This window comes from Pezoporus flaviventris, unplaced genomic scaffold (assembly GCF_033815535.1).
Source record: "Pezoporus flaviventris isolate CSIRO_AGI_PZ_B2104156 unplaced genomic scaffold, CSIRO_AGI_Pfla_v1 ptg000013l, whole genome shotgun sequence".
In the NCBI taxonomy this organism is placed as follows: domain Eukaryota; kingdom Metazoa; phylum Chordata; class Aves; order Psittaciformes; family Psittacidae; genus Pezoporus; species Pezoporus flaviventris.
In genome coordinates, this window is record NW_026892561.1 from 9,576,459 (window position 1) to 9,864,816 (window position 288,358).

Genomic DNA, 288,358 nt, shown 5'->3' on the forward strand with positions numbered 1-288,358 from the left:
CAAGTGACCAGTAACGCCTGCAGTACAACAGCTTTAAGGAAGAGACTTTGAGAATGCGTCAGCTGAAGAAGGCTGGTGTTTCTAAACCGAGCCTGGAAGCACCACCAGCTGTGTGCTGCAGGGTTGTAGTAGTTTTTCCAAAAAAATAAAGTAAAATTCTCTGCCTCAAAAAGCAGGAAAATACTCTGGAGTTATCATGAAGTTGCAAATTCATCTGTGTAGGTGCTCTGCAGTATCTTTTATTACTTGTAATTACAATATAAGTTAAAAAGTGTGGCGTACCGTACTTGTGTGGGATGGGAACACAGGCAACATCAGCTGCTAGTCCTCTTTTTCTTTTAAATCAAATTACAAAACATACAGTTTCAGTTTTAATTTTTCTTTCTGCTTCTTCTGGTCTTTTCAATGGAAAAAACCAAAACCTCCCATGCTTGACTGAGTGTATGTGCATTAGGTACCTATTTGCGTATGTTATGTATGCAACAGAAATAGCTGTATATGCATGCATATGGAAATACAAATATTTATACACAGTCAATAAAAAGAGGACTTATCCATGATACTTCTTGCTTGGGTGATTCAGACTTGAAATCCTCCTTCTGCTTCCAAACTCATTCGAATTACACCACGGCTTGTTGTTCTTCCCAAGCCATCCTAAATTGATGACTGAACATTTTCACTAATGCACTTCTATTATTCTCATCCAACCATTTTTTTCAGGGTATCAACAGAAAGCAAGCATTACCACAGAATCTTTCCCCGATAAAACACCTTCCCCAGCTTCAGCTTCCTACAAACAGCACGAACGGTGTGGAAAGCACATGCTTTAGTCATTAGAGAGCCTCTCAGGGCAGTAATCTTTTCTGACTGAAAACTAAAATACATCCTGTGAATTTTTGTGTAGTATTTTTTAAGGTTTATTAAATTCATCTAAGTATATTAAGATACGTGAGATATGTTTACATATGATACCTGCTCAGTGTCTTAGCAACTGTACTGTATTACCTTCTGAACAGATTAAATGCTTTGAATCATCTTTTAAAGCAAAAAATAACTACACCTAAAGGTATTGCAAAACTTCATTCTAATCAATTTATATTTAAAGTTTTTAGATGCAGCCAGCCAATTATCCTTCTTATTGCCATCTCTTTAAGTCAAATTAGTTTCTTCTCTAGCTCATTATTCTGAGTACTCAAGTTTCAAAGCAACTGAAAGTTTCTTACAGTTATAAAATCAGCGAGTGTTTCTGAATCACAAGCTATACAGTTCAATAGAAAATATATTAACTAAAATATGTCACAATAATTACAAAGCTTCTCAGACAATGGCATACAGTGTCCCGAGGCTACTGAAATCTGGGGTTTCTGACATCTGATAAAGAACAGTCTGCGCATAAGGTACGAGTAAAACTAGAACTCTAACGCTGCAAGGGCGAGGTGGGTGTTAGTAGGCGCAGAGCACCACCAGCTCCCAGGGAAATGAACAGCAGAGGAGGAGGGCACTGGGCATCTCGCAGCGCTGCACAGTGACTGTTTGGATGATGTATTAAAATGTCCTTTGAATGTTTTCCATCTTGATTAAAAAGTCAGAACTACACAGAAAGGAAGTCACAGCAAGCATTCTATATATAAACAGACTGTATCCACATAGTTTATTTCTCACAGTTCTCCTGACAATTGAACATTATTTAAGAACATACTGTATACACAGATAAGAAGAAACATACAAAATGTTTTAAATGATGCACAACAAAATCCAGCAGTATAAAAGAATGCATGTGAACCCTTGCTCACTGCTCAGGCTAAATTTAATCACTGTTTAAATAGTAATAAAAATACAATCTTTCATGGATCTTGTGCAGACTACAAAAGAGGAAAAATTATTACCATATATATGATTTATATTAGGCAGTTTTCTTTGATGAGTTGCACTCACAACTCCAAATACAGAGGCAGAAGGCTGTGTATTTTATTTTAAAGGAGTTAATGTTGAGTATTAGAGACTTTACACAGTAACTACCACTGGCACTTTTCACCATATTTTGTACACATCACATGATCATCTTATATAACATTACATTTAAAAAATATATCTGAGTGACAATTTTATAACATTCACACACCATGAGCTGGTTAAGGAAGCAATGCCACAGTTGCCCCCTGTAGTGCTTCACTGTTGGTAATATAGAGTTTGTTGTGGTTTAAAAAATAAAATAAAAAACCCAACCAAAATTAATAAAATTGGAAGTCAATGGGATTAAGCAGCTCCAATTTAATAAAGGCCTGTAACCAACCATCGCCGAGACAGTGAGCAGTTTTTAGAGTATATCCTAGAAGCAAACACTGTCATTGGTTAAAACCTTGCCTAAAGAAGTCAGTTACTGTGCTGAAAACTATTTCACAACAAAACTGCAAGCTACTAAACTGTTTTTATATAAATACTTCATCTCCTCTGGATCTCATTATGACCAAGTTCTTCAAAGCCTTTGGAATTTACTCTATCTTTAATGTGTGCTCTCATTTCTGGCTCACCCTTTTGTATGTTTTTCTTTTGTGTTTAGATTCACCACCTAAAAATGACTAACGTGGTGAAAGAAAACTCTCCCAGTGAAACCTTCTGCACACTAGGAATGTTCAGCTGCTGTTCAGTGATCTAGAACCATGACAGCTCAAAGCTGTAGTTTGACAAGTACACCCAGGAAGCTGTCATGCTGTGAGTGACATTTCAGGGAAAGCAGAGTCTTTCCAAAATGTGCACAGAACTAACAATGGTGCCATTGTTATTTTTCAAAGAGGATAGTAAGCCCAAGATGGTAGATCTGCTTCCCATGTCATCTATTTGCTGGAAAGTAGTTTGGGTCAAGATAATTGTAACTGGTGCCCTGGGACATGCAGTAGTCTCTGTCTAAAAATGTCTCTGCTCTGTAAATAGGTTCTAACTGATGATCTTCCTTATGAATCTCTGTTTCATGCAGACTGCAAGGGAAAGAAAAAGATAACAGTTTAAAATTCAATCATTTTCCTTAACTTTCAGAAACAGTGATCATATTAACAGATTCATACTGAATTTGGTACCAACTAATTCCTAAAGTGTAATTTCCCCCACTATTCAACAGTCGCAAACCTGTCCACTGCATTAGGAAAAAAAGATTTATACATCCAGAATATGTTACAAAATGTATCTCCCAGAAATACAAACTAAAGTATCTTCCACTTTACCCAAACACAGGATATGTTTCCTATGCTGGAGCAAAGATTTCCAACATACATAGCAACTAAGCCACATAAAGAGATTCAAGCTAATTACAAACAAGTAGAAGTGTTTGCTGCTCACCAGTCAGAACAAGAATCACAGAAATCCAAGGACATTTCTTGAGGGCAGTCTTGGCAGTGCCACCGAACACCCTGGATAGGTTCAATTCCGCAGTTATCGCACTGTGAAGCAAATGGAAGAGCACTGAAAACACACCAACTGTAACCACTTGCATTACTAACATTGTACACCAATACACCATTAAAGGAAGACCTGTACGTATGTCATTTACTGCTAGCCCAGAGCTGAATTCCCCTCACCAGAGATCATAATGTGTTTTGGATAAAGAAGTCCTTGTACTCTATGAGAGGCCCTCCAGAGCCCTGGGGATTGATGAATTTTTCTCTCGCTTTGTGTCCCAAATGCTCCATGTTGACATTATCCTCCTGCTCAACAGAAGCAGACCTAGTCCTGCCTGCAGTCACTGCTTATCCCCACGTGGCTGTAAGAACTGCTGTGACACAGCACATGAATGTTACGCTTCTATAGCTTATGTCCAACCACAGAAAATGTGTAACTATAGATCCACTTTCCACGGCAGAAGAAAGCAGCAGGACTAGACCAGCAGAGCTTGCTGGGAGGCTGCTGATGGGCTGCTGCAACAGGTCAGACTGATGTCCTTATCAGACTTCGGAAATGTAACACCACATTTTACGTGGGCTGGAATGAAAAGCCAGGTGGCTGGGAAGGAAGCAGGAGAACATGTTCAGGGAAGGGAACAGAAGTCTAAAACTAAAGCTGAGCAAGAAGCGGAGAGCTAATCCCCTGAGAAGAATCAGGGACAACACAACAGGAGCTGAGTGAGAGAAGAGTGTGGCATGAAGATGAGGAAACAAAATGCAAACAAAACATCAAGACTGGATGAAAAATTCATGAGAAGATGGAGAATAGGGACAGAAATGCAAGAATATTTGATAAAGAAAACCTGGGAAATGGGACTTGGAGGTAAGGAGAACTTTCAAAAAATCTGAACTATGAACACTGCTGGAGAGATAGGACTGAAAACATGGGAAACCTCCCTGTGCTCCCATAGCTCATCTTTCTCCAGAACCTGAAGTTCTCTCGCAGCATCCCTGAAACCCATTTGAACAATAGCTCATTCCTGGCCACAATTAATCCACTCAGGATTACAAACACCTTACAAACAGATTTATTTGCAAAGGGATACAGCTGCATCCCTTCCTTCCACAGATGGCTTTCAGAGTTTGAGGGCTGATAATGAGGGACTAAGCACACTCAGGACTGTTCTCTGAAAACATCAACTTCAGAATAATACTAAATACTTGAAATAAAACCAAAACCATCTGGTTCCCGTTATCTCAATTTGAGAACCAAGACAGTGGAAACCCTTGACCTTAATTTCTGTGCTCTGACTTCCCTTTCCCCATGAAGCAGAAATAATACCATGCCTTTCATTTCCGAAGGAAAAAAAAAAAACTATCTGCAAAGTGCTCTGATATTACAGCAATGAAAGCCATAAAAAGCCCACTAGGGATTCAATAATTCATTATTCAAAGTAAAGTTTGAATAATGTGTAGTAAATGAGGCTGAAGGCCACGCAGAACTAAGTGTTCTGAATGTCTGCTGATTAGGTGAGCTACATCCAACCCCGTGGACAGAGCAAGGCACCACTCCTAAGGGAAAATAGCATATAATTATGCCATTTCATAGCTTACTATAATGCATAATAAAATCAGATTCAGATCGCAAAGAAACTTCTAAAACTTTGAATGCTTACACTGCATAATGCCAATTTACGTTTCAGAGTTTTAGCAAAGCAACCAATTTGTTACCCAGGAGTCTGATCTGTCTTAAAACTTCACTCTTTTAATCTTCCCAAATCAAAGAGGAATAGCAAAAATAAAGAGCACCTTGGTGGTTTAACAACATGATTACATCTGTCAGTGTCAGCTAATGAGCCTGTCTTAATTTTCCAGTCCTTATGAATGGAAATTTAAACCGAGTATCTTCACATTCTTATATAAATAGGGATTAGGAAAAAATACTTGCTGCATAACACTAGACCAGCTGAAGAACCTGTTCTGACACAGCAACCAGCTACACAGAAAATCCCTTGCAAACTAGAAAATATAGTTTAGAGATGTCCTTTCTTTCATGCAGCCTGAGACAACACATTATTTTAACTTAACATTTAATTTCTTCGTTTCACATAAACACTTTTTCATGTCGTCGCTTCAACTTCTGCAAGTCAGTACTTGATAGAATTGGGAAGCTGCTATAAAACAAACAAATTATTAATCTATTACTGCTCTCATTTGAAATCTCTGTCCCTTCTCTGGCCTCAGGTAGAGACAAAATGATAGAGAATCACCATCAATGAATCATTGTCAAATCAGAGTGTAGTGTCAAATCAAATCTTTAATGATTTAATACAGATCTCAGGTTGTGTTTTCATAACAAAAATGAGGAAAAGGCAGCACGCTTACTCATTTCCACACAGTATCAGTAGTCAGTGAAACCTGAGCTATGAGAAAAAGTGAGTTACTTGGGTTGATTTTATTAAAAAGTACAAGAAAAAGCAGACAACAGTAAGCAAGAACCAAGGAACCAAATGTGCTCTATTAAACAAAGCCTTTTTAGGAAATCCAAACCATGTTGTCTTTGAAAATATTTACAATCCACTGAGTAACAGAAGAACATCTCTTAAACTCACCTTGAATCCCACATGCTGCACAAATCCACTTTCTGCATGCATCTGCTGGAGTTTCTGTTTCTTCAATTTTTTAAATTCTAACAGTTCTTTGTATTCAGGTAACTCTCGATATGTTATTGGAATACTCTCTTCATCCTGTTCATGGTTAAAGAAAAATGAGGAACATTCTTTACTTTGAGACTGTATATTCCATAAATCCCTATGTATGATTAATAACCTTTGAGAAAACATTGGCAATATATCCTAAGAACTCTACTGGGCAATTATTATTTAAAACCTAGCACAAAACAGCATATACAAAATTTACACTTTATTTTGTATTATTTATACTTTATTATTTGCACTAAAACAAAAAACACAAACAAGCTGATTCTGGTGAAGACTTCAGCTGTAGTATAAAGGAGAGAGCAGCGCCTAACTAATTCCAGGTTTTTTTCTCATTAGCTCATTAGATGAGATCATTACATGCCTAACTGCAATACACACTTAATCAACTTATCCATACACTGGGGGTAAAATTGTAGCTGTAGTAGAAGCCTTAGCTTTATTTTAGTTTAAAATGCTTAGCAACAGATATTATACTTGAGAACTGAAATTTCTGGTCAGTTTTATCAAAGTTAATTGCTCTTTTTACTATTCTGTGGGATGGTATGGAATAATATTAATGATAGCTATGATCAACTGCTCTGATGTGCTTTCTAAGATAATACTAAAAACAAATGACACCCCAAAAACTTTTTACAGCTTTAAGAATTTTTACACAAACTCAGGTTTTTAAAATATCCATAAATCAAGTCAGTACCAAGCATCCATTACATGTATTTTTTTATTATAAGACAACAGTCCATCTCAACAATATTAACTTCTCACCTTTACCTGTAAGAAAAAAAGTGATGAGAAGCTTCATTCCATGACTGGAAGAGTACAAGTTTCAGTTATCCAGCTCCTTCATCCCTTTACTTCATGCTGTCTCTTAACAGCTTAAGAAAACAGATGGCTATTTTTTGCTAAATCATGAAGAATTTTGTCTCCCTACTGGCTGGTGCAAACAACTTTGCCAGGGATTTACAACAAATGATTCTTTCTTTTAAAAGAAACATGCCATTTCTGTTTTTTCTCATGCATTTTTCTTCCACAAAGTTTGAAGACCTCAATGTTAGAAGGCAGCAGCTCTCTTTCTAATTCAGATACCCATTTCAAGATGGCTATTTAATTGTAGCAGCTGTACTGGGTAGATGCCAGCTGTTTTCAAAGATGACAAGTCTTTACTGATGTAGAGCAGTTTGCAGATCCTATACCGACAGGAATGTTCCGTTATGGGAAACAACCACAAGACAGTAATCAAAATTCTTCTAATGTAGCCTATACACATAATTTCAACTTTTTACAAATCTGTGACAATTAAAGAATCTGCATTATTTAGTAACTTTATTGAAGGCTTGTTCTTTAGTGATGAATTTCTAAGGCCTTATCAATTATGAGCCTATATGAAAGACTAAACATTAAAAAAAAATTCAAGGATAAGTGACATGATTAAATTGTGTGGTGATAAAACTACATTCTCTTAATATAAAACAGGGATTCAGTTTCCATGCAACTCTCAAAGGTTTTTCTCAGAAAACCTGCCTGTCTGTAAAATAACTGTATAATGAATAGTTCCTTGTGTGGACACTGCATTCTGCGATAGTAAGTAGTTGTGTTCTAAAACAATTAGACTACTCACAAAATACAGTAATCATAACAGGAAAGTAAATTCATTCTGTTGAGAACAGAGGATCTTTACTTGGGTAACAATTCATTTATACTAAAACAATTTTGCAGGAATGGTTACGCCAGTCAATCTGACTGGCAATATCCAGGCAAAATCTTTTGTCTTTACAAGGGAACAGCACGTGGTACTTCCATTGTAAAGAAGTCAAAGGAAACCTTTCCTATAATTTTCTTGCTATGCTGAATCTCTTCTCCACCATGCTGATGCAAAGTATTTTTCTCTAAGTCAGTGACTGTCACTAAGAGACCTGACTTTTACCATTAGAAGTGAATCCTGTACATTCATTTTGAATATATTTCATTATCACCTTTTTCTTCCAAATTGCTTCTATTTTGCACTGATAATGGGGATCTCTTTGGTAACTGAGCTCACCTTTCCCTTTCTATATTACTGCAAGGCATAAAAATATCCATCTGGAAAAGCTGCACTAGAGGAGAAAGAAAAGCTTAACCCAGTGGGGTGGGGAGAAGGACAGGGTGGGTGGGATGGGATAAGTCCACCATTATCACTGCACAAATGTAAACCAGCAGCTCATAGCCTAATTAAAATAAATCCCAGCTGATTTATGGCACCATATTTAATAGAGTTAGGACACCATGGCAAAACCAAGATGTTTTAGGAAAATATGCAGAACAGTTCTAAAATAGGTATTTAAAAACAATACAGAATGAAGGAATGTTTGCTCAAAACCAATTCTACAGAGATAAATAGTAACCTGCATCGCTTCTAATATGCTTTTTTCTTTTCAGGCCTTTTAAGGTTCTGACAGGAATATGAAACATTACCCAGTCCGACAGAGAATACAGAATGTGAGTGAAGATGAGATTCAGGACTGACTAATAGATGAGCAAATTTAATAAGGAAGACTATGCAGTGCATGTAAAAAAGTCAGTGAAAGAAACAAATGGACTTCCACTGGGTGGCCTCAGTACTTCTGTTATGCAACAAGCTGTTCACACACAAGATGTCACTAAGCTCACATACCCCCCAAAAAACAGTAACAAGTCAGGTTCTTCACTCTAAGCATGGTAACACCAGTGATTCACACCAGCTGTGAAACTTACCGAGCATCCTACCAGTAGGATATAGTCCCTCTATGATTCTGTATGTAAGTGGGAAAGATACGTATTTGAATTCTTGTAGTAGTATTATTGAATGTGATAAATTAGGAAAGTGGAACGCTACACAATGTAATAATACATTGGGTTAGGATGTCTACTAGAATTTGCCTCTAAACACATAAATTTGATTGTTGATTGACAACTCAGTCTGTTAGTTCACGCTTTGAAGCAGATTTCCAAAAAGTCCATAATTAATTCAGCTAGTGAAGGAAGACAAAAAAAGATGCCAACAGCATTCAAATTTCAGCAGAGCTCTGTGTAACACATCTTTAACCAGAATCTTAACTATAGAGTTCATATGATGTTCAAACCTATCTCATGTCAAATCACTTTTTGAAAATATGCAATTAAAACTTTTTAAAGGTCTTTCAGGACCAAAATGTTTACTCATTCCTTTCCATGCTTCTTTTTCTGACTTGGGCTAACTTTTCTGCAATTGGAGGCCATTATATGAATTATGTATTTGAAATTCAAAATGGCTAATGAATCTTACCACAATTTAGTACTGATTTGATGATATTTATTTTATGGCAAAGGTGTTTAATCTTCATATTATTCACTGAACAAGTTAAAATGACAGTAAGCAAGACATTCTCTGACTGATTTTAATCACGTACCGATACTTCCTCTTCTGCTGCAGTATCCATATGGCTGTGAAAACTGCATCTGTCATCATCTTCGTCCATATAAACTGGAGGTTCATGAGATGTCATGAAAGTTGAAGGTTTGAAAAGATGTTTATTTAAAGGATGCTGCCGTCTACTTGATGACTACAGTAAAAAAATGATATATTTTTAAAAACATTCCTTGGCTATTATTTAAGTAATCCTCATTGGTAAAACCTTGCCAGAAATTTGTTCTTTTGCACTAAATAGGCTATCATCTTTTCCATTATTTCTACTTAAAACTCTGTATCAGAGCCTCATACAGCTGGAGTTTTTGTCCACCACAACAACTGAAAGATGAACAGCGCAACACTTCTTTGGTATGAATGCAGACAAAAAGAGCCCTTACCCTAAAAGCTCTACCACTAAATAACTGAGACTGACAACAACAGAGAAACAGAAAATAAAGCTGTTAAAATTTTTGAAGACTGAGAACTGAAGTACACACATATTTAAAAACTTCCAAGAGTCATGAACAGCGTGAATGTGAAACTAAACAAAGAAGCAGCTTTGAACAGGTCCAAGATCCAAGAGACCAGTTCATAATCAATACTAATCATCAATTTATTAATTTGTGCCTCAGAAAAATCTAAATCTAGGCTAATTGTCCACATTTCTTTCCTAGTCCAGGGAGAGAAAAGGCAATTCACTGGTTTCATAAAAGGTTCCCGAGACTAAAGAAAGAATCGCTCTCTGAAGATTCTTTTTCATTGGCACCGACTGGAACCTAAAAAATGTTAGACGAGATAAATTACTCCATTAGTGTATATCTAAAACCTTTCAACTTTAATGCTGTCTGAAGGTATAGCATGCACAGCAGGTTTAAAATAGATTACTTAAAGGCACTCAGCCCTCATTACTTATTCCCCATGGAAAAATATTAAATACGAAAAAAGAATAATTTAGGGTGAATGAAACTGACTCAACTTTTTACTTAGCTACTTTCCAGGCCACCATTTTGACATCTTAAATGTCAAATCTTACATTCCTCAATTTAAAGAAAAAAAGTGAATCAAAAAACAGAAGCATGAAAAGTGGATTTTTTAAACCATGAGAGGCTTGTCTTACACTGTGTCTAGCTTCTGTCACACAGATAAAGCATAAGGAATGTTTGCAGTAAGTTGAGACTTTTTCTTTTTATGCAAGACTTTTTATCCCAAAGGTTCTTGTATCAGTAACAAACCTGTAATACTGCAGTACAACCATTTATCTCTAAAAAGGGATTCGACCTCCGAAGAGGGAACTAGCAGTATATTACAGTTGTGCGTATCTGTAAACGCAAATTGTACATGAATTATCTTCAATGGAATGTGGCTAATGCAGACAGAAATATAACAAGGAATTGAGACTAGCTCCATTCACTCTTCAGGGAAGAGATGAAGTTTGTAGTTACGATTGGAAGATGGTTATCTCAGATCTGCAGAAGAACTACACTGCATGAAATAAAAAGGAAATAAAAATGAACATTTTATTCTAAGACTGATGTACTACTCACTGCGTAGAATTTTTTCACCTGCTTCATGATCACTGACTTCCTGGGTTTTGCTGCTTTTCTGGTTTCCTTTAAGATTTCAACCCCCCTCAAAATAATTCTGTTTATAAGGCTAGACAGTATTTCAGCTTGAGCTAACACAGTGATTTAAATTTTCTGTTAACAAAAAACAGATCTGCATTCAATAGCAAATCTGGAAATCAAGAAAGGAAAACTGTCTCTACTTAAATAGTAGCACTGTTACACATAGAGTTATGACCTAGGAATTTAATTGAGGATTTGAATACTCTTTTTAACATAATTCTACTTCTGGTGAAGAATGAACTAAAATGCTATATAAAAGCAGAGAGTTTAGCATTTTTCCTGTGGGAAATGTGTCTTTTGGATTAACCTTAAAATCAGGTGCATTAATGATATTATATAAGCATTATATTGAAAATGATAAGCCATAATTGAAGAACTGCCTAACAGCCCCAAATCTCTGATTTGGTTTTATTTTCACCAATAGTAGATAAAGGTTATATTATATATAATATATTATAATATATAATATAATATAACATATAATATAATTATATATAATTATATAACTAATGCATCCTGTTTAATTTCCTGTATCACTTATCAGAAGAGGCATTATACCATATGAAGAGATATACACAGTAACTTCAACAGGATGTTCACGAACTGAATAGGCTTCTCACCTCCCCAATAACCATTTAAAAAAACCATCCTGGGCAATCCCCATGGAGAAACACAAGAACCTTTTTGTGAAACATCCCTTTTGATGCAATTACTTACATTAAATATATCTATGGTTTTAATCCTCCAGCAGATACATGCTTGAAGTATAGCATCCAATTTCCATACTTGTATCATTGGCAATTAAGCAAATACTGCAGTAAGCTTATATGCATACTCAATATCAAAATAAGGAAAAGCACAGCATAAGCATGACACAGGCTTCCAATAACCCTTTGCATTTCCTTTCTGCCACATAACGTTATCTGCACTGAAGACTTTGGAAAAACTACAGCCTGTCAATCTGTGCTCTAAGTAGACAGCTATGTTAGCAGACTGAGAGCTCAATTCTGACACACACAATATTTGCTTGATTTTTGTATCTCCTGTTTTTCTTACGTGGGATACAAACATAAAATGGAGATGCTACCTCAATACAAACCAGGGCACAACGACCTTACTCTAAAGACCTGGTAATGAGGACATGATTCACAATGTGAAAATAGATGTAAGATAGATCTGGTCTACATATACACTTAAGAAAAATCCGTAGGACAGTAACATTACCACTGCAGTAGAAGAATGTTAATAATTTTACAAAAAATATGTTTCACTCTTGGTTATACTGTACTTGTATGCTGAGCAACAGGATTAAGTAACTTTATGGATCACTCTTCAAATTAGTGACAAATATGGTTAAAATGTCACATGGGTACCGATGAAGCATTCCCACTGAATGCAGTTCTGAAATACAGTTATCTGCTCCCTGACAGCATTACTCACATTCCATAATAACAGTTTCCCAAATAAAACTTAGAGAAGAAAAGACATGTGACTAAGGTCATTTAAAATGGTAAGGTGACATAAAGAATTTAAAGCATTATAATTTTCAGAAATTAGTTTTTAACCCCTTTTGAAATTAGCCCCACAGTAAACTGCACAAAAATTTAGGGTTCTGACACATGAATCTCACCACAGTATTTAAGGTATCAAAGTTTCCAGCTGTTTTTTTGGTTCTTCTGCCAAAAAGCGCTTTTCCAATAGACAAGGTGGCAGACAGAGTCATGCCTGCACCTTCCCTGCTTCTGTTTATAGAGCAGAATAGTAGGGTAAAATCCCGGTGAAAGTAAAATGGCATTACCATGCTGGATGGCAAACTGGAAAGCCCCTGATACAAGCACTTATTGTTTGCAGTACTCAGAGACAACTGGGGATGTGTAACATTCTATCATTAAAGATGAGATGTGGCAGATTTTTTGTATCGTGCCCCTCTGGCAGTAACTTTTGTTCCCAACCTTTCAAGGGACTAAATGGGCAAATTGCCTTTTTGCAGAGCAGTGTAAGGCTTACTCTATTCTTAAACAGGAAACATCAGGGACACCGGGATGCAAAAAGTAGTGTTACTCGACAAAATGCCATTTTAATAGATTTTAAAGACATTTGTAAACACAATGGTAACAAAAAAACCCAAACAAAACAAACAAAGCCCCCACAGAACCTGAGACTACTCTCTTCAAACATCACAAGTACCCAAAAGTACCACATGACTGAAATCAAAATATATGACTGGTCTGAGCAGAATTCTAGTCTTTTTTTTTTGCAAATGTAAAAGAATACAGGCCTGAGAAATCTTCTTCTCATCCATTTCAAGATCTGGAAAAGCACTGTACTTTAATGGTCATTTCTATGACAATTCTAGCTCAACCACCTTATCTGTTGCAAATCAAAATAAAACATGACATTTCAGTCATTAGCCTATGCTTGTGCTAGTTCACTTATATATAATTTTCTCAGTTTTTTTTTTTATTTAGAAGATGACTGTACAACAAGAATTACAGGGCTTTTTATTTCTTCCCACAGGGTTTTCATCCTCTTCAAGATCATGTACTGTAAACTTAAGAATGAGGAAAAAGTACACAAAGACCAATCATTCAACCCTCTTAGTTCAGCCTGCAATCTGACTGCCATGTTCTCTTTTCTGACACTTCATGTCCCCAAGATAATTAACACGTTGATGTAAAACTAGAGTAGCACTCAACTCACTCTACAGTCCAAATGGCATAAGCAAAAGATTACTTTATTAAGCAAAAATTACATGCAAGTTGGAACTAGCCTGTAAGAAAGCACTAATCAAGACTTAAATCCATTGATGATAGTAATGATTTAGACTCAATCTGCATGCAAATGAAAACAGAAACACAGAATTACTGCTGTGATATTATCTCACCTTTTTGGAATATAAATATAAGTTTGGAGTTCTTCCTGGAACTGGAATACCAGCTTTAGTCAATTTAATAAAGTATTTTTGCACTCTACTGGCAACCTAGAAAAACAACATGCGACAATTAAGTGCCAGATGAAACATAACAGGCCTTCGCTTTTAAGTTTTGCAGCACTGCTACATTGGTTCATAATATAAGAACAAGAAATCCTCATTTTCTACTGTGCAAGAAGTACTCCAACCATTACCTATGTTATAATACTGCTTTTGTAGTATTTCGAGATACCTCAAAGGCAGATTTTGAAGAAAAAAACCTAGCATTGTTTAAAAGTACACAGGAAATCCAGCAAAAATTGTGATAGAACAGAATGAATTTTAGTAGTTTGTAATCTGCTGAAGCTAAACTTACACTTTAACAATGACAAAAAAAAATCACACAGCATCCAGAAAGTACTTCTACATTTTATTTATAAAATAAGCAAGCATACATTTTTTCAGGTATGGAGAAATATACCTGTAAGTACAGATACAATCAGAGATGAGGTAATCTTGAAAAGTGAAATATGTTTTATAATTTTATCTGAAAACACACAACTGAAACAGGAAAAATTAAAATACTGTAAGCACAGAACATCAGCAATTTTAACTTCTGGTCAAAATGGTGAAATTATGTAATTTTAAGGGAAAAAATCCCAACAAGTCAGATGCAGATATACTCAGTGACTCCGTAACTGTGTCCTTTTGCAGGTCTCAGCCCACAGAGAGACTCAGCCCCCATTACAGAACTAATTCTTCTGTCTGTAAGTATTCACATGTGTGCCCATTCTGCAGTATTGAGGTGAAGGAAATTCAGCACTCTGGTGAAACTCAACCTGAAAGCAGCTGGTGTCACTATCTATATAGAATTAAATGCAAGCTGTCTAAATCTAATGAACATCTAGGTCTGGCAGCTTTCCCTTGGGCTTTGGGGCACCTTTAAAATTCTGTGTTTGAGATCAAGAGTCACATTTTAATAGTAAAATGCAGGCCTTCCTGTCACATTTTTAAGAGAAAGTGATTACTAATAAGACACTGGATTTCATTTATTGCTATTAAAAAAGACATCTACAGACAAATCTTCTATGAATCTGTATCAAGTGCTAAGATGCAGTGATTGACATCACTTTTACCACAGCACAAAGCAAACGGTGCCCAAGCAGTCAAATGTTTTTCCTAAAAAAATAATTGTTACTGCTTTATTTTTGAACATTACAAAAAATAAACCCTATTTTTTAATCCCTCAGTTTATGACCTGGGGGAGGAGGGGTGTTGACAGAAAAAAAACCCAAATTAGAAATAAATCACTTTGGTGTTGAAGAGAGAAATGGATATAATCTGTTATTAGCGCTTCCTAAAAAGCTTAAAAAACAAGAAGTCAAGGAAAGGGATTTACTTGTTACCTGCTTTGCTGTTCTATTTCCCAGTTCATCAGCTATCTTCTGCCACCGTCGGGATTCTACTTCCTCCGGTGGATACTTCAACAGCAATTGCTCAAGTTTTTTCTAAATCAACATGGAAAAAACATAAATAGATCTTTTCTAGTAGCGGTATGAGTTGTCAAAAGATGACATGGGACTCTCTATTTTTAAGGCCTTTAAACATTATTAGAAAATTTGCTTTTATTCTCACGTATGTTACTACAGCTACAAAATGGAACAGTTTGCTCCTACCTGTTCCTCTACAGTCCACAGCTGGTTAAAAGTTTCAGGTTTGGTCTCATCACAAAGTCGCCCCCTTATCATCTGCTTAAAGACAGTATAAAAATGGAACACGTATTTAGAAAAAGTACAATCAGGATAACTTGATTTTAACTGTTTCCTTCTGAAGTAAAACCAAAACCTAAACAAAAAAATGCATGAAAATTTGAATTAAAATTTGCCCAAACCCAAAATAAGTTCTCTGATTTGAGTATATGAATGACATAATCACCAATATTAATGTTTAAAGCAGCACTTAGGATTATCCCTACCCCATATTAGAAAAAAAAAAGGGGGGAAAAAAAACCCCTATTTTGTAAAATTTTATCTTTCATTTTGTAACAACTACCTGTGGACGACTGTTTGTAGAACCTTCTGGACCATCGCTTAAAGGCAAGACAGAGTACGAAATAGACTCTCCATCCTTCTTGGGATCCAAAGGACTTTTTGGTCTTGCAGGTATACCTACTGTAAGCAACAAAAAAGGAATTACTAAACCTGCACACTGGTCACTGCTTTCTTATGACATATGCCCACTTTCCTTTTACCTTTGTCAAAAATCAGCTTTACTCTCCTACTGTTACGTTTTCTGTTTTTAAATTCCCTCTCAAAATTTCCAAGGCTAGTGGTGTATTGGTCCCAGGCAATCTCAGGGAGCTGAACAACTCTCTGAGGATATGGAAGACCCATATCAACCTGAAAAAACAAGAATGAGAAATGAAAAGCAATATTTAATGCAACTGCTGCCTATCCAAACATAAAACTATAAATCCTGATAGGTTATGAAAACCTTTTTAGCTAACAGGAGAATTTAAAATTGGATTTTTTCAAGTGCCATGCAGCACACAGTCTTTTTTAAGAAGGTATCTTTCAAAAATAATACACAACAGTGCATATACAATATGCAGCGGCACGGTCAATGATGGCTTATTGAGCATAAATCTTTAAAGCATGTATTTCACAGCTGAAATCAGATGACTTCAGTAAGTCATTCAACTATATTCTGACTTCCAAATCCTGTTGCTATCTTTTGTTTTGTTTAAACATATTGCTTGCCCAGGATCTGTACCTTTTTTAAAACAGGAAACTGTAAGCTTCTGAGTTTTACCATCTGATAAACCTAACATCTGTTTTACACTGATTTTGTTGTCTTCTGACTAGAACACAGCTGTTGCAAAACTCAGCACTTTATTTCAAGGTCAACCTTCTTTTTGTTTAGAGACAAAAATACACCACATACTTTCAACAATCATTAGTATTTCCCTGTATAATGATCATCAAATGGAACAGTACTACATCATGCATGCTATTATATTAGCTCATCTCAAAATCTAATGGAAAGACAACTCCTGAAACCAATGGGCTTTTATCAGACCTCTCTTTAAACCTAGGTGTCAACAAACTTATGAGAACAGCACCATAAAATACCTACTTCGGCTTCACTGAAATACATGTTGCTACTAGACTAGAAGGTCAAGCACGTTTGCCACTGGTAGATGTGGCAGCGAGAAAGTATTCAAACTTCAAGCATTTTTCAGTATCCCTGTTGCTAGTTTTTATTAAAGCTTGAAAATAAAATGTTTCCTTATCAAAATTAATGCTCCCCAATATTCTATGTTATCCAGAACGCAGGTATGTTTTCTAGTGCTCATTTTGGCTGCAAGTTACGAACTACATTTCCTGCTCTTTGAAACATACCCTACCAAATTACACTCACAGCACAACATTTAACTTTCTTTAATGAGAAAGTTATGAATTCTTGATCTGATGCTTTTCTATGAATTACTTCCAGTCACCTCTACATTAAAATGCCTAAACTACAATTAGAAATTTGAAGGTTACATTTCTACATACCAAAAAAAGGAATGAAAGCATATCTAATAAAATCATTGAAGACCTAGGTCTTACAGATTTAATATGAAAACAGAGCAACATTTGCTCAGCAGATAAAGAATTTTAAACTCAATGTTTATGCAAGTATATACAGAAGTCTGATTTCTATAGATGATGCATTACTAGTTATTTACAAAAAAAAAAACCCAACCAACCTCAAAGTAAGACTTAAGTAAAGCCCATCGAAATACCTTCTTCTGAAGTCTTTCCACAAATCCAATAGGATCTTTCAGCGCTTCTCTCTGGTGTCTGCCTAAACTTTCAAGGTCTTGAACTGCTTGAGTACGTTGAGCCTCGAGTACAGCAATCGTCTGTAACAGTCTCTGATAACTACAGAGACAAAGGAAAACGTCTCACTAAATTCATCTTTAAAAGTGACCCCACCCCCCATCTAAATACTAGGCATGATTACCTACTAGCACCTACCACATTTCATAGCTTATCTGAAACTGTTCACAGACATTTTTACGGAATTATATAAAAAATACACCAAATCTATTTTGAGAAGTAGATGAGTTTATATAAACCCAGTAAAAAAACCAACAAACCAAACAAAAAAAAACCCAGTGATTTCTTTTAAATGTAAATTCTACACTAGCTAGAATAGTATGGTATCAGGGACAACCTATTCATATTCTCAATAGCTATGACCAACAAGCTTTGCTTACAAAGTCTCTTTGACTTCAAAATCAGCTTCCTTCTAACCAATACAAATGGCTCTACCATAGAATTTTAACATTTCACTCAACCACTCACAGGGTGGACACGAATGGCTTAGAAACTGCATCTATCATTTCGCAGAAGCCTCATCTTGGAGCAGAATATGAGAATCATTTATAAAATGTAACAATAAACCAAGGAATAAGTGATTTGCAAAATAAATACATACAAAACAGATTCCTCTAAGAATACATAAGTTAAATGAAACTGTGAGCCTTCCCTCAAACCTGCTGTCTCAGATTCACACACAATCTTGATAGTCTATTTAACAGATACACTCAAGAGTCACTGATGTGACTATCATACCTTACCCAATAATGTATGTTTCCCAAACTGTTTTCTATAAAGCTGACTCAGGAAATCATATTATATTGTAACACAGCCTTTAAAAATGGGTAAGTACATTTAATACCTTTAAACTTAGAGTTGCCCACTTCAGTTTCCAAATCATATAGTCACCCATGGCCCCTTTGCTGCAAATTACTGTATATCAACTTTTTTCATGCACATGTTTTCTGACATTTAATATTATAACTGTATATTAGTTCAGCACAAAATGCAACCTAATGTATAATAAAACCAGATAAGATCTATTCACTACTACAGTAAATTTTCTTTCTCTTCCCTTATTGCTTAAACAAAGACAAGCCTAATACAATGAATTCCACATGTATTACAGAAAAGATCCAGAGGTTATTGAGCTAATGGAAGTTTTTCAATTTACTGCATTGATAATTGGCTAAGGATTTAAGTAGAGGGATGTAAACAGCCTGAAGGCAAAAGACAAGCTTCGTACCACCAAATACTGAAGTTCCTACCTAGACATTAAACTTCTGCCTCCCCATGAAAAAGAGTAATTTTCTTTCCACTCAACTATAATATTTGAAAACATAAAAAATATCTATATGTTCTCAAATTTGAAATAAAAATACTGAACTCGTTTAAAAAACAGTAGGATACAATTATGTTATGAACTTATTATTACTTAAATTTGTCTGCACATGATCAATTTTATATGCAACTAAGACCTAAAATGCTTGTTAAATAGGACACTGATATTGGAACAGTAGAGGAATATTTTCAGTACTGGGAGTTGTGCTCCAGTTTCTTCTAAACAAAATAACTTCACATAAAGGAAGATAATTATTGGGACCATTCTTGAACTGGTGAAAAATGAACTCAGAAATAACTTAGGAACATAGTAATGGCACATCAAAACTGACCTGAGACAAAACCACACATTGGTGCTACAGGCTTACAGGAATTCCACCACACATGGAATTAAGATCTTAGTTACTACCAACAGATTGCTGCCCAGCTTTGTGCTTTTCCAAATGAAATTGAAAGAAAATAATAATTTCATTTAAAACATTTACATAGAAGAAAAACGGCAACCAAATGTTGGCGATTAAGATGAAATACTAATTTAATGATGATAATCGTGTGTAAAGTGGAGGAAGAAACCATTCAAATGAAGTGGCCGTAAATAATTTCGTCTGAATGGAAAGAGAAGAAAATGCATTTTGGGAGAAATAAAAACCCAAACAAGAACACTCAACTCCAATTACTTCCCTCATTAAAATAGTCACATGACCTCACTGAAGCAATCACTGACCTGAATACAAAGGGTTCAGAAAAGATACCTCTGGTCTTCATGGACATATATATAATACTAGAAAAATGTAAGGATCATTCAAAAACATGTCATGTGATGCTGATCTGTGCCTATATAGCACTATTATAATGAAATAATTCAAGAGAGAAAAGGGGGGTTTTGAACAAACTGTTCAGGCAAAGATTTCCTGGCGCTCTTTTTAACTCTGCTGAAGAAAAGTATTATCTTGGAGCTATTTACTTTTAACATACATTTCCAGTTCATACGAATTAATATAATCTGAAATCCAGGAATAAGACTGCAATTTTATCAAATGAATATCAGAAGTACTGAAATGCACCAAAATGTGAATTTTGGGGTCTCACATTGCCAGTAAAAAACTGAAAATACTAATCATGAAATGCATAGTTTGCATGGTCCACATTCAGGTGCTTCAGATTTGCTGTATTCTCTCCAAACCACTGCACTGCCTTTTAAATTCCAACACAACTTCTTAACTCACTGTCTTATAATATGGCCACATATGTTCTTTTAAGTTTTGAACCACTACTGTTTTCACATGTTTTTATAGGCTTTTAGTTCTCTGGCCCTACATGACTGTAATAAAGCCAAGTATTTCTCAGAAAAAGCAGTAAGCCAAATAACAACACACATGAGCACTTTCTCGAAGCCTCTGTCTGTTCTGGCTTCTCAGCCTCAAGCAGTAACATGATACTTATGGCGCATTAAGCAACAGACTGTCTGCATAATTTCCAGGACTATATAAAAAAAAAAAAAAGAAAAAACTCATGGCTAACAATTTTACGGTACATCTTCCAAGGTTCTGTGTACATAAGCACAACAATTATGACTCAAACTACCTTCTGCAGTTGGGCTAACATCCTCCAAAATTTAAAAAGCCTAATGAAGATAAGAAGAAAGTTAACTGGGACCCTGTTCAATAAACCCAAAACTGGTTCCATCCTTCAATGGATGCTCAAAGAGAAATCTCTAAATTACCCAGCTACAGTTACGTAACTTTTTCGGAAAGATCTGTAAGGAATTACCAAGGAAAATTCTCTCCTCTGCCAAAACAAACTCATCCAACTAAAACTGCATAATCTGCGTAAACTCACAGTCAGTCATATCCTCTACACTGACAGAAGTTACATTTTTCTCAGTTCTAATTACTAAATTGTTAGCACATTCAAAACCCGAAGCAGTTTTCTTTGAAAGAAAACTTTCATGCTACAGAATACAATTTTGTGTTTCCACAATCCCAGTACTGAAACACTCTTGTAATTTCTTAAACTATGTTAACTGCCAGGAATCTTGCAGATGAACACCTGAGTAGTTCACTATAGTACAGAAACAGTTTCAGAATCTCTATGCTGAAAAACCTTGATTAACATGGGGTTTTGAGGGATCAATATTTAAAAAACAAAAGCCACTTCTTTAAGACTGATACTGACGAGCAGGGATTCCTGCTGATTCAGTAGTTCTGCTGCAGCAATAATTACTCCACACTTTTAGATTGCTCCATAAAATAATTACGACATAGCAGAGCCACATTTCTCGAAGTCCTGCCATAAGCAATTAGTTATTACACTATTCATTTCCATAAACCTTGTTCTAATAGTGATTAGGGACACAGCAGCCTCCTCTCATCTACGATAAAGCTTGAAAATAGTGTAGCTAGTACTTTAATGAGACCCATTTCCACTTTGATACAGTTTTCTGAGATCTGTCTTTTTCCCCCATTTTTTTCCAATCTTGTGATAGAAGTATTTACGTTTTCAGATCTATGTACCCATAGGTACATCACAGATTTTATTTTCTTTGCATCGGGAGCCAACAATGAGATTTAGAACTCACTATGTATATATGGAATCAAAACTTTCAGGAAGCTAATTCAAATCAATGGATGAAATAAAGTAAGTGAAGCTTTCCAGTTAAATTGCAGTACTTAAAATGTGAAGCATCACTTTTGTCTTGTTGAACAATATAAGGAGCAGACATAAAAGTGGATGTTGGTAACATTCACCAAACACCACAAAAACGCCAAGCTTCCGCTAAATATAATAATTAATAAGCCCCCTATAAAGTCTTAATGCTCAAACATTCTTCAGAACACATGAGAAAGTTTCTGCCACTGGTTTAATCCATAAAAAAGAATTTTTATGTTGCGTGTCTTTATCCAAAGTAAACTTATGCATAAATTTGAAATTATCAAGAGGTATCTCAAAACACTCCTGTGCACTATAGTTGGACTTTCCTTATCTAATATTCCAACATAATTTTTTAAAGCTAGAGACTTGGAAACAACAGTATTACTTCTACTCTCCCCTCAAAGAAAATAAATGGAAGGAGGTCCTTGCCAGTCCAAAGTTTAGTCCTTATTTCATCTTTTTCAACCTTACATAATCACCTTTGAAGTACTGATATAATGAATATTCTCATTTACATATACACATATGAGCTCACACAACTTTGACTGCCTCAAATTTTCACATAATATTCAGTCTTACAGACACATAGCTAAATGTTTATTACTTGCTTTTAGCATGTACCACATACGATTTTAAGACACTTCCATTGTTATCACAATAATTTTTCCCTTACTTAAATATTAACTATTGTTAGATCACTAATGCAACTCTATACAGTGTTTTTGTAAAAGGTTAGCAGCATATAACACAGCCTTACAAGCTAGCAGGTGACAAAGGTGACACTTATTAACAATGGAAAACTGTCGCAAGAAATTATTTCTGCTTTGTCATAAAAATCAGCACACAGCGTTCCCTACAATTTACTGTCTGGATGCTCACAAAAGTTACTTGAAATAAAAAAGCTACTTTGTCAACTATACTTGCCTTAAAATTATCATTTAGTATCACGCAAAAAACGCGCACCTTGACGCCTAACAAGAAAGAAGTGATTTATCCTCTCAACTGACAAAATGCTGTGCAGCTGGTGGTCATCATTTTCCCCTCCCAAAATAAATGCACTTCTACAGTTCTAGAGTTCACAATATGATAAAAAGTACTGTAACACCATTTTTGTGTATTAGAAGGTAAAAATGTGTGTACCATAACTAAAATTCTGTATTAGAAATACCAATTATTTCTTGTGCAGGTAGGATTTAAGTGTCTCATACAGAACATGGCTAAAATACATATAGAAACACTATCTAATTTAAAGCGAATTTTTTTTCTGTATTTCCAAGAGCAGTGACATAAAATAGGTACGTATCAGCAATAAGGAGGCTTGAAGCAAGTCTTTGTTTTATTGCCATCTACTGGCACTCTGGCAAAGTACAGATTAAAACATGCTCTCCTATATTTAGTCATTCATCACTTAGGATTTTCTTCTACCAACAGTGATTCGGAAAAGAAATCCCTTATTAGTTTTCTTATAAGAAAATATTATAATAAATACATTGTAAGACTGCAGATTACTGCAGGAAAAGGGAAACATTAATGGCAGTTCAAATTCCCAAGTTAAACCAGCTGTAGTAAGAGACTGGCTTCCTGAAGAAATCTTTACATCAGATCAAACATAAACTTCTGATTTCAAATAAATGCTTTGGTTTGGGTTTTGTTTGTTTGTTTCAGTTCAGAAATACCAGATAATGCTTCCAGCTTTTAAACTTGGCCTGAGACCTTTGCCAGTGCCATGAACACAGTAATTTTGACACTGCCTAGTTGCTCACAAATTATTTTGATGTGCACCAGAGATTTCAAATCTGTTACTGCACTAGGCAGGAGTGCTGGGATTCAATGCTAGATTTGTAGAACACACAGGACAGCAACAACGAAGCAAAAGACACTGATAAAAGAGTGGTCCTTCCCTGATCTCCCTTCAGAAACAGAAAAGAGTTTAAGGGCATAATCAGTAAGAGCACATACCAAGTCCTACCAGGACTTATAAAAGCACCTTTGCCTGAATAAAGCTGCATATGGTAGGGTTTTGCTTACCTAATGCTTAGATACTATGACCAAGGTAATCTACTTATAGTCAATTCAGCCACTCATTATGAAATCATTTTCCACTCTAGCTTAACCTCCTTACACATACTGCAATTTACTGTACTTTCTCTACTCATATTTAACATGCTTCTAAAAGACTTCCAAGACATTAAACTGTACCTCCATTTTATACATGAAACAACTAAAGCATACATTAAGTGGCTTCTCCAAGTATACCCTGCTAGTAACAGAACAAACTATTTCCAAATGCCAGCCTCAGGCAGTAACACACCCCTACTTCAAACAAACAACCAAACCAACCCCCAGAACTAAGCCAAAACCTGTTAAAAGAAACAACAAACCCTCAACCAAACTAGGAAACCCTTCTGCAGTCTTTTACCTGGAGGCAAAAAAGCCATTTTCCACTCTATTTTCACCTTCCTTCTAACTTTCACAGTGCCAAACTTCATGTTTCAAGCACCTTACTGGTACTTTATTGGTTATGAACCAATGTTATGTCCCTTTCCTTTTAAATCCTTAACTCTGTCCCAGAAACAGAACACCCACTCATACACTTCTATAGGCTTCATTCTTGTCAAGAGCTGTCCACCGCACTCAGCAGGATTTAATACTAGCTGTACAAAAGCACTTTCACCAAACACCCACACTTCCAACAAGTTTTCAAAAATTTTAGTAGCAATTAGGTCTCTGTGTCTCTAAACAAATGTGTAACTTGTTTTAGTCTTGTCAACGTGAAAGGTTAAAACATCATCCATCAGCCCTCCTCCAGTTAACACATTTTAATATAGCTTTTTGAGCTTCCTTGAACAGCAATTTGTAAAGTATTTGCCTGTGGGACAGTGACATTTAGTAGGAAAGAAGAGATAGGTCCCTGTCATCCCTCTATTTTCAGGGCTTGGAGTGACATGATGAAGTGGCAGTAAAATTATTTTCTTCACAAAGGGCACAGAAAGACAGACTGACAGCACATCCTCAACTCTTTCTCCTAATCTCTAATTGTAATGGTCCCAATTCCCCTACTGAGAAAAATACCACAGATTCCTCCAGCATCTCCACTTAGACACTTTCCTAAGAAGATGCTGGGGCAAGAAATAATTCAGAAGAGGCTTTCTTCCCAAAGACAAAAAGGGGCAACCCATATTACCATGAGACTGACCAACTGCACAGAAATCCTCTGAACAACTGGAGAAAGTTGACACCACTGATCACTGTACTCCTTCAACACACTCTATTTTAGTTTACAAAGATTTTTACTAAAACCCAAGGAACAACTCCCCCAGTTAATTAAGGTGTATATTCTTGCCTTAGGAATATACATATACAGCATATCCCCTCAAGTATTCTGTTACTGTAATATCTGAAGACTGTAACTGAATTACAAGAGCATGATGCGCAATCATGAGAAACCGAATGCTCCAACAGCAACACAAAAAAAAAATTCACTTAATCTTTTTTTTTTTTGGCTAAAGAAGGAAAATTAGAAAAATGTTTTATTAGCACTCAATATGATAATAATCCATGGACAGGCACATGTTTGGTCTTTGGCCTAGGAAGCAACTTCCAAAAGATTGTTATACAAAATAACAGTATATCTTCACCTTGAACTACACAAAGCAAAGAAAGATGTGCAATGCTGAAAAACTGAAGAATCAGCTGGCTATTCCTATCAAGAGTAAAATTTAAAGGAAACCTGAAAGTAGGATCTGTCCTCCTCTCAAAATAGTTTGAGTACTTTGTATGTACTAAAGAAACATGTATCTTGATTAGAACTTATTGTTGATACTAAAACATTAATATACACTGCTCATAAAATTCCTTTCTAAAAGATACTGCCACTCAGTTTTGCAGTTCATAATGGAGATGCTATCAAAATGTCATGTAAGATTACAACAAATATTATGTCTGGTAATGGAGTTTATTCAAGCTAGTTTAGTTAAAACTGAAGAGTAAAGATAGCTGCATTCTCATAGCATCTGCCAGTCACTATGTTCTTGTTTTCTTGGTGGCAACACTACACTTACTAGTATTTTAGTGAAATGCATGTACCTCCCTACCAAGTAGGCAGCTATAATATAAATTATTCCTTGTCCCACCAGGTACACCTTACATTGGCATAACCATACTTCACCATTTCTGCCTTTGCTAAGCATCCCTTGTGTGCATTGCCAAAAACACAGCGAGAGCGTTACTCTCCCTTGTGCCAGGGGAAAAGATTACGACCCCACCTTTCCTTGGTTTTCTCTCTTTTTAAATTAGGACCATGAATTTCCAAAGAATATTTTTAAAAAAAACTTTTTTCCCCAACTGGTATTTCCTACACATTGAAAACATGTTTAATATTTACTAATACTTAATTTTCCAGTTTTGATGAATTTACTAATAAGGATCTTTAGAAATGGTATGCATTTCCAAATAAAGAGGTAGAAAAATAACTTTCTTCTTTTTTTCTGTATTAACATAGTAAAGTTTGTGGAGTTTGTTGTTTTGGGTTTTTGTTTAGGTTTTGGGGGGTTTTGTTTGTGGTCTTGTTTTTGGAGTTTCTTTTGGTTTTTTTTCTCCTTAAATTTCTGCATTTCCCCCTGCCAGCCATGATTTTTGATTCATGTTGTTCAAAGAACTCTGAAAGAAAAGTTAAGTTCCCATATGTTCTCTAAAAACTGGCAGTTTGGAAACAGTGAGAGACCATAATTACTGTCTCCACAAGAAAAAGGCTATTGGAGAACGATTACTCTTCACATTCTCGGGTCAGCACCCACACATACTGATACCAAGACAGCCAGCACAGAAGTGGCTCTGCACTGGACAGCTCACACTCTGGATCATCACAGGATGCTGCAACAGAGGACTCTTGAAGGTCAGAGCACAGGCAGAAGAACAAAAGCAGGTTATCAGGCACATCAGGAGCGAAAAGACTTCAAGGAGCAAAGGACACAAATCAGTAAGAAATGAGGCTTTGCTTTCCACAGCAGGCATTATTTAAATGAGAATCACACTGTGTTTGATAGTGCTGTTCACTGGGATTGTGCTGTGGTTGACAGCAAGATAACTATGCTCAAGAAAGAAAAATGAATTTGACAAATGTACTTGACATTTAAAGGCTCCTAGAGTTAAGCCTATTACTAGACAGAGAAAAGAAGATGCAGCACATGCCCAAGGCATTCTCTCTTGCAAATTAAGAACTCTAGTTTATGTACATGATTCTATGATTACAAAAATACTCTTAACTAAAACATAATCTTCAGTCCTGCAGTAATTTTGTGTCACTTGTAACTCCTCCACTGATAAGTATACATAGAAATTATCTTATTAAACATATAAAATAATGTTAGCAGTAACAATATTCTCAAAACACTTAATACTTTAAACTCATGGAAAATATAGCAAAGATTTCTCATATTTCTTAAATAAATGTGGTTCTATGCCAACTACACTAACATGTTTTAATAGTATCAGTGTATGTCACACCACTCTTGTGTGGAACAAAGGGTGAATTAAATCTAATATATATGGCACATATGCTTTTTTAAAGTTATTAACTTCTATTATTCTTTGACACTAAAAATGTGTACTTCCTCAATTCTTCTATCTTGATGACATTCTCTGAAGTACTCAGAGGTTACATGTTTGTAAGTTACTTGCTAACTTGTATTTTTGACCCCAGTATGGATTAAAACTGCTACTACAAAAAGTAACTTGATTTATATCAATTCCATTTACTACAATGTGAGAATCAAAGTCTCCTCAGACTAAAGCTGTGTCTCACAAAAAATAAGACAAAGGTGTCCTTAAAAATAATATAGGAAGATAATTTATTCTACAATATTGGCTACTCCTAGTTAGCTAACAAAGAAATACTAGATTATCTGACTTATCTGCACAATAAATCCATACTGTGTGATAAATTTGACCATAATTCTGGGACACAGATCAGAACATATGGGGATAAATTACAAAACTGATGTTTATTCTTGCCCAAAATATATCAGACATGGAGATTTTACCTTAAAAATATATTAATAAAAAATGTTTTAATTTTTAGTACTAGTTGTCATCCAATTAAGGAAAAAACATGGTGCTGGTAAAACCAGAAGTTCACCTTAGTGAAAAAGACTGGTACAGGATTATATTACAATTACACTTTAAGAAGAGTCTGTTTAAGGCACTTCTCAAATAAGCAGCAAGGTGCACCAGAACCTATTCTAACAAGTCACATGCAGTAACTTCCATGGAGAACTGTTTCAGTATGATTCATTAGGCAGAAACATTTGAGACAGAACTAAATACAAAATATCACAGGAAATGACACAGATGTTTCTTTTCTTTCTCACATTCATATAACATTAAAAATGCACCCAAAAACATTAACAGTATTACTATGAATTGTCAATGCTATATTAAATCTGATTGCATAATCCTACACGGTCCTCTGTCCCCAAGGCCTCTGCAGTAAGACAGCCCACACTAGGTAAGAATTCACAAGACTGCGTTTTAAAGACATGTATTAAAATATTTCATTTTAATCTGTCTTCAGTTTAAATGTCAGTACAGCTATTACTATTTTTAATATTATAAAGTAATAAATGAAATGAAAGATGTATGAAAATATTTATCTACTGAATAAATGCAAGGTCCTGACTCCAGCAGCTGAATGCCTGTAAGCAAGTGCTCATGCGTAGTTCTTGCATTTCAGTGAGCTTACCTCCAGGCCTACGTGGCTCCTACAAAGCTAACCACAGTCTACAGGATTCTAGAAACACCCTGTATACTGCATTATATGTATACGAAGACTCAATTCCTCAATCACAATTTCATCTAGACCTCAGAATTAAGTGTTAAATAAAGTGTTTCCCCTCATGCAACTTAACACCTGCCAAACACTGCAAACCTCCAAAGAAAGAAAGAGAGGAAGAACAAAGAAAGAAAAAAGGGCACTAAATGAAACACTGGGCAAAGGGGGAAATGTACTGAGAATAAAATACTGCATAGCATAAAAAATTAAAGTAAGCTACAGCACTATAAGAAAGAATTAAACTATAAAAGGACACAGTACAGAGATATGGGAAACTCCTGAGAAAAGACATACGCAAAACATTAAGCACACCATATAAAATTAAGCAGTGTAAAAAGATTTAAATCAACAAGTTCAGTCTTTATGAAAGTATCTCAAGAGAAAACACAAAGGTTTCTGAGCTAGAACATACAAGCACATTTCTCAAATATGCACTAAACCACATTATCCTGAGAGGAATCATAACACACAAAAATTCAAATTATGTGTGCAATAACAGAAAAATTAACAATACTTTACAATTATACAGTCTCCCAGATCAGCCTGTTATTATCTACATGAGTGTCTATGTCGCAATAAAATTTCTGTTTAGAGATCTCAGATGTGTCTTTGTAGGAGAGATCTATTTTATTACGGAGGCTGTGGATCATCCACCATTTCAGCCTTCTCTCCAAATAATAATATTCCATAATTTGCTTCGTGTGATGACTATTTTTCCTAATATATCATCCAGATTACCCAGAAATACCAATATATGAATGCTGTTTAAACATGACAGCAGTCAAAAAGCAACAAAGTTCATACAAAAATACCACAATATACATTTAGGTTTTTTTCTTATAGAAATCCTTATCAACAGCTGTTGAAAGCTTTGGTATATTCATACTTTACCAATGTTACAATAATAATTTCTTGGAGAGTGAAAATCAGCTGTATGAATGTGTATGTCATCAAGCTATGTAATGTAACAAGAAATAATGTAAGTTTACAGACATAACAAATTGCTTCGACAACAGAGAGGAATATAGCTTTTTGGGTTTTTTTCCTGCTGTGGAACATCTAAAGAATGATACTAATGCCTTCTTTGAGAAACCTGCCTCCTCAACTTAGCCAAGATGCTACTTGTCTCTCTGAATTTGCGTTTAAAAGAGAGTAGAAATACAAACCAGAGAGAATAATCATTCATCAAGACAAGTTTAATCACAGACTGATGAAGCACAGAAAACCAAAGCTCTGCATCATTTGAAGATCTGATCGGCATATTTCGCACAGCCAGAAATACATAACAGGCAAAGCAAACAGCCATTACCTGACACATAGGAACCCTGAAATTCTTTGCATCTGACTAATCGGGGAAAATATTTCTGCTAAAACCTTTTTCATTTTCAGTTTAACATTTTTAGACAATAAGCACCAAATGAGATTAAACAAAGGTATAATTAAGACACTATTCAAGAACTGCAACATGCAAATTACCAGTATCCTCTACTGAACCCTGGTATTTTTAAAATTTAAAAAGGCTGTAGTGCACTGCAACTCTTGAACTACAAAGTATCAGGTAAAGGACAAGGGCACTCAAATACCAAAATACAGACTTAAGCTCTTTAGAAAGATCCTACTGCCAACAGGAACCATCAGAATACTAGATTTATTTTCTTCAAAAAACAAACTACTATAAAGAAAGACTGCCCATAATTTCCCAATTATATATATACACACACTACCTTTGGGAGCATGCTTCCCTTCTGAAGAGTAGAAATTATTCTGTCTTGATCTAGAAGAGAATTTTAGCTCTGACTTTTTTTGGCACCCAAAATCAGTAAGATAGGATAAAAATAATAGTAATTATTTCTTGAATTCTGCATTCATGCAGCAAGTTCCCAGCAAGCCACCAAGTCCTAGCTGCAATTCCAAAAGCTTTCCAACAAACTCTAACAGGCTAGTATCTTCAGAGCAATTGCGTATGTCAAAACCTAACTAAACAAACATTAGTTCCTGAAATTCCTCAAGAACATTTCAGAGCTGTGTTTAAGTGCAAGAACAGATTTAAAAAAAAACAACAAAAAACCAAAACAAACCCACCAAAACCTGTTTTGTTGATCTTTTTACAGCAGTAACACTCAATTGCAGATTTTGATCTTTAAAAACTATGGATTTCAGGCATGCTTAATTTGAAATAAGTAAAAATTCAGGTTACTTCTAAAAATCTGATATGATCTTTATTGTTCTTTCCCTAATAAACACTAAACCTCCCGCCCAAAAACATACATTGCTAATGTAACTTTGTAGTAACATAACTAGCAAAGTCATGCTACACACAGATACAAAATCATCTAAAAACCGTAAGAAGACAACAGTCTATTTTTCCCCCATTTATAATTAAGGAAACAGCAATCTTCTGTCTACCAGAAAAAGTGTGCATACACTTTGGGCTCAAGGCTGAAGCTGCGAATATTTGCTCATTATTTTGAAATCATAGTTTGTTGGAACCATGCTCTAATTTAGGATTTTCTCCAATTAAAATAATTTATTAATATCCAGTACTGAACCAAATTTCATTCTAAAAATAATGCAACTCTAATACCAAAAAAACCCAGCCAAACTTCTACTGAATTAAACGATCATCTGTGCCTTGTGCCCCATATCCATTACAACTGTGCTGGATCATATACAAAAACAAAAAGCAGCAGTTTAACTCTTCATATGCAACAAACTGACGATCATCTGTATTTGACCTTTCACTACTCACAAGAGGTAGAGCATCTACTAAACTGCAAAACACAGAGATCAAAACAGCATTACAAAGCCTCTGCAATAGAAACTGAGAAAATTGCCCTTTTCTTTCAGGAATCTTTTAAAGTTACCACAAACATACGATTGCAACAGTTCTACTTAGAGACATTTAGATGATAAATACAAAACCAAGTTACCAAGTCACTGCTCTTTTCTAATAATAAACATGTAGATATTTACATCTGATGAATATCAACAGCAATGTAGACAAAATTTACTCTGGAGAAAATTCTCAAATTGCTGCATTTGATCAATTTAGCTTCCTTAACACAATAAAGTTAAGTCTTTCCCATTACACTCTGAAAATAGGTATCTAAACTTAAATTCTATGTAAAACAGAATGACAATTTTGTAAACTGTGTGTGCTGTGCCTCTTTGATACGCTGAAAAATAACTGAACTCTAAGTAAGGGTTATAATTCCTTTGGTTTTGCTTCCAGATAGTTTTTTTGAGAAAAGACGTAACAGATGTGTTTTAAAATAAAAAAGTTCTGGCTAAAGAATTCATATTGCTAGAAATGTATAAACCACATTGCTGTACCATACTGCATATTAAATAGTTTAATTTCGTTTGAGGTAGAAACAAGGAAGAAAAGTGAAGACTGTAGAGTATGAAAATTATAAAACACTTAAGTTTTCATGAAAGTACTTTACATACTTATTAATTTATATATTCTTGGTAAGAAACAAAAGCAGAATTCATGGTTACCATAGTTACACATACTCTTTGTTGTGTTTCAATGCCACATGATCTGATTCAAAGTAATACACATCAGGCTCTTCCTCATCATCCTCTGCAGTGTGGATGTTGGCACTCTCTTTGGCAGATGGTACATATCCAGCAACAAGCTTAGCCTCAGAAAGTGGCTTTCTTAGTCCATCATTCCCATGATCTCCCATATTACCATTTCTCTCTTTTTCGTTCTGTTTAATTTCTTCAGACTTTTGGGGAGATCCACTGATATTATTAATACCTACAGGTACATTCTTTTCAGTGGGACTAAGATTATTTTCCTCAACCTGTCCATTTTCTCTACAAGGAGAGTTATTTTTAGTAGGGCTACTTCTGGCAGGGGTAGCCCTTCGTGGTGAAGTTCTCAATGTGTATCTGTGTTCTTGAAGTTCTGACATGGATGTCACTGGAGCTGAAACACAGTCCAGCACTGAAGAATGTGGTTCAGGTTCACCTGAGATCGATGCACTGTCATGATGAGTATTCGGGTTGCTATTGGTGTTTTCAGCACACTGTTCCTTAGAGGCACTACTATCTCCTACGACATCTACCTCCTCCTCCGAATCCCTTAACAAAGATGACTGGATTTCAGAAAAGGACCCTGTAGCTGGCTCATATGCCTGAGTAGCATGCTCCTCAGGCAAGCAGTCATTTATTATTTTGTGGTCCTCTAACTTTACCTGTTCTTGAGAGTTTGTGCAAGGCACATAATGGTCTACAACACTGTCCTCCTTGCTGCTGTTAAGCAACAATGAAGAATGGGCAAATGAGTTTCCATTTTCTGCTACTGTTTTGTCCTTGGGTGTACAGGAACCAGCACTGTTTTGCTTAGTGTTCCCATCAAGCTGACAGTCATCACAGTTAAGAGAATTTGAGTCTCTCTCACCAACTCCATTGACAGTCTGACAGCCTCCAATCTCATCAACTATTGCAGAATTATTAAATCCTTCTGCACAGACATTCACCTTTTTAACTTCCCTTTTGTCACAATCATCCAATATAAGACATCGGCAAGCTCGCTTAGTCCCTGTAGAGACTGCATCATTGTCCGACACTAAGCTTTTATGCTCCAATGATTCCTTCTCTGTTTTAGAAGGCAAGTCTTCTTCTGAATTGTTGGGTGCCTCTGAGCGTAGACAACGCTTAATTCTTTTCAAAACTGGTGAAACAGGTTCTGCTTGTTTTTTCTCACAATTTTCCACAGTTTGTTTATCAACATTATCTTTTTCGGAAGTAGACAGCCCTCTTTTTCTAGGGCTCACCCATGACTCCCGTGCACTCTGTTGTTTCAAATCAGTAGTTCTTCCACCGTTACTGCCCTTCTGAGTTTGCACAGACTCTGGCCTCTTCTTTGGTGACCTTGACCGTATTTGAGGATGAGGTGAAACTTCCTCTGGATGAGCAATACTACGGTTTCTTAATGTTCTACCACAAAAGTTTTCATCCAAACCATTTAAACCCACTGTAGATCTTGTAACACGAGTAGATCGAGAAGCAGCCATACTATGGCAAGTCCCTAAAGTATGTTCATCATGCTCCACTCATTGGGAAACCTTCAAAAAATGTAAACAAAACAATCAGAAAAAAAAATACTTCAACACCTACAGACATAGAAAATCTGAAGAATACATTGTCACAAATGTATCTAACATAAAATTGAACATGCCTATACAATGTATTAATACCACTTCTTTCTGTGGTATTTCTTTAGGGCATTAAAGAAATTTTCCATCTAAGCTAGAGTAGCTGACTTGGTATTTCTGACTGTTCGGGCTTTAGTACTTGTACGTGAATGTTGTTCATAGTTATGCCTTATGTAAGAGTGGAATGTTCCAGCTAGGCTCCAGTTCCTAAAATACTGTATTTATGTATTGTACATATCATGTAATGTATTGGTATTATTATCTGTCTCATCAAATGAGAGGTATTAAATCACATTCTTAATATCCCCACAATTTCCAGTTACATGGTTTAACACATGAAGTAGGAAATCATTAAAATCATATTTGCTTGCTCACTTGTTGCTTCAAACAAAAACAGATCACTCATATAACAAAACAGAACTGCAACTCTAATTTAACAGGGCACTAAAAAATAAATCACAACAGTAAAACCTAGTTACAGTCATTAATAGTAAAAACCAAGTAAAACAAAATGCCTGAATTGGAAACATAAAATCATTCAAGTTGGACAGGACTCTGGGAGGCAATTTAGTCCAACCTCCTGCTCAAATGAGCATCAAGACTAAATTCACATTTAGTTGCATAGGACATTGTCCAGCTGGGTCTTGAAAACCTCCAAGTACAGATATTCCACAGCTTCTCTGGGCAACCTGTCCCAGTGTTTAACAACCTTTACAGTGAACGTTTTTTCTTACACCTAGGCGGGATCTCCCCTATTTCTGCAACATTTACGTCAATGCCTGGCTCTATCTTCTCAGTAGTCTTTTCTGAAGTACTAGAAGGGTGTTTCCCAAGCCTTCTCCATGTCAAAACTTTTCATACAGTTGGTGAGATGAATCATCACCTACATCGGATTTAAGTTCAGTAAGACTGAAAGCTAAGTTTAAAACAGTTCTCTCTCAACACTCCAGTTTGAGTGTCTGTATTTCAGATTTCAGGGTGAAATGTAGGAGTACTCGATTTGTCCAATCTCAAAATAACATCTTTAAGAGAAATCAGTTCAGTCTTACCCTGCTATCCATTTCATCTTTAAAAATTCAACATTTCAAACTGCGTACCACCAACAACCTTTCACAATATCCATGATGGATTCACATTTGTACATAATGATATACTTTTCCATCTATCCAAATTTCAGATTATACAAACCTGTTCAACTGACATGATGTGAAGACTTAAAATTTTTAATACAGAATCAAGCCTTTTACATGTTATTTAGAAAGGCTGAAAATGACAAATGGAGGCAAACTATTTCATTTTGCATCTTCAGCAAAGAGAGGAGGGAGGGAGAGCAGACAGCATAAATTCTCACATATTTACTATTTCGGCATCAGATGGTACTAGAGCAGAACAGACAGAATGGGACAAGACCAGTACATCTTTTAAGCAATTAGCAGTATATCTCTGTTTAGGTATTCATAAGGCAAGTAGGATTTCTTAACGAAAGTAACATATCCTAGAAGCACTGCTTGATGTAATTCTAGATACAACTGTGTAAGACACCACATCATTTTGCTTAATGAGGAAAGGCAGCTAGAAAGCAGAAATTGTAAATGTTGCAAAACTGGGTTGTATTTCTGCTGCTGCAACCTTCCTGCTTGGTAGGTATTTCTGCTGCCTTTCACGGATGCCTGGAAAGCTGCACTGTTTGTATTCCTGGAGATACAGGTAAAGAACTGTAGTACAAACTTCCATTCTGTCCATTTAAAACTAACAATGCAGAACAAAGTGTGACATGTCCAATGAACTCTGTCTTAAGAAAAAATATAAATAATATGGCAAACAGCAAATGAGCAAAACACCAGTAGTTGAGCTGAAGAGAGAAAACCACCCATGTAACTATGTAGTCTGTAACAGTTGTTAATACCTCTTTCCCCCATTAATAAACTTGCTTGTATGTTCCCCCCTTTTACACATGTGCGGGCTTTGGCTAGGGTAATTTTCTAGTTTCTAGGAGCTCGTATGGGGCTTTGGTTTGGATTCGTGCTGGAAACAGCACTGATAATTTAGGCATGTTTTCATTGCTGCTGAGCACCGCTTACACAGAGCGAAAGCCTCTTCTGCCTCTCACACTGCACACAATTAGGTTGCGGATGCACAAAAAGTTGGGAGGAGACACAGCCAGACAGCTGACCCCAACTCACTGAAGGGATATTCCATACCATACGACATCATGCACAGCATACAAAGGTGGGGAAAAAAGGAAGAAGTGTGAAGTCTTCAGAGTTAAGGTGTTTTGTCTTCCCGAATAACCTTTATGTGTGATGGAGCGCTGCTTTCCTGGAGATGGCTGAACACCTGCCTGCCCATGGGAAGTGGTGAATTAATTCTGTGGTTCGCTTTGCTTGCTCACGTGGCTTTTGCTTTACCTATTAAACTGTCTTCAATCTCAACCCACAAGTTTGTTCTCAGTTTTACTGTTCTGATTCTCTCCCCCATCCCACTGAGGGTAAGAAGCAAGCAGCTGTCTGATGCTTAACTGCTGGCTGGGGTTAAACCACAACACCACCCACATTTAATACCTTCTGAAAAGTGATCTCATTTGAGGATGAGCCCAAACATGAAAACCAGGGTCATTTAGATATTCCATTTCACCTAGGTTGTTCTAATTACGGCCAGCACACGTTAAGGATGAGTAACTTACATTTCAAATGGATACCAATAAAGTAAGTTAAGCCCAATGTACACTTTGGTAATTACTGCTGAACTCTACAGACATCAGAAGTAATACATAAGATAGAAATCGTTACTGACTTGCTGGTATGTTACTTTCTAAAGAAATATACCTTACATAACAAGTTTAAAAGTTATTATTTACTTAGCACAAAATGTAAAAAACTTACCATTGCAAAACTAGAAGAAATACAGACTTCTGACATTTCATACAGCAGACTCTTACTGCGCCACTCAGTATCACTGACCATTGGCGATATCCATGATGCAATCCAAATGCCTTGTAACTAGTTTATGCCATCACATTAACAAGACTTTGAAAACTGTTGGGAAAGAGACAAAGGCATCAACATTTAAATTATTAATTACTAAAAAGACTGCAACAGGACATACCAACAGTAACAGATTTTTTAAGAAGCAATTAGCAATTTTACAAGTGTCCTACATAAAGGACAGTAACGCTGCAAAGTAATTAAGAATGTGAAACGCTAATTTAGGTTTCAGATGCAAAATACCCTTCTTCACTATTTAGAAGAGATTCACTGTATCATACTAAAGATGTGCAAACAAATGAATTCATGCCAAGTCATGTGTTAGGGTGTTCAAACCTCAGAAGATACTTGACCAGACACATAAAAAACAGGTAGTGAATGATATTACAACAAATTATGAAATGCATTGTCAAAACATGTTTTATAATTAGATACACAGTGAAAAACAATTAGTTCTGCTATTTAATTTTAATCAGTTGACAACAACTCAGAATTTACACTGGCTGCAAATCCCTGCATAACCTTCATCTACACAACAGTAGTGAAATGATTTCCTGAGTTCACATTAAACCTATTCTTCACCTAAGCAAAACAATGTAGTCTACCTTGTTTACAATGGAAGTGAACCAGTTTTGATGCTAAAAGACAGAAACAGATCTATGGATCCAAAAGCCACACAAAGCTTTCAGCTGTTTGCAGAGTCTATGCACCAGCGCCCATGCCCAACAGCTATTACTTGAAAAAACATACTAGGAACAGCATGTAATGTATGAACATCTAGCACTACCATAAATCCCTATAGAATAGTGATTACTGAATCTTTCTTCATAACCTGTTGACTTCACAAAAGTGAACTTAGTTTCATATTGACGACTCAAAACTTCATGATGTGTAACCAGAGCTGACAGGTTTGTCCACATTTTTCTTTCTACACTGTTATTTAGATTATATATGACAAAGCCTTTGGACACTGCCTTATTTTCAAGTACTTAGGATTTCATACTGGTGAGAGAAGAAAACAAACCCCCATTTAAGTTGACAATTCAAAATATAAACTGAGCCAAATGAGGAGATGGATTTTATCTAGTTACAGTGAAATTCAATAATAAAAGTTGTTTCTATGATGATGTTACATGAAGCACCATAAATTCTATTACATGGATAACTAAATGAAATTAGATTTCAATTATTCAGTGGAATTTCTTAATTCAACAAACTGCAGAGAACTGTCATAATAAAACACATACAAAGAGTGGAAAAATAGGCCAGGAAAACAGGTGAACATGCAAGAGGTAAATGGTGAATGGAGGTGAATGGAAATGAACAAAAAGGTCCAGCTGCTACTTAGACATACCAGTAATGGAACCAGAAACAATAGAAATGAACACCACAAAGAGTCCAATATCATTTCAGCTTGCGTCCCCCTCGCCATCAAGTTCCTTCTGTTTCTAATATTCAGGTACACTATTAGTTACTTAAACCTGTATCGTTGGCTTTCCTACAGTTCCCCTTAGCTGACAGGAAAGACATATGTACATAACAAAAGTAAAGAGATATTCTGACAGAGATTTTTGCAAAAATTAAACATACTTTAACAAAAACCCCCATAGTGCAATAACTTTGGTAAAATAAAAGATACAGAAAAAGCCAAAACCAAAATGTAGCAGTGATGCAATCAGAAAGAGGCTTAATATCAAAAATCTTTATTATTTTACCATTCCTTCAGTAAAGAACATCCACAGAAGACGTTTCAGAAATGGCTGAAACAGTAACATTTTTCCTCAGATTTGTACATTTCATCTCCAAAACAACCTGCTTTTACTCACAGCAGGAAAGACACAACCTCTGTTGTGCCTAGTCACCTTTGGGAAATGCAAGAGCATTTTAGAAACAACAAAAGGAACAATATCACAAGAAGAGAAACCACAGTGGGGGAAATAAAGTTTTACCTCCCAGAAGTTTCACTGGAAAAAATGTCTTTAAAATAAACTACTATTTCTTTACATTTCATAACCATTTAGATGTTTCTTTTTTACACCTAGAACTACCACATCTCCCACAGCAGAAGAATTCAATGGAAAATTAATTTGTTGTTTTGAACACTGCCCATTTTACAAGACATTTATGAGTTAGAACAAGGAGTGCAAGGAAAATTAAATGCACTTTTAGGTCTAAGCAGTTCTTCAGAAAGCCACATCAACAATTAAGAAAGGAATATTCCAATGAAGACTCAAAAGTCTGAAGAGAAAGAATCAGCTAAGAAGCAAAATGGCTGGTTTGCAAAGCCCAATAAATCAAGAACTCAGAGGTGAAAGTAGAATGTAATGCAGACAGAGACAAAGCTTTGAAGTAAGAAAGGGACTCTGATCTGTCTCCTGAGGGGAAGGACCTTCATAAGAAAGTCAGAGAGCGCTGATACTGACACCTTACAGGGAGTGGTCATACGTTAATCACTAAGGAACTTCTTCAGAGTTAGACTGAAGTTTGGCTGCTTCACAAAAATTGTCATACACCTCACATACAAGCCAGAATTTGATGCCAGTGCAGGATGCAGTTTTAGGGTATGCAGTTTAGCACCTGAGAACCCTTAAAGCACTGCATAGCTTTAACTGGACTCTACTGATACACACCATTAGTCATCAGTTACACTAGAATTTTTATTTAACTTAACCATCTAGCAACAAGGAAATAAATTTACACAGAGATGGAAACGAAGAGTAAAGGACAGCAGAAAGAGGCAACTGCTTCCCTAGATACACAGAATAACCAATTTCTTCACTGAGTTAAGCCAGTACTGGCTATCTGGGAACCAAGTAAAAATTGATTGTTTAAAGGAAGCCCAGAATTAAGAAAAATGTACACAGTTAAAAGTACATTCAATGTGTCCCTAAGCTATAAATGTAAAGAAAAGAGGTCAGTATATAAACATACTGGGTATACCAGCATACAGGACCTGAAAGCACCAAAGCAATGGAAGCCTCTAATTATGTGGTGATATATATATATATGGTACTTAGGATGAGTATCTTAACATTACATACAATATCAACAAAGAAAAAGGTGGGGTAAGGTGGGACACAGACTCCTGCAACAGAAAAGTCTCCAACAGTCAATTGATGTCACTACTTTATGAAAACAGACAACAGCTACAGCCTTTCACAAGAAGCCAACCAACAGTTTCTTCATCTCACCTAGAGTATACTGAATCACAATCTTACTGAAGCGAAACAATCTATTCTCTTCCTGTTCTGAGTCTCATCTAACAATCAGTATCAATTCATGCTTAATGATAACAGTGCATGGTGATAAAGATTAAAGCCTTCCAATGTTCAGATACTGCAACTGTGGATGCCTGACAGCAGTAGCACTCTCTAGTTCCATACTGCAGTAAATTCCAAAACAGTTATCATCGGTGTTGACAAAACCTGAGCCTGACCTGACCCTGTATCTGTAATTCAGTCTTAAAGTGGTTTAACAAAGAAAAAGCATAACATTTATCATTAATCTCCTGTTTGTCATTACCTTCTATTATGAGCACACCATAAACTTGTAAACAATCACTGCATCCACACACTAAGCATGCATGCACACAATATCTGATCATTAGCAGGACCTCACAGATGTTCAATGCCATGGCCCACAGGGGCAGCAGGCATAAAATTACATCTTCTGGTTTTGTATTTTCCACAGAGAATTACACCAAAGGTATCCTGGATAAGCTATTATGTTCCAATTGCCTGGAGATACCATGATCATCACACCATTACCTTATCAGCTATACATTCCAGACCACATTATTTCAGTGACACAGGACAAAGAAAACCAATTAGATTTTATACACTGTAAGCATGCATAGTGCTGCTTAAATGTGTTATACCTAGATGACTTAAGCTAATAAATAAAACTGGTGTATCTCTGTGGTATAAAATAGCAATTCTTAAAATTCTCTACAGAGCAGTAGTATGTTATTTAACACTACATTTTTAAAAATGGAAAGTGTCTTGTGTAAAGTGAAGACTGCAGAACCTATTTATGTAAACAGAATCTAATCCCTTACAGAAGCAGTTTCCCAAGACAAAAAAAAAAAAAAAGTAGAACCTCTCAACAGACGAGAACCTGCACAGACATCAGATTATTAGGACTTCGGTTTATCTCCACATATAAAGCATACCACTTCCTAACAAAGTGGTATTACTAAATTAGGGATGAATTCCACTTAACAAATTATATTCACCAGTCTATCACATCTAGAGTATGCCAGCATCTCTTCCCACACATACTGAGCTTAGCATAACCACATTAGCAAGAAATCAGTTTTCTGAAGAAGACACTGTATTTTTCTGATTTTACATTACATAAAAATAAGCAATACTTTCAAGTGACAGAAATAACCTCCATCAAAAGACACTATGAAGATCTTACTTGAGGTAATAGATAACAATAAGTGGCTTGAAGCTACAATAAAAGTTTAAACACAATAAAAGTAAAAATAAATAAGTTATGAAGCTCCATGATCTGTAATTAGTCTGAGATTTCAGCCATCTCCGACAGAGTAATATTATACTACATATGGTCAAAATACAGATTATCAGAATGGGACTACTTATATTTATCTTATATATAAGGATAGCAAAATAAAATAAAAAAGAACAAGGAAAAATTTACAACAGTAAGAAAAAATTATCAACAGGTTTTTAAAAGCAAACTCGCAAGGGACATGCTTTACCACAAACTAAACCTGGCAAAGAACCAGACAGATAGTTCAATTTTCTTCCTTAAAATAGGTGGGTTCAACAGGTCAAACAAACATATTCTTTCATATGAGGGAAAAAGCAAAACAACATAAAAAACAACTTCTGAATGAGATCATCTTATGTAAAAAAAAATGTTTCTAGTTCTTGGGGGGGGGGGGGGAATGTAATGGACAAGTAAGCTGAAACTGGTACTGAAATAATAGGATGCATGAAAACAAAAGCTTAACCTCCTCCTCTCCATCGCTGTCTTACACTAACTCCTCTAAAACCACAAAATAAAGAAAAAGGTCAAACCAGCAAGTGATATGACAATGACAAGCAATGTATATACATTCCTTTGTATCCCTTCCAGGCAGCAGCACGTTATCAAATCATCTGCCTGCACTGATATTTGTCACTCTTCTGGGATACATATGAGGAAATTTATTGGGAGGATGGGCATGATAGAAGCATCACCCCTTTTCCAGCCAAACGTTCCAAGATGAAGTTGCAATATAAAACTAAATATGAACTATAAAAGTGTAACTGTACAGCAGAACTCTAGAAAAGTAACCACTCTTATCAAATTTTTTTGCCATACAGACAAATCCTCTATGTATTTCAGTTTCTGAAACTGCTTTCAGTTTCTTCCATCTTGGTGAAATTAAGAGTTTGCACTGAAATCATACATTGACGCATCTGCCTCAGACTGATACTCCCACCCTGCTGCCTTTTCCCCTCAATTCTCAGTCAAAATAATTAGTCATTTCTGTGCACAAATATGGAATTTTTTTAAAAGTCTCTTAGTGCCTAAGACACATCTGACTTTTTTAAGAAGTTTTTTTTTTTGTTTTGTAGTAAGAAATTGGAATTTGGGATAGAGAAGCATCTAACAACAGAAATCCTGGTGGAACTGTGATGAAGGCAGGCTACAGGAAATGCTAAACATGAACAAATAGGTAAGGAGAGCAGCTACATTAGCAAAATAAGTGGATGCTGACTGCAGAAAGAGTCTGGAAATCCTGATGAACTGCTAGAAGACAGAAAGATCTCAACTGTGAAACAGGAAAACTGGAACTGGGTATAACTGGAAGAAGCAGACAGGCAGAACCCAGGATTTTACCTAATCACAACTAATCTATACGTATCACCAAGGCACCCAATCTGCCACAAATACTTGTGACAAACTCTGTCAACACAAATATTTGTGGAACTGTGCTATGAATTGAATCTACAAAGAGGTCTGAGATGAAGACATCACCTTTTTTTTTTTTTTTCTTTTCAGATGGGTCCAGATGGATCAGTTTTTCATGTGGGTCATATAGGACACCATGCTGTATCACAAGAGTGGGATTATGTGGCCAGAACCAAAGGCGAGGATGTGAACTTTGTAAAGTGGTCCCACAGCCTTAGAAACAATAAACTACAGTCTACGCTTTAACACACCATCTAGTACTGCTTCATCTTACCTTCTTAGAAATATGCAAAAAAAGTTCAGTTTAATACAAAGTCATTTAATACAAAGTGCATTTAGCATGAAAAAAGACAATAGCCTTAACTGAACACCCCTACTTAACTTACTAATCAGTCAAGAAAGTAATTCTATCAGAAAACAGTCAACTTATCAAGAAAACTAAAAAAAGACTATGCAAATAACTTCCATGTCCCATTTAAAAAAATCACACTTAACCTCACACATTGGCCATAATTCTGTATCCTTCTCACCCCACCTACCCACTCCACTACATCATCCTAGGTGAAAGTCCCACTCTAAATAATACACTTTCTTCATGAGAAACCATTCAGCTACTTAAATAGCTTTGCAGGATTACCAAAACATGTGATTAACATCTTTGAGATACATTAGCTCACACAGGTTCTTGAAAAAGCTCATAAAATTAATTACACTAACTTGGTTAGAGTAACCATTCATCAAAATGTTATTCTAGCAGAATAGACTCCAACACATCTAATCTCTTAACAGTAGCTAAACACAGCTGCATACCAATAAGTAGGAAACAAATATTTATTTCCTAACTGTTATTGCAATATTCAGAAATTATCAAACATAAAAAGACATTTCTTTCTTCCTACAGGTAGGCTGCAATTGTAAGGGGTCATCAAGTACTTAATAACTCTGCTAAAAGCTTACATATGAAAAAGAGGTTGCTGAAGGGAAACAGTACTCCTTTACTTTCTTACAACCCCCAAGATAAAAAAAAAAAAAATTGCAGAAGACTCTACCCGATTTACTTTTGGAACAGTGACTGCAAACATGCCGCTCTGAAGTACACTGTAATGTGCAAACTGTATGCAATACTGTATAGAATATATCTTTATCCCAGATAATTTTTCAGTCAAAAACATGCATTTGAAATACACCAATTAATATACCTTTTAATATGCAAAATTACATAAGCCTCAGAAGGCTATCATAATGACAAACAGTGATGTACAAGACGAGCAGTACTACATACACACACCAGGTATGCTGCATAAGCTGCGCCTGTCACATGGGTACTAAGGCAAGTACCAGACAGTTTGGAAAATGGGAGCATGAGGCAAGCAACAGTTTCCATAAAAGGGGAATCCAACTTTCATAAAAGCTACAAACTCTACACTTCTGAGATCTTCACTCCCAGCTAAATTTAGGGAGGCTGCTAAATTGGGCAAGGGGCTCAAATGTTACTCATGATAATGGTAAATAAATAGAGAGACATCTTCTTGCCTAAGCTTGATCTAAGTTATGGTTTTAAATACTTAACATGCATTCTGGACACACTGGGGATGCAGAGGGAATCCAGAGCTATCCTGGCATCTATGAATAAAAGAAACTAAGCTTGTGACAGCTATGCTGTAGTCCTGCTGTGTCTTAGAATCGCACAATCTTCTGACCAGATAGATTTTCATGCTCCCAGAATTACAGGCATCCCTTGCCACATGAGCTGATACTGGATACAGAATTGTAGCACCACTCACCCCACAACCTAACATATGTGTTCTCACATGCTGGGGGCTCTGGAAAGTATTGGACTAGCTTATAAAACAAACTGTGCTTTAACCTCAGTCTGCTACCATAAAATCATACAATCATTTAGGTTGGAAAAGACCATTAAGATCAAGCCCAACCATAAACGACTTACCTTATGTCGCTTTTTGATTGGCAGCTATTTTTACGAGCCCTAGCTCTTTTATGCTCATGTGGCTGTGTTATGACTGACTTTGATATATTAATAAAATTGTATAGCACAACTGACTTCATTTCACCAAGTCAAGTTTCTGGCACACAGCCAGTACAGAAACATCTATTTTTTGCAGAAACAGTCTGAAGTTCTATAGCTGTTGAAATGTTTTATTGATATACCTCAACGTTAGAACCTCAACATCGCTGCAGTTTTAAAAATGGTGATTTGTGGCAAAAAGACCCATTCCTGCTTTTTGCTCCAGCCTTCCACACAGGATATTGTTTATTTTCATTCTCGCATTTCGACATTTGGTCTAATCCACTGCACTACTGCGACAGTTAGCCACAGATGACAGCTTTGCCATTGCACATAGTCTTTCAAGGCCGTTTTGAGCATGTTCTTGCTGGATGTCAGCACCTACACCAAGGATGAACCTGTCTCCCCCACAGTACTTCAAGACAGACAGAAACCTTCTCACGAGTCCTGACAGAACTGCAGGTATCAGCATTTACAAACGTCTTACAGTTTATTCTTAAGATTCTTTCCAAATTCTGCCTTGCAACTGACACTGAGCTTATTAACAGAGAATTTTCATACCCCTCTATAGTTCAATGTTCTCACTCTTAGTTCAGTCTGTATTTAAGTGTTCTGAATAAGAAGGCCACTATGCATATTTCAGTCTACTTGGATTCCTGGAGTTTTAACTGGCAACTATTGAAGGTGTTTTAAGTGCATTAGCAACTCCATTTTTTAAAAACTCTTAAAGTAACCATGCCAGCCACCTTCTGTTTGATTGCTGATCTGTCTCCAGGCACAGAGAACAAAACTTACAATACAAACATTATCACATACCTTTCTTTTTAATTACAGCATCTTTACTGGTAATAGAGGCCTTGATTTTAAAAAGACAAAAGCAAGCTTATTGTAAGAGTGGTCCCAGTTCAACCAGTACACTACTTTTTCTAGCTGCTTCCGTCTCCACCCAAATATCCAGCTGGCCAGAATTTCCTTGATTTAACAGTACAATGCTAGTCTATTTTCCTTTTTCATTCCAATATATATACATATATATATATAATTCAAATAGGACTATGTATATACCATGTACAATTTTGTTTTGCTCGATTGCTACTTTGCGTTCTTCTCTTGCTCTGCTCAGAAGGTCTTTGTAAGCTAGTACACTGATAAACAACATGCTGCATTTCATTTCCTGGGATTTCTGTATTCTGCCTTGCCTATGCTTACAGTACTAACTGGAAATACAAAGAAAGTTCTGTTTAGCCTGCATTTACATTTAAAATCTCAACCTTTTAGTTACTGCTTACTTTCCCAATATGAACATGTTTTTCATTTGAACACTTTGGCATAAAATGCCATTATTACCTGCAAAAACCACAGTAAAAAGAGTTTTGTTTTTTTTTTCTACCGTAACTACAGGTCTTTGCTTTTCTTATGACCACTTATAAATAACTTACCCTTGCTCCACTTGTATTTTTTATCTAGATGTAGGTTTGCTTATAAGTTTTGCAGTTTCTACAGCCTCTGGCATAGTAAAAACTCAGACCAGACTAATTCACACCTTCTTAATCTTTCAAAGTCATAAATTAATTATCTTGAAAGATTCAGCCGGAAGAGAAAAACTTTTCACACACAGTACAACTACGCATCAATTCTTCACCAGGTATCTTAACAACTTGTTGAATATACATATTTTATAGATTTAAAATGCATTCCAAAGTACTTCTGAGATTTTACACTGTTACTCTAAACCCACAATTAACCTGTCAACACACTGCAGAAATACAATTACAGTTTTACCCTCTGCATGCTTTTCTTTTTGTTTTCTTCACTCAAATTTGTGAGACAAGGAATACCCACATATTCTGCTTGATATTACTGTTATTTAGGGTTGTTTTGCAGTACTCAGTTTGATTTCCTGCACCTACAAGAGGCAATTTACTTCCAAAACTATGCTTATTGTTCAAGCATAAAATGAACAACTGCCCACAAAGTGAGAAATTCATTCTGACTCTATTATCCCTTCCCACTTGCTGAATACTTTATCACGCACTTTCTAAATATGTTCCTTGCTCCAGACACTGAGATGTTGCACTACATATAAAAAGGACTTACCTATTACCGCCTAAGCACATGAACATGTCGCCTATGCACATACACACAACTCCCTTCATATGTTGCTTATCCATTTTCAAAATTTCTTCCCCATTAACTTTAAAAGCAAATCATTATTTTAAACTTTATTAACTTCAAACCTCTTTTCTCACATTGAGTCAGACCAAAGGTCTGTCCAGTCAGTGCTTTGTCTCCAACAGCAGTCATAAGCAGATGGCTAGGGAAGAGCTCCTACATGCAATACCTTTCCAGCATGCAACTACTTTTAGCCTAGGGTTCTCTTAAGTCATATGTGATTTCTATCTGTTTACTAAACTTTAATGGATTTCTCTTCCATGATTTTTCCCTGTCATCCCTTGAGCTCCCATAATTTTTTAGCATTTGAGATATCCCACCAATGTGTTTGTGAAAGAGAATTGCCATTTTTCATTTTTACAAACGGGTATAAGGACCCATAACCTGGCAAAAAAAAAAGAAAGGCTGCAAGGTTAGATACCCAAAGCAACTCTCACAGCCACTTCATTTTTTTCCTTTACTGTTTTCAATTGTATTTTTTTTTTTACTTTCAGAATAAAATCTTGTGTTTTCCACAGAGCCCCCCCCCCTTCTTCTTCACTTTTTAGGACTTACCCTTTATTTTTTTTTTCACAGGAATAAATTTTAAAAATCCTCATTTTTATCAAGGATGGAAAGCTACTGCATAAACAAAGTATGCCTTTTCAACTACAATATCACAGATGTTTCAAATGGATACACTCAGTACTTATAACCTAGGTGTATATTTGCAGTTGTGTCTACCCTAATAGAACATATGAAACTTAAGGTTTTTAAATAGCATCTTGCTTTTTCTCATTTTAATATTCTGAAATCAAAGTACTTTCTCACAGTTTTGACGTTTACCCTTTGTCTCTAGACAATAGGACGCATGTGTGAGAGACTGATCTGAAATCAGACTCCACTGTCCAATGTCTAAAAGATTGGTAGAAGCTGAGATGGGACTCCATCATCCACTGCTTGAGGGATGAGTGGGAAAGAGCTAAGACTCTTCCTTCCACTGCCTCAAGGATTGGTGTGAGGAACTGAAATAGGACTCCACTGACCACTGCCTCTGAGACTTGGGGGGGGGAGTTAAGACTTTTCCATCCACTGCCTGGGAGAAGTGAGTGAGAAGCTGAACTGGGACTCCACAATCCACTGCCTGAGGGATGAATGAGAAAGAGCTGATAAGACTCTTCCATCCATTACCTCGAGGATTGGTGTGAGGAATTGCTGTCCATTATCTCAAGAATTGCTGCAGACACCCGTGTGTGCAGCTGGCTGCAAGACCAGAAAAACTGGTCCACCAGGAAGAAGTACTCCCCCCAACTCCTGATAAAAGGGAGAGTAAAACATTGCCAAAACGGGTACCTTCAAGGGGACTCCAGAATGACACCTCCATGAGGACATATACCGATGATGGACCAATGGGGGCCATTCTGCTCTGATACTATGAGACTAGGAACCCTGAAGAACTCTCACCACCAACGATGGTGACAATGGATTATCAGCATGCCACTGGATCCACAGTGGTTAACTATCTCTCTCTCTCCCTCTCTGCATCCCAAATTCTTGCTTCATTTTCTACCTTTTTTCCAATCTCTCCTATCGCTATTCCCGTTATTACAATAATTTCCCTTTTTTACAATAACTGTCTTTTTGTAATTTGTAATAAACAAACTGTCCGATTATGGTACTTGACCTCATTTGTGTCTTAATTTCACTCTTAGGATCACAAACTGAAACAGGGTCTGGCATTGGATCTTTTCCCCAGTCGGACCCTGACAGCGTGACTACAATAATACTTCACTGTTTTTATACTTCAGCAGTTATTAATTCAATAATACAGTGCAAACTATGACCATATATTAATAAAAATAACAAAGCATTTTACCTTTTACATAAAAATACATGTCTGGCTATGGTAAAATTCTTAATGATATGTCTTTCAAAAAAATAAAGAGGAGATGCTCATCCTACCATTCATTGCAATTACCCTGTAACAGGATGTAAAGGGACTGACGGAACATTAAAAGGCTATTCAAGTTCCAGGGGCAGCCACTAGAGAATTTCTCAAAGCAGAAGAACAAAGGAAAAGAGAGCTACCATCTACCTTCAGCATATTTTATCACAGATTCAGGCAACAGGAAGGAGCTGCCAGAAGCTGGGTCAGAGAGTGTGAACTACACAGTTTCCATACCTATTCTAAGCAAACACTAGCAGATTGCCGAGCTCAGTTTCCTAAATGGCTAACCCATCACAGCAGTATAAAATCTGCACTTGCAGTTGAGTTCTTACTCCCCACAAGCAGGGGCTTTGCCTCTGAAATGCACACCAGGTTGGCCACATGCTGTATCAAATGAAAACCCATTTCAAAACTTCTAATCTGAAGTCATTAGATAAAACTTAGACTAAACATCTAAGTTATTTACTATGGCTTTTCATATTGACTTACATAAATATAATGTAAAATGGATTTTTTTCTGATTTTCATCCCACTGAAACATTCAGTTATAGAGATTCAGAGATCTGATTACTCCACATGTTTATTTCTTACAAGACCAAAACCAATTTGTCCAGTAGCTTTGTGAGTTTGCCATATGTACACTTTGGAATCCTTACAGTATGAATTTGAAAATAATCAATGAAAGCAGATAAAAAGTAAAAAATCACATTCATTCACTTCGACAGCCATATGCACATCTGCATTTACAAAGATATCAAGCAGAAGACTACATAGCTTTTTTAAGAATAAATCACAGTTTGCCAGTGATGTCTTAAAAAAGCTTTACTGACCCTTTCTAAGGCAGAGTTTTTTTCAAACTATTCTAAGGAATTTAACAGTGGTATGTCAAACCAAGTGCTATGCTCATTCCTTACTTAGGAAGAGCTGACATCAAGTATCAAGTAAGGATTAACTTAACAAATGTAATTCACTTGCCATCCATAAAACTGCTTAATCTCTTCTAAAATATTACCAAAAAATGGAAGTCCTTTTAGAGAGTATCTAAAATTTCTATATAAAAATATGTAATTAAATTATTCAGCTATGAACAACTGTATTAACCACAGCATAATGCTGTAACCATAAAAGAAGAAAAACTAATACGGTAAGAATATAACCCCTAAGCAGCCTTTGCTGTATCTTCACTACACAAAGCCCTCATCACTTGGTGATATATTATCTCTCCTCGGGCAATAAGCAGTTAAACAAATTCCTTTCTTGTTAACAGGAGGGGAAAAAAAAACAAAACACAAACGTAAGGTTCCCCCCATCCTTTAAAAATTAGTTTCAGAAACAAAGAAAGTACTGAAATACAGTGACTAAGTATGGCATGGCAGACCTGAGGACATACCTTTGCTGCACACTCCCGGGATTACTGGCTATTTTATTTGGCTTATCTTCTCAGTATTCCACATACAGAAACCATCCCAAACGTTTGATTATTCTTGCTGCCTTTTTCTGTACTACGTCTAGAAGACAGATCACTGCAGGATAATCATATTCAAAGCATAGCCTATGTATGTCATGGATTTTTACCACAGAATAGTAATGTTTTGTGTTATGCCCCCTTTCTAATAATACTCAGTGCTTTTTTTATTTTTGACAGCTAGTGAAAACTGAGTTGATGTTGGTACAAAAATGTCTATCAGAACCCTTTCCTGAGCAGTAACAGCTGATTTAAAGGCAGGGTTGGTGTTTTTTGCATGAAGTTATTTTATTCTTATGCATTACTTCACATTTCTGAAAATAAACTTCTGGTTCTGTTTTATCACCCATCCATTCTGTTTGTGAGATCCTTCTACAACTCTAATGGCTCTTGATTTCACCACTGTCTTGAGTTAGATTTGTGTTACCTCTAGACTAGTATCAGAATAGTTTTATTTTTTACTGCAATTACTGAAATAATTTTATTATCACTACTCTATAAGCATCCTACTGAAATTAACACTGACTGAAATTAACAACTGGCCATCTTGTAACATTTTAAATACCTGCCTATTTTGACAAAAAATCCCCCTCTTAAATCACGTGCCAGCTAAGATGGCACTACTTCCTTTCTGGAGTTCTGCATGCATACCGTTTGGATTATCCTTGCAAATCCATGTGTGAGTTAACAGAATAATAATAAGTATGTTGTTGCTAGTATGTTGTACATATGTTGAAGGTTATACATTCGCTGGCAATGAAGGTTGCAAAGATCCAGTGATAAACACCTTTTTTCATGCTTAAACCCGCTTTCAGGAGTCAGCTGAAAAGGTTTCCACTGCTATCCCAAGTGGGTAACTCTCATGAGGATCTCAGCATTTTGCATCCTAATTACTGCAATGCTCTTTCCTCTACCCCTGCTCTACTCGTATACATTTAGGTACTTCTCCAAAGAGCACTTTCTTAGTTCATTGATTTGTCCAAGGCACCACCATCCCTATACTTTTCTAACACATCAAATCATGCCACACCTAGCTATCACCTCACTCCTTATCAACAGGGTTGATTCACATTCTGGTGAGCCTTCAAGCATTCCTCTTTAATTTTCCAACAAGACTTCCGAGGTGAGGTTTCATTTTACTGTTAAGTGATTTAATCTACAAAGAACAATCCCACTCCCTGGTAACTCTCAGGCACATCATCTTGATTTTTCCCATGCGTCTGCTTTAGTATTCAATCCAATCTCACAATAAGCTGATTTAAAAAACACAGATCCCTACAAAAGAGCCATTATTTTTCTGCTGGTTTAGCTCCCTAAACAGGCTTACGGTCATGGTCAAATGAGCACAGGTGTCAATGGAAAGCAGGAGTCACAACTCTGTATTTTGGTGACAGACAGTCACTAGATCAGGTTGGCTGTAATACGAAGCCTTACTCTCAGGCTCTCCCAGAGATGCTCTCAGGCCCTCTTGTTTTCCAAGTGTAAGAAGCACAGCTACTTCTCTTAACCTGGAACTCTAACCTTCCATGAGGAGGATAAAAATATTTTATAACTGATGAACAAGAAATACTTTAAGCATCTTAAATGTTTCCATCTACCTCTATTGTCCAGCTATATAACCTGTATTATACTGGAATTGTGAACTCCTTACGGAAACATTCTTCCATGTCTGCTTCTGCAAAGCAGAGGTCACAGCATCACCTGGTTTACTTCATTTTGTCTGCTTTACTCTTCACTCAAATACAAAACTGTTAAAATTCTACTGACAATCTAAGTGATATGCAGTTGATGCAAGTCTTCACTGACAGAACCTGAGGCACAAAAAAGGCATCAGAGGAGAAAAAAAAATAGACCACCTATCTTCTGATTTGTTACTGATTCAAACCCTTAGGCTCTTTTTGACATTTTCTCACTACGTAAAATATAGTCAGAGAAGGTCAAAAAGAAACAGTTGTCCAGACTGTTTCAGTCCAGAAGTTAACTTCTAAGTACAAGAAAAGCAAACTTCTGTATCAAAGCAAGAACTAATGGACTAGGGAAGCTGTAATAGAGCCTACGCGTAGTAAAGGACACACTTAAGGGAGGGTAAGTGAACAGGACTTAGTTTCTAGCTCACCCTACTTCTGTAAATCAGGTCTACTGAAATAACAGATGGAATGAGAAGAAACATCCACATGATTATTTAGTACAAGAACAAAGCTATAGTCACACATGAATCAAAACTGAAAATGGTACCAAGAATATTATACAGTAAGCCTTCCCATAGTGCTCCTCTTCCTCATGGAGAATCTCCTGATCTTTTGGCACAGTTTCTTTGGGAGAATTTCTTGGGCCAAGTAAATGCAGACATAAAACAAGCTAGCAACATTTCAAAAAGGCAGCTGATCTAGCTGCAACTAAATTCAATCATGAGCTATATCCTAACAGAAGGATACAAAGGTCCGATCACCTGAGTTACCTCTCAAGTGGAAAAAATCAGTGACGTGCATACTGGATAATACGACACTAACTGGCCTGTCTTCAGCCCCATATCCCTGCAAAAGATTCACTCTCTACATCAGGATTTTGGTAAGAGGAAAAAAAAAAACAACAAAACCCTTCATGCAATAGAGCAAGTTTCAATAAAACCACTTTCAGGCTGTAATTAACCGGGGATATTTTCAGATCATGAGTGACCTAACTGAAATCTACAAACAGTAACAAGAAATGGTTTACCTATATTGTTGGTGTGGTTTGTGGTTTATTTGTTGTTTTTTTTTTTTTTGAGGGGTGGTCATAAAACAACACCAAAAGACTGCCTAGATCTTAACATCAATAAAGCTGTTCCTTTACACTTACAGACTTGGATAACCCATTTCAATGGTCCTGACAGCAAACTCTACTCCATAAAGCAATCCATTTATGAGAATAAAATATAGAGGATTCTTGAGGATTTGCAAAATTCTCTTTGGTTCAACAACTAAGATCTTAAAATTACATTTCAAGAACTACCCTGAGATAAGACTTAGTGCCTAAAAAGTCTTGAAATCATCTGTGAAGTCAGAAAAGAAATCTGAAAAAGACTTCACTTTAGGGTGGGAGGGTAAGCTTTGTTTGCACTAGGACATCACACAAAGAGTAAATGTTTCTCATTGTCCTTTTCAGCACTGGCTGTGAGGTGGCAGCTATGTGCAGAACCTTTTCCATGTGAAGTACCTTAGGAATCCTCCTAACAAAGGAGCCACGGATTCCCAACTGATCCAGAGAAATTCTCAGCTGACCTCACTGATGAGAAATGATGTAACTTTGTTCTGCTAGAAACTGCTTCCTTGAAACTATGCAAGCATGTATGACAAGTAATTGCACTTTTCAATTACTGCTGCAGCCTCCACATTGATACCGTGAATTATGGTTTCTTCAGTCTTCCTGCGTTTTTCTGCAGTGCAGTGGATATAGCAGAATTTCCACAAAGTTGACACAAAAAAACACCATGAAGTTGCAGACTTAGGATTGAAAATAACTGAGAACATCTGGTTAGCTTCCTTTTTCCTGAAGCCTAGCTTTTGAGGAAATACCCCAAGAACAGTGCTGGCAGGATAGCAAAGCACCAAAACATTGTCAAATATTTTCAAGTGACAATTTAGCAGAGCAGTTACTAACAAAAGCAGTATAATCAAGTATATCTAACCAGTAAGAAGGTAATGGGTGGAAAACACATATCAACATATTCTAACGTTAGAATCATAATAAAATACTATTTTTAAAGTTGCCAAAGGAATTTCATGCACTTGGAAAAGAAATTTAAAAACACAAACAAACCCCAGCATTTGTTGGAATGTTAACAGATTCCCACTCCAAATCTTTCAGGCAGCTACCGCCTACAGACTCCCCCAGTCCACTCTCCAAGAAACACTTCACCAAACTCCAGGTTAAAATAGCCTTTTTCACACAGTTCTGACAATTTCTCCTCAGTTTCAGCTCTTCAGGTGGAGCTTAGGGAATAGGTGCATCTGTCTCTGCCTAAGACTTAAGCCTTTGTGCCCTTACTGCATGAAATACTGTGACCCCTTTATCACACTCTACAAAAAAGCCTCTGTACTACAGTGATAAATAGAAGGAAAATCCCTGGAAGACTTAAAATATTCGAGGAAAGGAACAAATTTCTGACATAATTCTAACATAGTGAACAGTGTTTGCATTGTTATTTAGAACTGATCTTTAGAAACAGGATTCTCATTAACAGCTTTGAGATCAGAGTTAGTTAATTGAAGTATACAAAACCATTAAGAATTAAATTCCAATGTATGCCTTGCTGCAGGTGCAACTAAACAGACAAACACTGTATCAGGATTTAAAACCAGCGCTATGCAGTTACCAACACTTAGTTTCTCAATGGTTTAGTACAATTTCCAATCAATTACAACAGAATGATGATACCCCTGAAATTTAATCTGTATCATTGGTGAGATGTAAAATGTCCTAAAAACCTGATTAAAATTAAGCAGTAATAGACTGGAAGCATTATTTTATCGAAATCCTCTAAATTCTTTTCAAATGTTGAGAATGTGATTGAATTTGTTTCACTTCAACCCCTTTCCTAATTACAGAGCACATACTATATGACACAGAGCCTATCCTTCATTTCTCATTAAGCCCATGGCAGCTTCGTCAAAGATAAGAAAAGCCTGAACAAGATCACATGGAATGTCGGCAGTTGATTTTGAACAGGAAAAGTAAGTAAGTAAACTGAATGTGGTTCAAAACAGCTTTATCAAACTGTCCAGCACTTTTAAGCTTAAAAAGCTTCAACAACTCATTTGTGTCCAGGTTAGTTCTTCCAATTTAATCAAATATTTTTAAATCACTTAAAAAAATCCCACAGGATAAATTGTGTTTAAAACCAGCACCAGTATATGTAGTAGAAAGACTACATTTCTATTTAGGCTTGTCAGTATTGACTATTACACAGTAATGAGCATGAAAGACTAAAATGTATTTCTAATTCACAGAACCCAAAACAATTTCAAATAACTTCGTATTTATATAACAAACCCTTCAGGAACGTAAAAATGTTTTATATGTGATGATTATCCCTCAAAATACATATCATAGATAATAACTGTTGTCTCTATTCTACAGAAAGGTGAAGTCACATGATTTGTTCTGTTTCAGAAACTGGAACACACCTGATTCCCTGCCATCTTAGACTTAATCTTTTAAACTTTGCTTCTCTTCAACAAAGTCTTCTTGACAGACTCTTGACTCTGGCTCAGTTTATTTCTACTGGATCATAAAAACCCCAAACACATAAAGGTTAGTCAAAGATTAAATCCACAAGGAAGACTCTTATCAAAGTTATATTCAATATTGTTATAGAAGGCTATAAAAATGCTTTATAAAAAAAAGAATTACTTTTTTTAAGAAACCCCTATATCTTATAAACTGACACATTACTGATTTTTTTTTTTGCTGGACCATGAAGCTTTGTTGTTTAAATCATAACAAAATTACAAAAATCATAAAAATGTGGAAAGACCTAAGGCTGACAAGTCATCTTAACTCCCTGCCAAGGACAGACCAGCTATAGATAAACCACCTCTAAAAGGTTATTTAACCTTTTCTACAGCACTTTCAGCAACGGATATCTCTTACCTCTCTCAGATATTTAACCCTATGATTATCTGTCTATAGAGCTGGGAAGGTTTTCCTAACATCAAAATTTCCTTTTGTACTCTTAGGACTATAATTTCTTATCCTACCTGAAGAGAACAGTTATTACATTCTTCTCTGCAGCAACCTTTACCATAATTGAAGCTTATTATTATCTCCCCACCTCTGTAATAGACTAAACAAGTGCAATTCTTTCAGTTCTTCCTTAAAGGTCATTACGGTAACTCTTCTCCACTCTTGAGTTGGTCCAAATCTGTTTGGAGTAACAAAAATGGAGACAGTACATGATCTGCAGCCTTGCGATGGGTACCACAGGCGAATTTCGTATCTTACACACAATCCTGTTCATACATCCCAGCATGACTCTTGTTTTTATATAGAACTGTCATGACTCCTTCGTGTTCATTTTGTGATACAGCTGCTCATTTGGAGAACTGTCACCCACCCAGGTGATTCTCATATTTGTCTTTATTGTTGCTGCCCAAACATATTATTTTGTGTTTCTTTTTACTGAACTGCATCCCATATAGTTCAGACCATTCATCCAATTTGTCAAGACCATTTCATGCTCTAATGCCTGTATTCCCTCCCAGATCTGCACCGTCCAGCAGTTAGTAAATCTGCTCTCCAGGTCACAAATTGAAATACTAAACAGGATTAAATTCAGGAAGTACACCTGCTCAATTCCACTCTATTCATGCCTTTAATTTGAAATATCCTTAAGGCCTTTAATAAGGTAATTAACCAGCATGGCAAATTTTCTCTGACAGTATCTATTTTTATTGTTTCTAGATTCTTTAGCTGTGGAGATAAAATTCCTAACACTACTGTACAGGCAGAGTATCTTTCAAACACAAATATACAGGGGAGGCTCTACCACTCTCCTCCCCCTTTAATGTATTTGTATGTGGCACAGTAACTCAATTGCATAGCTCCTCCAATTTTTAATTTGGGCTATCTCCCTGTTTTTCTTTCCTATACTAGAAATACTACCGAGACACTTCAATTCACAAAAACAAAATTACTAGCTCTGAAAAATTCAGATCTTATGTGCATGCATACACAAATACAATAAAAACAACAACAAAATGCAGGATGTTTTACCATTTATGTACCAACTGGCAAACTCTCAAGAATCACAGAATGGTTTGGGTTGGAAGCGTTCCATCCCCCTTCCACTAGACCAGGTTGCCCAAAACCCCATCCAACCTGGCCTTTAACACTGTCGGGGATGGGGCAGCCACAGTTTCTCCAGGCCACCTGTCCCAGTGTCTCACCACCCTCAGAGTGAAGAATCTTTTTCTTTTGACTTTTAAATTTTTAAATTAAAATAAGTGTTTTAAAAAGGCTCATAACATTGCATTTTAGGGACATAAATCACGAGTTCCTCATGACACAGCCAAAACAGATGGACAAAATCCCACTGCTCTACTACTGACATATTCTTTGAAAGGTAAGCTTTTACCCTTTTTACCTCTAGTTTGTCTGGCACCATGTTCCCTCACTAATCAAAACTGTATTTAAGACTGAATAAAAACATCTTTAAAATCTTCAACAATCAAATTGTCTGTCTTGCCAACATTCATATTCCTATGTCCTACGATGAAGTTCAACAGACCAGAAAAAATGGAGAGCAGCTGACAGCAATCTAACAGATACAGAATTGCTACAAGGAGAATCAACTGATTTCTGAAGCAACAAGACACAAAGCAATCAGCTTAATGCAAAGCAGATATATTTAAATTGAGTATCAGGTAAAACTTTAACTGCCGGGAGATGAGCTGCTGAAACAAGCAACAAAAATGAGGAACTTCGTCATCAGAGGGAATGATCTCTGTACACTTCCAAAGTGCAGAGGATTCGACTAGCTGACCTTTTTGTATTTCTACATTTAACTGAATTCATTATAAGCATCAAAACATTAAAGTAACTTTAAAGAACAGTTATTATAAGTTACTAAGCTTTTTGTCTGAAGAGATAAAAAACTCTTGTATGACAATTGCCTGCATAAGGGAGAGTAGTTAAACACAAACTGTTAACTAATACACAAATTTTGAACACAAACTGTAAAAATTACCAACTACTATGCTACAAAAGCAAATGTTTTGATTACAAAGCTGCACTTAATCAGAGGGGTTTTTTAAAGTCTTTTGTTTGAAAAACTGTTCAGTTAGAAAGAGAGCACTGAACACTGTTTATTGTTCAGCTTTGCATTTCTTGTTTTATGAGTTACTCCAGCAGAGGATTTTCACAAAACTAAAACTCTCATGATGGTTCGTCTACAACCAAGGCTGGTGTTCAACTAGAAACTGTATTTACCATGTTCTTAAAAGGAGAACAATATACTTTTAAATGTTTTAAGCGTATAAAGTTTACCAGAAGCAAGTTCTTATAATCAGCAGCTTGATTTCCAGCAAAGAACACTTAATTTGGAAACTAAAAAAACCCACCTTTCTCACTACAGAAGTGAGAAAGTTTCTCGCTTTCTGCAACTTCACTCCCGCCTACAGAGGTAGCAAAATTTTTCTTGTTCAAGGTGTTTAAGGGCAAGTTCTACAAATATCTGTCTGGAATAATGATTAAACCAACCCTAAAGAAATAGAACAACAGGTCTTACAGTACTGCATTTCTAGAACTGCAAGTGCAATGTAATTCTCTGGCTATAAGTGCTGAATACTTGAAAAATAAGTTCCCTCCTGTGAGTCTCATTCTTTCTGAACAGGGAGACCTTTATCATTAGTTCCCACAAAGACTTTAATTTCCAGAAATACCAAAACTAATCAAACCCCAGTAGATTAGCCCTAAAGACTTTAAAGAGAGGTTTTCAAACATGACGGACTAATTAAAAAAAAAAAGAAAAAAAATAAAAAGAAACATAATTGGAAGAAGGGCAGACTGCAAGGCCTTCTGGTTCAACTTTCCAAGTCTCTCCACCTTGTATCCACGAGATAACCCTTACTCTCTTACTGACCAGAAGTCAACCTAATCCAAGTACCTAGAATGAGCTGAAAGAACCAGAAGTAAAAAATAAAAATGTTTAAGTCCCTCAGAAATATTTTGAGAATAAGGCCTTCTTCTGTATGAAACTATGAAGAGCAGACTGGAATCTCACTGTGTAAGTATGTTAAAAACTGATAAATATCAGAGCAACCACACACTGTTCAGCTGTGAAACAGAAGCCCATACTAGGATACATTTCCAAATTTTGTGAAATAGAGAGCTAGATATTTTTTACATTAAATCTGTAATAACACTGAGCTCAAAAATCCAATTTGCCATTTCTCTTTTTCCAGAAATGTTAAAAATTATGAGATAAAATATATGACAGAACTTCATGAGTAAATAGCTTAGTAACTAAGCTATTTAATACAGCTTATCTAATAGTAATTATACACATGGAGTATGCAATGCAAAGGGAAAATCCTCTCAGTTAACAGTGGTACAACTGAGAATTGCAACAACTACCTATACTGGACTAAATACTTAGACACATAAATTATCAACAGTATTTCAATTTTAGGTCATAATTGCTGCTCATCACTGACACAGAGATGTACCTGTAACACTCCTTCACAAAAAAAAAAAACTTACTGTAAATTCAAGACATAGCATGTTCTTATGTAATAAGCATGGCAATGCTGGAGAAAGCCTGCAACCGAAGTTATTCAGGTTCTGAACGACTTGCTAGAAGTCACAGGATGAAGTAAATGACTAACTGCTAACCCCTTTCTAAAGCAATGGGAGTTTCATGAGTGAGTTCAATTGGGTGAAAATTTCACCTGATACTTTACCACATATTCTTTACTTCAAAAGAACTACATTTTCCACCCCTACTGTTTAACACACACCATAATTTTTACATTAAATGAACTCTGATTAACCAAATACTAATATTATTAATCTGCAAGTACAGTAAGATTAAAAGATACTTGAAAGCAAGCAGCAACAGTAATTTGTCAACTTATTTCCTATAAATTTATTCTTGCTTATGAAAACAGTAAGATTTTCCTAACCCCAAACCTACCGTTCCAACTGTATCACCATCCCTTGTAGCAGCTAGGAGGGGCAGAAGCATAATATCTAACCATAGGTTAGATACACCCAAAAAACATATGCTCAAGAGGTTGCCCAAGTCAGTATTTAATATGAAATACAGAGTACACTCAGAGCTTCACCTTAGAAGTCTCAGTAAATGATCACTGTGTTATTAGTACAGGAAAAATTAAAATATTAACGGCAATCATGCAAATATATGTACAACCACTGAAGAGCTACTACAATTGTTTAATAATAACTGCAAACATGCTTCCAAAATAAAGCTTGGGACTTCAAAGCCTAAAGAACATACTCTTTTATAGAAATTCTGTACTAGTTATGTGGCTGCCTAAAATCAGATTAGTAAAGCGCAGAGTTACACTCCAAGACCACAAAACCTGCCAGCGCTCCTGGATAATCAGGGATGGTAAACAAGACATCATAAGAAAGAAGCAGAACCACATGCTCTCCCTTAAGAGAGATCAGGACTAGGAGACAAAGGGGATAGTGCTGAGCTGGGACACTGGGATACTACTAGAATTATTTTTCCAAGTACAGAAGAGAAGTGCATTTTAAAAGTCTGGGATATAATGGGACATATAGCCTCAAGAGAGATCAGACTTGGGATGTTAAATCTCTCTCTTTTTGGAACCCTGTATCCTTAAATATCAGCATTCTGCGGGGCAGGAGTAGCTTGGTTCAACGGCAGGAACCTGAATGGGTAGAGAAGCAACAGCACAGGACAGGTGTGAAAAGCAAGCCGAGACAGCCGAAACACCATAAAGTGCTTCTGGGGGGCAAGGGTATGGCCCAGGGCTGCACACGTCGGTCGAGGAAGGGCCCAGGCACCTCTGGATGTTAACACAGAGTGGAAGCTGCGAGAGCACTGAGCAGCCAGAGTCAAGTCTGCAAGAGCACAGCCAAGTCAGCGCGGGGAAGCTGGGCCCCCTGTCCTGAACCGACAGATAAGGCAGGACAGCAGGGGACAATCAAGGGGCACACGAGGGGGCTCTGGCTGGCACCACCCGGGGGTGGCGGGCCCCGGACGCGAGAGCTGAGGCGGCGGGGGAGCACGGAGCGAGCAACAGGACACGACCCAGTCCGCGCCGCCTGCGCTCCTGTGGAGAGCGTAAGCCAGGGGGGTCGGGAGGGGCTGCGGCGCGGGCACTGCGAGGGGCAGGCGCGAGGTGAACTGAGGTGAGGCGGGGCAGGGCCGGGGCGGGTGGGAGGAGGGAGCAGAGCGGAGCCAGTCGCGCTTCCCCGGGGCGCCCAACCCCGCCCCGCTCCCCGTGTGGCCCGGGGCACGCCGGCGGGGAGGAGGCTGGTCCCAGGGTCCCCGCCCCCCGGGCCCCCGTTACCATTACCCAGCACGCCCAGCGCTGCGCCGCCATCCCGCAGCCGGCCCGCTCCCGCAGGGGCCGCGTGACCTCGCGAGATTTCCCTTCCCCCTCGCACTCCTCCCCCACAATCCTCCCCTCCCAGCCCCCCGCCCCGCCACCCGGCCCGGCCCCGCTCGCGCGCGCGCCGACGGCACTCAGCTCGGACCCAATATGGCGGCAGCGGCGCCGCGCACGTGTCCCCAGGCCGGGCGCGCGCACGGACGCACACGTAACGCCGGGGAAGGGGCGGGGCCGTCGCGCACGCGCGCGAGGCGCCGCTGCTGGCCAGCTGATTCGAACGGGGCGCGCGAGCCGTCACCTCCTCCCCGCACGCGCTGGTCACGTGGGGGCTTTCCCCCCTCTCGTTCCCTCCTCCTCCTGCCCCCTCCCCTCGCGGGTTCCGAACTCGGCACCATCCGGGTCCCCCTTTTCCCCCGGGGCCGGGCCCGAGCCCTCACCTGGCGCCCGCTCCTCGGCGCGGCCGCCCCGCGGGGCCCCGTGCGCGGCTCGTTCCCTCCGTGCCGCCCGCACCAGGCAGCAGCGGCGGCGGCGGCGGCGGCGGCTCCGCACAGCGCCTGCTCCCCTCAGCGCGGCGGCGGCTCCTTCCGCTTCCTTCCCCTCCCCCTCCAGCCGCTGCGGCGGAGACCCGCTCCCTGCAGCTCCGCCTGCTGGCAGAGGGCGGAGGCGCTCGGCGCGGCCTGCCCGCGACCGCGGCCAACGGCCCTGGGGGCGGCCCGCTGCCGTCGGGTGGGGGCCGGGCGTACCCCGAGGGGAGGGCCTGCTGCGGGGCGGGACGGGCGCCCGTGCTCCTGGGCAGGTGTCTGGCGGGGCGCCCTTAGGATGGGGTCCCTCGCGGGCGGCTGAGGCGGGAGGAGGAGAGCGGCGCAGCCCTGGCGGCGGTGCGTGCTCCCGCCGTGCTGGGCACCGCCACGGCCGTCCCCCTGCCGCCCCCTCCGGCGCGCTGCGCTGGCGCCAAGGCGCCCGGCCGGCAATGGGTGACTTGCAGGTTTGCTGCGGTGGAGGGGCATGGGGAGCACGGCGCGGGGGCAGCGTCCTGCTGACTGGAAGCGCTGCTTCCCAGTTCCTGCGGGGCTGCTTCTGCTTCCACAGCCCCCGCGCCTGTCGCCACGGACGGGTTTGAGCCACCAAAGCGGTGTTGGGCTCCTGGACAGTTTCCGGCGCTCTTTCCAGACTCGCTCCGAGCAGCGCCTCAGGCACAGGGGCCGTGGTTACTCCGACCCTCCAGGCCTTGACTAAAAATTAACTAGTCGGGCTTTCAAATGTATTATTTTGGTGCCGCCTGGTTCTCTGCTAATAGGAATGTGATTAACATGAGTTAACACACCCAGCCGGCTCTAGCAGATAGTCACCTCTGCACTGCAGAGAGGAACGGCTGTATATCTCTTATCCTGGTAACCTCTCGTTTTTTCCTCATACACTGATACACCAGTTATAATGTATTTTGAAGAGCTTCGTGTAGCCAAGAAACACAAAAGACTGAAGTTTTTTGTTAAATGCTTGTGAAATTAAAGATTTCCACTCAGAACAATTAACAACTTGCCAAATTGCTAGAAAATTTTGTAACACGATGAAGACCAAGTACTCAGGAACATTCTCAACTGCGTCTAAAAGTAGTTACTGACTGTATGGTAATTCAACCGATTGATACCTTTATAAAGAAAGCAGATTTAATAAAGTCCTAATTGCCCAAATTGCAAGTCTAGTCATACAGACACTCTGCAATGCCGGAGTCTGCGGGAAAACCTCAGTAGTTTTTCCACTTTCCCAAGCAGTTCTGTTCCCTGCATCTTGCTGACTTGGACGTTTTCTCCTGCTATCAGAGTCAAAACAACTGAAATCCCACAAGAGGGGGAAGGAAATTTTTGTTCTTGAATCTGTGCCGCTGTTCTCATGCAGTCAGTCCTCCGTGTGCCCGGATCTGAATGAGGAATGATGCTTTTTCAGGAGCACCTGTAAGCATTAAAATGTTGGGAATCGCAATCCATTTAGAAATACATTCATTTAGCTGAACAGCTGCAGTGACTGAAGATACCACTGCATTTCAGACAAGTGGATAGTGCTTTCACAGTAAAACCAAGGGTTCTTCTTGGCTGCTTCACTGCAAAAGCAATTGGTTTCTTACATTTTTAGGTTTATTTCCAAATTTCCAAGGCTGTTTAAAGGTGCAGTTGAGCAACAGAGCTGACCTAACCCGATGGCCTCCTTACAGGAACCAGCACTCTTTCCCCAAATCTTTCCTACCCCACAGTCCTTGTGCCTGCTCACCTACACACAGAGTAAAAACCAGTCAGAAACCACCAATAAACTGTTCGTGTTCCTGGTGTGTTACTTCTCGGCTAGAAAATAAGCTGCATTGGCTCATTGTGGAGACCGACAAGAGAGCCAGCATGTGAGATGGAGGTGAGGGAGCTTTGCCAGGAGAGGGGAGGAACAGGACAATCCTCTTTTGGCAGCAGTAACCTTTTGGCAACAGTATTAAACCCGTGGAACTATATTGTCTAACCACACCCTGCACCAGGATTTGCCTTGAATTTACTGAGGAGAACTTAGATACTATGTACTGCCGTCTTGCCTCAGAAGCAATAATGTGTAGTTATGGGATGATAACAAAGAACAACTGTTGTTAATGGTGTGGTGTTTCAGGCAATGGCTCCAGCTAATGAAAGGGATACTCCCGGGGCCCTTGCCCCACCTCTAGGTGCCCCCTGCTTTTCCCTGGATTGAATCCAGCCATTGTGTATCTACAGGGCAGTTTGGCTCAGCTAACCTTGCAGGGGAGCATTAACACTATGCAAAGAAGGAAGTAAAAAAAGTAGTCCATGTGTAGTAAGGTCTGAGATCAAGCAGGTTTACTACAACCTCCACCCAAGAGAATTTTCATTTAAACCTGGAGAAAACAGCTTTGTTTTAAGCTGGCTGGGGCTCTACATCCATTCTTTTGTCCCCACAGTTCAAAATCTCTTCTTCATCCACTCATGCTATGCTGCAGCCCCTTCTCCATAGTATCTGATAGCAGCTTTTAGATAATTCCTAAGTATAAAGGAATATGCTTCTTCCTACCAGCACCACATTGCTTTCTCCAGTATATTTTCACCCGAGTCAGTCTTCCTTACTCCTTACACTCTACCCAAATCACATTCCTAAATCTCATAGCTGCAGTTCCCTCTATGCTATAGCACCTATATTGTACCAGTAACAGATAGTTGTATTTATTGTGGGCAGCCTTGAGTATTCCTCATAGGGCACTAACAGTTTCTCTGGCCTCATCAATGCTGGTAGCAAAACAAACCCCAAACCACCCACTATTCTGATCAAGGAAAATTGGTCTCAATTACAGCTTTTCAGCATGTTACAATGGGACAAGCTAAAAAACACTACATCAGTTCCCCTCCCCCAAGTCAGTATTTTCTACAAAATCAGGAGCTGAGATGCTTTACATCCCTCCACATCACTGAAACCTCAGCTCATGTTTGTGCACAGAGAACTGAAAATCCAGCTTGATGAAGCTGTTGGATGGCTTATGCTTTCACTGGCAGCATCATGTTTCTACCTATCTCAATCCATAATCGCCCAGTTGCTTCTCCTATTATTAAATGTGTTTTGTTGTTTTCTTTTTCTGACCAAAGATTAACACAGTTCACTCTTTACAACTCAGCATAATTGAGATGTTAATCCTAAAGACAGTCTAGGTTAGTTCTGTGACAGCTACTCTGGTATCTTTAAACCATGCCCCAAGAGCAGCATTAGCAAGCTATTACTGCTTGCTACCCAACACTGCAGTTAAAACAGGGCTTATGTTCTTGGCTACAGCTCTAGATCCACACTGGCTCAAGAAAAGGGCATGCAGGACAAGGAAGATTATATCTGAATTCATCTCCAGAGTTCAGCTCAGGCTCATGTGTTCCAACTCACGGGAAGCGGTATTGGACAAGCTGGTTGTGTTGAATTACTCAAGTGGCTGCACAATACGGCCTGACAAGAGCAAAGAGAATTTTCCTCAAGCCAGATTAGGTTCAATAGGGTCAAACTTCCAAACCTAATAAACCATTCTGGACTGGATGCAAGTTGGCTCAGCACAACACTCAGAACCCTCTGCACTAATTACCATCTCAATAATTGTTTGTAGGTATTTTGTTAGTGGTGCTTTGGATCTTGTATTTACATATTTCTGAAAGAAAAAAAGCATTTGCATTCTTGAGAAGAAAATTCCAACAACAGCTAGCTACAGAAAATAAGATTATAAAAGGCAAGATTTTATTGAGCTAAAAGTTAAGACCATTTTTTGCTTAAACGCGCATCCTTAACACAGAATCACGTAGTATTTCGTTACAGATTCTCTGTTTTGCTGCTCAGTTCTGGCTCTCCACTGCCTGGAAAGCCCTAAATTTTTTTTTTGTTTGCCTTCTTTTTATTTTCTTTCATGCTGCCGTATGTAAATAGCAACTATGAGAAAGGCTCGATTTCCCTTAAGATCATCATCAGTAACAAAGCATTTTCAGTGGCTTTACCTGAAGCAAAATAGTTTAGATAAACTATTTTGTTTTGTGTTTAAATGTGAAAGAAAAAAAAAAACCAAAAAATTCTGCATGAAGACATCCCATACTGACTCACCAAGGTGTGGCTTCAGTAGCCAGTTTACATCAATTTACAGGCTATTTGCCACAGCTTTTATTAAAATCTACAATATTATCAATTCAGTTATATAGTAAGAAAACACGTTTATTAATAATATTTCCACTACTTCAAATACTACTTGGACAAAGACTTCACAGTACAATCATAAGTGTGCAATTTAATATCTAATATCTGATCAAAATAAATCCACAGCAGCCAGAAGCTTGGAATGTCTGGTTGTACGAAACTTTGGTTTTGGTGGGACAAAGTTGGAGGGAAATCAAACTTTTAGCTCCATTAAACAGAATGATAAAGGAGACATACATTAGACAATTTAGGAGTCTTGCAGCCCACCAGACTACTGCAGTGGACCATAGTTCTGAAAGATATTATAGTTCTTGTTGAAAAAGCAAGTTGCCAATTACAACAGTTAAACTAATAACTTCCTAAGTGTGTTTATTTCCATTTTACACCTGTGTGTTTAAAGTAGGGGCAATCTAATCCAGACTGCTCTAAAAAGCTGAAGTTAAGTACATCTGAAACTTACATTTAATAATTACTTGGATTATATTCAATACAGTGCATAACCACTCCTAGCATGTGGCATATTCCCATTTAAGTGGCTTTTTCTAGTTTCAGCAGAGGCTTCAAAGTCAGGTAGGTATGAAATGATAGCTAGACTGTAGTGCATTATTAAAATATTCCAGATTGGAACTCATTAAACATAAAAGTATAGCAGTAGGGAAGCTCCTTGTTTTTCAGAATGTATTCTACTTCATTTTTAATGCTTAAGTGAGGTGTTATAGTTCAAAACTGAAATATTGGTGTCTAAAGTATTTTAATTAACTATTTATGTATTTCGGCTACTTTGAGCATGCTATTACTCTGTTGTATAAACTTTGACTCAGACTTCAAGAAAACAGTCCAGGGACTTCCAGATTCTGGAATATTTCACGTATGTGAGACAGGGAAATTTTGACTGAATGGGATTTGAATGGGATTAGAATGGGAGCTGGATCTGTATGGGTACAGGTGGCTTTGCCTAGGGCTACTGGAAAACTAAAGTCCATATTACTAGCTAGCATCAGCACTAATTTTAAGAGTTAGTTAGCTTCCTCTAGGAGTTTTACCCCTTAGAGATATTATGAACACTTATCCAATCACTTTTATCTTTCCTATCACCTTTAGAAACTTCCCTTTGTTACTTTTTGACCACCTTGCACATTCCTTCAGGTCCTAGACAACAATAAAGAGCTCTGTTGTTAATCAAACTGAACAGCATGGAGTATATGCAATGTAAACCAGAAAAACACAATTAGAAGTTGAAAAAAAGAACCTGGCTCATTTCTGCCTGGCCTTTAGGCACATTTATTTTTCTGAATAGGAAAGTTGTTTAAAAGGCAAGCCTAGGTTGTGATTAGGGGTGTCTCACACAGGATGTGAAAAATGTAATTTTTATTTAAGCCTAACTGCCACCACACAGGAGCAGGCACCCCCACCACTGACCATTTAAGAAGGAAAGATCCATGTTCAGGGCTCAAAGTGCAGAGGGTTGGCACACTTCAGATTTAAGACTGCCATCAGGAGGTATAACATCTTCAGGAAGAAGCATGCAGAACAGAAACCCAGACAGTACCTGTATCTTTTTCTAGCTACAGAAGGAGACCAGGAAGACTAGCCTCTGCACTGGAATGGGCAAAGTAAAGGTCACACATGAAGCTGAGATTGCTACTGATTTAGGTTAAGACATAGGCTATCTCTACTACCCTGCTTGGTTGGAAAACAATTTTACTACAAACAAATAAGGTTAAGAAAGAAAACATTTCCCTTACTAAAAATTATTCAGAGAATGGGACACCAAAGAACAGTTCATAGCTAAACAAAAAGCAAGAAATGAGACATTTATTTAACAGTTAAATTGTGAAGTCAGTCTAAATATAAACCCCTTAGTACTAGACTAGAAATTTAAATGAAAATATCGTTCAACTGAATTAATAGATGCCAATCAATTAGCATTTTGGCATGTATGAATGCATTTCTTGTGTAAAAGCAGAAAAATCTTAATGTAATTTTACTTCTGGTACTAAAGAGAAGGTGTATGCATTGGTGGAAACAAATGTGCATTCACAGCATGAGCAAGTGCTGCATCTCTGTTCATTTGGGTTTGGCATTTTAACAGACACGGGGGGAAGGGGGGTGGGGGGGGGGCAATGTATCACCATGGTTACCAGGACATCTTGTTTTAGCATGTACATTAAAAAACACACTGGACAGAACAAAATCAGTCACCTAGAAAAATATTCATTTCTGGGCAAAACTACTCGTGAACAACAAAATTAAAAGGTCTTGACATTGTCCTGTGAGATAAGAGACAAAAATTACTATTTTTGACAGCTGACAATTTATTTTGAACTAAGTTTATTTTTCTTTTCTTACTCTTCTTTGTCCTCTATTTTTCTCAACAAAGTACTTCAATATTTACATTCTCATGTGGAAGTTCTTAACGTATAAATAAGTCCTTTGTGAGTTCCAAGTAGGAAAGGAGAAACGTATCTGGAAGTGAAATGTGCTCAACTTCATTTATCTTATGAAAACACTTTGTGGATGGTGACTGCTTTATTTTTACACCTCCCACGCTGCTGAAGAAATGACTAGTAAAAAAAGTGATTTGAGATTCACTAGCATTGTATAAAACCAGCATAAATAACCAGTGTATTCCTGTTACTCCAACTTTCCTTTTTTATTGACAGTTCATTTCATAATGGTATATAACCAGTAAGCCAAGTACCAACTATTTTCTCATGTCCATTCATTTCAATGACGAGAACTTGTATTTTATACCCTTTCAGCTAATCAACTCAATCTTGAACAAGTCAGAAAATTGTATTTCTTATTCATGTTATAAACATCCTATTTGAGTGATCAAGTTTCTATTACATTTTCTGAAGTCTGTGCATATACCCATCTACGACCTTTATAAAGAAAGTTGTCATCAAGTTACTTGGCATGTTCTATGACTAACAATCCATAAAACCTATCAGAAACATCAAGCAATACGTTTCTCACAAATAGACCTTTTTCTAGCTGGATGTCTCAGCTGACAAACATTTACAAAAGTTTTGTGGCACAGTAAATAATACCAGGTCTCTATGGAAAACAGGACTCTGCTATTGTAAGCAAACATCTGTAATACTAAATGGATTATAAAGAGATGACTTTATCTTACTGCGTGCCAGTATTCACACCTTTTTTATATGGAGAAACAGCCATGTCACCTTGTTGAATGGCTGAAAGCTAGGCTGAAGCTATTCTTAAGATAAGCGACATGTTTTAAACAGGTATATATATATTACAGAATATATTGAAGAAAACAAGTTACACTTTTCACCGTTAGTGACACTTTTTACTGAACAAGGCTATTTTCTTCTCTGCTAATATTTTGAAGGGTAATACAAGCCAAGTTTGTTTTCAACCAGATAATTTCTGTGAAATAACACTGAAAGCGATGTCTTTCTTTGTGGCACTTCAGAAATCTAGAACTCTTATTTTGCTTCCTGCTACTAACTGTCAGCTCTGGATGGCTTAAGTATAGAGGGAAGCCAGAAAAGCCATCTGTTTGGAAGAATGAAAAAGCCTAGTTGTTTTACTCATTTCCTGGGCAAAATGAAGAGCTGAAAGGTTTTCAGTGAGAAAACTGCTTAGACTGCACTAAGCCAGATGTATATACAGAATTCAAAAGGAATAAATGGAACAGAATTTTCTTAGTTCAGTATAAAATAGCTGTATGGCAAATACGAAGAGACCTTTAAGCAGATAATCTGTAAATTTCCCTGCAAATTTTCCACATCTCAGGTTTCCTTTTCCAAATGAACTTAAATGATAGCAGGGTAATCTCTCAATAAAAAAAAAAAACCCCAAAGTTAGCAGTATCATTATAAATAAATGCCTACAATAATAACTTGAAAAAAACCTCATTGGCTTTAGCCCTTTTAAGAAAACCTAGGGTATCTTGTGTTAGACCAGAAACAATCACTATATAAGTTTTGAATCTGACAAGCAGGATTCTTATATAATGCATTAGCATAGCACATCAGATTACACCACATTTATAAGATGGCATGCTTAACTTTTGCTCCACAAATGAAAATTGCTTCATCCACATTATATATTTTATAGCCAAACAGACTTCTAGCATTTTCTGCTGGTATCCCACTGTCAGTGGTACATACTGCTAACTCAACACATACTTATATGAAATTACCATGCTCTGGGGCTCTCTTTACCAAAATATGAGACTATACAAATTTACAAAAGGCTCTAAATATAAATTCTTCCAGATGTCACCAAGTGTTGCACTCTGTTGGAAGGACAGATTTCTAAGAGTACGTTATCATCTAGCCTCCAGAGTAATGAGTTATGTAGTAAGGAACTACTTGTATAGCTTGGTCAGAAGTTAACTCTTATCAATATAGCTGTCTTAAAAGAACAGTAAGTATTCCCACATGACTATGATTCCCAAGCAAAGCTAAAACAGACTAGAACTTTCACATCAAATATGATATCATCAGTGAGAAGAAACAGGTTAATTAAATAAAAAACCCTAAATAAATTAGCTTCCAGGTAGTAGGTTTGTAAGTCATGGTACCGTATCTGAACAGAGCAGTAAAATTCAAATGAAAGAGCTCTTTCCCACTGCCAGCGATGTGTAGCAACAACGGGTGTGGCTGTCCTCCCTTGAATTCAGATTTGGCAGATCTGTGGTGCCTCACCACAGACAGCTTACCCTACAGCAGTTTTTGTCAAACAGATATTAGAGGATACCTTAAAACATGGTTTTAAGGATTCCGGAACCTCAAGAGCTGAAGATGACAATGTCATTCAAACAACATAAGCAGAGTTATGAAAATGGTTCTGAGTTTGTCTGATTATTAATAAAATTAGTTTTTTCATCTTCTCTTGATATAGCTTTTTAACAGTGTATGACGTTTCTAACTTTCACACTATTACCAGTGGGAAGGCTGACACCCGTTACAGCACTCAGCTGAGTATCCTTTACCTATCCGAAAACAAACCCCAAACTTTATCAGATATATCTACTTAAGATCACTATTCCAACACAGAGCCAAAAATAATTACTGTAGTGCCTCCAGCCACAGTTCAATTAAGAGATTAGAGATATGGATTATGTGCATTTCTATGTATATATACATATCTATCCCTAGTCACAGAACTAATTGAAATTATACTTGCAGAAACAGCTTTCTGGACTACCCAAGTTAAACAAATTTGCAACACAGAATTGTCTTCACAACTTCCTTCATTTCCTAGTGTTCCAGTCACACGAAAGGAAGAGTCAGACTTAAAGGAAAGGCCTTTAAGTCAGTAGAACTTTAACATAGGATAATTTTACAGGTAACAAGCAGATAATTTTACTTGCTTTATAAAGTAGATGGACTACTTGGCTCTCACCCCTAAACACCTTATTTTACTAACGAGGAATTCAATAGCTCTTCCACTGATATTTTCCCCTCCAATTACACTGTTCAGCTACATCACAGTGTCTGAAGCCCTATCCTTGATTTTGGGGGTTCAGATAAATAATTAGCTATACTACTTGTAAGAACACTTCAAAAAGTTAGAGAAAATAAGGCTTTGAGCTCATAAGTTCCCCATAGCACACACCCCCCCCCCCCAGTTTTCTCTAGAAGTGAGAATTAAAAGTTACCAGACTGAACAGCAGGCTTCTAACAGCTCAAATCAAGATTCCCAGGCCTAAAACAAGGACTCTACTAGATTTTTTCCTTCTGAAATGACAGCTTCCCTGGCACCCTAACACATTGCTGCGTTTCCTCAACTGGAAACAAATGAACAAAGAATCGAAATAGTCTGGTGAAAGGCTTATGGAAAAAATTAATTTCCACAGCCTCTTCCTGAGACACGTTCTTTCTCTGCTGCGAGTCAGACAGCTCTTCAAAGGCCTCTCCTTTACCTATTCTCTGAATTGTTACCTTCCCTCCAGCATACACAAGCCATCCATCTGGAGTTCTCCCACACTGTCTTAATTTAAAAGGCTAGTTCCATTTCTGTGGTGTAAAAACCCTTGTAGAGCTCTCAAAGGACTAAAAGCAAGACAGTCGTCCCTTTGGAATAGCCTGTCTTAAAAACAAACACATCTATTTAGCTTGGGCACACTCAGGAGTTTTTTGTTGTTTTGTTGGGCTTTTTTAAAGCAAGACAACCAACTGTAGTATGAAAGTGCCTTTTACCACTGCGACAGAGGCATTTCACAAACTGATCTATGTGCTTCACAGTTTGAGATTGTGCCTGACTATGGATTCCCAGACACCCAGTAGAAAAGACGGACAAAACTGCTAGATTTCTAGATCTCTAACAGGCTGTGTAAACCCAGCACAGGTCACCAGTGCTAAAGCTGAGGCAAATATCCCTACTCCTCTAGGAAAAATTGTTCACTATTATCCAGCAATTATGTCCACACTGGTGGTCTCGCACCTTCACTATTCTTTTAAGTGAGAAAACAACTTTTGTTTTCAACACTGACTCTTGTTACTCTCTCTCACTGAAATAACCTTAACTTGTATTTATCATCATATAACATCCAAAATTGGGAACTGTACAGATGAGATCTCACAACAAACCCAGCACCAAGTAGAGCAGAATAATTACCTCCTGTGCCTCGCATCCGATGCTTTTGTTACTATCACCCAGAACAGGTTTTGTTTTGGTTATCACTGGATTTTAACTCGATCTGATCTGCTATAATATCCAGAATACTTAACTTAGCACAGAACCACTTCATTCCCTTGACAAGCTGATGTCCCTAACATTCAATCCATTTTTCTCTGGCAAGTGTTACAGGGGCAGTCCGTTCCACCATCCAGATTATTAATAAAAACATTCAATAAATCAGTAAACCTGATCACCATACAGTGCTTTAACCAATAAAGTATTTCCCAAGTTTCCAATTAAGAACAGCATGTAAGAAAAATTCTTCCTAAAGCATGCAGACCTATTCACTGTTACTTAGATTTAATGTGTTACAGAACCTTAAGAATAGCTTAAATGAGATGAAACCTCAGAAAAAAAAAAATCAAAACAAAACCACCCCAAACAAACAAAAAAATAAATACCCCCCAAACTAAAACAAACAAAAAACCCAAAACAAACAAAACAAACAAAAAAAGAAAAAAAAAAACAAAAAAAAACACAACAAAAAAAAAACAAACACCAAAGCAAAAATCCCCAAACAACAGAGAGTTAAAATCAGACTGTACAAACCCAGGTTTAGTTTAGTCACCCTAATACCAAAAAAAGAACCAAAAAATTTATTACAGTTAGAACAGCCTTCCAACTGGCCAACGTTGGCAAGTTACTATTGACTGATGAGAAGGCAAGCTATCTTCACCTTAGTCAGTAAGACAAGTCTGCAGTAGTAACTGATGAGTTTACCTTACATGCCGGGGTAATTTGGTATTAAAAATTCTACTAATATAAAATTGTCCAAATGCATTGTCAGACATTTACACCTATGTACATGAAAGGCTTCTCAGCTGCAATGCCCCATGATCTCCCATGGAATGTAAAGACCACTTACATAAAAATTCAGAAACTTAACTGGCTGGCCAAGAGTTACCTACAATAGTTTAAAATTGAAAAATACTTTCCCTGTGTTCCAGCCATATAATCATTGGCTTCATATTGCTGTCCACTTACCCCTCTTATTTGCACTGCTGTATTCTTAGCTCTTGCTCTTCTCGGGTAGACTGAGGAAAATACTGGGATATACATTCAGACAGAACCGATTCCTCAGTACACTGCACATTAGAGGACACTTTCTCTAGGACTTTTGTAGGTGGCTTTTTAACCAGAATGGTTTTAAGTGCAATTTGGTTTCCTACTCGATAGAAAATTATACAGAAGAATGTTATGTCAGCATTTTCTTACTTTGGAGCTAGAACTGACATCACACATAAAGGGGCCAAGAAATAGTTATATGGGTGTGGGTGCAGTACCACAGCATTACTTCAACGGTTTCTGTATTGACGTAATAAATGAAAAATGTTTGAGAAAGCTTCCCCTCCTCCTCTTCCACAGTTTCATTTATTTTGTTTTTTTCTTGTTTTATTGATCCAGCCTTGAATAATGCTGCTTATTTGGTAACAATATCAGGCAAAAACAAGAACAAGTGCCATTCCGCATTCCATTATGAATCATTCCGTTAAGTTTTGCAATATATACATTTTATCCAGCTTCTGACATTGTAGGTCATCATGCCAAGGAAAAATTTTAACAATACAATAAAAGCCTTCAAATGGAACTGTTTATGAATGTAATTCAAGAGACCAGACAATTTAATTTCTGAAATTTATATCACTCATGTCCATAATCTTTTTACATTTCACACTTCATGCTCTCAAACATTACCCTAGAGAACACTAAATCTTTTTGTCACATATACTACTAAAGATGCTAGCCAGGTTCATAGAGTTACAGAAGACTATAATAAGATGTAAAATTTAGTAGGTAATAAGTTATGACATTAGCTGACTAAAACAATATTCAATCTACACTAATGTTTGATTCATTCAAATACAATACGTATTTGGATATTATACACTACTTATTTCATATACTTAACAGTGCAAAATAAGATTTTTTTCCTGAGCATTTAGGAGATTAACATCCTTTTTCTTTATCATTGGTTGCAATCAATTTAAAATACACTTCCCATAAACTTACGTTTGTCAAGACTGTACAATTACGACAGGGAAAAGTTTGTAGGTATCAGAAGCCAATCAGAAATGAAAAGGGTTATTGAACATCTCTAGGATTTGTCCCCGTTTTTTGAGTCTAGGGATATTATAGGACTTTGACTTATACCAAAAAGTTCTGAAATCACAATTTTTTTTTCCATTGACCAAGTACTCCAAAACGTACAAACCACATGCCTTCCAAAACAGAGAAACAGCCTCTTATTTAAACAAATTGTAATACATATTTCAACTTACTATTCTGTAGTTAATGTAATGCCCAGTGAGCTGTGCCTCCAACAGATATAAGAGAATAAAACTTTTGGGAATGTATTTTGGGCATTTTGTAAGGAAAATGGATTCCTTACAAGCTGATCTTTTTCCTCAGTAGCTAAAGACCACGAGTTTCTAATTCAATCTTCTCCTCTGTTTGCAAGATATCAGGTTCTACCGGAGGAACAAGTGGTCTGAGTATAATCTCTGGACCTCCACCATAGATTGACTGAAGGAAATTCCATGTTTCTTCAGATATTTGTCCAGAATCTGCACCTGAAAATATTTTAAAAAATTTGATTACTATTTAGAATAATTATTTCATTGAAGTCCATAATAGATGCAGGAAAAAAAAAAACAACAAACCCCCAAAACCAAAAAAAAAAAAACCCACAAAAAAAACAAACCCACCACATTCAAATTGAAAACCCTAAGCTGAATTTGTGCTTTATTTTGCACCAACTGCAAAAACCAATAACATATTTTGTGTTAATTTTGTACTTTGAGTCTTACAACTACCGGGTCTAAATTATCCGGTATTTAACATAACTCAAGCATAAAGCACATGAAGGTTCTATGCAGTCAAGCTGCCAAGTGGTATTGGTACACCGGAAACAGCAATTCATATTGATATAAGAACATGCACTCCAACCAATTACACAGTAAAGTACAATGATTCAAGCTTCTTGTTTTATCAAAAATTAATATTGATGGTAAAGAATAAATGTGCAAGAACCACAGTGAAATTACCAGAACCCCTGACAGAAACCACTACTAGGACATTACCAGCCCTACTAATGGTCCTTGTATATAGCATTGATGGGTCAGCCTGATGTCTTTTCATTCACTGTTTGAAGTCATTGAACCACAGAATCATAGAATAGTTTGGTTTGGAAAGGTCCTTGAAGATCACCTAGTTCCAGCCCCTTGCCATGGGCAGGGACACCTTCCGATAGACCAAGTAGCCCAAAGCCACATCTAATCTGTCCTTGAACACTCTCATGGATAGGCCATCCACAGCTTCTCTGGACAACCTGTGCCAGTGCCTCACCACCCTCACAGGGAAGAATTTCTTCCAAATATCTAATCTAAATCCACCTTCTTTCAGTTCAAAACCAAGTCTTTATAACAGCCTTTGCTCACGATTCCATTCCTCTGTCTGGCGGTCCCTCTCCTGTCACAGGTCAGCATCCAACCATCATTTCTAATTTCCTGGAACATTTTATAGGGGCAAAAGGCAAGGGAGCATCAGCATGTCGCCCCTTTCGGTTTTCACACACGAATTAGGTCTGAGACAGTTATACAGCTGAAGTGATTTCTTTACACTAACCTAGGCAGAGAGGCCAAATTTCTATTCTAGCAGAATAAACCCCCTCTTCTTTAAGCAACAAATTAAAAACCTGTGCTGGAGCAAGTTTCCCCCCAATATCTTTAATCAGATACGATTAATCTGTCTTGTTAAGGGTACAAAGAGCTGCACATTTGATTACCTACATGAACTCAGCTATGCAACACTTCATCTGAAAGCCATGACGCAAATCCTATACCAGTACTCATGACATTATGCCTCCGTTTTACTCATTTATATTCAGGTTCTCAAAAAACAATTCCCATCTCTGCAGACACAGGAGTAGATTATCCACATTCCAGGTCTTCTAACCATCAGGTTTAACTGAAATAATGCACTGGGACAGGACCACTGGATCACAGAAATAATACTGTAATCTATCCAGTGGCACACCCACCTCATTTCTCATGACTTAAGAGAGAAATTTTCCTCAGCCTATATGCCTTAATTTCTACCCAAGTTCTAATTTGAACCAATGTAGCTGAAGGTAAGTCAACAACTGGCTAATGTGCTATCTATTATTAATTCTAAAATTATTTTTTTACTATGTTAGGCATATGTTTTATACCTTGCATTTGAATTCTACATTAGCACTTAAATCATTAAAATGTACTGCAAAACTCATCAGTGCAAGAACCCTTTTAAATAAACTCTTGACATTTTAGAATGGTGATGTTTATGCAGGGCCTAGTGGCCTCCAGTGAACTGCCAATGGTAGGTCCATTGTATGCAGAGGCATTAAATTGGGGGAAAAAATCCAGTTAAATAAATGTTAATCTTATTAAAGCAATTTTTTTTTTTAAGATGAGCTACAATAAATTTAAATATTCACAGAAAGTCTACATATTCATAAAGCAGGCCATATTAGAATTTCTCTGTACCTATGAATTTTAAGTAAATGGTATTAAGCATCTGACTGCAAAAAAATAACGAATCTCTATCTTTGCATGCTAGAGAAGTTTTTGCAATATATAGTGGAAAACAACTTGCAGGAAAATGAGCAACAGCATCTTACTGAGGTTTATTTCCCACTGTGTGAGAAGTAGCTCTTAATTCAAATTATGTTAAGATTCAAATAACTACATACAGATATATGACAGTCTAAAAGCCAAGAATCTCACAATTTACATTAAGAGAACCCAAATCAAACCAAGCTATACAAAGCCAAAGCATGCTTTTGCCATTCTGTAGTTACTCTGCACCTTCTTTTACATTCTCATCTGCATTTGGATTAGTTTATTATAGATATTAATTATCTATTTAAAGAATAAGCTGATCCCCCCAAAATGAGTACAACATTAGGAATTGCCATTTTGCAATAACAGTTAAAAAAAGAATTTATCATAAATTTTCCAAACTTCAGCAAATACATCACAAAGAGCCCAGAGCTGCAGCAATATTGGACACCTACCTTGTTTTAGGACAGCATTTCCACATTTTGTTACTGCAATCTTAGCATTATCAATAGGACCAGGAGGATCTAGTGTGACACAAAGATGATTAAAATTGGGAGAGCTGAAAACAAACAGCAGGTTGGAGGCTCTATTTTCAAATGGAAAGAGAAAAAGCTTGTTTGTTTACTACTTGTTCTTATACTGCTTAACAGTATGTTACAAGTTGTTAAAGCAAATCAGAATTTTAATTAAGAGCAAGGTTTTCAGAGCATTCATTTTACTAAAGTCTTAAGCAATGTAAAACACAAATTAATCCTAATTCTTACCCCAGCAAAGTTTTCCTAGAACAGTCAGACAAGACTGTAGAACATCTTATCAGTGTTTCTATTTCAGAAGTTTAGAGGCACTTAAATTAGGCTAAAAACGTTTTATTATAGTAGTTATTCAGTTATCTATGAGTTTAGGTTGTGAGCGAGGTTACATCCAGAATCTACAGTATTACCTATCAATTTGCACACCAAAATCCACCCCTCCTCGTACTTGCGTCCAATTTTCCTGCTGTGCTAACAGCCAAACCCTTCTAAACAAGCAATATTCCTTCCACAGCTATCTTGTTATCCATTCTTATGTATTATTTGACTATATTCTGTAATTTGGTTCATGAATATATTTGTAACCTACACAACTATTGTCTTAGATGTTTAAGAGCTTTCACTGCCTTCTCTATCTGTTCTTCCTACAGCCTCCTAGGAAAGCAAAAACCAATTTATTTCAACAGTACCACTACATAACAATAAAAAAATAAAGGATTATCCATATGTTGAAATGGAGCACAACTTACCACTGTCTTTACCCTTTACAAATCCTTCCCATTCTCTGAACCAGTGCATACTGATGCAGTAAAATGTTGATGGAGATTCTTCTTCTTGGAATGCTCTATTAAGCTGAAATGAGAAAGAATCTATGTTTTTCTGCCTTTCCCTCCTCTCCCCCTTTAAACTACTGAATTATTTCAACCAGTTGAATTATTAACAGCATAATGTTACACTGCTACAGAACATTTTTAAGAACTACTGACTATCAGAACAGTAAATATCTAGTGAATTCCCAAGGTGAGATTTTGATGTAGTGGTAGCCTTTGTGTTAGAAGATTATTTATTCTTTAATTAAGAGTTTATTTATTTTTCCCTGAAAACGGCTGTTCTTAAGTAAAGCACAAGTGCTTATCCCCATTAACCACTACTGGATAATTACAGTGGTGGCTGAACTTTGAAGTAACTGAAGAAAGCAGCCAACTTATTTCTTTTAAAACAGTGTTTTGAGATATGTGCTCCATAATTTTATGGAAGGTTCTTTGTGTGATGACTTATATCTTCATCTGTGCTTATTTTTTCCTTAATACATTGACCAGATGCCGGTATGATTTCAGGCAAGGCACAGTGAACTCACGCACATGAACCTAAAGCATCAATACAACTTCTTAAGGTTTCACATAGAGCTAAGTTTTGCAATCACTCCCTAACGCAACCTTAATAGAGGATAATAGAAATTTCTGTCTGTGACAATACTTACACAACAGTGCACATATAATCACTGTTTATACTGAAAAGATGTTGATCACTAAAACACATGAGGTTGACTCCATGTTGTTAATAATTACTATCCAGGGTAACCCAGTCTAGGGAAAAATCAATTACTAAGAAGTTCAAATAGCAGTTAAAACATGGAAAAGCTGACACAATCTCTGAAGTACAATTAAAGCACAGAGAGAACTAAAAGAACAGCTGCAATTTTGTTTTTCCTCCCTCTTGATAATTAAGGTAGCATAAATGGGACTCCAATCTCTCTGCATTCATTTTCATTGAAAAACAAAACTGTGTTTTCAAGTTAAGAATTACAAAACCCTTCCTACTAGTTATTTTACCAGACTCATGCATATAAACTCTTAACTCATGGAAAATATACTAGCTGCTTGATATTAATTTTACAGTCGTATTAGAACATGAAGGTATTTACTTCACACTGAATTATTTATGTTTGTTTACATATCTAATGATATTTTTGAAATTAGAACTAAAGATTATAATTAATGTTTTGCTGGCACAGCATTACTGCATTTAAACCTTACCAGATTGCACAGAACAGATCACTGGCAGTGTATAAAGAACAACTGATCATGTGGCTGCACTGTTTCTATACTATGAAAAAACAATTTAAGAAACAAAACATTTTCTCTAAGCACATTTTCATATAAAGTTATCTGGGATATGACAAGAACATTACTGTTGTAAACAGGAAAGAAGGGATTCTAAATAGGTACAGAGATATTTAATGAATTCCATTCATTTCAGGAATCACCTATGCACTTCTCATAACCCCTTGGGTCAATTCATGAGTATCAGGTGATGTCAAACAGCAGAATGAATAAGTGTTTACTTTTTTACCCGAATAAACATTTCCAATTCATTTTTCCTTCTTTTTTCAATTCTTTCAGACTCTATTTGGCAGGTGTGACAAACATACAGATGGTTAACAGCTGGTCCTCCTCCATACCTGCAGTAAACATAAAAAGACATTAACCTTGTGCAAAATACCATGTAAAAAGATCATGCATACGTAGACAGAGCAAGTGTTTTCATATAATATCTAACATAAGTCTGATCAATGCCAGTCACACTACCATTTGATTCACAAATACTATAATTTATTTTCCTAGTAATATTTTGTACTCCATGCTAAGACATAACCATCTTCCAAGTCCCAACTGCCTAAAGCCAGTAGAAACCATCTCAAACTACTGTATCACATACTTCAAAAGGTGTTACTATGGGAAGAACATGACAGTGAGCAAGTATTCTGTTACATATACACCCTGTGTGATTTTATTAAAGACCTCCAAGAAACAACTTATGGAAATGTTCCAGCCAGTTTTATTTTAAGCATGTTCCTCCATTCCACTGCAGGCTCATCAGTTTGCTCCCTCCTTGACACCAGCCCCTAAAGTTGCTTATTGTTTTGCTCTTGAAAAGTTATTCTCCACGACCTTCCCATCCATATTTTCCTTGTGTGAAACAAGCAGAATGCATGGAAGTCTGTAGATACACTGTTTCTGAGAAGCACAAGAGATAATATGTATATCTGTACATGTGTGAGTGTGTATATAGATGTATCATTATGAATATGGGCATCATTTACTAGCCTGGAAACTACAAGCCTGATAAAGAAAATATTCTTAAATGACTAGCAGCCTTAAGAGATGCATTTACCACAAAAGAAAGGTCACACATTGAGATAAGGATATTCCAGGTTCTGCTTCCTAGATGAATCATTATTTCTGACAGACCTGGGGGCTTTTCCGGTTTTGTCCATTTCCAAAACTTCCTATTTTGTTTCAAAAATCTTACTTTAAATGAGATAAAAGAGAGTGCTCTTAAGCGTCTAAATTTAAGCATCTCAACATTTATCATGTGGCTTTCTCAAGTGCAACATGAATTAAAGTTCAAAATATGAAAAAAAGTCTATGTCTTAAACAAGAGTGAAAAACAACTGTGGTTACTTTGTGAATAAATTGAAGAAAAATCTGCCATGGAAGGCATTACTCCCCCCCACCCCCTTTAGACTTGTATGTTTGTCAGTCCATAAAAATAATTTGGGATGCTATTTTCCCACCCCCATCGCCTAACAAGTACAGAAGTGTTATATTTTAACTGAAAATCAAAACATTACTTCAGTACAACAGCACTTGTACATACAAGTTTTTTGGTATATATTCAATCATCCCAACTTAAAGACATGTTTTATAAAATAGTCACCCAACACTTAAATTGCATCTCTGAATATGACACTTTGTCTTTGAACTGCAGTGATCATTTCATAACTTTTTAGTTGAAATAGATCAAGTATGCATTATACCATATTATCCCAAAGCAACTTTGAACCCAAAGTATTTGGAATTCGATAGGAGCAGTGCCACATGAGCAGCAAAAAAACCAAGTTTGGGACATCAATTGCAATTGGCATTTTAGAGTAATATCTCATTTTTCTTAACATTATCTCAACAAAAGGCAGCTTCCATGATATTTGGCTTCCTCACCCTAAATTCTCACCCACTGCAACCATGATATTCGCCTGATATTCCCAGATAACAGCAAGACAAAAAGCAAAACATGGGTGCTTCACAGCTATTCTGTGTTAAAGGGTGCACGTGCCAGTCAGGAAGCCAGACATAGCACATTTAGCAACAATTCATACCTCTTTTCTACCTAATAGGAACCTATCACCTCTGGGACTTCACCTTTCTATCAAATGATTGAAGTTGGACATCTTGTCAAAAAAGTTCAGAAAGAAAGAAAAACAATTAGAAGTTTAAAACCATTTTTCTTCAGATTTAACAAACCTTTCTGCATACAAAAAAGAAATACTGCCTTTGTCAGTTGGAATTCAGTACATCTACAAAAGTAGAAATAGGCTGGAAATAGCACTGTACTATTTTTCACTTGTGTCTATTGAAACTTTAAAAAGAGCCCAACCCAACCCTACAGCTATATTGCTTAGGTGGCAGGAAATTAACAACTAAAAATATTTAATGCAAGTGCAATAGAGTCCTTAAGGTCATCAGCAAAGCTCTTCTACAGCTTTTTGTTACTTTAAAAGGAGACACTTCTTTTAAGAATCCCTCCTTCACAAGCAAACACTTAAGCCTGACCTAGATTAAAAAGCATTGAGTAGTTATAAGGAACGCTTAGATATAAGTTATTTTGAAGCAGTACTGGCAGCTGAGGCTATGGATTCAAAGCCAACATAAAAGCTGTCTCTAGCCAACAAGAGAACAGGAAGCTGATACAGAGAAGTCTTTCAAAATACCTCTTCAAAGTGTACTTTTGCTGACCTACTTTATGTCATTCAGTACATACCATACTTTTTATTGGTTTAATGCTCAAGTATTATCACAGTAACACACTACTTCGTGTAGACTTTTAGCATAACTTTGCAAAAGCAAATTACATAAATTGGCTGCTTGCAATCCCTTCACTTAGTTCTGTGCCTAGAATACTTTATTTTTTTTTCCCCTTTTCCTGATCCACTAATTCTGAAGTCTGATCTTGCTGCTTGACACATACTTTCATGCAGATCATACCACTGGATTTTTTCCAGTTACAGTATAAACCTTACCTGCTGTACAGATTATCCCATATATTTTGAGGTAGCATTACAACTAAGTCCTCTATGAAGTTAGCTTTGTGTGGAGGAACACCTGCAGAAGCAACAACAAACAAAACAAACAAACAAATAAAAACAAACACAAAAAGAAGAAAAAAGAAAAAGAAAAAATAATAATAAAAAAAAGATTTGCAGATTTTATTCAGGACATGGAGGGAGAAGACTATGTTAGAGGTTAGAGGAATTAAAAATACAACCTTTCAATGAATTCAGAGCAATCATGTGAAGCAAGTTTTACCACAGTATAATCTATTACTGTATTTAAAGACAGCACTCTAATTTTAGTCTTTCATGAGGCTGAGAAGTTTATAAAAAATAGAAGCAAACTACATGAAAGATTAAAGGGCTAGAGGCCTTTTTAGATACCAATTGCAAAATGCTTCTTAAGGCATACAATTAAAATGTTAACGAGGGATTAAATATTTTGTTTATGCCTGCAAACACATTAGCAAATGGTCTATTCAAAATTCACTTATTTGCTGTAGACCTTTTTGACTTACTTCAAACAACATGAATGATTGTAAGTAGGGAAATTTTGAGGAAGGCAGATGTGCTTGCATGATCAGATACATTGAGCTGAAGCACACAGTAAGCAGGAATGCTTTGAAAAAGGGAAAAATCTAGTCTTTTGGGCACTTGTACAACAAAAGTCATCTGCTGTAACCCTGTAAAAGGAAAGCCACAGCCACAAGGGCTCACATGTACGCTCCTCTGCACATTGTTACTGGGCACAATATTCTTACGTAAAAAGTTTGTTTCAGCAATAGCGGCAGCACCTCTAACTGCTGATCTAACACAGCTGTATTTTTTATTAGAAAATAGGTGTAAGAACACCACAGTTATGATTTCTCAGAACATTAGCACTCAAATATGGATAGTTCCCCAATGTTTTGCTTAATGCAATTCTCTCACTTTTATTAATATTTTGCGCAAAGTAAAATTTTTATGCTCCCACACTGAATATACAGAAATACTACTCTATTTTCACACTGCTATGCACTGGCTACTCTGCATCATACCCATTTCCTTTTCCATAGCTTTCAAACTTTCTTGTTGCTTCTAGTGTGTAGCTGCAAATAAGATTTAGATTGGCAGAACAAAGTATTAAGGATGATGATAAAGTGACATGATTTTTGAAAATTGAATATACATGTTTAGGAAGCAAGTAGATAAATCAAACTGTTCCTCTTTAAGAATCAAGAACACTTATAAACAAAATCAAATGTGCAGGTAAAAGAGGAAAAACACCCCAGGAGATCTTCACATGGTATAATTTTCAACTAGTCAGCTACTAAAATGACAGAAATCACTGACTTAGAAGTTACAGTTTTAATTTACCTAAGAAGTTACAGAAGTTATAAATTTACTACACTCAAATTCCTTTAATTAAAACAAGTGCACATCCCTGCACAGCTACAAGTCACATGACACGCAGTTACAGTCTCACCTCCATGCATACAGAGAAAGTCATTATTTGAAATTGGTCCTGGCTCTGCAAAAGTCTTGAATTTATTTAACCACTGTCTGGAAACATAGAACTGCAGAAGACTTGGTTCCATCATGTTCAGTAAGCTTGATATTCTCCGTCTCTCTCTCTGTGCTTCTTCACTGCTCTTTCTATTACCAAAATAGAAATCATTTAACAAATATATATCCTTGTGTACAATACAGATAATTTATTTTGTGAAAACTGTACTTTCAAGTAAATTACCTGGGCCATGGCTACACATCAAAGTTTGGTAGCATGGAGCAGTTGACTTAGCCTGTGAAGTAACTTGCACTTTTTATGTACAGCCTGAGCCACCACCTAAATGTATGGCAGGAACGTGGACTGTCGCATTAGCGAGCAGTGTGTCGCAAGAGTCGGAACAGTTAGTACAGAGTGGGAAGGGCAGCAAAGACTACTTGCTCTGTTAAACCTGTGCTTTCCTTGGCACATGTTATGCTTGCAAAGAAACTTTTGCTTGCTTAGATCAACAACAAAGACCTCTGGCAGTTCCCATGTAACCTAGCAGCCTGAGAAAGCAAATAGTTTGACTGTAACAGACAGTAGGCTATGCTGCAGAGGTGATTACTACCACAGGAAGATGAGATAAGGCTCTGCCCACCTCCAGTTTCCTCTGTATCTTTTGAGATAAACGCTTTGCAAGCTGGTCCTTGGGCAGATGTTCCTTACCTACCTTCAGAAGTCAGGCTGAACAGTAACTAGATTGGGTAATTCCCCTACTTTTCCTGTATGCCCCTATTTTTCTCATTGAGGCTGTTGCTGTTGTCCAGCTGGAAGTATCTCTGCTCTCTTGGTTTTAGATTGAATAATCTCTCTTCTCCAAAAGCAGGTTTGAGCAATTTGTTCCCTGTCCATGGTAGGCGGGTTGGAACTAGATCATCTTAAGGTCCTTTCCAACCCTAACTATTCTATGATTCTATGATTCCATCCTCCAAAACCCCGACCCAAAACTTGATTCAGCATCACACAAAAGCTGGACAACGTCAGTTAACTTACGGCGTCAACATTACCTCAAATAGCTGACAGAAAAGCTTCAGGTAGACCTAATGGCCATAGCAACAGAGCTATTTATAGTATAGCAAAACAAGACTAAAAAAGTAGGGAAAAAAAATTGCCATAAACCCAATTAAAATACATTACCCATTTAAATTCAGAATAAAATTCTATAACAAAAGCCTTTCCAGCTGTTAATTTAAAAATTTATACATAGCTCCAATAAGCATTCTAAAAACATGCTGAAAGAACATCTATTTTGTGCGTGTGGCAGTATTTTGTGGGTATATTCGTTTTTTTTTAAATAAATTTTATGAATGCTGTTCTTTTATTATTCAAGTGTTTGCCCATAATCTGGTACAGTGTTCTTTCTTGGCAATACAGCATGACTTCCACATCCTTTCAATGACCCAGACTCACAGGCTTAGCTCAGACAGTGGCAGGTACAAGCGTTCCTAATGAAAGTTAAACCAGAACACATCTCATTTCTTGTGCAACTCTGACACAATCTGTTTTGCAGTAAACTCGTAGTGGAAATTTGATCTTTGTACAAGATTCTTAGAATCTGCACATTGAGTTAAGTTGGTTTTATTATTTGAAGTACAAAAATTCCTTAGACTGAAGATGCTAATAACATGACTTCTCGCCTTTCATTTCAACTTTCAGGAGAGTCCAGCCTCTAAATTCCCTGAAATTAAATTACAACACAGTAAAACATCTGTTGTTCTACATCCCATCTGCTAAAGACTTTCCACTCTTCCCTTTAGAGTTCTAACAGTTAAGAGTCTGTGTGCAAAATCTCCCATTGTGCAGCATTCCTTTCCTCTGATTAAAAAGGAGGTAATTAGTGGCTAATTCTAACAGTTGTTCAAAGTTCTCTTTCTAGTCATCTTCCTACACTTTATTTATGCAAATTTAGTTTTCATTTCAAGTTCCATACATGCTTTAGCAGTGACAGAGCAAGTGTTAAGAACATAACTGAAGGATTCTGTCTTTCTCCAGCATAGGTTGTTCTGACTGGTCAGACTCTTCCACTATAATTCTTTTTTTATGGCAGCCAATTTCTGAAAGCTGCCCAACTGCTTTAAAGTTATTTACATACCTGACTTACATAAGCATGATTATACTTTCAATTACATACCTGTAGAAGAGAACATAAGCTTCTGCATTTTGCACTGTGGATTCTGATACTTCTGTGACACTCTGGTCATCAAATTCATACCACAAATTATTTAAATTGTTGCGACAATAAGCTATATAATGTCCACCTGGAGTGCAAGAAGCAAGATTTATTAAAGTGTCCAGTGCTGCCCATTTTACTGTGCAACACATGAAAAGGAAGTAAGTCCAAAAAAACCCAAGTCTTAAATGGGAGAAACATCAAATCATTAGCAGACATTATCTGGATATTAACTTCTCCCGAACTCTGGATCATTTCCTACTTCCCCTCCTGAATTTCCATCAGCTAGTGGCAAACTGAACACTGTTTTTCAGCGTATTCTTAAACTTTTCCAGCAGCTTCATGTTTAATGCACTCTTAAAACATGAAACTCAAATCAGAGTAAGAATGACTGAACAATTTACCCTAATCAGTTTCCACAATGAACTCTTTTCAAATCTTTTTAATGGAAATCAGCATAGGTGTGTAATGGCTACATAATATCAAGACCATACTTAACTGTGTTCTGAAGACTATCCATAATATAAATTATTACTATTTCTAAAATACATATTCAACTGCCAACAAATAAATAATCAGATGTCTACTAAAGTGATTATGAAAGGCATCATCCAGCAAGTACTGAACAGAAAATGAAAAAAGCATCCAGAAAAGTGGAAACACCTTCATCTGAACAATGGACACCTCAAGTTTGGACAGTATGAGGGGGTGGTTAACCTCCATAAAATTTTAAGATGTTTCTGACTTCAAACTTATCTTTGTCCTATTTTCCAAATCTTATAAACAATGAAAGCATCTAGGCAGAAACAAGCTTGACATAAAGCAGTAAGATGTTTATTCAGCTACTCATCACTAGCCATGAATAGCAGATACTGCCTGGTTTGGGGTTAATCGGCAGTCATCAACCAAAAGAACAACTTTGAAAACAATTACTAGCATCTTTGTGGTGAACTCTTTCCAAAAAACTAAGTCATACAAAGCGTTAAAACTCTAGATAAACCTATGCAGAACAGCTGACCAATTGGTCATCTGCTGGCATGTAACATTATTTGTCCTTTTAGACTGTTCACTTACAACGGTATATATAGTTTACTTAACTTAATATTCCAGGATCTGTTAATTTTTTTCCACCTACAATTTTATTTCAGTATGCCATACAATTTCAAAGATGTGTCAACTATTTAAGAGGAAGCCATCTTATGGTTCAAGGTAAAAATCACAGCATTTATCCTTCACAGTATAACTACCAGTGCTTATCTATTTACTCTTCAGTTTATGAATAATCTTAAACAGAAGGGCTGATGTGAATATCAGCAACAGAGACAGAACAATCAACCTCATACTTACTGCTGGCAGTTCCATGATGGCAGATGACAGACAGAAGATCGTAAGTCACAATCTGAGCTGGACTGTCCTTTGCAAGGAAAGGCTGAAGATCAAGGCCTTCCAAGGGAAAGGACACGTGGGTCCCAATTTTAGTGGAAAACATAAGTTCATGTCTAAATCTTTTCAGATGAATGCACAGTATCTGTAAGAAGGATCGACAGATTCACTCAAGAACTTTACATGGTATACTATTTGACATATAATAACTGCACTGTGCATACCAGGTTTTCCTTTTATCATCCGAAAAGGATCACTTTTCTCTGTGGCCTGAGGCAACTATCACAAGCTCTGTGTTCCATAGATTTTATTTTTTTTTAAATCAACCACGGCTCAAGGAGTTAGAAATGCATTTGTAATTATCTATGACTTATCTTACCAACAGTAAAAAAAAACAAACCCAGTTGTGAACTTACTAACGCTGATTCAGCAATGAGCAACATACCTTTTATCTTCTTCAGTGCACCTATTGCACAATCTTGTCATGAGGGACATTAATTCTTCCTGATTGTTGCACCCATCAATTCATGTTTTGATGCGTAAGACTGGATTACTTTTAAAACGTGAAGTTACAAGCGTTGCTTATGGAAAATATTTCCATTCTGGCTGTGGTATTTAAGTTCTACAGTATAAATAAGCTCTGCAGGCTGACAGTTATAACATAGTAAAGTTAGAATAATGGGGTTTTTCTTTTCATGTACAAGGTTCACTTTCTTACAGGGTGAATCATCAAATGTTACTCATCTTTTTAAAACAAATGCCGATAAGAAGATACACTTTCATCATGTAACATTATAAACATGACCTCATGCAATTCATTAGTCTTACCACATTCCTAATCATGCAGAAAAAGTGTTTTAAAGTGCATGTAGTAACAGTACCTCAGGAAATTTTTGCACTTTGCAGAATTTCACTCCATTTCTCAACCTAAGCAAAGGAGAAAAACAAACAAACAACAAAACAACCAATACTTAGTTCTGAAAAGGTGGGTGTGGTTTTTTTTATTGTGCTAATCAGCAAGTCTAAACTGAACATTACACATTCGTAAACCCAAAATATTTCTGGAATGTAGACTAGACATGGAGTAGCCAAAAAGATGCAAACAAGGATGCTTTAGAAGACAAGACAATCTGTACTGCTGAAAAATTCAAATCAGCAAGTATAGACAGTCAAGCTCCATCTAGCTAACAATTTCTCTTAGCATAAAGGAAAGAACTTAAAGCTTTGTTAAGCTGATTATTCAGCAAAATAGAAAAAAAAGCAGCCAAGTTTATTTTTAAGAAGCAATCTACAACAGATCACCAGTTATACACTGGTTATACACAGCAATAACACTCCTTTTCCATAAAGGGCATTGAGCTATCTACAGACCACTTCTGTTTCTTTGTTCTTTAGTATTTACGGCCACAATGTACTTATTTATAACACACTGAAGCACCTACTGTGTATCAGTGAAAATCTGCTAGTTATATAGTGGGCTAAAAGCATTTTTTTTCAAACAAAAACAATTTAGAAAGGTCTAAAATTATAAGGAACATGAAAAAGAACAAAACACGATTTGACTGCAATATGGTATGCTGAGTCAGTGCTTCCAAACTCCTGCACCTTTGTAATAGCAAATTTCTGACAGTCAGAACACAAGGTAGTGTTAAAAGATTAATAGCACTATGACATACCCAGCAGAAATAAATGCCTCTTGACTAACAAAAGCATTAGAGCACTCAAATTAAGACAAGTTAAAAAAAAGGTAAAAGACAGCTTACTTTTTACATCTTCCACAGCTGTACATGTTATCACCTGCAAACATCATGGAGAAGACAAACAGCCATTATTCTCTAAATCCAAATAGCTATCCTTCAACCACATACACTTGATATATAAAAGTCTCAAGGGAATTTATTTTAAGTTGCATTGAATATTTAAGCCATAAGAGTGTTGACATAGCAACTAAAAAGAAAGGTTCTTAGGTTTTATGCTTATAACTATGAAGCAGTACAGCATAACGTGAAGAGATGAGGATATATAATTTAAAAGGGAAGAAATTCACTAGGTCAAATTAAGTATTAATATAATAGGGTTTGAAATTTTTATGACCCTTCAATTGATACCATTTCATTAAACCGAATTCAGATTTACTTGATGTTTCTAAAGCAGCTCTCCTGGCATTTGTTGCCTCAAATATTCAGTTGAATGCGAAGCTTACCTTTTTAAAATGAATGATCCCGTAAGAGCAAGGAATGACTGTGTTACAGTCTAACAGGTGGCCTTTGCTTAATTGCGTGAAGCGAAGAAGATATTAATCATCTTAGTATGATTAGAGGAAAAAATATCAGAAGAAACACGTTCATGTAATTGACCTCTTACCCTTGAGCTCATCTCTGGCGAAAAAGGCAGCAAGACAATCTTGTAAGGTTACAACTGGACCCCAAAACCAGCTAGGAACACATGAGACAACAAACCTGAAACATCATTGATAGAAAAGAGAGAAAAAACAACAAATGTTCTGCCAGAAGAGCAGAAACTGGAATTTCAAAATAGATTAAAAAATAAAACAAGATAAATATTACTTACCTTTTGAAATATTCCATAAAGAAAGCTATCCATCCCTGGGGGGCATATGCTTCTCCACATGACCCAGCCTTGACTAGAGATGTCTGATGACTTGCAGAATGGAGTTTAGCAAGATCTTCCTTACCTGGAATAGGCAAGGACAGATCCTGAAAGGTCTCCAAGGTTACAGACAGCTAAAGAAGAAAACAAATGAAACAAGAGAGTTAAGATTGAAGAGAAACTGAATTAAACTGACTACCGTGAAGTTCACCAGTAACTACTAAGTCACTGTGTAGTTGAAAATTCCACTAGGTTGCAAATCAATTATAAATAAGGAGACATAAGAATTCATTTCTAAAAGAGGAAGAAAAATTAACATTTTAGAGTGAACTTGCACACTGTTATCACTAAAACTCTTCAAGTCATTATTAATTATTTGTCTTCCTAGTAGTCACAAAAAGCATTATGATTTTTGCCTCAAGCTTTTGTTATACAAGCTAGTTTCAGAAAGGTCCATCCCCTTGTTTTGACAGTATCTTACTTTGACATTATCTTGACCTAATGTAACTGGACCTGCTGCAAAAGAGACTCAGCTATGCATTTTCTTGTTCCCATCCTGGATTTTAGTGATCACATTTGCTTTTTTGAAGCTCCTATTACTGTTTGAATAAACAAGTATGAAACAACTGAAACTTCTGAAGAAATCTGTCACAAAAGAATAAAGTTACCAGAGCCTCACTGTATTCATAAAGCTGTAAGTATTTGTATTGAGGAAAAAAAACACATTAAAAGCTAGAACTCCCCCTTCTTACTCACCCGATCACAAGTCAGGCACTGTACTGAACTTATTATAGTCCCATCAAATATATCAGAGATAACACTCCTGTACTTCTTGCGCTTCTTCCTTTTTGGCGATGATACTGTTGCAACTATAAAATGACAAATATTAAATGCTGAAAGTAAATCAAGTGGGTTGTGATTTCCTTCAACTTTGCATAATATAATTAGAGATCACACATATTTAGGACTTGATTTTGAACCAAGCCCTATTTTTTGTTTACTAAATATTTCTTAGAAATTACACAAGCAGATTACTGCTAGTACCAGGCAATTCATGTAGGTTCCTCAAGCAGTTTATGGTGGAAAATTTTACCTCAGTTTAAGTAAAACTCAAACTGCCAGTCTTGAAATCTACAGCCTCCTGCTATAAGATTGATCTTGGCAGGAATCCCCCAAGGTATAAACGTTAAATGTCACATTCTGACATTTAATTTGATCACATCTTCCCACAAGTTTTAACCATGTTGGGATGAAAACCACATGCACAAGCTTGTTGTATCACAACACTGGTGACAGTGACAGGGTTGAAGTAGACTAAACTTACTACTAGAGTCCAGCCTAACAGCAGCTTATTAAAAGATAAGAAAAAAATTAAACTCCAAGCATAACATGTGCACCCCTTCCCCACCCAAATCCACTACTAATTAGGTAAACACACCAAAGCAGTCTCTTGGGCTCTATAAATTACCAGCATGGTATGCTAGAATGAATACCACAAAACCTCTTTTGGAGACTGAATACTACCCAGGAGATAACTGATTAAGTCTTGTAGGAGTCCAAGTCTGTCAAAATGCTAACAGCCAGTAACAAGCAGTGAGCCATGGAAATAGTGACAGGAAATTGAAGTATCTTTCTAACTAACTTCTCATACATTTCCCCTCTTTCCAAACTAGAGCAGTTGAGAAAGTTTTCTCAAAATACTATTCCATCTTCACAGAGTAGAGGCAGATACTGTTCAAGCATGCTTTGAAAGAATCAGAATGCTACAGAAGTAAAGGGAGTCTTATTGTATGCCCAGTTTACATAATAGTCCCTCTCCCCAGTAGGGATAGGGGATTAAAAAATGCTGAAGAAAAAACACTGCACTGGTATGCAAGACACAAGAAACAACAAAATGAAAACTGTAATGCAGAGCAATTCAGTACCAGAAAATAAAGAGCCTATACCTTTTTTGTGGACTTGTGCCACTGAAGAGCATGATGAGAATGATTTTGGTGGACTGTTTGATAAGCGGGTGTTCATCCCTTCATTTGATGATGGGGTTTGGGCTGCAGATATATCATTCATGTGGACATCACTGATGTATTCTGCAATTAATATTTGCATTACTTCATAAATTCTACCAAAAATTTAATGCAGAATGAACAGACAATGGTCATGCAATTAATTTAACCACGCTGTCAGGTCACAGGTCATTGAGGAATGCATCACCATCTCAAGTCATATATGTTTTAAATTAAGAACAAAATCCAAAACCCCCACTATCTTCTGGGTTACCTGAAACCTTACCCAGCACAAATATTTAGTTTTTCAAGGAAATTCAAGTTGAATTCAGAACACCTGAACTGAAAAGTAAATAAGGAAGGTGCATTGCCTAAAGTCATCAACCTACCCTATTTGACCTGTACCTCTCTACACTATTTGTTCTACAATTCTTTTCCACTCACACAGACATTTTTGCTAAGAATCTGACTATTTCAATTGCACATTAGTAATGTATTACCTGAGAATCTGCTGTGTATCTGTACTTTGACAGTTCCTTGATTATTTAAAAATTCAGTGGTCTCTGAAGCAGTATTTGCGTCTTTTTCAAAGTCTTCTATAGAATTTGCTCGTTTAAGCTTGTTGCTTGATATTTTTTCTTTCTGCCAGTCTTTGGATGTGACTGAGTTGTTATCATCATCCTGAATTAACATGGTTGTCTCTGCAGGATCCTCTAAGACAGGTTTGAAAATAGTGTCATTTTCTGTTTTATCACAGGTACCACAGGATTCACAGGGCTGAAAGCCTACATCTGACTGGCTCTTGTCTTCTTCCATACTGTCTTCAACACTTGTAGGCTGGACATCTTCCAGTTCTACAACTGGTTCTTTAAGTTCCTCATGAAGCAAATCCATTAGACACCGCAAAAATTCTTGTGCATCCTAGGATTTTAAACAAGTTTTATGTTATTCCATTATGTTTGGAAGAAATTAAAGTCATATTAGGAAAAGATACAGGTAACTAAACCAAAAGCTGCAGCTGGCTGTTACAGAAGAGTAAGTTAAATGTCTCTGTCTCAGGTCTGAAGTTCAAAAGAAATTTCATTTCTAGATCATGTTTGTTTCCTCTGTCCATTTCCTCCATTTAATCTTACGAGTTTCCTCCAAAACACTTCTATTCCCAAAAAGCTTATTTCAACAACAAGTCTAACTCAAGCAACTACCAACACTGGCCAGACCCCAGCTCTGCTGGTAATGGAGTGTTTTCAGGACAGTTTTTTTAAAACCTCATGCAGCATCTTCAGCAAAGCAATCTGAGCCTTGTTTTCACTGGGCATGGCAGGACTTTATTAAGAAGTGTTATGTTGTACTTATCCTGTCTTTCCAATTGCATCACCCTGGCAACAAGACTTTAATTCTTCTTCTCAAGCCTGGACAAGACTCCTCAATTATCAGTATTTCCACAAAGAGTTGTGAAGATTTACTACAAGTCTGATCTGTGTTTTGAAGTATCTTAAGAGGCACCAAATTTCAACAATCCATGCTTGGTTCCTGGCAATAGAGAATATCTAATAAAACAAGCATGGGAGAAAACAACAGCCTCTCCTTGGCAACTACGAATGCTTCTATTTTCTTTCATTTTCCTTTCTGTATTTTGGTTGTTCATAAAAATAATTTCTGCTGCTCAATATCACCATCCAACACACCAATTACTTACTAAGCTCACAACTGCAGACTAGAAAACATTCTCTTTCTCAAAAACCAGAACTATCAGATTCCGTTTTGGGGTTTGAGTAATGAAAAAACAAAAAAAAAAAACCTAATATGCCTATTTGCTACTAATACTTTTACACAAAAAAAGAGACTCAAACCTTAAGACACAGCTTAACTGATAAACATTTTTCACTGAGCAAAAGAATTCTTTTTTCTGCCTGAAGACTGGATTTGGCTGCCCAACTGGCTGCCCAATTTGTGAGGCTGGGCAACAGGAGAATGTTGGTCATGAAAGACTTGCTTTGTTTTAATTGTTGCCATGAAACATACTAAACATACAAGTGAAGTGTGATCCAGGCAGAACCTAAAAGGTTTCTAAGTGTTGCTCTGCATGGAAAAACACATTCTCAGTGTTCAAAGCTGCGAGAACCAAGTTTCCATACAGCTTGTTCTCAGTTAGCATTGATTTTCTGCTTTTCCAGAAATTAACATGGCTCTTCAGAAGCCCATGAGTAAACTAAATCCCGCTGAGATTACTACTTAAACATTTACTTTACAGCTACATGCAGTATTTGAACATTAAAACGTATTCTAATTCTCCACCTCACAAATATGAAACATGCTAGCAGAAATCCTTTGAATAACAGCAGATTCCTGGAAGATCTCAGTAAGCTTTTCTAATTACAGGGTTTAAATTCTTCCTCTAGCCAAAAAGCTTTTAACAAAGTACTGCAAAATGTACGAATGCAGCAAGATACTGAAGGATAATTGAAGAATGTCTTTACTATATAATAATCCATACCTATTTTGCAAGTTGTGGAGCAGAGTTCCTACAATACTGCTTACGAAACACAGAGCAGTGCATTTGTTTTTTTAAAAGATAATAAATGAAAACTGGATACTTTATTTAAAAGATTTAAAAATAAAAAGATTTAAAAGAAACCATAACTGGTAACAAATACTTAAAATCTGTTATACTTTTTTTTATTTTTAAACACCTTTATTTTGTTTTCTGGGACATGAGTTATTCTCAGAAGCTGAAGGCCTTTAAAGAATTTGATACCAATGAACATAAAACCTGACTTAACTGCTGCTGGTTCCATTTTCCATTTCAGTTGATCTACATTTGAAGCATATAGTTTATGTTGCTATTGCTTTCAACAAATATAGGAAGCATGGTATCTCAAGCATTAGATTTCAAAATAAGAATTTTACAGCTTAGGCAGATTTTAGATCAGAAGGTTTTACCTGTTGAGAGTAGCCTCGAAATGTAGGATTAACAGTTTTAATTCCTTGAAATAAACCAGTAGGAACAACAGAACCAGGTCTAAAGAAAGAAAAAGTTTTAAATATGTAAATATATATAAAAAACCAAGCATTTAAATGGAATTTTCTATCTTTACTGGGATCATAAGTTTGCCTGCAACTCAACTGTAACATGTATAACACCAGTAGTATTAATCTTAACCAATATAATACTGGTATTGAATTATTAACTATACTTGGTTTTTTTTTGGTGGCGTTTTTTTTTTTAAATCAGTCATCTAACAGAAACAGAGACTGTATCAAGCCTTTTAGGCCACATTTCTTACTAGAGAATTAGATGACAGATCAGGCATACACTTGGCACTATGCACAGTTACTGTTTCTCTATCTTTGTATTTATATTTTGAAGTATTTTCTTAGGCAGAGATAACAGAAATTCCATATAAAGAAATATGAGAAACTGATAAAACATTGAGACAGAATGAAGAACACAGAGATAAAGTAGTTGAACATTTTAGATATATTTCTGGTACATATAAACAATTTTTGAAAGCTTAATACTACTTTGCATAGTGTTTATCATCTACTTCTTGTTAGAACTTCCTTACTAGAAGAATGTACATCAATTATTTGTACCATCTTTGGTAGCTATGGAAACAAACAGGTTATAAGGAGTGTTTTAATCCTGCAACTTAGTCTCTCCTTCCTTAATTTATAAGAGTAATTTGGTGATACAGAATAAAAATTAGAACCCTGGGAAGGAGGCATTAATCTGTCCTGACTCTGGAGTTTATTTATAACCATTTAAACCCTAAAAGGATACAATACCTGCTTTTGTGCCAAAGTTCTGTCATCAGCTTGAGGTAACTTTTACAAATTGCTGGTTTCTTATCTGTCCGGGCTAAGCCTCCACAGTCAAGAAAAAAGTGTGTCAAAGGTGGACTGATTAAAAAGAAGAAAATAGGGTGGTTTTTTTTCAGGTTGTTAAAATACAAGATGAAATCTGCATTTCACATAAGATTATTGGAAAAAAAAAGTGTAATACTATTGTAATTGAACAACTCTGTTTCCTACATCCTTAAATGTTACAACCAAACATTTCTTAGTAGGATAACTTCAGCAATACAGCAACACTGCTCCTCAAACACATACTGACATTTGTGAAAGCACCAGAGCTGTGGGATTCAAATGCAAGGTGATTTTCCCTGTCTACTCTGCCCCCATGAGAACCCCACCTGAAGTACTGTGTTCAGCTCTCATAACCTCAAGATAACCAGGATGTGGACTTGTCAGAATGAATCCAGAGGACAGCCACAAATATAATGAGCGGGCTGGAGCACCTCTCCCAGGAATACAGGCAGAGAGAGCTGGGGTTGTTTAGCCTGGAGAACAGAAAGCTCCAGGGAGACTTCAAAGCAGCCCTTCCTTTATCTAAAGGGGATCTACAAGAAAGCTGGAGAGGGACGTTTACAAGGGCATACAGAGGTAAGACAAGCAGGAATGGTTTCAAATTGAAAGAAGGTAGATTTAGATATCTGGAAGAAGTTCTTCCCTGTAAGAGTGATGAGACACTGGCACAGACTGCCCAGAGAAGCTGTGGCTGCTCCATCCCTGGCAGTGTTGAAGGCTAGGTTGGATGGGGCTTTGAGCAACCTGGTCTAGCGGAAGGTGACCCTGCCCATGGCAGGAGCGTGGAACTAGATGAGCTTTAAGGACCCTTCCAACCCAAACTGTTCCTTGCTTCTATGATGATTCTATGTTTGTAGGTCAGTAATTTATACCTAAATGATTTATCTGTTTACTTCATACAGTTTTGCCAACTCGCATACCCTCTCCATTCCCTTCAATCCCCTTTTGAAGTCACAGTCCGTCAAATAGATTGGATCTATTTTCATCCAAGAAAAGAAATTTCCCAGAGTAACTGCAAAATTTGGAATTTTTCAACTAAGTAACTTCCTCATTATTAGATGCCTTGTCTACTTTTTTACCTTCTAAGGAGATTTTCTTTAGTTCTCCTCTCCCTCAACTAAGGATGTCAGTGAGGTCTACTTAGCCCTGGGTCCCGTCATGGATTTCAGCCAAAATCAGATGCGCAAAGTAAGTATTCATGATATATACTCAAGTACTGTCCCTGCCTAACCATTTCTAGTGTTTTTATATCTTCAGCTTTTGTAGATTTCTCCTTTATGAACTTGTCTGGTACCCTCATGGGATGACACGATTTTGCATTCTAGCAGTTCCTGAGATGATTTAGCACAGAGTGTCCCAGATGTATTGTTTGTAAGGACTGAATTTGGAGCTTTTGATCTTAATATGTCTCTCTTTTTTTAATTAGGATTTATGTTTATGCATTTGCTTTGATTTCTTCTCTAACAGAAAAGAAAACCCAAGCTTTTACCAGATTTTCTTCTTATTTGTAGAACTGCATATATTTTTTATTTAGGACAGTGAAGAACTATAATGAAACAGGGAAAAAGCTGAGCAACCCATACGCCATAATGCTTTTTTTTTTTAACCCTATCAGTCAGTAACACAACTGTTTGTAGGATATGACTGAGATTTAACAAATATATGCATTCTTCCATAGTAGTGCAGCCCTTAAAATTCATTAAGTCCATCCTTACCAAATGCATGAGTAAGCAAATATAAAATACATTTACAATAATTTTCCTTACCAGTTGGAAAGAGCTTGTAAAGCTGCATTCATGTAACAAGTGTTTCCAATATTTTTTAATCCTGTTAGACCTGAGAAAAAGAATGAACATTCAGCAAGTCTGTTAATCCAATACATGTTAAGGAAAACACTTCCTAGAAAATATGTACTAATTAAAATACTTATGTAACACTTCTGATGCCAATTATAATGCAGAGTTGTAACTAAAAGAAACATAGGACTCCTAAAGGAATACTAATGTAAATAGAATTAGTAATTAAGTGTTTTGATTTTGGCTGACTAAAGCACTTCAGACAAGTAAATTGTATTTCATCTTACTAACTTTTGATGCTTTATGACAGCAGCAGATTTCAATATAAAATGTTTATCAATATTTATGTTTTACTTGAACTTAATGATTTACCTGTTCAATAAAATTGTTGCTATGCTTCATTCGTAGCCATACTACCAAAAGCTTCTCAAGAAAGATTTAGTTCTTCTGTCTCTAGTTCATGCAAGCAGTCAGATTACACTAAACATGCAAAACCTACTCAGCATGTGATTATTCCAGAATCAGAATTACCTAGAATCAGTCTTTTTCCATGCCAATTATATACGCGTACTCTGAAACACAGACTGCTCAGTTTAGCCTTTCTCACAGAATTTACTTTCGAGCCCAGATTGTTTACTTTCTTTACTGATACACTCATGTAGTTTTTCCACACACATAAAAGATACAATTCATGTATATTCTTGCAGTGATTATGGAGTCATGGAAAACATTCTCTAAATATCTGAGGAGAGGCTATTTAAACAAGTCATAAGTATTATATGACCTCAATTAAAAAAATGGACTATTTGTAGCTACTGAGGTGTTTAAATAATCTGTTTGTTTTAAAATAAAATTGCTTTTGTATTAAAAAATGTTACATTTATAAGCAAAGAATCAACAAGACTGGAAATGGAAAACAATATATTCAGCAGTCAACACCATTGGCTCTATGAAATCCTTAAAGTATAGGACCTACCCAATCATTTGAGTCCATGGCAGAAAAATAAGACATTGTAAGACAAACCTTTTACATCTATAAAACATGTTTGATTACTTCAGCTGAATTTTCTAATACACAAAACTTAAAAATGAAGTTTTGAAAGATTCTTCTATCTGTCTGAATGGAATTCCTACATTTGAACTTGCATTATGCCCCTTCTGATTTCTGCTACATAAAGAATGGTCATTCTTACTGAAACTGGAAAGTAAGAACAGTTACAGGATTTTTTTTATTTTACTTAACAGCAGAAGATATATCAGAAGCACACTCTCACTGCAGTTCTCCAGCCTGCTGTGTTGCAAGTAAAGTTTTTGAAGAGACTTCTTTTCTTGCAAAAGTATATTCTAATGTTTGCTTCATAAAATTATTTCAAAACAATTTCTAAGAACAAAGTTAAAATGGAGCTAAAGAATTTTTTTCCTTTAATTTGAAGAATGTATTAACACAGTCACACCAATATTACTGGAACTTCGATGCAATTCTACTTGTAAGTTACATTTATACAAGTTACATTCCCAAAAATATTAATAGGACAAGAAGATATACAAATACGCACATTGGTAGGAGAAATTAACTGGGACTAAACACATGGTTTAATGATCTAAGAGCAGATGGCAAATAAGTGGGGTGGCGACATATTGAGAAAGACTGTGCCAGATAACAGAAGGGGCAAAGTAGTTTTTTTTCTGGCCAATGCCAGCAGGCTTAGGAGACCTAAAGCTGGTAGTAGAGCTTTAGGCAGTAAAGGAGAAATGAGATCCATTGCTGTGGTTTAACCACAGCCAGCTATTAAGCACCACACAGCTGGTTGCTCATTCCCTCATAGTAGGACAGGGGAGAAAATCATAACAGTAAAAATGAGAACACTTGTGGGCTGAGATAAAAACAGTTCAATAGATTAAACAAATGCACATAACTTTAAAAAAAAATCTATAAAAATCTGAGACTTATATGGAATAATAATTATTATGTTCTCTTATGAATTAAGAAATTAAGGCCTCACTGCTCAGGGTTTCATCCACTCTCGTTTTCATCTTTACAACAGTTTAATATTAGGGTGGGGTAACATTTTATACCAGGAAGTTTGGCCGCACTTAAAATCCATTACTGAAAGGGAAAGGGGAAAAAAAAAACAAACCAAAAAAACAAAACCCAAAACCCATAAACCCAAAACAAAACACCAAAAAAAAACCCCAAAACAACCAAATAAAAAACTCAAGAAACCCATACTGGGATACTACAGTCTCAGAAAAGGGTTAGCAAAACGCAGGACAGCATTGAAATCAAGAACCTTTTAGGACACGAGAAAACATTTTCTGTGTTTTATAAAATAAAAATACTTCATAAAAAACTACTTTCACCAGTGTGGCTAGAACACCAGCTACACTGAAAATTACTCCAACGTGCATTTTTTTTTTGTTGCTGCTTGTCCAGGTGCACTGCACTTATCACCACAGCCCCTGTTCTGAAGGTAAGTGAAGACTGCTTCCACTTAGAAGAGAGTTAATATATAACTGGAGAAAAGACTTGGAGACATATAAACACAAGAAAGGTCAATAAAGCACTGGAGTTTGCTTTTATTACCTCTAGTCTTTAACTCATCTTCTTCCACTTCTATATCCAAGTCATCAAATACAGCTGCTAGTGGAATCTTCAGTGTGGGATTACTAGGTATTTTAAAATCCTTATGAGAAAAGAAGAAAAAAAAAGTATATTTACTTGCATTTATCGATTTTCCTCTTAATTAAGCTCACATATAATTTCATCAACAAATCTAGGAACTAAAAGTTATGTGAACCCATTTCGAAATCTCACTGCACATAAATAATAGGATTTCATAGCTATCCTGAGAAAGTTTACTAAAGAAAACCACACATTTTTGTTTTCAGATTAGCACTGACAACACTGCATGATTTTATGCCAACAGCTGAAGAGTCAAAACAAAGCAAATTACAGTATTTCTTTCCTTTCAATTACATACAATAAGCCAGCACTGAAAAGCTAATACAGCAAGCATCACATAAAAGTTAGTGTATATGATTTTGATGTGCCACCAGATGGCTCACTACATTTAAGGAAGACAAATGAAACCACTTGAAGCAAAATGAAGAACAAAGTATTAGGCAGGCAGATATCTACTGCATGATAAGCTCTTTGTGAGCGCATCAATAAAAATTCTTAACAAAACATTTGACAGACTTTATAAGTTCTACTGATTTCTTCTGTATATTATACCCATTTCCTTGGAAGATTAGAACATGTTAAGTATAACAGAAGTTCAGGCTTCTGAAGGCAGCTTTATATCAAGTCACCAGAAATTCTGGACAACAGATATTAAAAAAATAATATTCTAATGGAACTATTCCAAATGAGTTTGTGGCATTTTATGAGAAAATTATCAGATAACATTCATATTAAATACTAACCTTAAACATGCAAATATTAAAGGATGCCCCTTCTACACACTGAAAATCTGCCCATCTTTCTGTCCAGCCCTAGTCTGTGCACCATGGTACCTCTTCCCTAGCTCAAGCAAAACAATTTTAGAAATACTGTACTCACACCTGTGTCAGTTTTAACTGTTACCTGTAATTTTTATATAAGTCCATTAAATATGAGATAAAGAAATAACACCTTTTTTTCCAGATTATTTGCGTTATGACATTTACACTTAAGAAATTACAGCACAACTATCTCCGTGACAGCACTTTCCTACAAAATATATTACCAGAGTGAACAGTATCAATGTTAGTAAAGCCTAGTGGAACTAGAATGTAACAAAATAACAAGACAAACTTAAAAATTGTTGAAATCCGAGAACAAGACAAGCAAACAGCATATTTCAAAGCGCTCTGCGTAAATCTGCTTTGCTATTTTTTTTTCCTTTAACTTTTCTCCAATACTACCTAATCCTTTATTCATTATTTTACTCATCAGTTACTATGTTAAAGGTTAATAAATGTGTAGTTAGGAACAGCTAAGCACTTTATAAAGTCTTTGACACCATGATCATGTAAAACAGTACTATCTTAAACCTGTGTTTTACTCAATTAACTTGAACACCCCTGATACTGGACGTATTTTCCTTCTTGGCACTGTTCTAGTGCCACAGAACACTAATAGCATTCTCTTAACCTCTAGTTTGATACCAATTTTTCCACATGTATCTAACACAATGTATTTGTCATTCTACATCGAAATTACACGCACATATAGAATATACACAGATTACTATTGCCTTCTTAGTAAATTCTTGCATAGTAGTTAAATTCCTAACTATTCAGGAGTGTTTGTGTGTATACCACTGCACCAGAAAAACTCTCCCACACACATACACAAAAATCAACACCTTTTCAGTAATTTCTCAGAACTATAGACATGCTCTAAGCCACAGGAATCCCTTTAAGTGTCTTATATGACTAGCTGAATCAGATTAACAATTAGCATATATTTCACTAAAAATACTCTGGTTGTATGAATGAATTTGTATCTTAGGCAAGTATCCATAAATACATATGAAAGCATTTTTGCTCCTTGGAAGTTAGCCAGCAATTACTCTAGTGACTTCTGGAAAAAACATTTTCAAGAGGTGGAAATGAGGAAGCACAGGTGAACTGTTCCAATCTTGTGACCTTAATTTTAACTCTATGCTTTTTCTGTACCTTACAGTTTAATGCAGATTACAAACTATTACACAATAAGATGAAAAAAGCATTTTTAGGAAGCATGCAGTACACAGAGACAGAACATAGAAGCTGGGCACTGTCTTTTTAAAGAAATTTTATGAAAATAGAAATTAATGAAGTTTATCCACAAGAAAGGAGGAAAGGTCAGTGTCTCATCTGGGGGAAGACACAATGCTTAATGCAAAGCTACAGGTGCTTTTGTTTCACTGGATTAAAAAATACCTGCACACTATTTTCTTGCGCTTGGTGAGACAGTCTTGCATTTGGTAGAGGAGAATGAGATCCTAATTTTCTATCCAGGAATACTTCCTTACTACAGGCATAACACCAAACACGGAGTGTAGTAAGGTTGACAGTCAGACAGTGTTTTGTCTCCTAAAACAGAACAAAAATCAAAACTGTGATTCAGAAATTCAGAATAATTAAATACTGATACATGCAAGCTAGAAGTATTAAAATTCTACATCTTTCAACAATGAAACAAATATGTTAGAATATTAAAAACCAGCAATTACTGAAATTGGAGCACAAACTCTCCAACACTCATTTTTAGTACAAGTCACTAATTAGCAACAAGCCACAGTCAGAACCTAGAGCCACTGTCATATCCAACATGCCTCTGTGCAATTAGAAAAGTAAGAAGAAAGCCTATTGTCAGAAGCATTAACATTCACAACAAACCAGTTTTCCAGGAATGTCTCCTATTCGTCATAACAGCAGCTGCCTCCTCTATAATAAGGGCAGTATTTGTTTCTACAGGTTTGTTGTAGAAAATCCAAGCTATTTAACAATCAATCAGAACAGTAAGATAAGAATCTTAGTTGAGTTACAGTACCAGGTGCTCATAACAAAACATATATTCTAGACTCAGTTATTTGTTGACAGCTTCAGACGGTGAAGCAATGTAAAAATTTGACAGATGGGAGAATATTTTTATTGTTCTAATTTTCACCTTTCTTTTTTTAACCTTTTTGCTTACTGTAAGACAGTGTACTGAGTTGCTATCATTCTCCAAATATTTACACCAATCCTTCCTGTATTTCTTCTTTATATATCAGCATCAGCCAGATTTAAAGACAATGATGGATTTGCTAGAAGTCAGGAAAATATTGCGACTGTGGCAGGATGCCCAAAGTTCCTCCTCCCCTCATTTTATACAGCCTTGCACAAGAACAGTATTTTTAATATAAACTCTGGGCTACAATTTCATTAAGTAGCCCTCCCCCTACTAAAAACCATCAGATTACATCAATATCTCAGACAATTTTGATAATGAGAATAAGCTTGATTCTGCAGCTTCAGCTGCATAAATAATTACAAGTCTTCAGAGCAACAGCTTATTAATTTTCTTGAAGTGCGCACAATGAACTGATTCATGTCAACCTTGTTTCTCTCAGTGAGTTTATTGAGCCGTTTACTGGAGGGTGAGGCAACCCAGAAGAGGGCTCATATCCCAGAAGAGGATAATGAAGAAAATGATGTCATCAACAGCAAGAAGACTACTCAAGCCCTTTCTTACCTGGCAAGTAAGTAACATTCTAAAACAGCATGTAAAACAGGAATAAAATACTGCAGAAAGCCAAGAGGTATAAAATTGTATGCAAGAAAATCAGGGACCATCTGTTCTACAACTGAACTACAAGCAGCTTATATATGTATCTATTGCAAAAGCCTTAGAACTGTAATTCAGCTTAAACAGTTGGCTAAACAAAAAGATATTATTTAGATAGATTTATATTAATGTGTTATCAATTTGTACAAAAACATAATCAAGGCCCTGCCTGGGGAAAAAATCAGGACTGGTGGTACAATGCAGACATAAAATATTTCTGGTAAACTCCTGATATATACCATTTGTTCATTTTCATATTCAAGGGGGGGACTGTTAGCATTTTTAGGGACCAAAAATTGCTCAGTGTAGAACCTTAGATGTATTTTCCGACCAAACAACTGTAAAGTAGAAGTAAGAATATAATTTAATTGCAAAGTCGGCAATTGTGAAATGACATGTTAATAAAACTGCCATCCTTCTGTCCTCAGCTATTTGTTAAGAGAGAATGATACATCTCCTTTGCTTCATTTTGGCAAATGATTTGCTTGTACATGTGTGTGCACAGAACAGACAGTGATTTTAAGACCCAAACAGATGCACTCAAGCTGTCCAACCTTGCTAGAATTTGACAGGCTGGGGAGCTTAGAGCACACACTCCACTGCTTCTACCAAGCTGGATCAAAAAAATCGGGGAATAGCAGGAAAGGACATGCCTGGCTCAGTCTACAGTTTCTTCATCTGTAGCCACTGGAACAGGAAACATAACACAGAAACAAAGCACCTGTTTCTGGTAATTTATACTTCATTACACCTGTTCAGCTCTTATCTTCATTAATCCAACTGCCTTCTATAAGGCAGCCACAACTGTAAAAAGTTAGACTGAAAAGTGAAATACTTCATATAAGTGGAAGTACTCAAGAAATCTTTTGCCTATGCATCTTGAAAATCATCACTAATTGTTGTTGCTTTTCTAATTTTCACCATGTTTTTACAGAGTACAATGTCAGAATTACATAATTATGCAGCTGCAAAAAAGACTGTAAACACACATGCTCCTACATTAGCAAGACCTGCTTTTATAGACGAACAACTTTGATAACAAATCAAGCTTCCAGTTACATTTACACATGTTATTGACTTCACCAAAATGAGTAAAAAAGTTCTCTAACTCTTACTTCACTGCTTCAAGTAACTGTTACTAACTAATGTACATACCTGGGAATGAGTAGTACTGTGATCAACATAGGATTCACCACAGCCAACGTATGTACATCTGTTCTGTTGAGTAAGGTATGAGGAAATACACAGAATTAAAAAGTGTTGTCAAACAGGCTTACAGAATAGGAATATACTGCCAAACCCTTTAAAAAATTCATTCATATTTCAAACTTGCAGAGTCCTATGCAAACCAAGAGACATGCACGCAAAGTGTTAAATATCACCTAAAGCAACTAAGAATGCTGCAAGATTTAACTCAACTCCTCTCACCGATGGGTGGTGTTAGATGTTTAATGTGTTTGGAATATAATTTTTGGCCCATTTGATATATTTATTCGCATTAAAGTCAACACATATTTGTTATAATTCATGATTTGATAGCGATGGTTACAGAAAATATAAAGTTAGCCCAGTTTCTAAAATACTGAATTGCAACAGCCTCAAACATGACACATTCATACAAACATGCCTGTAAGCCCCTATCTGCAGGGCCTGTATTTCAAAGTATTACTTCACATTTATTAGTTTTTTCACCTATAGATACATTTGCAGCACTATATGGTTAAATACTTACTACATTCTAATTATAACATGCAAAATAATTGTTGATTTTAATTGTGCTAATTGCAAAACATATTTGGCTGAGTTGAGTGTGGAATCTTGCAGCTGCCAATCTTCAGGCAATTTTCATTAATTCCTCATTTGCATGAGTCAAGACAATCAGGAGGGTACAGCATGTTATCTGTATAATTAAGCATGTTAATTTATACAATCAAATAGCAGCTGAACACAGTCAATTTTCTATATTAAATAACCACAGATATTTGTTAAATTACAGATAATTAACATGCTGGGATCTCACCATATTTTTCTAATGAAAAAGGTGAAGACAAGATGCCAATTCATCCAAGAGGAGATATATCACAGCATGACACTAAGTGTCCTACTGCAATTACAAAACTCTCCTATGGAAATGTTGGTATGAAACTGAGTTTTTCAGTAACAGTTTAAGAGCTCTAAGCGAGAAATACAAAATATGTTTTAAGCTTCACACTGTTTCCCCACCTGTCAGGTTGATGCATTCCTGAACACCTCTTCCTACTCCCAAGAGATTTATTGTATGTAATTAAAAACTTCAAGACATCTAAGAAATACACATTAAACACTGGTTCCTTCCTCTTTCATTTCTATGTCTTATTCATAAAAGGAGCAATATAATCTGATCTCCTAACTGTTACCAAATTCCATTAAAAGGAAACTAATGAAGTAGATTTTTAAAAATCCTCATGCATACACATAAAGGTTGGCATCTCAGCCTAGAAATCTTCATGGCACAACTTAGACAGTAGTTGCCAATGTATTAAGTCAAGCCTATGAGAGCAGAATTTCAGTCTCTGGAAACAGCTGTATGTCTGAAGAACTTGCGAGACATTCACAAAATAAATTAGCTACATATTTTCCTGTTGATATCAATCAGAAGCAACATTTTCAGAGCTTTTTTTTTAATACACTGAAAACTACATGTTTTGTAGACAGCAAGAAGCATAAGACAAAAGCTTATTTCAATAAGAACTAAAGAACTATATCCATTGTAAAGACTGTAAAAAAAAACAAACATACAGAGTTTGAAGAATGTTTATATAAACTTCTACAAGTTTTAAAATAAGGTGGGTTTTTCTTTGTTTTGATTAAGAATACAGAAGTCAGAATGTATGTTTATGCTAAAAAAAAAATCAACATTTATTGCTAGATATTATTACTACAAATGCTAAGAGACTTACAGAAAAATACACTAAAATTTGTTTCAGAATAATATATTATTCTTAAGATCTACATACATGGAGAAAAGAGTAAATATATTTTTCTGGTTTTTAAAGAGCTAAAAAATATTGTAACTCAGGAAGAAACCTTAAACATTACTCACTATTGTTAAACTACAAGGAATAGGTACCTGACAGAGGGTACATAATTTCAAAAATAAAGAACTGCAGAACAGGTTTTGCTTTTAAATAATAACTTGAAGAAACTAAAGAACTTCATTATAGTTGTTTTCTTAAAAAAAAAAAAATACTACCAACTTTATCCACAGATTACTAGAAAAGGATCCTACTATAGAAAAGAACAACTTACCTCTAAGCACGCCCAAAGGTTGGGTCCTCTGACTTTACAGTCCTGACAAGTGCCCTAGTAAAGTTACACACACAAGCAAAGTATTATTTAATTTACCTTCACCAGTAAGCCATGACTTCTAGACAAAAGAAGAAAAAACACTGGAAGCTCAGTACCAGCTGAATAATTTAAAGACAAAACAAATGATGTATTGATAGCCAGCACAATTTTTGGGTTGCTTCATAATCTTAAGATGAGCATATTTTTCTACTAACAATTTAGATCTGAGTTTTCATTTTAAACCCAAAATTGTTCTTCTAAATAAAGCATAAGCATATATCATACCACATTATGATAAAAAATTAAAACAAAAAATCAAAACTGGTCTTTCCCATAAATTTATTATAAAAAGAAATGACAGTGATAGAACTTGTAACAACTGTGTATTTCCGTTTGGAGAAAGTCAACACTACCTGCAAAGCTTTACAAAAAAAGATGCAACATTAGAGAAATGCTATACCCCTCGGCAGCAAATTCACTGTTACACTTTTCAGATCAAGAAATTTAACACCATGGACACCTCCCAGCTACTAAAACGGGTTACAAGATCTTTAATTGTTCCATTTATTAATACTAGCTGGAAACCAAGAGTTCAGGGAGGGGCAGTTTCTCAAACTGTGGCTCCTCCATCAAAAAGTGAAATGTTGTCCAACAAAAATTTAAGCATCAATTTCTTTGTTAGGGTTTCTACTTGGAGCGAAATCAGTTATACTACATTACATTAACATTCCAAATAACTGATACATCAGTATCTGAAAATAAAGTTCATCTTGCTGTTATGCTAACTCTTAACTAGTAGTTTCATTAAAACATTACTTGCTCTGGAAAACACTGCTGGGACAGATAAGTACTGAAAAATATTTTTTCAGTTTTATTAAGACCATAATTCTTCCTGCACTTCATTTAAACCTCACTATTCTAGTACAGAATATTTTATCAGTGGTTAACACTTCAATGCATCTTATAACTAATAATACATGACAAGATATGTAGCTAAAATAAGTGACCAGAGTTAACTGTGTTAGGAAGAAAGTAAGCTGCTGTAACTCACATGAGATTTCTGTATCAACTCCTCTTTTGTTATTTCACCAACTGATTCCAAGTGTGGGCAATTGCTGCTGGGTGATGACATTTTAGAAGCTGTATTTTCTATGATCCTATAGACAAGATTTGCAAGAGCAGAGAAACACTTGTCAACAGAAGAAAGAACGGGTAAAGCCCAATCCTTACAGTAGGCAGCAATATTTGATATCTAACATGCAACATACACAAAACTTTTAAAAGAATGCGCCTTTTTAAAGTAAGTTAGTATAAATACCTTCATTAGCAGTAAAATAATCCAATAGTTCAAATTAAACACAGCTGACTTCTAAATCCCCTGAGTGGAGCAAAGCTGGTCTGGATTAATTATTTAACTTCCTGAGATCTTATGCAACACTTCTGAAGGGTGCTGAAGCTGTGAGGGCTAAAATGCATTACTTGTTTGTCAAAGGAGAAGGAAACTTTATCTTGCTTTTTTATTTATTTACAAAGACAGTCTATACTCAGGTATATGATATATCAAAAGCAAACTGAAACTTGCAACTCACATGTAGCACTGAACACTGGGTGAGCTCTTCTTTTGTTTGAGTCCTCCCTCTCCATACAAGGCCTCTGAGGCAGACACAGAAACTTATCAGAAAAAGAATGCTAAATACAGTCACTTTGTCATTACCATTTTGATAGTTGCACAGAAAGCCATGATGCTTTACAGAAAGAGAACACAGAACTCGGTAACACTGTCTTTGTATAAATACTCCAGTTGTCACATGCAGATAAGAACCTTCCAAGAACTTTGTTCGTTTTATCACTTAATTACTGATACCTCAATCTCTCTAAATCCCAAGGAATCTTAAGCTTTCTTTGATCAATTATTATCTGTTCAATCTATCATTCTTTTATCAGAACTTGCACCTAAACTTCCATCTTAACTTAGTGAAGCACACTCCATGATCTATTCGCAGCCTTTAGTGCCATTATCAGCACCCTTTTCCACTTCACCTGCTTGCTTTGGCAGGTTTAGGTTTGCTCTTTCCACTGTATGACCAGTAACGCCTTTGATTATTAAGTAACATGGGGCTTTGACAGCATGTGGGAAACCAAATTTTGCCTACTAGATATCTCAGACACGCTTCCCAGTAAACATTCAGTTTATCTTTGACTTGGTCTTTTGCTTTCATTGCCTTGCAATAAGATAGCTTTAAATCAAGAGTCATTTCAGTTCCCTTTGGCCATCAAATGGGGATTTTTATATATGTGCCTGTATATGTATAAATAGTCTATATTATTCCTATAAACATCCCTTTACAAATAATATAGAAGTATTGTGTATTATTTGTACAGGAGTAATATACAATACTTTCCATCATTTATTATAGATATGCATGTATGTAACTGCATCTATATACTTAAATATATTTATTAAAATATATATATAATCTTGTGCATTATACAGAAATATATATATACTCAAGTATGTGTGTGTGTATCTTTCAGTGTTTTTGAGTATCATGTTGACAGCTGTTCAATAAAATATTAAAGAACTTATCTCACAAGACTGGAAATACTACAGTAAATTAATAATTCAGTATTTTTTTCAAGATGAGGTCTAAATTCTCTTCCTGGACCAGCGGTATGACATTTAGAAAGCATTACTCAAATACACGCTGCAGATGGAGAAGTATTTCCTCCGTTCAGTGTCCATGCGTAATCTATGTGAAAGACATTTCAAATACAAAAACTACATTTTTTTTCAGGCCAAACTTCCTCAACTTCAGTCACATTAGCATGCTGCTCTGAACTGTAAAGCTCCTTTTCTGAACAGAAATGGAAACATGAATGCATGTTTCTTTTTTTGCATTTTGCAAGGTCTGTTAAAACATTAAATATGTACAAGGGAGTTTCAAATAAAGCCCTGACAACCTTGAAAAAAATTCAGTGTGAATTAATGCTGATTTAACACAAGGGCTTTAAGAAGACTTGTACAATGGATTAGGAAAGCTTTAGGCTTACTTCTTTTTTCCATATAAGAAGCTTTCCGACTGCATTATTGCAAGTACTACAAAGCAATGAATGAAGACTTTACCTCATGCTACCAGATTTGTATTTAATAGCTACTTTTCACACCTGGAACTACACAAATCCAGACCTGCAGTGCTGAACAAACCCAACCACAGGACTTCTGCTCATACCAGATTCTGTTTATTGGTGCAGTCTGCATCTCGCTTCTCATAATAATGATGAGAAAGACCAAAACATGATGAAACTCGTGCCCCACAGATGTGGTCCCTATCCCTGTCCATATGGCAGAACATCCCTTGCAGAAATCTACTTAATGTTACTGATTCTTTATATGTTACTACATTGGCAAAGCTGAATGGCCTTTCACTTTCTATTAACAGAATTTTTACACACTTCTTTCCACCCTGTAAGTAACCGTGATAGCTCAGTGTACTGCCATGACCGGGCAGCTTAATATACTTCGCTGTGATAACACATTTTGTAAAACTTCATGTTAAAGTCTTAAACCGTATAATTAATTTCAAAACCACGATTCATCCTTCATCTCTGTAAATTCTAGCAAGCCCAGAGTTAAGCCCCTCCCTTGCTCCTTGCCCTTCCTTCATTTCACCAATTCCTACTCTATTTGAAAAGATTGCTTATCTTCCTCTACCCATGTATCTCATTATCACATTCTCTTTTTCACAGGCTTCTGCACTGCACTGACCTCATCCAAAAGTTGCTTCTTCACATATTCAGTAATTAAAAATAATCTACTTCTGTAGTTTCTCTTACATTCCATTTTATACTCCTCTTCTGAAGCTGGAGCATAACCCCATTTCATGCCCCCAGTGATACGTGATAGTTTGTACTGGTAAAGTACCTAGATACCTCGTATTAACAGCTCTACTGTGTCAGATGAAAGGTACATTTAGCCCAATATCCTATTTCTACCACTGACCAAAAGAAGACATCTACAGAAGAATAAAAATTTTACAAGAATATATAACTTCTCTGAGTACTTCAAAGCTCTGAGGCTTCCTGAACCAAAAGTTTTTTTATTACAATGACAGAGAAAGGCTTTGGAAAGGATCTGTATCAGTAATTTCAGCCTTTCTCACACTGCAGAACTCTTAAGAATTCCTGTCTCAATAACAATTTTCTAGACAGCAATTGCATGTCCAGTGGTCACTTCAGAAGCACTCTGTGGTCTCACAGCAACCTTAGAAAAAAAATCACAAGCTGAAAACCACGGATCTGCATTATACAGGATACAAGAAATATTCTTGTTTCACTGTGAGGCTAACAATGAAGTAAAACTTGACTGGGATTAGAACTCAAGTTTTCACACTAACTGTTCATTATCGCATTCATGCAATAAGCTTCTCATCAAATGCTTCCCATATATCTGGGAGAGAACGTTGCATCAATCTATTGCCAGCCTCTTGTCTCCACTGAAAGGTTTGTTTCAGCCCACGTATCTCAATGCATCATACTACATCATTCAACTATAATACATATTCATACTACATATATATATACATAATAAATGCTACATATTCATAATATGTAGTATTACTCTATATACTATATACAGTATATACACTATATTACTATAATACATACTACATTACATAATATGTAGTATCACTACATACATACATATACATAATACATACTACGTAGTCAACTTCAAAATAAGGACTTCTAACACATTTTTGCTTAGTGCATGCACAAACAGTAATACTTCAAAGGAAAAAAAAAAGCCAAAAAAAACCCTGCAACTCTTATCTTGAACTTTAGTTTGCGGGGGGGGGGGGGGGGGGGGGGGGAAGGGGGGAGGGATTGTTCCTGTTTATTCTTTCATTCACTAAGAAGAAAAAAAAATTCTCCCCAGAGAAATGTGAACCGTAATTTAAAGCATCATAGAATAATAGAACAGTTAGGGTTGGAAGGCTGGAAAGGACCTTAGGATCATCAAGTTCCAACCCCCTTGCCATGGGCAGGGACAGCTCACATTAAACCATGTCAGCCAAGGCTTTGTCCAACCTGGCCTTGAACACTGCCAGGGATGGAGCATTCACAGCTTCCTTGGGCAATCCATTCCAGGGCTTCACCACCCTCACAGTAACAGAACTTCCTCCTTATAACCAATCTAAACTCCCCCTGTTTAAGTTTTAACCCATTACCCCTTGTCCTGTCACTACAGTCCCTAATGAAGAGTCCCTCCCCAGCATCCTTACAGGCCCCCTTCAGATACTGGAAGGTTGCCATAAGGTCTCCACGCAGCCTTCTCTTCTCCAGGCTGAACAGCCCCAACTTCCTCAGCCTGTCTTCATACGAGAGGTGCTTCAGTCCCCTGATCATCCCTGGGGCCCTCCTCTGGACTTGTTCCAACAGTTCCATGTCCTTTTTATGTTGAGGACACCAGAACTGCACACAATACTCCAGGTGAGGTCTCACGAGAGCAGAGCAGAGGGGCAGGGTCACCTCACTCGACCTGCTGGTCACGCTCCTTTTGGTGCAGCCCAGGATACGGTTGGCTTTCTGGGCTGCGAGTGCACACTGAAGCCAGCTCATGTTCATTTTCTCATTGACCAAGACCCCCAAGTCCTTCTCCCCAGGGCTGCTCTGAATCCCTTCTCTGCCCAACCTGTAGCTGTGCCTGGGATTGCTCCGACCCAGGTGTAGGACCTTGCACTTGGCATGGTTAAACTTCATGAGGTTGGCATCAGCCCACCTCACAAGCGTGTCAAGGTCCCTCTGGATGGCATTCTTTCCCTCCAGCGTATCAACTGACCCACACAGCTTGGTGTCATCGGCAAACTTGCTGAGGGTGCAGTCAATCCCACTGTCCGTGTCACTAACAAAGATGTTAAACAAGACTGGTCCCAACACCGATCCCTTAGGGACACTACTCATCACTGGTCTCCAGCTTGACATTGAGCCATCGACCACAACTCTCTGTGTGCGGCCATCCAGCCAGTTCTTTATCCACAGAGTGGTCCATCCATCAAATTGATGTCTCTCCAATTTAGAGACAAGGATGTCGTGTGGGACAGTGTTGAACGCTTTATGCAAGTCCAGGTAGATGACATCAACTGCTCTACCCCTTTCCATCATAGAAGGCCACCAAGTTGGTCAGGCAGGATTTCCCCTTAGTGAAGCCATGTTGGCTGTCACCAAGCACCTTGTTGTTTTTCATGTGCCTTAGCATGCTTTCCAGGAGAATCTGCTCCAAGATTTTGCCAGGCACAAAGGTGAGACTGACTGGTCTGTAATTTCCCAGGTCATCCATTTTCCCCTTCTTGAAAATGGGGGTTATATTTCCCTTTTTCCAGTCGTTGGAAACTTCACCCAACTGCCATGACTTTTCAAATATGATGGCCAGCGGCTTAGCAACTTCATTTGTCAGCTCCTTCAGGACCCGTGGATGGATTTCATCAGGTCCCATGGACTTGTGCATGTTTAGGCTCTTAAGATGGTCTCAGACCAGATCCTCTACTACGGTGGGTCTAGGGTCTTCACTCTCACAGTTCCTGCATCTGCCTTCGAAGACTTGGGTAGCATGGTCAGAGCCTTTGCCAGTGAAGACTGAGGCAAAGTCATTCAGAACCTCAGCCTTCTCCAAATCCTGTGCAGCTAGCTCTCTCGAGAGCTTCCTGAGGGGGCCTACGTTCTCCCTAGTCTGTTTTTTATTTGCTATGTACCTGTAGAATCCCTTCCTGTTATCCTTAATATACCTAGCCAAGTTCAATTCTAACTGGGCCTTAGCTTTCCTAGCCTGGTCCCTAGCTTCCCAGACGGTTGAAGTCCCCCATGAGGACAAGGGCCTGCAAGCATAAGGTTGCTCCTACCTGTCTATAGAGAGCTTCATCACAGAGTCCTCTTGATCAGGCGGTCTGTAACAGATCACCACAGTAATGACCCCCATCACTGTTCTCCCTTTAACCCTGACCCACAAACTCTCTGTTGACTGCTCGCCTGTCCCTAGACAGAGTTCCATACTCTCCAGCCTATCCCTAACATAAATAGCAACTTCCCCTCCCTGTCTGGCCTGTCACCTTTCATTCCAACACTCCAGTCATAGGAGTCACCCCACCATGTTTTTGTGATACCAATGATATCATAACCCCATAGACGAGCACACATCTCTAATTCCTCTTGTTTGTTCCCCATACTACAGGCATTTGTATAGAGGCATCTGAGCTGAGCTCCAACTGAAGCCGGCTCATTGGCTGGAGCGGCTGGGATAGCTCTACATTGCTCCCAGCATTTATTATAGGTGCTGGCAACTGACTGGGAGTGTTAGGATGGAATGATGTACCCCTCCCCCAACACATCTAGTTTAAAGCTTTCTTGACCAGCCTGGCAAGCCTCCTACCAAAACCAGCTCCACCAGCCCCCAGTAGACCTGGCCTCCCAAATTGAGTCCCATGTTCTAGATACCCAAACCCCTGACTATGGCACCACCATTCTAACCATTTATTAGCCTGTCAAACCCACCTAGGCTTTTTAAGGTCCTCCCCTTTATCCTGGAGAATTGATGAAAAAACTATCTGAGCGCCAGAGCCTCTAACCACCTCTCCCAGGGCTCTGTAGTCCTTCTTAATGTTCTCCGCGCTACTGCTATCTATATCACTAGCACCCACGTGGACAACAAGGAGTAATAGTCAGTGGGGCTTATTAGACCACGCAGCCCCTCTGCAACATCCCTGATCCAAGCCCCTGGTAGGCAACACAACTCCCTTAAGACTGGGTCAGGCCAACAAATGGGTGCCTCTGTGCCTTTCAAAGTAGAGTCCCCTACTACTACAACCCGATGCTTTTTCCTGGCAGCACCAGTAGTGATCTTCTTTACTTGTGCATCAGCCGCTTGTTCATGATGCAAGTGTGTTTCCTCATTAGCTCCCTGCAGAACTGCAAAGCTGCTCTGGGGGGGGACATCAGAATTAGGAGGAAGCCCCTTGCTTTTAATTGTCCTCTTCCTCCTTTTTTTTTTTTGTTTTTGTTACTAGTTCCCAGCTTCCCGGGTTAACGGCCTCCTTCTTTCCTGCATGAGCTACGACGGACGCTTGAAGCCCCTGCACAGTCTGGCCCTGTTGCAAACAGTCCTGCTTCCCCTCAGCTTCCCTGACATCTTTTAGTCTATTGACAGCATCCCGCAGCTCAGCCGCTGCTGCAGGAGGGCCTCCGCCAGAGCTCACCGAGTGCAGCCCTGCCCGTTGCGCACCCTCCCCTCACCAGACCAGTGCAGGCACTCTCTACACTCCGAGCTCCGCACTGCAGCCTCCCCTCTCATCGGCTCTGTCTGGGTGTCGACGCTGGCCACCGCCGGGGTAGCCAGAGCAGAGCTCCCGGACCGGGCCCTGGTCAGGAGCGAGCGCTCCCCATCGCAGCTCGCTGCGCCACGTCCTGTTCGCCGCGCTCCCTGGGGCGGGTTTTTAACCACTCAGGGCTGGTGCACCTCCTCCTGGCTCCGCCCCCTGTGAGTCAGCTGCTCCCGTCAGAAGCAGTCGAGGACTTGAGGCTCCCGCTGCTCTGAGTTGAGGCTCCTGGACGCTGAGCTTCCCCCTGCTCAGGTGTTGAACGCGTCCTCTCTTGAGCTACTCACCTCGGCAATTGAGGTGACCAGCAACCTATTTATTACTCAGCAGAATTCCACAGCATCAAAGACTTATATGATGCACACCATAGAAGATCTACCATCCATGCAGAAAAATCCCGTTAAACACTAAAAGAATTCAACTGATCTCGCAAATGGTCTTAGGCTCATGCAGGAAGCATAATATTTCCTAAAAAAGCATAACACATTTTAAGTTATCTGCCTAGTTACAGTAATTAAAATTTCAACAATTGTTGAAATAAACAAGTATATATCCTTACTCCACTGATACCCCTAATATGAAGCCATTTTAACAGACCATTTTTTTTTTTGTTCAGTAAGCAAATGCTGGCAGATTATTTTAAGAATAAAAGGATTATTGTGAAGGATTATTGTGAAAGCAGCAATTACCTGAAGCAGTAATTGTATCTTCATTACAGGCTTTTATTATTTTGTCTGTACAAGTCTGAATTAACAGCGTATCAAACCAATAAACTCTAAACTCAGGATTATTTGCACTCAAAGTTATTTTACAAGGTATGCACTGGAACAATTTAACAACCATATTCATTTTATGGCAACAAAGTAGCAGTGACATAGAGGTGCAATGTTGTTACTTGGCATACTAAAGAGCTCTGGAACTTCAGTAAGTACTTACCATATAGACATTCTTCACAATTCAGAGAAAAAAAAAAACCAGCATTTACTCCATACTATACATGCCCATTGAAGATACACCCTCAAACCTACATATTCAGGTTTTTAAGCTGTATATTTTCCTACCAATTTTCTGAAGAACTGTGTTGCTCTTTAAAATCTTTACTGGATTGACAATTTATTACAGAAATTAATTCTGCATAACAATGCACATGAGTAATACTTTAGCCAAACTTGAGAACAGTCTTCTTAGGTTAAGAAATAGAATCATAGAATAGTTACAGTTGGAAAGGACCTTAAGATCATCTAGTTCCAATACCCCCCCCAAAATAATAGATAATATTAAGATTAATTTCACACACCGAATTCTGTTGCATTCTGTTAATCAGTAGGTGGTTTTGATCTTCATCTCCCATCCCTCCCTATTCCTATCTTTTTTAAGTCTATCAACTCTAAACAAGAGCATCATATTCAAAAGACAGCACCAATCTGGTAGGAAGCTTATTTTGCCTATTTAGAATAAAACCTGGTATTTCCCAGTAAACGACAAAAGCATGCTCAGCAAGCTGGTGAAAGACACCTGGTCCTTCTCTTCAGGCACCACCAGCTATCCACTGAAGCAAGACACAATTTTTTTCTAAGTGACTTTCATTAGAGGGTTTTAGTTTGTTTTTTTTTTTTCCTGTCACAAAATATTGTTTTCAGAAGAAAAGGATATACAAAAAATACTGAACTTAAAGATATATTCTCTTACAGGGTTAGCCATTTTTCAATTTATACTGCCTTTCACAGCATATAGACTGTCCATTCATGTCTTTCTTCCACCACTTTAAACGCCAGCTCTGAAACCCATTAGCTGACCTTTATGGACGCAAGAGGATTTTCCTAACCCAGGCTTTGCCCGCAAGCAGAAGTCCACAGTGATTTTCCACTGGGTGCTATACCAGACTCCAGACTTTTCTCCAATCTGTTTCATCCCTCGTACATGGTGATCTAAGCGTGTAGATACCTCATGGAACGGCATAAATTGCAAGTAAATAACTGTTTTTCGGAAATGTACCCTTGAAGCCGCACGGCTTCGGCTTTAGCAGGTATTTGCAGAGGTCAGCTCCGGGCTCTCCAGCCTCTGCAGGCTAGCGGGAGGGCACGGAGCAACCTCCCTGCCGACCCGCTGACCCGGAGCGGGCATCCCGAGCACCACCGATCCACCGCCCCGCGGCCCAGCAGGGCAGGCAACCCAGCCTGCCGCACACGGCCCCGGCCCCGGCCCCCGCCCAGCCCTCCGGGAGCGCGGCGCCCCGGCCGCTGAGAAGGCTCCCGCCGCCGGCGGCCATCACCGTGCCAACAAGCCCAGAGGGCCAAGCCGACCTGGACTTTGAGACACAGCGGAGCCCGCTGCGCTCCTGTACCCCCTCACGGACACCGGACGCGACCCGCCTTCCCCACCGCCTGCAAGACTTTCGCCCTCTTACCGGAGCAGCCGGGAGAATGCACCGTGAGCGGAGCCCACAGCTAAGACGGGCCGCAGATAGCCCCGCGGCTCGCACCGACGGCGAGCCGCCTCCGGGAGCGGCGCTCAGCCGCCAGCGACGCGGCAGTGCAGAAAGCCGCCGTGCTGGAGGAGCTGCGCGCCCAGGCTATGGCTCTGCCAGTACCTCCTCACAGGGAGGACCAGACAGACACCAGCCGCAGCAACGCCAGGACGCGCCCCGCACAAAGATGGCTGCACGCAGCGTCTCCGCCGCTCATATGAGCATTGCCCCGCACAAAGATGGAGGAGCTAGCCTCTCACCCCGCCTTACCCGGTGGTCCGCAGGCGGAGATTGCCCTGTGTAAAGATGGCCGACGCGGACTCCTAGCGGAGTGGGTCACCCTCACGTGGCAGCGGTAAGGGCTGTCTCTCGGTCGACCTTAGCCGCTTCTCGGTGGCCCGGAAGCAGATCTCCGGCCGGTCTCTGAGCAGCTGCTGGTGCGGGGAGGGAGGGAGCGGCCCGTGGGGGGCTGTGGCCGCTGCTTGCGGCCCCGGCTCTCGGCAGGTAACAGGGGGCGGCAGCTGTAGGGCGGGACTCGGCTCACGGAAAGGTGCGTCCGCCTTTGCCGCGGTGAGAATGGAGGTTGAGGGGCGCGCGGGGCTGCCATCTAGGCAGTGTCCGTCGCCAGCCCGAGGCGCCGCAAGGCTTGGGCGTCCCTACCGCGGTGCCGGCGCTGCCGGACCTGGGGAGGGGCCGGGCGGAGGTGGCTCCTGCCCACAATGGGACCAGCTGCAGGAGCGGGGTCCGTTGTGCGTCCGCGCCCGGCCGGGCCGTGGTTCTTGTCCCGCGGCGGGGGGAGGCTCCTGTGCCCCAGGAAGCTGCTCCGGGCAGCGCAGCCTGGCAGGGTCAGAGGAAGGGACATGGCCAGTGGGCAGGGCTGCCAGCGCCCTCGGCGTGCGGGCCCGCCTTCTGCTTTCAGCTCGCTCCGTGCCACGGTTGCGGTCTTGGGTGTTACGGACAGAAGCTTAGCATCAGGGAGTAAGGGGGAATGGTCCCTGTTAATGGGGGAGATTATGTCAGGGTATAGTGTTTGTTCCTCATTGTGTCTGCAGTAAAAATGAGGCTTTTGAATGAGATAAACTTCAGGCTGCTCTCAGATCTTAACTCTCTTAGCTGGCAAACAGGTTCTTCCAACAGTAGTGAAATGGGATTGTTGTCATGAATGGATTTAGAGAATATAAGTGAACTGCCAGGTGATAAAAGCAGGCTGAGTCCTCTGTAGATCCTGGTTACACGTGCACAGGTGTCTGCACAGAGCAGTGTGAAGGAATGGGGCCTAAATTGAATCAGCAAATTCACTGTCTCCTCATGAAGCACAAATCTCCAGTCAGAAACATCAATCAAACAAGTCATATACATGTTATTTAAGAGATTCAAACTTGTAGAAGAAAGCTATCTGGGCTTTTATTGCATAATTTAGTATATATCCTTTATTTGACAGGGTATTCCGGAGACCACCTGTGGCTGTTTTCAAGATAGTGTCACTTAATGAGGTTATGGGAGAGAAGGAGCCATGTCAGAAGAAGCTGTTACTGAGGCACGATTTTCTCTGAAGATAGTAGCCTTACGGGTATTTCATCTTCCCCTTTCCTGGTATCATTCTCTCAACCAGGTAATATATATTATTGAAGCATTGTCACTTTTGGTGTACATTTAGAAGTTTAATTCTTTTAATTGTAATGTTGTACTTGCTCTTCTGAGCCTCATGTGAATTAGATTTGTACAGAATACATTGATTTTTAGTTTATTTAAAGCATTGACAGAAGCAGGGGTTTTTTTTGTCTTTTTCTGCTAATAAACACTTAGTGCATCATCAAACGTCAGACTGAAGAGATTGCTTTATCTTCAATGTCAATGTGTCTTCATTTTGCAACAGCACAATAGCTCTCATCAAATCAAATACCAAATTCCTCAATTTGTTTGTGGTTTTTTTTTGTAGAAGCTTTTAGATGTGTAAAAACTAAACATAACTATAATTAAATATTGAATAATAGTATTGAGTGTGGTCTGAAATACTTTCTAGGTTGCCATTGGCACTCGTCAAATTAATCTGAATGATAAGTGGCATGTTACTATGTTTATTTGACTTATAGAAAGAGCTTCTTCAAATAAAATGCTAAGGCTCTACTAATCATAGTATTTCCTTTTACATACGGCCCTGAAATGACTTATTTTCTTTCATTGATATTACAGGCTAGTTTTCACTAGCAACATGGAATGCAGTAACTCAAGTGTAGGTGATGAGGAATACCTTATGAGCTTAATTTAAGGCTGAGAAAAGGTGGAAATATTGTGAAGCTGATCCTTCTTGTCTGCAGGGAATTATAAAATTTGTCCCTAGAGCACCTTCATGTCAAAGGCAGGGAGGAGGAGCTGTAAGTTGTGTAGTAGAGGTTCAAAGAGAGGTGTTAGTAGGCAGGTAGGCAGCTATGTGTATGCCTAACCACATACATGATAAATGATAGACTGAAATGTCAGAATTACTTGATGAAGTATTAAGTCTTCAGTCATATCCCTCATTTCTTGAAGAGTGAACCATATTCTGATGCCTTAATACATGGGATGAAAAAAAGTTTCTAGCTGGTTGTACAGAATATGATTCAGTAGATTTTTTTCTGTTCTTTGTATGATGAATCACTGACAAAAGTAACTAAAAGAAAAAATTGTTTATAATTAGGAATGCCACTAATAATTTTTAAAATAGCTATTAGCAGTTCCTAATAAACTTTTACCTTTAAAACCCATGTCTTTAATCTGACTATTTAATTTTTATTGAAGTAGATGCTTGTAAACACCAGCTATGTCATTTTTCAGATTTGCATGTAAATGCTTTTCAGAATTTTACTGCATATAAAACCACAATGAGAGTCTCGGCTGCATCTGATAATTTTCTCATTTTTCTGTTTGTTTTTTTTACTTTGAAATTCTCACTGCAAGATCACAGATTTCTTTTTTTACATTGCATCATATTCATGCCCTTTTAAAATGCCATGTGCAACTCTGTTATGAGCATCTATTAGCTTTCCTCCTTAGAGGTTTTCATTTCACTGTTAATTTATTCATGAGCATGTGTTTAGGCACAAATTTAAAAAAAAATCCATTTACAGTTCTATGAAACTTTAGTTCTAGCATTTAATTTTTTGAACTTTGAAGTTTTAATCTCAGTTATTTGGTTATTAACTCTTTTCTGTGTTTGTGCTGCATGTCAGGGGTTTCCTTCTTGCAGAGTACAGTGCTAGGTTTTTCAGCCTCAGTAAAGATACAATACCACTAAGGACAGGGCTCTCAAGTGGTTTTGACTTGTCGATTGTGAGCTCCATGCGGAGCAAAACTTTCAGTGCTTCTTTAAATTACACAACTCTGATAGTATTAATCAATTGCACAGCAACCAGTGACTGCCAGAGTGCAGTGGTACTCTGTGTGGCCAGCTCTCCTCTTGTATGAGGAAACGTGTTTCAGAAACACCATATTAGCCCCAAGGACTGTTTTCTCCCAGCAGTCTGTTTCTCAAGCAGCATGGATTTCCTAAAGATTTTGTAAATGTGGACTCTAGTTTCCAGTTAAATGACTCTTTTCTTGGTTTTATATCTTGTAACTTTGAATTTTATAAACTTTGTTAATGGCTTTTCATTCCAGTTGCTTGTATATGTGATTCTTATTTACTAATTTAAACATCTGTAAACCCATGACTGATCTGTATCCAAAATAAAATGCAAGAAATAATAAAAGACAAAAAAGCTTTAGAGAAATGTGTTTAAGTACATGATCTTCCCAAATTGAAACACCATGCAAATACTAGCTTTTGTATCTTTACTCTTTCACAGTGCAAGTGATAGTCTAGTTGTGAAGGGTGAGTTTCTTCTCAGTACTTTTTTTGCTGTTAGAGAATTAATTGAAGCCCTGTATTGTCCTGACATTGAAAATAATAAATAAATTAAAAAAAAAAAAATCTGAAAGTCACTTACTTAGATCCCTGTAGTTCATGGATTTGCAATATACCTTATAGTTCTCGGTGCTGCAGTATGACTGTCAGTGCAGCCACTTGCTTTGTCACACCCCTTTGTAAACCTTGTCACCTACTGGCCATCACAAATTTTGAGAAGCTGTTAGTTGTGTCCTGTCCTGGGTTCAGCAGTAGCAGTCATTTTTCCTTACTCGGTTGCTTCACAGTCTGTGTGTGAGCAGCATCTCTTATCTCCCTGAGACGAGCTATAGCCTATGTTAAACACGGCCAAGGGAGAGCAGGAGGAAGGGTGGGAGTTAAGGAGCATATACTTCTAATGAAGTCACACTCTTTTTTTCAGCTAAAGCTCTCACCTGGGTTAAAGAAGCTTTTAACGGTAACAGCAGTGAGTGCGATATCTGTTATTTTTCTGGCCCATCACTTTAAAAGAAGACGTGGAAAGAAAAACAAGAAAGTGCCAGCATGGGAACCAAGTCATCTGGTACTAGAGTGTACTAAAGCAGCTGCATCAGAAAAAGGTACATGAAGAAACCCCCAAGTATTCTTTTTTTTCTTGGAGGGGAGGAAAAGGGGTGTGAGGGGAGCTGTGTGCATAACTGTATAGTAGTAAAACAAACTTTTCATTTAACGATGAGTAGGTTTGAATTGTTAAAGTAGAAAATGTGCAGATGAGGAGCAAAATTACAGTGTCTTAAAGTAAGCTGGTCTTGTTCTCAAAGGTGAAGTTTTAGTCATGAATTTGAATTAAAACTTTTTTTATTGGTAGTGTATTAACAGTCCAGTTTGCCATCTTGTGGATATACCTCAATACTGAGAAAAGCAAATTTAATTTTTTATAAGATGGGAAAATAATTGTGCTCAAATGCATGGTTATTGTTACAGATATTGACTGTTGTAATTTATAGTTTCTCATGTAGAACTGTAAATAAAAGAATAATTGTTGCTTGCTTCTAAACTGTATTTTATTGAAAAGAGTAAATGCAATTCTTGATCGATCTTGCTAATGAAAAATATGTTATTTTGAGTTTGCAGCAGCTTTAACATCAGTGTATCTCTTAGGTTCTAGTTGTTCCAGTAGTCGGCAAAACTTGACCCTTTCTCTGAGCTCTGTGAAGGAAAAAGGATCTCAGTCTTGTATCTATGCAAATGGAGGACTTTTCAGTAAATGCTCTGGTTCAGTTCAAAGCCTGGCCTCGGTGAGCAAAAGTGTTTTAAGGCTCTTCAATGTCTACTAACCTGCACTGAGTATGTACCTAATGGTTTCACTGGGCCGAAACAACTTTCTTGAGCAAGCTGTGCAGGTGACTAGAGGTAGTGAGAAGGCCGTTGTACTTACTAGTTAATAAAAACAGCTTCTAGCCAGGTAGCTTGGCTATACTGTGCTCTGGCAGGAATGTAATTTTAAGGACATTCTGTGCAACATCATTTCAAATTTTGTTCATTTTCTTCTGAAGGTTCAGAGTGCCACTTCTTGTCACAGTTGTGCTTGTGGCAATTCAAATTCCTGGGATAAAGCAGATGAAGATGATATTAAGCTTGTCAATATTCCAGTGACCACACCTGAGAATTTGTACTTGATGGGTAAGTCATAATAAGAACATTCATTATCTACTAACAATGAATGTAAATGATTTCTTGGGTTTACGGTAAAGTGACACACAATATTAGTGTGGTATCCTTTCACAGTATCCTGTTGGCATGTGTTTAAGAACACTTCTGTAAAATAATTTTATCTTACTTGATCTAGAGAATAGATATTGTTTTATTCCTGTATTTGTAGTAGTAATCCATCAAATTATTTAAAAAAATAAATAGGAAAAATACATTGAATGTTGTTGCTTTACTGGTAAACTCCTTTGTCTTCTTAAAAAGGCAAATATATTTTTTTAATTTATTTTTTAGACTGGAAATCAATGTTGTTTTGAAAGCTTACATCTCTGCTATAATCATGCTTATTAGCTACAAAGTTTCCTAACGCTCTAAAATGCACATACATATGGAAGCTGTGTGTTTGATGGAATCTAGGTATTCCTAATCTTCCCTAGGTATGGAGCTTTTTGAAGAAGCACTGCGTCGGTGGGAGCAGGCACTAACTTTCCGTAACAGGCAAGTTGAAGATGAAGCAAGTTGTGGTTCCATTAAGCTGGGAGCAGGAGATGCAATTGCAGAAGAAAGTGTAGAAGTGAGTATACTGAATCTATAATCTACTGCTGCTGCCCTAACAATTCATTGCACTTTGTTTCCTGAACCTTTTCAACTTCTGATTCAATTACCAATACCGAGAATGGATTAAAATTAGTGGTATTGCGTTTAAAGGAAATCTAGTTTTGTTCCTTTTGATTCTTTGGTTGCTTATTTGGAGGAGGGTTGGGGGAGAGAATTAGCATTATTTATTTTTTGGCAATCGCTGTTGCATCAGTGTTTGCTTCTGGATGGTATTAACAAGCTACCAAGCATACTAGTTTCTCCACAAAACCCCTTGGGTCATCCCTTTGTTTTATGACTATGTGAGAAGATACCTGCTTAGCAAAGATAAAGGTCTTGGGAAAGATGATCAATTTATGAGTAGCCACAATGTGCATGAACTTTATTTATATTCCTTTGTTCTTATGAACAAAATGCTAAAAATGCTTTGAAATACACCTGTGTGGCTTTCATTATTTCTAGTGCATTAAACATCACAGGTAAAGTATTTTAAAATTTAGACTTTATTTCTATTGAACTAGATAATACAAATGTATGTTTCAAAAAGTGTGTATATTTTGGATGTTGAAGTATTCATCTGTGCCAGTGGCACCGTCTGATCTTTAGAAGCTTAATAGTCTTCGATTTTACAAAGGAATCTTACAGGCTATAAACAAATAGGAAATATTCTAATGTCTGTGCACTTGCAGGATATCATTAGTGCTGAATTCATTCATAAGCTCGAATCCCTTCTTCAAAGAGCTTACCGTCTTCAGGAGGAGTTTGAAGCCACCCTTGGGGTCTCTGATCCTGCTTCTCTAGCTAATGATATTGGTGAGTACTCCTATTTCACATTTTTATTGGTTTTAATAATAACTCTTGGAGGGGGGAGAATCAATGAAATATTGAGTCATGAGAATTTATCAGTAAATGAAGAGAAAAAAAATCAGGGTCTTTACATTATTAGGTAATGTTTGATGTAGTGCTTGTATTTTAGATAAGAATGAACTGAGAGAAAATATTTTTCTCTGTGGCTTGTCAGTACACTTGAGAATTTTCATAATGCTTCTTAACTTTCTGAAGGTTATGACTTGGGTATTTAAATATTTATGCAGTAAGAATATATAACCTTTGAACTGTCAGACTGTATGCATGTACTTTTTTTGTTTGTCATAATTTTTTACAAAAGAAAAAACCCAAAATCAAACCAGAAAGAGTTTGTCTGAAATACATATCTACTACTAAAGCTCTTATCCCTAGTGATTGAAATGTGTCACAGTTAGTAGTGACTAAAACCAGGATTTTAAATGGCAAGTGTGATGTGTGATTGCTACAAGACATGCTGATTAAGTACAGATAGTTTGATTATTTTTATTTAAAGAATTGGTTTAAGGTGTTCTTAAAGCCTGATACTATTATGCTCTTTCATAATTCAAGATCAAGCACCTGATCTCAAGTAACTGTCAGACTTTAAAGGCAGAACATGTTCTGGGGTCATTTTTTAGTCAGTAGTCTTGTTTGTTAGGCTTCAACTTGACTGGCACGAGGTGGCAGCACTCTCATCTCGTAACCCTCATGTTATCCTGAAATCCCTAAATACAGTAAGGTGGGAATTAAATTCAGGTCAGAGCTGGCTTTCTGCTTCCAAGCACTGTGGAACTTGGAGGATTTAATACAGAGGGTGTTTTTGTTTGATGCTAGATATAAAAACATTATATCACTCAACATTTCTCAGATAATTTACTTTCCTGAAGGATATGTCACTGAGTGTAGGGTATGAATGTTTGAAGTAGGATGTTTTTGAGATTGACAGGTTTTTGGTAGCTGTCCTGAGACAGAGAGAAAAGTACAATTAGGAGAATCTTAGTGGCTGTCTAATGGGTCTGTTCCCTTCCACCTTGGTTTTTCTTTTCTTGTATTTGGCAACCTAGTTAAAGAAAATGAAAGCTGCTGTCAAGATACTTTCCTTTGCTAACCCAAAATGTACATGTTCACATGTAATACTTACTTTGTTTCACCTTCTTTTATTTAAAGCTTTGTATTACTCTTTTAGGAAGTATCCTAGTAGTAACTTCGGTCACCTTTTTTCCTTTTTGTGTGTGTTCACACATGTGCATGTATTAACAACAGTAATGGAAGGATTCAAGAGTCACAAGAATAACAAAGTCCAAGAAAATTATGAAATCCCAGTGGGCAAATGAAATAGATAGTACAACATTCTTTACCAAGAAATTTTGTAAAATACAAATGACAGTTCTGAGCAGAAACAGAAATGAAGGTGCCTCTGCTCTGCAGGAATGAATATAATTTGTTGCAAAAGAGGCAGCAGCAGCATCTGCTAAATCAGAATCAGTAGTCCTGGATGATTTGTACCCAATCTAGACAAAGAAAGTAAGAAAGCACCCTAATCCATCGTTTACTGCTTATTGCTCTTGGAAAGTAGAAAGTGTTCCAAATGATTGAGAAATTGCTAATTTAGTTACAAATCCTAAAAAACAAAAACCCCCAAACAAACAAAAAAAAGCCAAAACCAAAAACCACAAAAAATAAAACAAAACAAAAAAAACCCTCAGCCGAACAAACAAAACCCAACAACCCCAGAGCTCCAACAGCCAAGTTAAGCATCGTGCCTGTGAAATAAGAGAGTTGCTAATTTACTATGAGTACTGCCAGTTGTTACAGTTCTGTGGTAGATAGTTTTCCTTGGACTGTAGGTTTTTGAGAGATCTGCAGTTTGGGGGATTATTATAATAATTGGTTCACTGACCTGAACATTTGTTTATACTTCTGTTTGCTGTTAAGTGAAAGGTTTGCTTCCCTAGAGGGAAGATGTTTCGTCAAAGGCTGTAATTTTATCAGCTATGTGGTTGATGATAAAGTAAAGCTGGAAATCGATACAAAAATTTTATTTAGAGCATGAGAAGCATTGAATTTATGAAAAGGCAAGGTAAATAATGCTGCTCTGAATTATCTGTTTAAATTGTTACCGTCAATTCATATTTGAATCCAAACTAGTACAGATTGTACATAGAGTTGAGAGATCTTGAAAGAAAAATAATAAACACTCTTGGGATGCATTAGGAAAATTACGTATTGCAATCAGTCTGTGTTCTCAGCACACTGCTGTAGAAAAAAGACAGTTGATAATCCTTGGCTTTGTGTAAAGGACAACATCACCATAGAGGTAGAGATACAGTTGTGGGTTTATGTGGCTTTAAAATGCTGTGTCCAGTTCTATTTGTATTCCAGAAGATACAGAAATATTAGACAGCTCAAAACAAGCCATAAAAATGATCCATGTTTTGGAAAAACTTAAACATGGTTTGATTGCCTGTGACTAATTTTTTACTGAAGAAAGTACTGAGAGGTGACTTACTTGTTTTGAATAGTTACTTACACATGGAAAAGGTATGTGGTGCTGGGGGATTTGTAGACCCTGTTAGAGTTATAAGTAGATCCAGTTTCTGGTTGTTCTGGTGGCACAAGTTGAGTGCTGAAGTAAGTTGCCTCTGAACTGTGTTGAGGGTATTTCAGTGTTTCAGACAGGTTTTTTGTTGGGTTTTTTCAATGTTGTTTTTGTTCCTCTTTGAGAAGAAGAGATGGACTTGAGTGTAAATTGTCATTGGGGTCTTTCTTGCATATCAGTGTTTCCCCTTAGTACTGCTATTTTTTCTTCTTCTGTGGGCCTTGGCAAGAACAAGCAGAAGCCTTTGTCCTTAATAGGTTCATAAGTCTTGCAGCTTGTCATTAGAGTGCTTATAATGTTTTGCAGTGTTTTTTCTGTCAGACATGACAGAACTAGTTTGTGGATTTTTCTTCCATTTTCTCCATCTGAAGCACTTGTGGTTAGCCACAGCTGGAGGCACAGCTCTGACAGTTGGGCAAATGCTAAAGTGTTATCAAAAGATTTGCTACGTAAATGTCTGACTGGCACTTCTTATTCAGAAATCAGTCAGGAAAGAAACTTACAAAGGTAAAAATTTTCATCAGTTTCTGGTTTTCAGCTTTCTATGTAAAATCTGTCAGAATTCTGAGGCTCTTGAAAACACTCTCTCCTCTGCTTGTCTACTAGTCAGAGGTGTTGCTCCTTCCCAACACTATTAAGTGTTATTCTTCCCTGGTCACCATTTCTCTCTACCTAATCAGATTAAGATCTTAGTGCTGCCATTGATCAATCATACCACAAACTAGCTTTCACTTTATGATCCCACTTACTAGTTTTAGTTCATTGGCAAGATAAACAATTTGCCAAACAGCTTTGAGAAACAGCCTTCAGGAGGAGACTATGGTAACACGCTACATGGGAGAGTCAGGAATGAGTTACTTTATGTGTTGTGGTCTAATTAGCTTTTGTTTTATCCTTCTGTAAATTAGGACCTCCAAATGCTTTTTTATTTCCTAGTTATATGTAAATTAAATATTTTCTTTTCTAGATATTTCTAAATATTCAACTTTTAGCAGTGCAGAAGATACTGGTATTAATAAATACCTTTTTTTTCCCTGTGGGTATAATTCTGTTAATAGTAATAATAATGATTATTGTTTTTATTATTTCAACTCTGTAACCTATTGTGGCGTTATAAACAATTAATACAGCCCTGAAAAAGACCATTAAATAGATGAAATAATGGAACACAGTTGTGTTCATCGTTGTTGCATTCTCCACTGGACTTTCAGAATTATATAAACCAGCAAGTTAAAATAGGATTTCTATAGCAGAAATACTTCTGGACATGAAATTAAAATAAATATGTAGGGCTGCTGGGTTTTTTATGCTGATTTAGGGCTGTGAAACAGCATGGGAAACCCAGAAACAGGCTTTCCTGAGGCAGGCATAAGCTGTTCGCATCAGGAAGGAGGCAATTGGTAGAAAACTGTGAAACAAAAAATATTCATCTTATTATTTCTGAGGGGGTAGAGGGTTAAAAGCTTCCAATACTTTCTGTAGTCTGTCCTTGAAAAAAGTTCTCTTTTTTTTCTTTTTCTTTTTTTTTAATTCTTTTTAGATCTTTTCTAGCAGACCAAAATGTTAGTCGAGCTAACTTGTGAGGAATGCAGAGTTAGGACAGAAACAATAGCTTTACTTACAAGCAGAATTGCAGGTCAGAGGGGAAAATTCTCAAATTGTAGGGCTCCTTTTCAGTACTGAATTCCTAATACATCGTGTTATTATATTATTTTCTACTGCAAAAAGGAATACTGGCACTCAAACTAATGGTGATTTGTGTACACTGGCCCTTACACTTTTTGATAATAATAGTAAAACTTATGCATTGAGAACATTTTTGTTTAGAAATATTTACTTTTTATTTTATCCTAATTATACAATTTAAAACAAATGAATTGTTTGAGCTACTGCAGTAAAAGATCTCTCACAAAGGTCTGCGTTGTTGGAAGGTTTGTCTGTTTCTTTTTTTAATTTTCTTCTCACACTCAGAGATATGCCTGGCATTTTGGAGAGAATATGCATAGCCTTTAACCTAGTGGCAGAACTCTTTGGAGAACATATTTGCGTATTAGAAACCTTTTTTCCAGCTGCTTCTAAAAGGAAGAAAAATCTTTGCATAATCAATGAAACTATTGAAAGCTCATTCTTATATACTTTATTGCACACACTTTTAGAATGTTTTACTGTCCATGAATGAATATCTGGGGCCTTTCCTTCCTGCCTCTGAAATGTTATATACTCAAACTAAAATTTTTTCATTAACATTTTATTTGGTTAGGCACAAGAAATGTTTCTGCTTCTAATTGCCAGGCTCCAATGAGGAGGTGAGCAATTTGTAATAATTCACATAGGTGTGCTTTAGTAGTACATACTATAAAATAATTTCAAAGTCACGTAACTTTTTATGATAGCTTGAAAAATTTTGCTTGCTTTGTCATCTTTGATGATAAATGTGCATTAAATGATTTCTTCATTTCTTAGAGAAGGACAAAACATTTTTCTAGTGGCTGAAACAGAATTGAAATCAAAAGGAAGCAATAACTTTTTCTCTAAGTGTGGAAATATATTCATCCCAAGAAATGCTCTCATAAAGGAAAGAAAACAATATTATTAAGCCTGAGGAAAAGTCCAGAAAAGTTACTCCAATTCTATTTTAAAAAAATCAATATGTATTTTGAACATGATTTAGCTATTACAGTTTGTGGAAGTTCAGTAACTGCAGAAGCTTACTGCATTTTACTGTGAGGTGTCTTGCAACTTATTGCTGCAATCCCTTATTTCTGGTTTACAATAGATATTCAAAGGGTAGATGTTTGAATTGGATAGTATGTCTTCTATAAATAATATTTAAGACTTTCCTATAAAGGCATATTTGTCCAATATTAGTAACACTTCCTTTCTAAATTGTCTTCAGCAAAATTCTTTACTGAAACGCATCTATGCAATGTTGGGTAGTAGAGTAAGACTGGTGGGTAAAAGGTCAATTTAAAACTGTAAATAAAAATATATCTGCAAATGTTGTGTCTATGAAAAGATTATAAGGATTGGCTTTCTCAGTGATAATTTTTAATTTTGGCAATACAATACTAAACCCACAAAATAGCTTTGCGTGGACCTGCAGTTAGGTCACTTGCACTGAAAAAGATTAGTATTTGATAATCTGTATTTTTATGTTGGTATTTGATAAACTGGAGTGTATATTTTTGCCTGTCTTAAATGCTGGCGCTTAGGTGCCATTTCATTGTGAAGCAGATTAGTTGAAATCTTTTCAGCAGGGCTCAAGGTAATCTCTTTTACTGTGCACAGAACCAGCACTGGAGAACTCAAGGTTGCTTATTGTGTGTTAGCTATTGATAAAAATTTACAAAAGCACTTCTGATAAGATCAGAAAGAGAGTATGTTTCTGATTTTTGAGCACCCTTGTTTGTATTTGCCCAACAGCTTTGCTCTTAGACCCCACTGTGCAGGCTATTTATACACCTTTTTGCTTCTCCTTAAATGGCATCCCTGAAACCTATCTTCTTTCTGTCCACACCAAAACTCCTGTTTAAGCCCTTGTCTCTCTCACTCCTTATCAATTTAAAACTTGCTTCTCTCACATGGACTTAACTGTTATGTATAAAAATCACCTTTGCTTATTTTAATGACCAGATTATTCCTTTTCCTTAAGCTGTCTCTCTCGCTCAGGAGCTTCTCTTCATATGAAATACTAGATCCTTTTAGCTCTGAAGTAGCTTGCATGCTGTAATTCATAATTCATTGTGGCTCAATTCGGAATTGAGCCACAATCCACCTACTTGATTTAATTTCCCATACTGTGCAGTAAGCTGTTCCTGTACTTCTCTGCTTAATCTTCCTAACACAAAGTCCCTCTACTATTTCTCAACTGTTTCTGCTCATTCCTTACAACATGTGAGCAGTCATCTCTCCCCATGTCTCTTGGTGTGAGCTTCCTTGTTCCGTGTACTTACTTGGGCAAACTCTTCATTATTTCATCTCTCTTTTTACTTTCTTCTCTGCCCATCAATTTTAAATCCCTGATAAAAAGGGGGAAATATAATGAAGTTGATCCAGTTCCTTACATGAGTGAGGAGCATTTGTGCAGCAGTTTATGCAGTTAGTGCCCCACAGTACTACTCAAGTAGGACTAGGTAATGCATGCTGTTTTATCTGTGTGCTTATCACTTAGCCCACAACAGTAAACACACAGGATTAACGCTATTTTAAAACATACAGTTTGAGCATTCCTTTTGCATTTCTTTTGTTGGCCATTCTGATGGTTAGTTTTAGTCAGTAGCTTCTCCTTTTTTAAAAAATCTGCTAGAAAAAGTCCACATATTTACCTTCTTTTAGTGTAAAGGAAAGGGATCATTTTCCACACATCTCAGGGCTTGATCTAATAACCTCTTGCCTTCATTTTGACCACTTTTGAAAAGTGATGTATGGAGTAAGTGGAAACATCCTCCCTTTTGCATGTTCTTATCATGGAATCATAGAATGGTTAGAGTTAGAAAGGACCTTAAGATGATTTAGTTCCAACCTGATATATTCTTAACAAGTTAAAGTTTACAATTTTTTTTTCTTACGAAAAAGGATGTATATATACTTAATTTCTATGTGATTATGTATATTGCATTATACACTCACCTTCAATGTGTTTATATAAATTGTAAGTATAAATGTTCCAGAGGCAGGAAAAGTTCATACCAGGCAGATAGCAAGTAGAGAGGGCATGGTAAGTATTTATTTTCCTGGCTGAGTATCATAGTGTGAGGTTATATAAACTGATGATCAAGAACATGTTTTGGCCCGTGGAACTAATTCCTGTTTTAGAGCTTCTACTAAAACAATTTATTCTTGCATTAAGGTCTGGTTTTGAGAGGCTTGTCTGAAACATTCTTGGGCAAGATGAAGGCAGGAGAGCCAAAATAGGGTGGGGGGGATATAGACAGTAATAGTTTTGAGTTTGAGACTTCAAAGGTAATCAGCTCTCTTAGCTTGGTAGTTTAACCTTGAAAGTGGAGAAATTGAGCTTTTCTAATTGCTTTTGAGCACAGTATCTCAATAGAATATTGACAGAATTGTATAAAATCAGCAAATGTAGGGTTATATACACAGCAGTTCCCTTATCAATTCAGTTAGGACTAAAATAGATAAACTTCTTTCTGCAATTTATTTTCACAGGCTTAAAATGAAAACATTGTGTCTGTGTGCGTGCATGCAAAAGCTAACTCTTCCTAACTGATGTGTCTGCTATGTTTAAATCTTGCTGCTATTTAAGTCAAAAGCTCTGGCTCATCAGCCTGGCATAAATGGTCATAGTGTATCCACATAGCACTGTCCAGCAATTACTGTTTACTGGGCTTGTTATTTAGCACTAGCCATACCCCATCCCTACAGCAATACACATTTATTCACCAGGCATATAGTTAATGGTTTAATTATTTACCTATAGCTGGCAGGCTTGAGTAGTTTGTGTAAGCATTTTATTCTTAAAGGCCTTTTTGTATCGTAATTTTTTTAAAACCTAGTTTCAGCTTGAAATGTTTCAAAGCTGAGCCCGTATGTGGAAGTAGATAAATTTTTGTGCAAAGTTACAGCAAAGGGTTCTGTGAAAAATAACAACAGAGAAAGTAAACTTCATTATTTTGGTGTCATTTTTCTCTCATGCGTATGTTTATACAGTTAGTTAATAAACCTGTTACAAAAAAAATACCTGGGTTTAAGATGTGCTTTATTTCCCTTTTGATGGCTCAAGCTAAACTTTTTAATAAATTACTGCCAAGTCTCTTAATTCTTTGTGGGATATCTGGTCTGTGCACTGTGACCCACCTTACCTAATAATCCTGCTTATAGCAAAGTGCTGTAGTGTAGCTGATTCAAGAGCACATGTCGATCACACCAGGCTTTATTCTGTCTACTGCTATTTAAAGCTGCCCTTGTTCTACATGCAGACATGCTGCAAGTATTTAAAGGTAAACATATACATATTTCCAGAGAGCCTAAATTATGTGCATTCTGTATTATACAAGCTTTGCTTTCTTTTACTTTGATTTATCACAGGTAACTAATATATTGACTAGAAAGCAGCTTTAACTCCGTCAGTTTGAGTAGCTGCTTAGCGGTGTCAATGCTTAGCGGTGTCAAGCTATCTTTCAGGATCAGGTTGTACTAATCATTGCTTCCATTATAATTTTAGTGTTAACACATGTAATTCAAGTATTAATAAACACTAATGTATTTAGCAACCTTATAGTGTTATTACTTTGTTTTTTTTTTTCTAATGTAAGTTTGGTAACTGGTATTATTTAGTAGGCTAAAGATCCAGAGGAAGAACTCTTTGTTCAGTACAACTTTGTAAGGATTCTTATCTCACTCTTTCCTGCTCTGGGGGGCAAGTGGAATGCAAGCAGGCCCCAATCAGTAGGGCACTTAAGACATTCTTTAAGTCTTATTATTTAAAGTTAAGCATGTGTCTTGCTAATTTAGGTTCTTAAGCTGTATGCTGTGTGCAGCTGGGTTTGCAGAAGCTAGTCACATTCCTAAGAGTTTCACTGGAGTCTGCAGAATTCCATAGAACAGTTCTGCCCTGAAATTCAAGTGAAGATTATTATTATACTGTCCCTGCAGAGTTTGCCTGTGTCAAATATGCCAGAGGCTCCATTCTGAATACAGAATGCAAATGTTAGTCTAAATCAAATATATGTACCAGTTATATAGTTGTTCTGTCTATCTGTTAATTCCAGGGCTTAAAGGTATTGATCTTTTCTGATACTGTCTTCATACATATAAGTGTAATTGCCAACTGGTAAGCAGTGTATGTTGTTTTTTTTTAAGGAAGAAAAATGAATATGTGCGTTCCTTTTGTCAGTCTGTCTCACATGCTTTGAAATGTCAACATCCCTGAAGGATAATAACACTGACTAAAGAAAAACATTTCTAGCAATTTCGCATTTAAAATCTTACTTTGAAGAGAACATGTTGGATGGTCCCATACCCTTGTGCTATATCCAGCAAAATGGTCTATATGCTGGCATACTGAACTGTTTACTCTTTCCTTCTTTTTTTTAATATTAAAATATAGGAAACTTTATAAAGCAACAAGTTTCAGGAGCAGAGCAAGAGTTGCTGGCTCATCTTGTCCTTTTTCATTACTGTATGTGTCTGCTCTTCTGGGAATGCGTGCATGGTGGGAAAACTAAGAAGGTGGCAGTGAACTGCCTTGGAAAGAAGCAAGGGATGCTGATGGTAATGCACTTGCATATATGTCTTGCTTTAAGTACCCACTGATTTCAGTCGATGTACACAGGTATAGTAGAACTGAGGCCAAAGAGATAAATTCACTTAGTTTTGGGACTCTCTCAAGTCTGGTGAGAAGACTTCTGTAACCTGCTTGTGGAGGCCTCTGGCTTAGGAAGGGTATTAAAGGAGCTAATTCTAGATTTATAAGCTGCAAAGTTAGCCTTGTGCTTCCTTCTCCTGTAAATATGACATTGCATTTTGAATCTGCTCTGCATCACAATGAGTTAACATACTGTCACACTGAATGTGGTTGAACAGACTATTCCATTGTCACTAGAAAGTGTCTGAGCAAAAATAGCGGTAGGTTGCACTTGTTTTTAGGATATGAAGAACTAAGAAAAGGCAGTGATGTTCAAATCTGATGACTAAGGTATCTGGCAACCTTCATAGTGCCATGATATAAATCCCCAGTGGACAGTCTAAGTTTTAAAATAAGCAGCACTGGAATTCAAACTAGACTTTGCTGTGAGCGAAATAGATATGATGCTTTCTGAACTGAAGGAGAATGGAGTACCCCTGTGAAGAGGAAATGGTGACAGCTTTGTGTTGCACATTCAGGGACAGCTTTCACAGGTCACATTCTCTATAACAAACTGATATTTCTAGCCTTTTGCCAATTTCTTTGCTTAAAAAAAATGAAGCTGTCAGAAAATATTCCAATTCAGGTATCAGATTTATAGAAGAGTTGTTTAACAGATTTAGATCTTGAAAGGATCATTTGGTTTATCACCATTCTAGAATATCAAAGCTATATAATATTTCCTAGTAATCTTGAGTTATTTAATGTACCTGTGCCTATGGATTATAGGAAATGTGCTTAAATTCTTTTATTTGATTTTTACTTGGGCAGACTAAAATGATTACTGAGACACAAAAAATTTGTGCTGTCTTTACCTTTGCTGGATGAGGGCATTCAATTTTCTTGATTTTATTATTTTAGAATAAAAGAGCAATAGCCATGTTGTTGTGTTTTATACAGCCTGAAACATGGTGCTCAGCAGATAATATAGCTTTACGGACAGAGTCACTGTCTTGGAGGTCTGAAAATAGCTAAATTATTATAAACATTCCAGAAATCACTGTTATTTCTTTCCAAAGTATGTGGAAATTCTCTTGAAGATTTTAAGGCTATTTTAGGCAAGTTGGATGTTTTTCCAGATGACAAATTTTGCAAATCAGTACATCTCAGTTTTCAGGTGGATTTTATTGTTTATGTATGTAAACTTAACAGATTGTACTATTAAATTTTTATATGTGTTCTCTACTTATACTTAATCATGAAAAATGTATTGCTGTTATCTCTACACATGCTTTTGACTTGGCTTTTAATCAGCTGGACTCCTTTTGAATTAAGAATAACATCAAAGTAATAAATACAGAACACAGTGTGAATGAAGAACATCTTGCGTTTTGCATAACAATAATTAGGTGAGCATCCAGTGTCTTGGAAAATGGGCCTTTTTATTACCTGTGTTAGAGTATTGTAGTGGAAGTCTTTTAGTGGATTTAGAGTGGATTATTAGTGGATTTTTTTTAGTGGATTATAGCTATGCTTGGAAGCAGTTATAAAAGCGTGGTTGAGTCAGCTTTTACTGAGGAGGTGAGATTTGGCCTTCTATTTGCACAAAAACAGAAGATTATTCTCTGCATGAAAACTACTGCAGTATTTCCTAAGGATGTAATTTGAAGGCTCAGCGATTAGCTCAGCCAAAGCTTACTGTGAAGAAGGTCTGTGAGTACTAGGAGGAAGGTAAAATTGCAAATGATAAGTATTTGTTGCTGTCCTATACTCCGTTTCCCCCAGTTCTTTTCCATTAGACCACAGCTTTCGTTGCTGTGTTCCTAGTCAAGTACTGCTGAGCAGAAACTGTGTGCTCACAAGAGGGACCTGCTGGAGGAGTGAGCACATATTGGCAGCCAGGCTGGATGATTGTACAGCACTGGAGTATCTGCTTGTGGGTTTGGTGGGGGAGTGTTGTTTTGTTTTTTTTTTTTAAGGAATCTATCACTTCAGTTTTCATCAGAATGGTCCCAACAAAGAGCCATGCAACATGTTTAACTCGTGATACAAGCTGATGTACTGGTAGAGTGCAAGATTTATAGATATTTCTAGATATATTTAAAAGATCCTAACTTGAAATAAATTTTTATGCTGAAGGCAATAATAGCTTTGTTTATACAAAGTGGGGTGAGATGCCTCCACCTATAGGTACTTTCTTGAACCCAGGTATCTCTGTTACTGGAGAATGTAAACACATAATTTAACAATAGCTGTTAAACGCAGAATGGTCTCTGGACCCCCCACTCCATTCTTGGCTTGCCTTTTTTAACCTCTAGCTGTACAACCCAGTCATCAGAAAGTGCTGTCTGAACGTTGGGATTGTTTTATTTTTATAAACACAACGTACAGTAAATTCACTAGTTTCTAGGTGCATCCTGTAAGACTTCATGTAGTACATTAATAGCCATTTGGTAAGCCTGATAATTATTTTTTTTAATGAATATTCAGTCAACACTCTGAGTTATGACTGGTTATAAACATAAATAAAGCTGCTTTTGTATGCTTCAGCAACAGTGATGACAAACCACTGTGCTGCTTGTGACTAGCTAGAAGACTGTGACACATTCTCTGGAAACTGAATTATGTAGTAATTCATACTTGTGTGCTCTCTAAACTTGCTTATTGTAATTCCTTTGTCTAGGCATGAAGCCACACATCTAAGGGACCTGATTAGCACATAACACAGTTGCTGGCTGCATGGTAGGCTGGCAGAATACTGGGTCCCTGCTACTCTTGGGGTACCTTGAATTTTCATAAGTGCATTCCTTTGCAAGATTTTCTCTGCTTTGGAGTCTTTCTCATCTTTCTTTCCTGATTGTGATACATTACTGCCATGATGTTCCACTGAAGTGGGGGGGCTGGAAAGAATAGGAAACCATGGCTTTAACGGTGGCACTCAGAACTAAATTCCTTAACTCCCAGGGAGTTCTTTGCCAGTGGGTAAGTGCTTTCCTTTTTTAACTGCTGCACATAAGTGCCAAATTCACTTGTGAACTCGTGCCATGTTTCATTCAGGCATGGAGGGAAGATGATCTATAAACAATTTTCAGAATTTTAAAACATAATGTGAAAGTAAATGCTTCCCAATTGAATGCTAAAAAGTTAATTGTGTGCAGTTCTGTCTCTAAGGTCAGATTTTGTTCTGAGAGTTTAGAAGGTTAGTTTTGTGGTCTGTTTTACCACACAAACCTACCAGGGCAAAGACAAATAAATATTCTAGATTAGTACTCTGTGAATAAATGTGGAAGTAGCTTCATTTTGGTTTGGTCTGATTTTGCTTAGTTTGAAATAGATAGTTGCTTGCAAAATCTTATAAAGCTAGTATTAATTTCACAAGCTTTAGCAATACACTATATTCTTCCATTTTTTCAAGACCCTTCTTCGAACTTTAGAACCACATATGAATTTTAAGGCACCACCACCAAGAGTCCTAATGTCAATTACTGTTGTAATTGTCACATTTGAAACTCTACTTCATCCTCTTTACAAATATAAACGAACCCAGAATACCTCCCTGGCTTCTCAAATAAGTAAAGTTTATTTGAAGCTCACACACTCACTAGTATTCTGTTCCTGAAGGTATTAGACAACATTAGAGAGCTAGGGATGACTGCAGGAGCAGTTGTAGCCTCTGGCGGCTGGCTTCTTCTCACAGCTGTTCATTCCAGGAGTCTCATTGTGCTGCTCTCTCCTTTTTTTTTCTCTGATGTTCTTGTGGGTAAGAATCTTCTCGGGGTACTCACATGGTATGTGCTCCAGCCGTAACTTCATTTTCAACCCTAACATTTCCATAATAGTGTGCTCTCTGCATAGTGTGGGTATCAATAAGGACCTGCTTGGCTAAGGGTATTTTAGGGTGATAGGATGGTGGTGGCCAGGAAGTCAAAAATAGGTGACAAGACTGTTGTACTTTCTTTTTTGGAGAGGCTGTGCATTGTATGCACATATCACTTGCCAAAGGTATTATTTCACTCAGCATTACCAGTCTTTTCTTAATCAAGCATTTTGTCATAACATGCAAATTTTGAGCCTTTTTTTTTTGTTGTAGTAGTAATAAGAATTTTTATTGAGTAAAACTACATGTATTTCATATTCAACTAACATGTTAACATACAATCTAGGTGACAGTTTTAGGCCCATATTAGGAAACTTGGAATAATGACTTCTTCAGCAAATATAGATGTATTCAAAATCTTATTATCTTGAGAGCTTCATGTAATCCATAGCAGGCTGAATGCAAACTCTACAAAAGAACCCCTGATTCTCTAGTGTTCTGGGCTGGAAACTCTGGTTCCTTCACTTGCACCAATTATTGGCTTACATATATGAAAAATAAATTTTAGTTTAGTAGCATTATACCCACATCTGTGTAATGAATTGCATAGCCCATGCTAAATAGTTCAGTGTCGGTTGGGGGATATGTTGTTGTCATTGAGCTGTAGAGTCACATATAACAGCAGCACAGTCATTATCAGACAATACCCAAAGGCTTTGAGTCTTCAGTCCATGGAATTGTTGGGACTCCCCTGTAAGAGTGGTGGAGGTGTTCTTGGATTGTGAGGAAGTTGATCTGTGTGATTACTTGACAGCTGCACTTTGTGTACAAAAGTGCAGCTTTTGTGTACAAAAGGATTGGGTCCTTACCTTAACAGTTTCATTGAAGACGTTAGTAAGATCTTTAGAAGTAACATAGGATCATAGAATGATTTGGGTTGGAAAGGACCTTAAATATCGTCTTGTTCCAACCCCCCTGCCAAGGGCAGGGACACCTTCCACTAGGCCAGGCTGGTCAAAGCTCCATCCAACCTGGCCTTGAACATTTCCAGGGATAGGGCGTCCAGAACGTCCAGTACCAGTACCACTCTCACAGTAAAGAACTTCTTCCGAATAGACTGGACTGGGCTGGACTGGAATGGAATGGTTAGGGTTGGAAAGGACCTTAAGATTTTCTGGTTACAAACCCCCTGCCATGGGCAGGGACACCTCCCACTAAATAGGCAGTCTATGTCCCTCCTGTGCTGAGCGCTCCACAGCTGAATGCAGTACACCAGGTGGGAACTCATGGGAGCAGAATAGAGGGGGAGCATCACCTCCCTTGAACTGCTGGCCATGCTTCTTTGGATGTGGGCCATAAAGAAAAAAAAAAAAAGTAGTATGGTCCATGCTTTACTGCCGTAGGAGTTTGTAATTTGCATTGCTACTTGTGACTGTAGCTGTTTACTTCTCCTTAAGTGTTACATGTGCCTACAGACTGGGAGGATCAGGAAAATAATTTCTTTGGATTACATTTGAACCAGGTGCTAGAGGGCTTTTGTTTTAATTGCGAATTTGTTATGGAAAACAATTTAGCCAAAAGGAGAGGTTCAGTGGAAAAATCTGCAACAGGCTATACATCCCTGTACTACCCTGCGTTTAGCAGTATTATTGCAGTTTCAGCAACTGCTTCTGTGAAAAACTGATGTTAGAAAAGCATTTAATGTAAAATTAGAAGTGGATTAATGCAAATTATGAGCCAGGAATAAGAAGGAAACATCATGTTACTCATGTGCTCTTACCAAACCTCAAGCAAATGCTTTAAAAACCACAGTTCAGTTTTCTGTTCCAACTTTTCAGATTCCAGTATGTGATTGTTTCTCAACCAACTTGGATGCTGCTGTATTTTTCCTCTTGGTTTCAAGAGGTCAAAGAAAGAACAAACTAAGAATGATCTGAAAAAATTAGAGACTTTTATGTGAATACTGGTGAAGTTGTGATTACAAGTAGAAATCTGCTTAACTCAATCTAGTAAGGGTTTTTTGTAAACTTTTAGTAATTTTTTCCCTCAGTGAATTGTCTCGAAGACATATTTATTGTTATGTGCAATTTTTGAGCTGTCATTCCAAGTCCGCAAGTAATAAAACCATAACAACCACCGAAATAATAGTTAAGTTATGTGGATTTGTAGCATTTCAATTGATGAGTAAACCATTCCGGTATATTGGCATTTGGCCACTTTGCTATGTAATAGTGTTTCTTATGAAGTATTGCCATAGCAACAGATCTGGATGACATTGAGTAGCTGGTTGCTGCTGACTGTTGGAAATAAAGCAGACTTTTAGCAACACATGTGTAATGTCTGAAGGTAAAGTAACCCAAAATAAATGCCTGTGCTCTACCGAGAATGTAGTATGGGGCACATCAAGCCAAAGTCTGACTTACTGAGTTATGAATTGAATCCTTCTGTGAAAGTGTTTCTGTACAGTAAAAACAAACTCATGTATGTTAGTAATGTGTGCAGCAGTTGAAATCGGTGAATAAAATAAAGGAAAACTGAGAGAAACTGTATTGCAGATGATTTTGAGCAAAAAAATATCAGTTACTTTAAAGGCTTTAAGACTTCTAGTACTATAGGAAATGCTTTTGGATGGGTAATTTCAACGGAAAAGCTTTTTGGGCAAAGAGGGTTCAGTGAAGATTAAAAACTTCAGTTGCTCTCCTGAAGAACCAGCAAGTGAAAAAAGGCATAAGAAGCAGAAAATGCAATTAATTCAAATGAAGCTGAAACCTTTTTTTAATTAACAGACTTTTATTTAGAACTGTATTTCTTGGTTACTAAGTATTTGTTATGTAACACAGCCAGTTTAAAATTTAACAGAGGGTTTAGATCAATATAGCAAAGTAATATCTTTAGATACAGGGATCGTCACAAGTCCAGCAAAGGCAAAAACCCTGGGGAAATATTTTTTTCTCTCTCTGTTCATTACAGATGATGTTCATAAGTCCACTTCAAAGAGAGAAAAATACAGTCACTCTATGTATCTTAGCAGGTCATAGCAGAATTTACTCTCACAGTAGCATTATATTGTGCCTTCCAAATGAAGTCCTACATTAAAGTATAGAACACTTTCAAGATTGAAATTTAATTTTCTGATAGTCTAATAGTCAGTTTGTCTTTTTTCTTTTCCTTATTTTTTTTCGTTCTAAAGATAAAAATACAGACATTACTGTAAAGGATAATATGGATGATTTCGGCCTTCGAGATACATTAAGCATTGCATCAACAGACTCCTTTGTTTCCACAGCTGAGGTAAGACTCTTAAAGATTGTTTCTTTAAAGTTTCATTGATCTGTTTGAATAGTGAATAGAAGAATCTTTTTTTTTTCTTTTTTTTTTTTCCTAATTATTATAAGCAGAATATATTTCTCTTATGGGAAAACTAGAAATTTTCCTTGCTTAGCTGTAACCAGCTTCCTAGCAGTTTGAGTTATGAAGTTGGGATCGATTTGCCTTTATTCTTTCCCCTTTTTCTTTTTTTGCTCTATGCACTGGCAGGATGCTTCCCCAGCTCTTTCTGAAAAGAAGTTGCTTTTGAAAAATAGATTTTCATGAGTGAAGAAGCACAATCAGTTGAGGCTATAGCAGTTCCTTTCACCATGAATTGCATTTTTCTACTCTCATTTTTTTCCTGCTGCTTTACCCTAATATAAGGATGTGTGAAGAAGGCTTTGTCTTTTTTGGAGTTAGTTTTTTTTTCCCAAGAGGAAATAATTAGACATTGGCAGCTACCTATTTTAGTAAGTGCCATGCACAATATAATATACTAAACCAAACTTTCCCTAATCTTCTTGGATAAGACCACAAAGGGTGCATAAAGAAATAATCTTGGATCACAGGGCATTGTCTATTAGCTGATATCTGCTGCAGCTCCCTTGAAGTATTTGAAAGAATTTTATATACAGCAACAAACTTATTTGAATGAGGAATATCTCCTTTTATAGTCTCTCAGAAGCTGGAGTGATCTTGAATAGCACTCTTCTCCAAATTGCAGGAAAGGCAATTGGTCTCAATAGATATGCTTTGTGTTAGATATTGCTTTCATACATGCACTACAACTAAGCTACTAAACTTAGTTGTAAGAAGAGATGTGCATACGTGTTCTTTGCAATTACCATTTTGGCTGTCTATTATATGGTTTGTTTTTTCCAAAGCACAATTACCTTGATTTAGTAATTCACATTAACTTGTGATTATCTTGATTTAGTAATTCACATTAAGTTGTGATAGTATGCCTAGCATTCATTTCTAACAAAGACTGTGTCTATAGAGACTGGTTAGTCTTGCCTTCATTTGGACAAGACCACAGTTCAAGCTTGCTTCAACTCTTACCAGCTCTTGGGAGGAGCTGTAAACAATTACTGTTTGTACACTTGGTATCTTTTGTGTTTTCTTTTCCCCATGAACTTTCCTAGTGTTTTTGCAAGTACATGAAGATAAGAACAATCCATTATGCTCATTTGTGGGTTTTGGCTTAAAAAAAGACAAAATAAAAAACAAAGCCCAGAGTGTATCACCTCAGTATAATCACCATCCTGTCCCAAATCTGAATTGTCTCAGTGTTTGATAAAGAAATGTTTGTGTCAAAATTGGCAACAGAATCGTATTTACATATCCTGAAAAATATTCTGAACATTTTGATACCTCAAAGCCACTTCTGTCAACTCTTTCTTCCAGAACAAAATTATGAGGATTTTCTCTTCCTTTCCAGCTCTTGTAGCCTTTGCCAATAGAACAAGCCCTCTGATCTCCTTTCTCAGATTTTATTGAAGAATCTATTAAAATTCTCAGTTGATAGGAGCCCTGAGCATTAAGAAAGCTAAAACCAACTTGAAGTTTAGTGTTCAAACCAGAACACCAGCAAAATTTTGGATGAAATATGAATCACTAGGCTTAAACCACAGGGCCAGTTAGTTCTCGGGTAGTAGCTACTGAGGCATCATTGTGTGGCACAGGTAGAATAAAGCTGTGAATTGGTCTTCCCTTATGAATATAGTGTTACATTGATGTAAAGTTTTTTCCATCCCCTGGGGGAAAAAATGCTTTGAGTTAGTACTGCAAATAACTATGGCAATCAGAGAGTAATAACCACTTCCCAGTGTATTTCAGCTGTAAGTAAAGAACAGTAATTGCTTTAATGTAACTGGATTAGAATTGACATACCAGATGTTTCTGTTCTAGACTTGATGATGACAGGTAGCTTCTTGCTTATCTACTTCTTTCATTTTTATTCTTTCATTTGCAAAAAAGTGGAATGTTTCAGGCTAAGAGGTCTGAGGCTTTTTCAGGTGTGGATTTGTCTCAGCTCATGGACCAATAGGCAGTTGTTCTTCTGTCCTGTTCTCCCTGACTGCAGTTACAGTTTAAGTGATCTCCTGAACTCTTGTGTGCTGATGGAAATGTTTAGCGACGTTTTTAAATCTGAAATTCATACATGTGTGTATGCTGCCCTGTGATTTTGCCCTACTGAAATCATTAGTGATTTCACCTTCTGGGAAATTACAAAGTAGCAGCATTTTCTGTGGTCACATTTTCTTCCTTCTACATTGCATCCTGTCCCCAGCAGCAGGGCTAAGACTCCGGTTTTTGAGACTGGAAGCCATATTCACGTTTCAGTGCTGACGCACAGTCAAGTCAAATTTAGTTCACTGCCCTCAGGAAGGATAACAGCAAAGATACAGGGAAACCTAAAACAAAACAAGGATGTTTTGATGGAAATTAGTAGGAATACTGCTTAGGAGGCAACAGGAATGTTGTCCTGTGTTATGTTAGGACAAAACATAGGAAGATGGCATTCAAGAAGAGAACTGTGCAAAACTGGGACAGTTGGCAGAGCTTAACTCGCATGCCCTTTTGATGAGCTCTACAGGATAGCAGCAGGGTATTCCAAAACTTCATCTTGACAATGGATGATAATCAAGAGGATTCTGAGGATCATTCACTTGATGATTTCTTAAACAGAATTGTACCAGTCTGGACACCTACAATACCCAGGTGTCTGCTGAATCCCTATAAAGATGAGCCAGACATACAGTTACCATCCCCAAACCAGACAGATTTCTGTTCCTAAATACATGGAGGCTCTTGGAAGCACCACGAAAGGGATGGTAAGCACAACCATTTGCCCTAATTAAGTTACTGATACCATATACTGTGATAAATAATGGTATTTTCTTCCCCATTTTAGGCCATCTGCCATCAACTTATGTTTGAGGGTTAGTATTCTTTTCATATTCTTGCTGTCTCATCCACTGTGTGATCAAAATACCACCACCTTTGGCAAGAATACAGCAGTGAGTGTGCCAGATAAAGGTCTCCACCCTCTCTTTCCTGGCTTCTTTTCCATCTTTCCAATAGAAGCTCTTTCCTGCTCTCCCTGACAGTGAGCTTCATTGCTGCCTCTCTGTTGTCAGTGCCCATGCATTTATCATGTCTTATTTTCATATCTTGACCAGAACTGAATCAGTAGTTCTATTATCAAATAAACTTTGCTTTCTTTATCAAAAGCAGAGCAAAGGAGATTTGTTGATTTGTGAATAAAGCCTTAGCTTCTCCGTTCTTTACAAGTAATTCCTTTACTAAAGTTGTCTTTTTCTCAGTTCAAATCTATTAAAACAAAACAGTGCAGGAACAAGCAGGCTTTGATAACAGGAAAAGAACACCAGTTTCCATATGCCTGTAATTATTTGGATATGGCACCAAAACCTTCAAAGTGTGTTATGCTGAATTTTAGATTCAGAAAGTACTCAAAAATAACCCTATTAATGAAAAGTAGGGTTACCCTTTTCCTGGTTTCTCAGTAGATGTTTTATTCCATTCCTGAATACGAGAGGGAGTAATGCAGTCAAGTATTAGTATCATGTGTTCCTACAGCATTTTTAAATGAGATTTTTGGTGGTTTGGGTTTTGGTTTTTTTTGTATTTCACCACAAAAATCAGAGATAAGCCTTGCTGTGTTCTGACTGCCCTCAGAATTGTGACCATAATCACTGATCGGATCTTCTCAGGACTTGCTGTTCTCATCCTGGTCACTTCCTCCATGTTTATGTCACCTGCCCAATTTGACAGGAATTATTGTCTTACCTAAGAAACAAATGAAGTACAGCAGTTCTGTAGTCTTAGCATGCCCTGGGATTGTAAGCAGCTCCTTATTCTAACAACTTTAATGAGGTATTGAGATGCCTCATATTTATAGTCTTAAAACCTGTGAAGAGAGGGAAGAATTAATCCCAAATCCTTTCATTCTGCTAACAGTAATACTATTTCTTTGAAAAAGCTGTACCTGAAGTGCTCCTAACCACTGCCTACTACTTTGGCCAAACTCAAAAGATTTTAGGGTGTCTGCTGAAGCTTGATACCCAGTAATAAAGCTTGCCCATATCATCATCAGAGACTTTCCGCTTCCCAATAATATCAGTGGTGCTATAGGCAACAGAAAAGTTCTGTTCCACTTTGAGAAATGTCTCCCATTCCTATGTCCTGTCTGACAAATTCCTGAAACTTCATGCTTCATTTCTGTTGGATTTTAGGGTGTTTTTTCTATTATTTGTGTTGTGCATGCTTATAGATGTTGCTGCCGTTGAAAAGATTCCATTATGGAGAAAAGTTTTCCAGGTGGCAATGAAGAGTGTCAATGGGAACCAGGTTCTTTTAATTCCACCAAGGACAGCTGTGATTGCTTTCTGTATGGCTATGAATAGAACAACTTAGATCAACAAATCATTAAGTGATGCTCTAAAAGCTTTAAAATTAATAATAAAATTTACAATTCTGGGGTTGGTCCTGAAATCCTAGCGTTGTATGGTATTTACATAATATACTAAATGTTTTCATTTCTAGGACATGTAGGAGTTTCCTCTAATAACCACTGTGTTCCTATATGCTGACTGTTTATACTATACAGGTTTTATTTCTTAGAATATATATGCAACATTTGTAACAAATCCCATGTATTAGCACTGAACTAATTGTTGTACCATAATACATCTTTGTAGGCAATGTGTAGGCAAGTGCCAGACACAGCACGTAGCCCAGTATTGTTCCACATGGCAAAGAGTAGTACCACCACTGATGCACACAACATAGTGAATTTACTTTCTTCGTTATGCTTAAAATTAATAAAGTTGCAGTAATAATTCAGATAAAATAATGTTCTGGATGTGTGTTTTCCTCAAAAAAAAGGATATCAGGTGTCTTATATACAAGTAATTATAGAGTTCATGAAAATACATTAATTTCCTTCCTGTTTTATTCCAGATAATAAGAATGCACCACTTTATTGTTGCAGTTTATTGAAGTACTGTCTCAAATGTTTTAGTTGGCAATCACCATCACATGTTTAACTCCTAGAACATGTTTCACACTCATTCTGCAGCTAATCATGTTTAAAATATATATATATTAAAGGATATAAATGCCCAGAGAAGAGTGATCATCAGGCTTTTTAATATAGGCTAAGCATAGTTTCTCAGAATGCGAGGAATGCTGACTGTGCCAGTAAATTGACCTGTTTATTAGTGGGAGCAAGCAAGAATTCCAAAAGGTCTAGCAATGTTTATTTTTGTTACATTCAAGTGGGTGGTTATTTTGGTAGCCAACAAGATCTTGATGCACAGCTGAGAATTTTTTCTATTTATTAAGAAGCAACTTGTGGGTGACAAATAAGAGTGCTGAGTCTGGTCATTAGACCAAAGCAGCCAGGGAATCCCAAGCTTAAAAACTATAGCAAGTTCTAGAGGTTTGATGCTTTACAACAGTGGTTGCAGCATCTCTTAACTAGCAGATGCAGCTGTAAAGCTGAGCTGCCCAGAGAAAACTGATTAGCATCTGAACAAAACCAGCCCATGTTGTAATCCTTGAAGGCTGTTTTCCGTCACTGTGTAGAGGCACAAGTTATCACTACAAGCTTTGGAGTTTTGAAGATGTACGTAGTATTTCAACATAATGAAGTTAGGTATCCACTGGAGGTCATCATAAATGTCCCATGCAGTGGTCACCAACACTATCTTTCCTGAGCCTAGAACGGATAGAAGTAAACCATTACAAGACCAGATTGCCAGTATGGATAATTCATTTTTTTCAGCTCTTCTTTGAATACATTTTCATATTCTTCTTCATGTATGACACTGAGGAAATAGCAGACATTTAGAAGCTGGCACGTCAGGTCCATTATCACAAGCCTTTGTTACTTGCAGCTACCAGCACTTTTGGTAGCTGTGCATGAAGCCCTTTTTCATCCTTAGTGGTGTGTTAAGAATTTCAAAATGGTAGTGGCTGTGCAAAATGTTCGCTACAGAGTGGCAAGAAAGGACTCAAGGAGCTCTCAAGAGTCCAACTTACCTGTGGTGACAGGATGTGGGATGCTGGGGCTTTCTGCTAACTTCTGATAAATTCTGAACTGCTGTTGAAGAAAGTTATGTGGTGCATAGGGAAACACAGTGCAGCAAAAAGCATGTACTTGAATATATATATATATATGAAGGTATGCCAATTGATATAAGGCCATTACAGGGAACCAGCTCTTTCAAAATGTACCTTTCTCTCCACATTTTTTCTCAAAGGTAACAAGTTGTTGGAGACTTTTACAACAAAGAGTTAATTTTCCTTTTGATGTCAGCTTGAGAGGCTCTTATCTAGAAAATGTTGTATGCTCTGCATGTTGTTAAACACTGTATATAATTTGTCCATTCTTCTGATAGCTGAACTCTGCTATGTTAGTAACGTGGATGTGTGTTCTGAGCGTTTTCAACTAATTTTATTTTGAACCAGGATGCTTTTGTAGCAAGCTTTTGCCTTATTTCATCTCGAAGAGAATAGCCATTACTGAATGTTTACAAAACCATTTTAAAATATAACACTGTATGTTACATATATATATACTGTTTGTATCTACATATAAAATATTGACATATAATATATTTTTTAAATACCAGAAAGCATCAAAAGAAAATCCATGATGACTCCAGGAGCATTATGATGCAGCTTCAGAGCTTGTCTGGAAATCACCTTTTGTAGCTAAACTTAGAGGTCATTTTAGTTTCTGGTTTTTGGTTTGGTTTGTTGGGTTTTCTTCCTTTCCTTTTTTTGCATGCCAAAGTCAGTGATAGAGGAATTTGCACCCCCTTTCCAAATGATGTTGGTTGGAACTAACTTCGCTCTGTAATCAAAACCATCTCCTCAGTGGAAGAAGTTATACCCTTCTCTGTTTAGTAGCCTGTTGATTTAACTGCTTTCTTCATTTGAGCACAGTAATATGCATTTCAGCAGTTACACAGCTACTTATTTCATTTGCCAGCATGAGAGGAAGTTAAAAAAAAAAAAGGCTAGATATAATCAAGGGCCTCATTCAACTCTTGGGTATCAGATTCGATGTTAATCTGTAACCACAAAGGCTACAATCAGGCATCTTCATGTGCTAAACTGTTACCATCTTCAGCTTGCTGGCCGCAGATGAACATTACCTGCATCTGACTCTGGAAATTAAGAGTCCTAATTTAGTCACAGTCAGTTTGCCTAAATGCCTGAAGAAGGTGATTTGCCAAGAGTTCTCTACAGAAAACAAATATAATCCCTTTTACCACAGAAATTATAACCTTCAAGAGAGGGACAGCTGTTTACAAAGTGCCTATGTGTGCACAACTTATTTCTTCTCATGCTTTACAAGTGAAATAAACAGAATGTTTTATGGCTTCTCTAATAGCTGGATCAGGTAAGAAATTAATATCCTTATTTGTATTCTGGTTTGGTCTTTATTTTGGAAAATTTTTATGTATTATTTCACTGTTTCCACTTTTTTAACCATAATGTAGAAAACTAAATTCTGGAGTAAAGATTTTTCACTTTGTTTTGTTTATACCTGTTTTAACTATTACACTGTATATACATGTGTATATATATGTATGCGTGTTATATGTATGTGTCTGTTTGTATAATGATTTCTTATATCTGAAAGAAATGAATACATTCCTGTTTCTTCCACTTGATTGAATTATTAATTCCTATACGGTTCAGTTAAAAGCTGGGTGGCTTCTTTTGTTTAAATTTGTTTAAAAAAGTAAAGAACATCAGTTTTCAGGTTGGCTTTTTTGAATTAGTAAATCCAAAACACAGTTCAGTGCTATGATTAATATTGTTAAATTGGGATAAAAACTTTGGTCTTCATAGTTGGAAATCTTTTTTAGGAACTCAGCTTATTCTACTCTGTTCTTCCAAGCAAAACAACTGATAAACAAATACATACTTTCAAAATGGATATACTTTCAAGCTAGATGAAATCTAAAAGTGTACCTTACTCATTTAAGTATGATATTTTGCTGACCTTAAAGCTTTTATTCCTACACTCCCTAGCTGTTATCACTAGAGTCTCAGTTTGAGAACTCTGGAGAAATCTGTATAGGAATAGAGATGTTACTTTTTTTTTACCCAAGCAAATCAATTTAAAATGGGTCCTGACAATTTTATGAAAGGAACTGTATGTATTTGCTTGTGTAAAAAGATACTGGTACAAGTGATTCAAAACATCTGTGCTGAAATCTCTGTAATACGTTCATGTGCTTAAATGTTTACATGGATATAAACAGGTACTGGCACTTGTTTATATTCTTCCCTTTAGCAGGCAAGCCTGCTTGGCCAAACTGGTGTTGCTGTAGTAGCCTCAGTTGAAGTCTGTAGAGAAGACACACTGGAGGCACACTCAATATCTTTATGAAGTCTCATGCCAGAACTTGCCTGTATGTCCTCAGTGACAGGAAAAACTTTTCAGCATGTATTTATTTTAAAATTTTAATGGAAATTTAGCATCAACTTATATTTTTAATCTGATTTTTTTAATCTTTCTGGTTTTATATGGGCCAATTACTGTGAGAATTTTATCTCATAAGATCTTTCTAGGCTCTGTTATGATAGCCTAGAAGCACAGGTTGTTTCCCCCATGCAGGATATTCAAAACTAAAAAAGAGGGGGGTGTTAAAAAAAGTTAGAATTCATTTTCTGATCATTAACGAAACTGAAAGATGACTTTTTTTTTTGGACCCTTAATAATATGATGTCATGTTCGTAGTGGAAATTGTAGCTAGCCATTATTTAGTAGATTAAATATGATATCCTGTAAACAGGCGTTCTCTATATTATTTACATGCTTTGATTTCATAACCTGATTTTGTTTTTTTCTCCCTCTAAAAATGTCTATGAGTTCACATTATTCTATCTCATAACCGCAGAATTAAAACTGCTGAAAATTAACACATTTTTGAGAGCCTGTAGCAGGATGCTGAATGCTCATGCTTCATACAATATGCTTTGGTAACTAGCAGACATATCTACTAGGGAGACAAAAACAGAAGTGGAAGGATGTTACTATTTCCAGCTTCCTAGAGCTTTGCATGGTTGTTCTGTACTTTGTGTCCCAACTTTTGGGGGGTTTTTAGCAGCTTTGAGACCCATTAGATTTAACTAGGCAAATTAGAAGTGCAACTAGGCAAATTAAAATCAGAACTAAGCTGCCTCCATTTAATTAATTAAACTTTTGAAACTTAAAATCTGAAACTATAGCTTTCAGATTTTAAGTTATGTAATAATTGTGGTGTTTCTCTTCTCTTTACTGGTTGAGTGTTCCCTTTTTGTTTTAAGCAGATGCAGAAAAGGTTATATCTTTCAGTAGAATATCAGGAAAACTTCTTTGATTTACCTTTACAAAAACTGTGTAAGCAAGCTCTTTAATGATTTCAAAAATATTTTGTTTCAGCTTACAGAGCACAGAGAGATTCGTAATACATACGGTCTTGATTCCCTTTGCCATTGCCCGTTGTATGAAGAAGCTATGCACTTAGCAGAAGAAGGCAAAATTTATTCACGAGTGTTAAGGTACTGATTTACCTCTACTTAATTATTTCTGTGAAAAGCAAGAATTAAATTTAAATGTACTATACCAAACTCAGTTTTTAGAAGTTACTTGTACGAGATATGTTTTCTGGAATTAGACTTAGTTGAGTTTTCTTGTGCTTCCCATTTTTCACGGTATTTGAAAACTTTTCTGTTTTATATAGGACTGAAATGTTTGAATGTCTAGGAGACAGTGACTTCCTTGCTAAGCTTCACTGTATTCGACAAGCTTTTCAGGTAAAGGAGAGTGATTTGTTTGTCTGTCTTAAGCCTGAAGTATGTGGAGGTTATCAATGCAATTTTTATAACATATGCTGTAATTAATTATTTTATTGTTGCTATTACATTTCTGTCATTCTAAAATTTGCAGAGGAGTCCCAGTTTTATGATTAGCTTTGTAACCTTTGCACCAAAAGCTGATTAGGAATTGGCCTACTATGCTAGAGGTTATCATTATATTAAATTTGATTGAAGTGTTTAAGGTCACTTAGTATAACCTGTGAATTAATATGTCTGTTTTTTCTGAACCTTTTCTAGGTAATTCTTTCAGAGACAGCAAACAGAATATTTCTTGCTGAAAGTGGAAGAAAAATTTTGTCTGCTTTAATTGTGAAAGCACGAAAGGTAAAAGCCTTTTTTAAGTAACGTTTCATTGTTTATGCAACTTCTACCAGAACTCACTTTCCAGTGAATATAAACCATGTCTTTTGTGAAGTTTGCTTGATATTCATTGCTTTTACTTTACAGAATCCAAAGAAATTTGAAGATGTGTTTGATGAAATGATATATTTTCTGGAACAAACAGATCACTGGGATAATACTGAAATGGAACTTGCTGCTACAGGAGTGAGTCTGAATTTCTGAAAAGTGCATCTAAAAATGACTAACATCTAAAAAAAATGAAAAACATCTAAAAATGAATTTTTACAGTTCCGAATGGTGGGAAAGGCAGTTTTTTTATGTTTACATTGCTGATTTAGAGAAATGGCATCCACCACTGTAGTTTAGTACCAGATAACATGTAATATTTTATCTTCTCCTTTACTGACAAAGTAACTTTAATATTCATTAAAAGCAATTATAAATCTGCATGTTAATACAGAGTTAGAATGTGGTGAATGCTGAATTCCACTGCTGAAAGAGAAACTAGGTCATGTTCTGATTTAATATAGGTGAAAAACCTGAATTTTTATGATGTTGTTCTGGACTTCATACTGATGGATTCATTTGAAGATTTAGAAAATCCACCAATATCTATACAGAATGTAGTAAATAACCGCTGGCTAAATTCCTCTTTTAAAGAAACAGTAAGTATTTATGTGTCATTTTCGTAGTCATTATTCTATAGACATTAGAACAAGTAGATGGTATGATAAATGTAACGTTAGTGTGAGCATTCTGATATAAAATTTCTGTATATACCACAGCTGTTCTTATGGCAATCTCTGCTTTATATTCGTAAAGCACAATGTAAAAATGAGCATAAATCCAGCAACTACAGGAATCAGACTGTGTATGTTGTCTTGATAATTAAATTAATAATAAAAGCATTAATTTTGAAGCAAAGAAGCTACATCGACCTTCACTGTGAAGTCTAATGCAGCTTCCAATACAGCTGAATAGGTACCTGAAATATTTCTCAGAAAAAATAAGCAGGTTGTATTATCAGGTTATTCATAATAGCAGTTTAAAAGCTACAAGTCTGAGCCCAAAATCTATAAAATGATTGAATGTATTGGAGAAACACTTAAACTCATTTTTGCAGGACAAGCTATCTCTGAGGAAGTGGAATTTTAGAAGGGAAGTTTCTGTTAGCCGTGTTTGAGGTATTGGAGGTTTTGAGTCATATACCAGAGATTTAGCAATAAGGCACAAAGTTGCAAGCACACAAAAGTAAATTAATGAAATACAGGCATTCAAATGTTGATAACATTTCACGCTTTCAGATGCGCCTATTTGCCAGAAAGATCTCACTCCTCTGTTACAGGCATACAGGTTACTACCATGGTCAGCTGGTAGCGTAACCACTCTCATTTCACACACTTATATTTGTAAACTGCCATTTTTTCCTGTATTTATCTTTCAATTGAAATATTCCCTCTAAAGGAAAAAGAGGAAACATGCATGTATTTATTTTTGTAATTATGTGATAACAGTGTTTTGTGAGTAGTAAATTATCTTGCAGTACTGAAGGAGGATCAGATGAGAGGAAAAAGCCTAGTACTGGTATCAGTATATTGTCTTTCACAGGTCCATATTTGGACAAAACTCCTTAGCTGAATCTGAAGCTATTGCAAGAATGTTTTTGCTAAAATGAAAAAGGACATTGCAATGTGTTTGCATGCTACTTAATATCTAAAATAGTTACTTATGTCTGAGTGCACATTTTGGTATATGAGAGACTGGTCCTCAGTTGAACCCCGTGAATGTTCCTAATTTTTGCAGCTAAAATCAGTCAAGGATGCCAAATAATATTTGAATTAAACGAAAGAAAATGTTGCAAAATAAGATCTGGAAATAACAAATACGAACTACAGATAATATTATTTGTTTCAGCTGATATTTTACAGTTTTAAACTTTGTTATCACAAGATTGAAACTGAGGAAATTAAAAATCCCCAAAGTATAGAAATACAGTATTCTGCAGCTCACTTCTTTTTGAGATGAAAAATAATTTCTCTTATAGTGAAGTTACGCACAGTTTGGAGCGTGTTTGTTTGGGTTCTTTTATTTATTTATTTATTTACATTTAGGCTGTGGCTTCAAGCTGTTGGTCAGTCCTGAAGCAGAAGAGACAGCAAGTGAAGGTAAGTTGCCTTGCAAATTATGCTGACCAAAGTTACTGATCAGCTCCTAAGTATCTGAAGTTCTGTAGCTTTGGCAAAATAAATTACGTATCAATCCTTAATCCTGTAGTCATGTTCGTTTAAACAAGAGGCTGTCAGTTCTAATTTAGTTTGTGGAGCCCTAATACCAGTTTTTTAGCAAGAAGTCTTAGCTGAAAGATTTTCAGGCTAGTTTAGGTCCAGTGAGCAATGGTGGCAGTCACTTCTCTGACATAGCCCCATACATGCACCTCAGATTTTTGCAGATCAGGGTCATTAATCTAGTATCTTGCCTGCTTATACTGGGATACCCCATCTCCCTGCATCATCTCCACAGCTAAATAAAATTCAGTCCTGTCCCTTTACCTACCTGAAGTACCATTTACCTTGCCAGTAGCAAGAACACTATTGCAGCCTCCCTCAGCCCCTTTCTGCATGCTGACCTCTCAGTGAAGGAACTCTGAATGTTTTGAAGTAGAAATCCTCTTTGCCAGCAGCTCCTCACTTCCATCTTTAGAGGATTTCATTAGACCTAGGAGGCCTATCTCTGTATTAGCCAGTCCAAAAACAGAGTTGAGGCTTGCTGCAGGACATCCATAACCACTAGAAGTGGTATTGCATACGGCAGGTGAGGAATCTCTGCTCAAGTGATGGGCACTGACACCTTTCTCTGTTTCTAAGAATAGCTATTTGCATGACTTCTAACTGCTAAAGACATATTTCATCATAAAAAAAAGGTACTTCCAAGGGCAGTTGGTATTTTCTGAAAGGTCCTCAGCTACTGCTGTATCTTGGGAATTTTATACATAGATCTTTCCTACATTAATTTTATATAAAGGGATTATATCTCAAAAATAGATGTTATAGTAACCTGTTACTTTCATCTCTATTTCAATGCACAGCTACCTTAGCCTGTAGTTCCTTTGTGTATTGAAGTCTCAATATTTATAAGTTTGTAAATGTGTGAGTAACTTTACTCCTTGGGACAAGTTTCATCAGTGCTGCTGGAGATATTCAGAAGTGGATAAAGTAAAGCACCATGGAAGTCTTTGTAAGGGAGAGATTAATTGTCACAAGGAGTTTGATGAACTTAGACTCACTTACAGACAGTTCTTCATGTGGTATTTTATGCTTTAATTTATGATAATTTTATTTTTATGATTTTATAAATTAACTGATGTTGTAAAATTGTCTTTATAAGTGCATAAAATAAACTGTACGTCCATACATGAGACATGAATTTATAGTATATTTTACAAGTACCTGTAGGTTGGACATTCACAGGATGGACATTCACGTATATTTTGTGGTCTTCTGTAGACTTTAAAATGGATTCTTCTAAGGGGTAATTTTTTTCATTCAAAACTGTGCAGTTTTCAAGTTTCAGCTATGCATAGTGTATAGGGGCTCAAACAGGAATAAGAATATAATTATCTGTCATATGGGAGCGAGAGTAGATTGTTTATGCTGGTTTTGGGCTTATGCCTATTAATCTTCAAATATTTGAAGTACAAAGTACCACTGAAATAAAAATCTTTTCTACCAAAAATCATGCCTCTTGTTTGGTACAATTGCCCTGTAACTTAAAGGTTACCACAGCCCTGAAGTAGTAGGCGTTTTAGGCTTTTCTGAAGACTTAATTCATAGAGACTTATGCTATATTTACTGTGTAACTTTGATCTATAATTTTTACATCACCAGGTGCCTGATGGATTTTTTGCACATTTCTATGCTATATGTGAACATATCAGCCCTGTTTTGGCATGGGGCTTTTTGGGTCCTAGAAACTCCCTTTATGACCTATGCTGCTTCTTCAAGGTTTGCAACTTTTTTTTTATTACCATTTATCTTAATAAATAAATAAATCTTCCAGATTAAAAGAAATGAGGATCTTATTTGTAGGTGTTTTGTGTTTTCCAAAGATTAAGACTAACTGTAAGAAACCATGAAAATAAATGTTATAATATTAAATTTTTTTAAGCCTAGAACTGCTTTGCAAAGTCTATTTTAATGCACTTCTATTTTAGCACCAGAAGAATACATAAATGAATGGTTTTAGGAAATGTGTAAAGGAAATAGCATTGCATACTTTTTTCCTTCTTGTAAGTGAATACAAGTTTCTCCATTTTTTTTTTTTTTTTTTTTTCTCCCTCACTAGGATCAAGTGCTTTTCTTCCTCAAAGACATTTTTGATTTTGAAAAGGTGAGATACTCAACTATGGAGAGTTTGGCTGAAGATCTTATGCAATTATTAATCCGACACACTGAACTTTTAATGGCCTATCTTGGAGCAGATTCACTGAGACATGTCAATGCTTGTGTAAGTGGTCCTGGGCATGTCGTGACCAGTGGGCTCTTAGAAGCAAAAGTACAGTAAGCTTAAAATCATTGACAAATTAAATGGAGTGTTCCTGATATACTCCTTCCCACCTTTCTCTCTAACACCGAAGTTATCATTGCTGTTACTGAGCAAGCGTCTGAAAATGTATCATGTTGCTAAGTATGGAAAAGGACTCAGGGAGGTTAAATGTACGTCTGTGAAAAGAACTGGTGAGCATATTGTTGTATATACCTAAATTAAATTTGCAGCTCCGCTGTCACTGTATTTATACTTAATGTATCCCAAAGCTTTTTTCTGTAATATTTGGGTAAAGTTTATTTATGAAATACTGTACTTTTGCACAGATAATTTGTAAGTGAAGCTGATGGAGTTGTTTCTTTAAGGGCTTATAGTGCAGAATGCTCATTACAGAGTCCCCAAAACATTGTGTGTCTAAATCTAGGAGGTGTTTTGACTGGGGTATACGCAGTCTCTAATTCATGTGACACATGCAATAAACTAATCACACTCACAAAACTGAATGTGTTGCCACTGGCGTGAAATTACATTTGTTGTGGGTGTTAAGCAGTCATTTTGTACCACAGTGTAATGGAGTGATGCAGGTGCTGTTAGGGCAGGAATGACTTCCAGTATGCATTTTTCACTTTATTTTGTTTTAAAACAGCCAAACATCATGAAGGTGTTTGAAAGCACTTATTTATATTCAAAAAGCTGTGGTAGCTTCACCAGTTAATTTAAAACTTTTCCTTTTTCTACAACTGTTACCACTTTATATTTTGGTGTTAAACTAACGCCATTCTCAGTTCATATGTAGCATTTCAAAATATATTTTTAATAAGGATGTCTGATGAGATTTGTTAATCATGAATCAGAATTGAAGTCAGTGTTTTATAATTAAAAGCATTTCCATCTTCCTCCCTTCCTTGTAGGAAGTCAGGTGTCTTATTTAAGAGGAAGTGTAAGCAACTGTAGCTATGTATGTACAGTGTGAAACTGTGGCTCGGAATATGGAACCCTGAACTTTAGGTAGGAGTACAGCACAGTAAGAAGGCATGTGGGAATTTGCAGTAACACTTTTTCCTGTGCTAGAGGTAGGTAATAAATAATGATGATCTATAATCTTTGAATGCCTGTAAACTGAAACAATATATTGTAGTTAGTTTAGGCTCTTTAACTACATTTACATGTGCTTTGCCACAAAAAGCCAGCCCACAAGAGTCTATCCTGTGTCAAGTAATGAAGAGTAAGTAATAATAAAATATTCAGATGCTTAAGAAGCATGTTGTTAAAATGGAGCATATTGAAACACACTTTGATTGGAAACATTTAGACTTTTGTTTGAACACAACCTGAAAAGGTGATATTTGGAAAGGAGGGTCTGTGTAAGTCCATAGATTTCACTGCAGCCGACACATTTTCATCATTCTTGTATGTATCAAATGAATACAACAAAAGAGCAAAATGTCGGCTGTGGTTTGTTTCTCCACAAAGTGCGTCTTCAGTACAGAATGTGAAGTTTTCTGCACCCATCTCACTTAGCTTAAGCACACTTACCTGCTCAAAAGTAGCTATATTTTAGCAGTGTTTTGCAAGTCTATGAAGGAATTTATATGGAACAGTAAAGTGTCTCATTGGGTTTAGAATCAATAGGAATAGATGGAAATAGTAGTGGTGGAGTAAATGGCATATTCCACAGCAAATGTACTACCTGGAGGTTGCAAGATGTCAAAGAAAACTGTACGCTGTGGTTTGTCTGTTCTAATAAAATTCTATGAAGAAAATTACACCTTAATATTCATCACAGAAAACCAGAAATGCACTTTTCCACAGAACTAAATACATAGTTAAGTGAGAAAATTTCATATTATTTATATAAAGCTCATGAAGAAAGTGCAAGTGTTGCACATGAGATTATAAATGTTTCCAGATGATTTAAAAATCCATCTTGTGTTGAAACTGAAAGGATTTTCTTAAACAGAAGAATGAAAAAGGTCCAATGGAACACCAGAATGTCTGGAAAGTGGATAAGGACCTGAAAATATACAGCTTAAATAGATGTATGCTTTTAAAAAAGGAGCACTTCCATGCACTCATAGAGCTCCAAAGTCCATAGAATCAGGTTGGAAATGGAACTAACGTATTTCCCGTCCAAAATAAGAATTAAGGTATCTGGTTGTTGCAAGGTGCCACCAACAAATACTTGGTTGGGAACAGTTAAAGAAAGAGAAAAGAAATAGGGGGAGGGAGGAATGGAGACAGGGAGAGGGAAATGCACAGGTACACATGGACAGGCTTTTATCTCCTCTGAGTCTTTTTGGACCTTTTCCCGAAAAGCGTTTATATGTTCTTCCCTTCCTAATGCCAGAGACAGCTATAAATTCAAATGGGGGAAGGCTGCCTCTTTGTAACACAGAGCTGGAATCAGTTCTCCTATAAACCCAGGTTTGTACACCGCTGAGGGAAGGGGTGTGAAGAATGTCTGTTGATAACCAGCCATATGGCTTAAGCAAAGTCCTCTACCTTTGAAAATGCAAGTGCCAGAGCTGCACCAATGCAGTGGCACCAGGATGCAATTGTACTGCAGAGAATTCACAATCAAAATCAGAAATTAGTTTACAGTCTCTAAATTTTTAAATAGTTTTGAATGCCCTTTTCCCTGCTAATGAGTCATCCTCTTCTGCTATAGCTGTGCTCCTATGATCAGAAATGAATGTTGAATGTGTTGATTATACAAGAATCAAGTATTTATATAATTTGTAATTTAGTTGTAAAAATAATCTCACTTTAAATGTGTTCTTAATGATTATTATACTTCATTTTTGTAGTCTTCAGTTTCATCAGACAAAACATGTCAATTCGAGTGTCAGTTAAGTGTGTTTGTGAACTTTCTATTGCCAAAATGAACTGCTGCTGTGTGTATTGAATAAAAGGCTTCAGTGAAACAACTGTTGCTTCTACAACTGCTTCTACAACTTGGAACTGTTTAAACTGGATCAGAAATAAACCTGTGTGGTTTTTCTTCTGTGAAATGGTCCACAGCATTGAAAAGTTTTCAACGCATAGGCCAGTGATCCACCAAAAAGCCAAGTTTTGGTGTTTCTAGTTTTGCAAGTCAGAAAGTGAGAGTAAACAAGAGACCTTAATCTCCTGGGCAAACAAACCCCAGACTCAGGTTGGCTGTCACAGGCTGACAGTGGTTGTCGGTTGGCACAATCCCTGCCTGTGGTACTAACCAGGTTGGTTTTGTTGCATCTGTCTTTCTGTGCCAACAGGTTGTTTCTTGGGTTTGGGGGATGAGCTTTTTCAGGATTATTTCCAAACCCAAGGGCTACAGTGAGCTCCAGTCATGGAGTAAGATTTCCATTGTGGGGTAATATAAATGGAGAACACAGTGTCTAATGCTTACTGCTATAGAATTGTAGAATCATAGAATGGTTTGGGTTGGAAAGGACCTTAAGATCATCAAGTTCCAACCCCCCTGCCATGGGCAGGGATGCTTCACTCTATACCATGTTGTCCAAGGTTCTTTACTACCTGACCTTGAACACTACTGAGGATGGAGCATTTGCCACTTCTTCGGGCAACCCATTCCAGTGCCTGACCACCCTCACAGTGAGAGAACTTCCTTATTTCCTTATATCCAACCTGAACTTCCCCTGTTTAAGTTTTAACCCATTACCCCTTGTCCTATCACTACTGTCCCTAATGAAGAGTCCCTCCTGAGCATCCATGTAGGCCCCCTTCAGATACTGGAAGGCTGCTATGAGGTCTCCACGCAGCCTTCTCCTCCAGGCTGAACAGCCACAGCTCTCTCAGCCTGTCTTCATATGGGAGGTGCTCCAGTCCCCTGATCATCCTCGTGGCCTCCTCTGGGCTTGATCCAACAGTTCCATGTCCTTTTTATGTTGAGGGCACCAGAATGATGTGGGGCCCTCAGAAGGGCGATGTGTATCTGCTTTGAACTGCCCAACTTTATGTGTAACCTGTGTTCATCTGCTGAAAACTTACTTTACTGAGAGTGGGAAGCCCAACCCTCAACTGAAACCTTGCACCTTTGCCTCAGAAATACGGGTATGGCTCTTTTGAGGGTGGCACTGGGGGACAGTTCCTGCACTGTCCTTCAAAAGACAAACACATTTTGTGTTTTAATTTGGTGGCTGTTGCTCAGAGTTTGTAAAGCTTAAGGCCATGTGGTTATCATCCTAATAATCCAGTTGGAAGTTAGGCTCCAGCATGATAGACACAGTACAAGCGGGACAGGAAGAGGAAAGTTCTGCACTGGAGACTTTGTAGTTGTACGTGTAGGAAACAAGTCATCTTTAAGCAGGAAAAGGAATGTATTCTGGTGTAATAAATTCATGTTTCAGCCTCTGTAAAGTTTCCAGAGAAAGGCTGTTTCAAAGCAGACACTCTCCCTCTCGCCCGTCTGGCACTAGCTAGATTCCTCTCCGCTCCATCAGCTAACTGTCACATTACTATTATTAGTTGATTGCTCTCCATGTGCCATAGACGACCCAGGACCCGGCCACCGGGGGTATAAAGCTTCCCCGCTGGCAGGGCAGGACACCGCGGCAGGGGAGCGCTCTCGGCGCGGATCGCGCTTCTCTCCAGCTCCGGTTCGGGGCCGGGCGCGGAAAGCGGCGGCGGCGGCGGCCGAGCCTGCGGTGGCTGCAGGTACGTGTTGACAACCGGCCGCGGGGGGACGGGGCTGCCGCCGCCCGAGGCGGTGATCCCTGGGGACGCGGCCCTGGAGCAGCCGCGGCGGGTCAGCTCTATTCTAATAGCGGGCTGCGGGGCTGCGGGTGCTGGCTCGGCCGCTGCCCTGCGGCACGGACCGCGCGGCCAGGGGAGAGCTAGTGGGGAGCGGCCTCCGTGCCCCGGCTATTTATAGCTCCGCGGTGCTTCCAGCCCAAAATAAGCCTGTTGGCCCGGCGGCTGTCCGCGGCGGGGGGTGCGGGGTGGCGCGGCCGGGCTGTGCGGTGCCCCCCACCGCGGTGGGGGGCCGGCCATGGCGAGCCGCGCCGCAGGGCCGGGCCGCGGCCGAGCGGGGCCGGGAGCTGGGGCAGGACGGGACGGGACGGGACGGGACAGCTGCCGCGGCGCGGGGCTCGCCTGGAATGCGGGCGCCGGCCGCGCGTCGCGACTTTTATGGAAACTTGCCTCGCCGGAGCGGCTGCCGCAGCCAAGGGGCGCTCCGCAGCCGCCAGCCCGCCCGCAGGGAGCACGCCGAGCCGCAGCGGCGGGGCAGCGCTCACAGGTAAGAGCGGCTCCGCCGGCAGCGCAGAGGAACAGGGCTCCCTGAACAGCCCGGCCCGGCTCGCCCCGCTCTCTGCTGTGCGGCGGGGCCCGGGCTGCTGCCCGGCCCGCTGCCCGGCCCGCTGGAGCCCGGCGCCCATCGTCAGGACCCGCCGCTGGTGGCCGGGCCGAGCGGCAGCCCCGAGGTGCCTCGGGAGAAGCGGCCGCCGCGGACGGGGGCCGCAGGCAAGGCCCCCTCGGTCGGGGCGGCAGCCGGCGGGGCAGCGCCGGGCTGAGGGGCAGCCGTAGCCTCCAGCAGGCGGTAACGGGATGTGCCGAGCGGAGCTTGCGGCGCCGCCAGCCCCGGGGCGGGGGGACTCTCACGGTCGGGCGGGGGGGAGGGGGCCGGGGCTCGGCGCTGCGGCCCCGACGAGAGCTTCTCGGAGCTGAGGTGAAGGGAAACGACCGCAGGTGGGGCTTGTGCCGGGCAGCGCTGCGGAGCCGAGCGGCGGCAGTGGGGAGAGCCCGGGCAGCGGTAACGCGGCGTGTGAGGGGACGCGGGAGCGGGGCTGCCTCCCGTGACGTGCGCTTAATAAAAGTTGGTATAAAATCCCCTTTGCTGATGAACCACGTCTGCACCGAAAGAGGGCTCGGCTTTGGTGGTGGGGTCTTCAGCAGCAAAGGCGTCCGCATGCGTCTGTAGGTTCTGCTTCGTCCTGAGGTGATGACTGCAAGACAGCGTGGCTGGGGAGAAAATACTGGTTACCTGTGACAGCTTACAAACTATGTGTTTACTTGTGTTAGGCAAATAAGGGCTTGTGCTGACACAAGAAACAGCTGCGAAAACATGTTTAATGAAACGAGTTCGTATTTTGGAAATCAGACAAGGCGCTACTCCAAATCTTAGCACTCAGGTCTTAAAGAGACCTTAAATCTCTCTGTCCATTGAAATGAAATTGTAAAATAGTAATTAGTCTTTTAAGAGGGCCACGTGTATTAAGGAACATACAGAAGCATGAGAGTATGTCCAGTATATGTAGAAGCACAGCCTGGTGAAATGCAAGATCTGGTCAGATGGTTTAAGACGTGCCTAAGAAATATCCTCTCTAAGGGCATTTGGAATGTTTCAAATGAGTAGTTTCCTCAGCAGAAGAAGTCAGACAACCTGTCATTTGCCATACTTGCATATTCACCTTTGAAACTCCTTTGACAAGGAACAGTGCCATGGTGAGCCCTCTGGAAGCTGTGGGGGAACAAAAAGGAAGGCTAAGGGCAGTGGAAGAGAAGTTTGGGAAGCAACAGTAGGAGTGACCCTCTGCTGTGCACCAAAGGCAGCCATACCCGCTCGCATGAAGGTATTACACACGATCCGGTTCTTGCAGGCATCAGCATTACCAGGAGAGTAGAGTTGGTCAGGTGGAAACAGCTCCAGGAAGCCAGGAGACTGCTTCTTTGTGGCAGAAGCATAGCACAGGCACAGTGACCACCACAGTGTGCAGTCTGAGTTGACCATGAGGATTTAGGAGAAGAGGCAGATAGGCTGTGTCCTGCCATTGGAGAAGGGAGAAAGCAGACTGCAGTAGCTCTTCGTGTCCAGAATTTTATCCCACATTTCAGTACCCTGATTCCTGCAGCCCTGTCAGTGAGCAAGAGATGAGCTCAAGTCACACCACTTCTCTTCAGCTGCTGTGACACAGCGGGGGATGGAGGAACTGTGGCATGGGGCAGCATGCTGCTTCTCTTGGGGACCTCAGTTCACAATTTACTGTCACCCATGATTAGGATCAATGGATATCTTGGAATGCGGTATCTTGGGCCAGAAGATCTCAGCAGGGCTTCCCTATAACCGAGCAGTCTTTCAGCCCCACTATGTTTGCTCTGGAGCTTATGTACCCCATAATAGTCCCTGAAGAGACTAAGAAATTAACAAACAGACCTTTTCTACAGAGAAAGATGATATGATTTTTTAACACAGCAGTTGGACTGCACAGTACTGTACATTAAGAGTATTTATAGTCATATAAACATAGACAAAATCCGTAATAATGAATATATTTTAATAATAACATCATACCTGGAAGAACTATTCTGAGACTCTCAATAAATATTGAAGTGAAATAAAATTAATGATTGAAGAAAATATTGTGTATAGAATTGGAAATTGGATTATGTGGGCCAGTGGTTGGTAAGTGTTCTAGTCTGTAACTAGAAAGACTTAATGAAGGTAATACAATCGATTGGAGGTAGCTTTGTATCTTGTGTTTTACAAAACGTGAAGCTTAGGCAGCTGGTGTTAACTGTCCTAACTCCTTGGCTTCAGTGGAGCTGATGGTTTATGCTGGTTCAGAATCTTCCCTCATGCGTGATAATTTTAGTGTCTACTTTAGTATCTGTAATTTAGTACAACAACTGTCGGTGTCATTCCAGACCAGTTACGGTAAGGACATAAATGATGGACACGGCTCTCTTTCCCTCCTCCTCCCAGTTCTGCTTAATATTTTCTTAAATACTTTAACACAGCGGGCTGTGTTTTCCTCTCCTGAGTGTTTTGGCTGCAAGTAGTGAGTTTCCAGCCCTCACAATATGGTTTTCTTATATAATGGAGTCTTCCCTGCAAGTAGATTGCAAAGAGGAGACAGATGGTAAACGTAACTTAGACTGTGCTGTGAAGGGCTTATTTATAACTCACAGTAGCCGTAGGACAGCAGGGGGGCCTCCTGAAAGGAGAAACCACAGAGGAACTGGACTTTATTTAAAGTCCTGGCTTCGCACTCCTATTGTAAAGAGTAGTATTCAGTTCAGGAAAATGCTGGTATTTTTCCATGTCTTGTGTGAGGATGTTAATCATCCTACTGAAAATCAGGAACTTCTGTGATTTCTAACAAAGGGGAATTTTATTATTTATGGGAGGGTTTTTTGTCTAATTAAAGCTGTACAATGGTTTTTGATCAGTTGAGGACTCTGACCTCCTTTCAGAATGGAAATTATTAAATTTAAGGATATGGATTTGGGGACCTGTGCGCCATCAAACATTCTGTCCCCTTCATGGTTTTCTTTGTTTACTTTGATTATTTTGCCTGAAGTAAGGTTTGAGGAAGTCTGCATGAAAAGTTGAAGAAGTGCTATGACCATAACAAATCAAGACCTGTTGAAGGTGACAGCTCACTCATTTACAGCAAACAAATAAGATGCTTGAAACCAGTCAGTTTTCTTTTACAGAGTATTTCTAATCTGTTGCCCAGTTTCCTACTTGTTGCTGGTTTTGTGTTAAATTTTCACTTGAAACTTCTTAGAGCTCACTCTCTGCATTACAACCAGCCAAGTCATTCGAGTAATGTCATTTTCTCTTCCACTTAGTTCCTGAGGTAGGACCATTGGTCAAAGGATTGGAGTTTAAACTTCTCTTCTAGGAAAAATCTCACTGTAGACCTCTCTTGAAAGTCAAACTGCAGTCTTTTACTTTCAGTATAAACATTATAACCTCAGACTAATTCTTTCTGAGATATTTTGTTTCATTATAGCAAAGGTGAAATATGGAGAGGATAAAAAATAAAGACTAGTGTCAGGTGAATGTTAGAGTGATGAGACAGGCAGAGAAGAGCCTAGTAATAAGCTGAATTAATTTTGTGATCATGGGTATGCCTGACATTATAATCTGGGATTTTTCTGAGTGGGAGCAGTCAATGAGGAGCTCTTACAGCTTTTACTGGGGTATGTTGATCTCAGGAAATTAAAAGAAAATATGAGAATGAATCTTCAGGTTGGACAGCTTCGTAATAGGAGGACAGATCTCTTCTGAAGTAAGTATATGTACAAATAAACTCTTGTTGCCTCTAAGAGTAAGCATTATTTGTATTAGATGGGAAAATGCGTACTACAAAACAAGAATATATATATATGCAACTTAAAAATATAACTAGTTCATCTCAAAAGGGAATTAGTAAGTCAAGGTTTCTTGGGATGGAAAATTTATGACCACATACTTCAGGCAAAGGTAGTGGTAGATGATGAAGGCACTGTTCTCTCATGACTGGTAGGTGTCAGGACCTGGCTTAGCCATTTCAGTTCTCTCAGCAGCAACACATTGACTGTGTGGATCCTCTTCTGATGCTAAGTCAGATACATAATAGGTTCAATCTGCTTTTGTTGAACCTGAAGCAGTGGTCCTTGACTCAGGACCCTAGCCAAATCTGAAGGAATACTTCTTTTTCTCTTGAAGATTCTGGATTGTCTATTGGAAATCACTCATCTGCCTTGAAGGGTGCCTGGGGCAGGGTCCTGCTGCTGCTCCTGCTCAAGGTTGATCAAAGTGCAAACATGGGTGGTGTCATGTTCAGTAATGCCCTATTGCTTTCTATCCATATCTTTTAGCATCAAAGGTGGAGGTAGGGTGACTTGCAGATGCAAAATGTCTTAGAGCCAGCTGGCTAACCTTCAAGCATATTAAGAGGTAGTGATGCCAAAGAACTGGAAAGTAGCCTGAAGTAATAGCAGTTATGGCAGTATTCCAAAAGGCAGAAATGTATCTGCCATCTCTATGGCACACAACCTGTTGGACTGGCACACTTTTGGGAGTTCAGACAGCAGGAATTTGCAAAGAAAATTTCTTGCAACATTTGCACTTTTAAAGACGATTTCAGATTTGTTGGGGGGGGGGGGGTATCTTGCTGCTGCCAGCAATCTTAGTGACACTGTCAAGGGTTCAGGGAGTTGGAGCTATCATCAGAAGGGTTCAAGACAAAGTTGATCCAAAAGCTCAAAAGCTAAATTGTGTTCTTAAGCTCTTTATCTTCTTCCTACAGTAAATTGCACATAATAAGCAAATCAGACTTTAAAATAGTAATTTTTTACATTACTTTAAGATGAAGTCATATAGACACAGGGTATGTTCTTCTAGTGAAGGTTAGCAGCAACCTCCACTTGAGGTATTTAGGTGAAATGGAATTCCTTGTGAAAGATGAACTTTGGGGCTTACTTTTCTGCTCCTGCCCTATATGAAGGCTGCAGAGTCTCTATGTTCCTGGCTACTTCAGTGCATGAATTGTACTAGTGCTTGATGTGCCTTTGTCTTCTAATGTGTTCGTGCAGTAAATTCGTTCAGCTTCTGCATTTTAAGTATAAGGCTATAGGCTCTCAAGCCACATGTAGGGAAGAAAAACTTAAAATCTTTTGACCTCTTCATTTTTCTAAGCAGGTCTTAGAGAAGTTCTTTTCTGTTCTCTTCTTTTGCTATTCTTCTGTTTTAACTAGTTTTAAAGTTACATTGAACAGCAGAGATTTTGCTTACATGCATGAATTAAGCTAAAGTTTACAAAGATGTGCAAACCCAGCTGCACAGTATACAGATGCATATTAAAGTGTGTAGGGACCTTGAGACCACAAGGATGCTAGTGAAGTTATTTGCCTTTCTTAGACTCATAACTTTCTTCCTGCAATTAATTGCACGTAAGCAGATGTACAATTATCTGTCTTTCTAGACACAACAGGATTTTAACATGTTATTGCTAATCTGAAAGTCTAAATAAGAGCTAACAGTAATTTTATGTTCGTGTGTTCATAAGTGATGAACTGTAATGTCTTGGATTCCTATCAGTCTAGAAATTGGCTATTTGTCACTCTGATTTTGGGGGGGAATGACTTTTTGTACTCATTTGTTAAAAAGGGACATCCAAGTTTTACAGAACATCTCTGTTGAAGCTGAATTCGAAGAGTTTGAAATTTATAAGCCAGGGCAGTGATTGGTAGCTAAATGCTCCTGTTTTATATGTTGCTACTCCTTTCATTTGGAAAAATATCCCAAGGTATCTAAGAATTTCATTTAGTCTGTACAGTTACAGCAGCACTAGTAGTATTTATGATGTTGGTGTTTTTGAAGAGCTTATATGAAAATAACTTTTAAAGATAATTATTTTTAACACCACATAAAAATTACAATGTTTATGTTTGTAATTAAGAATTAGAGAACTTAATGGCTAAGAACTGTTAAGAGCTTAACTTTCCAGAACATGAGATGCCCTGACTTCAGTTCCTCTAAACCACAAGTGAGAAATTCCTTCCTGTAGTAAGCTACTTTTCTAGCCTTTTTACTTTGAGCCCTTGAGTTTGTTTGTTTGCACTCAGAGCCTTGGGTGACATGGTTTAGTATGAGGTGTCCCTGCCCATGGCAGGGGGGTTGGAACTAGATGATCTTAAGGTCCTTTCCAACCCTAACTGTTCTATGATTCTATGTTTGGCATGCTGACTTTTTAGGCTTGCCTGGGACTCAGGGCATTGGTACAGTACAATGACAGCAATGATTTCCTTCATCCCACAATCTTTCACGATCTAAAAAAAAGGGGGAAGGCAAAAGGCTTGTCCTGACCCTGAAGTGCCTTTCTGTTGTGTTCCTAAGAAAAACAGCATAATTTAAAATCTGTAACACTTTTCTCTTTAAAAATGCAGTGCCATTTCCAGCCCACAATTAAATGATACAAATTCTTTAAAGTATGTATGTGGCTCACCTAATTAATTTCATAGTTTTTAGCACTAGTATTTCCTAGAGTAGCCCTAGGAGAAAGGAAAGCATTATCTTGTATTCCCATATTGGGTGAAGAGAGGTGCCAGCCTGGCTGGGAGTCAAGAGCATTCACCCAGGCGGGAGATCCAGCTGCATCTCTGATATCCAGGTAGGTTCCCCCAGCCATGGGCCATCTTTCCTCCTGACAGCTGTACAAAGGCAAAGCAGCATCTCCAGGAGGCCATGGGGGTTTTGGCCTGAGCACTCTACAAACTTCGTGGAACCTGAGCTCACTGGCTCACAAGTCAAACTGGAGCGGAGTGGCAGAGGTGCAAGCACATTCCTTTCTGCTAGCATGAGCACTGAGCAAGAGTTTTGCAACACATCAGCCAGGGCAGCCAGAGCTTGGCTCAAAGTCTCCTTTATAAAAAAAAATAAATGGAAATTAAAACCCAGTATCTAAGATATGTAGCATGCATAGAGAATCATAAGCTTGTTCTTTTAATTACTGTTGCACACTTAGAACCTATTCATGTCTTCAGAAGCCTCAAAGGACCAAATGAAATTGTGATACATCTGTTTCAGCCTATGCAAACTTATTTACTGGAAGATGGTTAAAGCATCATTTAAAAGGAAAAGAAAGGAATATAACTTCAACTGTTTCTTTCAGGTAGAAACTGAAAGCAATCTTAAACAAACCAGGTGCAGAACACAATACAGTAGCCATGAATGACATTGCACAGAAAACTGAGGTATGTACCAATTTTAAAGTAATTGAAGTAATGTAGTAATTTACAGCTAATGCTTGCAAAAAGAGTAATTATATGCAATTGTAAAAGACAATTATAGTGGAAATCTCCTGGTATTGCTGTTATTTTAAGATAATGGAAGGGCACTTGGATGTCGCTTAATGAGACTGATTTGATGGAATCTCTGAAATATAGTCTTAATGCTATCAAAAAAAAAAACATGAAGGAGAAAGGCAAAATAAAGGTAACAAAATATTAAGAAACTTTAAATGTTGGGGAGAAATTCTGGGCACATTCACGTGTAATTCTAAATTGTAAATATTAGGCTACTGAGCAACAGGAATAAACCCTATTGGTTTAGGTGGAAAATATGAAACATGGAATGTTTTCAGCCATTTTTTTCAGTACTGTTATATTGAGAACATTCCTGGAGTCGTTACGGTAAAAAGAGAGAAAAATTCACAGTAGTTCTGAAAAGTGGGAACTTCGCTTACTGAACTTCTATTTGGGCATGTGCAGGATAAGCATTGGCAAAGAAGCGTCCATTAGCTGTCTCAGTACCAGAGTCCTGCAAGTCCAGTGATCTTGGCACTTTACAACGTAAAATTGATGGATTTCCAAGTTTCTCTAAATATTTGAAAAAGAAGTATATAATGCATTGGAAATTTTAAATTAACAAGTACCACTATTTATTTAAAAACCATATGGCTGTTGAAATGTTTCAGAAGAAAACATACATACTCTACCATATGTCTATGTCTTTATAACTGTTTTAAATATTAGGGGTAGAGAGGCTTTTCGGTGACTGCTTATGATCAAAATCAGCACTATAAATATGTATTTGAATACAGATTCAGATACATGGTAACTGAAAATGTACCTTCACAAAGTTCATATACTTAATTATTTAGCTGTTCATTACAGTTACAGCCTAAGATTAATACAAAGCTAAATGTTGTTTTGGGATTTTCAGTATTTATTACCGTTTATGAATGAATAAAATGCTGCTTAACTGATGACAGCTAGTGGCACAAAGTTCATAATTCCAAAATTCTGTTTTACATTTTTACATTCTTCCTAATCCAATCTATCAGAATATTTCTGTCCATCTGTTTCAACTTTCTTTTACTTATCTTCATTTCTTCTTTATCTTCACCAAGATTCTGCTTTCTTCATCTAAACCCGTCCAAAAGTCCTATGTGCCCAAGCTTCACAAGGGGGATGTAAAGGATAAATTTGAAGCTATGCAGAAAGCAAGGGAAGAAAGAAATCAAAGGAGATCTAGAGATGAAAAGCAAAGAAGAAAAGAACAATATATTAGAGAGAGAGAATGGAACAGGAGAAAGCAGGAGGTTATTTTCTTTGCAAATATTTTGTGTTGTTTTAATATTCAATATTGTATGTAAAAATATTTTCACAGTATTTTAAGACAATAATATCACAATTTTATTTAAGATCTAAAGACAATTTATTTTCTGTGTTTCATCAACTAGATGAAGGAACTGCTTGGATCTGATGAAGATGATGACTCAAAATCTAAAATTGAAAAAGGTTATGTTCCAAAGCTGATAGGTAAGAGAGACCTGGCTTTAAAGGCCACATAATTCACTAGATACATGATGTAAGTACTGAACTCTGCATTTCATATTCACAGGAACTGTTAAAGGCAAGTTTGCAGAAATGGAGAAGCAAAGGCAAGAAGAAGAAAGAAAAAGGATGGAAGAAGAAAGAAAGCGCAGAATTGAACAAGATATGATTGAGAAAAGAAAAATTCAAAGAGAATTAGCAAAAAAGGCCCAGGAGGTATGGTCACCTGCTCACAACAGTCAGGACATTAGTGTAAACAGTCACCACAAGAAAAAAATTGTCTTGATCAGAAAGATCCAATCTTAAGATTTCTGATAGCGGTGATTTACATGGGGATGTTCAATGGGATGGAAGGGGGGATAATATTTAGATAATCTTCATCTTTGCTTCTTTACAGTAACTGTTTTTTAAAGTGCTAAATTTGAGTTACAGATGAAACCAGGAGGCAGAAACCTGGTAGGAATGTGAATCAGGCACAAATTTTGGTGTCACAGGCATGCAAGGGCTTATAGAATTTTCTAAACTAATTTGAAAATGTTTCTTATATTTTACCAGTCCTTAGACAAACTTTGCTTATACATTAGCGAGTACAGTTCAGTGGTAGATGAACTAACGCAAGCAATAAGAAAATGGTACTGGCAGGCAAAAATGATGAGGTACTAATGCAGTACAAATCATAAATCATGAAGATCCAGATCATGTCTCACTTGCCAATTTGTGAATTTTTATTGCATATCTATGTATACATGAACAGAGTCCAATTTTTGTCAATGCTGAGAAAGCAAATTCTGCCTTTCATAGAATTTTGCATTGGGGTATCATATTTAATTCCTTTTGTAAATTTTCCTCAGTACTGTGAATACTGCTGTGAGTGAGCATTGAAATGATAGGCTATAACCATAAATGGATTTTATTTAACCAAAAGACAGCAGTTCTTAATTTGGCTTTGATTTCGTTGTAGGAAAAGAAAGAGTGTTATAGGAGGAACCAGTTTCCAAGAAGGACTTGGACAGTATTTTCTACTAAGACTTTTAACATTGTTTAAACTGTACTTTTAATTGGAAATATCTCCAGCATATATTTTATCTAATCTCTAAGGCAGAAGTACAAATGCAGAATTTTAGAAAGTATGTTAGCTTTATACACTAACTTGCAAAGAGCATGTAAAGTGAAGACAGTAGGCTTTTTGCAGGAGCTGGGGGGATGATAACATGCCTTGGATCAGAAATAATTGATGAGTTTGCTTTAGCTTTTTTTCTTCTTATGCAATTTTGGAATGCTTAAATGAAGAATGGACATCGAAAGTACCTTTCTCAGAAATCTTAACAGTTCATCACTGAAGAGTTAAGAATGCTTTAGCTTACTTTCTGTGTAATGTTTTATGTTCCCTCTTCCTCAACAAGCTAACTTATCCAGAGTACTCCAACAAAGGTTCAGTCATGATCATCTCTATGAATTTAAGCACTACATATGTATCACTGATGATACAAAAAGAATTTCCAGTTCTGTGTTTGCAAATCTAAGGCAAAGAGCCAAAGTAATGTAATCATATGAAATTCTCATTTAATAGATTGATGACTTTAACAATACGGGAACTGAATCAGCAGCTGAGGTAATCAGATTTTTTTAAGAAATGTTCACCTACATTTTTATTCACTTTGTGTTATTATTGTAATTTGGGCTGGGAAAACGGCGCACAAATACCTAACTGAAATCCAACCAAGGAGCTAACAAATTGTTAAAGTATATGGAATCGTCTCTGCTTTAAGTCAATTTATTTCAGTTTGAAATAGAGTCTGCACTGTGAATACTTTGTGGTTAAAAACATCTAAAATGTAAATATATTCAAAGCTACCAGAGGGAATTTGAGGTATACTGGCAGTGATACTCCAAGTCCTCTGGCTTTGGAAAGTACCATCGTAAAAGCTCTTTGCCTTAAACTTGAAATTAAAAGGGGATCCTGTCAATATACAGGTGCTTGAACACCTCAGTTAACAATTTTTTTTCTTTTTAACTGACTAATTTACTGTATGTGTTTGGATTTTAAGTCTTGTAAATGCTCTCTTTGAAAAAGCTAGGTCTAAATGTCCTACTGTCTTTCACTAACACAAGAAAATCATGTTCCTACAACAGCTTTGGGGAACAAAAAAAAAAACCCGTTAATTTTAAGTTCAATATCCCTGTTAATCATGGTATTGGGGGGGGGGGGGGGGGGCAGGAAAGGGCAAAATGTATTTTGGCAAGTTGTGAAAATAGCATTGTAGCAGCAACATCCTTCAGAAAAAATTACTATGCCTGACAAATTACATATTGGCCTCCAGAACTACTAGCTTATTCCAACCACAGTGTTTCCTTTACATATTAAATGTAAGACTGGAAGTGGACTGTGGCTGCAATAATGATGTAATCAAAATTCCACCTGTTCTTCTCCAAACCACGAATACTGTTAATGAAAATACGTAGAAATCAAGGAGTTTGCTAGCAGTTATGTTTAAAGTGTAATTCAGTCTTGATGCTCTTCAGGAATTTCAAGAAAACTAGTGACTGTTACAGGCAAATGGGTTTATTCTTGTGGTTAACACTCAATACAAGTAATTCTTTTGGAAGGTGTGGTGTATAGAGGTGAAAACAACAGTTTTAGGAAGAAATGAGTCTGAAGTCAAGCTTTATGAAAACTAAATAAATATCTTTTTGGACAGGAAGGGGATGATTCACTACTGGTTACAGTAGTGCCTGTAAAACCCACCAAAACACCTGGGAAGATGAAAATAAACTTCGAGAACACAGGAAAGGAGAGAGCAGAACAAAGAGAGAGACAGGATGAAGAAATGAAGCTAAAATATGAGGAACAAACCCCATCCCTTAAGGAAACCAAGTGCCTTTCAAATGTCATGGTAAACCACTCATCTAAAAGTATCTAAGAAATAAATATCTGTTATTTAAGCTATAACAATTCTATTTTCCTTACACAGGGTGAAAATGAAGACAACAAAACTCCAGAGTCTCTGTCTCCTGGTAAGCTGAAAGTGACATTTGAAGAACTTGAAAGACAAAGACAGGAGAATCAAAGGCGGCAAGCAGAGGAAGAAGCAAGACAGCGTTTAGAAGAGGAAAGACGTGCCTTTGAAGAAGCTAGGCAGCGAATGGTAAATGCATGCTTTGTTCATGGAGTTATACAATTTTTACATTAGGATATGCTTTTATATTCTTTACTGTATCTGATTCTTTTTTCTTGCTGTTTACTATATTGCAGGTTTTAAGAGTCCAAAAATAAATTTCCGATGTATTTTTGACCTTAGCTCTAACTCAGTAACCACACCAACATAACGCTTGAGATTCTTTTGGTAAATCCAGGAAATTCATGTGTTTTAAGTCTGCCAGCAACCTTAGCAGGTTTTATACCTACACTTTGTAGTACCCCAAGCAGTAGACCCTCAAGAAGACAACCAGTTGTCTGTTTTGTTCGTAACTAGTGCTTCATATGTGTCAATAACCAGATTTTATGAAGACAGTCTGTAGTAACAGAATGCTATTTCTTATTCCCATGTATTTACTTACGATAAATACATACGTTACAACCTTGCTCTTATGAAACAAGGTAGAAAAGACAGTCAGCTCTCTTGTATGTACTGGCATAAACAACGATGTATCAGAAATTACTAGATTAAGCCTCAAGTTGTCAGAAATGTAGCCTACAAATCCTGTTTTATATTACTTGCAAAACTGCCTCTGTATGTGTTCTATATCATAAACCACACTTATTTTAGATCAATTCTAAACAGATCTCACTATCTTATTCTTTGATCATACCAAGAGTTACACACTTAATGTTAAGATATACCAGGTAGGTTGGTCTGTATTTCCTCACTTCACTATATTCCAAAAGCATTTTTAAAGTTCTGTATTTAAATATCTTTCCCGTGTACAGTTACGATCGTTATGACTTTGTTATGATTCACATACAAAGAAGATGAATGAGAAAAGAGATTTTATTCTTTCATTACATCTTTGAAAATATTATTTTTACAAATTTGCAAAAACAGAGTATAATAACTATGGTTGAACATTCTTGGATAAACAGCTCAAGATCACTATGCTGACTACATTTAAAAAACATTCTTGGACATTTATATTCTCAAAAAAAAGAAAAAAACTAATCAAACCACAGAACCTCGAGACAGCTGAAACTCTGAAATTCCCAACTGGTCCAAATAGAGAGAGTTCTAGGTTTAGGGAGGTACCTAAATTGTAGTTTACTCTTCCACCCCCACCTCGAATAAATCATTTAACCATTCCACACCAATAACCTTGACAAAGCACTTTTTTATTTGGGGTTGGACAGGGGATGCTGGTGAAAGAGATCAGGGAAGAAAATGAAGAAGAGAGAACTTAATAAAGTCACTAGCTGTTCTTACTGAAGTTTTGCTCATGTCTCCCACTGTATCTGCATTTATTAGCAAGTAATATAATTTACAACTTCTGTACTCCAAAAGAAATCCGAGATGTCTTCTGAAGATGGTTCAGTCTTTTGTTCTTGATTGCAGTTTGCAAACCACAGCCTTCTCTCTGCAGATAAGTGTTACTGGAGACAAGCAATAGTGAAGAGATCAGAGTATCTCAGTTCCCTTTTTTCAGTGATGATTAAATGTCTAAAAAAAAAAAAGTAAAAAAGAAAGAAAAATCTCAGTCTGGGGTAATAGCAAAGTGTTAATTGATTTAGCTTTGCTATAAAACTTTACAGCATTTTTTTAACTGGTAACTGCAACGGTGAAAATAATTTATATGCAAACAAAAAGACTTGACAGCATAAAGGTCTATTAAAGAGATGTAAAGAAAAGTGATTTAGAGTAAATTATCCATCCCCAAGACTGTAAAATACATACGTAATTGTCCAGCCTTTTCATTATAACACATTATTCTTTGAATTGCACACTCAACATATTTTTAGGAATTACAGAAGCTACATATAGGTTACCAAAATATGTTTCTTTTCTCCCTCCTGGCTAAAACCAAGACTAAAATATTTCTTATGGGAACCAAATTCTCAATAAATCCCCCCCAGGAGAAAAATATAATTATGAAAGATTAGAAAGGAATTAATGAAATATCTATTTACTATACAGAATATTGCCATGTTTGGGTAAAGTCCTTTCTATTTATTCCTCTCCTGAAGATAAATGAAGGTGATGATGAAGAATCTGAAAATTCTGTTAAAGAATTCCGTCCTGGTAAACTCAGACTCAGTTTTGAGGAGATAGAAAGACAGAGGAGAGAAGAGGAAAAGAAGAAAGCAGAAGAAGATGCAAGACGACGCATTGAAGAAGAAAAAAGAGCATTTGCTGAAGCAAGGAGGAACATGGTATCGCATTTTTGTTTAGTATATAGTTTTGTTTTTACCTAAGTAACTCTAAATCTGCTCTATGGGAAAGCTGTAACTACAGTTAAGAATGCATGCTTCAACTCCTTCAGTAATTAGATTACCTCAGTACTTACTACAATGTGGTAGGGTAAACTAATCAAGTTCATTTACCAAAAATCACAGAAAAATCCTTCCTCACAGCAAGCCTAGAAAGGATTTCAAATAATTTAGACAAAACCAGGTATTGTGTCCAATGGTAGATACAACAAATTTAGAAAGCAGAATGTTTTCACAAGTAGGGTTTGGGGTTTTTTTGGGAAAAGCAATTCCTCTTACTTCTCCAAGTTTATCTCCCTGCCTTTATAGGGTAGCCACCAATTAGCTGTTACTAGGTAAAGCCTAATTAATGGCATACTAGAGAAATGCCCACTGCAAGTGCGAATTTTCTAGTCATCTGTGGTCCTTTAGGAAGGAAAAATTAAGAGGCTGAAGTCAGCTGATACTTTTATTGTATTTTGTTGCTTATTCAGAGAAACAAAAAAACCCTAACTTGTAGCACTTACTGTTAGAACAATTTGTAATATGGATCTTCCTTAGACACATTCAGATTTCTGTGATATGCAATGACTTCTAAAATTTGGGTTAAGATTACACTGAAGAAAAATTTTCAGGGATCTGAGATTGAGATACTGGCACCAGCTAAAGCAGAGAAAGATGCCCAATTTCAGAAAGTGGCAACATTATTTTAAGAAATAACCAGCATGGAGCTTTTCACTGTATTCTTCATGCTTATTCCAACAACTTCAAGCTGTTGGATATAAGCCAGTTACTTACCGGTGGTGGTTAAGAAACACAGTATTAAATTACACAAATATCACCTAAACCTAAGTATTTGTTTCAAAAGGAAGGGCAAGACCCACCATACAGAACTGTGGAATAACCCAGTCATCTGGCAGTGTCTTCCTACATTCCTCTCTGTGGTTTTATTGGGAAAAAACAGCTGCATAACTAATAGAATTTTCTTCATCATACAAAGCAATGCTTGTGAAAGAAATTAAAACTTTATATGATTATACTGGACTTCTACATTCAATTACATTATGGAAAGCCAGCAGACAAAGAAAAAAGAAAATTGAAGAAAGAATGTGCCATCCTCTGTTTTCTTCCTGCTTTCTTGAGAACCTCTTTTTTTCTGCCTCCATGTAGCAAGAACCTAAGCTCAAGTGTCCAGTCAAGAAAAATATCACTGATTAAACAGGGTTTAATCTGTTAGATGCAGCACAGAGTCTATGATTGCACTCTAACTGCAGACAGTGAAAACGTTCAGTGATTTAAGAAATTAACTGAAATTGTATTTTTACATTTTCATGTTTGAAGGTTTCTGTTAATCAGCATCTTGAATATGAACATTTTCTGTTACTTATAACAAATATAAGACCATGCTTTCCCTATTTTCCACAATGTAGCAGCAATACAGATTTACTTTTAAACATTTTAAGAACATATTAGTCATCTCTTTCAGAAGCAGGAAAATCTCACACAATTTTTATTTAAGCATTTAAATTATGTAGTTATTTTAGAACCTCTTTCGTGTTGATTCATTTTAGATCTGAAAGCGTACACACATAGAAGTAGCAATATTGTTGCTGGAAAACACAACCACCACCTCCTTTCGGAAGGATCTCCCTATTTCATGTTTACTTTTTCTGCATTCATACTTCCATGCTTCCCACCACCAAGGTGATCACTTTCAGACTGAAGCATCCATCTTTCACCCCTGACAGTCTATTAGAGAATGCATAAAGAACCTGTCTTAGCACAGATTAAAAAAAAAATATTCTTTTTTCTGTCAGTCACTGTTTCCCACTGAAAATTTGTTGACTGCTGCAAACTGTGGCTGGTACAGGATCATTTCTCACTGCCATCTGTTCCCACTTCACAAAATATTTATTGAACCGACCACAAGGAGCTTGTACATCACAAAATTCAGCTGATTTTTGTCCTCTTTTTTTTAAACCAGGAATAAGTTGGGTTGCTGCCTTTTTGTAACTCCACGATTCAAAAACGCAGAGCAGACAGCCGCTAGTGTTTGCTCACATGCACAGCTTTTTAACGCTTACACATACATGTAGTGGTAAATTTTGAATTAATGCTTCTCCTGCCCACTTAGGTTCCGTATCTCCTTGAAGTGATAAGCATGTGAACTAATGCACCATAACAAGAGACTTTCACATTTCTTTGCTAATTTAGCTGTGATTAGCCTCCAGAAACTACAGGGCTATGCACTGTTTTCATTAAGGGAAATAGTTAACAGCTTTGTTTTCTCAACTCCACTTCTCCATAATGCAATTGCAACAAATCTGCTCATATTATGCAAAACAAATGAAGAATGTAAGGAATGGGGGCTGAAGTCCAACTATAAGCTTACTCAGAGGGAAAATCTGAAGGACATCTATAGTGAATAGCAGCAGTATTTGAGTGGGATTGAAGCAAAAAAATGAGCTGTAAAAAATAAAAAAAGATATGGGCAAAATAGATCAAGACAGACATACAAACTGAGATGGCACAAGGAGCAGTGAAAGGTGTTAAGTTACACTGGCATTAAGTAGCAATACAGAGAAAAGGGAGTGCCAAAGAATCATTCTTTAAAAAAAGTTTGTTTCTTTATAAAGCTAGTCAAAACCCTTTCTCAAATGAAAGTTTTGCTCCTTCAATTCCTTCTAGCATTTGACGACTACTACTGGGAATGCCTACAGTTTAAGGAACACTGGGCTCTTCCATATTTGTAACAAGGCTTTTCAAACATGCACTGATTAAATAGTGCCAAAAGCCACATCGCCATGCAGTTCTAGATCAGTATCAGACCTAATACAGTCATAGAATGTTTTGAGTTGGAAGGACCTTAATGGTGATCTAGTTCCAACCCCCTTGCCACAGGCAGAGATACCTTCCACTACACCAGGCTGCTCAAAGCCCAGTCCAACCTGGCCCTGAACACTGCCAGCGATGGGGCATGCACAGCTTCTCTGGGCAACCTGTTCCAATACTTCACCTCCATGACTTATGTCACGATTTACACACTCTCAAGCTCATGATTTACACAGTCAAGTTATACAGGTCCAGATATCCAGAGTTCTCCTTCAGGAGAACTCAGGTACAACTAGAAAAAGAAACATCAACCAGAGCTGCGTTTGTTTTTCCTCTTATTTTATTCTTGACTTGGGTTTTTTTTTCTTTTAATTTTGCATTTGAAGAGCTATTTACACCTCCCAGTGTCTTTTCTGGGTTCATGCTCCTCTTTGGACTTGCTCCCAGAAACTGTATCCCCAACACCTTGTAACTACCTATTTAGTTTGAGCAAATGCAAGACTTAATGCAACCCAGGTTTTGCTTTCCAAAGACAGCAAATTAGAAAGATGGCAGAAAGAAATCACATTATTCTTGAAAAACCAGAGAAAAAGACCCCACAACGTTGCATTAAAGAATGTGAGATGAACACAGTAAATTGAAAAATCTCACATTTATCCACAGAACATTTCTGCCGAGTCAATCTGTTAATAAATTTACATAGTTACATGCGCAAACATACATTTATATTGGTTTTATCAAGAACTTAACCTTGCTGCTTAAACTCAAGAGACTGCCATGCTCCCTGGCCATTTTTGTAGCATAGTTTCCTGTTTTGGTAATACTTTGTTTCAACAAATTCAGTCTGATAGAGCGTTTTTTCTTACACTTCCTGCTTTTCGAAGTAGTTAAATTCACCTTTCCTAGGCCCTACCTCCTTACGAATTAGCTACAAAATAAGCGGCTTGCTCATGAATGACTATGAAAGCCTAACCCTTCCTTAGAAAGGACAGAAATGAGAAAACCCTTGCTGTTGGGTTGTACAAAACCAATGAACTGGCAGCGTAACTTTGTATAATCAATCTGTGCACAAGAAGAGTTTCTTGTAGAAAATTCTGTTCAGTTCTGGTTACTGGGAATACCGGTGCTGCTTAAGCACAGGAATTTAATCTAGTTTGCTTAAGAAAAGATAACAAGTACATGTACTTCAGTGTTAAGAGCAGTGACACTGAAACACAAGCACTTTGTGTAATGATAGTCTGGGAAGAAAATGGGAATCAATTGTTTCAGGTCCCAAAGCTGCATTAAGGGGACATCCTCTCATCACCTTGCAAAAAAGACTGCATTTTATATGATCCCCTTCACCCGCATTATAAAAGTGTAGCATTGTAATAAGGAAGACATAAAGTCAAATACCATTCCTGAAAACACACTCCCTCCCAAAACATCAGAGGAATACCCACATTGCATCTTACTGTGGCAGATGTGGCAAAATACTCAGTTTTATGTACTAGAGTGCCTGAGCACTGCTGTGATTTCACCACAGGTATCATTAATGCTCTCAATTTCCAGCAGGTGCTGGATGATGAATCACCAGAAATGTTTAAAACGTTTTCTCAAGAATCTCTTGTACCTGGTAAACTGGAAATTAATTTTGAGGAGTTGCTGAGACAAAAAATGGAAGAAGAAAAGAGACGCACAGAAGAGGAGCGTAGGCAAAAGTTGGAAATGGAGAAGCAAGAATTTCAGCAGTTGAGACAAGAAATGGGAGAGGTTTGTATATCAAAAGATATGCTATGCATATTCTGAATAAAAGTAAATAGATAATTTCGGTTATTATCATTTAAGAATGTCACTAAATATTCCTTTAGAAGCAATTTTAAATCAGTACTTCTAGCATTATATGAAAAGAATGAAAAATAGAAAAACATATACATCTTACACAAAATTTAAAAAATATTTTTATCACTAATCTACCAGGAAAATGCTTTTATCTCTTGCCACCCTAAAAGTAAAAACACAATTTCAAACTTCTAATGTTATTTTACAGCCACTTCTGAAAATTCTACAGCATTACTAAAGCTATTATGTAGTATTTACAATAACAGAAGAGCAGAAACATCTAGTTCCTAAATGAAAATACAAACTTGAAATTAAGAAAGAGCAAAATTCTTGCTTTTCCTCAAGGGAATACGGTGTTAATTAATTAGGAAAGATTACAGTGGCCTCAACTTATTTCTAGTCAGTGTATCAAGGGTTTGAAGACTCTCACAGTTGATCTTAAAAATCACACAAAATTTGCTTTGCATACCAGATGTTTAAAACATCACGTTCATAAACTTTATGCTTCAATTTGATTTGGTTGGGGGTGGCGATTCTTTATTAATTTCTTTTGAATGTTAGAGGACTACGTTTTTGTTAAGGTAAGCTAAGCTAGTGAGTAATAAAGGCTCCAGCTTATATTGGAGCCTTTATTCACCTGAACTTTTTAAGTAAATTTCATATTACATGCTGGGGAAGAAGGGAGAGACAGGGTCCTCCAACTAAAATGCATACGCATCTTAACTGTCAGGCAGAGGTCATAAAAGGAGGGATTAAAATAGTAACAATATCAGCTTCAGACAGGGTTTGACTACAAGATCCAGAACTGACATTTCTTTTCCAGCCACAACATCCTGAAATCTCATTCGCTTTTTACTGAATTAACAAAGTAGCTGTATTTTAGAAAGTTATTTCATATCATATTGCAATAAGCCAGAAAGGTAAATTCTTGATCCAAGATAACTAAGTTCTTTGTATTGCTACGTATCCGGTTTTCTGAGTCTGTGAAAGGTGGCTTATTGAAAGCAATTTCAAACAAAGGGTACATTTAAGCAAGATACTGTAAAATCTGTATCTAGTTTAGAGAATAGCAAAGGAACAAACAAAAAAAAAAGAGAAAATGTCTATGTTGATTTCAAATAACTAAGAGAACTGTTCAAGTGTATTAAGTTACACCTATCTGTGGGGAGAACAGGTAGTAAAAATACCTATGGCACTTTCCATCTTTATCATTCTGCAATTTCTGAACAGCTGGAAGAAGAATGTGAAACTTTCGAGCTAAGCAAAGAATACGAAGAATTAATAAAGCTAAAAAGAAGTGGTTCTATTCAGGCAAAGAACTTAAAAAGCAAATTTGAAAAAATAGGACAGCTGTCTCAAGAAGAAATACAGAAGAAGATTGAAGAAGAGCGAGCAAAGAGAAGAGCAATGGATGAAGAAATAAGAGAAAGGGAAGCTGAAAAATTTCAAGAGGTAAGTTGCATTCTCTTTATGTTAATGATGTACTTAACTCGCACTGATAATCCAGGGGTTGACAGTACTGCTGCTTTCAAAGTTTGCCACATTTCCAAAATTATTTTCTCCCTTCCTTCCTGTTCCCACCTCAGCATCCCTGACAGAAACAGCACTAGTTTATTATCAGTCATCTGGTGAAGCATACATCTTTTCTGCTCAAAGTCCTCAATTCAGCATCTTAACAATCTGAAACCTGGCAGCCTGAGGCTTTGAAATATTCTTGAGAATTACTCTGTTAATCATCACAAATGGCTTCCCCTTCTGAACTCTAATTCATTCTCTACTGTATGCATTAAAACCAAAACACAAAAAACAATACCATTTGAAGATCAGATCTTAACTGTAGTGATTTTTCCATAAGGTCAACCTGTGTTAGCTGTTGAAGCTACCCCAAACACTATGGCATGAAACTCAAGTCACTAAGGATTTACCACTGCCACATGACAGTATTCAACTTTTATATGAAAATAAATCCTTAGGAGTACTTTTCTACCCAACATTTTTGAAATTACTTTGCCAGTATTTTGCTGTCTCTGGGATAAGCTATTAAGAGACTTGATTTAAACCCAACAGCAAACCTCTGAGAAAAACAGGACTCTGCATGGCTTTGTTCAGTTAAGAACTACTGCTCTACAAAACTCAAGTTTATTATTACATATATTTAAAAGGTAGTTAAGTAAGCCCTATTTTTTAATTTCCCCTTCACAAGGATGATGAGGTAGATGTGAGACCAGCTAAGAAATCTGAGGCTCCATTTACTCACAAAGTAAACATGAAGGCCCGTTTTGAGCAAATGGCAAGAGCCAGGGAAGAAGAGGAGCAGAGAAGAATTGAAGAACAGAAGTTACTACGCATGCAGTTTGAACAGAAAGAAATTGATGCCGCATTACAGAAGGTATAAATTACAAAGTGCCTTTTCCTCAGTCCTAAGTGTCATGTAACTTAGCTTCTGATTACCATTGATGGCAACTCTGCTAGAGGTATAAAAGGAACATTATGCTGTTTTAACAGCTGCTGTGAATTGCTGCAATAATGTAAAATTGCTTTTGGTGTTTTCACATATTCTTGATGCATTCAGAGATACAATGAACTCTTCTTGCAGTATCCTCTGAATAGTCTGAAAACGGGATTTTTTTCTGCTTGTATTTTGCCCTAAGATTACAGCCTCGCTTGTTCCATATCTAGATTCAGTGCATTATGGTATCTAGTGGGATAGGTGGCATTTCAGCTTCTCAGAAATGTGGTAACTTTCTGTAATCAAATAGTTATCACTGACAGGCATACTGCTATTGCCACTTTAAATGTTCTAAATCAACTTATTTTAAAACAGAAAAGGGAAGAGGAAGAAGAGGAGGAGGGAAGCATTATTAATGGTTCTACTTGTGAAGATGAGGAGGATCAAGCTCGATCTGGAGCACCCTGGTTCAAGAAGTCGCTGAAAAACACATCGGTTGTTGATGGCGAGCCAGTGAGATTTACAGTTAAAATTACTGGAGAACCGAAACCTGAAGTTACATGGTGGTTTGAGGGAGAAATGTTGCAGGACTCTGAGGACTATCAATATATCGAAAGAGGAGAAACCTATTGCCTTTACTTGCCAGAAACCTTCCCAGAAGATGAAGGGGAATATATGTGTAAAGCAGTCAACAACAGAGGCACATCTGCTAGCACTTGTATTCTTACCATTGAAAGTAAGAGTTAGCATTTTCATTTGCTTCATTCTCATTCTTCTTGCACCTTTCCTATTATGAAATCTAATTATCTGTTTCTCTTACCCTTTTCTTTTCTAGCTGATGACTACTAATGCTCTCCTTTAGCTGGAATCTTTCTTCTCCTCAAAACTTTCTTACTGCATCATCTCTTTCTCTGATGGGGCCAACTTAAGCAAGCAAGGATATGCATTGTCATTCCTGCATCAGATAAGAATAATCTTCAGTTGTGAGAGCGTTCAGGTTCCTTCTCAGTACAGAAATTAGTATTAAAGACTAAAAAGAAGGAATCAGTGTATGAATGATGAACTAAAGAAAAAAGCTAAATTATTATAGTGCTCCCACATTTGAAGACCAACCGTTGTGTAATAGTATAAAGCTAAATAAACAATCTGGAAACTTGTGTAGTAGTGTAAATCTATTGGTATATTTTGCATGAACACTGAATATTTAAGATGTTTTTCTTTATCTCAGAGGCACTGAACTGGCCAAAGGAAATACTTATTGATGATTTTCAAAAACTCGAGTGTACTATTTTTAAAGAATAAAAGATTACGTAACTGCTCACTTTTGTTGTTTTGTTTCAAAGAGCATTGGTTATTTTGTTTTAAAATGGGCCTGCTTGTTGTTGCCACTGACAATCCAAAACTAAAAACAGCAAAACAGTCCCAGTAAGGCTTATAGTAGTCTTCACAGTACGAACATTTGCTTGTAAAACTGCTAATGTTTTCATTGCTTAAATGATACAGGAACAGTTGGCGACAGCTATGGCAGGCTCATATTTTAAATTGATGGGAAGCAAGCTTTAAGAAAGTTATTTTCAAAAAGTGCCTAACTTCTCAATCTTTGTTCTTTCTTAATGCAATAAACTGCTGCATCTCTAAACATTGTCTTCTTAAGGCTGTTCTTTCTTTCTAAGACCTCCTGACATCAACACTGTCATTCAGCTAACACCATCTGAGTTTTTCAGCTTCAGCAGGAGTAATTTTATGAACAATAGTCACATTTTAAATTAAAGAACATGTGTATAAGCCTTAACAGAAAGACGGTACCTGCAGCAAATTAGATTCATGCAGTTTCAGAAAGAAATTTTCCTCTTTGTACAGTCACCTACTGAGAATTCCTCTTTTGCATCAACAAAAGTTACAAATTCAGAAATGTCTTGGAAAAAAAAAAAAGGGTAATAAGCTGCATTATGTTTTGAATAAATATTTATCCTTCTAGCCATATAAATATATTTTTACTTCATTTCATGTGGGTGTTGTTCACAGAAGTACTAGTTAATGCCAAAATCTTTACTCTGAAACTGTAATCTAAAACTAACAAAGGCAGGAAGAGGAGCATAAAAAAGACAAAACCATTGCTATTATTATCCATCAGTTTACATTTATTGAGAAAAAAACATACAAAAACCGTAATACAGTTAACGTGTAACCCATATTACATACAATGTCAATGCAAACTCAAAACCACATTTTTGTAAAGCATTCAATTTACCTCAGTCCAAGCTGCATCTCCCTAAGACACTGTTCCCATCACAGTTGCCTTTTAAAGCCAATCTTCTTTTTACACACGGGTAGTTTCTGCAGAGAACACTTTTCTCAGGACGAAAAGGCATTTCACATGCACGCAAGAGAAATATTTGTGCATACATAAGAGTTTTATAAGCTATTACTAGGGAAGAGGGAATCCTGCCAACTGTATGCTTTCTGAAAAGCCCAGACCTCCCTTTCCTCCCCCCTCTTCCAGAAAAAAAAGCAAAATAAAAAGCTTCTACCATGCAATGGAATAACTTAAAACATTACTTTAGAAGAGAACAGGGGAGAAACAATTTCTATCATCCCATAAAACGCCACTAGTAAAAGGACAAATTCTTGAAGATAGGTTGAGGTTGTGCAAGTGAATAATGATCCTCTCTGCCTGGACAACTTAAACTAGAAGACTTATGATAAAGCTAGACTGAAGATTATCCACCTGACATTTTATTTCATGTCCTATTAAAGTACAGGCTACAGAAAGTGATACGAAAACACTTGTTCTACTTTGAACATTATATTTTCCTTTTTAAACTTTTTGTATTCTTCACATTCTAAACCTGCAGGACTCTTAAGGGCAGGGCGGAAAAGCAGGAAACATTTAAAGACACCTTTTGGACAAGTTAATTACATTTCTAAGCAAAGCCAGTCATGTTTTTGGATCAGGACAGCTCCCATAATCTGCTCCTGTTCTGCCAAGAACCATGAGCTTGGAGACAAACTTGAAAAGTAAACACTATGCTTAGCAAGAACAGCATGCTGTGTAAGCTCAGCAGTGAGAAAGCTGCAAGTCAGTACACCTCAAATGCTACACACAAGAACATCTCACTTTCCACACACTAGCAACATCCAACTGGCATTTTCTTATCTCCTCCCACTGTCTAAAATTGAAAGACTGTTCAAGATATTTCAGAACAACAGCTGAAGAAAAAAGTATCATGTAAAAGGAAGTGAATAAGTGACTTGCCCCAACACTAAATTCACAGTTATCAAAATCCAAATGTACACACCTAACCTTTTCTCATGCCAAAAACGAAGTTACATATTAAACTACAGATGAAATATTAAGTGGCTTGAGAAACTGAAGCACAACTGGTTTTAGTTCAAAAATTCAGTATATCTAAGCTTGACTGTTTAGAAGAATATAAATTAAAATAGATGATTTATATTATTAAATCACAGTTTAAAAAACTTAACAGATTATGGAACATTTATGGTCAAACAATAATACTTTAAAGAATGAAAAGTGATCAGAACAAAAATTATACCCTACACCATTATGTATGGGATACATTTCAAATCTGTTATGTTTTTGCCAATTTTACCTTCTACATGGAGCCCTTCTATGGTCCATGCTCATCGGCTCACCAATGGCATACACTCAAAGGATTCCTCTTTACTGGTAGTAACTATCTCAGGACCTGATTCTATGAGCTATGATTTGGTGCTTGCAGCATCTTCAGCACTGTGTGTGAAAATGAAGGCAGTATTTTTGAATATTTTTCTTTGATGTACAGATAAGCAGGACTTTTGCAAAAGCAGCACATTTCAGAAACAGAATAATCAACAAAAAAAACCCAAACAGATGCTGCTTTACATTAAGCTAAAAAAAAAACCAACCCAACACAAAAGCACCCCCAAAAAAACAACCCCAAAGAACCCCAACAACACCCAAACCAAAAACCTGTACCAGACCATCTATAAGACATACAAACATTTTAAACTATCAAAATATACAGCAATTCAGTTAAAGTATCAAGAAACAGGATACACTAGCTGCTATACAGATAAAATATTATTTGCTGTTAACATTTAATTGGTGCACATGCTTTTTCATTTAAAATATACTAATCTCTGAAACTCCAGAATTTGTTTTCCTACCATGTCAAGCATGAATAAGCAAACTAAGTTATCTAAAAATTCCACTAACACACTATAACTGTTAAGACAGGTTATCAAGTTCAGTGATAACAACAAGATGCAATATTCTTCATATTTAGGTCTCACAAGTTCAAGTGGCAATAGTGCCCTATTATAAAAAAACATTCGTGAAGGCTGTTGACGTTTCTAACCAAAGCAATTCCTGCATATTTTAAATGTTTGAGTCTTTAATTGCAACAATTACCTATTTGAGGAAAAATAACAAAAATTACTTATTCTGACCAAGTTTAATGCAATCTACTAATCTTGTCTAAAAAAAAAGAAAAAATTACATATTTACCTAGAAATATAAACAGTTGTTTAAAAAAGACTTTCCACTGAAATGGAACCGTGAGTAACAATGCATTTGGGGAAGCAGATTGCTTTTCAATACACAACCACAAAGATCTCACAGGGACAACATTAATGTACTGAAATATATTAATTTATATACTTCCTTAGGTTGTGCTTACCTGTTGCTTTTTTGCAGCAGAACCTAAGGTGGAAGGTCTGGGAAGGCACTGTGAAGTATAAATAATTGCACTGTTTGCAATTAATAAAGATTTTATACCTTAAATGAATCAAAATCAACAGCCTCCATTTTGTGAATGATAAAAGAATCCACTGAATTTAATTCTGCTCAGTTTAGTACATAATAAATGCACCAATCTATAAGGTTATCTACAAAATACCATGCAAAATATCTGAACTATTAAACTTCATAACCTACACTAAAGATAGCAAATGCTGTCCTAGCCTTTTTTAAGCTACCAGAATAATTCCTAATTTTAAAATGGATAAAAAGAATTCCTTCTATTTCTACAGCACAATATATACATTGCTAATTACTTGAATAACTACTTCAGTTTTCAAGCCTTAACTTCTGTGCAGCCACCCTAAAAAAAAAACTTATTCTCAAAGCAACAATATGGTGTTCCAAAAGATAAAGCAATTTAACAGTTATAGATTTAAAACATACCTACATCACTATGTATCTGCCAACTAGCTGAAGGCAAAGACAACTTCTGTCTAACAACTTGTTCCAAAGACTTGAGTGTTACGATATGCATACTTTAAAACACTGAACAATACACCTGTCTCAGGAGTACTAATAAAAAAACACTATTACTCAGATACAAAGAAACACAATTTTTTTTTAGCTATTGCTGAACGGTTCACGAATACTTACCCAAAAGCTCATATTATGTGTATGTGCATAAATATACGCAAACCTATGTTTCTGAATTAAGAAGTAATTACGGTTTCCTAAGGTATCAGCACTGTATTCCAACATAATAGTTACACAAGTATGGCATTTTCATTATGTGGAACATTGACAAAAAGATACTGTTGCAGTTCATCAATTTGTCATTCTGATGTACTTACAGTGCAATGCTCCTTGAAGGAACAATCAAGGATGATACACAGCACAGTCCTTCTCACCCCTATAGAGCTAGTTCTATACTGGCTGGATCAAACCTGCACTTCAACAGACAATGGCAAGACAGACTGTATTGCATGTAGTCTAATATATGCAAAGAGCCAATAAATATGCAAAGAGCAAACACAAGATTTTAAGAGAATCAGATTTTTAGTATGAGCATTAGAGCAGTAAGAAGTTTCAAGTATATATAAAAATATTCAGTTGATTCAAATGCTTGAGTATTTACAAAACCAAGTTATTTGCTCTGCAGGAAGTTCTCAACCACTCCCCATAACTCAAACAAAACAGTGTTTTAAGGACAGATGCAATTCCTGTAACTACTACGCATACCACATTGACTTTTCTACACTGAATTTTGAAGTGGACTACTTTAAACTGAAGGCTTAAGCACATTACACTTAAAATAACTTTCATAACTAGTCTGAAAAAATCCATAAAATAGTTATGCAGGAACAGTTTTGAAGTATTCCATCAGGAACAAAAATTACGTTATAGCAGCTGCACAGGTCTGAAACAGTGGTCATGTATAAAAGGAAATTTCACTGTTAATGCAATGGAAGTATGCCAAAAAAAAAAAAAAATCACTGTCTTAAACACATGCAGTTTTACTCAAATAGAAAGAAAATTAAGGTATCAAGATTACTGGTGCTAGGCAGCAAATACAATGAATGAAAGAGATCCTCCACCTACAACTATTCTGCAAGACGGGAAAAACATGTCAACGACAAGTTTTTAAACTCAACAAGGTTTCATGGGTTGGGGGAAAAATAAGCTCATTTGTGTACAGGTACCTTGATTCAGCGTTGCAAAACAATCCTATAATTCTTTATATACCCACATATCCAACTTACCGACACAGGAGGTTTCATATTATTTATTGTAAAGCACAAAACAGGCATTTTAAAAGTGATAAAGTATACATTGAAAAAGTACATTTATATCACAAAGCATTGACCACATAATTGCAAATACATTTGCTGGAATGTGTACATCTACACTAATACTAAAAACAAACCATTTTTCATTTCTACACAGAAATATTACCTCCTATCAGTAGTGATAGATATTTTGTACATTTTCAAAAACACTATTTTTTTTTTAACCAAACAAAATTAAGATCTTCATCAAGGCGTCTGCATCCATACATTTAACAAAGGTTTTTTCCCCCACACAATGAAGCAAATACTGTATTGTCCACTTCTTATTATTGGCCCTGTGCAGAAGAGATACATAAGAGATACACAAAAAGTTAAAGAAAATCCTTTAAATCGAGCTAACTCAGGAGTGAAGCCTTTAAGAAAGAAAAATTGGTTAATGTAAATGGTGGTGGCTTCTTGCATGGTTTTCAAAACCCTGGGAGGAAAAAGTTTTTCTTAAAAAAACCACAACAAAAAAAAAACACAACAAAAACCAAAACACAACCAAAAAAACAAACCCCAAAACATAATCACCAAACACATGGATAGATACAGAATTTGCGTAATCAGGTAAACAAAGTAATCTATTAATTATTCTGATAGTTATTTCGCTAGAAAAAAAGATGCATACTCCAAAGGTAACAAAGCAGGAGACATGCAAAAATATATAACCACTGAAACAGAAGCCAGCCAAAAAAAAACACTTCAACTTTATACCTGTGGTGCTGGAGGATGTTGTGGCATTCCCTGTGGACTTGTCTGGGCGTAATATGCTGCCTGTTGTCTGTAGTACTCAGCCCATGCTGCACTGTAATCCGGCTGACCACCTGGCGGAGCGCCTGCAGGGGCAGGAACTGCTTGACCTACAAGTAATTAAAATGATACAGCTTGGTTGTTGCAACAGAAATGAGAAAATGTTGACATCTCATTGCCCAGCAAACATCACCTAGAGTCTTGCAATATTCCTCCTCAGCTTCAGAATAATCTTGTGGCTGCTTTTTTTTTTTTCTTCACCTAACCACTCATCCTATTATTTTAATGCAAAGATTCCCATGTAAAGCAAAATTAAGTAACTGTGAGGACAATTTTTTTCCACCTCGACTGGTGTTCCAAAGCAGAAGTCTTTGCTGACTTCAACTGACCTGAACAACCAGCAGCAATTAAATTAAAATACAGATCAATTAAACTAAAATACAGATCAACAGGCAAGATTACTTTCTGTAATTCATCTAGACTGACTTTATCTTATTGTACAGAATGTATTATTAAATTCACCAGATGCCATTACCCCAATTCATTACCCCAATTGTGGTCTCCTTAATGCAACTGCTAGGTTACTGCAGATAACATTTTTCAAAGAGAGCATTTGTTTTTGTAAACATTTACTCCACCAATGAATACAGTCCTGAAACTTCTCCTTCCAACCTTCATTCAAGTTCCAATTCTCTAGAAATAGCATGTACACATAAAGTCACTTTCCCAGACTTACAGCTGAGAACTACCAGTCCCTCCAACAAATACAACTTGCAGCTTTAAAACTTTAAAAATAACTATTACTACTGTGATACGACATTTTTGTATTTACATTCTTAAAAGGTATCTGTAAAATCAAAGTTTTACAGTCAGAAACCCCACCTTCTCCACAAGTTACTTCTAGGATACTAAAAAATTTATAAAAACTAAAAAAACACTACAAAACCAACAGCATCCAATGACCATCAAGAAAAAATGCAAGCCTGCACCCTGTACAGTTCCATGTGCCTCTCATCTTTTATCCTGCTACCACGAAAAAGGTTCCACACAATGATGGCTGAAAGTTTTCAATCCTACCTGAACCCAACTCACCTTTTATTTGGACAGAAGACCATTAATGCTGGGGAACATGTATCAAAGGTTTCAATGAACTGTTTTCTAGGGTATCATATAGAAGGTTGATTTTGTTTTTTATAAAATATTTTTACACAGAAAATTCACATGACTACTAGATATCTGCACGCTCTTACATACACGTGTATTCTTTCAATCCTCTCAAAAACATTGTGACCAGAGAATGGAAACAGTTGGCAACTCTTCCATTTTCCAACTGTCTATACAACTTAGAGTTTTCCCACTTACACTGTAGATGTATTAAAAAACCCTCTCCATCACTTCTGAGGTTATACAGTAAAGCAATTAGCTTCTTTAAATTTTAAGAGCTGAAATAACATTTTACAATTTGTCACACTTATAATTTATACTTTTGAACAATTATTTTAACCAGAATGATTTTAATATGGTTACAAATTATCCCAGGACACACTACTCATTTGAGGTAATAATTCTATTTATAAATCATTTAGCTATGTCATAACTGTCAGCACAGCTGAATGTGCTAAGGCATTTTTTTGTGTATTATGACCAAAGAATCTTCTGACATTCAAGAAGGCAGTACTGAAATTCGAGTAACAAACCAAATATATGAAGTTTGATCTACTCAAAAATGTCAAACTGGACTTCTCTTCTGAAACAGGTTAATAAGGATTCAAAATATTTTAGCTGCATCATTCCTGTAGTAAGTACTGCAAGTAATTCTGAAATTACTCACGGAGTTCAGCAGTTTAGTCAGAACTTCCTTTCAGTGTACAGAATTACACTGAAACAATAAATGTTCATTAATATCCAGATACAACTGGAATACCAATGAACAAGACTGATGTACTACACACAAAAGAAACACAAGAAACAGAGTACATCCCCATCAAGAAGGCTAAGAAAGAAAAAGCTGATGTTTCTACATGGTTTCCACTACTCAAATCATAAAGGGTGATTTCAGTAAAAGAAAACTTTTCTTTGTTCTTTTTCCTGCTACAGTGGTGAGGAATCATTAAAGAACAGTTCCACTGTCTTATTATGGAATTCCTCCATTATAAATCAAGCCCACAAGAATGGCTTTAAAAGATAACAACTGCTATAGTGACATATCGATCATTTACTAAAATACAACTTCATGTTTCAAGGGAGCTGTTACCCTTGCAAGATTTTTAGGGCCCAGTTATGCAAATCTGTTTCAGCTCTCAAGGAAAACTAAAAATACTATGTCTCCAACTCAAGATAACAGCATCTATTATGTCTTCAAAAGCCAAACTATTCTGTTACCTGGTAATACTCAAGGGAAATCACAAACAAAATTTTCTAAATTTATCAAGTAGGGTACCAAGCAATTAGATAGTCTGGATCACCTACAAGATCCATGTACAGCAACCTAGCAGTGTATATGAATATGTTTACTAGCTTTCATTTTTATTTTTAATTGTATTTGCTACTCAGCAAGTCTAGGACCAAAATATCAGTCTGAAAAAGGAGATGGATCTTACCACTGTATTTTTGAGTTGGGAAACAGGTTATTTTCTAGTCACTGTTTTGTATACTGTAAAAACATGGAAAGTGGTTTTTATCAATAGCCAAGTCATACTGTACCAGTAGGAAGCCACTCTGGAACCAGTATTATGGTTTTAATGGTAGTATTCAAAGGTGCTTTAGTTTACAACTCACTCAATACTTAAAAAACCATGAGAAAATCCTGATCACCAACTGCAGTATCAGATCCAGCTCAGTATTGCCACCCTCATAAGTTTGCCCCATGCACTATGGAAAAAGTTTTCTTCAGCAGCAAAACTAAAACTGCTTGGGTGCAGCACTTTCCAAGCTTTAGTTCAGTTCCCCGTAACAGCTGCTTGTGTAATTATCTGTGCTGTGAAAAATCTGAAAGAAAAGTCAGTGAGTAACTTGTAATTCTTACCTTCCCCTTTTTTATATTAATAGGGACATAAGTTAATGGGGACAGAAGCATTACAGTAAGTACAGGAGGAAGCACAAACAGTAGAGACTGCATCTCAAAGCCTGCAGACCACATGAACTTGCTGACAGTCAGCCTTCCTGTTCCATCAGATTTTGTACTACTTAATGCTATTAAGGAGGTGGGGAAAAACACCACTTAGCACTAATTCAGTTCTAGGTGAATTCTCTGCCCTTCAACCCCACTTAGTCAGTTCAAAGTGGATCTTAAGAGAAATGTTATCTTCCATATTAAGATTTTCAACATGCTGAGGAATCAAAAAGTTCTCGTAAAACTTTCGGAATGGAAAGGACCTTAAAGATCAAACTCCCTGCCATGGGCAGGGACACCTTCCACTGGACCAGGCTGCTCAAAACCCCATTCAACCTGGCCTTGAACACTGCCAGGGATGGGGCAACCACAGCTTTTCCGGACAACTCATTCCAGTGCCTCACCACCATTATGTCATGATTTACACACTCGAGCTCATGATTTATAGAGTCAAGTTATACAGGTCTAGACATCAAGAGCTCTCCTTCAGGAAAGAACTCAATCTGAAATAGAAAGGGAAAAAGTCAATCAAAACTGCATTTCTGTTTTTCCTCTTATTTGATTGCTGACTTAGGTTTTTTTATAATTTTGCATTTGAAGAGCTATTATTTACATCGCCCAATGTCTTTTTTGGGTTCATACTCCTCTTTGGATTTCCTCCCAGAAAACTCAATCCCAACACCTTATAACTAGCTAGTTCAAGCAAATGTAAGACTAGTGCCACTCACTTTGGTTTCCAGAGACAGAAAACTACAAAGATGGCAGAGCCCCTGCCAACAAATTACACCATTCTTAAATAAGCAGAAAAAAACCCCTCACAACTTTCCATTAAAAAATGTGAGATGAACTAACGCTAAAATGGGAGGGGGAAGGAAAAGGCCTATCACATCTTAAAAAAATCATGTGTCTGGGAGTTCTACTGCAGTTTTCTTAGTCCAATACACAATTCTCCAAGTATACCATCATTACATATTTTATGTTTCATTCCACCACTTTTGCTATGCCAAAATAAGAATAGGGGTAGTTATGTCTTCACAAATAATTTGACATCAACCTGGTAGAAGGCTGGCAAGAGCAATTAAATGTGCTATTAATCTTAGCTCCAAATGCTTAATATTCCATGAGAAAATAGCGTGCAGTTGGAAGAGGACAACTCGCTAAACCTCCCATGCAAACAAGGAAACAAAAATCCAAACCAGATGCTGCTACATGTCTGGTCAAAGAGAGATACCAGAGAAAGCACTGGCATGTGCAAGCCCACTAGTTCTCAGTATACAAATCTGCATCAATGACAACACTCATGGGAGAACACTGTGGACAAAACACTGACCTGGAAGACATTACCATGATTTATAAGATAATAGAACCTTCTGCCAATGCATCATGTCCATTTAATTTTTCCTTATTCTGACAAAAGCAACTTAACAAGCAAATACATTTCAGTTTCATAAGACAGGTCAAGCAAAGTATTTTGAAAAAGCTAGCAACAACATATAACCTGCAGTTTAAACACAGATTTTAAGTACTACAAAATACTATTTAAAAAAAGGGCATGATGTAAATGAAAGCTAGTTATGATGCTTTCATTACCTAGAACACAGAAAACAAGTTACAAGAAAAAAAATATTTATTTACGTTATCAGCATTAGGAAACAACTATCAGACAGCTTCATGATGTATATCAAAGTTGAACTCCAGAACTTATGAAATATACTTTAAATATATACTTAAAAATACTCAGATTGAAGTATTTAAAAGATGTTGTTTCCCAAATGATCAAATATAGACATCTCACTAGGTATGAATTATTTTTTGCAAGTTGATAACTAGCATGAATACAAGTAAATGCCTTAAGCACAATACAAAATTTTAAGTCTGTTTTACTGCAGGTTTCAGGGCCTTTAGCAATATATGTGGATTGTGCATTTTTATTTTCATTGTTTAAAAAAAAACCAAACAAACCAAACAACAACCCTTCTTATCAAACACAATACACAAGTCTTCTAAAACATTCTACCATGCGACAACAGAAAACACCTGCACACATACCCATCTTTTTGTAGTACTCCTCCCAGGCCTTGGTATAGTCAACCTGCCCTGCTGGTGCTGGATTTGGCTGATCTCCTGAATTACATTAAAAATAGTCAAAATAAAACTAGGTTTGGTTTCATGTGTAGAACATTTTACAAATCATGAAATGAAATTTTAAGTAACAATCCCAAATAACATAGCCCAAACCTGACACTGTAAGCCTATGTGGTACAAACTATTATAAATATGAACTATTTGTAAAAGACACCAAAGGAACAAAGAAATGTTTGAAACATTTAGCATGTTTTCAAAATTCAGGAAATGCATATCACTCACAGTACAAAGCACTACCTAAAATGTAAGTGGTAAGCCTTATCCAGGTGCAACAATTATACTAATACAACTTATACCATAATTGTAATTGTCCTAAAACCACTCATGTGGTGCAACTGTTTAAGGATATGACAACAGTTTGGCTCATTTCATTTTTACTTATGACTGCACTACATAGACTTTAAGTTAGCCCAAGTAGCAACAAAATTCTCTCTGGAATTCACAAGACAAACACAAGAAAATAGACTCCTTTGCAATGAATTTACCCTATATATGAAGACAACAACAAAAAATAATAGGGCGTCTACACCCCCACAAATGAGAAACATATCCATTTTACTAAAAGCTACCTTGTCCATTAGTTTGGGTTGTAGCTGGTCCACCAGGAGGGGCTGCAGGTGGTGGCTGTGCTTGCTGCTGATAGTAGTGAGCATAATAAGCTGCCCACGCTGCTGAATTGGGATCTGTTCCTGGCTTACCTATGAAAACATAACGTAAGCATTTATAAAAAGTAGTATGAATGGAATGCGACCATCAGAGCTCCTATTTCCCTCCAAGGAAAAATCCATCTAAACCAAATAACCACATACATCCTGTGAGTATCTCTTCAGTCTAGTAAAAACTTCCATGTTTCAGACAAGTGTATTGTACACAGTGTACTGTCATAGGACTGATAAGAAAATTGTTTCAAAACTACTACAATGCCATTTATTAATTTTTTAGCATGACAAACTGCATCAGACTTTCAAGTTCATACTCTTAGTCAAGGTACTAAATGTTATCAACAATGAATCATCCTAGCACCAAACAATCTCAGTGGTTTTACTTTCGTCATAACATCACACTAATGACCACTGGCACAGGTGGAGGAGGGATGCCAAATGCATGTTTCTGAAACAGAAGAATACAAATCTTACTAGGTATTTGCAATGCATGTCAGTTTTAAGGTAACAGTAAAATACAGAAACACATAGTATTTTAAGAACCTGAATCCCCATACACGGATATAAAGCATCACTGTTTGCTTACAGCTTTTTAGTGTAACAAATAGTACAACATCTGCTGCTGCTACCTCCATGCTTCCCTTACTTTTAACTATATCTAGGTAGGCCAATGATGCTGTTTCCTAAAGCCTTGTTTTTGTTTTTCACATACAGCCTTTAGGAATGGCTTATTCTTGTTCAATCACAAAGACTGATTACATTACCAGACTGGCAATCCACAAAAACTGAAAGTCTACTATTGGAGAATGTATGTTTTGTAATGCAAACAACATCCTTTAACATTATTTATATCCTTAAAAGGATAAAAATATCTGCAAATAAATGCAGCCAACTGAGGAAAGAACTTCACTTAAGGACAGAGACATAACTGACACTCTAAAATGGGAATAGAAGTGTATTCACTCCAAACACAAAATAGGTTAAGACAGTGGCTAACAGAAGATAAAGAACTCCCCATAAAAAGGGCATCAGGGAGAAGAAATCCCCAACACATTTCTTGTAGCATTTCATTTAGCATTAAAGCCAGATATAACCACTTAAAAAGCACACATTAGTCCCAGCATACAGAAAACAATGTTAACACACTGTTTCCTTTTTAAATTGCACTGCTTCCATCAACAATAATGCATTTAAACTATGTTCTACGGTTACCTGCAAATATCAAATAAGCCATTGCTCTGTTTCGCCCCCCTCATTCCCCTTAGTAGCTACTTCTCTAGAGTAGAAGAACACAGAGCTGGATTCATTAAATATCCAAAGAAATATGACTGCAGTAACTAGCTCCACTTTCATGTGACAAGAAGCAAGCATGGTTCTGGAGAAAGCACCTCTGAAAAAAATACTAAAATAACCCATTTGTTACACTGAAATGAACAACTAAGTGGAAAACTGTATAAAGCTCATCCAAAGAAATGCTAGTTGAAAGAAACAACTTGAAAAGCACAGAAGAAAATGTCAATAGATTTTAACAGGAGTATTTATACAAAAACCTCTTATCAGCATTAAGATGACACCAGGGTTATTTGCCATTTTTACAGTTTTTTACATAGGTAAATTTAAAAAAAAAGGCAAAACAAAAACCCAAACAAAAAACAACAGTATGAAAAAGGCTGTAATGCTTTGGGAATGGTTTTGAATTTAATGACACTTTTGGTATGCTAAGACTTAAAGTCAAGTCACTCTGAATCATTCCACTTTTAAGTAATACAATAGACATTTTCAAATTCTAAACTGAATGCATGCAGATCAACCTTTTATAAAAGTCTGTGAACTGAAACCAGAGATTGTTCTTTGCTTAGAAATGATATATAAAAGACTTGGATAGGAACAGAACTCTCTATAGATTGTAACATCCCCAGAGCCCTCCCTTTCTTACCTATGGAACTTGTGTCATTATCAATAGCTATCAGAAATATTTACTCCATTTATAGCAAAAATAAAATTGACATCTTCTGGCTGAAGTGAAGACGACCAAGGTCTACCTCAAACAAATGAGGTACAAGTGACTCAAGCATCTAGCCTTACCATGACTTCCTTGACTGCAGTTCCGTTTCCCCATATGCTCTAGTCCAACCAAAGGATGTAACTTAAAGAAAAGCAGGATACTACAACTTTGGGAAGTTGTAATTAAATAAAAACTCCTAGTCTTGACAAAGATAAACAGAAATAGAAGAAACAGATTCTACAAAGATGGGTTTCAGAAGAAAATACAAAACTATTATAAGCAAAAGCTTAAAATACACAATTCTAACTAGTATTACTGTATTAACATAAATTTTATCCCTCATAAAGGACTGAACAGAATAAATCCGTATCAGACTCTAAGAAGCAAATCTCATATAGGTCAACAAAAACTAGAAATATATAATATAGCGTAAATTGTGCAAAGTCAGGATCAGTGAGATTGTAATGGGCGCTGCTTAAAATAAAATATGAAGTAATTGACCATTAAAGAAAACATCCTCATTAAAGAACTTCATGTTTAGTGAAGAAGCACGTTCCAACTTTAACAACTGAATTTCAATGTCTCACAAGAAACATGTGGAGTGTAAAACATACATAAACTAACAATCAGAAAAAAAAAGCCTGAAGAATAGGAGCTTTTTCAGATTTACCAGTGTTAACACAAATGAATTGTGAAATGTACATACATGTAAGGACAAAACGTATATACTTTAGTATATCCACGCTACAGCGTAACTATGACATTTCTTACCTGGATCTGGTGGGTTTGGTGGCTGCCAGTGTGGGTAAGCATTTCCCCATCCTTGTGGAGCATATGGAGCAGGAGGACCACTATAAAAGATCAAGTCACACATATACACTGAAAGCCAGTTCCAGGGTCACCCTATAAAAAAGGAAGCTAGCTGAAGCAGTACTTACTGAGGTGCAGGACCTGGAGGCCCTGGATTATAAGGAGCTGGGTTATATGGTCCCATGGGAGCACCAGGACCTGGTGGCCCAGGAGGTCCATGTGGGCCAGGAACAACACCATGGGGTCCATGTGGAACAGGTGGACCCAATGGATTTACTGGACCCTGTAACAAGAGTAGCACACAGATGAAACTTGAACATTTTAAGAATATAATTTAAGAGGTTTGATGGTTTTTAAATAAAACCATTTCCCTGGGGAAATCCGTCTTCCTGAATAATTAGGCTTATGGCTAGTTAAAGAGTTAAAACCAGCCATGGCAGTAACAGCAACTAAAAAGGTGCATTTGTTTCAATTCCTTCTTGAGGAATCCAAGAGTTTACAAATCAACATAGATTCTTCCACAAACCTAAACAAAACTATCAGGGTTTTTAAATAAACTGATACATCTAAATCTGGTTAATCTTGCTAATTAAATCTGTTTGTAAGATCAGGTACAAAAAATAGGCAGTAAATATGGTTACATATGTACACAAAACTGTAGTTAAATTGAAGTTTGTAAACTTAGATTAAAACTCCACCTCAACACCGTGAGACTGAAAAACTAAACACACAGCTTAGTAGCTTTAAGAGTATCAACTGTATCTTTGAAGTCACCAAATTTTTCATTACACACCAAGTGGGTATCTTCAAGAACACATCATTAAAACCCATGCTGTATTACACTGAAGAAAACCACTGTTACTTCTGTATCAAGTTATTGCTTCCTTTGGTACATCAAGTTATGTTTACATTACTTCAAACCCAGATTACCATTATTACTATCATCAGTTTATTATTTGATTAAATAATTTGGAAGTGAAATGGAAAAAACATCTCCACAAAGGAGACTTGCCTCCTATTCTGTTATGACAGTAAACCAAAATATAGTTAAATACTCACTCCAATCTTTTCTTCTATGAGTTGTCGTGCATAATCTATTTGCTGTGGTGTTCCACGGATAGTAAACATCTTCATGTTGGGATCCGCATTAGGTGGAGGATTTCTTTGAAGTTCTATTCTAGCACCAGACTGCTGGCTTATACTTTTAATAGTTTCACCACCTACAATGCAACATACAGCTTTTATGACATGCATTGAAGCAAAAATACTAAGATTCAAGTCAGAAAAAGTCACATGCATGGAAACTGAAGATAAAGAAACGAAAAGGCACCTTTCTTACGAGCCATGCAAGAACATCCAAACAATTTTAAAAAGTGCCTTTTCAGTCTAGTATAGAACTTTCATTGTAATAAACTAGTAAAAAGAAACTATTTTTTAAAGATCAAACTATTGTTCCTGAGAAAGAACAGCGAAGAACCCCTACAATATGTCTTTTTCATTCATGTGAAGATGGAAGATTAGACATGAGTATCAATCAATACCCAACAATTATCAGAAAATACAACCTTAAATCTCATCCTCCCTATAAAGCAGTAGAGCAAGCACAGATGACAAAAAACACCTAGAAACTGACCAGATGGTAAAGTACAAATATTCTGCGGTGCATTTTACCCAGAAAGTTAAATTCCCTAAACTAGTTCCTCCTCTTACAGGATCCTGAGAAGTTACTTCTATCATTAATAGGCACAAAGTTCCCAAAACAAGGATCATTTTGCATTTAAAACAAAAATACCCCAACAACAAGAAGATCAGTCAACCTTCCAAGTCAGTAACTGAACTATGTCAGCCTATGTACTGTGTCTGGAAAAGACATTACAAACTGAAGACTAAGATAACTCACGTGTTCCATTTGGAAGCATGCAGTAAATTGTTTATAAAATAAAATTCTTTGAGAAGTAGCTGCTTTAATAAACACACAACTAAGAAATTGTTCTAGGATCCCATAGTAAAAGATCTTCACTAGAATATGAGAAAAGTAGTTTTAAGAGTGAGATACAGATGAGTAAGATAAGTAGTTTTAGAGTGAAATACAGTAACACTAAGCTAATCAAACAGTACCAAATGCAAGTTAATTAGATCATCTAAGAATCTATCAAACGCTACCAATGCAACTCAGTACTTACTACTTTAAAAAGTTACATAAATTTACTGGGTCTTGATTTTTAAGTACTAAGGTATGGGTCTTGGTGAGGAAAATGTGAAAAGGGTATTATGAGTGTTGTGATTTAGCAGTATTGTGTTGCTCCACTATATATGAAACTATTTCCCAAGGCTTCTTTTGAAACCTTTCTCTAGTACCACTATCTGTACAAATAGAAAAGCTAAGAGTTGTTTTAAATACACATAGATATGCGTAAGATATATTGCCTTTGCCAATGATTAATCCAGTTTTGCCAGTGGGAACAATAAAATTGAATTCCTGTAATCCACCAGGAGGGCCCATGTTCCAGTTGCCTTGGCCTCTACCCCTTCCTCGACCACCAGGTCCTGGGCCACCAGGGTTACCAGCCTGGAAAGAAAAAGCAACAAATTAGCATGTTCTATAAAAAGTACTGCAAACAAATTGTTAAGAAAAAAAATATTCACTACTCATAGATTTGAATGAAAGATGACGAAGGAAAGGACATAGAAGCAAGTAGGAAGTTTCACGGGTACAAAGACATAATTTCTGCCTTCAGTAAATGCAGCAGTGAGGCCCATCTCACAATAAGCATTTAAAAACACTGATCACAACCAAAGGTTAACAGTATATAGGCTATTAATACAAGGTAACAGAAGCAGCAGCACTAGAAACAGTCAAATCAAGAGCTGCCATGAGTCTGAATCAGTATTGTCATCCTGATACTTGCAGAACTGTAACTATAAAAGCAAACATTCACATTCCAGACTCAACTTTGAAGCAGATTCAAATGACACCATTAAATTATCTTCTTTAGTTATACACTCATTTTTAAAAATTTTATGTCTTTCAAGAAGTCAGGCAGGAGACTTTAAACAGTAAACAATGTATTACTCAACCTGAACACTTCGAAGGAGATCTGTAATAATTTCTGCAGCATGCTGACATCTGTCAGGAGGCCCTGTGATTTGGGCTATCCTATCTGGAGTTGTTCCGTCATCTGGAATAAAAATGAACTATTCCAATATATGTAATCCAGTAAATTTACACTCAATTCACAGAAACTTAAGGACTTAATACGAACCTGGCTTGAACTGGATCCTAACACCAGCATCATTTTGTATCTTTTTTATCATCTCTCCATTTCTTCCAATTACAATACCTACAGCAAACCGCGGTATTGGAACCTTAAAGAGAAAAAAAATAAATTCAAGCTATCGATGATGCAAATATTCCCGCCAAATTAACAAAATTAAAGGGTCACATATTAGGTTGGTAAACTAGGGCCGATTCTATGCTACTTTTTAAAGTGTGATTTTTTAAATTTTTTTTTTAGTATCCAGTCACAAGCCTAGCAAAAACTGGATGAAAATATCAGAGAGAGCCTATGCACAAGTTCTTATAGTGGCAGCAATTCCTTTGATGGTGGGTATTATGCTTCCCACAATCAAAGAACAAAAGTTCTAACACGCTTAAAATGCACATTGTAGCAGATGAAGCTTTCAGCGTCACTTCTGATCAACAGTTACATGCTTATGACTGTCATAATAAGTGGACTTAAATACCCTTTTTTAAAGGCCAAACTCCAATTTCTGTAACATTATATATTTGGCTATAAAACTTATCTCTTATTTGATTAAAAAATCCAGCTAGTTGGAATTCTTCAGAACTGCTGGTAATGTAAAGTGAATGCTGCACGGCATCTGAAGTTGCAATTTCAGCAATGAACAAGTAATACTTACATGCCGCAACCACTTTTGGAATCTGGTTAAAAGCTTTCAGTGGTATTACCCAGCTTTACATTTTAATGTTAACATCTCAAAATACAGTGAACAAGTTTTTCAACCATGCTTACGTCTATCCCTTCATTTCCTCCTATTCTTGACCCATATTCGTTGCGCACCTCTCTAAAGCCACCTTGATCACGAATTAACTCCAGCACCATTTCCTTGGCTTGCTAAAAGAAGAATGAAAGTTTGTTTAGGTACTTCATTCAGGCAACATCAGAATGGATTTAAAAATGCTCTGAATTCTGAAGGACTCCTTACCTGAACTTTATAAGGGTCTCCAGTTATCCTAAGGGGCTTGTCTGCACCAGTGTTCTGTGGACCATCTTGAATCATGACCATTTTGACGCCTGCCCGCTCCTATTTCACAAAAGGGAGGTCAATATCCACTCAAATCCAGATTAGAGACTATCTCACATTTTTACAAGATGATACATACACACACACACACATACATACCTGCAACTGTTTAATCGTCTCTCCACCTTTTCCAATAACTAATCCTGCTTTACTTGCTGGAATCATGATTTCTTGGACTGCATTTCCAGGTCCATCACTATGGTGAAAGCCAGGTGCAGGTCTTCCCTTTTCAACTATCTGATCAAGTAATCTTTTTGCTGATCTGTGAAGGCATATATACATTTATAAATATGTATTATAATACAATATGTATTATAAATATATACTCCAACAAGTGCCACTTGCTCACACCCATTCTGCTTGTAAATTTTTATTTTCTTAGTCTGCAAAGTTTCTGAAGAAATATAATCATTATCACTAATATGAGGCAAACTCAGAAAATCTGTAAGAATAATTTAAGAAATTAACTGCCAGATTAATGTGGTAGATCTAAAACCAGCCCAGTGTCAGAATACAAAATGTGTTTCTTTACCAAACACACCATCATCCCTGAATACAGTTACACCGATCAAACCTTAATTCAGAAGATGGAAATGTTGTCCTTTAAAATATTTTTAAAGTCTTAATTAGAAGATTAATCATTGTTACAGTTTACCTTTTTAGTGCATTTTTTAAAAAGAAAAAAAATAAAAAAAATCAGAGAAAACATTTTCTAACTTTGCTTAATTTCAGTAGTAATTTGAGTAACCTCTAATTTGACAGCAATTTTTCTTTAATGTACCATCAACCATTCTTAAGGCAGATCTAGTCTATGTTAAGTTCTATAAAAAAGGAAAAAAAACCCTGACACTGTTTAAACCTAGGTTTAACATCAAGTACTGCAATAGCTACTGCTTCAATCAGCATGCAAAGCAAGCACATATGTACTTGTAGCCATTACCAGAATATTGAACAAAAGTAAGTATATATTCACCACATGGGAGTTGCTATCAGAGTAAAACTGGGATTACAGTATTAACATCAGTTAAAAATCCTTTCCTATAATATGTGAGTGGAATAAACTGTAATTAGAAAGAAAAACCTCCTGTAAAGAATGACTTCATGAATCCCTGGCTGCAACATAAGATGACAATACCATGCTACTTTCCCAAGGGAAAACACACAGCTGCAGACCTCTACCTGCAAACCTGAACTGGAAGCAGCTAACATAAATGAAGTAGCACCAAATACACTACTACACTTAAGAACTTTCTCAGCATATCCAGGATAAGGTGGTCTTTAAGTCACTATATGACTTCTGTGCCCGTAAAGAAAGCAAATCAAACAGAACACTTTCTTACAATCCTCTTCCCTGAACACAGGAAGGCAAAAGTTAACTTTGCTGATAGGTATTAGAGACACCACTTACAATAATTTTTGATATACATTAATTTACACAAAAGCCATTTAGGAACTCTGATGGGCTGGGCTCTGAGTAACTCCTACTCTGACGCATTACTCATTTTTCCACATTTTCCCCATGTATTATCTACAAGGTTTGGACTGGGAAAAGTTGGAGGTTTCATGTATTTGTCTTAAAATTCCAAGGATGCTGAGGGCCTTTTTTCTTATGTATACATTTAATTGTCCCCAGACTGCCTCTTCAATAGAAAAAAAGAAAAAATACTGTGTTATGAACATACTATCTAGATACAACATTTTGATCATAAAAAAATAAATTTAAGTGTATTGTACAGTTAAATATGAACACACCAAATTTGTTTTACTTACTGAACAGACTCTGGTGTTCCAGTTAGCATACACGATCTTTCAGGCAGGCCTCCACTATCTACAGTCATAAAATAAAACAAATTTCTTAGTAGTGTAAAGTCAGAAAGAGGTTATGTGATCAAACATAATATATGAACTACTGGAATTTCACAGAATTAATGTATCACAATAATTTTGCATTTTTTTAAACCATGACAACTACCATTAGCACAAAAAAATTAAAATACACCTTTAATGAAGGTTCAGGCAATCAGAAGCAATGACCAGCTTTCTGAACTTTCTACCAAAAAAAACCCACCAAAATAAAGAATAAAACCACAAATAGTTACCAGGTGCAATCTGTATTTTACAGCCCGACTCTTGCTGTATGCGTGAGATCTGCTCTCCACCTCTGCCAATTACTTAGAGAAAGAAAACACCAAAAGATTATTTGTATTAACAGCATCTGCTAACATTCCTCATTATACTACACCACCACATCCATACTACTTACTGAATCCAACCATGCCATCTGGAACTTTGTACTCTTCTGTCATCACAGACCTACAGATAACGTTACATCAAAAAAAAAGACCGTTCAGAGACCAAACTGGCATTAAATCTATATATATCCTCCCATTAAACTAATGAAACCTACTGCCCCCATTATTATCCTGGCTTTCATGTCTCACATCAACTTTGAAAGTTGTTATGCAAGCACAGTACCAAGTAAAGTGACAATAAACAAAAGTGACTATGAACAGTTCAAGTGTAATATGAATCAATCTGAGTTTTCCTTCATCCTCTTCACTATTAAAAGATGTGAGGTACAAAAAGGTAATATAGCATTTTAAGTTTCATCTGTATATTCATCTAAGTATGCTGAAAATACACAATCCCAGCACCTTGCATATCAAAACCAAAAGCCAAGCATGATAGTAATAGCTGGATATGGTTGTTTAGGGAAGAAATAACTCGAGAAAACTACTATGCTGTAGCAAATATGAGAAATATGCTGTGTCAAGCCTGAACCCCCCTCTTTTTTTTTTTTCCTTTTTGTTGAATTCCATTGCTTTTCTTTTTGTTTAAGGGATAGTGTCAACCCCTTTCCCCTTCAGATCTGCTTCTAACTTCAGGTTATGCTACCTATGCTCAAGTAGTAAAAACCAGCAAGGCATTTTCTTTTTACTAAACTTGATGTATAGCCAAGGCTGCAGAGAGAATGAGATAACAATATAGATGCGTTTTAAGTGTTCGGCTTGGGACTTGCGAAACTAGATTTCAACAAATCACACAACTAGAAAGTAATTCTTTATGCAATTACGCTACTTTTCAGGTAAGCTCTCATTGATACCACCTGAAAATTAACGGAAAAAAAATCATGAAAAAAAAATCTGCAACTGCTTTCTTTCAGTAAAGAGGAAAACTCTACATAATGCGTAATGCAAACTCTTACCTTTGCTGTTGATGCATTGGTGGTAGCTGATTTCCAAAAGCTATAAACAAATATCATTAAAATTAAATTCAAACTAGTGATAAAATTTACAACTAAGCTTCCCCTTTGATAATAAAAATTAGCTGGATGAACTTTTGTCCAACTTGACTTTTAAGAAGTGTTATCAAGAGTTTTAAAAACGGCTAAAACCATTCTCAACTGTTGCTAACTACACTGTCAATTTTATAAAGCAGACTTGCATTGCTTCAAGAAAACAAGACATAAACCCCCAGCCATACATTTGGTACTATTGATTCAAGCATCACCTACCAGAACACCATTTCAGATTCTTGACAATGTCACAATTGCTTATTTTTCCTTACCCCCCCCCCCCCCCCCCCCCCCATAAAAATTACTTACAGTCATTCTGAGGAGCAACTTTCTTAGCATCTGGTTGATCTGAAAAATTAAGATGTTTTTGAATTTTTTTTTCCTAAAAATTCAAGAAGTGTTTACACCTTTTAGTGTGAATCGTAACTTTCCAGTGTGTTTTAGTCCCCCTTTCATTTTTTTCCCTATTTTTCCTCCAATTTCAGGGAGTTGATCATCTGAACAGAAGAAAGAATCTCACGAACACTCAGCAATTGGTTAGTATAGCTGAAAAGATGTTAGGTTTTTCCATGTATCTACTCAAGTAGTTTAACAAAAGGCAGTTTTCAGAACACACTGTAGATTGCTCATAGATACCCAGTCACTGAAACTTAACTAAGACAAGGAACAAAGTTTAGCTGTTGGTTGCTCAAGCTAATGATGCTTCTATAGTTAAAAAAAAAAAAAAAGAGAAAAAATAAATCAAACCCATACAAAAATCAACAATGATTTAAAGGAAAAAAAAACCCACAAAAATCTCTGACAATGACCACAAATCTACATCAAACATCGGAAAATACAACAGTATCACATGGAAATGCAATCTCAATCTGAATGTCAATATGAAATTCCTATCCAAATATCAAGCATTTCATAGCATAAAACTTCAAAAAAAAGCAGATTCAAAGCAACTACATCATTACCATCCAAATCCTTTCTGTACAGTAAAGGAATAAAAGGCATAATTAACCTCTACCTGAAAAGATAAGACTTTGGATGCTTCTTTCCCACCCCAAAATAAAGGTTATATGAACCATCATAATTTATGTGTGGCAAAAACTCAAGACACATATTCCAAGAAATATTTGTGTCAATCCAGAAAGATCCACTAGTTTATGTCATGTTTACATACTAAACACAGGTAATAAATAAAAATTCCTGCCTTTAAAAGGAGAGGGCATTCCCTCCCAGTGTGTTGTACTGCTCGGACTTGTCCAAGAGCCATCTACACATAAAATAAAAAGAATACATTACATATATCATCTGAAGCATCATTAGCTCATTTTTGTATATTGAAAATCTCACTGTTAATAGGAAAAAAAACTTCATTACACAAGAACTCCTGATATTAAGCCCTAGTTACATTCTGTAGACTGAGTTTCAATCCTCTTAACGGAAAAAAAGTCATTGCTCTCTTGTGAGACCTAGGAAAACATTACAACAAGTTCAGAGATTTCTTTCCACAATTTAGCCAGGATTCTGTGTGTCTATTAAACATACCAAACCCTGTTAAGTTCAAACTGACTGCTTAGTAAGAGACCGAAGACCACACACACATTTCAAGGGAAAACTTTACTGCAGTATAAGGAAATCCAAAACGCTGCAAAAAGATTTAAATGTGATCTTATCAGGGTTCACACATGCTACAGGCGCAAATGTTAAGACTAAGCAAAAGTATCTGCAAGATAGAAAATACACTTTCCTGTCTTTTTTTAAAGTCCTATGCTTTTACAATGAAATGCATTAAGTTTTATTTGAAACGGCAATAATAAAGTATATGAAACAATCAAATTAAAAGAGTGAGCACTTCTTACTCCAATGGTAATTTACAAACTGTAATCAGCCCTACACAACTACAAAAGACTTAAATGATATATCTGTGTAAGTTTCTCAACCATGCATTTATATCCCCCCCCCCCCAATATGTTTTCCTTTTTAGAATGTTTAAACCATTAATAGAATGTTTAAACCATGTTAAAAATATTTTATAACAGGGTTACATTCACTTCAGGTTAGAGCATGATGGTTTAAAACTATTTCCCCATTAAACCGAAAATGAAAAAGCATGTAATGATCTACAAAGGGCACAAGATGTTTTTATGCTGTGCTATGGGAAAACAAACAACAACCCACAAACCAAAAACACCACCTACAATTTTTGTAGCACCATGGCCATACTCAATAGCCAAATCCAGCAGTAACAAGTGCATACCTCCATCCTCAAGAGGTCTTTTTTGTCCTCCATAACCGTAGTCGTTGGAATTCATTGATGTGCCAGCATCTCCTCCAATTTTTGCTGCAATCTAAACAAAGGCAGATGTTGTGAGGTGGGAAAAAACCTAAAAATCCACCAATAAGCCCTCATTTATTCCAGGTCTTCCAAAAGATTTTGAGCAATTTATACAAGGCACACTACAATGACTCAAAATAAGCACAAGGCTGGTGCTAGGAACAGTTTTCCTCACATAAATTATATTTTATAGTATCTTCAACGAGACTTGTGCTCAGCCTTCAACAGGAAACCTTCCTACATTTTCTCCATCGCTTGGGGAAGAAGGAAAAAGAAAAAAAAAAAAGGCAAAAAAAAAAAACCACTGCAGGGGGAATTGGAACTAGGTAACTTAAGGTCCTTTCCAACACTAACTATTCTATGATTCTCAAAACCAACTACCTTTCAAACAGCAGAAACTTTTTTCCTGAAAAGGGTTTTCCTTTTCTACTCATTATTCCTGGAAAAAAAAACAATCAAACCCACTGCTAAAACTACTCCAAACATCAGCAGTCCCAATAACGCTGGGCCTTCAACTACTGCCAAAACCGCGACCAGTTATTACCAGAGAAGGTGAGAATTTTACCCGAGAAATCATGAAACCATCGCCTGTGGTGCAAAAGCTACAGACTGAACTCCGGGATAAAGAACTTCCTACAAGACGGCCCTGGCCGCCTTCACTCCGCAGGCCGCAGCCCTTCCCAACCGGTCTGAGCAGGTTAGCGAGCACCGAGGGCGCCCCGGGGAACACAATGCGGGCCGCGGAAGGAACCGCCTTCTCTCCCGCTGCCCGTCAGCCACCCACGAGGCCCGGCACGGCGCCGGGAGCCCGATAAGCCGCCGCATCGCCAACTGAGATTTCGCCTCCCCGCCTGCAGCAGGGACCACAACGCGCCGCACCCCTCACCCTGCCGCTCCGCGAAGGCGCTGATCGCTTCGGGCCGAAAGCACTGCGAGCGCCCAGTCCGCCAGCGGGCAATGGCGGAGTAGTGGGAACCAGGGACTGACTGAAAAAGCTTTTCACCGCCCGAGGAGGGCGGGCGGACGCCGCGGGCGCTCGCCACGGCGTGCGCGGAGGGGGGCGAGGGAACAAGACAGGACAAAGCTCCCGCCATTCCACATCGCAGACACATACTGACGGAGAAGCCCCGCTCCGCAGGTCTTCCCAGAGCACAACCCGCTAACTCGTTCCGCGGCTAAGGCACCGCGGCCTGCTCAGCGGCTGCCTCCGGGCCGAGGGGGCCCACTGATTTGGTAGAGCCGAGTTACAAACACGCACCTGCCTAGCTCTCTGCAGTGCGTCTTTAAAGGCATCGTTCACTCCTCCACCTCCACCGCCGCCTCCCCCGGGCGCGCCTGAAGCAGGCGGAGGCACTGTAGAGTAGTCCGCCATACTCGCTCGGCTACCGCTTCCTCCCCGCTCGCTGCTTGCCAAGAAAGAAAGAAAATGGCGGCGGGCGGGAGCCTTTCACATTCCTGCGCGGCATCGTGCTGGGGGGGGGGGGAAACTCGCCTAACCTCGCGAGATTTCATTGGCGAGATTTCACCAGCATGCCGGAGAAAGGCGAAGAAGCCTCGCGGCGTTTCGAGGCTTTGTGGGGGTGGGGGAGCTCGCGATGTTTCCATGGTGGCGCGAGCCGTTAGACACACCCGGTGATAGGGCTGGGAGCATCACGTGGTGTGGGGAAGGAGGATCTCAGAGCCCCGCCGCAAGGCGCGGCAGGTAGATCTCGCGAGATTTGGTTTTGAGTCCGTGGTGCGCTAGTGGGAGTCGCGCTCGGGGTGTGGAGGGTGCCGGGAGCGAGCTTGGCCCGGGGGCTGTTTAAGGCAGCGTCTGTCAGGTGAGTGGTGAGGGCGGTCAGGGAAGGGGCCCGAGGGCAGCCGGCAGCACCGCGGATGCGGCTTGGCTGCCTGCCTGGCCGCGTTAGGTTGTGCCCGGGGAGGTGTTCTGGTAGCTGTATTCCGTCCCAACGGGTTTCTGGGCTAGCTGAGGACCGGGTGAGGAAGGTAGCTGCCGGGTAAGCCGGGCCTTTTCTCCGTTTTAGCCTGGTGTTGTCTTGTGGAGGAGGCTGTTCTTAATGCCGTGCTATTGCACGGCTGCCGGGCCCTGTCAGCGCACCCACGGTGTGACGCGGGACAGCTAGGAAAAATAATATAAGTTCTATTTCAGGGAAGAAACCTCGGTGTCTGGCGGTGGAGGCTTGGCTGTGGCTGGAGAGGTGAGGGGTGCCTTGTCAGGCTCCCGCTTAGAGGCAGAGCTGTTGAGCCGGGGCAGCCCTGCTTGCGCCTGGGGCTGTGCGGCCCGTCCCCTCGGCCGTGCTCTTTGCGGTGCCCTGGCCGTTGTGTCACTCGGGCGCGGCCCGGCGCTGTCTTCCGGCGGCTTTTCGTTGTTTCCACCGCTCCATGGAGCGAGGCAGTTTGGTTTTTTATTCGTTCGCTTTTCAGGAAGCTTTACTTGCCGCCTCCTGCAGCGTCCAAGATTGTGTATTTCTTGTTCTGTTACTATACAGTTGTTGCAATTTGAAGGGTTTTTTTTTTATTTGGGTTCTTTTTTTGTTTTGTTTTTTTTTTCTTCTTGTTGTGTTTGGTGTGTTTTTTTGTTTGTTTTTTTTTTCTCTCGACTGCACAACCACAAGCTTAAATAAAAAATTGGAGCTGGTCGTGCTTTAATCTGGGCCCTGTTTGGGTCCTCTGACGTGCTGTGGTGTTATGCTGAATATGGATGACAGTGTTGCGAAGACTTCACATCTAGATAAGGTCACAGAATATCTACTTAGCTGTTATAGCAGTAGGGACTGGGTAATACTGAAGGGGAACTAAGCTGTGTAACTGTTTTCTATACTGTTCTGAGAGAATGCTTTGCATTTAAAAAATTATTTATATGCATCGAACTGTAGTTTTTTCATCGACTCTTTCATTACATTAATATTTGGGTTTTTTAACGATGTGTGCTTTTAAGATGAAGAGTGGGATGTCTTTTCTAACCTGAATGAGTCTGTTTGTTGTCAGTTTAAATTAAGCAGCTGTTGCTTTGGACTTTGCCTCGTCTTGGGCTCTATGCAGGGAGGGGGCAGCTCTGTTGGAGTTATTTGAGAAAGTGCATCCTGCCGTTTTCTTTTTTTTTGCTAGCCTTGTAGCTCCATGTTGCTTTGAGAAATCCTGTGTTCTTGCTGGTCCCTTCAATTCTGGCTGTTTATACATGGATCATCTTAGTAAGACTAAGTACAGCTGCTAAGGTCAGATCATACTGCAGTTTCTTCCCAGATAACTCCACCAGAGGAAGCTGAGAACATGTGCTGGGTTGGTTTTTTTTTTCCTTCTGTAAAACTTTGAAGTAATATAGCTCAAAAGGATTTTAAGGTAAATATATTCCACAAAATCAGAATTTGTACATGCTTTTGGGCAGATTACTGTATATAATTAGAGCTAGGTGAAATTTGCTGTTGTGATACTTTGGCTGGAAAAGCCTATTAAGAATTATCATATACCTTCCATTAATGTAGCTGTGGTAGTTGGGGAGGGCAGGGGGAAAGCAAAAATAGGTTTGGAAAGTGGGAACTTACTTTTTATGCTTAACTCTGCTATTTCTAAGCAACACTTTGACCTTGAACTATTTTTTAATTTTCTTTGTTAATGAGAATTTGTCTGCATATACCAGCCATGGTGTGCAAATCAGTAAGTTGAGCAATAGTTGACTGTGAGGCATTAAAGCTAATACATAAAAGGCTATGCCTTTTATGGCTCTTTGCTTACTAAATGTAGAGGGTCTATGTGCTTTGCTTTTTATTTTTATGAAATGGGCAAGTGATTCTTTGTTAAGTTCTGTGAGAAGGGCTTTAACTGTATAATATTGCTATTTGTAAGTAGTTATAATGCCTTGGGCTAATAAAAACACTCTTGGGCGGGACTACAAGCATTCTAGTTGCATTTGTAAACAACTGATAAGTGAATGTCAGTTTTGAATTTATCAGCTTTTGACCACAGCGTGAGGTGATGCTTCATTTGAAAGCCGAGATATATATATATGATTCTTGAAGTTACTGTATTTCTTGGGCCTTCAGGTAGAGCACCAAACCTAACAAATTACAGAGGAGTAAGATCTTAAATCTGTATAGATACTAAGTTCTTATTTTTACTGTTCCTAATCTAATGACCTTTATCAACAATGGAAGAGTTACTTCTATCTGTATTTCCCATGACGGCACTTGGATCCTATCTGCTAGAAACCTGTATCTCTTAAGCACTCTCCATTTCCTTTTATTAAATGATACTTCTGTAGAGAAAATTATCCCTATGGGATTAATCCCTTCTTTTTAATATCTTAATGGAGTGGGGTGAAGATCTAACCCCTTAACACTGCGTGCTAACTGCAGTATTTTTTCAAGCGCGTTGCTGACTGGTAACAGCAGCACGTATTAGGTTATTCTGCTTTCTTACTTGCAAAAATTACTCATTGCCTGTTTTCTGAAATCTGCCTTTTAAGAAATTAAATGTGGTGTACTGGTAAGCAAACATTTGCACTGTGCTGCTAGAGCATGAGATCTTTGGTTTTGCTGTGAAAAATAAGCCTCACTTGTACAGTAACTTCCCCTTGCTAATGAGGAAAGTATAGTAGTCTGCCACTTCCAGAATTTTATTAACTAGTGAAAGACATAAGAGGTAACAGAGTATGGAATTTTAAAATGTCGCTCAGTATTTCTGTTAGAGGTTGGAGGAAGGTGTCTCCCTTAAGTAAACTTGTCAGAAAATGACATCTGTCATGGTTTACAGTCCATAGTTGTTGGGTTTTATTCAGTAATCATTAGACTAGAGCATTCTGGTAGATATGATTACTGAGAAAGAGGTACTTTGAATGAAAAATCCAACAAGTCAGAAAACTTTATGAGTAGTGTGGATTGTCATAGACTTAAGTAATGGATAGTCTGCAGGGAGGTTAACAACACTAAAACACAAGCAAAAAACCCCACATTTGTGTGGCTTTGAGTTGTTTTTAAAAAAATTTTGTGTATGCGAAGGAATCCTTACTTCTACCAAAAGTTAGTCTGGGTATTTTATATTTCTTAAATTAGCTTATTTCAGGTATTGCAAAAGCATAAGTGTGGAACTAACCCAAATCCTCTGCATAAACCAAGGCACTTCAGTGCATGCTCACATTTAGTTCTGTGTTTGTTTTTGCGTTTTTGTTGGGTTTTGTGTATGGCTTTTTTTGTTTGTTTGTTTTGTTTTGGGGTGGTGTATGTTGTGGTTTTTTTTCTGTTCTTGTTTTTTTTTTCTCTTAAACAATTAACTTCAACTTTGCTCTCTGGTGACCAGAGCAAAGGGTAAGACAGTCCTGAAAGAAGTGGTTTGCTAGGATGGGTAGGGAGACCTCTCACAGGGTCATAAACTATTTCTTGTTAAGTTGCCTCTGCAACTCTCTAGGTACCATGTTTTGTTTACCTTTGCCTCAGTACATTAAACACCTCTATAGGAAAAGTGATTATGGTCTCTATCAGAAAAGGATAACCATTGTGATAGCTTTATATCTGCCTGCTTCTGCTTTCTGCAAGTCATTGTTGGTGTGAGGAAATTTGCAGTTGTTTTCTGATGAGTTCATCACTTTGGGAGATTTAAATCAAGCAGTCTAGGCCCTGACAGTCAGTTCATGCTCCTGCACTGGCAAAGGGTGTCCAGGATCTGCAACATTATTAGTAGAAAACTCCCTGTGTAACTGCTGAGAAAAGATTCAGCATGTTCTCTATATCCGAACAGCTGTTGATCTGTCATGAGCTTTCATATTTACCACGTGCACTGAAGAAGTAATTACAAATTTCAGATTTACAATTTGGATGTGAAAGAGAATGTATTGATAGAAAACCCATAATATTAAGCATAACTTAAACTGTCTACAAAACCTATACAATGCTTGTAAGTTCTCTTTTGAGAGAGATGGGGGTCAAGTAGAACAGTTCTTAGCACTGAAATAATATTACTGTGCAGAATTCACCAACTTAGATCACCTACACAGGGTAATCTAAGTGACGGCCAGTTGTCTTCCTACCCAGCCAGCAAACACTCCTGTTATGCTTCATTCTAGACAGATGCACAGGCATGGTTTGTTACTGAGGAACTGGAGGGGGTAGGAAAAAGTATTTGTGTGAGAAGGTGGGAATGTTGAAAAGGAGGGGCAGCCTGCTCTGCTGCAGCTGCTGTCACATCTGCCTTCACTCCGTGATGATAATGTAGCTTTTTCCTTGCCTTTTGGGAGAAGAGCAAGAGTGAATTTGCTCCCTAAGCCCATATCTGGTCCCCTCTCTACCAATTTTTATGTAGTAAATTTCAAAAATCTTGAGAGATTTGGAGTCCTGGCTTACATTTAGTCATACTGCACTTAGCAAAGCAGTTTTACTGTATTAAGTAGTTGAAGAAAAGCTGTAGAAATACTGTAGATTGCTTACAGCATTTGTCTTCCACATTTTACTCTTGTTAATCTTGTGTGTTTTGATTTAAAGCTAGAATTGGGTTGGAGCTGCTGAAAGGAAATCTAATAGTAAAACTTTAAAGGGAAGAAGGGGGATTTGTCCTAAGGGTGCTGCTGATGTCTACCAGCAAATTTGATTCTGGGCTTGAGGACAGTTGAGCAGTAAAAGGCTGATGTGACTAGGATTTTGACTAGTTTACAGAAGGCTGTTAAATTTCATTAGGTGTGTCGTAAATTGTGTTCGACACTGTCCCACGCAACATCCTTGTCTCTGAATTGGAGAGACATCAGTTTGGTAGGTGGACCACTCAGTGGATAAAGAACTGGCTGGATGGCCACATGCAAAGAGTTGTGGTCGATGGCTCAGTGTCCAGCTGGAGACCAGTAACGAGTGGTGCCCCTCAGGGATCAGTGTTGGGACCGATCTTGTTAAACATCTTTGTCGCTGACATGGACAGTGGGATTGAGAGCACCCTCAGCAAGTTTGCCAATGACACCAAGCTGTGTGGTTCGGTTGATACACTGGAGGGAAGGAATGGCATCCAGAGGGAATTTGACACACTTGTGAGGTGGGCTGATGCCAACCTCATGAAGTTTAACCATGCCAAGTGCAAGGTCCTACACCAGGGTCGGAGCAATCCCAGGCACAGCTACAGGTTGGGCAGAGAAGAGATTCAGAGGAGCCCTGTGGAGAAGGACTTGGGGGTGTTGATTGATGAGAAAATGAACATGAGCCGGCTTCAGTATGCGCTCGCAGCCCAGAAAGCCAGCCGTATCCTGGGCTGCATCAAAAGAAGCGTGACCAGCAGGTCGAAGGAAGTGATCCTGCCCCTCTGCTCTCGTGAGACCTCACCTGGAGTATTGTGTGCAGTTCTCGTGTCCTCAACATAAAAAGGACATGGAACTGTTGGAACAAGTCCAGAGAAGGGCCACAAGGATGATCAGGGGACTGAAGCACCTCCTGTATGAAGACAGGCTGAGAAAGTTGGGGGCTGTTCAGCCTGGAGAAGAGAAGGCTGCGTGGAGACCTCACAGCAGCCTTCCAGTATCTGAAGGGGGCCTATAGGGATGTTGGGGGGGGACTCTTCATTAGGGACTGTAGTGACAGGACAAGGGGTAATGGGTTAAAACTTAAACAGGGGAAATTTAGATTGGATATAAGGAAGAAATTCTTTCCTGTTAGGGTGGTGAGGCACTGGAATGGGTTGCCCAGGGAGGTTGTAAATGCTCTATCCCTGGCACTGTTCAAGGCCAGGTTGGATGAAGCCTTGGGTGACATGATTTAGTGTGAGGTGTCTCTGCCCATGGCAGGGGGGTTGGAACTGGATGATCTTAAGGTCCTTTCCAACCCTAACTATTCTATGATTCTATGAAATACCGAAGGGTAGATCTGAGAACATGCACGTCTTCCTTAAATACTGCTGAAGTATGCAATGAGACAGTGTGGATCACCATATAGAAAGAATGTAGTACAAAAGGCAGTTGGATAATATGAGTCAGCGTGATAATGTGGTCATCAGTGTTCAGATTCTGACTTGTTGGGGGGGGTGTGGGATGGGGATGTTTTTGTGTGAATGTCATGGGAAAAAAAACTTTTGAGAGCTCAGAGAATTTGTTTGCTGTTGACATTTGCAAACTCCTCCCAGATGGTGGAAAATGGTGGGAAGAAAAAGTGTGAAAGGCCTCGCTTTAAATTGGTTGATGGAGCTAAGGCATGGAAGTTGCATATGAATGAGAATTAGGAGAACAAATATGGGTGTAGTAGTTGTAGGGGATGGAATGTATCCGTCTGTCAACAGATCACTGAAAATTGTGCCTACAGGTTGTTAATAAGCCTATAAATACATAATTTTGTTAAATTAGGCAGTAATGTTCAGAATTCTAATCTCAAGGTGGGAAAAACTTGATTACTTTCTGGATTGGTGTACTTCCTAATTACATAGGCCTGGTCCCTACTAGTATTATTTCTGAAGCTGTTTAATTATATCTAACAATTGTATTTGTTAATTTGCGAGTCAGAGCACCTTATTTTTAACATAACTGTGCACGTATCAGTGTCAAAAGAAAAAAAAAAGAAAGCGCATAGAAAGGTAAATGTCACCCGAGGGTGAGGAAAGAAGGAAAAACTGAAGGGTTGTTTTTGAAGTTTTAAATTACTAATCCCTTCAGTCCAAGAAACTGTGATTATGACTGAAAATCCTCTTAAACTTTGTTGGTAGGGTTACATATATGTTCTGGGGAAAAGAATTGCTTGTAGTGAAGTTTGTGAATGTCCAAAGATATTTTTCTGTAATAAATCGATACCTAAAGATAGCTTAGAGAATGCTGTAGTCTGACTGCCCCTTCAGTATCAGGTGGTTAATAGTATCTTTGGGTAATAATTAAAAGACCAGTTGTATTTAAAAATGAGCCCTCAGTTACAGTGCTGCATTGACTTGGAAAGGGATGAATGTTTCATGTGGATGTCATGATAAGACTTGATGTGAGTGAAGAGCAGGAAAACAGGAGGTTCCATAAGTTTAGCTTAAACAGAAGACTATACACCTGTAAACCTTTTGACTGTGGATGGGTATTTCCTGTAGAGAATATAAAGAAACCTGATATAAGCTATGGTTGAAACATTTGAAAGAGTAAAGAGCAACTATTTTGGCTTTTATTCCAGAACATTCTTATAACTAGGGCTGCCTTTATTTCTGTCTCCTGTAGGTGAACAGCAGTACATTCTTACTGATATGTATTCTCCTTTCAGGTTAAACAGTTGTTCTGACATCTTTTCCAGTTCTTGTCTTTATGCAGCAGTTAAGCATGTGTGTTTTCAGCCTTGCATGTGAAACTAGCTGCGTGAATCAGCAGCTGGGTGGGATTTTGACGAGCACACTCCAGAAAAATCATTGAGTGTGACCGTCTACTTTTGCTTATGTAAGAACAGTGTGATCACATGTCCACAGCAAAAATGTATGCAGTTCCTTATTTGGTAATGAATGAATAACTTTCATCTTGTTGGAGTATAATGACAATTAAAAACAATACAGTGTAGCTGAATCACTTTTCCAAGTGAATTTACTTGTTTTTGCAGTTGGCCTCTTCATCAAGACTGATAAAATAGCTTTCTTTTTCTATTGGGGGGGGGAACCATCAAATAGAGTGTGGATAGGGATTGTGCAGGCATCTTCAATCTACCCTTCACCCTCTTAACATGTGATCCATAACTGTGATCAGTGTCATGTTTATTCATATTTTTCTCTCAGCTGTTCTGTTTGCTGATAGTTTCTCAATTGTTTCAGAAAACAAGGAGGAAAAAATAACTTGCAGGCATGACTTCTCTGTTCCTTAATTATGGAACATGACTGAAGTAGTGATAGAACTCTAGATGAACGTATCGGTCTTCAGTTTAAACCTGTTGAGCATCCTCACCAGTAGGAAAATATTTCTGTAATGTATTATGTTCCATTAGTGAACGTTCCAAACTGGCAGTGTGTTGGGGCGGGTTTTATTTTTTTTAAAATAGAATGATTCCAAATGCTTAGTGATAGGTTGAGAACCATTGGAAAGAAAGACTTCGGGTTCAGAGCAGGTCATATCTGAGTTGTGCAAGTGCCAGCTTCCCAGAGATTTTTAGCTAAGAGCTAAACTGTAAGGACTGTCTTTATTCTACAGGTGCCCTGAATGCTCTGCTGCTGCTTTGCTGAGACAGCAGGTTGTGAATTATATTGTTTGGGGAAAGAAACCCCTTAAGGGTTCCTTTGTTGTGAATGAAGGGGTTGCTACCATTGTTAAGGTATACACTGGTAAATTGTTAAGAGGTGGCACCCTCCCTTATCTACAGGTGAAAGGCTAAAAGAGGAGCTGTTGTATGCTACTTCCACTGAAATATTATATTAACAGCCTGCCTATCTTAATGTTTCCTGGGTGATAAGGGAACTGTGGTAACTAATTTTATGTAGGGTATTGAAATAAATACAATTTAAAATGCCTTTAAATTGTTTTTTTCCATTCCAATTTCTTGAAGGAAAGTCAGCAAGGGTTATTGTGGAAACTAACACTATTTTTCCATTGTCCTTTTCCTGTTAATCAGTACATACCACTACTATTAGGTCACAGAAGTTCTCCTACATCAGGATTCATTTGGTGGAAGAGCTGGTAGGGAGCCAACCCTAGTTCCCATGGTCTGAGCTGATTGGCCTTCTGTCCAGTCTCAGCTGGCCCAGAGCAAACATTACTTTGGTTTGTGCCAGCTGGCTCTTGTCTGTGGGATGGAGAATGTAGGACTGCAGTAGTGTATGAGTTTGCTATTCTGTCTCTGTGCTTTTAGGGGAGATTTTAGCCCCTTCTGTGCTTCAGGAGTGGGGCTGAATCCAGTGAATGGTATGTTGAATTAAGCTTCACTTTTACTGAAAACAGGAATATTAGAAACATCTTTATACGTGTTACTAAGTGCTTCTTCTAAAAAAGTCTGTTTATTGTAAGCGGCACCCCTCTATGTCACTTAGTTGGAAAATAGTACAGGTATATTTAATATTTTTTGCTTATTTTCCAAGGTTTGTGTAATAAACAAATCTGTAGGTAGGACAATGAGGGCAGAGGTGTACATGTCCTTTTTATGTACTTGTTTTATAGGAACAGGTGGAGAGGTGGTAGCAGAGAAAGAGGAGGCAACATGGTTGTAAGTGGTACCGTGGATTGTAATTTCAAGTCAGTTTTAAGTAACATGCCTGTAGTGCATGTACATTAAAAAACCCCAACAAACCAAACACCCCAACAAAATACCACCCACCCCCCCAAAAAAAAAACAAACCCCAAACCAAAAAATCTCACAACTGAAAAAAAACTTCAAACTGAAAAAGCAAAGCAAAAAGCTCCCACCAACTGTCCAGGCAGTTTTTTTGTTGGTTTTTTTTTTTTTTTTTTTACATATACAAAACAATACTCCAGTTTTATGGCAAGGAAGCATGTTAAAGAGTACTCATATACTTCCCTTCTAAGATGTTGGGTGGAGAAGACCTATAGCACTTGGCTGAACCCATACATTTGGACAGCACCTGTGTGTCTCTGAGGTTGACTACATAGTGCCAGTGCTCACATTTTAAGCTTCTGTGTTAGAAAGTGTTCATTCTGTCCAACGTGGAAGTGGCTCAATTACATTACATTGAAGTTTTAATGAATCTAAAGGTGCTCATCTTGAGCTCTGAACTGGTTGTCCATTAAGTGGTTTGTTTAGCCCACTAATTTGCATTTGAAAGTGGCCATAAGTAGATGCTTCAGGGAAGGTTAGAACAAAGGAAGCACATAGTTGTCTTTTCCCCCTTCCTAGGCTTCCAGATGTTTGTAGCTCAGGGACCTGGCTTCTCTGTCGAGAAACAGTGAATCTCTTCTATACTATTTCAGTGTTCCACTGAAACTGTTCTTGAGTTTTGAGTGTCCTTTAGCAGGTAATTCTCTCACTTGTAGACCTTCTTAATTTTGTTGTTGAAACTGGCTTCTGCTAGTTTCACATGGTGGCTCTGCCTTAGATGGGAGTAGACCATGAACAGTTCATGCCTCCTCCTCCTTTCTCCATCATTGGTAGACCTTGTAGACCTTTGTGACTTCTATCTTTACAGACTGAAGAGCTCAGGCCTCCTCAGTTGTTTCTCATGTGGGAGCATTTGCATAGCTTTGATCATTTTTTATGGTCCTTTTATGAACATGTTAAAAAAAACCACCCTACATATACTTGGTTTTGGGGAGTTGAAGCTAACAGAACTGTACCAGGTTATGCTGCAGATGTACTGTGCTGTTCCTATGATATTATAATGTTTTCTGTTTTGTTCTCAGTTCCTTACCTACTACTTCCTGGCACTTCTATGGCTTCTTTTGCTAGCTACCAAGCAATCTTGTTTGCTTTTTCACACTGATCAAAATCAGCAATTTTTTTACCTTTTATAAACAATATCTACTTTGTTATATGGTATACTGTTGGTGGTGAGAACACAGTGTAACTTGGAAGCCTGGGGCATACGTATAAAGCATATATATAACCAATAAAATACGTATAAAGCATATATATAACCAATAAAATACTCCTGTGTGACAGTATTTAAAACATACTCAGGGTCTGAGAATCTGAAAGATGTGCATTGTGTGTTGTACAGCAGTATGTTGTTTCTTAAAACAATTACTGGAAAGGCTATAAAACTTAATACATTCAAATAAAAAGCAACTAGTGTTGGTGGGAAACTGAACGATTACAAAGCCTCAAGCTGTTCATAATATTAAATATCTTTACTTGTTACACAACCAACATGGGAAGGTTGGCAACAAAGAGTCAGAAACCTGACTGGTACAGTGTGATAAATATCTGAGTAAGTCCAATTCTTTATTTGCATATGGGTTGTTTCAGGACAGAATTCCTTGAGTCCTTGATAAATTTGTGAGTGTGATGGCAGTCAGAGCCAAAAGTAGTTAGGACAGAAATCCAGATTTATATGTCAAATTGAAAGGAGGAGCTTTGACTCCTCTGTTTTTCTGATTTCTTTTCCCCAAGCTGGTATCTTAATAGTAAATTGCACAAAACTCATCAAAATAGAATGATCTCTTAGAGGAGAAGGAACTTCAGCTTCTTTATGAATTCAATTTTACTTTTTTTTTTTTTTTTGTAGTAACAGTGAGAAGATACTTCTCCTTACCAGCACAGTACACCTCTTCATATAGAGGTTTACAAAAGTGTGTGGCAGCAGTGTTGTTTACTACTTGAAGTTTGTGATAGTGTGGTAAATAGGCGTAGTCAGTAATATGAGGGAACCTGTTAAATGTTTTGCATGATTGGCATTTTTCCTGGTTGACCAGTGTTTTGATGAAGAGTCCTTTACAGAAATTTATGTGAGTGGGAACTGGACACTGAATCTGAGTAAGGAATAGAAAAATACTTGTGGAATCTGTGTATTCTTTCAGAAGAGGGAAGCCTTAATCTGTAGAAGAAAATACTTTGTGTCTGTGTTGCTTTGTGTGACCATACTTAAGATATTCCCATTTTATTTTTTCCCCCAAGTGCAGTCTGGTACTTGACTGAAGTAGTTAATCACACTATGAAATAAGGGGGAGTTAGTTGCATTGTCATTGACACATTACATCATAACTGAGTCCTAAGAACTTTGCCTGCTTGCAAGAACATGTTCATTCCATCTCAGCAGTGGAAAGTTAAATCTGGAAAATTCTTCCAAGTGTATTTAATTTTTTTACTGTATTTTCCACTACAGTAGCAATTATGACTTAGTAGACAAGAATTGGGTATGAGAAAGCAATTCTTTGTTAATGACATATTAGTTTGCTATGTGGTGATAAGGGATCAGTGTGTATGTGTTGTTAGTGTCCTTGTGTTTTTGAAGATAGTTGTGACTGTTTGATATAATATTACTTGATAGTTAGATTTATTTTTTCTTTTTCTAGCATTGTCTGTATCAGAAATACTCAATTTCTGAACAGAAGAGCCCAACCCTGTAACTTAATATATAATAATAGTGAGTTTTAATGTGAAAATATGATGGGCATTTTCAGTTGTGCATAATGTTCCTAATTTTTCGTCTATTGTTACAGAAGTAACAAGAAAAAGAAAATGGATAAAAAAAATTGCTAGTGCCTGCTGTCTTGTCATATATTTTTCCAAATAAAATTGGAGGCTGCATGAATCACAGGCTTAAAAATTCATTTTGAAAGTTCAGAAGTGGTAACATTATATCTCTGGGTCATAGCAGTATGCATTTTGAGAGGTAACACTTGAACTTGAGCTATAAATTCATGTCAGCTCTGGAATGTGTATTTTTCACAAAAGACCTTAAAAACATGTCCTTCGGCTTGCTGACAGAAGCATAGCTTCATGATATTCCAGGAATATAATCAACATTATTTTGAAGCAGAACCACTACTATCAATATATTTTGTTGATGCTAGGACTGGTATTACTTAAATATAATGAATTTAATTCTCTTAAATAACTTTGTATCATGCAGTTTCATTTCATATGTCTTCCTGAACCAAAAATAATCAGACCAGTTCTTTCCAGACAATGCTATCGACTTTTTAGATATGGAAAGTGTAGTAGGTATGGGTCCTAGGAAGTACTGTTTCACAGTGACTTGGATATCTGTCTAATAGAAGGCAGATATTTTTGTAAAGCATGACTATACCTGTCCCACTATATGTCTTCCTTTTTAATCTGGGAGGAAATCAGAAGCCAGAAAGTCTTTTTAATGCAAGCTTCTGTTGTCAGTGAATTGCATTAAATTGCACTGTTGCATATGCCTTAGGAAAGAAATTATGGTTTATATAATGCATTAACTAGTGAGTGCTTCAGGGTGCATTTCAAATTGCATCTCTTACAAGTAGAGTGTTGCCAAGGCACGATGTATGCAAAATGAAAACATAAAATTATTGTGGGGTTACTCAAGAATGCTCCTTAACAAAGTTAGTGTCACTGTCTATTGTAACTTTATAATTCCATTATTATTTTTAAGTTTTTGTGGTATTTCACTTTCTTATATGATTATTTATATGTAAAATCAGCCCTAGATTCATTGTCTACAATGAACTTCGTACTTCCATCACAGTAGCAGCATGTTTCTCCAGAGAACGTGTACAAACTTGATAAATTTGGGTAGTTACTTGGGTATGAAGTGTGTGACTCCGTGAAGCTTTTTTTTTTTTTTAAGGGCTGTTGAATAATTAGAAAGGATTCTTAGACTCTGCAGATCTCACTTCTCACTTTGTTAGCTCTAAAAAAACATTTCAACTATTTGTTGCTTCTGTTGTAAACTCTAGGATTTATTTCTATGTATGAAACTAGTTGCTGAATACTTCTGTAGTGAAATTAATGAATGGGGTTTGCTTGTGCAAGGTCTTATTCACAAAGTATAAATGTAGCTCATTTAACAACTATATACAGGTGAAGATGGTGGGGAGAAAAGTCATTGTCAAATTCTTTTTCTGTGGGAAAATAATGGATGGTCTTATAGTAAATTTTGTATATAGATGTGCGTTCTTCAAATTATTGTAGGGAGAGTGTAAATTTATTCCATTCATCAATGCGGGTTGGCAAATATTATGATACTTAATTGTGGAAGAGCTTTTCTGGGGAGGGATTTGGCTCCTCTGCCTTGACATTTATGTGCACATGTGTATTTATAGTTGTGATCTGTCTGGAATTTGCCTTTGTGGTTTTGTTTGCTCTTTAACGTGTTCAGTGATCTAGTCCTGTCTTTTTCAGTTTTGATTTGGAGGCTTAATAGTTGAGGAAAGCATAAGAAATGGCTTAATTTGTAGGAAATAGTCAACATTTTTATTCAATCTCATATATTCCAGGAAATAACAGTACTATCCTGCTTTGAAGCTTTTCCTTTAAAAAAAAAAACATACTGGTGTTTATTTATGATTAATCTAGAATTTCAGTTCAGTGTAGCTGTTACTGTGAATGTTTCCTTAATGGCAGTTCTTATGAATGCTTCTTTAAAGAGAGCAATGAATTCAGAGTTAATGCTACTCTTCTAAGACCTGGAAGTGGTATGACCTTGCTCCCACTGTTCTGCCAAAGTTATGATGTGTATCACTTGTCCATATGTATGCGAGTTGAAGTACAGTTGTTCAGAGTGAATAGTTGGAAAGATATCTTAAAGCCACAGTTATTTCACTGAAATAGTAACTCAAGTGAAATGCCGAATGTGAGTAGTCAAACTCAATCTTGGAAGTAAAGGTGAACTATCAAAGGAACAAGTTATGGCTTCCTAGCGTATATTTCATAAACATTTCTAAATTAAAAAAGGAATTCTTGTATTTGAAAAGTGAAATGTTACTTTCTCGGTTTTAAATCAAAGAAAATGGAAAATCTTCTAGATGAAAGTAGGCTTAAGTTAGGCAAGTTCTGTACCCTTTCAAAATTCTATTAATTCTGTAGTAAATTGTCTACTTGGCTTTTTAGTAATTTGTTATAGTTGAAGACACTTTTTTTTTCCAGATGACTTCAAAAAGCTTAAACTGAAATTCCCATTTTATGTATTTGGATTTTAATTTCGACTGTAACAAATAACATCAGTGTAAGGAAGCGTGGAACAAATACAGTCTGCTAACTTTCTCAGTGCATAAGAAGAGTACCACAACAGTATTCTGAAGTAGGTAGGGGATGCTTGGTTGGCATTTAAGCAGAAAATAAAAATCTTATTCAGACATATTGGAAGCGGAATCTTTTCAGTCTGTGAGAGTTTAAGTGCTTCAAATTCTAGGTGTTTGTGGTAACATATAGGGAAGACGGGACTATAGCAGTAAAAGTAAAGGGGTTTTGGTGGTGGTGGTAGTAGGCTTGTTTTCCTAAGCTGTTTTGGTTTCTGTTTCTGTGCTTACTTGAAGGGTCTGCAATGCCAGAAGTCCTTGTTGTGGAGAGTACATGAAGGATTTTCCTTCTTTTCTTTCCCTGTGAAGAGGAATGTGAGATAAAAGGACAAAATGGACAAAAAAGATTTGCAGAGATTAGATATTTAGACTTCTCAAAATCCACAGCTGTGATTCATTCTCTGTCCTTGAAATTGCTCTAATACTAGGAAGATTGGAAGGTGTAAAAACTTATCACAGTTACTGAATGGATTTCAGTGTCTTAAGATGTCATGGTATGACTGGATGTACCCAAATGGTAATTAGTGCCATCATTAGATGTTCATCTTGTGCATGCGAGTCTTGTAATAATAATAATTTTTAAAAGTGTTCACTACTTCTAAGGGAGATAGAGTCTCCTATTACAGATTGGTTAAAGAACTTAATAAGCATGTAAGAGGAACTGCAGCCTACATGTATTTCCAAAAGTTCTCTGATTACATGAGAAAAGGTTTCAGCATGGAAAAAAAGAAGGAACATGTTTTCTGGAAAGCCGTGCTCCAGTTATCCTGTCAACTCTTAGGAGATGTGAAATTCTAGACTGTAAAATTCATTCTGACGTGAAGATCCCCTTCAGAGTGGAAAAGTAGAAGTAATGAAGTCATTGCTGTACATCTTGCTCAAAATCCTAACTTCATTTTGGGAGAATAAGTTATCTAATTAGGGGTATAACTTGGCACTGATGCCAGAATAGCATGTTCCTCTCTGTAGGGAGAGAAAGGATGCCTGAGCAGTTACTCACTGTGATTGATTGTCAGAATGTCCCAGTGCAATATTTTTTTGTTACCAGAATTTATAAGTTTTGACATTCAAGGAAAACAAACTTGATTTAAGAAGAAATCCTGACCATTGTGTCTTTTAATGAAAAAGGGAGTGCTAAGCTTTGCTAATTGCAGCTCCTTCAGTATCCTTTTGATACTTAAAAGGAGACATCAGTGTTTAATATGATATTCTCAATTGGGAAAATTTCTTATGCCTTGTTTTTATTAAACTAGTGTATGCACCCTCTGCCATTTCCATTGACCAGAGGTTTTTAAAAAACATGACAAATACAATCCTGGAACTAGTCTGAGTTACTGCTGTTCTGAAAATTCCATTATATGACAACATGGTGACCTAAATGAGGTCCTTCTCAGACACTCGCTGGTGGGAGTACTTCAGGTGATGCAAGTTATAATCCCACTAGATGTTGCTCAAACCATACTATGGGAGCATAGATGAGCATAACTCCTTTCTCTGCTAGTTTTGCAAGAGAATTTAAGGCTGCTCTAAATCTTATACTGTCAATAGCGATGATGTTTGCTTCCTGTTGTAGTTCAGAGTATGATAACTGCTGGGTTTGGATAGTGATTTGTCCTATTTGCAACCATTTCCTGAGCCTAGTAAGGTTAAAACTGCCCACTAACACATGTAAGTAAAGTAGCTTCCTAGGGAGTGGTACATAAAACCAGCTGAAGCCTGGTTTTAATTCAGGCTGTTGCACCTACTGCTTTTCAAAACTCCAGAGCGGTGAAAATGCTGAATTTCGGATGCTAGTCTATGAGAATTCATCTGATCTACTAATTATAAATTAACAAAAGCAGCCCTTTCAAAAGAAAGATAAAACTAAAAGGGTGATTAGTGAAAGACTTAACTTTATTCCATGTGGAGCTGAGCAACAACTTCCTCCTTTAGCTGTAAAGGTTCGTTCTGTAACCTTGTATCTCTCAGTGTTCCAGAAATGCAAGTAAGTCCTGAGAGATTTGTTGGCAAGTGCAGCCTATTCCCTCTTTCAGTACCCTTTGGCCTCCATATATTTCAAATAATAACTACAGATATGCAAAAGTTCTTGCTTTCTCAAATACTGTGATGTAATCTCATCTTTATTCTGCCTTCATTAAAAAAAATAATATAAATTGAGCAGTTCCTGGATACATTGAAGAAATCTAGTCAATTCTATTGCAGAAATAGAAAAGGATAGGATCTAAGGAATAAAAGGGGGCTGACAGTGTCAACCTCCTCTAAGTTAGAGCAGATTCTGCAAAGCAAATTACAATGTTCCTGGAATCAGAAGGATGGTGTTCACTTGAGTTTGATGGTCCCTTGGCTGCTATATGCTGGCTTAAACTTTTTTATCATTAAAAGGCAGGCTGTTGAACTTAATTGTCTTAACACAAGTAACTTCATAATTGAACCTTGAAATGTCTGTGCAGGTAACTTCTAGATATGACCAAAATGGTGCATTTTAATACTTTGTTCCAGGGAGGGGTGTTTCTACAGTCTCGTCAGTCTTGAAGTTTATTGCCATCCTGACAAGTAGTGATAATTTCTTGACCTATAACTCTTAAAGAAGATCCAAAAGAAGTCTTGCAGGCTGAAGCTTCCATACCATTCTCTCTGCACTATGTATTGTAAAACAGATGCATAGAAACTAGGTATTTTTCTGTTGCTGACATCCAATTAGATGAAAGTTACCTGCTTGATGTATTGTCATACTTGTATAATAGTCTTGATGCTACTTCTTGTGTAGGAGGAGGTCAGGGCCTGCTACAGTTGAGTGGCTTGAGTTGTGGTGAACTGAATGGTGTTTTCTTCTCAGATTTGATTTCTTACTGCTTAATTGTATATGGCTGCAGTCAACTCTAGTGGAGGGTGGCTTAATTTTATTTTTAAAGAAATTAAGTCATGCTTTCTGAAGCTTTGTAGTTATCTTTGGTGCAAAATACTCTGTAGCCTTTGCTGGAAAGTGTACAAATCCATGTCGATATGTTTAGAAAACAGTTACATGTACAGCTGTCTCTATAGAAACAGTGAAGTAAAATGCTATAATTAATTTATATGGGCTATGGTATTACTGTTGGGGGAATTGCCTTCAGAGCAGACTGGATTCAGGCCTAGTGATGCAAGGCACTATCACACAAACCTTTAAACTTTCTAGTTGTTTGAGAAGGGAGGAAATAGAAGTTCAGCATTTTCTGTGTGTGTGTGTGTGTGTGTGTGTGCGTGCATGCATGCGCATGCGTATGTGTGAGAGGGAGTGAAAGCTATGCTGACTGTTCAGCTGGGGCAGTTGGGGAAATGACGTCCTGTATTATTTGTTGTTCTAGAAAGAGCAGAGACACGTACTGTAGATGGGAGGGCTCTAAAGAGGGCTGTGTCTTGTCCAGTGTGTATAGGTATTTATAAGTGAGCAAAGGGGGAAGGAACGAAATACAGAGAAGCTGTTTAGTGTTTCTTTAATGTATTAGAGAGTGTTGATTTATAACAGTTCTGTTTGTTTCGATTCCAAATTTGATTTTTTTTTTTTTCCTTCTCTAGCATCTCTTCGTTGCTAAGACACTGGACACTGCTTTTTCTATAGCAAGGAAAATCTGAATTTCTCCAACACTCAAGATGGGGAAAGATTATTATTCTATCCTGGGAATTGAAAAGGGAGCTTCTGAAGAGGATATCAAAAAGGCTTACAGAAAACAAGCCCTTAAATGGCATCCAGATAAGAACAAGTCTCCTCATGCAGAGGAAAAATTCAAAGAGATTGCAGAAGCTTATGAAGTGCTGAGTGATCCCAAAAAGAGAGACATTTATGATCAGTTTGGGGAGGAAGGTATGTATGTGTTATACTCTGGTCAGTCACTTTCATTATGTTAAATGAAGCAAAATGTGTTGATTTTTAGGCAATGCATTTGAACTGCTTGGAACTTTGACTTGTTAGCTTTTTAAATGTAAAATGGATTCAGAGTTTTAGTGCTGATACAGTTTTATTTTTTAATGTTTTTTTTTTTTAAGTGCCAAATACTTGACAGACAAAAAAAAAGTTAATGAATTGAAAAAGTTTGTATGATGCACCAGTAGCTTTCTGGGATCACTTACTGCTCTCTTCCCTTGCCATAGCACTTTCTGAGGTGCAGTTGAAAGAGATATGTTAATTTCTTAAATTTTTGCTAAAGGGTAATCTGCTTGATCTAGGTAGGGTAGTCCTGAGCAGAAGCCCAGGTGTCCAGTCCGTAGTTCTCTTTGGCTTCTTGCCTGGAGAGGAAAGAATTTGGCTTATGTCATGAAATACCAGAACAATTTTTTAGCTTTAATTGTAAACAGTGGTAACATGCCAAGAGACTGAGGCCTCAGAAATGTCATATTTATCCTAAAATGGGTATCTGGAGAGGATGACTTTTTTTTGGGTTTTTTTTTGTTTTTTTTTTGTTTTGACCTATGTGACTTTCAGTCTTACGATTGAGCAACAGAGGAAGTCATTAACATCTCTCTCCTTAAATGTATGGAATCAGAAACTCCACATGAAATAATTACTTCTATTGTGCCAAGTCTGTCCCCTTGCTCCTTGGCATTTGCTCAGGGCCATGTTTGTTAATATAAAGGAGGACACTTAAATAGCAGTACTTCGGGGAAAATTATGGGTTCTTACGAATACATAATAATTTGGTCCTCTGTCATCCAGAGGTTTTATTAACATCCATAAATTCATGTAGAAGACCTTCAGTTTTTACAGTTTCTACAGAAGATGTGTAGAGAAGATGGGGTTTTTTGTTTTTTGTTCCAGTGCATGGGTTCAAAGCTTTAGTGCTGTTACTAAAACATCCTAGGAAAAAAGCATTTATGTAGATACCAGAGGTCTTACTGTTGCTTCTCGAGTCTTTTGCCGCCTTGCACTTCTTCCTTCTCACCCCCTGCCTCTTTTCAGTGTATCATCATATACCTGTTTACTCATTTGCATAATAAGTGCAGCAGCTCATCCTATCTACTTTCCTAAAATAGAACTTTAGGCACTTTCACCAAAGAGCTTGAAGTAAAGCATATAAAGCAGTGCAGCCTTTGGCATTCTAGTGTTGCATACTTGAAAACAGAGGTTCAAAATGTAGATTTCTGTTTATTTGGGACATAATATTAAACTGAAGTATGAATTTTTGAGTGGTGAATCTGGAAATACCTACTGAGCCTCAGTTGCTCTCTGGCCTCTTCAATTTCAGTGTAACTGGAAGTTGTGAGGGAAAGGCAGTGGGTAGTGTGGGAGGAAGGAGGAAACATCAGTGTTTTTACAGCTGGGAACTTGATGTGCCTTCAGTAACTTTCAGCTAGCTATTCCAGGAAGTGTCCTTCTACTATCACATTGAATCCACTGATGTGCTTGTTTTACATTAACTGTACTGTGACAGAAGAATGTACTATATGTTGCTAAGTACTTTTAATATTGTCTGGTGTTGAGATGGGGAAAGTTTCTCATCCTAATGTCTTGGTTGCTGTTGTTAACCACTATTGAGCTTAAGCACAGAAGGTCCAAAACAGCCGAAAGAACCCCAAACCAAACCCCTTTTTCAAGTTTAGGGAATGTATGCCTCACTAGTGTAAGTGTTCAGATTTTTATGGCTATGGAAGCAGGATAGCAGCTGTATTACTGAGCTGTGTAAGACTGGAAAAAAAAAAAAATCAACAAACCAAGCCAGACAAACATTGTAAGTTTAGAAATAAAAGTATCTATGATGAAAGGCTGAAAGTCTTCTTAATAAAGGTTTGAGAAAGTATCCTGAAATGGTCAGTGCCGGAGAACACTAACTATTAGGAGGAAATACTTGGAAAACACCTGTTGGGAAAGAGGCATTTAGGAAGAATAACTTTTAGCTGGGTTTGGAATGAGAGAGCAGGAAATGCAAAGGACTGTCCAGTAAGAATTGTGAGGGAAATCATTATTTGGAAGAAATGAAATGTAGATCTCTTCTTTTAGAAGATAGAAGAGAAAGAACAAAGCTATTTGAGAACATTGATTGTTTTGCACAGAGACAGTGACAGTATGTGCAAGATTTCTGTACCCAAATGGGTCTTAGGAACTTCAAGCTATTGTGATTTGTGGCTGCACTGAAAAAAGTTCCCATGTTTCTTACCTATTTTATATCATAGGAGCACAAGCAGTGGTAAGTTTAGGATGGTGAACTGAACATTATGAGACGTATGGCTGCTTTACTATTGGCATGTTTTCACTCAAACTGAAAGGAAAAGAGGTAAAGCTGATTAACACAGAGCTAAAGCTGAGCTGCAGAGATATACTGCATATGATACTGCATAATTTTCCCCAGAAGTGATCTTGAAGAGGGATGCAACTTAGATTTTGCAGAACAAGAAAAGATCAAGTCTTCTGTTTTAAGATGCTAATTCTTTGAATAACTGGCTTCAATCATATGGAAAAAAAGTTTAGGTTTGCGATACTTGTTCTTCTGAAGTAGGGGTCATTCTAGAGCTTCAGACTTTGTTGCTGTTCAAGCTTTTGAGTTACTAGTTGGTACTGCATAGTCTATTGTTGAGTCCTCATTGAAAAGGAAACCTTTTACTCTACTGCAAAGACCTTTTGACTCATCAGTTCCAGTATCATTACACTCAACAATACGAAAACTTATGCTCATATTAGATTTGGTTTTAACTTTGCTTATTTGCCTTAGGTTTGAAAGGAGGAGCTGGAGGATCTGATGGACAGGGTGGTACCTTCCGGTACTCCTTCCATGGTGACCCACATGCAACATTTGCAGCTTTCTTTGGTGGCACAAATCCTTTTGAGATCTTCTTTGGAAGGAGGATGCCTGGTGGCAGAGACACTGAAGACATGGAGGTGGATGGTGATCCATTTGGTTCCTTCACTAGTTTTAGTATGAATGGTTTTCCAAGGGAAAGAAATACAGTTGGTAGTCAGTTACGTCGTAAACAAGATCCTCCTGTAATCCATGAACTCAAAGTGTCATTGGAAGAGATCTATCACGGCTGCACAAAAAGGATGAGGATTTCACGTAAAAGGCTTAACCCAGATGGTAGAAGTGTCCGAACAGAGGACAAAATTCTTACTATTGAGATAAAAAGAGGATGGAAAGAAGGTACCAAAATCACCTTTCCAAAAGAAGGCGATGAAACACCTAACACGATTCCAGCTGATATTGTTTTTATCATTAAAGATAAACCGCACTCTCACTTCAAGAGAGATGGATCAAATATTATCTATCCTGTTAAGATCAGCTTAAGGGAGGTAAGTTTCTCTTTTGGTAGAACTCTAAATATTTAAACCTGTTACAGTATGATACAATGGCTACCCTGTGCAGCAGCAGTAAACTTCTGGTGGGTTTGTGAGTTTTCTTGCTTTGGGTTTTTTAATAGTTTCACTCTAGTAATGTCACTGTGGCTACAGAGCACAGTTATTAGTAGTGGAAGCAGTAACTTTTGATAAAAAAATCTGAAATAACAAACAAATAAAATTAACAAGTACATCTAATATAGCATGCTCTTTACTGCTGTGATATGGTTGCTACTTCTGTACGACAAAGTAGAAATGTCTTAAATACTTTCACTGCCAACAAATTCTAAGTTTGCCTTTTTATGTCATAAGTTATTTCAGTGTGATTTCAGAGTACATGGAGATTGATTTCATGAGGATAAAGTATTGTGAACAGGTGTTATAGGAGCTATATATAACAACAAAAAATGGTATAGTTTTTTCTATATTCTGTTCCAAGTCAAAACACATTGGCTTTTAAAAGGAAAAATCAGGAATACAACTGAGCAGAGTTCTTAACAACAAGCCCTGATACATTCACTGTTTAAAAGATATTGTAGCTAAGTGTGTGTAATGTGTTTTTATTTCTTAATTAGCATTAGGTGGAGAAATAAACTTCTGTTTGCATTATAAACTCTTTGTGTACATGATGAGCTCCCTTAAATGATTCTTAACTAAATCACATTTGAAGTGAGTTGAGGCACCTAAAAAAGATGGAGAAAACACAGTGTTTAATGTTGATGTGGATAATATAGTACCTTCATAGATAAAAGCCTATTTAGACTTACTGTATTATGTAAATTGGACATTATCAGTATAGACTAATTGTGCTGAATCAGGTGATGTTGGAGGAATTGGAATGTTACCAGATCCTAGAAATGAAAGCAAGCTATTGGAAAAAGCAGGAGGTCTGTAATGTTTTAATTTTGATGCACTAAAATAGTTGTTTGCTTTTCTTTGTGCATTGCAAATGCTCTCTTAAGACAGCTGTGAAATTCAATGCCTCTGCTTACAGACACTTGTTCTGCAATGCTATATAGTATAGGTTGATAGTCTATTAGAGAAAAACCCCTGTACAATGCAAACACAAGAAATGGAATGGGACTCCTTCCAGTGGAAACTGAGAAGCTGGACATCTGTAGAGAAGTACGAGTTAAGAGTTCACTGTATCTCAACTACTTTCTTACTTGATAATATCTTTGAAGGGTATATAAGCCCATTACCAATCAGTGGCCATTGCATAAGATTAGTAATTCAGTGGCAAATTGAAGCTTTCCATTTTTGAGAGGAGCACTGTGTTTGAATCTTGACATCTCAGTAGTGTACAGTGGAAATACTGTTTACAATGCTAGTCTTTGCTAAATAAGTTAAATTCAGTTGTAGTTACAGATAAAGTTCTGACCATTTTTTTTTTGTCATGATCCAATTTTTCTTTAGGCTTTGTGTGGCAGCTCCATCAATGTGCCAACGATAGAAGGAAGAACCATACCTATGACAGTAAATGAAGTTGTAAAGCCTGGGATGAGAAGAAGAATTATAGGATATGGTTTGCCATTTCCCAAAAATCCTGACCAACGTGGAGACTTAATTATAGAGTTTGAAGTCATCTTCCCAGATAACATTTCTCCAGCATCAAAAGAAGTACTTAGGCGAAATCTTCCAGTTTCATAAAATGAAGACTGCATATGTCAACAGTTTAAATAGGACACTGGAAATGCTGAGGACTGGCAAGTCTGTGCTTTAAAAGTGCAATCTGTAACAACTAGTGGAATATTTGTTTTTTTTTTTTTTTGTTTTGTGGGATGGGTGGGGGGGAAGTACTGTGACGCTGCATGACAAGTAAAGGGTTAAGTGCAAGTCATACAGGTGATTTCTGCAGTAAAATTTACAGGGAAAACCATTCATTTATTTTTACATCTTCCTAACCAGAAAAGTCTATTCATTATTTTGCCTAATGTAAAATGTAGTCGGTTTTTACAAAGTCAGCACATCTTTCTGATACAATACTTGAGCCTCCAAGTATTTCTTATATCCCTACATTATCTAGAACATTACCCATTTATACAGAAATTGGAGATAGTAATAAATAAATATTTTAAAGAGCAAAACATGAAAAAATACCGTTTTTGTATGTTGCCTTCCACTGCACAAAGCATAGGCTGGGAAAATCAGCTTGGACTCCTGAACCACCCCCAGTGGAATTAAATCATTTTCCTTACTGCCCCAGAATGTTTGAGATATTACAAGTCTAGCAAAGGGCATGTGGCTGAAGGACCAGGAGTAGCCGTTAGCTATGGATAGTTCCTCAGCCTTCGGGCAGAACATCAAGAAGAGATTCTGCAAGTACATAAACAGCAAATGGTAGGCCTGCTGTCAAGTGGGGTAGGGAAGATGTGGTACTTGGTGCCTTCTTTACATTAGTCTCTACCAGTAAAACAAGCCTTTGTGGTTGCCAGGCCCCTGAGACTAGAGGGGAAGTCTGGAACATTGGTGTGGTAGGACCAGAATAGGGTGCATTTAAACTGAAAGTCTATGAGCCTGACAGGTTGCATCGCTAACTGTTGAGGAAGATGGCCAATGCCACTGCAAGGCCACTCTTAATTATCCGTGAATGGTCATGGAGATTGGGATATCTTCCAGTAGACTGGAAAAGAAAAAAATATTACTCCTATCTTCAGGAAAAACAAGAAGGAAGATTTGGGGAGCTACAGGCTAATCAGTTCCACCTTAATCATTAGGAAGGTAATGGAGAAATCCTCTTGGAAAGCATTTCCAAAGACATGAAGGACAAGAAGGTGATCAGGAGTAGTCAGCATAGATTTACAAAGGGGAAATCATGTTTGACCAACCTTATTGCCTTTGACAGAGACAGCTAGCTTTGTGGATGATGGGAGAACAGTCCATGTTGTTTACCTTTGACTTTAGTAGAGAGACTGATAACATACTGGTTTAACAGTGCAAGTGTAAAGTGAGGAAGACTAAGTACTGGCCAAATGAGTGAGCACAGGGGGGTTTTAATTAGTGGCACAAAGTCCATTTGGAGGTAAGTCAGTAATGGTTGTACCCTGTGACTTAATACTGGGGTCAATACTGTTCCAACACCTTCATTAATGACAGAGATTGTGGGATGGAGTGCATCCCTCAGCAAGTTTGCAAACCATATAAAATTGGAAGGAGTGGCTGGTAACACCAGATGATGTACTGCCTTTCAAAGCGACCTCATTGGGCTGGAGAACTGGACAGAGGATTCTCACAAAGTTCACCATGGGGGATTGCAAAGTCTTGCTCCCTGAGGAACAACCCAAAGCACTAGTACAACCTAGGAGCTGACTGGCTGGAAAGCAGCTTTGCTGAGAAAGACCTTGGGGGTCCTGGTGGACAACCAGCTGACTCTGAGCCAGCAATGCGCCCTTATGGCAATAAAGGCCAGAGCTTTGGTAGCAGGCTGAGGGAGATGATCCTTCCTTTACTCTTGGCACTGATGAGGACGCATCTGGAGTGCTGTGTCCGGTTCTGGGCTCCCCAGTACAAAAAAGATAGAAACTTACTGGAGCAAGTCTAGCACAAGGCTGTGTATGAGAGACTGGGAAAGCTGGAGCTCTTCAGCTTGAGAAAGAAAAGACTTGGGGGAGATCTTACCACTGCATATAAATACATAATGGGAGGCAGTGAAGATGGAGGAGCTAGGCTCTTCTCAGAAGATCTCAGTAACAGGACTGAGAGGCAGTGGACTTGAGTTAAAACACCGATTCCATCTGAAACACAAAGAAACAGTTTTTTATGTGAGGGTGGTCAAATACTAGAACAAGTTGACCAGAAAGGTTGAGGAGTCACCATCCCTGGAGATACTCAAAACCTGACTGGACATGATCCTGGGCAGCCTGCTGTAGCTGACCATGCTTGAGCAGGGGTCTCAGACTACATGATCACAAGAGGTTCCTTCTAACCTAAATGATTCTATGGACTTGGACTTAGCACTTGGTAATAGTGCTATAGGCCATTCTGCAAACCAGGCTTAGCCCAAAGATGGATGGAAAGATGCACAAAGAACATTGTAAAAGCATTTAGCTAGTGCAGGTATTTAAAGATCATTCTGATCGCAAGTATATGTTGTTTTCAGAGGCTGAATTTTACTCCCATGAAGAAGGAAAAGCCCAGGTCCTAGCTAAAGGAGAGCTTGCTTATGACACAAATTGGGGTGGGGGTTGCCCATGAACTTTAATATGCTTGAATTGAGTCTTTTTTGAATACAAATAGGAGTTACTTGTCTTTAGAGTTAGAAGATGCATAGGGAAATGGAGAGCCTGCCATAATAGTCTAGTTTTATAATACAGTAATAGGGCTGGTTCCCTTGATTGCGGTATGATTTTGGTTGAAAGAAATGCTTTGCGGGCATGCTTTATTACCTGAGTTTAAAATCGTAATACAGTATTTTAACAACACATTCAAGGTTTGGGAGTTTTTTTGGTGGTGAGCTTTTTTTCTTTTTTTTTTTTTTTTTCTTCATAGGAAAATACGTAGGATTTGCTGTCAGCCTTTTCCCTGTGGAAATATAGTAGTTACCTGCTCTGTTAGGTAGCTTAAGAAATAGCAGCATTATATTCATATATGTGATTTTCTGCAGGAAAGTAAATCATATGAAAGTTGGGATTTAATTTTTACAATAACTTCAGTGAGCACAAGAATAATCCCATTCTGTTACTCGAAGGAATAGCACTTCTGGGAGATACTGTTCAAATCAATATTTCAGCTGCAGATCTCTTCATACAGTGTCAGCTAGCTGTAGTCTTACATCTATGAGGAACTAAATTGCTGGAGCAGTATCACAAAGGAAAAAAAAAAATTGCTGCTTAGTGCTTATGCTTATTGTTAACACTATATATTGTTTGTTCAAAAAATTCCCATTTCAGTATGTTCTGTATTGCATTTCTTATGTGGTTTTTAAGTAAAAGATGTAAAGTTGTTTTTTAACTCTCTTTTGTTATGATGGCAGATGCTATAAGCTACACAACTTTAAAAGCATATCATCCTAAATTGCCTGTTCGTCAGTTTAAAAGCTAATAGAATTGAGCATTTTGTAATCCAGGGTCTTGTAACCGTAGTCAAACTTGTAAAAAAAAAAAAAAGTTACAGCAACTAGGACTATTTTTTGTAACCATCTTCAGGTAAGAGGATTAGTATTAAATTGAGGAATTGCAGTATCTTGTGTATTTAGAGGTGTATATATATATGTATAGCAAACTAAACTTTTTCAACTGTTTTCATGCACAAAATACAGAACTATATGACTGGTATGAAATGGTTGTATTTCTTTTCTTTTGGAGAAGTAATGTTTCAGTATTGGAGAGTATATGGAGAAGTGTATGTTTCAGAAAATAGCATGGGAGAATTAATATCTATCTAATCCAGGATTCACAAAAATCAGTATTTTTCTAATCAAAAAATGTGCTTAAAAACTATGTTTTAAACCTACTTGACTATTTAATAAAGGCTGCTTGGGAGAAGGAGGCAAATACTCAGTCACCTGCTGTATCTCTAACTACTGAAATACACGGAAATAAAATGGACATTCATAAAGTTGGGACAAGAAGGATAATTTGATCTCCTGAAAGCTTCTTAGGTGCCATAGACAGTAAAAATTACTGTGGAAGAGTTAATTCAACAAGTCTATGAAAAAGGTTCTTTAGAAGTAGAGGTTTTTAATTTCCCAGCATAAAACTTTAGAATAACCTCAAGCTGTTGGAAGAATAGAGCAAGCTACATTACAGCTGGTTTTCTTTTCTGCCATATAGCAATATGTGATTGCTCCAGAGCAGGCTTTCTGATGTCGTGAGGCTATTAGTATTCCACTCTTACACTGAGCCTCTTTTGTATTGTTGATGCTGAAAACTTGTTGAAGCCCATTTGTTGAGTGTGAAATAGATGTGGTTTTAGGTTTGTGTGAGTCCCAACCTGTTTACTTTGTTATGAAATTGATTGGCAGATTCTAACTGTTAGTATCTGTTCTAACCACCTTCATCCCATAACTTTGTGTGTAGTCATTTCTGTTTGCTTCTCATAGTGTGGAAGTTTTCATTTGTATGTCCTCTTCTGGTATGTTCCTTTTTTTCAATGTGACCTTCAGTCCAAACCTCACTAACAGTGCTGAAGATTAGCAATATGTATTATGATGATCAGTCAAATGAGATTATTGGTGTTCTAATTGTACCGTGAATACTAAAGAGTTAAAGCACCCTTTCTTCAAAGAAAAGGTCTATTGGCTTGTTTAGTTTTTAAAGGCCTTGGCTGAGCTGTGCACACGTATCAGTGTGCCATGAAATTCTTGACATGGCATAGTTTTGCTTGGAGATTGGAGGAGACCGGTTTTCTTGACTGGATATTCTGCTATTAGTTGAGGATTATGTTTTTTTTGGAGGGCCTGTTCCAGAATAAATCAGCAATCTGAAAGGGGAGTTATATTTGGCCAAGAATCAGTTCTGCTTCTTGGTAAGTGCCACTAGCCCTATGCTTGCATCAGCTAAACTTCCCCTATTAATGAGTCATGCTTTGTGTTTTGTTTTGCTTTTTTTTTTTCCTTGAGACATACTGGGTGCAGCTGGCTGGCATTTAGTTTTTGTTGAGAGAAGAAAGCAACAATGGTGTCTAAACCTTATTTTCCTTGCCCTTTAGTTAAGGCTGTATGATCTGAGACACATCTTTTCCTATTCTTAGCCTGTAGTACTTGAATCTTTCCAAATTTAGTCCTGGAAAACCCCCAAATCTTCAAGCCCTTAAGATACTTACTGCCCCTCCTCAATGACTTCATCTCACTAATGTGATGAACAGTCTCACACAGCTCTCAGAATCACATTTTATCTGGGGTGCTACTTAGCTAAAGGAGTGAGTGAAGTCTGCAGCCTTTGTAAGGTCTTTGCTTTGTTCATAGACAATGATTTAAAAAAGTGCTAGGCTGGTTAATCGGAATGTCTCCCATCATGTCCTGACAGACTGCATTATTTCACTGCTTTAGTCACTTGTACCTTGATGACTACCTGTGTGTCTGGCTGACAGGATTCTCTAGCAGCAAGTACTTATAGATTTGAGTACTATTTGAGATTTGAGAAAATGATGTACGTGACTGAATGGTATCTGTAGAATTGGATGGCAGAAAGAGTAGAATGCACAGAGGAAGGGAGAGACACTAAACTCAGATTATTGTGGAGAACAGAAGTACATTTGTGAAAGATCTGATCAGTCATGCATTTGAAAAACACTCCTGCCAGATCCAGAGCCACTTCCTCTGACTTCAGTATCGGTCCCATAGGAATCCACTTAGAGTTGTAGTGGTTATGGTAGTTCTGCTGACAGATTCTCCTGGCCCCCTTTATTAGTTTATACAGTCAGTGAAGCTTCTGAGAAGGTCTGGAGATCACTATCCAACTGTCAAACTAAATGCATGCCATTCCTTTCTACCATGTGCATTTTACATGCTAATCTGACTCACTGGTAACATGCTTTGAGGATTACCCTGAAGGTTTTACTCCACTAGTGAAATTTGCTATGATTCAGGGTAAAATTCTGTGCTTGAATTCATATGCTGGACCTAAAAAATACAGGGCATGGATATATTACTGTAACTATTAAGAGACAGTTCCTACAGAGCAAATCCTAAAGAGCCAGAGTATTCACTTAAGTCACTGCTTGGCATGCAACCTGCACAAACTGCAGTACTAGTTGCCTCATGAAGTACAGAATCTCAGCTCTTCACTTGTCAAATTGCTCAGCCATGGACTCTTACTAGATGGCATTTGTTTCCTTCAGGCTCCTCCAGTTAATCTGTTATTTAAAGAGTGAAAGTAGAGGTGTACTGTTGTTCCCCTTGGCTACCGAAGGTGTACTTGTTTTTGTTCCTCTGGAATTACTGGCTGACCCAAGGGAGGAGCTATATAACAACAGTCTTGTTAGTTATGCCTGATTGCTTTATCAAGGACAAATTATCATCTTCACCCTCCTGCTGCCCTATGTAATTAAAAAAAAATCCACATCCCTCACCCAGCCACTCCTGTAATACTATGTAGCATTTCCCTAAATAAGTACTTCATGGCATGGTCAAAAAAAGAGCCTCAACTGCTTGTATTTATATCCAAAGAAAGGCTGATTAACTGGGTTCCATGAGAAGCAGCCCTTGCCAGAAAAGCTGTGGCCAAGTGTAATAAGGACCTAAAATCACTTCTGAGAATAATCGAGGAAAGACACATATTTTTGTTTTCCTAGTTGTTGTAGTTTAAGCTCAGCTGGTAACGCATAATCATGCAGCTGCTCGCTCACTTTCCCCCATTCTTCTTCCCCCTGTTCCTGGAAGAATGGGGAGGAGAACCAAAAGAATGTAAATCCCACGGGTTGAGGTAAGAACAGTCCAGTAACTAAGGTATAATACAAAACTACTACTGCTGCCACCAGTAGTAATAAGGGAAATAACAAGGAGAGAGAATATAAAACTAAAATGGGAAAATGAAAACAAACACGAGTGATGCACAATACAATTGCTCACCACCTGCTGACTGATACCCAGCCTCCAACCAAGCAGGGATATAGGGCCTTAAAGGTAACTACCCCCAGTGTCTATACTGGCCATGAGGTACTGTGGTATGGAATACCCCTTTGGCTAGTTCAGGTCAGGTGTCCTGTCTCTGCTTCCTCTCAGCTTCTGATTTCCTTCTCACTGGCAGAGTGTGAGAGACTGAAAAAGTCACTGAAATGTAAGCATTACTTATCAACAACTAAAAACATTGGTGTTATCAGCATTTTCCAGCTAAAGTCAAAAACACAGCACTGCATCAGCTACTAAGAAGAAGAATAACTGCTACAGCTGAACGCAGGAGACTCATATACCAAGAAACTGATTTTATAAGTAATAAGAAGCAGGATAAAAAACCTGACATCCCTTTCTGTCCCTATAAAGTCACAATTCCAAAATAGAAGTCAGTTTTTGTTGGGGTGTTTTTTGTTTGAGTATTTTTTTGTGTTTTTTTTGTTTTTTTGTTTTTTTTTTTTTAGTACATGGTTTATTTTTTTTCTTTCCCCAAAATCAGTGGATTTCCCAAGGCTAACAGTGTATTATTTACATTTTTTTATTTAAATGGATAACTCTCCAACAGTGTCACTTACAAAAAGTGACATTTAAGTAATTTTTGGCTACTAACTCCTGAATTACTGGAGGCTTACTTGGATAAATGATCTAGTTTTCATGTGTGTTAATTAACGTTGGCAGATATTTCCCTAGTTGTGTATACAATCAAGGAAGCCTGAAAGCAGGACTAGTGGAGAAATTGTCTTGTGTCCATTACAGGCATATGTGCAATGTTATCTTCCTCTTATTTGGTCAGCTATGTTGGTCTCGTAATTTTTTTCTTTCCATAGTTAAAAGCTGATGCTGTTGCTCTAAGCTGTCAGTGGGATCAGCATAATTCTTGTACTTCAGCTGTCTTCTTCCATGTGAAACACTGAAACATTAACATTTTCATTGAAGAAAGTTTTGTCAACAGATACCTAACTTAGGGTTATGTCAATGTCCATGAGTTTTTTAAATAAAAAAAATATGCACAACCTCTCTGTCACTGTATGGAAGCTTCCTTGTTTTCATTTGTATTAACTAAATTGTTAATTTAGTAATGTTAATCAGTAATGACTGTAAACACTATTTACTGTTTTTTAAACATTGATTCAGTTACCTTTTCAGAAGATAGAATCATAGAATCAGCCAGGTTGGAAAAGACCTTTAAGATCATCCACATAAGGAATTAGTTTATTCAATTATCTTTTCAGAAAATAAGGAATGGGTAGGCAGAGATCAAGATTAATAGAGACAAGACATAAATACTTGTAGATGTCACCAGTTCCTTTGTAATGCCTCTTAGTAAGTGGTGAAAGGCATGTTTTAAAAGCATTTGCCCATTTAAAACTGCAAAACAGCAAAAACACCTAAATACCTGAATGGATATGAACTGTTTGATACTGTTATTTGATCTCTCTCATTTAGTATCATTGCATTCTCATCCAATTTATGCCAGTCTGGTGTCTGAATGCTTTCCAATAATGGGGGAAAAGTACACACGGTTCTCCAAAGTTCAGGGAAAATCTTCAGTTTAGGTTTTCTGGTTTTTTTATAACAGAACTGGACAGTCAACTCTTAAAGTGCGATGCTAAGTTTATTCTGTGATTTCTTTTGTGGGTTTTTTTTGTGTTTTTATTGGTGGAAATGACTAGAAAATTAATAACCTTGAATCTAGTTGTCTTTGATCAGAATTGGGTAAAGGTTAGGCATTGTTGTGTATTCAGTTAAATCTACCACATGATACCCGGAAAGACTGAAATCTAACTGGGTTCAAACTTTGTTTTTTTTCCCCCACAACATGAGCAGTTTAAAAATTGTACGTATTTTCTGAGATGCTGTAGGTACTCTCTGATTAGGTATACTGCTTTTGCCTCCAGGCTGCTTCCTAATTATCTTTTCTGTGTCTACCTGGTTTGACTGCATGTGCTGAATCAATTTTTTTTTGTCTCTCCAGTGGTTTGTTTTTATTCTGAGAGTCAGAAGATGGGGTAAGGCAGAGCTGGTTCTTTCTGTGGCTTTATAGCAGATTCCTTTAGACGTGCTGGATGTCATCTCACAAAATTTCCACTCTTCACATCTTCAGTGGATTCAGTACACCAGTGAAAATGGAGCAATTGCACTGAGGTGAACGTAGTTACAGTTAGGCACAGATGCGCACACCTACCTCATTTTACAGAATACATTTATTGCCTGGTAAAAAAAGGAAATATTTTAAATATCCTCGATGTTAGAAAACACACTTTCCAAATATTTATATGGTAAATCTCACTATTTCAAAGCTGTTGTCTGTTTCAATAGGAAGCCTCTTAAAACTTGCTTATATAGTCATTGCTTATTAACTCTTACAGGTTTATAGGTACACTACATACAAGTGTGATAAGCAAGAGTTGGCTGAAATCCTTGTATAACCTCATATTTTCTTTTATATCCTGCACATAGATCTATTCCGATCAATATTTAGTACTTTATTATTAGTAGAAATTCCTGAACTAGTGAGTGGAAAGATGGTGAACATTTTACTGTCTGGGTCTGCATACAATTTAGGGAAAGCCTTTAAAGGTAGATAATAAATACACTTTAGAGTATGCACTTTATATAATACGCAATTAGAAAAAAAGGGGAAGAGGTGTTTTTGGCCGGAAAATGGACCATACCAGTCATTGGCAAACCCCATGCAGCCTAGTTCAGCGTGCTCTAAGCTTCCAGTTAGCAGAAACCCCTCGCATCTTTCCTCACCAGTACCGCGGACAGGCAGGATTATTTATATGAACAGCCTCAGGCCTAAATCCGTGCTCCTCTGCTGTGGTCGTGGGAGTGCTCGGTCTACGGCCCCGCTGCGGTGAGGCTGGCAGAGCCCCGGGGCGCTGGGGGGACGAGCGGGCAGCGGCGGAGACGCAGCCTTCGGCCGGCTTCCGCCGGGGCGGGGCAGCCTGCGGGCCCAGGCCTCACCTGGCTGCGGCATGGCCGTGCGGGGCAGGGGCGGCGCCGGGGGCAGAGTCCAGCGCGGGTGGCCGGCGGTGGCGGCAGGAGGCTGCTGCAGGCGCGGAAGATGCCGCTGGGACTGAGGAGCAAGAAGAAGGACAAGTCCAAGGAGACTTTCAAGCTGGTGGAGAGCGAGGCGGTGGCCCCGGTCCCCGCGGCTCCAGCGCCAGCCCCGGCCCCGAGCGCGTCGCGGCTGCAGTTCCACACGCAGCTAGCGCACGGCAGCCCCACGGGCCGCGTGGCGGGATTCGGCAGCGCCCGCGAGTTGTACGCGAAGATCGGCGAGGCGTTCGGCATCGACCCTGCGCAGGTACGGCCGGGAGCCGCGCATCGCAGGGGGCCGGCTGGGATCGGAGCGTGCTGGGGGGCTTGGCGCCGAGCTCCGCCAGCCGGAGCGGGCCTCGGAGAACGCGGACAGGGGCGGGGGGGGGATAGGGGAGGAGGGGGGTTGGTTCTGTGGCTGCCAGTGCCCTGGGCTTCTTTCATGTGATTGTGAACGTGGGTATTTTCTGTTACCGCATGAGGAAGGGTATAAGCATAACTGCATTTAAGTTTTACGCGGAAAAACAATGGCCCTTTTAACCAGAATACCTCTAGCGTCTTAACCTCTTGCCAGCCTGATGTTTAACTCAACTCTTAAGGGGCAAACCATTGGTTGAATGGAATAATTATTTCCAGCTTAGGAATTACTGACTGCAGTCATCCGACCCAGTTTAAAAAAAAAACAAAAACCCCCAAAATAAAGTCAGTGGGTCCATGAGGGTAGGTACCTGGCATGTAGATACCCACCCCAGTGGCAGGTATAAAAGCGTTCAATCTGACTGCATTTTAAAATCCCAGCGGAATGTGATGCTTGGAATGTTTTCTGCTTTACTCGACTGCTTAAGTGAGGTTATTTAAATCTCTAACAGGGGTTTTTTAACCCTGCTGCCTGTTTGATCTTTTTTTTTTTTTTTTTTTTTTCGGAGCCAAGTTTTAGACGTTTGTTTGGATAATGAATCATTTGTGTTTGTAAATGCATTGTTTTCTCTCAGCTAAAAGGTAGTGGCCATAGCAAGTTCTTCTTACGTGGTTCTGTGAACCTTAACCTCTGAGTGGCAAATTGCGGCCCTGTGCTAGCATTTGGTTATACCTGCATGTGGCTGTACTGCTTTACCTGTTTTCTCATTTGCAGCTGGCTCTTTTAAAGTAGTAAAGACTGCTGCTACAGACTTTGTTCGGAGGGTTTGCTACAGCCTGACCTAGCAGCGTTTCAAACAGAGCATGGTAAAAGAAAAGTGGCAGCGCATTGGGTACAGTTTTACCACTCACTGATGCATTAAGTAATTAAGAAGTACCAGCACGGCTGCCAGCCAATGCACCTACATCCCAGATCTTCACAGCTGCTTTCTGACCTTCTGCTTCTCTGTTTTCTTTCCATACAGAGCTGCTGTTCCCCTTTTGTTCTGTTCCATCTCCAGTTGTACCTTTTCCTCTCAACTTCTCATAATTGCCAGATTATCTTCTATTTGAGTTTTCTTCCTTTCACTGTTGAACTTCTGTTACTGATCTTTTGGCTCCATCGACTTGACAAAGAACAGTGTTCACCAGGAAATTCAATTTTGTATGAATGGTGTGCTCCCATTGGTAGTATAATCTAACACCCTGAAAGCTTTTAGAGGAAAGCACCACGTGTTTTATGGGCATCTATTGCTAGCCTTGTGCTAAACTAGGTAAGTTTCTTCTTTTGTCCTTTTTTCTCTACTGGCCTATTCCTATTTTTTTTTAATGTGGTTTATTGGTAAAAATGGATTTTTTTGATGAAGGCACTGGACTTAAAATCTTTTACTAAAGCAATTCAGTTGGCTTTAAGAATCTAAGTTGTACAAAATGAAAATAGTGATCAGAAATACTTGCTGGTGTAATGGGTGGCACAGTAGAGTTAAGAATGTGGGCCAGAGGGGCCAGGTAACAAGATTTTGTCTAGACAAGATAAAATAGGATAGATCAGTGAATGGCAAGGGATGACATGGAATGTGAGTTTATTACCAAGTGATGAGTTTTCTGGAAGTAAGGATAGACTAGATATTTTAAATGGTATTATCTATTAATTAAAGCTGCATTTGGACAGACAGTCTGGTGTAAAGAATAATGCCAGAAGCTACACTTCATCAAACTGAAAGATACTGAGGTACTCAAATGCCATTTGTAGGTGTTACCTGTCTAGGAAAGTTTCTGTGACCCAGCTATGCTGAAGCCTATGGGCAGTGTGATACCTGAATGCCTCTGGAAACAGGTACTATCACAAGAGATCTCTGTCCTGTAGTGACCCAGGTGGAAAACAGGGAGGGGGAAGTCGACGGGAAGAGTTCAGTGCAGAGAGAGCATTTGGATAACTGTTGCAGAAGTGAATACATTTAATATGATATCTGAGTTTACTGCAGTGTATGCAAGGGTATGGATTCTTGGATAAGTTCCTACTTAAGTGTTTCAGTATGGTTCAGGATAAGCTATACTTGTAATCTGTCACTTCTTTTGACTCCGCATGGTTAGAGCACCTCATTTCCTCTTTGTATCACATCTCATGGGACCAGCTGAGTTTGGCTTCTGTTGGAGAATCCTTTCCAGGATCTGTGATTGACTGCCAACAGTGACAGAGAGAAGCTTGTATAAAACAGCTATTTGTTGGATAGACCATGACAAAACCTTCTGTGCAAACCTGGATCATGAGTAGCGCAGAATGGGGGCAGAACAAGACTGGTGTAGCTTCAAAAGGGGTGCTCCTTCACTCCTATGATACTTGTTAGGCATCTGTGAAGAAGTGAGGCTTTCAGCAGCTTTCTCAGGCTTTTCCTGTACTCATCCTTTCTTGCCTAGGCATTTTATTCTTCATCCATCTTCCTAGGTGAATATATATCTCAGTTATCCCTTTTGAACCTGGCATTCAGCCTGCATTTCTGCCTACCTCTCTTGACTTTTACCATGACCAGCATTTCTTCTTTTCTTGGTCCAACGTGAATGCCCTTTCTTCGGGGAGGAGGAATGAAGATGACTTATAGCAATGGGTTGCTTGTATTATTAATATGAGTGCTGTTTGAGGGAGATTGCATTGTTTCATTGCTTTAGCTTGATTTCTTCAACAGGGTTTCAACAAGGAAACACAGAACTAAAAATAAACTTAATGAAAAAAATAGATGTAATTCTTAACTGACAGCACAACCCACCACAATAGGTTTATGTTTCTACTTTCATAAATAATACAAATATGTCCTCTGGTTTGTTTTTTTGTTTGTTTGTGTTTTTAATAGAGGATGAAGTAGGAAAAGTAGTTGGAAAAAGTATTTGGTGTGGTCTTGGCCATTTAGGGTTACTATTCCACTATGACTTTTGAGAAAGGTAGCAGGGAATGTTACATTCCCTGTAAGGGTTAAAGTACTAAGTGCAGCCTGTATGATAAATAAATGAGCACTGACCAAAGGACAATGTGGGTTTGTTAAAGCATTTGGTGGTGGTGTGCTCCTGTGAGAGCACATGGTAGGGCTTTAAAGTATTCAGAGTTGCTAATCAGGCACTGGTAACACTGATATTAAATTTCAACTGTAGCAGGGCTGTTTCTTGATGAGGTGAGAAGGGAATAGTAAGTTATGTGGACTTTCGATTTGTGTACCCATAATTTGCATTTCTGATTGTTCTGTTTGCTTTGGAAGGTCAAGTATGGTGGGGCTGGTGAGGTAAGTTGAATGCTTAGAAGGTGTGTCTGTCAAGAGCCTGTGGAGGTTGGAGTGTTTTCCATGGTGGAAGGAGTTTTGCTTCATAAGGGGAATACAAGAAAAGGGAGACCTTCCCAGGAGCACCAAGGGCAGAAATTCAGCTCCCTCTGTCTGTTCCACTAACAAGAGTTCAGCTGCTGAGTGTGTGTCTGGGCTGTTCCGTTGGCTTTGTCCCCTCATGTATACAGTTAGGTATACTGTGAGGCTGTGCCACATTAAGCTTTCATAGAAGTATTTGATTTAAACCTGTTCAATTTAAACTTTTATGGAAGAATACTGAAAAATAAGCCACTGCTGAAACTTAGGTTTCTGAATAAAAGTGACCTTATAACAAGAAAATAATCTGAAGTGTATTTTAGGAGGTTTGTGAGGTCAGCTTGTGAAATCCTCATCCTCATCACCAGAATGTTCTTAGTTTTAGAGTTAATGCTTATCAGTAGAAACAAATGGTTCACAATCTCGCCTGCAGTTTGAATGCTTTAAATGAACAAACTTAACACTCCCTACAAACCACCTCCTCCCAGCTCTATGGCAACAATTGTTTGCTTGGCTGTTCCGCTAAGCAGTGCTTAAATTTCACCCCTGTATTATGTGTGATGCTTGCTGTATTAATGATCTGGTTTTCAAATACTTTTAAGCTGTATGGAAGAAGTTACCCTGTAATTCTTGTGTGCTCTGGGTTAAAAAAAATACAAAATAAAACACTGAATGCCTGTTTTGTAGTACTTTGAATGTATTTGGGGAGGCAAAGTTGCATACCTGAGAGAGTACCAAAAGCACACTGGAACTTGGATGACTTGGTTACTCTTCCTGTTGCTGCAGCTAATCAAGGCTCCCTCATTTTCCTCGGAGAGGATAAAGTGAGTAAGGTGTCTGGAAAATGTGTTGGTGGTCTCTTGATATAATGACATCTATGTATAGTCAATGCTGAGAAGCAGAACTCCCATTTTCCCATCTCTTAAATAAAATGGTAATGATTGCCTCTGTAAAGTTATGAGATCTACTGATTTTAAAAGCACTTTTAATAGCTTCTGAGTATGTCATCTATCAGTCAACTTATTTTTGAGTTCTTCTAAAGGCGTCAGCTTAAAATGGAAGACGAGAAAGTAATATAGAGGATATGCAATATGGTACTACATAGGTACTTTATATAACACAATGTGACCCTCTTTTTCCTCACTAATACAGTTTCTTTATATAACACACAGTGTATCCCTGTTTTTAGTGGCTAATGTGGTCTCTACCTATTGAAAACACTGAGGCAGGGAATAATCTGTTAGTAATCTTATCTGAGAAATCGATTTTATAAGGTTGTGCATAAGCCCCTAGTCCCTGCCAGCCAAATGGAATTTCCTTGTTCTGTGTAACACACACAATAACACTCTCAGTTTAGGAGGTATCCTAGATACTTTGTGACTGATGTAACAGGTATGATTTGTAATATCTTGCTAAAGTTGACATGAAATGTCACAGCACTGATATGCAGAGTTAAAGAGCAAATGCATATGAATGTTGAAGGTAAGAAGAGAGAGAAAAGACTTAATGAAAATTGCACATTGATTTTTATTTTTCCTTGCTTCATTTCTGGGTAAGAACATTGCTATTAAAAATATACCAGACTTTGAGTGAATGGAAGATGTTCTATGGTACCTCCTGTTAAGTATGTAAGTATATAAACTGTTATTAGTTACCTGTATTAAACTTATGTACAATCTATGCAAATATATCATTTTTGAATTGAGAGGTCTCAGTCATGTACAAATAAAGCTGTTCTGTAACTGATAGGTAGTGTGATGGTATATTATCCTGCATAGGTACATCTTTAGCATATTACTCTTTGCATATATCTGTTCTGAGAAAAAGCAGAGGATAAAGAATGATACAAGTTTTATTTTTGACTGGCTGATGCTTTCTCAGCCTTGTGGTTAGCACATAACTGACTCACAGAAAATTCTGCAGACTTATAGGCTGTGGTAGGAATGCCATCCAGATGAAGGTCTAAAAAGAGAAACTCTGGATCGAGTTTCTAAATATCAGATTTCTGCTCTGTTGCCAATTTTATCTATTCAAAGGTGTGACAGTAGTTACTGAATGATTGTCTGTTTGACAAGGTCAGACGAAGGATGCTAATGTCTAAAATGTAAAGATATAGTGCTTGTTGTTCATTGTAAAAACGAACTGAGATGCAGTTGTCAACTAAGTTATGTAGCTCAACAGAGCTGCAAATATGCATATGTGAACTTTATACAGTCACTTTGAATTGAACGTTCTTGGTTAAAAGAAAACACTGCTGATTAGAGATTATTTATAAAATGAAATGAAATTTTCTACTTAAGCCCAGCTGAATTTCTCTAGGTGATATTACTGCTTCATTGTGGGTTAACTGAAAATCTTTGCATTACTTTGCATTCTCTTTGGAGAGAATAAAACTACTATCTGTTAATGGTGTGCTGTTATGACTCTCGTTGTTAACTTAAGGTATTAGATTGAAGTGGATGTTTGATGGATTATATGAGATAAGCAATTAGTCTTTTGTTTGTTTCTTTTAAATAAACACTAAAGAAGCCCCCCCCAAGAAACACCATCTCTGTACTAAACTTTCATTTTTTTAAACCCCGTAGTTATAGAATCAAAACTGTGGGAAGCTTCAGAAACTTAAATGCTCTCTGTAAAATACATTAGGAAAAGCTTTCACCCCTCATTTGACCTGGAATAGATTTGAATAGGTTGGTGACTTTCCATTTCTCTTCTGTCATCTATTAATGTGGGAAGGAAAGAAAAGGCATTTGAAGTGTTCTGGTGTGGAAAACCCTGTACCTCTTATAAGCATAGTGAGGGAAGCCAGGAGGGTGGGAGGGGACCCTCTTTTTCCAGCGAAGCATCAGAAGAGGTTGATAGGCTGCAGGCACACGTCTGTGCCTGGGTGTTGGGGCAGCTGGCCTGGCTTGCTGCTCCCAGGGAATGCCGCTGGAGCAGTAGCAAAGATGAAGGACACAGCGACATCCTGTTGCTGTTTTTTATCTCACATGCTAGGCTGGCTTCCCACTGTGTGCTGCTTTTCATGTGTGGGCACTACTTTTCCCACTGGTTAATTTGGAACTGCTGTGGGCAGTGGGCTGCAAGGGGGTCCAGAGTGTGCTCTGAAGGAAAATAACACCCAGCAGATACAGGCAGAAGGTAAAAAGGTATTTACTTCTCTCTCTTGTCCTGTCAGAGCTATGTGCATATTGCTGTCAGGAGAGCCATTGTTGGTTTGCAGTTGTGGCTTTGTCACTGGTGCTGGAGGGCCAAGTAGGGTGGCACCCTAGACCGTGTCTAGGCCTCACCCTAGACCGTGTCACCCAAGGCTCTGTCCAACCTGGCCTTGAACACCGCCAGGGATGGAGCATTCACAGCTTCCTTGGGCAACCCATTCCAGTGCCTCACCACCCTCACAGTAAAGAACTTCTTCCTTATATCCAATCTAAACTTTCCCTGTTTTAGTTTTAACCTGTAACCCCTTGTTCTATCACTATAGTCCCTAATGAAGAGTCTATCTCCAGCACCTTTGTAGGCCCCCTTCAGATGCAGCAGTATAAAGCATTTCATGCTGTCTCATGACTCTTTTGTTTTGATAAGCTCTCTCTTTTTTTTTTCTGTTTTCATGAAATTGTTTTCAAGCAGATATGTCATAAAGCAGTCCCTAGTGAATCCTCTGGGATTGGAGGTGGATGAATAAGGAAGCAAAAGGTGGTGGTGGCTCTTTGGTTTGATTGCTCTAACCTCTGGAACGAGCTGTTGGCTCTAGCTGAAGTTGCCCATGTCAAAGTTGGTGTGCTCAGACAATCTGTGAGAGGCTGCTCACACAGACATGTCTCTATACATTGCTGCCTGCCAGCTCTTATCACCAGAGTTTGAGCTATCGATGTGTTCTTTCATGTGCCTGGATGGAGACTATCACCTCACCTGGGGCAGCTAGAGAAGTAGAGTTGTCATCATTTCAGCTATGGATCTGTTAGAGAGGCCAGAGCTATGGTCTCCTTTTTTCTTCCCATCAAGCTCACCAAACCTGGTACACTGTTAAACTTAATGTCTTTGCTTTCCTTCCGCACAGATCATGTTTTGCACTTTGAACACTCATAAAGCTGATATGGACAAGCTCTTAGGTGCACAAATTGGCCTTGAAGATTTCATATTTGCCCACGTAAAAGGACAACGAAAAGAAATCGAAGTTCTTAAAACTGATGATGTGCTTGGGCTTACCATTACAGACAATGGAACTGGTTGTGCATTTATAAAGGTAAATTTAATTACTAGTGAAGTATTTTGTTCTATAGTAGCTTCTGTTACTTTAGCAGTTTAATTATTAGTTTAATGATGCTTTAGAACTACAAAACCTTTCATCATCATATATATGGTAAGTAAAAAATAAAGTTGGCTTTTCTTTAGGTACATCATTCAGAATTAGTTCAGCTATTTCTGTACTACATGTCATTCAAAATCAGTTAATTTGTTCATTGCTTCTGTACCATGTATCAGCTTTAAAATATGGCCATTGTATTTTCCAATCTACCCTGAGGTGGTAGGTGTTAAATACTGCTTGCACCTGCCCCCTCCTTTTTTTAAGTGATTTCCTGATGTCATTTATGGGGTGCTTATAGAACTTGTGTCACTCGTGATAATGAGATCATGTTCTTTCAGTCTTCATGACTGTTCACAGGGCAGAAGCCTTTGTGCTGTGTAAGAAAAGGTGCAAGTGTACGGCTTTTTCAGCTTTCCAATACTTTTGCCTTAGGTAGGGTGAATTAAAAGGTGCTGAGGGTATGAATTGACACATTTACCACAATTAATGTGAGTAGCAATTATGAGCAATAAAATATACTAATTGTAATTGCTTTCCTCTTCATCTTCTATGTGACCTCCGGATAGCATGTTTTGAGACAAGTAGAGGCTGAAGGAAATGACGTTACCCTTCTTGCTAGACTTGGTATAAGGAACCATGATAGCATTTTCTGCCTTTTTTTGGATGCTTTGCTCTAATCTACCCCAATTATTCATTATTAGTGAGGCATTGGCAATTATCTCTGATTATTGCTGTCCCAATCGCTGTTCTCATTGCTGTTGTAAACAGAACTTATTGTACAAAGAGGTATTATTCTCTCTTCATTCCTTAGCTGCCATACATATAAAACAAGATGTCGTTTAGGAATAGGTTTCCTTATCTGTTGTGGGAAAATGTGTTTGAGATCATGCTTGAGAAAGTCAAAATAAAGTGGAAGTTTCAGTAATCATTTTGGCAAAATCATACCCTTGTTTTTATGTTTCTAGACATGGAACTCTGTATTCATACTAGTAGCCCCATGCAGCATCTAACATTCAGTCACGCTGCTGCTTATGTGGCATTTTAAAAGAAGGCATTGAAAGCGGTGCTTCAGTGATTAAAGTTCATGTGTGCAGCACTGTACAGTGTTACTTTCTCTGTGCTTGGTTGCTAATATGTAGAGAGACAACAGCCATCACATAGGCTACTGCATAATTGGAGCAGGCTGGAAAATCCCCACCACATTAGCAAGACAAGCTGTAACTTCTAGTAAAACTTGTATAAAACTTGTCTGAACAAAGATACCATTGTTCTTTGTACTAGTCTAATAATAAGCAGTATAGTGAAAATGGTGCAGTCTTTGTGGGAATGCATTAGTTTAAAGGAGTATCTAGGAGTTTACTTTGTTGCTGTTGCATACTTAGCTAATGGATTTTTAAAAACAGTGTAGAAAATACATATGCAAAAGTAAAAGCTGCATCTTTTTTATACTTGGCTGTCTGGGTAAAAGAATAAGCAGAGATGGCCTCTAAAGTTCGATAAAGTTCTCCTTGTTTATGTTTTCTTTCCTTGAAAAATTGTTACTATGTTCCATTATTAATTAACAATATTAAATTTGGCTACCTGTGGGTTGTTGGAAGGTGTTATAGGCTGTGGTAGTTTTATTGTATTTTTAGTAACAGTGTAGTTTGTAGGTTTTTTAAACCTGACACTCTGAACTGCAGGTTGATTTCCCATGAAATCTAATGTTTTGCTTTACAAAGAATAAAACTTGGTATCATTTCAAAAAATTCTTTTCTGGGTATGTGGTCAGATGGGAAAGATGTATTAGGGGATCAAATTAGCCATTCAAAGAATAACAGAACTTGAAGCATGACTGACTGGTGTATAAGAAGACTATAAAATGGCGTGGTGCAACTAATTTTAGGTATTGCATAGGAAATACAGATCCTAGCATTTAGATGGACCGTAGAGCACTTGAAATATAGTCATATCAATCACACACCTTAATTACTGTGACAATGTAGCTCGGCTGTCTCTGATCAGTTAACTTGGAGTGATGATAAAAAAATGAAGTCAGATGAGAAAAAACGTTTGATATGACACGAAAACATAGCCAGTGAATATTACTTAAATAGTTTTGGTGTTAGGATCCAAGTGAAGAAAAAAAGCTGCATGAAAACTAATTCAATGTGTAGACTAAACATTACTTGAAGTGTGGTGGGTACGCTTTTGAATCTTGGCCGCTGGTAACAGAAATGCTTTTGGGACCTGGTTTCAGATCTGTGTATGATGCTCCCACCTCCTCATTCACCGTGAGGCTTCTTTCTGGTTTTTAATCTGGGTTACAAAGAGTTAAACTCAGCTTGAAGCTAAAAATTGTTACAGTATATTATAGGACACTGAGCAGTATCACACTTCCCACTGGCTCTCTCAAATGGAGGAACATATGTGGGTTCAGACATGTGCACAGAAACTAGAAGCAGGTTTCTGAGATAGTTACGCAGCTAGGCTAGGTGTTACAGTAGTGGGTGGTAATATGTTTATCTCCCTTGTCTCACTGTTACTTCACTCAGAATAAGCCTGAACAACATCAGGCTTTATTAAAAGTTATGTTATTCACAAAGATATTAGAATGAAATTCTTATATTTTAAAATTATAATTTACTGTGTCATGCCTTTTCTGTTAAATAGCCATAAGATAACAGGTTACATGACTTAGGCACGTGATAAACTTGACAGCATATAACAACAGTAAACACTGAAATTTTAAATGTCCTTTAAGTGACTTGGTAAATCATAAAATCATAGAATGGTTTGGAAAGGACTTTAAGGTTATCTAGTGCCATCCCTCTTTCAGGGGGGAGGGATGCCTTACCCTAGACCATGTCACCCAAGGCTCTGTCCAACCTGACCTTTTTTTCTCACTTTTTAAACTCTACAGAAACTACAAATATTAATTTGTTATGTTTTATGACCTTTAGAACATCAGTATATGTATTCCATGAGATGGCATTTAGGAGAATTTCTCATTCTTTATTGATATTTCAGAGGAAATACTTTAATATGCAGCTGTCATATCACTACAGATGGGTCTTATAAAGATTGGCATTTTATAGTATGTCATTTTTAGTATATCACACACATGTAGTTTGATGTCTCTGGACCACACTTAAGAAAAACTACATTCCTATGCCATTGTGGAGACCTCATAGTAGCCTTTCTGTATCTGAAGGGAGCCTACAATTATGTCGGAGAGGGACTCTTCATCAGGGACTGTAGTGATAAGACAAGGGGTAACAGGTTTAAACTTAAACAGGGAAAGTTCAGGTTAGATATAAGGAAGAAGTTCTTTACTGTGAGGGTGGTGAGGCAGTGGAATGGGTTGCCCAAGGAAGTTGTAAATGCTTCATCCGTGGTGGTCAAGGCCAGGTTGGACAGAGCCTTGGGTGACACGGTTTAGTGCAAGGTGTCCCTGCCCATGGCAGGGCCATGGAACTGGATGATCTTAAGGTCCTTTCCAACACAAACCATTCTGTGACTCTATGATGTATGATTCTGAAATAAAAAAAAAATCCAAAACTCAATTAAACATTCACATTACTGATGTGTTTGAATTGAGTTTTTAAGCACAAAAATATCTGCTTATTCAGAAGCCTTAACTTGGAAAGTATGAAGTATGATTGCATTTTTTTTTCCTGTTGATTTTGTATTTGATGCTTATTATAATACTTTTCTTGAAAAATAATTCTTTCAAAAATATGTTTTATGAAAATCTTATAGACAAAATGTACTGCTGGTACAATAAGCTCAACGGTATTGGTGGTGTTACTGACATATTTGAAACTCTGTGTTGTCACCTCTTTACCTTTTAAAGAAATTTTTCTTTGATATATATATGTATTTTATATATACATGAATATATATATTCTTTTTTTGCCAATAGAGAATCAAAGAAGGTAGCCTTATGGACCAAACCAAAATTATCTGCGTGGGTGATCACATAGAGACAATAAACGGAAAAAATGTGTCAGATTGTCGGCATTATGAAGTTGCTAAAATGCTAAAAGATCTGGAGAAAGGTCAAATGTTTAAGCTGCAGTTGATAGAGCCTATGAAAGCATTTGGTGAGTGACCCGTCTGTCCACCTTGTTCACTGAATGTTGAAATCCCAACATTGCATTGCGTAGTAAGTTTGTTTTCAGATAGCAGCCAGGTGTCCACCCAAGGTAACATAACTGCTACAAGGAAGTACGTTTGTTTTCTTTGAGGGGAAAATTTAGGTGTGGATTTTCTTCCATCTCATTTTCTCTGGCAGTCATCCTGGTGTGGGCTGCCTCAGTCTCTGTTGCTTGATTCCTTTGCTGCTACATGGTGATGGAAAATAAGCACAGCATTTGTTTCATAGCTACAATTTTAAAGCATGGATCACTTCACTAATGTGCTGATCCTCGACCCTCCTCTTTTCCTTTATTGATAGATAATCCTTGTTCATCTGTGTATCAGGTTTTTCTATTTTTGTACTCTTTACTGGGAACTGCACGCTCTAATGCAGAAGGATGCAGCAGAAAACGATTTGGGATTCCCTAAAGCACCTCCTTTGCTGCATATCTTCCTGCTCTCTCTCGCCCCAACTTTTCTGTGGATCTGTAATCAATCATACAGCAGGTATACTCAGAATTGGAAGAAAGTCGTATGACAAAGCTCTGTCTTTACCTACCACCTGCATGCTATGAGAAAGTGATACTTACCTAGGAGAAATGCCTACCTACTGCTAATCTTTAAGTATATTTTATCAAAATTACCCTCTTTGTCACAGCAACAAAAGTTTGAAATGTTTGGTTTTCAGATTTTTTTTTTTACCTATTAGTTTACAACTGCTGTCATACACCAGTCTTGACACTTGGTGTCAGAATAGCAGCAGAAATTGAAAATGAAGGAAATGTGAAGATTTCTTTTTGCTTTTGGTGCTTCTATGAAGAATGAAGATTATGAGTTAATCTCTAATGTGTTTGGATATAAGTTGATACTCCTGTTAAGTAAATGTGTATGTAATATGTTGCACTAAAGCAGTATTACATATGTATAGTATTTCAATTAGTAATATAGGAATACCTTTTTAATATGGGTCTATAATTTGTATTCAATGCTAAATGTTACGTAGTCTGTTTGTAAAGACCAGGGTAAATCAGCGTTTGATTGATGACTTTAGACATTATTTAATAGTAATTACTTTAGTCAGGTGATTAAGATGCCTTTTAGTCTGCTTGTGATGTAGAGAAAGAGATCTGCTAATTCCCCGGCAATACCTTTTATCTGACGTTGAATTAAGAGGCAGTCAGAGATTTTGGGGCCTATTTTTACCCTACAGAAATTAATTTACAAGCTGCAGTGCCCAACAGGTTAGGATATCACTCCTCTGGCCTTAGGTGCAGTTAGCCTTTACAGATTTATTTAAGATAGCGTTCAAGCTGCAGCATGCTGAGAATAGCCCCAGAGGAGATGACAAACAAGATCTAGATCCTGCTGGACAAGTAGGTGCCGAATTCCTGTTAGTCTCAACACAAGTTTGTAAGGGTATAGAAATAAGAGACAAGCCTCCATGTGAAATTACCAACTTTATTTTTCTTCCTTTCATCAGAATGTGAAATGAGAGTAATTTACTGGTTAGATCTCTTTCAACCATGTGCACACAGGCTGCCTCAGCTGCTCTAGTCAAGGCTTGTAGCACAGAATTGAGGACTTGTCTGAATAAAGCTGGTCTTTACCAGTCACAAGCTGGCCCTCTGCGAACTGGTGAAAAGTTAATAGAAACAAAGTAAAGGCAGCATAATACAAACTTGAAATTTTAATTGTGAAAATAGTTTCTGTGGTGGCCAGAGAGCTTTGGTCTGAAGTGTCACGGATAAAAATTATGTCCAGTCATGAGTTTTAATGTACTAATGGTTGCTGAACTAGAAAAAAATCAGTGTTGTATCAGGAATTACTTTTTGAAACAAATCTAGCAGAAATTATGACAGTCTTAAGGATGTTTTAAACCATCCTTGAAACAATAAAAAGATTAAGAAAAAGTGATCCTAAGTAAATACATTAAGAGATTGTGCCATATCTATTTGTTAAAATAAAAACAATTAAAAATTACTTTCCAAGGCTTGTTCAGTAGAATAATCTGGATTTTTGACTACTTACACAAGACTAATGAGTTGGAATCTACCTGGGCAAAATTAATATAGCATGTTAAAGTCTTGCATTCAAGGAGAGCTTTTTGGAAAGGCTGGCTGTTAAATGGAGGACTAATCTTGTAGAGAAAACAGCACAATTAAACCCAGTTATGAAATATTTATCTCCAGATTAACTGTGTAACTCCTATGTCAGTAAGTAAATTAAAGCCTTGCCACTCTTAAATGAAGAATTATGCCCTAGAACAAGAAAGCCAAATATAAAATGATTCCATACTTAACTGGGGTGCCCTTAACCAAGATTAAACAAGGAAAGTTGAGTTCAGGTAAAGAAAACTTTGGGTGAAGCCAAATATTCTTGGTAGAGTTTTATCAGGTGTGCAGTCAGGACCTCTGTGAAACCAGTGGAAAAAACTCCTGCAGATCTGCGTATGGACATTTCACACATTTGACATAAATTGAATTGTTAGCTCACTGCAGTATGGCTCACCATGACATGTTTAGCAGTAGCATTTGCACCATTGCATCAGTGAAAAAATGGAAATGTTGCAATGCCAAACCTGGTACATAGTCTGCCTGTGAAGACCAGGATAAATCAGCATTTGGGTGATGGCTTCAGCTGTTATCTAATATAAAGTAATAAATACTTCTACTCTTAGTGCATATATGAAATTGAGTACAATAGGCCTACATAGATATCTTGGTCAATGGAAGTCTTAGCATCAGTCAAGAGGGTATCAAAGTCTGAAGACAAGAAATAGTCATTGAAGCTATACTTGGAACACAGTTAATTTATAATTAAATTATGACATACATCTAGAGCTTGATTAGAATAAAAAGTGAAGGCAGTGTAATTGCCAAAGCAGGTACATTGTATTCTGATATACTATGTACTTAGTTTTGTTTTGTATCCTTTTCTTTTTGTTGTTGTTACTTGTTTTGTCTTCAGAAAAGCTGGAACCAAGGTCCAAGGGAGGAACTCCGCAAGCAGCTAAAATCTCCAGAGGGAGAGAAACACTTCGGCTGAGAAGCAGAGGCCCTGCTACTGTGGAAGAAATGGTATGCTTATCTTGGGATCCTTCAATAGTTTAATCATCTAGCACCTGATTTATTCTTCCCCAAAATCGATAAACTAAAGTAGGAAGGAAAAATCTGGATGGTACAAAGCTTGTAGGACTCAAGAAGACAACTGCTTTCTGCAGGGAGAAATTCTTATATAACGTTAAGACTAGCAGGGATAGGATGGGGCTGAGGAATCTGGAAACAGAGAGCCTGTATTTAGGTGTCATGTTTTACGTGGATGAATTTGATGAGACCAAGGAGTGTTGAGAAGAGGGAAGGGGGGAAAGGGGAAGGGCACTGTTGAAGAGTTGGTTTTGTTTCTGACACTGCAAAGTGTGCTGTGCTGGTGTAAATGTTTTTGTTAGGAGAGGCTAATAACCTACGTTGACATTAATATGTGGAAAACGAGGTTTAGGGTTTGGAAGTAGAAATGTTATTTATTCTGGGTTCCTCTAAAACTAGTGAGGATTTGATGTAGATCTGTATTGCCAGGAGACGTAAGGTTCCTGTTTACTTTGAATGTGAGAGCTGTGTGGCATGACATTAGGAGGAAGGCTTGGGTTTGTGATAAGAGGGAAAGAGAGTGTAATAACATGTTTTACTTGTGGGCTTTGTAAGTCTAGGTAGCTAGGATGGGACTAAGGATAATCAGTGGTTAATTGCTGGTTAGTTTGAAATCTGCATGTATCTAATCATAATTTTGCTCTTTTTCTCCCTTTATTTTGACAAAGCCAACTGAAGTTGAAGAAAAAGCAATTAAAAAAGTGGATGAGCTTCTTGAAACATACATGGGGATAAGAGATATTGAATTAGGTGGGTTTTTAACAGACATATTGCTACAAGATTGAATAATTTCTCATTTTCTGTAGCCTAAAATTTATTGAGTACTTTAGTCTCTGGATGAAAGTGAAGCAAAGTTTGTTCAGCATGTGGTCTCAAGAGCTTGCCCATATTTCTGCACGTGTGTCTGATAAAAGAAAGAATCTCTCACTTCAAGCCTTATGTTGTAATTGATTAATCCTCTAGTCTTCATGCACATTATCTATACACTATTGCATGAATTATTTAGTTGTTTGCCACTGTCATCACTGTATTCTTTCTCACATATATTTTCTAGTGGGGCTTGCATGTGAAACATTTAAGGATTGTTAAGGATAAGCATGTCTATTTGCTTTTTTGCTCTTTTGCCCCTTGGCTTAGACACAAAGTTGATCACTGAAGAATCTGAGATCTTCATCAGTGAAAGGGCAACTATTTAGCAAGGGAACTGGCAAAGTAATTGCACAAATTTATCAAGTTCTCTAAAGCCTGGGTTCTGAAGAACATGGAAAATTTCCCAGAATATTTACTAGCTATCACAGTCATCAATTCATAATGAAAGAAGCTATTCAACCCCAGTGTCATAAATCCTTAAAACTGCACCAAACTTATCCTTGCAGCTGTAGCTTCTGTCTCTTAATCTAACAACAACTAAATAGAAACTTCTGTTTGCATGAAAGAAGCTGAAGTCTAGTTGAATATGAATTGCTGCTGCAGCCAGCTGTGGTTGCTGTAGTCCTCATACAATCTTGTGGAACTGCTAATACTGAGACAAATAAGGTGTTTATTGTTATGGTAATACTTAAAAAAAAATCAACCAAGACTTAGTAAAGGATAAACTAAATGGAAAGTGGTCTTAAAAGGAGAGCTTTTATGAGAAAGAAATGGAAGAGGCAAAGCAGGATTAAAAATGGGTTTGGCATGAAACTAAGGGCAAAGGAGGAGAGGCAGCAGTTAGCACAGAGGAATGAGAAAAATAGGAGATTATGTGAGTAGCTGAAAGTCCTTTGTTGACTGCTCCTACCGGCAAGCATCTGATTGACAGCTTCTAATAGCTTTCTCACTGGAAAAACTAGGTAAAGTATTATTTGTACCCCAGCCTGAGGTAGAGGTGGGCTTCTTGGCATAGAATAGAGAGTGAAGCACCCAAAACTTTGGAATTCTGTTTTGTAAGTAGTATCTAAACTTTCAAATTCCCAGAAAACTAAAAATTCTCCAGAATTCTGTTCCCAGCAACTCTAATACTTGATGCCCCTGCCATGTAATATGCTCCTGGGAGCCCTGTGTGGTGCTGACACTCTGTTTAGGTTAGGGAGGATCCCATGTCCTATTCCACTCTGTCTTTGGCTCAGGGTTCAAAGCTGCACGTTGCCTGCCTGTCATTCCTTTGGGAGCTGTTTTTGTCCTGCAGCTGTTGCAGTCCCAGCTCAAGCCAGGCTTCAGGAGACTCCTGCCCTTGCAGGTTACTTCCAAGGTCCCCAGACTCTTGGCCATATAGCAATAAGCAGCTGTAGGGGTTCTGGTTTTGGTGTCCAGAACCCTGAGATCCTAGGCCTAGAGCGTGGTTTCTTGGGATGCTGATGTGTGCTGTGCTCTGCTCTGGGACAGGGAAGCCTGGTGTTCCCTGTGGTTTTGGCTCTCAGTACTATAACAGGATGCCTCTTGCGCAGTAGACTGAGGAGTTCAGCTTTCCTCACATATGGTTGTGATGATTGCCAAGCACCTGGTAGAGCTTTCCTATGACCTCCTTGATACTGATTTTTCTTCTTTTTTTTTCTTTTCTCCCTCCCCCCCCCCCCCCCCCCCCCCAAGATCTAACATTCTTCATCTTTCAGTACATAGTTCGGAATGTTTCAAAGAATGCCTTAAAAGAATACTCAGAGAAGGAAGAGGCCTGTGTCCTCCAAGATACTCTTTTCTTCCCAAACTGGGTTATTGTTTTGCCCTTTACCTCTTCCTTCTCTTCCTCCCCAAAAGGGAGTCAAACAAAGAGAAACTGTCAGGAATCAAAGACTACAGGGTTCCTATCACTTTAGTTTGCACCTTTGAAGCCATTTCCGAAAAATCAAATGGTAGAGTGGAGGGCCAATGGTGATATCAACAACAAAAAGTTTTATCATTTTTAAATAATTAAACAGCCCTAGGACTCTTTAGGAGCACAGAGCTAATCACCTGTCACAAATCTGTTCAATTAACACATGTCAGTTTTTCATATACTGGATATGATCAGTCACCCATGAAAATGAAATATGAGGAAAAGATTCATTCAGAGAATGCCAATCACCACTCAGCTAGAAATTTCAGTCATTACTCAAGCCAGATTAGTTGAAAATGCAAGTCATCACAATGCACAGCTGACAAGTGATTAAGATCTCAATCATTGCTCACTCCCATGCAGTTCTGTTTGTCAGAAGCTTTGGATGTCAGTTAATATTGCTCTTTCATCTCCATTAAAATGTCACTTCCATGGTGTGATTGAATTCTAAAACAGTGCCCCAGTTTTAAGCCAGAAGTTCAAAAGAAAGGAAAGAAAAATAAAGTAAAATTACAGACAGAATTAAAGATGAGATAAAGCCCTTAATTTTTTCGTAGTTAAGTGTCTTGACAGTTTCAAGAATGGCTGACTAAATCTACACATAAATTCCTAAATTGGAGCAAAATGCTTGGAAATCGTGTAATGGAAATGCGTGCACTTTTTTTTTTTTTTTTTCCTGGAATGGTTCTGTATTTTCAGAGATCTAAATGCTGTTTAGATTTACATATCTGCCTTTTGAATGCACTGTTACCTCTTTACCTCTTTAGTCTGCTGAAAACTGGACTTAATCTGCAGAAGGGACAACTGGCTCTGTTGAGTTTATTAGCCATTTATGGACATGCTAGAAATTGGGCCAAGGGTTGACTTCAGGCTTCTTTAAAACAAATGTGCCATGGAGAGACAATTCAAGTTATTTTAAATCCTGCCAGTGCTTTCTGGTAAAGGAACATGAACATTTGATTAATAGAAGGGACTCGGGAAGCACTGCTAATGAAAAAGACTGGTGTCTTTTTTTTTTTAAATCAGTGAGGCTCAAATTATTATGAACTGTGTTTGATCCCAAAGATTCTGGGTGGGAGGAAGTCTGGATTTACGGGATCCAACCTCAGAATGCTACCGATGGAAAAATGAAGGCAAAAAGGGCTTCCTGTCCAACTTTTTTCTTTCAACATCTTTTGGCTAGCTCTTCATCCACCGATGTTTTGTTCTATTTTTATGCATTTGGATGTTATTTCCTTTTTTTTGTTTTTGTTCCTATGATATTGCCAGACAGTAAATATCTTGGCATATTCTCCAGCTCTGTTTAAAAGAATTTCAAATCTACTTTTCTACTCTTTATTCTTCATACTTACTGTCTAGTCAAAATGCCCTAACAGGTTTAAACTTTTTGTCACCCAAGCTGCTTCTCTTGGTTCATTAATCCAAACCCAGTAGTATTGGATAGATGATTTTATCTTGAAATGCTTTGACTAAAGTGATACTTTCCCTGAACCTGTTGTTTTCTGCTCTTCTATTTTCTGTGACCAGACTTCCTTTCTCAAAGGATTTTGTTGTATACACTCTGGGGTATTTTGTTTATGACTGTTAATTTACTCTGGGAGAATAACGGGAGTTTTGTGAAAAACGTGGCAAGTCTGGTTAAACAAGAAAACTTCTCCACTTCAAGAATTAATACTTACTAAAAAGAAACAAGAAAGGATATTTCTAATGGTTCCTTGAGTACCAGATCTGACAACATTCAACATGAAACTAAACCCAAGTACTGTTATACACTGGAAACTGCAAAGACATGCTTCATTTTCTGTCATGTAAGGAAGCTGAATGTGAATTTTAGCTGGTTTAGGCCATAATAATAATGCTTGTTACATTTTGATGAAGGCAAAGCTTCTAATTAGCTCTACAGCTAAATAAATACTGAAGTTTCCATTAGGGCTTCTGAAAAAGATTCTTTAGAAGTTACAGAGTAGGGTGCAAGTAGCAAAACTACTATGTAAGGTAGGCAGTAACAGTGGCAGGCAGACTGTAGCTTTCATGGCTTGTTGTACATTGCCCGTCAAAAATGAAAATAAGGATTTTGTGAAAGATCTTGGAGGTTGGAGTGACTAGGTTAAAAAAGCCAGTACAGTACTTTGTTCATATTCTGGGAGGCCTGATACTGAGCTTCACAGTTAAAGTTGAGAAGACTCCTAATTCCTCTTATCCCTTTTAAGTTTGCTGAACTTTTCACATTTTATGTAAAAATTTCTCAGGTATTAGCATTGCCTGAAGTGATATTTAAAATCCCAAATAATCTGAAAACAATTGGGGCTATCTGGAGTGTGGAAAAATATTCTATTGGAAAAAAATTCCCCTAATCACTTATTGTGAAGCTGTTACAAGAAGCAGTGGGGGAAAGGGAGGGGAGTGGAGGCAGTTTGGCGCATGGAGCTGTCATCCTCTGAGAACCAGTAAAGTTTTCTTCAAGTTGGCCAGTGCTAAATGCCTTAGCAATCAGTAGTTTTGATTTGCCTTGGGAATTACTCATTGCAAATGTCATTGTGTAAACATGCATGTTCTGCACAGCTGTGGCTCCCAGGGGATGCCAGCCCCTGTCTGTGTTTACTGCATGGTGAAATAAGAATATGTACACTGTGTGATGGAGAAGACTGGCCAGCTTTAGTGTGTCTGTATGTATGAAACCAGGGAAGCAGGGATCAGTTTTGCACGTTTGTATACATCAGCGGGACAATTTGTGTGTGTGAAAATTAGGAAGGATGGCTTGCATCTTCTATCAGCTTTGCTGTACGGTAATAGAGCTCTGCTGGCACTAGAGGTCAGCACCATGCTGTGGAAAACGTGCAGCCCAGCACAAAGATCCTGCAATCCCTTCATAGAAGCGCTTTTCATCAGGTGAATCTGGGAAGCAGAATGTGCTTTAATAAATACAGTACATTAAATGTACCCTGGTAGTGCTGATTACAGTTCTTCAATACACTGAATCATAGAATTATAGAGCAGTTTGAGTTGGATGACCTTCAAAGGCCATCTAGTCCAACCCCACTGAGTGGGGACACCTTCAATTGGACCAGGGTGCCCAGACCACGTCCAGCCTGGTCTTGAATGTCTCCAGGTGAAAACACTTATTTGAAACTTTTGGCGGTGCTATTCTGACTCCTGCTTGATTGGGTTGAAAGTTTTCTTGATTATCTAAGTTTAGTGGATTTTGTTTTCAAGTGTGGTAAATCTCTACTGAACTATTTACAGGGTTCTGTTTCATAATTTGGGAAGCTCAATCTTTAAAGAAAGCTGTGTTTGAAGTAACATTTTCTGTTAATGAGAGAGTTTTACTGTGTAATTCTGAGGTTTCAGCTAGAGCAGTTGGACTGTAAAATAATCTTGTGTTGTTTTTTCACTGCTCTCTGTGTCATATGGCTCTTCCATGTATCTTGACCAATTTATCTTAAAACTGGCTAAATTCCTTGCTCCCACTCATTCTGCTGGAGTACTTGGCTGTTGATTTTTTAATATCTTGAGTAACTAAATCTAGATCTGTTTGCTCTTGTGTCGCCTTGCGCAGCTTTTCTGCCTAAAGCCCTCTCTCAATGTCTGTATAGAATCATAGAATCGTTAGGGTTGGAAAGGACCTTAAGATCATCTAGTTCCAACCCCCCTGCCATGGGCAGGGACACCTCACACTAAACCATGTCACTCAAGGCTCTGTCCAACCTGTAGAGTAAGTTCATATCTGAGTTCATATCCAGGAATCTGTGAACTTAAAATTGCACCCCTCACCTTATTACCTCCAGGGTTGCTCCTCTCTAAGTACCTTCTTATGCCATGGTGTCAGGGGATACAAGGTAGCATTGATAGGTCAGATATTTGTCTTCTGCTTGTCAGGAACAAGAGTCCCATTAATGCCTGCTTCCCATCCAGCCTTCTCTGAGTCACCATCTCAGGAACTTAACAGGGGATACAGAAAGGATCAGTGCAACAGGGTTAGGGTTTCTTCTGGCAGCCAAACAGGTCTTGAGAGTCCTTGAGCACTACTTGTGGTGCCCCGAAGCTGGGTTACACTTGAGCTGTCTTGATCACAGCAGTTTGTTTGTCAAGGTTTATGTAAATTTTCCTTGGATTGTTTTGTGTAGCTTGGCACACTGCAGTCCTGTTTGACGCCTCACGTCTGAAAGTATTTTGGGCCAAAACATCAGCTTTCTTCAGATTTACCATTGCTGATGTCCACAATGTGGAATATGGTTCAAGTTTGCTCATAGCTTGTTAGAAGTTTGCGTAACAGCAAACACTATTTGCCAGAAGTTCATAACTGTCAATAAATTTGAGCTGAGTTTCAGGTTAACAAAATAATATTAAATAAGTTTAATGAAACCTCAGAGCAGGGGAAGTTTCTTTTCCTTTTTATCAGAGGGATTTTACCATGTTGATACAATACAGTGCATGCAGTAGATGGCAGACTACTGTCCCATTGAGGATAGTCTCTGTGGCTTCAGAACTTCCCTCCCTTTCTCAGGCACTGTAATACATGTTTTTCACTCTGATATCCCACTGAGAAAAGGCTAGGAGCTATAAAATCTTTCAGTGTGACACTTGAATTTGATATGTTCGTGAACGAAGTGGTGGTTACTTGATATATAACCATAGACGGAGGATATATTGCAGCTTAAGGCAGGTATGTAAAGTAATCACAAAATGAAGCAGACTTTGAGGGCTTCATCTGTTGTACAATACTGTTATTTCTTATGAAATAAGTCTGTGGAGTTGATATATAGCTCAGAAAATAAACTGCATTTAGCAGTGCTATTTGTGCCAAGTCTGTTTTAGTCTTCTGCATGCCTCAGACGCACCTGCTGGTAATATTTCTCCTGCCATAGCTTAACCAGGAGAAACTCTGTGCTGTCACTTTTCATCCTTCAGGGAGGTGCAAGAGAATTTGCTCTAATATCCCTGGGTTGCCAGCATCCAGTATTTTTTGGGATAGCCCTGTAATTTGTCCTAGAATCTGAGTAACTGTGCAGTTTCTAAAGGTGTGAGGCATGAGCACAGCAGCTAAGGACTGAATCCTAACAGCAACCTCATTGTAGCTAATTCCAAGTCTAAAGCTTGATAAATTCTGATACTTGGGTGTTAAATAAGAGGAAATGCTGGGCGGCATGGGTGTACAAGATACCATAGTCTACTCCTATTGTATCAGACCTCTCTGCTTTAACTTTCCTGGGTACCAGATGTACCTAGTCTTTGGTGGCTCTGGTTTGTTGTGCACAGCAGCAAGGTCTTTCCCTTGTTTTTGCACAATGTGAACCACCTGTCTGAGACTTCCAGAAATAACTTTGATCTTTTTCACTTCTTAGTGGCATAAGCACAAATATTCCAGCCTTGAGGGTGCTGGGAAAAGCAAATTGAAAATTTCGTTTTTTTTGGAGCTGGAGGTAATAATAATTGAAGCAAACTTATGCACTGAAGTTAGTTTCCCTTTAGTTTGCATGGTATCCGGAAAAAAATGTAGATCCAAGCAGAAGAATAATGTGGCTCACAATAGGTGCCTCAATCTCTTTACTGCCTGGAGGTGTATTTTGGCTTTAAAAAACAAGCTAATTAAAATAAAATAAAGCTGGAAATTTAAGCACATCTGAGGTCATATGATAGTTGCAAACATATTGTGTCTGATACCTAACAAACCAGATTTTGATTTTCTCTATATTTTACACAGCACAGTTGACCCTGGTATTTTAATTCTTGTTTCCTCAAATAGAGTATTCAAGTGTCTCTTAGCCCATTTATCATTACTCCTTTCTAAATGCAGGTCATGCTCAACATTTAAACATTTAAACTCACAAAACATGGTTTGCTGCTAGCAAGCCCATACTAGCTTGGAGCATGTATCTGTTATCCAGGGTTTATGTTTTCCTTGTTCAAACCCTATGCCTTTTGGCTTTCTGTGAAGAACTTAGCTACTTTAAACTCTGACTTGCTGAGAAGTTTTCTTCTTCGTTTAGAAGAGAAGAACATTCAGGTTTGCCTTTTGATCTTCTGGTTTAGATCAGCAAGCTCATATCAAACTCACTGAAGTTAGTGTTGACTAGGTCTGGTTATTGCAGAAGGGTTGTGTTTAACCTGGGTTTTAGACCCATGCTTCATATGTCTTCAGCAGTGAATACAGAATATAATTGAATGAGATTAAAATGAAAGTCTGTTGAATTAGAAGTTAAACCTGCCAAACAAACAGAGGAATGTATAATGAGCACTCCAGGGAGGCTCTCCTGTTTATCAGATTAGAATGTTGCTACCGTGGGGGGATTTAAGTACATGAATCCTAAATCCAGTATGTAAACTCTACATCTCCCTAAGCTGATCTCTACCTGGTCGTGGAAATAGACGTTCAAAAACTATCTTGGCAATATATGTTATCTGTTACTTTCATAATAATTACATTGTTTTGTTGCTTTTTAGCTGCAACAATGGTGGAAGCTGGAAGAGACAAGAAAAACCCAGATGAATTTGCAGTGGCATTGGATGAAGCTCTTGGAGACTTTGCATTTCCAGATGAGTTTGTCTTTGATGTATGGGGAGCAATAGGTGATGCTAAGCAAGGACGACTGGAATGAGAACTGTGCAGTTTATCAGTCCCTAGTTGAAACTACAGAATGATTTTCAAATATGTACATCAGAATTTTAATACTTTTATTGATATGAATCCAGGGAGCTCTGTTTAAGTGTTCATGTCTGAGTCTTCTAAGGAAGGTTTGTAATAGAAATATGAAGATAACCCCAAAGTTCTGACAACTGCACATTTAAACCAAACAATTTACATGTACAAGTCACTGTGAGTGCGTCAAGAAGCTATATTTATACAGACCTTTTATGAAAATTAGGTATTTTTTATTGTACATGCGCTTTGATATCAATATTCTGAAAAGTGTTAGACATATGCAAATGAAGAATTTGGATTGGTTTATAAACTTAGAGAATCATCTAGGTTGGAAAAGACCTTTAAGATCATCAAGTCCAAGTGTTACTCCAGGACTGCCATCTCACCAAACCATGTCACTAAGGGCCTCAACTTGTTGAAAGACTACCTAGCTACATGCTGCAATTCCCTGGTCTTCTGTTGTCCTTATGTATTCGTGTGCACAAAGAGCTGTGGAGCAGTGGTTTGGCCTAAACGTAGTCTGTTCTGTAGACAGCTGGGAAGAAGCTACCCTGTTTCTAAAGAACCTGAGTTCAGGAGAAAAATATTCCTCTGAAACATGAGAACTCCGATCTTTGAATGAAAAAGACTTGCTTTCATTTGAATCATAATAATGTCTAGTCTGGGTATTGCTGAGATGAGGAAATACAGTAAAAATGCTTAAACCAGGAAGCTGCTGCTTTTTCAGATGCCGTATTATTGCAATAGGAACTGCATAGGAAGAAACAAATGTTAAATTTGGGTTCTGTTCATGTATCTGCATAATACCTGTGATGGGGCACTGAAGACTATAATGTATGACTACGTGGTTCATGGATCTTTGCATATGCTAGATTATTTGCTTAGATCCTATGGAGTTCCCCTCTGGTCTGGGTTGGTTGGTTGGTTTTTTTTTTCAACATGGCAACACAGGAGAAGACCTGGATGGTGTTCAGACCTGGAAGATGTCACAAACAGCCTCAGTTTGGGTGAAAACACATGCCTAAACCCTGAAGAATACATTAAACTCATCTGAGATGTTAGGATTTCCAATTACTTTGTACATGAACATTTATTTTAACTGATAATACATTACTAGTAAATCTCTGATTATTGAAAATGAAATGGAAATCGGATGTGGGGCCTGACCTGGGAAGGTGTTACAGCTTTTAAATATTTTTATTTGCACAAACATATGAAATAATAGATATTACAAACATTTTTCTAAATCACTACCTAATTACTTTTCTTCTGAGGAAAATGCCTTTTGCTGTTTTGCAGAGATCTCTTTGAAATAAAGATTATGCCAATAATTTTACATGTTCTATGTTGCTGATTTTTTTGTAGTCTAAAACCATGACACTCTGAAGTATAATTGAGAGAGCGGGTCCTCATTCTCTTTGTTATTTAGGAAGGATCCTGAAGTCCACATGAGTCTTTTGCACGTTACAATAAGTGAATGTTTTTTTTTCTAGTAAAGAAATACTGCATGAAGTACTTCAGTGGTCTTCCGATGGGGATAATTTCCAATTTTATAAAGGCTGTTGTGCATATTTTACTCTTGTACCTCTGATTTAAGGACAAGTTTTCACATAATACCGATATTCCTTTTTATGGGGTGAAACACGGTGGTATGGAAGTCATAAATTTTAGTGTGTTAAAGAAGTTCAAAGTTGTCAAAATTTCTCTTAATTGTACTAGTGCCTCATCATCAGTCTGGGATGAAACCTATATGTGTATTCAAACAGATGTGATCACTATATATTTCTAATTGTAGAAATGGATATGAAAATTTAGGTTATTCTAAAGTTATGAGAAATAGAGATCATTTTTCAAGAAAATTTGAATTTTAATAAAACTTGAAAATAAAAGAAACTTTGTAAGTAGGTAGTTACGTTATATACATCCCATTGTTCAGTTGGGACCTTGAAAATGTTTATTTTGAGAAAGGAGTGTAATTTTAGGACAGAGAGCACAAGGTAGGTAGCATTTCTCTGTATTTAATAGTTGCAAGCCTGAGCCCACAATCTTCTGTTGCAGTTGAGCATACTGTATCTTGTACACAGGGTTACTTTAACTAATGTGCTGTTGGTAATGAAGAGTTAAAGTACTGTGGGCCATGTTATTTATTCTTTAAACTTATTTTAGATGAAAAGGAAAAATTAAATGTCAGGAATTCCCAGTCAGTTTCAAATTGTTTTATATAAAACTGAAATGTCAAATTTTGTGGAGATGATTATGTACACTAATGTTAGTAACCAACATGCTGCTGGTTATAAAATCAATGAAAGTTAAGAATTCTGTCTTAAATGGCGAAAGAAAATGCACTATGGAGGAGTAGTATCTAATATATGAAATGTAACCTATAGCAGATAACCCCTTGTGTTTTGGATGCTCATTTTATTTTGAGAAATTAACGTTGTTTAATCAATTTATCCTCAGAGGATAATTTGTCTCATTACACTTATAAAATAGCAAGATAAAAATAATCTCTGAAGCTCTAATTCTGCACAGAGCTGTCTGGTTTTATAGTGGCCTATCTTTTTTGTAGTTTATTTCAGAACTAAGATTTAAATAGCAATTCCAATTTTACTAGTGTTTACGGCAATAAAGTATGTCAATACATAAATTTACAAACAGTAATTTTTCTGAGTTCTCATTTATGATACACGATTTCCAGCACATAAGACATAATGGTACCACTACCCAATTTAGTAGATTATTTGCATTTTCCAGCTATGCATGAATAAATTGTCACATCAAAATCACATTACCTTATAAAGTATGATAAATACTTCTCGCTCTTTGTAATTATTTCTGTAGTAAATTAATGTTGTTTTACTAATGAAATACAGCCTGCAGATCCCTTTAAAACCTAGTCAGTAATAACACTAAAGACTTTGCATGCTGTGTAGGGTGAAAATATCATAAAATGTCGCTAAAAAACCTTGCAAATTTATTTGAAGTACTAGTTCTAGTTAATAAAAGTACTGCTCTGTAGTAGAACGATAAACATCTTGTTAGTGTGTGGCACAGGTGGAGGTGAATGTTGGTGAATAGTCCTCTCAGGATCTGAGGTCCAAGGTAGTAACTCAGCCTGAATGCTGTTCTAAAAGTGACTGATTCCTTATTCTTGTAATTTGGTGCACAGTTTGCAGGGAGCTGGCAGGTATATGTGATTGTTCATGCCTTTACTTCCAGACTTACTGCTATATTCAAGATGATGGAAAAGACACCACTATTTTTCTCTGTAAGCAATAGCCTTTAGATGCAACAAGGGGATTTAATGAAATCTGGTGTTCATAAAGGTCTGAGCTTGTAATCTTAAAAATATGATGAGGGACGAATATTTCACAGTTTTAAAGGAACTAATTTTGCAAATTACAGTGTTATCTTTTGCAACACCTTTAGTATGCCAGATGTTACTTCAGTTAAATTTGATTTTATGCAACCCTATTCATAATAGTCTTTATTCAAATAGCCATTAATATAATCAGTGTATTTGTGAAAATCTTGTCTGCTATTCAGATTTGCACTTTGATTTGAATAATGCATATATCCTTATTTCTGCATATGACTTTCTTTGCAATTTGTCTTTCCTCCTTTTTTTCAGCTGAAAGTAATATAAAGCTTTGAAAATCTTGTTCTTTGTATTTGAGAATGAAATATTAAAGTTAAGCTAAATTATATTGTTTTGTTAAGAAAAAGCTATCAGGCAAAATGTAAAGCAAGGTATACATTTTTTAAAGTGCTGTCTGTGATGACAAAAAAGCAAGTTGCAGATTTTTTTTTCCTGCTTTTTAATGTGAACTTCTGCTACTTTTCAAACAGTGTATTGTTTTCCATGAAAACAGCTCTGAGAATTTCTATTCCAAAGTCTGAATATTGTAGTAAAATGATATATTGCTGTTAGTTTCCTTTCTGCCAGGATATATTTCAGAACAATTAGAAGTCAGGGTGTTGACTGTTTGCCCTTTTGAAATCAGATGCATGTTTGCCATGAACTTCAGAACTCAACTGTAGCAATAAGAACTTAATCTGAGTTTTGTATTCAGTATTGTTCTATTTTCCAATTCCCTGACTCCCTGTGTTTGTAAGGCATTTTGCCTTTAGATGTTATAGTTCGAAAAATATGCGATTTAGTTTATGAAAATATGAACAAATGTACAGGCTTGGGAATCAAAGATAGGGGAAATCCTCAGCATTTCCTGAAGATACTTGCAAATAGTCTTTCTTTAAAGAACATGCAGCCTGCAGTACTGGCTTTGTCCTCAGAAAAGGTATATTCAGTGTGTTTATTTTATTCAGGGAATGACAAAAAGATGATCAAGATTGAGATAGCAAAAATGTAAAGCAATAAAAAAATATATTTTAAATGAAACACATGCACTGGCTTCAAATAGAACAACAAAAGGTCCGTAGATTGAAGAGAAGCAACCTCCTGATGTTTTTAGGCTGCCCTATCTTTCAACTCCTGTTGCTTTTAAACAGAGGTCATGAAGAGCTTTTTCACTTTTCTTCAAATAATGGCAGTCCTTACCTAAATCTCTATTGCTGTGTGAAAGCTCTTTCAGAAAAATGCAGCTGTTGGTTTTGTAGCTGAGTCATTAGTCTATGGGGTTGTCACAGTTCCCTGAGAGCTAATGCAGAGTTTTCAAGTTGTCACAAACTTAATTCTACTGTATAGATTTGACAGAGGAAAAAATAAGAGAGAAATACACATATCTACTTTTCTTTGAAATTAGAGGGTATCTGACAGTTCCACTTCTCAGAGTCCTTACTGCAGTACTTCTGCAGCGATCTCTGTGTAGAATCCTGAAAAGTAACAGAAAAGATGATACCGGGTAAAATCTTTTGTCTGAAAATCTTGCCAAAACAATCACCATGCAGTAAAATGTGTTGTAAATTATTAGGAAACCATCACTGTGGAAAAAGAGTAACTGCTATTCAAAAGCTTGAAAGGTAACCCCAGCTTGTGACATAAGGTAGAAATTTTCCAAGAGCTCAGATGAAGAACATGACTAACCATGGAAACAAAGCCAAACATTTCTTCCCAAATCTTTGTTTCACTTCCTTTATTCTAGTTGTGTTTGCCAAATGTGGTCTCTGGTTATTGGTACATAAATCTGTGTGTAAAGCAAACCAGCTCACACGGCAGACAGGATAGTGGGTCAGAAAAGTAGTGAGCTGCTTAGCATAAGATAATACGTGATAGCCTTGCAGTTGTGAGGATAACCATTTGTTGGTACACACTGTTGTGAGGAACTGGTCCTATCTTCCTTCTGTTTCCTATCATAGTCACCAGCCTGGCTGGGGTATAAATGAATGAGTAAAGATGTGAGAGCACTGGCTAGATAAGTTAATTTCTAACCTTTCCCACTGCTAAATCTGTGGTTTGGACTAGAGATGATTCAGAGTAAATCCCTGACACAGGATTAGTGTGGATGTTGGGCACTTGGCCCCAGTGATTTTGGTCATCAGACCTGCTTCTGTGGTTCCTCGACTGCTTGCTAAAGTGCACCCACTACCCTGCCCTATTAATGTTTACTAGGAATGTGGGCTCATGAATGTAGCATATACATTTAATGCCTAATGAGTTTTGTAAGTCTGGGTGCTTTATCTTGGAAATTAACTGCATTTTCTTCTCTTTGGAGAGCCTAAAGGTTACAAGTAACAGTCCCCAAAGCTTTTCTGTTGCATTTCTGTAGCCATTGCACATCTGAACTTTTCACAGAGGCAAAGAGAATACAAACAAGATTCACTATAATATCCAAGTTTTTGATTACTAAATATGCTTTATATTGACTTCTTCTGTCTTGTTTTGCGATGAGTAGTTAAATATTTTATTATTAATGTTTCCTGTTGAAGCATTAATTAACCACATAAAGGAAAAGGTATTTGAATTTCAGATGAGCTCTAATTGCAGAAACATAATGCATGCCAGTACTTGGCAATACCTAAGAATGCAAGTGTCTGCTTACTAAATCATTTTATTAATATTCAAAAATCTTTTTCTATGTGGGTTTTTTCTTTTTTTTTTGTTTGTTTTATAAGGAAATAGGTTCATAGAATGGTGAACAGCCAGGGAGAAAAACTTTTAGGTTAGTGGAAAAAGCTGTTAATAGCAGGCTTTCACTTGCAAGCTGTGCTTGTAACACAAACGATCTAATAACAATTTGTCTAATCCTTTCACTTGACAACTCTTCCACTAAAGGGACTAATTTGTACTTCATGCATATAAACTCTCCCTGGCTTGAAATGGGAAGGAAAGCATGGTAAATCCATTGCAAGTCCTGTTTTCCAGGCTTATGTGTTGAAACCCGTTAGCTTTTTAAGTATATCAAGGTAAGCTTAATTTTTAAGTATCAGGTACAGAAACTGATGAACACAATGACATAAATTTCAGGTAAAAATACCTGAAATGCCCAGTCAGTGTGTGTCATGTTCATGTTGTCAGCAAGAACAAACTAATGAACAAATTCTAATTGTAGTACTACAAACTGAGAGGTTGGCCTTGTCCTATCTATGTTAACAAGACAAAATAGCATGTTCTTTCATGGTTGATGTTTTCTTCGTATCTAAAGTGACCAGGAAGTAAAGGGACCCAATAAGATCAAGACAACTGTTAGTTACAAGTATGACCTCTTTCCGGGACCAGAAGCATTGTGAATTGAGGTGAAGCTCTAGATGAACAAGATACCAGTATGAATGCTTTCTCATTTGGTAAAGAATAAGGTAATACTTACCTTTTAGTATCACAGATAAGTGAACATAACATTTAATACTTGCCTGTTCAAATAAGGTAAACTGTGTATTATCTATTGAATGTGTAACTTGGCAAGGTTCATGGCTGGAGTGAATTGCCACCAAGGAAAGATTCATGAAATAGCTCACATTAGTGGTTTAGACTATACTGTCCAAGGTAGCTAAAGCATTGCCTAAAAGGGCGACAACTCTATTCTTGACTTGTGCTAATCATCAAGATACTGAGCTAGAGTTTATCAGAAGAATTTCTCAAGAATTGATCTCAGGACAAAGAATAAGCTTAGGTTAATGAGACTGCTGATGACACAAACTGGGAAAGACAACATGACTAAAAAGAATAGTAGAGTATTATCCAAGAAGATAATGCTTTAAAACTTGACTAATAGAATTTTAATAATTTAAAATGAAAGGTTGTAACTTCAGGGACTAATAACTAGGGGGTTCTTCATTTGCAATGATAGACGAAAAATACCTTGATGCACTAGTCTTTCATAGAATGAATGTAAGCCACCAGAGAGCTGCATCTGGGGAAAAAATGACTGTGGTGTGAATCACAGGGAGGAAATCCAACAGAAGCTGGGAGGTATTGTTGCTATCCAAGGCAATAGTGAGATTTTTTTCCGCAACAATGTGCTCAGGGCAGGTTCCTTCTGTTTGCTTAAACATTGGACAGATGGAAAAAAAAAGACCTAATAAGGTGGTCATGGGAATCTTTAAAGATCAAACTAAAGAACCTGCATTCTTTTGCACAGTGTTAGGATGGTTAGGTGTGTATTATGCGACCATGAACTGCCTTCAGTCTGGAAACACTAAGGAGGATTTCTAACCACAAATGGTAGAGCACAGTGGAAGAGTATGGGAACAAAACACACATTGATTTTAGGGCAGAACTTTAACCTTTATGAATAGAGGTTATATAGTTACTGGAGTGCAGCAAGCAAGATTCCCTAGTGGGTTCTTTCCAGTCACAGGAATTGTTTTGTCTGTGTTGCATTACCAGGTGTTTTGAACTTTCCCAGGCTCATTTCAGCATGGACACATTTGGAAGACACAGTCAGGATTATAAACTGTCTTTTTAAAACTGGATTGCAAGAACTTGCCTTTTGGACTCAAGTACAATGCTGAAGTCTGCAGGAGGTCTCTCAGCAGAGTAGGTGATTTTGGATGTTGCTGCTCCAAAAGTGTGGAGGGAGGTGGATAAACCAAGGCTTTCCTACTGTATGCCAAAAGAAGGGGAGCAGTGTCTGCGAAGGGAAGAAGATGTCTCTGGAGTGTTAAATTTGCTACTCTTGCTGGGGCTTGGGATGAATCACTTTCAGTAACAGCTACTGGTCCTATTTACTTTTCCTTTGGTGTTAGCAGCTGGATCCCAGTTTTTGTATGTAGTCATTTTGTTGTCCTAGACCTGTACTTAAAGCTGGCACTACAACTTTTGATTGTGGAGAAGGAATCTGACAAGGTTTCATACTATCCCCAGGAACAACTGAGAGGAGTTCTTTTCTTCAGCAGTAGGCACTGAATTGCCCAGAACATATGAGGGGGAAGAGCTATGTTTTGCCCAGCTTCTACCTATGGTTGAGTGAAGAAAGGATGCAGACAACATAGTGTCCATTGGTTATATTGCAGGCTGTTACTCAGGACATTATTTTCTCCATTTGTCTAGATTTCTAGTCCCTAGTAAGTAAAGTATGATGTTCGTACCCTGCTAAACTCACTACACTATGTTCTTCCTCTGTATTTCTGGCCTTTCAGATTTGTGGTTAGTCTCTTGAATGATCAGGGGAAAAGGAATTAGTAAATAGCTTTGGTTGTAATCTGTATTCAGCTCTGTGTTGAACATCCGTTATTTTTATGGCTGTAATAAAATGAATAGCAGTGTAACAGCTGCCTTGGGTTTTCAATTAAATGCATTAATACGTATGCAAGAAAATAGCCTGTCTCAATAGTATTTATAGGGAAGAGAATATTTTTGAAGATTTGTTGCAAATCATTCTTATGTCTCATTTATACGGTATTTGGAAATGTGAGAGCAGAATTGCAGGCATACTGCTTTATTACTTGCAGGTGGAATGTGTTGTAATCAGCTTGGCCACTTTGCAATATTTCTTAATGTCGACAATTTTTATTGCATTAAAAAAATGGCTGTATAAGCTCAATGAACAAGCCTGTAGCCACTGCTGGTTTTAGTAAGGAGGTGGTTAATGTTCACAGAAGGGCCTGAATGCGTATATAGAGCTCTGCTGCGTTATTTTTAAAAGAAATGTTGAGGGCATGAGTGAAGTGTGTAAATTCCTGCTTTATTTCAATGGTTTGAGGGCAGGGGTTAGTTGCTTTACTCATTGTTTCCAAACTGCTGTCTCCAACACGCCTTATTTTCTTCATCTTTGCTCCATGTCAGAATCATGCCTTTGACAGTTTTGTTTGCTTACAGCTTGCATTCTTGTCCTTTGTGCTTCTAAAGTTGCCAAAAAACACTGAACAATGAGGGAGTCACTTTGTCCACCCAGCTCAAATTTTGTCAGACATTGCACTACAGCTCATTTTCCTATTCTTTCAAGCCATATCTCGCATTTGGAGCTTTACTGTTCCTGCCAGTGTGTCTGAAAGAATGGTGTTATCACACTTATTACAGATGTATTCCTTGTTTGTGAACTGCCTAGTATCTATCAGTATTTCCACTACAACAAACAGAACAGCAAAAGTTATCTTGATATTGGAGGGTGTAAGTTGCCTGATTAAAAAAATATAATCAACATCCTGCTATATTATCTGCTTCAGCTTTAAGGCAAGTAGGAGTTTGAGAAGTTTTATTAAATCTTCATTTTCATAAGTCCTAATAGTAAAAAAGCCAGCTAGGATTACTATGAGACAGGCAATATAATTCAATCATTTTACTCTTAGTGCTAAACTCCTTTTATTGAATCATTTTACACAGGAAGAATTGAATCTTCTGTTGCTGAGAATACTTGAATAAATGAGTGAATAAAATGATGAATAACCTTGAACCATTTGGACTGTGAACTCCCATGCTCATGGAATACCAGGTTGGAAGGGACTTCAAGGATCATCTGGTCCAAACTTCACACATCCAAGATTTCTTGGCTTTCCTGTTAATTAAATTGCTGTTTTCTAGTTTACATAGAAACAGAGGTGGGTAACAGAAATTTATTATAATTAATTAGGATTACATACTGTTTCTTTATGCATCTTCTGAAATCGTTATCTTCTTAAATCTCACCGTATAGAAAAAATTGCCAAAAAATTAAGCTAGACTGTAATGTTGCAAGAAATCCTCATCTGTCATAAGTAGTTCTCGTAACAGTACCCTCAAAAAATCATCACAGAAAGTACTTTAGGGTCCATGGCAACTGGTTCAACAGCATTAAAAAAAACAAACTGAAGCTATTTATACCTGATACTGCCACTGTGCAGGTAGAAAACAGGTCCTGTGATGCCTTTAAGTGGACAGAAGATGCAGATATTATGGATTTGAGAAGTTTATTTTCTACAGCCCATCAACATGAATTATTTATAAGGGGGTGGTCAAGTAAGCAGAAAATTTATTTCTATTTAAACACTTCAATTTATGGAACAGGAATGTATTTACTTTATGTAGCAAAAGATTTTTTTATTGTTTGTAGTGTAGTAAACCAGGACTTTCATATCACATTTCCACTATCTGAGGAAGTACATAAATCCACTCTCAAGCCTCTGTCCTGAAAAGCATCTAATCTAAGCCAGGACTAGCTATGTATGGACAAAGCATAGTGTATAATAACTAGCAAACTGAAAACTTGAAATTAACAGTAATTTTTTTCCAAATGCCACAGGGAATGAAGTTTTCAAAATTTTGCCCGTGTCTCACAGAACACACTGGACACGTGGAGCTGCATGACTCAGACCTACCTTCACCCTGAGTGGCCCTAAACTCTTTTTTTCCCCTCTGTTCTGAATGATCAAAACTTAATATGATTTACAAAGAAAAAGCCCATTATATTTGCTTACAAACATATCGGAACAAAGAAATAAGCTCTGCTTTGACAGAGTTCATGGAGATGCAGGTAAAATAATTCTCCTGGAAAATGTGGAATGACACTTCCTTCTCTGTCAGGATTAAAACAACATTTTCAGCAGTTTCTGCTTTGTGCCTTTTCCCTCAGATTACTTCCCGCCAGCTTCTTGTAATTATCTCCTCATTATGTTCATGTGAGATGGGAGTTTAAAAGATGACAATCACTCAGCCACATACTGTGATACATATGAGTAATCAGTAGTTAACAATGCAACAATTAATTCTTCTGTGGCATTTTATTTGTCATTTAAAAATATTCCTTTGATTCACAGAGTAACTCATACCCTGCAGGAAAAGATCTCAGCTCATTAGAGCTGATCTGCAGTTATCACTTGGCTAATATCTCCACTGACGTTGCTGAGCCTCATTTATTTTAACCTTGACCTGGTATCTCACCTCTTTTTTTTTCCACAGTTCAATATCTGCCTTGCTTCCAGGTAGAGTGAAAAAGTAAAACAATATTATTAAAAGTGAATTTGAAACAAACAAAATAAATAAAAAATTTGACCTTTCTTTTTTTCAACAAGCCTATATGACAAAGTACAAAAATGGCTAAAATAAGGTATGCCAGTGTATGAATGTTTCCTCCGAGCTTTAGTCTGACTGCAAGAGGCATCAGTGATTCCACAGTGTCCTGATTTGCACTTACTTGCCTTTCCTAAAGATAAGACCTGCTCCTAGTTTCTCGGTGGATTTGCTTATTTTCTGTAAGAGTTCATGCTCACAACAGTGAAACTTTTTCACCTCTCTGCCTCAATCTATTTCAAATATAGCTGATGAAACTGAAAAGCCAATGACATCTGGTTTTCTGCAGGAAACAAAAATAAAATCCTGAGTCTTCTATAGTAGGATGATCTGCACAACAGAGACCTTTTGGAGGACTTTTTTCTTTTTTTCACAAGGAAACTTCCGGATGATGTGGTTTCATCTCTCATGTGGCCTCAAAATCATGAGGTAGCATCTTATGTCCTTGACCAGAGCATCTGAAGAAAGGTGCTATTGTGAAGGTGTGGTATATGCGCAGCAGCACTCTGAAGTTCTTTAGCGATTCCTGTGTTTTGGTCAATTCAAGCAGTTTCTCTTGCAAGCATCTTAGAGGTGTGACAAGGAGGGGAAGCTTCTGATAAAAATACTTAATGTATTTAATTCTTCTTGATGTTTTTGAAGTGAAAATGTTAATGTGGCAAAACCAGGATGAATGTTGGGCATCTTCATCTATGCAGGGTTTCTGCCTAGGTTTCCTGCTTGAAGCATGGTACTGGACAAAGGAGCATGCAGCTAAATCACTGTTCATAAAGTGAGTCTATTGCATCTCGCAAGAACCAACAGCCAGCTGAGGAAGCCATCAGAGTGTGGGACTGGTAGAGAGGAGGATTGTGTCTTGCTTGCTACTCACCAGCACAACAGATCTGTGCATAGGGGGTGCAAAGAGGGACTAGGCAGCTAAGGCAGTACTCGATGTGAAAATGCTGGGATCCTGGCAGACACCACTCTGGGATGGATTGCTTCAGTGCAATGATGGTAATGGTGAACTCCAGAAGACGGTACCTGCTGCCACTGGAGTGACCAGCTTGCACAGCTTGTGCTTGCTTCTGAGGGAGGGCAGGAGCTGAGGTGCCTGCTCACCTGCTTACCTTGCAGTGAGGTGTCTGCTCACTCCTGCTTACCAGGAGTGCCTGCTGGTGGAGGATGTGGGAAAAGCTCTTTCCTGGTGCAGTCTGCTCTCTGGCAGTGCCTCAAGGCAGCAGAGGAACTGAATTTTTCAACTCAAGTTCAAAATACATTTTTTTGGTGGGGGGGGCATGCTTTCTCATCCACCTCACCATTGAGGTGCACATGAATGCACTATCTATCAAATATTTTATATACTGTGTAAAAATGCATCATTTAACACTGGGTTATGTATATTCACACCCCATACAAATTTACCCTGTAAAATATTTTCCTTCTTAAATCTTAAAGCCCTTTTCTGTAGTAAATATTGCTTTGCAATATCATTATTCTACACATCATGCAGCTGAGGCAGTGATTGAGTAAATTGCCTACTAACAATCTCACAGAGGCAGACTGAGAGGCAGAGCCACTTTTACCCTAAACAGGTAAAACACGAATTTTTACTACCAAGTTATTAATATGTTGCTATAAATAGAAAACCAAAATGAATTATAAATGGATTATAAATGTGAAGGCAGCAGGGTATTTAAGATGCATGCAGATAATTACTGTGTACCGTAACTGAAATTCCCTATATTTCTAAGTGGCAGCACCTCTTTAGCAGCACATCTGAAACATACTGAAGTGCTGCAATACACCCTATGTGAAATGAGAATGGTTGAGATGGTTATGGGTCAGCTAAATTTATTCTTTTGATAAACCTGGTCTGATAAACATTTTCTTTTTAAGCTGTAAAATCTGATTTGTCAGAATCAAGATTTTTCTAAACTCATTTATTTCAGTTTGGCAGCTGCAAATATTCTGTTTATGCTGGGAGTTGTGCACTCCTTCAGCCAGTAAACAGCCAATCACTTCATTGCAAGGTGCACCGTCAAGCTGATGAAATAAATATTGCATTACTTGTAAAAAGCAGAATAGCTCAATGTACTTAGAAGTCCTAATGACTAAAGATGTGCACTTAACTGAAGTGGAAAAATAAGATTCATTTCCCTAATCATGATCATGAAAAAGAGGGTCTGAAGGCAGGTTGGTCATATCCCTGGCACATACCCCCTAGCACATTGGTAGAATATGTGATTGTCTCCCTTATGAGATCTTGGTGTTTTTTCAATTTAGAATAGAAATACTATTATAATTTTTATTTTCTTCTTTTTTTTTTTCCTGGACACAGTTTCATACCCAGCTCTTGTTATAAAGCCATGTGAGCAGACTATGTGGGCAAAAGCCCAGGAGCATATCAGGATATCTTCCGAGAAAAAGCTTTGGGAACATGCTGCAGTCAGAGGCTGGGGCCCAGACCACTGACAAAGGAAAAGGAAAATAGGAGAAAGATTAGAAAGATATGAAGTACCAAAAGCACAAAGGATAATTAGAAAAATATGGTCTGGAAAAAGGACAATTTGCCAAATGTGTGAAATGAAATCACATACAACTTTAATACCAGGGCTGGATAAACTGAACAACTGCCATACAGAGTAATATGTATTAGCCTCTGAGAGAGAAATGTTTGTAAAAAGGGTTTTTTTTTTATTACAGCAAAGTACTTGCCAGAAGGTAAAGGAAAAAGAAAGTGAAATAAAGACCATTTTTCCAGTTTGGTTTGTTTGAATGTTCAACTTAATGGAACAACCATCAAGGATCCAGTCAGAGTAATAAAATGTCTTTCAGTCTTTTTTGAAAGTTGGGAAATTGTAGCCTCTTGCATAACACCTGGTAATTCCTGCAGCCATCCCATAATTTCTGTCTGAAATGTGTGGATAGTTATATAGAGGGTTTCAGGAGGTGATCTACTGTGTTGCCAGCTAAGGCGATTTAATGGGACAATTCTCTTCAATTAAAAAGATACATGTATGTTTATAGTCATTAATCTATAAATTTCTCTGGCAAAATGGGATTTATGTCCCTGAAGAGTTAAAGTGAATGGATCTCGTCTTCTCTTGTGATGGCTGGGATTGGGAAAAACAACTGATGCTCATTCTGAATCTTTCCCTTTATACCCCCTGGCAGTGAGGAAAACATGAGGGTGAAATTGGTGCTCTGCCTCTGTGAGGTGCCTACTGGGAGAGTCTGTAGAGTAGCTTGCTCACATACAGTGTTGCTTAGCTATTGCACAGCCTCCTTGTGATCCGGAGACTCTTCTGCTAGAGGATGTGTGTCCTGATGTACATTTTGATGTGATCATTTCAAGGCCACAACTGTTCTGTTTCTATGGATATGAAAAAAAAATACTCAGAGATACGAATATCCCTGTTACTTTTTTTCAAAGACTATATATGTAAAAACTGAAAATTATTTCAAAACCTGAAGATTTTAAATGTTTTGAAATCTTTTAAATATTTTCTCTCAGAATCAACACTTAAAGAATTTAAGGAACATAAAAAAATTATTAGAGATGTATTTCTGTTCCACAGAGTGATTTCCATTACTTAATGAAGAGTGTTTTAGGTCTTAGTGTTTGCCAGGTGTTAAAATTATGTTGTGAACATCTACAAGACAATGAATACATGTGAAACCTAATTTAAATGGTAGTGGAGAGTCTGTTCGCATTCCAGGCATTTTAATGTGCAGAAATTTCCGATTACTTAGAATCATAGAATCAGAGAATAGTTAGGGTTGGAAAGGACCTTAAGATCATCTAGTTCCAACCCCCTTGCCATGGGCAGGGACACCTCACACTAAATCATATCACCCAAGGCTTTGTCCAACCTGGCCTTGAACACTGCCAGGGATGGAGCATTCACAATGTCCTTGGGCAACCCATTCCAGTGCCTCACCAGCCTCACAGTGAAGAACTTCTTCCTTATATCCAATCTAAACTTCCCCTGTTTAAATTTTAACCCGTTACCCCTTGTCTTATCACTACAGTCCCTAATGAAAGGTCCCTCCCCAGCATCCCTATAGCCCCCCTTTAGATACTGGAAGGCTGCTATGAGGTCTCCACGCAGCCTTCTCTTCTCCAGGCTGAACAGCCCCAACTTTCTCAGCCTATCTTCATACGAGAGGTGCTTCAGTCCCCTGATCATCCTTGTGGCCATTCTAGGGACTTGTTCCAACAGTTCCATGTCCTTTTTATGTTGAGGACACCAGAACTGCACACAATACTCCAGGTGAGGTCTCACAAGAGCAGAGTAGAGGGGCAGGATCACCTCCTTCGACCTGCTGGTCACGCTCCTTTTGAGGCAGCTCAGGATACGGCTGGCTTTCTGGGCTGCGAGCGCACACTGAAGCTGGCTCATGTTCATTTTCTCATCAACCAGCACCCCCAAGTCCTTCTCCACAGGGCTGCTCTGAATCTCTTCTCTGCCCGTTCTTAAACCTATTTTATATCCTTCCTTTATGTTTAAATATGATAAATCTTACATTTTCTATTTTTAATTTTCAATCTTTTTTCTTTTTTAAAGGTGTATCAATAAGCAAAATTGCATATAGCTACATTAGCAGGAGTGCAACTTTACTTTTAACAGTGTGTAAACTGACCATTAATTAAACGGAATGACTGTGTATTTAGATATCTCTTAAATAGAGCAGAACTTTGTTCTTTGTGCTAATTCATTAATCAGAGCATATTTGATACTCTGAACTAAGTTAAATTGAGATTTAGTACGTAATTAATAAAAATGCCAGCCAGAATCTTCAATTTCTTTCCAAATTCTTCCTCTCACTTCCTCATAAATTTTCTCCTATTTGCAGAAATATATTTCAGTTGACTACTACATTTTAAAGACTGCAATTCTGAAGACAAAGCTTGATGAGCTCATGCTTTAGTTAATTATTTGTTTTGGCTTAATCTTTAGCAAATGCTTTGCAGCAGTTTTCAAATAATCTTGTATATATACTGCATTGTCAGGACATTGTATATATACTGCATTGTCAGTTCCTTCAGGAAACACGAGATTCAAGAATTGTGTAGAATACTGCTTTCAGTCATAAATTACACTCATATGACCATTATACTCATCAGAGATTTTTCCAACCCTCTGAACTTTCCCTTTGGCTGGGGTTACACCAAAACATCCAGGAAAGACTGGGAGAAGTGTGTTTTCCACAGTCAGAGCATGTCAAAGACTGCTGCCTTCCCGGCTCCCTCCTGCTCCCTTGCCCTGTTCATCAGAAGCTCCCCTCTTCTGAGCGTCCTGCTGGGCCCCTGGGTGCTGAGATATGAAGCTGTAGGTCTGACCTGGAGTGGGATCAGCAAACATGACATGCTTCACAAGTACATTTTTGTCTATTCCTTGCTTTTCTTGTGCAGCAGATTTACATCTCTAAATCTGACCAAGGGACACCTAATTGATGTAATATAGGCAACCCCTTCTGTAGGTGCAAAAGGAGAAATCAGCACAGCACAGAATCCCTGTTTCATGAAGAGCTGGGTGGTTGCTTTCAGTGTCTGCTTGGCAGCAAGCTGCTGCCAGCAAGTGGCTGTGTGAGTCCAAAGATGCTTCTTAATCATCACTTCTAAGATTTCAGGAGTGATAATAAATAATGAACAGAGGTTACACAAAGACTGAAGTACAGTGAACACTTAAGAGGGGAGTGTTTGGGATGATGTGGTCCATTTGATGACATGGTTTTATCCTTGCATGGCTTTCCTGAGAAGATTCTTCAAAGCACAGCATGACGTCTGCTCCCAGATATAGGGTGATGCGTATGTGGCTGTACAGCCAGACCTGTTGCTAACTTACAAGCTAAACAATGACTGCATTTTGCCATGGGAATAGCCAAACAGTATGTGTTTTAATATGGTTAGAGCTAAAAATCTATCTGCAGGAAATAAAACAGGGAAGTGTTTTTTCTATAAGGGAAGGCTGTCTTGGGAAGCAATGACTCAGAAAAGGACTCTGGGGGAGAGGGAGCTCTCAGTGCAACATTATAAAAGTGATTTTTTTCTGTCTGAATAGAGGAATAAGAAATTGTTCAACCTGTAATTGCCCACAGTACAATGGTTACCGGAGTATCACACACACGTCTGGAAGTTTATTAGTCAAGGAGGTCTAAGAGATTTGGAAACCTTTCTTTGCAGTGTGATCCAGCAAAGTTTAGCAGTGAGATAATAAAGCAGCAGCTTTACTGTATGTGAAGCAGAGATTTGATAACAGCATCTCTTCTGTCTGTCTGGCAGAGGTATAATGAGATCCATGCAATTAAATTTAAGTCTAGGCGATTTAGATTCCAAGCAGGCATAATCTTAAATAGTGTGAGCGATTTGCAGTGGAATGATTTAATAAAGTTTGTAATAAATTCCCCCTTATTGAACATTTTAAAAACTGAACTGGATGGTTTTCTGCAGGAAATGCTCCAATTCAAACAAGATGAATACATAAAAGTCTTATGGCCCCGTTTATT

The 288,358-nt window shown here is 37.6% G+C and overlaps 7 protein-coding genes across 56 annotated transcripts; 4 read left to right on the forward strand and 3 right to left on the reverse strand.

Annotated features, from left to right (window-relative positions):
* Positions 1–1,626: 1,626 nt before the first annotated feature.
* ZZZ3 (zinc finger ZZ-type containing 3) lies at positions 1,627–36,921 on the reverse strand. Of its 4 annotated transcripts, none has more exons than XM_061451548.1 (12): positions 36,769–36,921; positions 32,235–33,796; positions 17,818–17,956; positions 16,282–16,429; positions 16,083–16,198; positions 15,707–15,778; positions 15,437–15,538; positions 14,004–14,099; positions 9,496–9,648; positions 5,987–6,121; positions 3,334–3,434; positions 1,627–2,975 (listed from the first exon to the last, which is right to left on the reverse strand). In XM_061451548.1, exons 2-12 carry the CDS (start codon positions 33,743–33,745, stop codon positions 2,831–2,833), a joined length of 2,718 nt encoding a protein of 905 aa, XP_061307532.1. In that variant the 5' UTR covers positions 33,746–33,796; positions 36,769–36,921; the 3' UTR covers positions 1,627–2,830. The 4 variants fall into 4 exon arrangements, with proteins under 4 accessions (XP_061307532.1, XP_061307531.1, XP_061307530.1 ...); XM_061451547.1 differs by having other exon boundaries at positions 15,707–15,781; XM_061451546.1 differs by having other exon boundaries at positions 16,083–16,201.
* Positions 36,922–74,416: 37,495 nt separating this feature from the next.
* USP33 (ubiquitin specific peptidase 33) lies at positions 74,417–119,279 on the reverse strand. Of its 10 annotated transcripts, none has more exons than XM_061451541.1 (26): positions 118,827–118,965; positions 109,643–109,706; positions 109,105–109,210; positions 108,015–108,068; positions 105,882–105,944; positions 103,337–103,489; positions 101,013–101,112; positions 98,399–98,468; positions 96,552–96,665; positions 95,706–95,784; positions 93,266–93,686; positions 92,709–92,849; positions 92,087–92,110; positions 91,519–91,631; positions 90,724–90,896; positions 90,517–90,587; positions 89,916–89,949; positions 89,034–89,079; positions 88,117–88,297; positions 86,731–86,857; positions 84,537–84,706; positions 83,042–83,123; positions 80,314–80,422; positions 78,711–78,813; positions 77,887–77,955; positions 74,417–75,403 (listed from the first exon to the last, which is right to left on the reverse strand). In XM_061451541.1, coding segments are annotated over exons 2-26 (2,763 nt in total). In that variant the 5' UTR covers positions 109,645–109,706; positions 118,827–118,965; the 3' UTR covers positions 74,417–75,245. The 10 variants fall into 10 exon arrangements, 9 of the variants coding, with proteins under 9 accessions (XP_061307525.1, XP_061307520.1, XP_061307519.1 ...); XM_061451536.1 differs by having other exon boundaries at positions 90,517–90,611; XM_061451535.1 differs by having other exon boundaries at positions 90,517–90,620.
* Positions 119,133–160,650, forward strand: MIGA1 (mitoguardin 1). 2 transcript variants are annotated; one of them, XM_061451549.1, is made up of 16 exons: positions 119,133–119,241; positions 120,328–120,498; positions 123,191–123,368; positions 123,910–124,046; positions 124,305–124,431; positions 124,896–125,032; positions 125,745–125,868; positions 142,811–142,911; positions 152,402–152,520; positions 152,703–152,775; positions 153,076–153,162; positions 153,286–153,384; positions 153,711–153,845; positions 155,292–155,345; positions 157,065–157,181; positions 157,522–160,650. In XM_061451549.1, exons 2-16 carry the CDS (start codon positions 120,400–120,402, stop codon positions 157,738–157,740), a joined length of 1,806 nt encoding a protein of 601 aa, XP_061307533.1. In that variant the 5' UTR covers positions 119,133–119,241; positions 120,328–120,399; the 3' UTR covers positions 157,741–160,650. The 2 variants fall into 2 exon arrangements, with proteins under 2 accessions (XP_061307533.1, XP_061307534.1); XM_061451550.1 differs by lacking the exon at positions 119,133–119,241 and adding an exon at positions 119,909–120,234.
* Positions 160,651–162,196: 1,546 nt separating this feature from the next.
* Positions 162,197–185,589, forward strand: NEXN (nexilin F-actin binding protein). 15 transcript variants are annotated; one of them, XM_061451564.1, is made up of 14 exons: positions 162,197–162,378; positions 170,106–170,187; positions 171,345–171,536; positions 171,678–171,756; positions 171,839–171,987; positions 173,342–173,383; positions 174,471–174,665; positions 174,744–174,917; positions 176,945–177,130; positions 181,550–181,750; positions 183,050–183,271; positions 184,023–184,208; positions 184,644–185,004; positions 185,104–185,589. In XM_061451564.1, the coding sequence occupies exons 2-14, from the start codon at positions 170,161–170,163 to the stop codon at positions 185,115–185,117; spliced, it is 2,028 nt and encodes a 675-aa protein (XP_061307548.1). In that variant the 5' UTR covers positions 162,197–162,378; positions 170,106–170,160; the 3' UTR covers positions 185,118–185,589. The 15 variants fall into 15 exon arrangements, with proteins under 15 accessions (XP_061307548.1, XP_061307550.1, XP_061307551.1 ...); XM_061451566.1 differs by having other exon boundaries at positions 170,110–170,187; XM_061451554.1 differs by lacking the exon at positions 162,197–162,378 and adding an exon at positions 162,742–162,961 and having other exon boundaries at positions 170,110–170,187.
* FUBP1 (far upstream element binding protein 1) lies at positions 175,743–211,759 on the reverse strand. Of its 21 annotated transcripts, none has more exons than XR_009743078.1 (23): positions 211,534–211,758; positions 210,198–210,288; positions 209,148–209,210; positions 208,256–208,294; positions 207,857–207,896; positions 206,915–206,964; positions 206,751–206,822; positions 206,422–206,479; positions 204,751–204,913; positions 204,553–204,651; positions 204,360–204,461; positions 203,589–203,691; positions 203,404–203,504; positions 202,753–202,894; positions 201,385–201,545; positions 200,454–200,608; positions 200,287–200,366; positions 197,418–197,546; positions 196,753–196,827; positions 191,556–191,701; positions 187,883–188,998; positions 186,520–186,605; positions 175,743–176,420 (listed from the first exon to the last, which is right to left on the reverse strand). XR_009743078.1 is itself a non-coding variant. In XM_061451575.1 (22 exons), exons 1-22 carry the CDS (start codon positions 211,645–211,647, stop codon positions 176,403–176,405), a joined length of 2,001 nt encoding a protein of 666 aa, XP_061307559.1. In that variant the 5' UTR covers positions 211,648–211,758; the 3' UTR covers positions 175,743–176,402. The 21 variants fall into 21 exon arrangements, 13 of the variants coding, with proteins under 13 accessions (XP_061307559.1, XP_061307554.1, XP_061307566.1 ...); XR_009743079.1 differs by lacking the exon at positions 175,743–176,420 and adding an exon at positions 189,864–189,961 and having other exon boundaries at positions 186,389–188,022; positions 188,951–188,998; XR_009743077.1 differs by lacking the exon at positions 186,520–186,605.
* A 154-nt stretch (positions 211,760–211,913) lies between these two features.
* DNAJB4 (DnaJ heat shock protein family (Hsp40) member B4) lies at positions 211,914–239,426 on the forward strand. Of its 3 annotated transcripts, none has more exons than XM_061451589.1 (4): positions 211,914–212,095; positions 230,404–230,689; positions 233,529–234,103; positions 235,565–239,426. In XM_061451589.1, the coding sequence occupies exons 2-4, from the start codon at positions 230,479–230,481 to the stop codon at positions 235,796–235,798; spliced, it is 1,020 nt and encodes a 339-aa protein (XP_061307573.1). In that variant the 5' UTR covers positions 211,914–212,095; positions 230,404–230,478; the 3' UTR covers positions 235,799–239,426. The 3 variants fall into 3 exon arrangements, with proteins under 3 accessions (XP_061307573.1, XP_061307574.1, XP_061307575.1); XM_061451590.1 differs by lacking the exon at positions 211,914–212,095 and adding an exon at positions 215,569–215,612; XM_061451591.1 differs by lacking the exon at positions 211,914–212,095 and adding an exon at positions 223,794–223,980.
* Positions 239,427–245,649: 6,223 nt separating this feature from the next.
* Positions 245,650–271,822, forward strand: GIPC2 (GIPC PDZ domain containing family member 2). The gene is made up of 6 exons (XM_061451553.1): positions 245,650–246,012; positions 253,545–253,730; positions 257,698–257,878; positions 260,880–260,989; positions 261,724–261,805; positions 270,288–271,822. Exons 1-6 carry the CDS (start codon positions 245,770–245,772, stop codon positions 270,440–270,442), a joined length of 957 nt encoding a protein of 318 aa, XP_061307537.1. The 5' UTR covers positions 245,650–245,769; the 3' UTR covers positions 270,443–271,822.
* The last annotated feature ends 16,536 nt before the right edge of the window (positions 271,823–288,358 follow it).

Excerpts from the sequence above, each read along its gene's own strand:
- FUBP1 (XM_061451570.1), bottom strand. The coding sequence starts at position 211,647 with ATGGCGGACTACTCTACAGTGCCTCCGCCTGCTTCAGGCGCGCCCGGG. Across the intron at positions 210,289-211,533 it reads CACTGCAGAGAGCTAGGCAG|ATTGCAGCAAAAATTGGAGG; the intron begins GTGCGTGTTTGT and ends GCCTTTGTTTAG. Across the intron at positions 200,609-201,384 it reads TCATAGAAGAAAAGATTGGA|GGTCCAGTAAATCCATTGGG; the intron begins GTGAGTATTTAA and ends CTCTTGTTACAG.
- ZZZ3 (XM_061451545.1), bottom strand. The coding sequence starts at position 33,745 with ATGGCTGCTTCTCGATCTACTCGTGTTACAAGATCTACAGTGGGTTTA. Across the intron at positions 17,957-32,234 it reads GCATTGAAACACAACAAAGA|TTATCAGAGACTGTTACAGA; the intron begins GTATGTGTAACT and ends TTGTCTCTGTAG. Across the intron at positions 3,435-5,986 it reads TGCAGCATGTGGGATTCAAG|TGCGATAACTGCGGAATTGA; the intron begins GTGAGTTTAAGA and ends TTTGCTTCACAG.
- USP33 (XM_061451535.1), bottom strand. Across the intron at positions 96,666-98,398 it reads TTACAAGCTCTTTCCAACTG|TCCACCTTTGACACACTTTT; the intron begins GTAAGGAAAATT and ends CTTTTTAATCAG. Across the intron at positions 80,423-83,041 it reads TGGGATAATCTGTACAGCAG|GTATGGAGGAGGACCAGCTG; the intron begins GTAAGGTTTATA and ends TGTTTACTGCAG.
- NEXN (XM_061451564.1), top strand. The coding sequence starts at position 170,161 with ATGAATGACATTGCACAGAAAACTGAG. Across the intron at positions 171,757-171,838 it reads TTATGTTCCAAAGCTGATAG|GAACTGTTAAAGGCAAGTTT; the intron begins GTAAGAGAGACC and ends TCATATTCACAG. Across the intron at positions 177,131-181,549 it reads CTGAAGCAAGGAGGAACATG|CAGGTGCTGGATGATGAATC; the intron begins GTATCGCATTTT and ends CTCAATTTCCAG.
- DNAJB4 (XM_061451589.1), top strand. The coding sequence starts at position 230,479 with ATGGGGAAAGATTATTATTCTATCCTGGGAATTGAAAAGGGAGCTTCT. Across the intron at positions 230,690-233,528 it reads TGATCAGTTTGGGGAGGAAG|GTTTGAAAGGAGGAGCTGGA; the intron begins GTATGTATGTGT and ends TATTTGCCTTAG. Across the intron at positions 234,104-235,564 it reads TTAAGATCAGCTTAAGGGAG|GCTTTGTGTGGCAGCTCCAT; the intron begins GTAAGTTTCTCT and ends ATTTTTCTTTAG.
- MIGA1 (XM_061451549.1), top strand. The coding sequence starts at position 120,400 with ATGTCAGAAGAAGCTGTTACTGAGGCACGATTTTCTCTGAAGATAGTA. Across the intron at positions 153,846-155,291 it reads ATTCCTCTTTTAAAGAAACA|GCTGTGGCTTCAAGCTGTTG; the intron begins GTAAGTATTTAT and ends ATTTACATTTAG. Across the intron at positions 155,346-157,064 it reads AGAAGAGACAGCAAGTGAAG|GTGCCTGATGGATTTTTTGC; the intron begins GTAAGTTGCCTT and ends TTACATCACCAG.
- GIPC2 (XM_061451553.1), top strand. The coding sequence starts at position 245,770 with ATGCCGCTGGGACTGAGGAGCAAGAAGAAGGACAAGTCCAAGGAGACT. Across the intron at positions 246,013-253,544 it reads TCGGCATCGACCCTGCGCAG|ATCATGTTTTGCACTTTGAA; the intron begins GTACGGCCGGGA and ends CCTTCCGCACAG. Across the intron at positions 261,806-270,287 it reads GATAAGAGATATTGAATTAG|CTGCAACAATGGTGGAAGCT; the intron begins GTGGGTTTTTAA and ends GTTGCTTTTTAG.